The 245,631-nt window shown below is 40.0% G+C and overlaps 1 protein-coding gene and 4 long non-coding RNA genes across 9 annotated transcripts in view; 3 read left to right on the top strand and 2 right to left on the bottom strand.

Annotated features, from left to right (window-relative positions):
- LOC143131790 (uncharacterized) overlaps positions 1-71 on the bottom strand; it is a 7,509-nt gene extending 7,438 nt beyond the window's left edge. For 2 of the 3 annotated variants that reach the window (XR_012988218.1, XR_012988217.1), the window contains exon 1: positions 1-71. This exon is cut by the window's left edge and continues 98 nt beyond it. This is a non-coding gene — a long non-coding RNA (uncharacterized LOC143131790). The other variant, XR_012988219.1, reaches the window with a different exon arrangement.
- Positions 72-14,796: 14,725 nt separating this feature from the next.
- sugct (succinyl-CoA:glutarate-CoA transferase) lies at positions 14,797-161,407 on the top strand. Of its 3 annotated transcripts, XM_076291093.1 has the most exons (14): positions 14,797-14,921; positions 40,811-40,862; positions 45,116-45,189; positions 56,762-56,847; positions 56,979-57,029; positions 57,259-57,379; positions 68,118-68,209; positions 68,414-68,557; positions 92,877-92,972; positions 113,792-113,863; positions 114,612-114,709; positions 129,049-129,151; positions 153,232-153,295; positions 160,902-161,407. In XM_076291093.1, exons 1-14 carry the CDS (start codon positions 14,816-14,818, stop codon positions 161,066-161,068), a joined length of 1,326 nt encoding a protein of 441 aa, XP_076147208.1. In that variant the 5' UTR covers positions 14,797-14,815; the 3' UTR covers positions 161,069-161,407. The 3 variants fall into 3 exon arrangements, with proteins under 3 accessions (XP_076147208.1, XP_076147210.1, XP_076147209.1); XM_076291095.1 differs by lacking the exon at positions 40,811-40,862; XM_076291094.1 differs by lacking the exon at positions 153,232-153,295.
- Positions 117,597-119,574, top strand: LOC143131789 (uncharacterized). Its single transcript, XR_012988216.1, has 2 exons — positions 117,597-117,751; positions 118,442-119,574. It is a non-coding gene; the product is annotated as an uncharacterized LOC143131789 (long non-coding RNA).
- Positions 161,408-165,464: 4,057 nt separating the features above from the next.
- LOC143131788 (uncharacterized) lies at positions 165,465-167,375 on the top strand. The gene is made up of 3 exons (XR_012988215.1): positions 165,465-165,607; positions 166,812-166,869; positions 167,020-167,375. It is a non-coding gene; the product is annotated as an uncharacterized LOC143131788 (long non-coding RNA).
- A 64,146-nt stretch (positions 167,376-231,521) lies between these two features.
- On the bottom strand, positions 231,522-239,500 carry LOC143131442 (uncharacterized). Its single transcript, XR_012988108.1, has 5 exons — positions 238,689-239,500; positions 237,396-237,477; positions 237,122-237,218; positions 234,438-234,560; positions 231,522-233,310 (listed from the first exon to the last, which is right to left on the bottom strand). It is a non-coding gene; the product is annotated as an uncharacterized LOC143131442 (long non-coding RNA).
- Between the last annotated feature and the right edge of the window lie 6,131 nt (positions 239,501-245,631).

The raw sequence follows: 245,631 nt of genomic DNA, 5'->3' as shown, positions 1-245,631 counted from the left end.
TTAATGGCTAAACTAACACGCGGAGCAGGCGGAACAAATATTTCTGGCAGGCGGACCGGAAGACTAGAGCAAAAGAGAGAACTTGTGTACCGAAGATGTACTTTCATTGGCTAACCGCCTATCGTTAACCTCCCGAGTCTAGAGGGTGACAATTTTTCGGGACTCCCGCGGGTCACGGTATTCCCGCGGGTTTCCCGCAGTACGGGAGTAAATTTCACTGTTGGTAACGTGATTGGGACGGGACAGGAAATAATAAACGGGAGCTGGCGGGAAGCCAAAAATTAGGCTATTAACTTAAAAAAATGACAATGCAGTTAGTGCGCCCAAAGACGTGAGACATTTCGTTTTAGAAAAGATAACCAATTACAACCCACAATACGGTTTGTTGTTGATTGGTAGCCTATCAGAGCAAGACAAGCAGCTGCCCTGTTCACAATCAATCAGCTTCAGATAGGCCCTAAGGCAAATGGATGCAAAGAAACAGTTACAGGCGAAAGTGTCAGCAAAGGACAGCTCTATTTAATTGCACGAGCTGTCCGGGAAAGCGGATCTCGTTGAGTTTAATGTGTCATGCAATGTTGGGGCATGGCACCTCGACTATCGCATTCCTCAATATATTTAGCCTAAATATCGCATAACCTGGCGGAACGCAAAAAATAGTTTTGTTTACTCATAGCAACAACGTTGCTATGCTTCGCTGGTTTAACGTGATGAGAACGGTGCAAACTTAACTGATGGGATGAGATCTATGAAATGATTTAAGCATAGCCTACAGCAAAGTACTGTAAAATATGTAATTTTAATGTAGCCCAAAATGATCGGCTATTAAAGAAAAGTTAGACTATTATTAAAGTTAGACAAGGCTTTCTGCCCTACCAAAATGTAGCCTGGTCACCGCACGCAACTGTAGCCTGGTCACCGCACGCAACTGTAGCCTAACTTTCGGATAACTTTAGACATCAACATAGGGAGTGGGACGGGATTCGGGAGTCTTTCTCTCGGGATTTTGCGGGACAGAATTTTTTTGGGGGGGCTGTCACGTGATCGGGATATGACGGGAGTATTTGTGCGGGCTCGGGATGGGACGGGAGTGAAAATTGCTTCCCGTGTCACCCTCTACTCCCGACGCACCGCCGCGCCGCCTTCCCGTGATGCATAGCGGACGCGTTAACTACGCATTGCGCTCTCCATAGGAAATCAATGGGCTATGTGCTGCGCGGTGGCCTTTGCCGCGAATGCGTACCCAATGCGTCATGTTAAACGCCTGTGTGGGTTGCATTGTCCCTCTCGCACGATACAGGTGTTGAAAACAGCAACTCCTCTAAGCTGGCATTAGATGGGCATGTCACATATTATTGACTTTTTTGGTTAGGCTTACCAAGCGCACATTTATATTTAAATTAAAATTATGGATCATTTAAAATAAAAGCAAATTGCCCGCACCGTTACTGAAAGCGTCCGATATGTCGCTCTTAGAAAGGCCAAATCCGAATGCGTCCTGTGAAACGCATATGTAGGTTTTATTGAAGAAAGCCATGAGCGTCTCTCTCGCACGGTAAAGGTGTTGGAAACGGCCAATATACTCCTCTATACGGGCAATAGATGGCACGGGCATGTCACCTGTTATTGTGTTTTTTTTTTTTTTTTAGACCTACCAAGCGCACGTCCATGTTTAAATTAAGGTTAGGCTACTGGATAATTTTAAACAAAACCAAATTGTCCGCACTGTTGCTGAAAGCGTTGGATATGTCGCCCTTGTATTGCAATTTGGCCAAATCCAAATGCGTCCTGTGAAACGCCCGTGGGTTGCATTGAAGAAAGCCATGAGCGTCTCTCGCACGATGAGGGTTTTGAAAATGACCAATCAAATCCTCTATGCAGGCAATAGATGGCATGGGCATGTCACATATTATTGTGTTTTTTGGCCAAGCCTAACAAGCACACATTCATGTTTAAATTAAGGTTACTGGATCATTTGAAACAAAAGCAAATTGTCCGCGCTTTTACTGAAAGCGTAAGATATGTCGCCCTTGGATTGAAGGCCAAATCCGAAAGCGTCCTGTGAAACGTGGGTTGGATTGGAGAAAGCCATCTCTCTCTCGCACGGTAAAGGTATTGAAAACGGCCAATATACTCCTCTAAGCGGGCAATAGATGGCACGGGCATTTCACCTGTTATTGTGTTTTTTTTTGTTAGACCTACCAAGCACACGTCCAGGTTTAAATTAAGGTTAGGCTACTGGATAATTTAAAACAAAACCAAATTGTCCGCACTGTTGCTGAAAGCGTCGGATATGTCGCCCTTGTATTGCAATTTGGCCAAATCCGAATGCGTCCTGTGAAACGCCCGTGGGTTGCATTGGAGAAAGCCATGAGCGTCTCTCTCGCACAATAAAGGTGTTAAAACGGCCAATAAACTCCTATATCAAAAACGATTAATGACCTCCTGTTTTAGCCAATCATCATGGAGGAAACATAACTCGTTGTTGCTCAAACCCTACGTCTGTGCAGTCGTTCAACATTGTGGGGAATTAATGACGAGTGAAACCCAGAGCGTCTAATAACATCGCGGGTGGTTTTATGCTGAAGTTGGTTGAAAGCCATGAGCGTGCACCTACACGCGAAAGGGTGCTATATGCGTGGATAGAAAACGCCGAAGGACGTGACAAAACGGCCTTATATGACGCCCTGAGATGAGAACGGGTTGGACATTTTTGTCAAAATGGAGTTATTTACATATTTTTATTCTTTTATTCTAAGTTTCTTAAGTTCAGATGAGGTGTTTCTTAAAGTTGTGTACATATTTGGACTTTATATTAAAAAACAACTTGTTGCATTTACCATGTAACTCTATGGAATTCTAAAACTTTGAAGCTCAATATCTCAGAACTACTCAAAACGCAGATAGAACCTTATTATTCTAAGGTAGCGAAATGTGTCATAGAGTGACAATGCATTGGTTGATTTGGTTAAAAAGTCACAGGTTAGGTTATTGGTTATTATTGTAATGATGCTATTCATAAATAATGAGCTGTAAGTAACTCAGACTTTAACAAAAACAATTTTTTAAAGGATATCGACTAATTATCGTTATCATCAAAATCACAAAAAATATCGAGATATTATTTTTTGTCCATATCGCCCACGCCTAGTACTGTATCATTAGTCCTTTGTTATTTTCATTAATGATAAATGATGTGTTTAAAGATGTGGGATGCACAGTTGATGTATCTCTGTTTGCAGATGATGGAGCTATGTGGAAGAAGAGTAAGAATATGGAATATGTTGATAAGAAAATGCAGCAGGCAATAAATTAAATTGAAAAATGGGAATTTCAATGGGGATTTACCTTCTCAGTGGATAAATCAAATACCATGTTTTATAAAATAAAGAACATATGTCCAGAGTTAAAGCTTAAAATATATGGGGAAAAAATAGAAAGAATAGACTTTTTAAATATCTAGGTATATGGTTTGATAAGACGCTTAGCCTACATGGGCAATTCATGTCCAAAAGGCAGTAGATAAGTGTAAGAGGGTCTTAAATGTTATGCGATGTTTGAGGGGAGTGGGGGTACAAGTAGACCAGCTGTGAAAACTATTTATATAGGATTAATAAGATCAGTGTTTGATTATTGATGTTTAGTATATGGATCTGCTTCTGCAACTCAGTTAAGTAAACTGGGTTTGATACAGTATCAGACTTTGAGATTATATAGTGGGCATAGAAAACCACACCTGTGTCTGCAATCCAGATAGAGATGAGAGATGCCTCTTAGGTTAAGAAGAGAACAGTTGGCCCTAGTTTATTGGGCAAGCTTGAAGGGTCATAAAGAGGACCATCCTAGTCAGAACGTTCTAATGCCCTGTCAAGAGAAGAAGAAAAAACAAGAGTGCAGTTTTGGTTGGACAATAGAATATATTGCAAGAGAACTGGAAGTTATACATTAAGTGTAAGTCTAACATATATTCAAGTGTTCCTCCATGGATGCTGAAGAGGTAGCAATAGATCTAACACTACTGGAAGAAAGAGAGAATGGGGTTACCACTGATAATTGTACATTTTAAATGTATGTGAGAGAAAAATATGGAAATAATATTTGGGTACACATTGTACTGCAGATGCATCAAAAATAAACAAGAAAGTAGGGGTGGAATAATATGCAATCCCTGAATTAAAACTGATAAAGGCCAATTAGTGATGATCTTGCTGTGTATACAGCGGAGTTAATTGCTATGGTTGGCTTTATTGTGGGTGGGGGAGAAAGGTGTAGGCTACTATGGTCTGATTCAAGCTCAGCTTTAGTAAGTATAAAGAATTTACACTCTGAATCCAGGCAAATTATTGTATATGGTATATGGGTCAGTGACAGATAAGGGTTGGTAAGATGAGAAAATTAAAAATATGTTTAAACCTTTAAAACAAAACATGCCTGAGGTTTGCTAAAGTGTATACTTTGTATTTCTGTTGTATTCATATTATTTAATATGACGTGTATGCTATTTTTTAACAAAAAATGGAAGGAAGCCAAGGAAGCCTGCTTTGCTGTGTGTGTGTATGTGTGTATGTGTGTGTGTGTGTGTGTGTGTGTGTCTATCTATCTGTGTGTGTGTGTGTGTGTGTGTGTGTGTGTATCTAACAGCCTGTTAAATTGTCAAATGGTGTAACCACAAAAATGACAAATATCTAATATTTCACACCTCCTAGAGTTCATGCAATTGCTCTCATGAAATTATTAGTTTATTTTGTAATATCCTATGAGAATATGTTTTATTATATTTATTTCTAAATTGATATGGGTTTTTCATTGTACTGAGAAAGGCCATATGCTGTAAACATCTTGTTTTCTGTCTATTCTTTGACCATTTGAGTAAAAATTGTTTAAACAACCATTATTACAGTAAAGTAGAGTATTAAATCATTATCCATATTCATTTTCACAAAATACTGGTTACACCAATTGACATAAATCGGTTACACCAATTGACCATGAAACATTTATAGCAATAGAACAAGAAATTGACACAGAAAATAGGCATCAAGGTAAACTGAATTGGATATTTTGATATGTATTCATGTCATTCATCATATTCCATATCAAATATCATTTCATAACATCAATGAAGAAACTTGTATTCTATTTGATTTCAATTCAGTTCTCATACATTTTCAGTCTATACCCATTATTTTCAAAGAGAGTGAGATAAAGGGCCCTATTTTCGCGATGCAAAACCTGGCGCAAAGCATATTATTATTCTGACGCAAAGTTTTTTTCTATCTTACACTTCACTTTTATTAAATAATGCGCCCAGGGGTGAGGCAATTACCGATATAAGGTGTGATCTGGCACATGATCTAAAAATCGCTTATACTGACTAAAAGCATTACGCCACTGACCAAGAAAAGCCTGGTCTAGCGATAGGCGCATATGAAACACAGCTGAAGACGCACTGTCACGAGATGTAAGCAGCAATTCCTCTGCAAAATAAATGTCCTTAGGTTATTTATTCAGTCATTCGAACATTATAGGGGGAAGTTTTGCTTTTTTAATGCTATGTTTTCGCTGGTTACCCATTGTCAGTCAATATTGAAAGTAATTAACTGTGTATAACTGTTTTGTCATTGACTATGACACCACAGTGAAGATAGTTTCACTTTGCCTATATGTTCAATTAATAGACAAGTGCAGATGTGTGTAGCCATTCTTTTAGTAAAGAATGGCTTAGTGGAATACCTGTTCCATACGGTCTTGCGTACAAGCAGATTCCTTCAAATACACTGCTGACTATCAAAATACTGATGTGCTGTTTGAAGTTGCCCTGCTTGCTGTTAAAGGGAATGACATATGTCCTTCTCATTGGTTTAAAGGATGTTAAGCCCAAAACACCATGGGCCCTATCATGACATTCTAAAGTGCATCGTCACTCGTCAAAAGTCTATTCAAATTTAGTAGGATGTTCAGTTCACATTGGGAGGGGTTTCGTTCTCAAAAGTGGAGGGCATGGGTAACAAGGTGTTCCTAGGTCTTTTAATCAGTCATATGGGTGTGTTTGGGGCGTAACATCATTTTAAACCAATGAGAATGACATCTGTCATTCCCTTTAACGGCGCAACGCGCGATATGTCAAATAAATGCATCGGTATTTTGGCATTCAACGGCGCATTTGAAGGAGGCTGCTTGCGAGACCGTATGGAATAGTCATTCTTAAACAGTGTTGGGCAAGTTACTTCAAAATCGTAATGTACTATGCATTACTTATTACTGTCATTTCAAAGTAATTTGTTACATTATAATATTACTGTCTCTGAATTGTAAGGCATTACACTACTATTGCATTACTTTTAAGTTACTTTCACCAAAATATCTAGAAATATGGATTTGCCATTCTAAATGCAGTTTATTACGCTCAATGCAGCTTGCTCTTCCAATGGAGGGAGATGTGGTATAGCATAATGACTGAGCTAGGCTTAAGGCAACAGTAGAATGCAATAGGCGCAGTGCTCATAATGCAATGCAAGGAACTATCATAGTCAGAATGTTAAAAACTGACAAAAGGTCAAAGTCTGGTAAATTGTGATAGAAATACTGCAACTTTAAGGCCTAGGCCTACTCATTAAAATCAATAGAGAGCCTACTATATTGTAAATCAAAGCTTAAAGGAACCGTATGTAAGATTGTGGCCAAAACGGGTACTACAATCACTTTCAAATTACTGTAGAGCGGTGTATCCCCTTCCCCTCCCCTCTGACTGGCAGAGTTGGCAACCGGATGACGAAACACTACTGACTTTGTAATTAGTAGATAGGTGGAGGGTGGCGCATTAGGCCAAAACACAACATAACAACATCAACATCAGTTGAGGGCTGCAACTTCACTTTTTAAATGACAATATCCTGGCTAGACTACTGTTGTCAGTAATATAAGTATTTGAAATGAACATGATTTCATAATGTCTAGTGACATATCAGGGCAATTTTATGATTAATTGAAATACAATTTTTACATACGGTTCCTTTAATAACGACATGTCAAGATGGTGGCCTGCTGGCCATTTCGGTGCCCTAAGTGAGTGGCTTTGAGTGAGTGACATTTAAATGATAACTCAAACACCTAAAAATAAAAGGCCTATTATTTACAGACCATTACTGTGTATTTTCTGTTAATTACTGTTAATTTCTGAAGAAATGCTGTTTTACTTATAAATGGTGCACTGTCACTGATCTTTGTCACTGAGCATTGATCTTTACGTTGTCATAATGCCCTTTTGCCAGCTCTTGTTTACAAGCCTTATTTGTTTGAGTTACATTGATAGCACAATATTAACAATAATATGCACAATGTTAAGTTGTTTTAAGCAACCTTCATTGCTTTGGAAATGGAAGTATGCAATGACATGTTGGTTACATTTGGGTGCCCCCTCTGTCCTTTGGTGCCCAACGCAAAGTGCGTGATGCGCGTGGTGGGAGCGGTGGCACTGCCAAGCTACACAATCTTTTTCTGCATTTCTATCCCTTTATTCTCTTCAATTTAAGTTCACAGCACAAAGCTGACATGCACAACAGCATAGTTTGTGTTTTATCAAGAATCAAAAAGATTAGCATGGCACTACTTTAGATGTTTCATTAATTTACTTGTGCTATTTCGCGAGCTGAGAGATCTTTCGGTTTCGCACACAAAGTGCACTAACTATTATGTTCTTCATAGCCTTGTCTCTGACAAGCTGAAAATAATGAGCGTAGGCTTATGTCCATCCTGCAAATAGAGTCCGCCTGCGAGTCTGCTGCAGCCACAGTCATATTCAACCAGTATCAGGAGATATCGTTCTACTATTTTGCGCGGATTTTTTCTCCTCTGTTGTTCTCGCGTGGTGTTTGCGAATATGTATCAAAACAAAACAAGCGCTTAATTTTGGGTTAAACTGCATTGTAACGCGCGTTACTGAAGTTTGTACCGAGTAAATATTACCCAATTTTATTTTTGTAATGCCTTACATTACCGCGTTACCGCAAACAGCAATATATTACAGTAATTACATTACTTTTGTAACGCATTACTACCAACACTGCTCTTAAACCATGCTTTACTAAAGCCTAGCATAGCCTTCACGCATTTGCACTCGTCTATTATTTGAACTCATTGGCAAAGTGAAACTAACTTCACCAAGGAGTCAGTCAACGACAAGACAGTTATATGCAGTTACTTTCACTATTGACTGACAATGGGTTACCATCGAAAACATAGGCTGGAAAAAGCAACACTTACCCTAATGTTGCTCAAATGACTGAATAAAACAACATTTATCCTGCAGAGGAGTTGCTTATATCTCGTGACAGTGCGTCTTCAGCTGTGCTCCATACGTGTCTCTCGCCTCTCCCCTAATCACTTTTAACCGTCATTACCAATTTGCAAATGATGGTGAATAACTACTCATCATGAGATGTACAGTATTTCGTAATATCTTTATTCTAATTATGTTTACCATTGTAATCGTGCAATTTGTAATGCTTTGCATGGACGTGCGCTGGTGTGCTTTCATGAATGATAGAAGGATGGTGCGTGCACCTGCCAATATGACTGTTGACATGCGCTCTTAAAATAGCATATGAACAACTCGCCATTGACTTCTGACCAGGTTTAGGTGGTGTATGATAGCGATTTTTAGACAATGCGCCAGGTCCCTCCCTACACTGTAAAATCCAATAAGTAAACCTTACTTAAAAAAACCATGGAAACCGATTGCCTTGAAAAATCAGACTAAAGTGGACTGGGATTCTAAAACTGAGCTTACAAGCAATTCCTTAGTGTAGTGTATTAACACTACAGCAAATTCCTCTTTAACCTACCTAGGTATTGCAAGTGAAGTGTACTTTAGTTTTCATTCATAAAACTCATGTTCTGAAGTTGAGGTAAGTAATCAACCAATTCCTCATATCTGGAATATGTAGTAACAGTTACTTGAACAGCAAGTTAATCTTACTTGGTGAAACCATGGAAACCGATTGCCTTCAATTTAGCAAGTAAATATTACTCATATACACAAGTTTGAATAAAAATAGGCTCTATTCTAAAATAATGACATTTACAACTGCATCAGGTACAAATATGGCTTTGAATTATTTATTATTCTTGTAAAAACAACAAAATTGTGTTGTTTTAATAAAAAAAAAACATCTTAAAATGTCTTAAATGGCACAATTTAGCTGTAGCAACAACCTACATCTTCCTTTTTTCTCCTTGAACATTTTATAAAAATCTTTAAGTATCTCAGTAGCCTGTACCATATAAAAATCAACACAGTAGTCTAACGTAAATTAACACAATACATGAAAAATACTGTCTTCTTAAAGGGATATTCCACCATTTGGAGAATTACACTCATTTTCCACCTCTCCTTGAGTTAAACAATTGATTTTTACCTTTCTCCAGTTCATCCAGCTGTTCTCTGAGACTGGCGATACCACTTTTAGCTCCAGCCTAGCATAGATCATTGAATCGAATTAGTCCATTAGCATCTCGCCTGCTAGCATCACGTTTAAAAGTGACTAAGATTCCCGGTAATTTTCCTATTTAAAACTTGTCTCCTTTCAAGTAAGAAAGTGTAATAAGACCAATGGAAAATCAAATGTAGAGATTTTCTAGGCTGATTTGACATGGAACTATACTCTCATTCAGGCGTAATAATCCAGTCACTAACCGATTCGTCTGCTGCAGCTCAACTTTGTTGCTGGAAGTTAGCCTACAGTGACTATTTTCAGGTGCTGCATGATATCATTGTGCTGCTGTGCCCATGGTGTTCCTTGATTATTACGCTGGAATGAGAGTATAGTTCCATGTCAAATCAGCCTAGAAAATCGGCACGTTTAATTTTCCGTTGGTCTTATTACACTTTCTAACTTGAAAGGAGACAAGTTTTAAATAGGAAAATTCCTGGAAATCTTAGTCACTTTTAAACGTGATAAGCTAATGGTCTAGTCAGATTCAATGATCTATGCTAGGATGGAGCTAAAACTAGTATCTCCAGACTCGGAGAACGGCTGGATGAACTGGAGAAAGGTAAAAATCAATCGTTTAACTCAAGGGGAAATGGAAAAAATTAGTGTAATTCCTAAAATGGTGGAATATCCCTTTAAACATCTCTTAAAACTTAATCGGGCCACCAATTTATAGGGCCAAATTCTAAATGACTTACCACCACAGACTTAAAGGGGAATTCCGGTATGATATTGACCTAAAGTGTGTTGAAACATGATGCAGAATATGAACGTATGTCTCATAGCTCATCTCGGCTTGTCCCCTGCACTCCGAAATCTGGCACTAGTTAGCCGATGCTACCAACAGCTTTTTCAATGGGGTTGCCTCGGCATCGGCCTAGCCATGCAAATAAATCACTGTTTCACAGCATTTACGAGGCTCAAAATATCTCCACACTTCATTGGTAGACTTCCGAGGGCCCTGACATTTAAAACGAGACATTGAGAACTTGGAAAAAGCACTGGTAGTTTATTTACAAGACGATTTATACAGACAGTACCTTAAGGAAGTTTACCGTTCGCAGCCATCTTGAATTTAGTCACGATAAGTCGAGCGACGAGTACGAATGAACAGGTATGATAAGGGATCAGATTCCAAAAATAATTCCGTGGAAATGCATGTATTCCAGTTGCTTCCAGTAGCAGCAACTGGAATCCATGCATTTCCACAGAATTAAGTTTACCAATTAAGTGTGGAGATACTTTGAGCATCGTAAATGGTGTAAAACAGTGATTTATTTGCTTGGCTAGACCGATGCTGAGGCACCCCCATTGAAAAAGCTGTTGGTAGCATCGGTTAGCTAGCGCCAGATTTCGGAGTGCAGGGGACAAGCCGAAATGAGCTATGAGACACACTTTGAGACACACTTTAGGTCAATATCACACCAGAATTCTCCTTTCAGTTTAGAACCATATAAGCTCAAAAAATAGAAAACATCTCAGCAGAAGATTTTTAAGACTTTGCCATTTTGGTGGTAGCTTGTTCTGACCCAAACCAAGCATCACCTTTTGAATGAATGTGTTTTTTTCAATGTATTTTTCATTGACTTGGGGTAATCAAGGTGTAAGGCATATGATAACCCAAACAAGATGCAGAGTGCCTCAGGCAAACTTTTGAGACCATCCATTACCAGCCTCCCCTCAATGATGATGGCTGTAGACACTGGCTCCAAGTGGATAAGAGTTGGATCAACCAGTGTGTCATCATCAATGACCGTCAACAGCCCAAAGGAGACTTGTGCCCACACATCCTCACCATCAGTAACCTGTAAAACAAATAGAAACACAAAGACAACAGTTAAATATATGACTAATTAGTTATTAGCGTCCAAACTGTACCTTGTTGAAATATAAAATAAATTAACGGTAATGCTGCTGCAAGTAATCCAAGCTTTGTGTTGATCTCTTGAGGATGTCATCAGCATGAAATGATACAAAAGATTTAGAAACATACAAGCAATTTTCAGCATTGTATTACATCCATGGAAACTTACCACTTACCGTAAATGGTGTAAACCAGTGATTTATTTGCATGGCTAGGCCGATGCCCGAGGCACCCCCATCGGAAACCTGTTGGTAGCATCGGCTAATAGCGCCAGATTTCGGAGTGCAGGGGACAAGCCGAGATGAGCTATGAGACAAAAGTTCAAGGTATCATGTTTCAACACACTTTAGATCAATATCATACCGAACTTCTCCTTTAAATGTTGAATACACACTAGTATGAAAATCACAGCCTTCATATGGGCATGGAATGTTAATTTCAAATGACTACGCACATGTATGAAAAAATCTGCTTCAGTGCAGGGCTCCCCATATGACTGAAAAGTGCATAAACAATCCATATGAAGACAAGGTATTGGTTGTTGCCGAATACCCGCCATGTCTTAGACGATAATGCTTAAATAACTGACCTCTTTTGTCTGCCGAAAAAATGCAATGCTTACATTTCCACTGCATGCTTACACTACCATCTTCTAACCTGCTAACCTTAACTTTGATTCTGTATTCACTACCTCCTGCTTTAAAATTCTAAATTAGCTGCCAACTTTGAATTGGACAGTAATTTACTAGTAGTTAAAGTTACACATTCATTTATCCAACTGTTAATGCAAAACATCTGTGGTGTGGTGGGGGGAAGGGGGGCCATCGATCTAATGTTAGCTCCTTCGAACCAAAAACATGCCTGGGCAAAATAAAAACAGTTCACCAACATGTATATCCTTACAGCTTACCACAAAGTCTTCCGAAAGGAAAAGGTCTGATGTTTATTTTTTATCTTCTGAATGCTTTCAACAACGACTCTTCGGAAGAGCAAACTGAGAGGGCGAAAATTCAAATCACTCCAGCACAGTAACGTTAACGTCTTCCTTGCATGCTCCCACTTCTTCTTCTTCTTCTTCCCTGCAGAAATACGCGCAAGTTCGCCTCCTAATGGTAGAAATTTGTCACTGTTGAGGTTACTTGTCTCAGACAAGTTGACCTCAGTCTTATTATGAAGTAACATGCTTTTTTCAACATGGAAGTAACTGTTACTTTACTCAAATCATTAAGATGCACACATTTGTTGCTGAAAGTAAAGGAAACAAGGTTAATGCAAGTTTACACAAGTGTTAGATTTTACAGTGTAGGTTGTTATTGCAACACCCCTGGGCGCAATGCTTAAAAAATAAAGGTGCAAAATAACGAATTCAACTTCGCGCCGGTGAATAACGAACTTTACGCCATATGCGCTGGTGACCCAAAATACAGCCCCATGACTGATTAAGAAACATAAGAGCCACCTTCTCGCCAGGCACCTGACGTTTGATAACAAAACCACCCCGAATGTGGACTGGACAAATTCCTCAATGTATTTACGCTATTTAGTGACCATGCATTTTATATTGCTAAATTAGGGCCCAAAGTGTGTGTGAGAGAGAATAAGAGTGAGTGAAAGAGTGGGTATGATAATTTCTTAACAACCAACCAACAGCAGGGTCTGCGTTCACATGCACTTTGTGGCAAGACAAGTTTTTCTTGCTTGTAAGTGGCATCCATTGGGGGACAAGAGGTACATTTTATATATAATACATGTATTTATATTATTTATTTATAATTTGAACATACTGTTTACATACATCATAATAAAATATAAAAAAAATAATTATGGAAGTTTAAATTTAAAACGAAAAGCTTTGACATTTCAAAAATCGCTTAAATTGCAATCTAATTAAACCTTTTTAAAGCTATTGTTCATGCTAAACAGTTAGTCACTATTTAAATTATAAAAATAACATAATTGGCACCTAAAATTACATACTCTTGGCCCTGAATCTGATCAAACTGGTCTCAAACAGAAAAGAGTCAAATGGTGTAACCGGTTACACCATTTGACATTTCTATTTAAAAGCAAAATTTGCAGGCATTATTATGGACAATTATGTACACACTTCACCTTTATGTGAATATCCAAACACAGTTTTTACATTAAATTTAATATTTTATGATTATTATGATTTATCAACATTTTTAATAGGTCATACCATTTGACATGTAACCTAAGCTTGCCTGGCCATGGCCTAAAAACACTATTATGTTACTTTAAGAGAGTTGCTAACCTTGACTCATAGCAGTTGGGGTCTTGAAGGGTCCTTCTCTATGACATAATTTCCTGTCACATGATTCTCTGACATAATACATACAAAATTGCTCCTTAAATGGTGGTTACACCACTTGACATTTTAAGTGGTTGATGTGACAGACACGATTCCCCATATTAATTCAAACATTCAGAACAATGGGGTTTCATTACTTGTATTAAATATTGAAAAGTTCTTGTGCAAGATCATGCCAGATTATTTTAGAAGGGATTTTGGAGAGTATTTTACATTTTTTTCAGCAAGTGTAATTATTTGGTTCATGTTTTTGTGGTTACACCGTGTTGACAATTTTACCCAAATTCAGTTAATACCCTTTACAAATTAAATAAATCCAAAACTTTAAGATTAGGGTTTGATGAAAATTATATTTAAAAATAATTTGTCAAATTATTTTCAAATTTTAACCATTTTAAATGTATGTAACCCATATGTACACAAAAAAATGAGCGTCACGTCATTGACCCATATAACAATTAGTGAATTGTTTAATAAAGTCAGAAGTCAACACCGTTTTGGGTTGGGTCCCAGCGCATGTAGGAGTAATGGGGAATGAAGTTGCAGACAAGTATGCTAAACAGGCAACAAAACAAGACAGCATTGATATTCATGTACAATATAACAAAGCAGACATTAAAAACATGATTAAAGCTAAGAATAAGGGTATAGCAATATTAATGGGACAATGAAGACACAGGAAGACATATACGTATAGGCCTAATTCAAAAGAATGTTGGGTGGAGCAGGAATACCAGCAGAAGCAAGCAGGAGGAGGATATTGTCTCAAGAATGAGGTATGAACAGCACACTAGTTCTAAAGAGAAAAAATGCTGATGGTGAGAGTGGCAATCAAGAAACCATAGAACATGTTATAGAATGTTGTCCTAAATACAATCAGGAACGACACACACTAATAGAACAACTAACGGAAGTAAAGATAAATCTGAATGTTACTGATATATTGCAAAGAAATTCTGGGTTACAATGTTTTAGATGTATTTTTTATTACTAGAAAACAACAGGATTATTCCATAGAATTTAATGATGTAGAATCCAGACCCACACTCCTATTCAGAAGGTGGCGGTAATGCACCTAAAACCTGTGTGCCAACAGCCAAAAAAAAGAATAAGAAGCAGTTGTAATTAATGTTGGGCACGATGTTGAGTGGTCTACGTCTCAGGGGAACGCAGTTGATGTCCTCTCGCATTCAGATGGGTCGACAGTTCACAACTTTCTTCAATCAGCCACAGGGTAAACCTATTTGTCCTGTGTGATCGTCGCATTAATAGCAACATTCTCCTATCTCCTTTAGTGTCTGTGACAATTAGCCTACATTAATCATCTTCCCTGATGGGTGTGAATTGGTTATTGCTCATAGGGCAAAACCCCAATTTTTGTGGGAATCAGAGATGGGATGTTGTAAAAGGTTGTACAAAAAATAAATCTACAGTATGATGTCCAAAGACGACAACCTGGGTGCATAATCAGGTCAACGAACAGAATATGTTCAGAACATGTATGTCCCTAATACTTTGAACCTCATTACGCATGGCACGATCAAATGCCATCATTCTGACTGCATATGACGCGATAGTTCGTGCTAGAAATTAAATAAATGCATTTACAGACACAGAAGAAAACACGTTTTCAAATGATGCCTTGCAAGTAGCTTACTCTGAAACAAATAGTTGTACAAAATAGACCTACTTAAACGTGTTTATAATTTTATAGAACGTTCTATCCCGATCAAATGCCATCATTCTAATCTGACTGCGTATCTCCATAGTTCGCTACAAATTAGGCTACACTACATTTACCGCATAGCGGTAGGGCCTACACAATATGAGCGCCGCTCAGTTCTGTACATGCTCTTCGAGAAAATAAATCACTTTGTCAATTTGTCTCCATCTCTTACCATCCCCTACTCTTGCAACTTTTGCGTGTGTGTGTGTAAGTGTCACTGCATGAAAAGTGGGATTTTCGTCAGTAGGCTATGCAGCACTGTAGATTGTCGTGGAAGTTCACTAGTTCAGGTATACGACTGACTACACACGGCAATTTGCACCGAAACACCGAAAAGTGTAGCAGGGGGAGTTTTACTAACCTAGGGTGACCAGACGTCCTCTTTTGCCCGGACATGTCCTCTTTTTGAAACCTAAAAATGTGTCCGGGCGGAATTTCAAAGTCATCAGGGATTTTGTTATTCTAGCCTCAAACATGTTTACAGCGAATTTGCATTGCTCTCTCTTTCATTCATGGATATATCTGTCTTTCGTTCACATACTAGTCACGGCCTCCCCCTACAGTTCGCTTTGCATTGAGTGGAAAGTGTAGGGTGAGCCTGACCTTAGCTACCGTCATTGGTCGATAGTAATCTCAAACATTTAATTGGTCAGTCAGTCACCTCAATACTGCCCTACAAAGGCAAAAGGCAGTAACTGACCAGAGTGTCAAACTGAGAAAAATGACTTTAAAGTGTTTTGTTTTGTCTACACAAATGTATTATAGGTAGAGCAATGAAAATCTGGTAAATTGTTGCCCTGATGAAGAAATGTGTGTATATAAAAAAACATGTGCTCAAAGTTGACCTTTGACCCTTATTTGTCAGATACTGTACTCTGCCTTTGTATTATGTACTAAAAATAAGGAGTTGTGCAAAGGCAAAAGGCAGTAACTGACATATAATCAATATTTGCTACCAAAGGCAGAGTATGGTAACTGTACTTGCACGTCGAAGAACAAAGCCAAAGAACAGTAACTGCAGTTGTGGCTCTCTGCCATGGTTGCTTGTATGGTTTTGGGAGTTACGGTGAACACAACCCTCTATTTAAAAAAAAAAACAGTCAAATTGAGTATATATATTTATCCACATGATAAAGGAAGTCTTTAATATCCCAAAAATGACATTAACTAATTTTCGACCAAAAATGCAGTTACTGCCTTTTGGCTTTGTAGGGCAGAATAGCGCAAACTTCCTTGTTTAGTGTAAGTTCACAGACGAATTAAAACGTAAATTTCCATGTTTTTGTCTCGGTCGATATCAACATGAAGCTGAGTGCCGGACCTGCAAAGCAGGCACTTAACGCGTCGGTCGCAAATAAAGGTGCCAACGACCTACAGGTAGGCTACACAATGTTCAGCAAAGCATCGAACGGCAGCGAGGGGTGAGAGCTCATCAGCTAAAGTGACACCGAGTTTTTCGACCTTAACATTACGTCTCCAAAATCATTTTGATGGCACATAACCTCATAACCGTAGACTGTAACATGACGAACGGCACTTCTGCCATTGTCTGAGCTATTTATTTAGCTGAACCTTTAAACTGCCTTTAAGGGATAGCCTGCACACTGACAACAGCAGATGTCAATAATCCTCTATGTACTGCAGCCTATATTCAGGTGAATTAAATATAACATATAACATGAGGGATAGATGTAGGCCTATTTCTTTACAAAAGAAATATCTAATAATAATGGATTGAAAAGAGGTAGGCCTAATAATAGACCAGACATAATTGAATAGATGGTTTGATAGATAGATTGAAAATGGACAACATATCCACAACAGTCCCCATCAACACAACTGTTTTCATAGGTCAGGACTATTCTGCCCTACAAAGGCAAAAGGCAGTAACTGACCTGAGTGTCAAACTGAGAAAAATTACTTTAAAGTTTTTTGTTTTGTCTACACAAATGTATTATAGGTAGAGCAATGAAAATCTGGTGAATTGTTGCCCTGATGAAGAAATGTGTGTATATAAAAAACTTGTGCTCAAAGTTGACCTTTGACCCTTATTTGTCAGATACTGTGCTCTGCCTTTGTATTATGTACTAAAAATAAGGAGTCGTGCAAAGGCAAAAGGCAGTAACTGACATATAATCAATATTTGCTACCAAAGGCAGAGTATGGTAACTGTACTTGTACGTCGAAGAACAAAGCCAAAGAACAGTAACTGCAGTTGTGGCTCTCTGCCATGGTTGCTTTTATGGTTTTGGGAGTTACGGTGAACACAACCCTCTATTTTTTCAAAAAAACAGTCAAATTGAGTATAGATATTTATCCACATGATAAAGGAAGTCTTTAATATCCCAAAAATGACATTAACTCATTTTTGACCAAAAATGCAGTTACTGCCTTTTGGCTTTGTAGGGCAGTATTAAGCTCTAAAACAGATTGTTCAAAATTATAGAGCTACTGTAAAAGATTCATGTATTTTCAGAAACACCTTGAATCAAATTTAGAGATAGGCTATGCAACATTAAAGATGGGTCGCCATCCAAATGTATCTTGCGAGTATAGAGCTCAACAGCCCTGCTGTTATTGTAATTATTGTTTTTGCACATTTAAAACTTTCATGTTTTCAAAATAGTCTTTTGATGCCACCCCCCCCCCCCCACCCCCACTGAAGTGTCCTCTTTTTCACAAACCCAAATCTGGTCACCCTAACTAACCTGACCCTAGCCAGATGAATTTCGCTCCGCCTAGCTCCACTCATCCATCTGGAACCGATCCATTGAAGTGTTGCTTCAGAAGGCTGGGCCTAATCAAAAAATGCTTGCATATGATTGAATAAGCCACTTGTCCGTCATCTATTGACGTGCTACTTCAACCACTCACATCGAAGCCAACCCGTGACGCTAATAACAGTCTTACCTAGCGTTCATAGAGCATCACAGTCCCGCCCCTCCTCCGAGAGAGCTTAGTTTCCGGAAGTAAATTTCCCATTCATTTCTCCCATTGACGTTTTGGAAAAATCCGTATCTAAAGAGTTTTAGAGCATGTCTTAGGCTAATCAGCTACGGCGTAACTCATAAGCATACAACATATAATTTCGAGTGAAAAAACGAAGAGAAAGTCCAAAAAAAGTCAAAGGTACAAGACTGTGTACATAGTTTTATTTCCGAGCGAAGGAACTACTCATCCCATAAACTACCGCGCCTCACTGAAAAATATATAAGCAGCACGAACCAGCGCGAAATCACTTCCAACCATGTTTCCAACCGGCGATAGCACGCAAACCCTTTCCTCCAAACAATTATTTTTATATAGTTAATAGCAGTTATTTCAGGAGTAATCGTGTAAATAATAGTGTTTTGGTATATGTTATATTTACCATTGTGTATTTTATATCGTGTGTGTGAAACCGGTTAACGTTAACGTTAGCAACATTGTGCAGTGCTTCATATCTGACTGCCATCCTGATGCATGGATCGGTGCATGGTCTGCTCTTGGACCACCATATTCAGTTTATTAACTTGCTGTGAATTATTACACAAAATGTTCATTAAATGTACGAATAAGTATTTCTAGGTTAATGATTGATGATATGGCTCGTACAGTATGAACGCTACAGTAGCCTAGCTAATGTTAACTAGCATTACCAACCTCCCTGCAAAACTCACCACACAACTTCGTAGGTTTGATAGGTCTTGTTCCTCATGCTGGCCCTTACAAAACCCACAAGCTGACCCTCGACACACAACAGTCAATAATGTGACCCGATTTAAAGTGGTTTTCACCCCTTTGGACACTCTTGATTTCGTCCTTGAAACAGTGAAATATTCACGGGGGCATGGACGGTTTGCTAACCATTTTACTGCAGTGTCTAGCCGGTGGGAGCATCCAGCCTGTGCTAGTAGCTAGCTAGTTCAAAGGTTTAAGTACTTAATGGGTATATACAGGGCTTTTTATGCCTCGACTAAGTTGATGTTTCATATAAACAACAATTCATATTCATAGAAACAACAAGGTCACTAAAACATAATATATTTCATACCTGTGTTACAGCATGTAGGCTAATATTAGCAGCATTATAATGACATTCTAATGTCTGAAAGGCTAATGATTAGCCTATCGGCTAACTGAAAAGTTAAGTGTTCAAACTAGCATTTCTAGTGTTCTATTTGATGGTGTATTGGCCCTGACTAAGTTCGTGTGATATATAAACCACAATCCTTGTTGATACAAGTACCAATGTTCGTCTAGAAAGTTTTTATTCACATTAAGAATTTCGCCATAGGCAGTAAAAGACTCCGCCATCTTTGTCAATAATTTTCGCTGATTTTGTTTCAAACTATGACCTTAACGGCCTTTCCACCAATCAGAGGCATCACTGTGGGATTGTGGGATTGTTCAGGATTGTGGGTAATGAAGTACTTATCCATGACATCGCGAATAAAAGACATTTATCTCAAAACAAGGTTAGTGCCCCGTGAACTTTTGGCGTCTATATGAGCATACACAATCGCTTAGTACAGCCGTAGCTGGTTTTGAGTCTACCATGTGCAGTTAAGTTTTTATGGCTTATTCCCGAATTGTCAATGGAGAAATTGCATTGAATTCTTACTTCCGGAAACTCCTGTGGGCGGGACTTTGATGCTCTATAGACCTCTCCAGAATAAGTCCCGCCTCCTAACTTCCGTATCCATCCAACCTTCGGTCGTCAAATGTCTATGGGAAATTGCATGGCGTTTTGAAAGATCGTACCTGTCAAACTCTGTAGGTGACAAAGTAGCTGCTGGGCAGATTGGCCTACACACTTCTGCCATCTAGTTTCCACTGGATTTTTTGATTTTCGGTGCCGTTTAAGTAGTATAGTCTATAGTATAGTAGTATAGTCTATAATAATATAATAATATACTAATATAATCGCTACCTACAGATGTTTTACCGGTATAATATTTCGAAACGCCATGTTATTTCCCATAGACAATCGATGCCCGGAAGTTGGATGGATACGGACGTTACGGAGGCGGGACTTATTCTGGAGAGGTCTATGGGCTTTGGAAAAACCTTTCTCCGAGTGAAAACATCATCATTTCTCGTCATTCACGTCACGTAATGTGCGAGTCAGAGGTCGGAAACTGGGGCTAGATTTTGCTAACAGAGTTGCCCAGTTAGGGGCTCGTCATCACTTTTGTCGTCACGTTGTAGTTCGTTTGTAGTCCATGTGGCCTTTCATGTCCAACAGTTTTAATGTGAACTTGGGAATTTGCCGTTTTTGTCACTTGAGAGCTTCATATCTTTCTTTCACCAGCGTCTTACACTATATTTTAAGCAAATACAGTTGTTTGTTTAGGATTAGTGAGTGTATGTTTTAACCTTTGTTTTGGCATCCGTGTTTGTCACACATTCTGAGGGCAAAGCACATGAACACTTGCTGTCGGAAAAACAAAAAGTAGCCATGGGGGCGGTCCTTGTCATTCCGAAGTGCCCTGAATGCACCCTCACAGTCGCTTCTACGCTATGTCACATCAATGAAACTCCCGCCCTGCGTCCTGATTGGCTGTACCATAAAATCGGTTGCAGAAATCACTCTCAATGGAAGAGGTCCCAGATGGATGTGAGTGAAGCTAGGCGGAGCTAAGCGGAACGAAATTCATCTGGCAGGTTAGAGTTTTACCCCAGGTGACATTTTTCTAAAAGGTATTAACTTCAAAAGCTCAGGTATAAATAGATAAGGCTCAGTATAGCCCAGCGTTTCTCAAACTGTGGGTCGCGACCCACTACTGGGTCGCGGAGACAAGCCAGGTGGGGCGCGAACTGACGTGAAAAACAGGAGTTTTTTTATTATTTTTTTTTATCTGTAGCCTGGGCCCAGGTAGCACCCGATGCGCAATGGACGCACTGTGTTATTCACAGGGAATGGCTCGTGTCAAGGCAGCTTAGTTAGTCCTGACCTACATGAGATTTTGAACGTTGTTGTGAGAGTGGTGAATTTCATCAAAACGCGGCCCTAAAAGCGTGTCTATTCTCCGCACTTTGCGAAGAGATGGTAGCTGACCAAAAGGCTGTACTGTTTCACAGCGAGGCAAGGTGGCTTTCCCGAGGTAAAGTGCTGTCGCGTGTTTGAGCTCCGAGTCGCCTCTTCTTGGAGGAAGAGCGCATGTTTGAATCTGCAAGCACGTTCACTAATGAACATTTCTTGACGAAGATGGCCTATCTTAGCGATATATTTGATATATCTTAGCGATACATTTGAGTTAAATGTCCAGTTACAAGGCAAAGACAAGCACCTACCTCACCTAGCAAATAAGATTACTGCATTCACCAAAAAACTTGAGTATGGGACTGGCGCCTCGATCGCGACAGTATATTATGCCTTTGAGATTTCTGAGCGAAATCGCTGAAACATCTGATTGGGAGACATGTATTAAACCCATCCCATGTATTAAACAGTAGGCCTACATCACTGCAAAGTTTTTTTCAAAAATATTGCCCAACCAGCAGTGCTCAGTATGACTGGATTATGGATCCATTTGCAGCATGTTGGTATTTCATTGAATATATTGTACAATGCTGTAAAATGGCCTATGCTTCCTAATATGTTGCTGGAAAACAGAAATATGTGTGTTATGTATTTATTTATTTATTATTATATCTGCAGCACCAGCTGATTTTAACTCTGTTGAAGAGGATATATTTAGAACTTTCATTAGTCATTATTTCAATAAATTTGACAATTTTAAGCTTGACCTACCACTTTCTTAGAGCGATGAGGGACAGGTGGGGCTCGAGAATGCCCCCTGGATCAAAGTGGGGAATGAAAGAAAAAGTTTGAGAACCACTGGTATAGCCTAACTAGACTTGTACATTTGAGCTTGAATTGATTTATTTAATGAAAGTATGCTAGATTAATTACTGTGTCATTAGCAATGGCCAAAGTTATCTAAAAAAGATACACAAAACTCTTTATTTCAACAATTAGTTTTAATCAGGCTTTGCCACAAAGGTAGAAGGTGCATTCCATGCAAACATCACAGTCTCCTAGAGCAGTGTTTCTCTCTCAGTGTTTTTCAGACCAAGGACTAGGCTTGGGTATCGAGTATTGGTTGGAACCGGGACTATCTTTGCGATTTTCCCGGAATCGTTCAAAAGTTTAAATTTCGATTCCTAGTTTCGATTTCCAGTCCCCCGACCGGAAGAAGAAACGGCTGAACACCAACGAAGAAGCGCATAGTTCATAGAATTAAAATTCATGTTGAAGGTCAGACTATTTCATTCAGAAAGCAGGGTTCCTGCGGATCCTTAAATAGTCTTAAATACAGTACAACTGAATTTTCAAAAGAGAGGTATTAAATGTGCGTATGGTACCGCCAGCGATGCAAGAGAGCGAGTGATGTCTCAATCCAGTTTCGTGTATTTAAAACGCAATTGACCTGTCGCTAAGCTCCGCCCCCCATTGTTACCGTGTGAAAACTCGACAAACACACCAGACTTGATTAGAAATACATTGTGGACAATGGCAGCTGACAGTATATGAAAGCAGGCTTTGAGGACGTTTTGGTCGATAAAGGATTTACTTTCCTCCAGAAGCTATCAAAAGGGACTTAATTATGCTATGGAGGGGTGTATTCAAAACTTTAGAATACATACAAGGTGACAAGTAGTTGTGGCGAGTAGCCGTGCAAATCACCGTGCAAAAACCACTGACGTTAATGCTAGCTAGCTAGCTAGTGGAAGATTGATACTAAGATATGTTAGGTTACGTTAATATTTGATGTAGTAAGAATATAGGGTCATTCCGTGTCAAATCACCCAGTGGCTGGCAGGTCACCCTCTCCCAAAAAATCTAAAAAAAATCACAGGTGTTTGTAGACCAAACCTATGCATAAATCTTTTTTTTTTTTTTTTTTTGATCAATTGTTTTTTATTTTATTATGATGCACATATTCACAATCAATAACAAATACAGAGGTATAACCCATGTATACGGGCTGTTGAAAGTTCCATCGATATAATATCAAGTAAACTTAGAGCCCATAGACGTCTACACATAACATGTGGGGGGTTCCATCGGCTGACTAACATTTTTTTGGCTGCAGTAAAAGCAGCCAGCAGTAGACTGCTCTGGAAAAGTGTCAATGAGAGATTGGAATAATCATTTAGAAAAAATAGACTTGGAGTTATAACAATATCAGTCCCAATCAGAGTTGAAATGTCTCCAGTTAGCTGTTGCCAAAAAGGTACCAAAGATGAGCATTCCCAAAAAAAATGTAAAAAAGTTCCTGTCTTTCCATCAGAACACAAAGTACAATTAGGTGAGGTAATTAGACGCATATGAAATCTCTTAAGTGGTGTTAAATATACTCTGTGTGCTAGTTTCCAATGGATCATTTGATGATTAGGATTCTTAGAAGACATAGTGATTGTCTCCCATGTGTGATCAGAAAAGGTATCTTCCAGTTCACATTCTAAATCTTTTGACCAAACCGCTATTACTCCAAGAGGTTTGTATAGTTTCTTCATCAGGAAGGAATAAATAGATGACGCAGAAGAAGGGATGCAGTCATTGAAATATATAACATTGCGAATACTATGCACTGGTAGTTTCGTGTTAAAAGGAACACCAAGAGCCTTAAGAGCTGATCTGATGCGCAAGTAGAAGTAGAAAGTAGAAGCCGGTATGTTGTACTTAGATCTTAAATCCTGAAAGGTTCTCAAGCCTTTGTCATCATACAGGTCTCCAAGAGTTGTAATGTTGCATTCTGCCCATTGAGAAGATCTAAATGGGGTACTCCCAGATAGAAACCCATTATTATTAAAAAGTGGAAAGTGATGATGCCATTTTGATATAGATCCTGTTTGTCTTTCTACAACCTTCCAGGTGGATAATAAATGGGCTATGATTGGGCCAAAACGAAGGGTACATTGTCGAATAGAAACATTGCAAAAAACCAAATCTCTTAAATTATAGGGGGTGACCATTGATTCTTCAATGGCTCTCCATGCCACATTTTTATTTGAATCAAACCAGACTGATATAGGGCGCAACACAAATGCTTGGGCATAAACTTTAAAGTCAGGAACAGATAAACCGCCATCCTGCCTAGAGCGTTGCATAGTGGACAGCTTAATCCTTGCACGTTTCCCATTCCAAATATATTTCCTTAGAGTGGAGTTGATATTGTCCCAAAAGTGTGCAGGGGGTGGCAAGGGTATCATTGCACTATAAAAATTAACTCGTGGTAAAACGTTCATTTTGATGACTGAAATTCCTGCATATAATGACTTGGGCAAAGATGACCAGTTTGATAGATCTGTACTGACTTCAGAAAGAATTTTTTTGAAGTTTTTACTTGCAATATCATGCAATGAGGGATATATGTCTATCCCTAAATATTTAAATGATGTTACAATGGGTGCGGCACTAGGAAGAGACACAGAGACAGGGTCAAAGTTTAGTGGTAGAAAACAAGATTTGTTCCAATTTATCTTGTAACCTGAAAGATCACTAAAATGATTAAACAATGACATAATATGAGGTACTGATGAAGCGGGGTCATTTACAAATAAAAGTATATCATCAGCATACAAAGAGATGTGATGAGATGTATTTCTTACATTAATTGGTAAAATTTGCTCTGATTGACGGACAGCCTGAGAGGTTCTAATGACAAAGCAAATAACAATGGTGAGAGTGGGCAGCCCTGACGCGTACCCCTTCCCAAAGAAAAAGAGCGTAAGCATAATTGTCCCGTTAACACAGATGCTTTTGGATTACAATATAGTACTTTTACCATGTTAATGAAGTCGCGGCCTAAGCCCATATGTTCTAGTACAGACCACAAATAGTTAATTTCCAAACGGTCAAATGCCTTAGTTGCGTCCAATGAGAACACTCCATAAGAATTATCTGATTGATCAGCTGAATAAATGATATGTAAAAGACGGCGGATGTTATCAGATGCAGAACGTGTTTTGATAAAACCAGTCTGATCTTCATGAACCAACTTGGTAATCACCGACTCCAAGCGTTGTGACAATACTTTGGCATACAGTTTAATATCTGCTCCAATCAGTGAGATTGGACGATAATTAGAACAGGAGGTTTGGTCCTGATCTTTTTTCAACAGCAGGGATATAATAGATGTGTTAATGTCCTGTCTGAAAGATCCATGTTTAATTGAATGATTTATCATGTCTAATAATAGAGGACCAAGCTCTGTCCAGAAGGCTGAATATAATTCAGTTGGAATGCCATCCAGTCCTGGCGATTTACCTTTATTCATATATTTCAGTGACTCTTTCAGTTCTTGAAGAGTAATTGGTTGACCTAAGGACTCTGACTCCTCGGTAGTTAGAGTAGGTAAATTAAGAGAAGAAAGAAAAGAAGATAGTTGCATTGTCACATGTAGATTCAGAAGTATATAAAGTAGAATAGAAAGACTGGAAAGCGTCATTAATGTTTTGCTGATCAGTGGTGAGCTCACCAGAACATAGCCGTATCGCAGGTATATTTGCAAACTTTTCATTATTACGCAGTTGCAGGGCTAAAAGATGGCTTGGCCTGCTCCCATTAAAGTAATAGTTTTGTCTGGTCCTTTGAATAAGAAACTCTGCTTTAACTTTAAGTAATCTATGCATAAATCTTAAATAGTATATCTATATGACTAATGGTTCCAAAACTACAGCCCTTTGAAGTTTCAAGTCATTTTAAGCATCGTGGTGAACAATCCTTTTTGTTCAACTTCCAACATTATTGGCTCTTTTGGTATTTCACACACATTAGATAGATAGATAGATAGATAGATACTTTATTGATCCCCAGGGGAAATTCAAGGAATTAAAACATTAGTGAAACTATGTGAATAGAAGTACATTTTCCTGTTGAATTAAACAATCCAATCAAATCAGGTGTATCTTGTGTAATTTCCCCTCTGCAAAGCTCTGAAAATGGCTATAAATTCATTATGTGAAAAAAAACATCACCACCTTTGAGGGCTTGTCATTCAAAAAGTATGTGACACAAATTCATCAAATTTCTTTCCCACTCATGTATGGATTATAAGGTCATGTCCATGCATTAACTTTGGTTGTTAACATTATCATATTGTCAGAGCATTTTTATTAAATTGGGCTTGATTTTCAAAAAGCCCGTTTTCACCACGTGGACAGTTAACAGGATTTTTTTCATCTGCCCAAAATTTGGGCTTGTTGCTGAGTTTCTTCATTGAGATAAGATTTTTTACAAATATTGTCTATAAATCCACTGAATTTGTACTTTATCTGCAGTACCACTTTGCACCACATGTGGTGCTCTTTTAATACAATGGAAGTCAATGGAAGAGTAAGAGAGTCACTTGTTTGCTGCACATATCCAATCTAAACACACAGTTTATGGTGCATATGGCTCAAGTAAAAAGGGGTTTCTAAAATTCAGTGCATTGTCAGATGCAGAAAAATCAATACTAAAGATTTATCATCTTTTTACAAATGCCTCTTGGATCCCCGAGTCCTCAAACCTTGTTATGAATACTTGTGATGGAAACACACATGGTCATCTTCATCAAGTGAAATACCTTGATGAACTGAATTTTAGAAACCCATTGTTTGATTGTTTGTTAAAGCACTGATCTCCATCTTGATGCTCTTTGTCTATGTATCACAGAGGACTGCATCCCAAGCATATGACGATGAATATTGACTTTGCCTAACCAGCTGGCTAGAAATTATTAAAGTGCTCACATAGGCACTGATAGGTTGAAGCTGGTGTAGAAAACTGATTACAAAGATGGTAATTATGCTAAATCCTCTTGCTGCATGTATGATGACCAGTCAGTCTAATGTGTGTATAATTTACTTGATCAGTTTATTTTCTCTAAATAAGATTTATGTATGAGTAGTATGTTGTTCATGTTGCAATAATTATTTGGACCAATTCAACTATGAACCATAAACTGTGTGTTTAGATTGGATATGTGCAGCAAACAAGTGACTCTCTTACTCTTCCATTGACTTCCATTGTATTAAAAGAGCACCACATGTGGTGCAAAGTGGTACTGCAGATCCAGTACAAATTCAGTGGATTTATAGACCAGTGTTTTTCAACCACTGTGCCGGGGCACACTAGTGTGCCGTGAGAGATCATCAGGTGTGCCGCAGAAAATTACCCAAATGTCACTCACTGGTCCAGAAAAGCAACTGTTGCATCAAAGAATTTATAATACTCTCATTGATTGTATGATTGCACTATTTGTGGTATGTAGGCATTGTACAACCATATCCAGTATTCACAGAATCATCACATATCCAGTTCAAAACAACAATTAAATTAGATATAGTCACCTACAAATGAAACAGAGGGCGCTTGTTATATTGAGCAGGTCTTGCATAGAAGCCATAATAAGGCCATATCGGTCAGAAATTTCATCAGATTTTCACAGAACTTGGCGGAGATGATCTTCTGCCCGAGCTGCACAAAAGATACTTTTCAGATTTTTCAATTTCATTTTTGTTTGCCCGTGACAGCCAATCAAATACGGCAATGAAGCCGCAAAACAGGAAGTGGACTAACATCTCCATGACGCTTTGAGTTAACATAACAAAACTCGATACCATTAGCAGTGTTGTAGTCAAGTCACTATGCCTCGAGTCCGAGTCCAGGTTCGAGTCTCCAGTGTTCAAGTCCGAGTCAAGTCCAAGTCATTAAAAAAAAAATCCGAGTCGAGTCCGAGTCGAGTCCACTACTTATCCGAGTCAAGTCCGAGTCGAGTCACTATTGATCCAAGTCGAGTCCTTATTGATCAAATCGAGTCCGAGTTCCGCACTAAAGTAAGCATAGCCTACATGTTTTTAAACAAAAAAAAAAAATCCACATAGCTGTGGTGTAGCAGCTCATAGGTACATCCTAATGGCGCCCGCTATGGACTTTTATATATAATTTACCTTCTGAACTCACTCTAGCGGTGCTCATCATGACTACACTCCTGTCCTCTTAACTCACAGAAATGCAAAACGTTAATGTGCTTTATTTGAACTGCACATAGCCTACACCATCTGTCATAAATAGCCTATGTACAAAAAGACTGGCAGCACCAATGTTAAGCATATATGTCGTTCAACAATGTTAAACACTCACAGAAATGCAAAACTATAGGGCCTACACTGCAAATTATGGTCGACTGTTGTTTATATTATAATAATAATTAATAATAATAATAATAATAATATAAACCTTGGTGCTGGGCCAAGGAACAGGCCTAACAATATATGTCAAAGAAGTCTGCCACACCAGTATTTGCTTCCAATTATCTTTTACTTATTTTGTTAACTTCAAAAAACATAACATACAAAAATATTCTCTATAACTCTATAACTCTCTAACTCACAAGCATAATCATGTTACACAGACATGTTGCATTTCAAGTACATTAGGTCCGACACCATGCTACTACCCAACCTTGCCCGATGAGGCCTCATTAAAATGCCGCCTTGACTGAATACTCTTTCAATGGGTGCACTGGAGGCAGGGATGGAGAACACCTTTGTTGCAATCTGAAAGAGGGCAGGGAATTTGGATTTGTTTTGTTGCCAAAACTTGAGGCATGAGATTGAGGTAATGTTCTCCTCTGCAATCAATTGGAGGTATGCAGTCAGTTGAGCCTGCACAGAAGGCTTCTCGGCAGAAGGGAGAGTCTTCCTGTAGTGGGAGAACAGTCTTGGCTGCTTTTCAGGAGGAGACTCTGTCACTGTTGCATCACTTTCCTCTGGTCCAGTGTCTGCATCTGTTGGTGGCACTTGGTCGTCCCCCTCTGCCTTTATGTGTTCTGAAATGAAAAGGGCAGAACACTTTTTACAAGTATGTTACTGAATAGACCTAAAAAAAATCATGGGCTTCATTGTAACACCTTAAGTTATAATAAGAAATCATTACACATGGCTGTTGTGAACTGCTAAAAAAAAAAATCTCACCTTTGATCTCATTCTTCAAACGTTCTTTGCTGAGACAGTCCAGTTGCACATCATGTTCCAGCCACTGGAAACCGAAAGCAGGGTCTAGCACAGATGCTACAAAGAAAGCATTTGTGAAAGGAAACTTTGTAGGGCATCTTCCCTCGGAGGGCTCACATCCTGGCATCTCAACTGCTTGGAATATCTCGACAAATCTAGTTTTCAAGGACTTCTCTAGAGCTCTCACTAGGGGTCCACAGAACTTGACGTTTCCTTTTTTTTCTTGCAGGTGAGTGCACAGACTGAGAACACAGGGCACAATTACACTCACCGACAGTCACCATTTTCTCACCCTGAGTGAGGTTGGTGGCCTCTAAAAATGGATCAAGAATTTCTGTCAGCTCTTTAAGCTGACCATACTCCCGTGGCGACAAGAGGAGGTTTTGGCGGCCCTCTGAATGCAACACATTAGACAGCATTTGGCTATCTAATTGCACATAACCCTTGACCTGTTTCAGAGTAGAGTTCCAACGTGTTGCATTTGCTGAGGGGATGGTGATGACATCTCCAAACCACGCTTCGAAGCAGTCTTTGAACGTGGTGCTTGTGTGGAGGAGGGTGGCTGTGCGGGACACCTTTCCCAGGGTGCTTGAGAGCCCACACGCCTCTTTCAGGCCGTCCTTTATCACAAGCTGCAGTGAATGAGTGAAGCAAGACAGTCTTTGCATCTTACAGTTGTCATCTAATGTATCATTCACTAGCTGCTGATCTTCTGGGGTCAGGTCTTCCCAGATGTCATCCTCCTCCTCACATGTGATGGGATCTTCAACTTCAGCATCACAGGGATCCTCTCGGGGAAAGCTGGTCTGGAAGGCTTTCCTCATGTTTGATGCATTATCTGTTATTACAAACATTATCTTGCCTTTAATCGGGTACTCTCAACACAGGATTCAAACAGCATGGCAATGTTTTCGCCTGAGTGTTTCCCATGCACTCGCTCACAGGCGAGAAGATAGGATTGAAGGCAAATTTCATGTGTTGTTTCATCTGTTGTCACTGTGTGAGCGGTCACCCCAAGAAATGACCTCATCTTCCTGTCACTCCATATGTCTGTAGTTACAGAGACACTGGAAACTTCTGCCAGCCGGCTCTTAATTTGCGCCTTTTTGGCTTTCACCATGCCTGGAATGGTCACAGAGGTAATAGTGGACCTTGCTACTGGCACATACAGAGGGTCAATGACATGAAGAAAGTGCCTGAAGTCCTGATTGTCAACGATGGAGAGGGGCAAGCCACAGTTAATTATTAGGTCTTTGACAAGGGCATCACTTATAGCCTTTTGACGTGGATGTTTCAGGTCGTAGGTCTTCTGCTGTCCAAAGAATTATTTAATGGTGGTTGAGGTAGCAGGTTGTGACACAGTGGGGGAAGTCTGGTATTCTTGGAACCTATATGGGGAGATAGGATAAACATTTAGCTCCTGATGCCAAACAGCTTTAAACTTTCATATCAACAAGAATATGATAGGCCTATTATTAATGTATTTATTTGCCCACATTAGTAATATGTAGCTCAGCTGGACAATGGGGAAAATGTGACAAGACAGCCCAATTTAGGATTTAGGCTTTGACCAACAGGCACAACCATAGCCAGAGTTGGTTCATTTAATCTCAAAATTCAAACCTAAAGTTCAGTTCATACAGATTAAATTGAATAAATTCACAATCATAGTTCCTAATGTCGAATTTAAACTAGTTAATGTACAGTTCATTTAATATTTCAACAACAACAATAACATCTTCAAGTAACTGTTAGCCACGAATTAAAATTATGTCCCCAGTAAAATGATGTGGCGCAGTTTTTCCTACCGCGCTGGCAGATATGGGTAAAGGAACACTTGTAGCGATTAGATCTACTGTGAAAGGTAGCGAATGTTATTTCCTTCTAAGCAGGCATCAATGTAATGTAGCTTCTACATCGCCTCAACAAACCGCTCTGGCCTCAACCCTTGTCTTTTGAATTAGAACTACGTCTCTGCTGGCCGTCTGCTTCCTTTTCCCACTAACTTGTAGCAGCTATGACGGTAAAAGCATAGAGCGCTACGCTCCAAGATCTTTGGTAACGTTAGAAGATCTGCTAATGTTAACTTAACATAACGTGCCACTTTTAATGAAGTTAGAATACAGTCACAATAAGCATTTTCTCGTTTTTTTTCTGTTCATTTAATGTATTTGTAAGTGTTATATCTACAAAATACAGAAACATAAAGAAAAAATAAAATAGAAACCATCTAATGAAGGACTGTTAGCATTACATTAACCTACTGGACTCCTTGCTAAGCACACTGTTGAAAAAAACAGACGCTAACGTTAACGTTATCCCACCTTAACGTGAACTTCTATGCTCCTTGAATGCACCCTCAAAATAGCCAATACAAATAACGGAATAATATGCTATAAGGCTATAACACTGTAATATTATGAATCTACCATACTATGCACACACTGTAGACATCAGCAGGCACTAGTAAAATCCTATTGATGGGCAAACTCTCTAGGTGGCGGCATTAGAACTAGCTAGCCAACCATCATTGCAGTTAACGTTAACTTAACGTAGCATGTCACTTACTTTTCTGGATGCAGTCTTGACAGATGTCGATTGAAATTTGAGGTAGTCCCCAATGTCTCCTCAATTGTTCTGTTACATATGGAGCATTTTGCACTCCATTTTCTGCCAATGCAGGTGAAATCCTTAAACGCGAAACGGACAATCTTCGGGGCACTCATCTCTTCTTCAGGCATTTTTAACGTTCGTTGTAGGAACATGCCGTAACGTGTGATGTAGCCTATGACATGAAGCAGTAACATTCCATTGCACTAATAGGCCTATTATAAAAATAATTTAGATATTAAAATCATACACCAAATAATATTCTAATGACATTAAAATTATAGCCTAATTACATTAAAAACAAAGTCGAGTCTTTTTCTCAATTTCCGAGTCAGAATGATCTCAATGTAGGAGTCCGAGTCCAAGTTCGAGTCATCAGTGCTCAAGTCCAAGTCAAGTCACGAGTCTCTAAATTTAGCTAATGACTCGGACTCGAGTTCGAGTCTCGGACTCGAGTACTACAACACTGACCATTAGTCAGGACACTGTCCTAATCACTCACCGCAATTTTTATGCATATACATTGAACACTCTAGCGCCACCACCAGTTCAATGCTGGACATGCGTTCATGCGCGTGATCCTTGACTCTTTTGTCTGATTTTCACAATTGAGGTAGTGTCTGAATCCTTGGACCATACAGAGTTCATCGACCCCTATCCCGTCACTTTCCGCCATATTGGACCTCCACCAAATTGTATTTAGTCCAAACTCTACGAAAAGTTTCAGTGGTTACAAATTTCATCCGATTTTCACAGAACTTGGCAGAGATGATCTTCAGACCGAGCCGCACAAACGATACTTGATTTTTTAATTTCAAGTTTATTTGCCCGTGACAGCCAATCACACATGGCGACGATGCCGCCTAACAGGAAGTGGGCTAACATCTCGGCTACGCTTTAATGTATGAAGTCCAAACTTGGTACAGGGACTTGGTATCTGATTGTGAGGACGCACTAGGAAATTGGCATCCTTTGGCCTCTATAGGGGGCGCTGCAATACAGGAAGTGAACTCGTATCTCAGCAACGCTTTGATGTATGAAGTCCAAACTTGGTACAGGGACTTGGTATCTGATTGTGATGACACAATAGGGGAATTGGCATCATTTGGCCTCTATAGATAGATAGATAGATAGATACTTTATTGATCCCCAGGGGAAATTCAAGGGAATAGGGGGCACTGCAATACAGGAAGTGAGCTTGTATCTCAGCAACGCTTTGATGTATGAAGTCCAAACTTAATACAGAGAAAAAGTAGCTGATTGTGAGGACATGCAAGGAAAGTGGTCTCATTTGGCCTGTAGGGGTGCTGTAATAGACAAATTGAGCTCATATCTCAGCAACTCTTTGGTGTATGAAATCCAGGGACATGGTAGCTGATTCTGAGAACGCACAAGGACATTGTTGTAATTTGTGCCTCTAGGGGCACTATAACAAAGTAAAGCTTGGCCCCCACATTGCTGCTTGCAGCTATATTTTTGGTTGTTGTTGGTGGCGTTATTGCATGTTAGTTATGCCTACGATTCCTCACGATTGGAAGCTCCTGTAGCCGCATGGGATTTCAAAACATGGCGAAATGCCACAAAAAGCGGTTTGTGAATAGGTCTTAGTGAGTTAGGAGTCCTCTCGACTTCTTTTAAGCTGTCCCAGAGGTGGAACCTGCCTGTCCCCCAGCCAACGTGAATCGGGCGGTCAGTTAATAGGCCTATATCGTGAAGATTTTCTTGCCATCTAAGGCACGAGCGCATCTGTGAGGCCAAGCCTCACCAAGTAGCCTGTTTGTTTACAACTAACATTACATTTAATTAAACTGCTTATAGGCTATGCCGAAATAGTTTTCAACAGATGACATGATGCACGTCATTGACATTATGCGCAAATAATATAGCCTAGATATTCCAATATATTCGAATACATGTGTTTATTTTAGAGGGAAAATTCGAACGTCATTTTTGAGCAATTCTGACAGCCCTAGTCTACTGTAGGCTACGCCAATCGGCAATTAACACCTTCCACCTAGCCCCGGTGAGTGGGGGTCGCTATAATGCGTGTGAAATAGCACCATTGTGTAGCCTATGCGAATAGCCTTAAAATCCTTAAACCTGAGAGAGGAGGAAAAAGGGCGCGCGCGGGTAGGCCCGAAACGTTAGGAAATTAAAAATAGGATTTCGGTCCCTTCCAGTAAAAAAGTCATCCAATGCAGATGTAAATTAGGTAAATAATGCAACCTTAACGAAACCGAACTCTGGGATTTATTTGAACGTTTATTTTGAAGTGTTTCAGTTGATTTGATGTCAGATTTACATGATTCAAACGTCCCTACCAAGGCAGGCTACTTGCTGTAGGGTTTAATATTTTTGTTGCTTCCTCAGCCCAAGTAATGTATCCATAGCCTACCATTAAAATATGTGTTTCGAAAACCCAAACTGACTTTTTCACTTCACCTGCTTCATTCATTGTTTTAAATAACGTTGTTTGTTGCACACGCCATCTCCAGTGGTTCACTTTTACTTGCGCAGCAGACGCACAGATTGGATGAGCGCTGACATCACTACCCCCTAATTGCATGTCTCTTTATTTGATAACACTAAATTAAGAAATATTTTCTAATCAGGAATATGTTTGGTTTATTTTTCTTTCAGTCCGCGGTTCCATAGGCTACTATTCAATTGCAGCACATTATCCGCGGACTAGCAATCTCCTCGTCAAGGAGGCCCTATAAGCCTGTAGATCATAGACAGAGAAAGCATGCTCTGGGAACAGAGCATAGTTGGCTGCCTAGTGTAACCATGGGTATGTCTACAAGGAAAATGTCTTAGTGCGCTTCGGGGGTGGCTGCACCCCCACTTCCAACGTCACTGGCTGCCTGATAGGTGAAGAAAACAAGAAATGGAGAAACATCAATGCAATGCAGAGACTTTGTCACAAGACAAAACAGATGTCTCAAAGCCCATTAGATTAACGTGTGCCTACTGTGGTTTAGATTTGTATGGCAGTAAGAAAATATTTGGTTAGACTAGGCTAGCTAAATTTACACTGACACAACGTAACAATGCTTTGAAGTCGCGGTCAACATGAAATCCAAAACTTTTTGATCACCAAGTTGAAATTTCCAGGTCAACCACAAATAATTCAGATTCTTTTTAATATCATCCAATAACTAATTCAATGTTGATTTAGGCCTATAGGCCTAACTCGGCCTACTTAGCAACACCATTGAACACCACTTAAAAGTTCAACGAAGAGTTGCCATTGCTGCTGCTGTGCTGAAGAGATGTGGACGGCACGGCAGGGCACGCCCAATAAAAATAAATTAATGCAATAGGGGGTTTAAACACAACATAAACGTGAACCACTATCTTACCATGACTATTTTTGCACGTAGCCTAAACTAAAAATAAATAGATATTGTGTTTTTGAAAATCGATACAGTATTGCAAAATAAAATATCGCGATACTCAAGTGTATCGATTTTTTCTTACACCCCTAATAATAGCCCACATGTTGGGTGCCATTATGAAGCGTATTATTCATTTAAAAGTTTTTGAATAATAAAACGTTTATTTCTTATGGCACAGTGAAACCAACAACCCTTTGTAATACTGTCAGCGAGCCCTCCCCCTTCAGTTAGTCAGAATGAGGAAGCTCTGGAGAGAAATAACTTACCCTTCCCTTTAAATCGGATGCAAAACTTGTTGTTGTCTTCTTACACAAGAATCACAACAGCTAATCCAATCACTTAGGTATTCCACAGTTAACCCTTAGAACCCGATTGACGCAAAGCGCATCACAAAACACACCCTTTCTTCTCTGTTACATTGCTCCAGAACTGTTCATCACAACGAGATGAAACCTTTATTGCGTGACAGAGCAGAAGTGGGGCTTTCCAACGAGACTGTACGCACGTGTCTGTACGATCAAGTGTGATAATTAAAAAAAAATCACAAAATTAAATCATATTTACAGTCTTTACTTCTCTGCGTTCACCTGCGCACCCATTACTCTCGTTTTAATTACTCTCGTTTTAATTACTCGCAAACCCGTGATCGCATAGATATGTCAAGCATATCAGATGAAAGAGGAGACACAGGGCTATCCATTGGTAATACAACCTTCTGGTTTAAAAAACAGACAAAGTGAAAGTAAAAAAATAACTTCATATAGCTCGACTTACCCCCACCCATAGACCCATCTGGGTTATAAAAACAGACGAAGTGACTGGAAAATAATAACGTCATGTAGAACAACCAACACTGCATACCCATTACTCTCGTTTGAATTACCCGCGAACCCGTGATTGGATATATATACAACACATGTCTGATGAAAGAGGAGACACAGAGCTATCATTTGATACCAAATACAACCTTCTGGGTTATAAAACAGACAAAGTGACAGCAAAATAATAACTTCATATAGCTCGACTTACCCCACGTTTTTGTGGCAAAGCATGTTCATAATCCAACACTATCATGTGTTTCTCTATGGCAAAGCATGTTCGTAATCCGGGTTTGAGATCCTAGTAAATTCCTGCATGGCATCCAATTGAAGGCTCACATTGCATCCCAATTTGTTCGACAAAGAAACACTTTTTTTGCTTTTACTTTGTTCATGGCAATGCAGTAAAAAAAGTTGTTATAGAGAATCATCATGAGTGCACGCAGGCTAAACACGCAAACTCGGGTCAATTCAGGTCAGATCAGTTAGTGTCACAGATATGGAGCGCAGAAAGGTCATTTTTCATCACTAAATAAAAAATGCCATTTATTTCTGTAAGGTACATACCACATATGTCTGTAAATTGCTCAGCCCCAAAGTCCACCTCCACCATGGTTCTTATATTGCCAGATTCAGGACAGTCTGGCCTACGCATACATGAAAGTCATGTCCAGCTGGCAGCTTGCTGTGGTAAGATACAGCTTTTTGTCTTTGTATCAAAATCAAATCAGTGCAAGTATTAATATATGGAATTGTAGCAGATCTGGGTAGCATATACTGCTGAAAAAAATATAGCATGTGACCAGGATAAATGCTTATAACTAGTAGGTAGTGAGACTGGCCAAAAATAGAGTAGGGCTCATAGGGCTAAATAAAAATGGCATTTATTTATGTAAGGCACATACCCCATATTTTTCACATTTGCTCAGCCCCAGAGAATCCCTCCACCATGGCAATGATATTGCCAGATTCAGGACAGTCTGCCCTACACACCCAGTAGAACTGCCAGCTTGCAGTGGTGAGATACATGTCAAAATTTAAGAATTTTTATAAAACGTTTTTTGTATTTTTATTATTTAAAAAATCAAATCAATGCAAGTATTAATACATGAAATTGTGGCATTGGGTAGCCTAGACTCTGCTGAAAAAAACCCCAATATATAGCATGTGTGTATGGCACTTACAATGGCCAGGACTAAAGGACAGGACTTCTAACCAGGGCTTTGAACCGATTTATTTTCCCCCCTTCGGTTCGTTCCGAACAGAAACGGAATTATAACGTTTCCGGTTATGAGTTCCACCAATAAATTGACGTTCCCGAACCGTTTAGAACAAAAAAATACTGTTCCCGGAACGGTTAATTTCGTTCCTGTCAGCTGTTTAATGCTATAGAATTATGTCACATCTTTCTCCTCCAGCTTAAACTAAATGTAATAATATTACAACCATTATTACATAATAATAATTATATTATTATTAATAATAATAATTAAATAGGCCTACAATTATTTCAAATGTGTAGTTTATTGTTAAAAGAGAAAATTTCCACACAAACGTAACGACATTATTAAGACACGTGGTTATGTCACTCGGGCAACAACAAATTGCAACTGTCGGGGGGAAAGGCCATCTAGTAGGCCTAATGTTCGCTAGATCATTAACGTGGAGTCGACAAATATAGCTATTGATATTGTGTTTGGAATAAGCGTTTTAATTAACGATGGATCGTAATTTACCTCTTATTTAAGATGTGGAGTGGAGACTTTGTAATCCACCACTCTTTCTCCATTCAGTCAGCGAATGTCAAATGTGATGTCACACAGGAAGTGAACCTCAGCCGTCATGGTAACGTGCGGAGGAAAATAATTACTTTTTTTTTTTTTTAATTAGGCAACGAAAACTTTGAGGAACGAAATAAAACCGGTATTAACCGGTTACCATTATTTTTAAATAAGTGTTCCTGTTCCAGAACATAAAAAATAATAACGTTTCCGGTTTCATTTCTGTTCCCTGTAAAATACAAAAAGTTCCCGGTTTTCGTTTTCGTTCCTTGAACCGGTTCAAAGCCCTGCTTCTAACTAAAGGTAGTGAAAATGCCCTTAAAACAGTCTAGGGTTCTAAGGGTTAAAAAAAGGAATTGGATTATCTTAGCCAAAGTCGGGGGGTAAACTTTCTCTTTACAGAGCGACCAGAGAAAAAAAATCTTTAATTCCTTACTGGAAATAGTTTATTATACAAGGATAAAAAGGATACAGAAAAATACAAAATGCAGAAAAAGTATATGTAATGCACAGATTAAAATAAAGTTGAGCCCTTCTAAAGTTTTTCCACTTATAGCAGCACACACTCATACACACCCCATTACCCCCACACACACTCACAAGCGAACACACCCACACACACACACATATAAATCACACACACACATGCAGGCAAGCAGACACATGCACACACACACACACACACTCACAAGCAAACACACACACACACACACACACAGAAGCATACATATACACAAATGCAAGCGCACACATGCACATACTCATTTACAGTTATGTGCAGAATAATAGCAGTGTGTTTTAAAAAAATTAATAAAGCTCGAAATCCATGCAGGGCCAGTTCTCCCTATACGCACACTACGCAAGCTGCATAGGGCCCCACAAGTTAATGAAGGCCCCCTCCCCCGTTTCCCTTGAGTCAAGCTAGTGACAGACAAGTTAGTAGGCCCTATGCAGTTATAGCGACAGTGCCTCATACATTAAGAAGATGAACATGAAACCGAATTACCATTCAGGGCAGAATGAACAGCGGGAACAGCAGTCGGGTAAACTTGCGGTCGTTCCATGGTTTAATGTCAACATGCATCTCTCCAGCGCGTGTTGCTGGCCTAGCCTAGGCCTACCTAACAGGGAAGTGAATCCCCTGATCTGTCTGTGGCTTGCTTGCCAGCCTTTCCCAGTCACAGTACTTCGCAAAGTTGTGAAATATAATCGCATATTCCGTTTTTTTGAATGCGGGGACTGGCTACATTTAAAAAAAAAAATGACAGCATCTTTAAATGCGTTCATAATAACGTGCAGCTCGGGATGAAACTAGCAGTTTTTTAGCAGAAACATGTAAGGACCCGTCGAAACTAATATGTGATTTCACTCTTCCCATACATTTTAAAAGAACTAAATTGTTTTACAATATTTCAGTCAAGCTTTAGTTATAAATAGCCTACAACTGAACGTATGCAAAATGGAAAGTAGCCTAATGTATTAACTTTGATTCGCTCACTGTGCTGCATGGACAATATATGCACATCGTAAATTAGGCCTATATGAAGTATTAAAATGATCGTTTAAAATAGTCTACGTTTTAATAAATATTGAAGTAATCAGAGCACCTAGAGCACCTAGAACGTTAACGTTAAAGCTACAGCTAAATAGGAGAGCCACAGTCTGAAGCAAGTTTGCTGATGTCAGATTAAACTACTAAATGGTTTGGACACATCATTGTAGACCGGTGGCAGTGCTATACGTGCGTGTGTGCGAGTCATGAACATAAATTAGGCAACAGATAGCCTAAATATTTCAAAGTAGTCTGCACAAACCAATACTTGAGTACACTTGGTGTTCACTTTCAATATGACATGGACTAAATTGCACGTCTTTACTGGACAGCAGCAGGCAGCAGTTTATAATTTGCTGCTGAGGATGATCTGTTAACCAATAAGCAATTAATTGTTGGTCTAACGAAGATTCTAGTGCTACACAACACAGATGTGAAGCAATTCTCAGAAATAATGGTAATGCAACTAGATATTAGTGCAGTGATTCAAAGTAAAGGAAAATCTTGAGACATTTTTCAGTTCATACAGTAAATGTTTGAGTTTGTAAAGAAAAATGCAAACACTGCTATTTTTTTGAACAGCCTAACATTCCTTTTTCTTCACTTTCTGTAAAGGTATCACACAAACTTGATCAATTTTGGTCATGTTTTGATTTGAAATGGAATGTGCAGTGTTCCCAATGCATTGATATTATGGAATTAACAGCTATTCTGAGGATTTTGAGCTTTATTCATTTTTTTAAAACACACTGCTATTATTCTTCACATAACTGTACATACACAAAAGTTGGAGATGGAGTAGAAGATGGAGACAAATTGACAAGCGTGACTTATTTTTGAAGACAGAATGTGCAGGACTGAGTGGCGGTCATAGTTTGTACTGCTTTGCGGTACATCTAGTTTCCAGAAAACGATTATTAGCTAAAGTTCTCCTTTTTTAAAAGATTGAGTGAGCGAGATCTTAAAGAATTTGTGGGCAGCTGAAGACCCATGTCTTAATTACTCATTATCACCATTTCTGTCCATTTACCTTAGGTGTTTCCTTAGAGTTGATTTGGGTTACCTAAATGTTACTAGGTTTGGAGCAATATTTCCACAGCCCCAATACCATCAAATTCAACAATGGCAATTTGTGAAATTCTGTGTGAAATGTCCTGACTTTACATCTGATTGTGAATTAATAATGGTGATCCTAGAGAGTTCGAATTGCAGAGTTTATCACTTTATCATTTACTTTATGCTTTACTAGACGAATATAATGTGAAGCCCTTGAAGGGGATCAAAGTCATCGACCTTACAAGGTAAGACTAGCATGAATCAATGCCTGTGTTAAAGTTTCTTATGCTTGCAGAACTTTAGAAGAAGACATCTTTCAAATATGCTTGATTTTTTTCCCTGAGAAAACTACAGTCATTGCTAGAGAATCACTTAAAGGGGAACTTGGCAACTATTTCAATGTAATAAACCAGTTTAGAAATCATTTGGATGGTTAAATGACCTGTTCCGGTGAAAATGTTGACTTTCCCTGCTGCGCCTAACGTCCCCAGGCGGAAAACCAACCTTGCAACATTGATACTACCGTCCCGGAAAGAGAAGTGAAAAACAAGAAACTCGTTTTAAATCGTGTTTCTTACCTTGTAACATCCACATAGTTCTGCCAAACGTTTAACCTAACTGCTAACCGTTCGCTAGCTTGTAAACAAATCCATGTGCTTTATTGTTACCTTTTTCCACAGTTTGAAATAGCATAATGCACAATTTCTCCAGCAGAGGGGGAAATCCTGCCAAGTTTCCCTTTAAAGTAGCACTATGCAGGTCTGGTTATTCCTTCACTGTTTCTGGGTTTTTGCCGGATTTGAGCTCGCATTTTTCACTACACAGCTCCCCCTGCAGCTTGGGTAGGAAGTGACTGCTATGCTAAACCCCCACCAGCTAGCGAGCCAGCCATCAAGAAACCAAGCTAAACACAGGGCTCACAATAAAACGGTCGCGCAAACACATTGTTCAAAAGACTATCAAACCACATTACAAAGACGAAGTTCACCCAAGGGTAGGCTAACAAAGCCAAGTCGGCGTCCGTTTTGCAGTCTTCTTCGAAACTACAATCTGACTACATTTTCGAGGCGCGATTGGATACTTCTGCTGAGTCACATCCGAATTTACTCGGACCGGGTTCAGAAAGTTGCATATTCGTTTTTTCCGTGGAGAAGCGATAGGGGGAGACGAAGCACCCACCAAACGACCCAGAAAGCGTTGTAGAACCATCAGAACGACTCTCAACCTGCATAATTAAGGTCATTTTTGCTAAAATTGTTGCATAGTGCTTCTTTAAAGGTGCTCTAAGTCATGTTACGTGGTTTCAAGCAAAAATACTTTTTGTCTCATACAGCAAACATCTCACTATCCGCTAGCTGCCTATCCCCTGAATATACTAAAAAAAAAACACAGTCTCTGTGGACAGCCCAGGCTCCAAAAACTACAACAAAAACAGCCTGGTCCAGCCTGGACTATGAAACATAACAAACTGTTCCAGCCAATCACCTATGACCTGCGCATTAATGTCAGTTTCAATTGCACGGGAGGGAGGGGCTAGCTAGCTCTCAGTTTTCTTTGAAATGTCAACAGAAGTGACCAACCGTGCTTAGAGAATTTGTAAGATTACATGACATTTTTGACTCAAAGAAGCTGATTCTGCCAGATCTGGATTGGATCCTTTCCAGTGTCTCTGTTCTAGACTCTAGTATATGTCAAATATGTAATCCATTATTTTACTTCTTTACTCTCTGCAGAAAGTAACTCTACATTATTACTGTGTTGAAATGTTTCTATGGACACTGTTATTGATACCATCCCCTGATGTTATGTGAAACATAATCTAATCTAGCCTTTTAGTCATAATATATCAAATAAACCCAACCTAACCTAGCCTATGGATACATTTAACATATTTCATTAAATTTTCTTTACTCCAGACACTTTACCACTTTGTGATATTGAAAACATTGAAACTGCAAATTCAAAATACTTTGTGGAAGGGCTGCTTCCCAGCTTGTGCATCTTCCCTCACAATGCTGAATGATCACATGCACACAACGCAAATAAATTTGAACTGCTTTCAGTGCACTTACGAGTCACGTACCCTTTGTCATTAAAGCTGCAGTTGGCAAGATTTTTTTGATCATATTCACTGAAACCGACACTATGCTCCGACAGAACAACATAAATCAGCCAGTTTTAGAAAAAAACCCGCACTTCTACCTCCACCTAGAGCCTGTTATTTGTTTTGCAAAAATCCACAGCTCCCGGTTCTTCTGGTCTAAGACTGTGAGATCTGACTGTCAATCACAGTCTGGTGCAGTCTGGTGTGCACTGATGAGCACAAACTCGATGAGAGGGTGCTCGGTGGTAGTGGGGGAGGGGCACGAGAGTTGTAAACATTCAAAATTTTGGCTAAGTCCCCTCAATCTGTCAGACTTGCCAACTGCAGCTTTAATATTGGATGCTCTTGCTCACACTGACTGACACACACACACACACACACACACACACACACACACATACACACACACACACACACACACACACACACACACACACACACACACAGCAGACATGAGTACTGGCACATTCACAACACATTCTAACTTAATCATGAGTGCACTTGCCACAGGCAATGCTTTGATGAACTGATGATGTTTTTGTTTTTATTCAGGTGAATATTCAAATTGTATTTTTTTACTCTTAAAAAAACGGACCTTTCTTTGGTTATAGCCCATGATTCGTATTAACTATATCACTGGGAATGCATATCAAAGTTTTTTTTTTCTTCCAAATTGTGTGCTGTGCATCAAATGTAACATGCGCCAGCCACAACAATGTTGATTATTGTTGTTACAGAAAGAGGTTGCTCAATCTAGTAAAGGAGAAAAGAAATGAAATGTGAAAGAAGTTAATTCCAGATAGGGGTCGACCAATTATCGTCCAGGCCGATTATTAGGGCCGATATTTAGCATTTTTATAATAATCGGTATCGGTCATTTTTTCCACCGATAAGCCGATATTGAAATGGATAAAGAATGAAACGCGCTGCTTTGTCTGTAAAGCGCCTCTCTGCATTCGTTACTCTGTGGTTGAGAGCATTGTCCCGCCCACTACACCGTAGACTGGGCTTCAGCTGTACAGAGCTATTTTTCAAAGGAAGGTAGGCTACCTTACATTGCTGAAGTTGCAATGAATCACAATAATCTACACTGAAGTTACAAAAACACCACTTTGTAAGCTATTGTCTCTTTGATCCGGATCAATAAGTAAAGCACCCACTTCCTTCATTTAGCGAATTCCCGATTGATGCACGTTACTGATATGCTGTTTAGTAGTTAGCCTACAAACTCGGGTGCTGCGCGTCGGGAGTTCTTTGCCTCCGCCTCATCCGTTAATTGTGAACACCTCGGCGGACGTTATCCCTTAGGCCTACATAGTAGACAAGTCCTAAATTATGCGATAGCGAATGTCAAAAAGTCTAGTTGTTCCTTTTTTAAACGGACTGTCAGAAAAGACTACATGCACCCAGGGCCAGCCGTAATTTAATCTGACCTGAACTAAATTGCGTCCTGAGCTGGCTATTAACGTGCCTTTTAGGCTCTCAAAAGTGTAGCTTATAGCCTACATATGGACACAAATTGCATGCTTAAATAGCCTAAGAACTATTTTAAAACTGTTTTGTTAAACTATTCAACCGTAACACTTGCCATCACGCATGCATCTCTCCCTCTCTCGTGCACTCACACACACGATGACAAGGCATCCTCTTTGTGACAGGTCCCTTAACAAGCACATAGCCCATTGTGTAGGCCTAGTCTATGAAAATAATTGCTATCATTTAGATCTTGGATTAACATGATACACAGGATTTACACTTGTGATAAAAGTTGATCGACAATTGTTTATCAAAAGAAGAAAAAAAAGTTTGCATAGTGAAATGCTTTTGAATAAAAATTTTGCAGCATATCGCCTTTATTATCTAATCCCCTTTTTGACAACTGACATCGGTTTTACATATTGGTTATCGGCTTTCTGTTTTGGTAATAATTGATATCGGTATCGGCCCTGAAAAAAACATATTGGTCGATCCCTAATTCCAGACAGTTTTACGCACAAATTCCTCATTTTAACCAAAAGTGCAAGTTTCTGCCAAGGTTCTCTTTTGGTATCACAGCGAGAAAATATAGATTACTGTACTCCATAGATAATGCTTTGAGATGCCAAGAGAGGCGCATGAACAAAAAATGAACAGGTTGGAAAAACTATGCTGGAAACACTATGCTATACACTATGCTGCTGTTTATTGTTAACCTGTGATGTGAAAGCCAGCCAGCAGAGGAGGACACCTCAGCAGGACAACTTGGCAAACAAGACAACCGGGACAATATTGTGAGCCTGCCCTAATTCTGAAGCAGCGGCCCCAATAATGAACACAGAGAAAACACTGCACATACTGTAGGTAAAAGTTCGGAAAAATACTATGTTCTTATCTCTTAATATTGGTGATTTGCAGGGTATTAGCTGGACCATTTGCCACCATGATACTGGGTGACCTTGGGGCTGAAGTAATCAAAGTGGAGAGACCTGGTAAGTGAATTAGATTTTTTCTAGCCTGACATAGCCATAGTGTAACATTTATGCATTACACTACATTACATTACATTTACTGTAGCAGACACTTCTTGACCAAAGTGACTTGCATATGTGAGCTATATTACAAGGGATCACATTGTCCCCAGAGCAACTTCGGGTTAAGTGCCTTGCTCAAGGGCACAACGGTGGAAGCCGGGAATTGAACCGACAACTTTCAGGCTACTGCACGCTAGCCCACCTCCTTAACCACTACACTACCACCGCCCCATATAAACAGTTACAAACAGTTAAAAGCCATGTCTCGTTCTAGCCACAGCGTTTTTGTTGCAAACATAGGCTTAATCTAAGCGTGCTCAGATGACATGATAGACGCTGTTGCTCACCTGTCCATCATCGTAAAGCTCGATTTGATTGGTTCGCCAGATCTAGGGCGAGCATAGTTGCTCCACAACGGGGCCAGACCAAACTTCCCAACCTCAAATGTTGTGGGCGGGACTAAGTTGGGCTGGCACCCACGCTAGATTTTTTCAGGTGCTGTGTGCAAATCACTCTGCCCAAGTAGCAGTGCTTCACCTGAATGAGAACATAGTTCCAAGCAGGTGCGCTGCTAGATCATTTGGGCCATATGACAGATAATATATAGTATTATTGGGGGGGCTCTCTGGGGGCCCCCTGTCAGTGCTGGGCCCTTAGAATCGTCCTAACGATAAACGATTTTTGATGGTCACAAGTTTACTTCATTAGCCATTTAATTTTTTGATTATTAAAGAGTGTTTTTCATTTAAAGATTTGACTTCGTGCTTATTCAGTAGAGCATTTAGTGCTCTCCCCAATCCCAGACGTTCACATTGCATGTTTGTTTGTAATGGATGCAACCGCGAGATACGCGCTTGACGGCAATGAGTTAACAGACATGAACCAAGACATATAGCCCAGCAGCAATCTATCTAAAATAACACATACTTGAAGTACCATTCATGATATGTTGTCAAATATTGAAGTCGTGGGAAGTTTACATAATTTAAGCTGTAGGATGTTTAATTCGTCCCCCATGCTGTTTCATTTGTCCCAGCCAGGAGGGACGAATGAAACAAAACACACGTTCGACTACCCCATAGGCGCCGATGCGCTCGAGCGACGGAGCACCCACGGAAAATATCGAGCACCCACGTGTGCCAGCTTACAGTCCCAGCTAAATTTACATTAATTTAAAATCAAACATCGCAGTTGATGTTAAATTCAGCATCTCTCATAATGTGATTGGCTATGTTGCTGTCAATCCCCTACTCCATATCCTAACCACTAATGAGAGCGTCTCTCGTATGAAAATTCCTGACACTTCCCACCTGAAGAATTAACGCAAGGCCTTGTCGGGTCTTCAGCCCCGAATGTTTAAAATGTATATATCTGACAAAGCTTATTGTTTTGTGACACAGCTAAACACTGGTACCTCATAGAACGTCTATAACATAGCCTAGGTGGTCGCAACTCGCAAAAGTAAAGCAGATAGAAAGAACGCAAATCTAGCCTACAACACGCAGACAGCTTCATGCGCAGGGAGAGAGAGCGCGTGCACAGGTGTTTTATGATTGTTGGCTTCTGATGGTATCTTGCTAATTCACTGAAGAAAGACTTATGATTATGGATAGAAAGAACATTCTGAATAAAAAATATTAAACCCTACAGCAAGTAGCCTGCCTTGGTAGGGACGTTTGAATCATGTAAATCTGACATCAAATCAACTGAAACACTTCAAAATAAACGTTCAAATAAATCCCAGAGTTCGGTTTCGTTAAGGTTGCATTATTTACCTAATTTACATTGGACTGCATTGGATTACTTTTTTACTCGAAGGGACCGAAATCCTATTTTTAATCTATTTCCTAATGTTTCGGGCCTACCCGTGCGCGCCCTTTTCCTCCTCTCTCAGGTTTAAAGGGTAACCGTGACTGGTGGTCTATTTTAAGCAAAAGGATGAAGCAGAGGTTGGTGTGAAAAGGAAGAGGACTTTTATTTGGTCCAGTAAACAATACAAAAGGAGCCTACAAAAGTGTCAATAAACAATGCAAAAGTACAAATGGCAATAAATGGCAATAACAAGTGTCAACGACAATAATAAAATGTCCATAAGGCTAAAGGCTCTTAAATTTACAGCAGAGAGAATCCTTGGGATTGGGAAGTCTTGCGTGTTGTACGCAGTAATTCGTTGATCTTGTCAACACAGTCTTTCATTTCCTTCCTGTCCAGATCCTGTCCATTTTGGGTAGGCCTAGGAGTTGCGTGACCAACTTTTAAACATTTCTCGGGGGAGAAACCCCTGAATCCCCTCTTACATAGGACATTTCATGTCTGGGCTTAAGTCTCCAATGTGTTGAGCTCCTAGCAACGTGCCTGCCTAGTCCTACCATGCGCAATAGAGGGTGACAATTTTTCGGGACTCCCGCGGGTCACGGTATTCCCGCGGGTTTCCCGCAGTACGGGAGTAAATTTCACTGTTGGTAACGTGATTGGGACGGGACAGGAAATAATAAACGGGAGCTGGCGGGAAGCCAAAAATTAGGCTATTAACTTAAAAAAATGACAATGCAGTTAGTGCGCCCAAAGACGTGAGACATTTCGTTTTAGAAAAGATAACCAATTACAACCCACAATACGGTTTGTTGTTGATTGGTAGCCTATCAGAGCAAGACAAGCAGCTGCCCTGTTCACAATCAATCAGCTTCAGATAGGCCCTAAGGCAAATGGATGCAAAGAAACAGTTACAGGCGAAAGTGTCAGCAAAGGACAGCTCTATTTAATTGCACGAGCTGTCCGGGAAAGCGGATCTCGTTGAGTTTAATGTGTCATGCAATGTTGGGGCATGGCACCTCGACTATCGCATTCCTCAATATATTTAGCCTAAATATCGCATAACCTGGCGGAACGCAAAAAATAGTTTTGTTTACTCATAGCAACAACGTTGCTATGCTTCGCTGGTTTAACGTGATGAGAACGGTGCAAACTTAACTGATGGGATGAGATCTATGAAATGATTTAAGCATAGCCTACAGCAAAGTACTGTAAAATATGTAATTTTAATGTAGCCCAAAATGATCGGCTATTAAAGAAAAGTTAGACTATTATTAAAGTTAGACAAGGCTTTCTGCCCTACCAAAATGTAGCCTGGTCACCGCACGCAACTGTAGCCTGGTCACCGCACGCAACTGTAGCCTAACTTTCGGATAACTTTAGACATCAACATAGGGAGTGGGACGGGATTCGGGAGTCTTTCTCTCGGGATTTTGCGGGACAGAATTTTTTTGGGGGGGCTGTCACGTGATCGGGATATGACGGGAGTATTTGTGCGGGCTCGGGATGGGACGGGAGTGAAAATTGCTTCCCGTGTCACCCTCTAATGCGCAACAGCTCAATTTAATTGTAGATTCTGTGCAACATATGCATACTTTGCTATTGTTTCAACCATAGCCTGTCAAGAGAGTGGCGCCGGAACGATTTTAAGGCTATTTCGCATAGGCTACTCAATGGTGCTATTTCACACGCATTATAGCGACCCCCACTTACCGGGGTTAGGTGGAAGGTGTTAATAGACGATTGGCGTAGCCTACAGTGGACTAGGGCTGTCAAAATTGCTCAAAAATGACGTTTGAATTTTCCCTCTAAAATAAACACATGTATTCGAATATATTGGAATATCTAGGCTATATTATTTGCGCATTATGTCAGTGACGCGCATCATGTCATCTGTTTTTAACTTTTTGGAAACTTTTGAATTAACTGAAAGTAGATAAATATTTTTTGTTAGTTTTGGAAGTTTATTTTTAAGTAGCCTACAATGGCCAGTTACGACCAAGCCAAAATTACTCCTTTTGAAACAATGAGTGAGCAGGCCGCGTGTTTGTATGGTTATATTGCTTGACAGGGGGGATCCCAAGCACCAATCAGCCATAAGGCCACTTTGAGAACATTTCCTAATTCACCTGACACTGATATTCAACATGTTGAAAACTATTTCGGCATAGCCTATAAGCAGTTTAATTAAATGTAATGTTAGCTGTAAACAAACGGGCTACTTGGTGAGGCTTGGCCTCACAGATGGGCTTGTGCCTTAGATGGCAAGAAAAATCTTCACGATATAGGCCTATTAACTGACCGCCCGATTCACGTTGGCTGGGGGGGAGGGGGGCCATCAGACATGTGTGCCCAGGGGTCTATGAATTGTTAATCCGGCCCTGCCCCCACGAACGCAACTTTCCACCTCTGGGACAGCTTAAAAGAAGTCGAGAGGACTCCTAACTCACTAAGACCTATTCACAAACCTATTTTCAAAGTGATGCTTTGAAATCCTATGCGGCTACAGGAGCTTCTAATCGCGAAGAAGCAATTTTGCATTGAAGGCATAACTAACATGCAATAACGCCACCAACAACAACCAAAACTACATTGTCAACATGTAAATTAAATGTAACGTTATTGTGAATCAAATTAAAATGTTCTCCTCTTTGCAAACGTAGGCATAGGCATAGCCTAGTGACAGATTAATTTAATAATGTTACAAAGATACTGCATCAATCCGTATGTTTCATTAGGCTACTAGGCTATTTGTTTTGCCTTACTCTTGATTCATTTAGGCTAGGCCATTTTATTCAGTTATTCATCATCTTCCGTCCTTGTGTAGCGCACTCATTCTCAGACCTGTCACCTGTCACTCATCATCGTAAGGGAGGTGTTTGGAATCATTTCCGCATTACAATCATCAGCCAATCAAGCTGGTCACTTCAGTCAAGCTCGTGCATGAGTAATGACGTCATCCATAACAACGAAGACTCACTCTTAGTGAGGAGAAACTTCTAGCTAAAATCTTTTATTGCTATTTAGGAGTACTCCTAGTGGTAAGATAAAAGGCTTTGCGAATATGGCCCCTGGTGTCTAACCTAATGCATAGCCCATTTACACAAAATAATGGTCGAATATTACTGATGATCATTGTTATTTAAGAACATGCAGTGCGCGTACGGCACCAAAAACATCTTGCTCATAAAAAATCAGCATACCGCATATTGTGGCGGTCTGTTATTTAGCCTACTTACTGTAGTAGGCTGCGCAAACCACAGGCCTTTAGCCTATTTTGGGCAAGCCTGCATTCGAGCCAGGCCTTCTGTTGAAGAATTTTATATAAAGCCTGCGTTAACAGTAATCCTCCTACCCCCGCTACCACAGCTGTGGATAGTGTGGCATGCTCACGCGTTATGTCTCCTTCTTGCCAACTTGAAGGCCTATAGCGCAACCATTTACGTATTCATAAAATAACAACTTGCCAGATATGCCTTCATATCTTTGGGCTTCATTCAGCATTTTGTTCTTTCACTGGAAATGACTCTTCTACATTTGCCGCCTGATGCATCCTTTCTGTTTTTATTGTTTAGAAAACGTTTGACGTCTTGAGTTAATGCATTAAACATTGTTTGCTGGTAACCCGCCACAAATAGCCTACAGATTCTTGCATGCGTACATTCTCTATTCTCTCCAATATGTGCCCGTTCTATAGGCTGGCCAAGTGCGTAATTCTGCGGCATAAAGCATGTAGCCTATTTGTTTATTGTACAGAAAAATAAAAATAACCTGTCAAGCAGTCAATTGACTAGATTGCAGTCAAGAAGTAGGGCAAATTAATTTACGAAACCAAAACGTGGGTCATAGTTGTCTAAGCCTCTATTGCGTAGCCTGTTAAAAACATAAAAACATTGTTTTCTGCAGAAGCCTACCCTAGGCTACAGAGAACAGTTATTTCTCTAGAATAAGTTAGCGTTTGCGATTGACAACGTTGTGATTAGTAGGCTATAACACTGACTTTGCAAAGTTAACTTGAATGCATCAATTTTGAACAAAGTTGTGTAGGCTACACCACGCCCAACACTGACAATAACATAGACAGGAAATTTAGATATTTTTTCATTTTGTGGAGCGGCACCGGTAGGCTATCAAAAGCAGATTTCGATTTTCGTTACCACTGTGCAGCCAAGCCTTAAGCCATACCCAAGTAGCCTAAATCGAGGTAATGTTTAATTATGCATGATTTATTTTGTTATTGAATTCGTAGGCTGGGATTCCTCTCGGCAACAATTATGTTTAAAGGTAGCCTCCTGCTTTTTCAGAAGGGGCAGCAGGCAGGCTACTGACAGAGCGATGTACAGTGGCAGAGCGACGCACAGTGGCTGAAAGTGGTACTAAAGTTTCACGCAGCTTCACGCCGCGTAATGCGCGACTGAAGTGGCCATTTGAAAGTAATGCCCACTGTATGTCTGATTTTACATTGATATTTGTAGCCTGTATGTTGTAACTATACAAGTTACAACATGTAAATATGAAAATGTTGGAGTTGGAGTGATTTCTAAACTGCATTACCTGCAGGGGCAGGTATGTCTGCTGTGTGTGCGTTAATACACATTGGAGTCTCCTATGTATGCAGTTGTACTGCTCTTAGCCTGACCAACATGCAAAAACGCCTCGATGAAAGTGAAACCGGAGTTTTCCCACATATCCACTTTGTTTTCAGAACTAATTGTTTTCAGTGATACAACCTCTGTTTTTGTGTAAATGAAAGGCCAAACCGCATGGAAAAATATATGCATTTTTTTATGTGTAAACAGGGTCTTAGAAGCCATCTGTCTAGCTTCTAGCCACAGTGTTTTTGTTGCAAACAAAATCAACAGTTGCTCATCTGTCCATCATTTTACAAAGCCCAATTTGATTGGTTCAAACAGCTCTGGTTCGGGCATAATTGCTCCACAACAGAACAAGTCCAGACCGAACTTCCCGACCTCAAATGTTGTGGGCGGGGCTAAGTTCGGCTGGCACCCAGGCTAGTGTGAAAGTATGTGATCCCTTTGAACAGTTTGGAGTTTTCTGTTGTTTTATCATGATTTTCTTATTTTTAAAGTTTTTAAATATAGATAGATAGTGTGAAGGCCGGACCAGCCGCCAGGAAACTGAAACTGAAAAGAAAAACATCAACTTTTTTTTCAAAGCTCAAAAATTCAAAATTTCTAGGTCGTTTCACATTAAGATATGTCAATGAGTGATAGATAAGAGGTTATTATGACCGCCGCGCAGCGAAGCGGCGGTCATATAGGTTTAGTCAGATTTTTTTTTTTTTTCGCATGCCCAAATTTCCGTCAATGATTCCCGGGACACTGAAAGACCGGGGTACATGAAACTTGGTGGGCATGTAACCCCACATGGATAGCATGGAACCATCGTTTTGATCTGTAGCCCCCCCGCTGGACTGGACACCCCGAAAGGAGGGTAGGGCAGACACAGTTTTCTGTGAATACCTCGAGAACCGTAGGGTTTAGGAGGACCTTTTTTTTTTGTATGTTGATCTCAAGGGGCCATGTCAACCCATTCCATAACCACTCATTTCATGTATAGCGCCACCTAGTTAAACACAAAAAAGTAAAAATGAGGTGTTGTAATCGCAGGTATCTGTGACCTAACATAGTCAAAACTGGAAGAAATTGGAAGTGTAGGACCATTATGACACCCTCTGTATGCACGCCAAGTTTCGTGGAATTCCGTTCATGGGGGGCCACACAATAAATTAATTTATGTTACTATACACCAACTGGCCTGTAGGTGGCCGGAGACAGTTTTCTGTGAATATCTCGAGAACCGTAGGGCCTAGGAGGTCCACCTTTTTTATGTATGTTGGTCTTAAGGGGGCATGTCAACCCATCCCATTACCACTTATTTCATGTATAGCGCCACCTAGTTAAAAATTAAAAAGCAAAAAATTAGGTGTTTTCATCACAATATCTCTGGCTGACATGGTCAAAACTGCACGAAATTAAAAGTGTAGGATCATTATGACACCCTCCGAATGCATGCCAAGTTTTGTGTACTTTCATTCATAGGGGGCCTTTCAATAAAATAATGTATGTTCACATTTAGTGACGTACACCAACAAGGATTCCCGGGACACTGAAAGACCGGGGTACACAAAACTTGGTGGGCATGTAACCCCACGTGGATAGCATGGAACCGTCGTTTTTCGTTTTGATCTGTTGCCCCCCCGCTGGACTGGACCCCCCGAAAGGAGGGTAGGGCAGACACAGTTCTCTGTGAATATCTTGAGAACTGTAGGGACTAGGATGACCATTTTTTTCCGTATGTTTGCCTCCAGGGGTCATGTTAACCCATTTCATGTGCACACATGTGCACAAACAGATACACACACACACACACATACATTCACAGTAATCTTTAATCTTCTCTAATCAGCAGTGACCTTGAAGACATGAAAATGCTTTGGGGTGTCTGAACTGGTTCAAAGCAGCATTCTCAGTTAGAGAACAGTATTCTCAGCAGTGCAGTTCATGCAGCTGCAAAAGCACATGTGTCAAGATATGTCTTGCTTTGTCTGGGAATCGTTAATGTATTAGTAGTCAGGATGCCATTCATCTGCCCGCACATGCCCACCATAGACAGTCTGTTCGGGATGAGGGTTGGGGTAAATTACATGTGGGACAGCAGGGCCTCTGGACAGTGGGGGCTGAAAAGTTGCCTGGACAGGAATAGTAGTCATGGTAACTCTGAGTGTGATGGTTGGTTGGAACGGACGCTGTTTCCACAGGTCCTACATTTCTCCCTTGTGGACGCCCGCGGCGTCCCTGTTTATCTTTGGATCTGTTTCCCCTAGAGTTTGCACATCTTGGTATCTTATTCTCACCTAGACAAGGGGAAAAGTGCTGTGAGAATCATGTTCTTTGATTTCTCAAGTGCTTTTAACACCATCCAAGCCCTCAGACTGGGAGACAAGCTCTTGCAGATGGGTGTGGACGCTCACCTGGTAACCTGGATTACAGATTACCTGACCGAGCGACCACAGTTCGTCAGACTGAAGAACTGTCTCTCTGACACTGTGATCAGCAGCACCGGTGCCCCACAGGAAACTGTGCTCTCTCCAGTCCTGTTCACCCTGTACACATTTGACTTCTGCTACAACACCGAGTCATGCCACATGCAGAAGTTTATCTGACAATACTGCAATTGTGGGGTGTATCAGGGACGAGCAAGCGGAGGAGTACAGGAGCCTGGTGGAGGACTTTGTGCAATGGTGCAAACTCAATCACCTCAACACTTCAAAGACCAAGGAGATGGTGGTGGATTTCCGCAGGTCTAAGCCCGCTCTGCTACCAGTCTCCATTGATGGGGTCAATGTGGAGGGGGTAAGCACCTAGAAGTATCTGGGTCTCCACCTGGACAATAAACTGGACTGGTCAGCCAATACTGAAGCACTCTACAAGAAAGGGCAGAGCAGGCTGTACTTCCTGAGGAGGCTGCGGTCCTTCAATGTGTGCAGCAAGCTCCTCAGGATGTTCTACCAGTCTGTTGTTGCCAGCGTCCTCTTCTATGCAGTGATATGCTGGGGAGGAAGCACAAAGAAGAAGGATGCTGGGCGACTTGACAGGCTGGTAAGGATTGCTGGCTCTGTAGTGGGAGCTGAACTGGAGTGCATCACTTCAATATCTGACAAAAGAACCCTGAACAAACTGATCAACATTTTGGACAATTAGTGTCATCCACTCCACAGCACTATTACAAAGCAGAAGAGCTGGAGACTTCGCTCACTGCCTTGCACAACAGACAGACTGAGGAAGTCATTTGTCCCCAGGGCCATTGAACTGTTCAATGCTGCACTTAAGGAAGAGGAGAGATAGACTTCTCCACATAGTCTGTCTGCCTTTCCACCCTCTCCATGTTTGTTTACTGTCTGTCCACTAGCCACTTTTTACCACTGTCTTACTGATTCACTGTTGGTGTGCTATATTAGCACATATGCATAACCCTTCCCTCCATCCCACAGCCGGATTGTGGCCACACTTATACCTTTACTTAATGCTTTATAATCAATGCTTGTATAATGGCTGTAAGTAACCCTATTACGTCAACCCATTCTTGCACTGACATAGTTTTTTTAGGTTTTTTTTATATTACCTTACCTTGCCTACTCCCTTATATGTCCATATTTATTTTATGCTGGTCTCTAGACTTTATTCTTGCACTCTTGCACTGTTGCACTGTTGGACTTACTCATTTGCACCATCACCATGACACTCACTCTCACAGAGCACCTTACCTTACTATGCACAGAGAATCACAGGCTCAGTCCCTGCCTCAGTCATTGCAAGCTTGCTTAATCTGCCTGCCTCAGTCATTGCAAGCATGCTTAATCACCCCTAAGCACACTATGTGGATACTGTTTTAGACTTGATTTATATTTAGTGTTATTTAGTGTAATTTGTATTTTTGTATATTCTTTATCTTCTACTGTTCTTATTTTTTAGTTGTGTTTTTTTATATTACTAGTGCCATGTCCGTTCAAACATGCTATTCCTGTATCCCAATTACATGCCTGCAGGTAGGCCTGATTTAAGAATAGGATGATAGGGAAAAACATAATTCCAGGTAAGCATTCAATAATGAATAGGCCTACAGATAATATAATAATATAATAAATGTGAAGTGAGCAAAATTTAAGCATGGCTGCATGTGACATTTTTTACAAATCAAAATGACATAATCCTAACCGCTGTTTTGAGTCAAGGCTATATGCTTAGCCTATTGAATAACTTGAAGATAGAGAAAACGAACCATTTTGGAATGGTTTGATGCGTGGAATGATGCATCATATGAAATTTGTAACGGTGTGACTCAAAAATAGTCTCTGGTGGCCTATAATTGACATCACACTCTGTCTGCCACTTGTCGCTGGTTAGACTATGCTTTGCATGTGTGGCATTCTGAGACGTTCTTTAATTCGGGCCATTATCGCTCGTTTCAATTTAGGACCTTGCAGTTGGAATTGTCGTTTGCTTATTCAAAGTCTAAAGACAGTTCAAAGTAGCCTGGGCTATTCATATAAGTGACATCACACTCTGTCTGCCACTCGTTGCTTGTCGCTGGTTATGCTTTGCATGTGTGGCATTCTGAGACGTTCTTTAATTCGGGACCATTATCGCTTGTTTCAATTTAGGACCTTGCAGTTGGAATTGTCGTTTGCTTATTCAAAGTCTAAAGACAGTCCAAGTAGCCTGGGCTATTCGAAGTGTCCGTTTATTGCACATCCTTTTTTATGTCATTTTGAAGAGCCACTGCATACCTGTTTGTGTTGGTGTGTTGTTGCAAAATCCGCCAAGTTTGAAATCAGTCTGACAAATGGTCAGCGAGATATGCGTGCCACAGACACACAGACACACACACAGACGCTTCTTGTTTTATAGATAGATATACTTTTATTACTTTTTCTGCTGTTAGTGAATGTTGTGTGTATTGTCTGTATGCTACTGAGACCTTGAATTTCCCGTTGGGGATCAATAAAGTATCTATCTATCTATCTACCTATCTACCTACCTACCTACCTACCTACCTACCTATCTATCTATCTATCTATCTATCTATCTATCTATCTATCTATCTATCTATCTATCTATCTATCTATCTATCTATCTATCTATCTATCTATCTATCTATCTATCTATCTATCTATCTCTATTGCTTTTTGTAATAGGCACAGGAGATGACACCAGAGCTTGGGGACCTCCATTTGTTGGAAACGAGAGTGCATATTTCATTAGTGTCAACAGAAATAAAAAGGTACATACTTTCTATTTCTGTGTTGGTTTTTATTTAGATACACTTAAATGACAGTACAATACATAACTGTTGGCTAAATGTTATATCTTATCTAAGTAATCAAAATGTAAATAGCCATTTTTTCTTAACAGAGTATTGCTGTCAATCTCAAAGATCCTAGAGGAGCCAGGATTATAAAAGAGGTACAGAAGCATTATGATACATATGAACAATTTTGACACATCATGCAACTATTTTGTAGGGCTCTGTATAGTAAATGAAATTTTCAGTTGGAATGTCGACCACAAAAAAATGGCTGAATCACTACATAGTGCACTTGTGAACATTTTGAACACAGCTATTGTCTTACACTTCATAACTTACTGTATGTATGACTGGAGAAATGTTATCTTTTTTGTCGTGATTTCAAAGTTGGCAGAGGTATGTGATGTCCTTGTGGAGAACTACCTGCCCAGAAAATTGAATGAGATGGGTCTTGGCTATCAGGATTTATCCACAGTGGCACCCAGACTGATCTACTGTTCAATATCTGGTAAAGTTTTCTTGCATCACAACATTGCAAGTATGAATAATAAGTCAAATAATTTTGCAAACAGTATTAAATTAAATCAGCCTTAATGGTGCTACAGTCAGAATTATGGTTGGATAGAAAAATTAGATTAAATGAGCTGTTATGTTTTCTTCCACGACATGACTGTTTCTATTTCATTCTGTCCCTGTACGGATTCTGAGTGTATCTTTGTGAGACTGTCTTTAGAGAGGTAATATTATGTTCTTGCCATGTTTCTGCATGGCATGTTTCTGGATTGCCAGGTTGGCACTAATCAGGGTCATTCTACCAAAAGCATGGAAACTAGCCATTAGTTCTAATTTTACCTGGCTTATCTTAATTGGTTAGCATGGATATCATGGATTTGTTTACTACTGTTAAGCGGATGATAGTCAACTTTAGATGTATATTTCTGCAAGCCTGTCACAATGCATTATGTACAACATTATGTACAGTACATCTACAAAAAGTTTCAGCGGTCACAAATTTCATCCGATTTTCACAGAATTTGGCAGAGATTATCTTCAGACCGAGCTGCAGAAACAATACTTGTCAGATTTTTTCAATTTGAAGTTTATTCATCAGTGACAGTCAATCAAATATGGCGACGAAGCCGCCAAACAGGAAGTCGACTAAATATGTCCTCTAGGGGCGTTGTAACAAAGTAAATGAGCTTATTTCTCAGCCGTTCTTTATCCAATTGCCATCAAACTTGCTGTGAGGTGCTTGCTCATGCCATGGCAATGCCATTCCTGCTATAGCGCACTGCTAGGCCCCCACATTGCTGCTTGCAGCTATATTTACTTAATTGAGCTTATATCTCAGCCGTTCTTTATCCAATTGTCATCAAAGTTGATGTGCGTGCTTGCTCATGCCATGGCAGTGCCATTCCTGCTAGGCCCCCACATTGCTGCTTGCAGCTATATTTGTTCTTCTTAAAGGAACACGCCACCCAATGTCAGTAGTAATATATGTTCTTACCTTAACTTTCACGAGTTGAGTCATACCTCTCCCGTGTCGGTAGGTGCACTCAAACGCTCTGACGCGCGGCGCTCAGACATAGCCATAGAGGGAGGAAGACAACAGTAAACAAACACATCCACGTTTTCCCTACTTAAATACAGTTGCACAAGTAGTTGATAAAAATGTGTAAGGTCACACAAAATGAAACGTGGCGATTTTCCAAGCGAATAAACAGGAGAGCTAAAATGTGTGGCGCAATAGCACTTGTGAGTACTTTGACGTTAGCGTAGTAAGTAAGGGATAATGTATAGAACGCCGGTCATTATGGGGAAAATAAGTCCCGACAGGGTGAACCGGGCGGAGGGGTCTTGTTTCGCCCTGAAGGGACTTATTTTCCCATAATGACCGACGTTCTATACATTATCCCGCTTATTATACGGCTACTTGCCAAAACGAAAAAATAAACTGCACGATATGTCTCTTTACACTTATTTGTTACTGTTTCGTCGTGGCTTTTGCTGAGAAACAAATAGTTCGCAACACACGCTGAACTTGAATCAAACATTCTTTAGAACAGAGCTGATCAACCGTCTGCTTTCACTTTTGAATGAAGTTCCAATGCAAGAAGTGACCGGAATACTTGTGGAGTGATATGATCAGTAGCACAAAACCCTTCTATTTTACCGTAGAACGTTGGGAAATCCCATTCAAGTCAATGGAGCGTTCTACTAGCATTGTGAAGAGCCGTATAATAATATCACCTAATTGTAGAATCTATCCACCACAGAGTTTAGAATCCATGCTTGATCGACCCCTCAGCCTCCCCCTCCCCTCTGAGCGAGAGAGAGAGGCACACAAACTAGAGATGCGCGGATGGGCTATTATTTCAACCGTAACTGCATAGCAAAACTTATCCATCCGCCATCCATCCGCATCAATGACCAATTTTCAAAACTGCACCCGCCCGCCATCCGCTGGTTGTTTTAATGTATATGGGTGATGCGGCGCTGCAGACGTGAGGCTAGAAAGCTCTTGCCTGTTCTAGAAAGACTGATCCAATGCAGCAAATATATTAAAAGGCTAAAATCCTACATTGGCTATGTTGTAGCCTATCCCCAGAATATCAGCAGCAAACTCAGTCTCTGTCTCGCAAAACAGTCTCCAAATAAAACGCACATCGGCCTGTAGCCTACAATTTTATCATTGTAATAAAAAAACGCAGTTTTTTGCAATTTTTTGCGTTTTTGCTCCTGCTCCAAGACCTTTTGAGGTATCGCTACCGGTCCAACTCTGGAACGTCCGGCCGGAACCGGTGTAGTATGGATATTGAAAATGACGTCACTGACCCTTGTGGTTCTTCCGCCATATTGGATTGAATAGAAAGCGAAACTAAAATTTCACAGGTCACAAATTTGGTCCAAACGTCACAAAACTTGACGTACATGATCCTTGGACCAAGCCTCACAAAAGTTACAGGAAGGATTTTTGATTTTCTGAAGCCTTTGCCCGTCACAGCCAAACGAAATCTGTGGCGTAGCCACGAAACAGGAAGTTAGGTATTATCTCAGGAACGCTGTCACGTATCGAAACCAAACTTTGTACATGAACTCGGGACTCCAATGTGAGGATGCACAAGATCAGAAAAAAAAATATTATATAAAATGTTAGCCCAATTATCTATGGCTTTATCCCTGCAAGTCCAGTGGGTCTGTCTCACCATCAATCCCATGCAGGTCAGCTGTACACAGCATCATCTCAGCCTTGCCACGCACCTCAATTCAGTATCATGTCATGGGATAGTATGGACTTACAGATATATACAGCTAGGAACCATGAGATATATATGCCAATAATACTCTGCAGTGCACTGTAACAAATGCTTAATTGTCATGATATGAGAGCATTATTCTAAATTTTACAAGTACAAAAGTTGATTGGAGAGTATTATTCAAATGTGTACATGTACAAAAGTATGCAAATTAATATATTTACGGAAGGTTATGTGTTATTGTGTTGTTTTGTGGTGTTTAAAGACTTGCAATGCATTCTGGGAAGGCAGCGGCCATTTCACACTTTTAATGTCAATGCATTTAGACACTAGGTGGCACTGTTGTATTACATTTCACAGAGGACTAACGTGAGAAGGCACATTGTTTTGTTTCTGGTGTAATGAGTTTGCATCGTGGCTGTTCATGACTACAATATCAGTAGCCTACCACAGGAATACAGTTTGTGAAGGTGTGCGTTGATGAACCAAGTAAGTTAGCCGTGAACCTTTAAATTACGTACCGGTTGTACTTGAATGAAGAGTTTAATGAATGCCAACGAGGGAATGAATGTTAGCATACGTTTACTTTGTTTTTAGCCTGTTATGGGAGGCTAAGTCTGCCAACAAACTTTTGTCTTTAGTTTCCACTATGTATTTGATATCGAGTATGATTGTCAGTATAGCGGTAAATATTTGATATCACAGTTATGGTTTATTTAGTATATTTCTATGCATGTTAATGTCATTAAGAAAACTATCTCCTGATGTTAGTGGGCATTTGACTCGAGGCTGTCCCCCTACGTTGTTACCAGTGATAACAAGTGCATGCATCACGCAAACGTCTCTAATCAGGCCTCTTTGTCATAAAATTCATTACAAGATTGACCGTCATACTGTTGCACTCCACCAAGCAAAACAAAACTATGGAGGTAGTCCTTTCGCGTTACCCGTGGCTAGAATAGATTATGCCTGTATCCGAATCTAGCAAGCATTTTCATGGCCCACTGTTGCAATAAAGCAGGAAGGCTAGTCCAGTGGTCAAAATTACACGATTACATATAAGGATGTGCGAGTAATACGAGTGATTTTTATCGATGGATAGCCGCCTCATGTGATCAATTTTTTAGGGATTAAATATCTAAAATTGTATTAGGCATATTTGTAATGGAAATGACTGACACATAGGCTAAACCAATATAAGTGATAGGCGATTTAACCATAAGCAATGACCAACAGTGAACCCGCGCACAAAACAACTTTAAGAAAAACTTAGATTGGTGCAGCTACTTTCATCCAAACAAAAACTTTTCAAAGACAGCAATAACTGGCACTTGCCTGCCTAATGTATTTCTTTTGGTTTTTTTTTTGTTTTGTTTTGTTTTATTGACTCTGCACCTCTGCTTTTTAATCATAAGCAATGGCCTCAAGTGGTGTTATGGCCTCAGCCAAGGGTCCCTTGAGCTGAAAAAGGTTGAAGGCCCCTGTACTGCATTATGGCAAAGAAATGTGAGCTTCACACAAGCATTAATGCTAGCAAAGTGCATTGTTATGTAATTTATAATGGTCAATTAATGGAAATATAATTTCTTGTTTATTCTCATTTCAAACCACACACATCCTATTGTGGCTATTATAGATGTGTTCATGAGTATCCAGCTACATTTAATGAGTTAAGTGAAATATATTCACACACACACACAACACTGGATGTGGTGGACATTCCTTTATTCTGAGATACATCAATAGGCTCTCAAAACAATTCCAAACAGACATATAAGGTGCTTATAGCGCAGGCCCATATAGATTATTTGTCAAATAAACCAGTAAAACAGTATTAGGGGATGGAATATATAACATCAGTGTTTCCGATACATTGACTAATGTGTGGCAGGCCGCCACACAATAATGTTCTAGGGTCATTTCAAGTCAATTGAACCAGGGCCCACGCACTTAGGTCTCTCAAAATTCTGAAAAAATTACCAGGTTTACCTATGTTATCCAGGAGACACACTGTAAAATTACTCTTATGTAAAATCTATACTTTCCAAGATACAGCCTATTTTACAGGGGGAGGGGGGTGTCGATTTTGGTCGGCCTCTTTTTTTTGTCAAAGTTCACAAGCCCACAGCGCAATAACTAAACCATCCAAGGCTCAAATTTTGTGATTTGTATTATTTATAAATACATAAATAAGAATAGTATGTAGCAAAATCGTCACGCTTGGTCTGGATGATCCTGCATGGTCATAGTTGTCCCTCAAAGTTGATCAAAATTGTATTGGATTTTTTTATCTGGGCTCTGTTTAGGCCTTCAGAAGACATATTTGTACTCAACATAGGCTCTTGATTTATTTTCCTTACTGAGATAAGTAGAAACACTCTCACAAAAAGCAATGAACAGAAAATAAATCCCTTCAGGGTCTGAACAGCAGACCTCACAAGTCTGATCCATGATCCCTTCTTTTTAAAAATTGACATCAATATGTTTTGTGTAGAGTTACCACAGTGCCACCTGTGGTTGTATAGAGTAACCTGTGGTAGCTCTATACAAAACATATTTATCTCAATGGTGCATTTTGCCCATGTTCAGGGTGGAAAGTGAAAAAGAAAGATTTGCATAAGACAAGTCAAATTGGTGTTTTTAAAAAGAAAGGCTCATGGAGAATAAAGAAAACTAGACTGCATTTCCGGCGGGAACTGCAAAAGTGTGCTTGCCCTGGTCCGGTCACCAACGTGAGCAGACAGTGGCATACGCTATGCTGAACCTGGCTTGATCCAAGCATTCTAACAGTGCCTTTCAGTGTTGGAGCAGTGGCAATACCTCAAAAGCTCTATTCAACTATTGCCTTGCGGGGTGAATGCGGTTCGTTGGCTTTTACCTGTGGCCTGCCTTCGAATTTAGCTTCTATGACTAAAATCAAATCAATAAAATAAAACAACAGCAGTGATTGGCTGAAAAAATAAATAATGTCACGCGTCTTGCACCTCTCAAACTGGGCTATCAGGTAACCTAGAGAAAAATTTGAAATTATGAAATATGACTAAGGCATTAAAATGCTGCTTGTTTGTCAGGATACTTTTTCACTGATTTATTTTAAAAATATGAGCTATGAGTGTAAATGTTATATATTCCATCCCCTAATTCTGTTTTACTAGTTTATTTGACAAATAATCTATATGGATTTGGAACATACGGATTGATGTAGTATCTTTGTAACATTATTAAATTAATCTGTCACTATGCCTATGCCTACGTTTGCAAAAGAGAACATTTTAATTTGATTCACAATAATGTTACATTTAATTTACATGTTGATAATGAGTAGCCTAGTTTTGGTTGTTGTTGGTGGCGTTATTGCATGTTAGTTATGCCTACAATGCCAAATTGCTTCCTCACGATTGGAAGCTCCTGTAGCCGCATAGGATTTCAAAACATGGCGAAATGCCACAAAAACCGGTTTGTGAATAGGTCTGTGAGTTAGGAGTCCTCTCGACTTCTTTTAAGCTGTCACAGAGGTGGGAAGGTGTGATTTGTTGGGGACAGGGCCGGATTAACTGGGCACAAATGTCTGGGCGGTCAGTTAATAGGCCTATATCGTGAAGATTTTTCTTACCATCTAAGGCACGAGCGCATCTGCCTCACCAAGTAGCCCGTTTCTTTACAACTAACATTACATTTAATTAAACCTCTTATAGGCTATGCCGAAATATTCAACATTTTGAATATTAGTGTCGGGTGAATTAGGAAATGTTCTCAAAGTAGCCTTATGGCTGAAAGCTGCTTGGGATCCCCCCTGTCATGCAATATAACCATACAAACACGCAGCCTGCACTCATTGTTTCAAAAGGAGTAATTTTGGCTTTGTCGGAACTGAAAAGCTTTGGACGGCACGGCAGGGCACGCCCAATGAAAATAAATTAACGCAACACAACACAGACCCCGCTTCTCTCGCGTCAGTCACTGAAATGAACGCAACACAGAACCCGCTTCTCTCGCGGCAGTCACTGACAGTAGCCTACAATAAATGCATGGGGAAAAACACTTGCCCATGACAAAGACATCGTAAAAAACTGAAAGTTAATATTTTGTCACTAGCAACATACATCTGTCCTTTGTCAAATGCAGTTGCATGTATAGCTCTGAACAAAACCGTTCAAGAGTTATTTAAGGAGAAGTCGAACATGTGTTTTGTTTCAATCGTCCCTCCTGGCTGGGACAAATGAAACAGCATGGGGGACGAATGAAACATCCTACAGCTTAAATTATGTAAACTTCCCACGACTTCAATATTTGACAACATATCATGAATGGTACTTCAAATATGTGTTATTTTAGATAGATTGCTGCTGGGCTATATGTCTTGGTTCATGTCTGTTAACAACTCATTGCCGTCAAGCGCGTATCTCGTGGTTGCATCCATTACAAACAAACATGCAATGTGAACGTCTGGGATTGGGGAGAGCACTAATTGCTCTACTGAATAAGCACAAAGTCAAACCTTTAAATGAAAAACACTCTTTAATAATCAACAAAAAAAAAAACGCTAATGAAGTAAACTTGTGACCATCAAAAATCGTTTATCGCCTGTAACTCCGTGATAACAGGACGTAACAGGAAGGCATTTGGTTGAACAACGGAGGTTAATATGCTGTATATTTTGTCCAAATGATGTCTGTCTATCATCGTTGCACTCGGAGAAAACCGGAATGTTTCATTTGTCCTGCGTTTCTTCTACGGCTGCAAATGGGATTCACTCGCAGTTAACCAAATATTTTTTTATTAGGGCAGGGCAGGCATATTTATGGCTATTAAATTATTTCTAAACCAGTCTGCTAAAGTCTGTAGTGAAGTCTGTGTAGGGTTTTCCAGGCTCCATTTCTTTTTACGAGACACCCTGCTCACAAGAAACATCTGCCGGTTGTTTGGGTTGTTGCAACGTCGGTGCAGCGTCACTGGAAAAATACTAATTAAAGTCGTGTGATTCCGCGCGCGGACCGCGAGGGAAGCTGGCCAAATCGAAGCAATGCCCGCTTTCATTCAATAAAAAATATGCAGTTCAATAAATATGTATAAAAATAGATATTTTCCCAGGTAGTAGGCTATTTACACAGTCTCAGTCCATACACCACAGCAGAGAGAACGTCACTTCAATGAGCTAAGTCCAACCGTTACACTCCCACACAAGCAGGGGAGACAATTCCTCTGGTGAGAAGTGAAAGACCCGCCCATTGCTTCCGCCAGTAGAACAGCTGATAGGGTAAAAACATGACGATGTTAGGGAACTCAGACCTTTCCAAGGCCAAATGTAGCTATTGCAACAATTCTGAAGTGAACCCAAAAATATTTTGAGTTGCTCAGTGATGGGTGTTTAATTTGCTTATTTTCTATGCACATAGACCTTTATTCTTGATTATTAGTGCGCAAACAAGTGAGACCTACGCTTTCGGACAGACATAGCACACCTACTGCTGAGACCCGCCCCTTTAGTTGGGATATGTAATCATTGCAGCCTCAGTAGTCACGAGAAGAGCAGAAAGACATAACATCAGGGATAGATGTATTTCTTCACAGAAGAAATATAAAATAATAATGAGACTCACGGTCCGGATTGACTGTCCGGCAGGTACTTTGTAGAATAAGAAAAAGTGCATCAGTGAGTGCCGTTTTTATACAAGTGTCAGTTCTAGTCAGGTGATAAGTGCTAGAATTAGCAAGGCTAGTTGTAAGTAGTACTACAAGAAGATATATTCTCTGAAGAGATGGGTCTTTAGGGAGTTTTTTGAAGATGGAGAGGGATGTCCCTTCTCTAGTAAGAACCGGTAGCGCATTCCACCAACGAGGAACAATAGATGAGAAAAGTTTGGATTGGTCTGTGCATACCAGTGGCAGAGCTAGACGTCATTTGTCTGAGGAGCGCAACGGTCGGGAAGTAGCTTATGCCTGTATGAGGGCATTCAAGTAGGTGGGAGCAGAACCAGAGACTACTTTGTAGGGAAGCATTAGAGACTTGAATTTGATGCGAGCGGCCATGGGTAGCCAGTGTAGCTGGATGAGCAGCGGGGTAACATGTGCCCGTTTGGGTTGGTTGTAGACCAGGCGACCCGCCGCGTTCTGAATAATCTGATAGGGTTTCACTGTGCAGGCTGGGAGACCTGTCAGGAGGGCGTTACAGTAGTCAAGTCGTGAGATGACTATGGCCTGTACCAGGAGTTGGGTAGCATATTGAGTCAGGTAAGTCCTGATTTTCCATATGTTGTAGAGTGCGAAACGGCACGATTGGGCGATCGAGGCAACATGATCAGAGAAGGTTAATTGGTTGTCAAGCATGACTCCCAAATTTTTTTGCAGCCCTGATACAGTAGGTGCAACAGACAGGGTGTCAATTTTTATGATTTTGATGTGATGATGTATAATAGGTTTAGTTGGGAGGACCAGCAGTTTGATTTTTCAGAGGTTTAGCTGGAGGTGGTGTGCCTTCATCCATGTAGATATGTCTGAGTGGCAATCAGAGATCTGTGCTGAGACCAAGGGGTCATCAGGTGGAAAGGACAGATAGAGCTGTTTGTCGTCTGCATAGCAGTGGTATGAGAACCCGTGCAAATGGATAATCTGATCACCATGAGGTGATGGTGCAGTTCTGAGTGAGGATCAAATCAAGCTCTTTGCCAACTTTGTGAGTACATGTAGATGCTAGCCAAAGCAATCTGAGTATTGCACAACCTCCCTGAAACAATAACAAACTGACCATTTGAGTCAGCTACAATGTTTTCTGCTTCAAATGGAATATTATCATGGGTCAAGACATTAGCACCCCTGGCTCTCGCACTAAACTTTCAGTGATATAACTGACTGAACCTGCCCCTTTTAATGCGCTGAATCTCACCACTATGTAAATGTGTCTCCTGCAGGAACACTATGTCTCCTCTCAGATCTTGTCATTGAAGATACAGTATGTCATAATCTTATTTACTTTTTTATTTACTGTATTCTGATTTGCCCCCTTGACATTCCAAGATATGAAACGAATATTGTTCATAAAGTAAATAATCATTGTAGAATGTGGGATTGTAGAATGCAATAATTTGGGGTATTGACCCCAAAGTAAAAAAACACACACACACACAAAACAATAACAACAACAAAAACAAAAGAGAGAGAGAGAGCGACAACAAAAATAGGATGACCCATCCCACCCAACCACCCACACCCACCCACGAAAAACCCACATGCAGCATCTGATATACACTTTGAACAAAAGGGGCATGTTGCTGCCAAACGCTCATCAAAAATCTCCCAGGGCAGAGAGTCTTTCCTTTCGCTATATTCCCCGCCCCGCCCCGTAATTAGAAAACAAACATTAGAAAAATTGACTCATAGAAGCACCACTGAACGGTAGTGTCTGCTGTTCTGTGCACTGGCACCATCTCTGGAGGGTTTTGGGGTTTTATGCACCCCCAATATTAAAGTTTGGGATGCAAAAATCCCTCAATAATAAAACAAGTTGAAGCAGCATGATTCTGTTGTCAGCCAGTGCTGGACAAGCTACCACTTGTCACTTGTCCCTATTGAAACTGTGTGTCAAGTATATTTTCTATATAGTTGTATTTTTCTACAGAGTGTTGTCATACAGGATATATTTTGTTTATATGCAATGCATTATTCTAAATATTTATTCACTATTGTGGTGTTAGACGGTATATGTATCAATGTATTGTGAACCCCTGTGTATACTGTACAGGTCAGGTGACCTATGACCTATTTAAAATGGTGATGGTCTTTGTTTGTACAAGTCTGATGAAGAGCCGACGTGCTCGAAACATCACTTTGGGGATCGAACTCCAATAAATCAAAGCAAACTGAGAGCAAGTGTGCAGACCTTCTTTCTTACTTTGGATCTTTGACTTTTGGATGTGCACACTTTCCCAGACTAAATACAGCCCCTATTGTACAGCAATATTTTCTTGTCATTGTGTATGTTGTACTTTTAAGGGTATGGACAGACTGGGCCTCAGTCACACAAGCCAGGCTATGACTCCATTGCATCTGCTATATCTGGCATGATGCATATCACAGGGCCTGAGGTGAGGTTACGTCTGCATCTGAAGTTGCATCTTAAGTGACTGTGTATTAAGATACTTTTTGTAATTACTGTTATGTAATGACTGTTCCTCTGTGCAAATTTTACATTTCAAAGAATGCTTTTTATTACATTTTTGGTGTGATTTTAGTGAAATTAGGGGCCAACTAATTTTTAATATGCTACGGCTGAGCACTGCTTCTTGTAGCATGGTGATCCTGTGCGGCCAGGGGTGGCGATGACTGACCTTGCCACAGGCCTCTACGCACATGGTGCAATACTGGCAGCTTTACTACAAAGGCAGAAGACAGGCAAAGGCTTACACATTGACTGTAACCTGCTTTCCTCTCAGGTAAGATGTATTGGGATTTTACTACATACTGTATTCAGATGTATTTTCCATATACATCAGCTATACACTCTTATTTTATTTAATTTTTTTTAATTTTCATGCTTTATTCCCTGTTTTTTTCAGACAGTAGAGAGATAAAAATGAAATTGGAAAACAGAGATACATGGCACAAGGGGAATAACTCAGTGTAGCCATGGTACATATTTCTTTGGTAACACTTTGCTATCGACATAAGAGTGACATGACACTTTCATGACACATGAACCCTAACCCTAATCCTAACCTCTAACCCTAACCCAAAACCGATAACAAACAGTAATAAGTAAAAGCATGAAGGACAAATAAAAAAGTTAAGATAAATAAAACATAAAAAGTTAAATAGGTTCAAATGAATTGAAAAGAAGTTATAGAATAGGCCATTAAAAGCAATATAATGAATAAAGTGTATCTAAAAAGTTTTGTTAGTTTAACCTGACTATCATGAGGCTAAATGACTTTGTTTACACAGGACATCTGAATTGTGACTGGATACACAAAACTAATAAACATGAAGCGAACACAACAGGAGGGTTAAAAACATGGCATTTTCCTTTCTACATGATCTGAGTTGGGATATTCTGGGAAAGCTCTTACCTGGTTTGAATCCTATTCAGCGTGTCTTTGACAAGTATCAAAGTCTCATAACCTCACTACAGGTGTGCTTTAGGGATCAGTATTAGGGCCCCTTCTTTTCTCTATTTACTCTACTTTCTTGAACAAATACATATGTGAGGGGTGTCCAATATATTTAACAGTGCGTGCAGCATCCTTCTCTCCACCACCAACTCCAGGAGCTCTAGAGCTGTCCACAGCACAAAGCCAACCTTCCTAATGAGCTTTCGCTGGCTGTAGTGCTGCTGCCCCGACAGATGGCAATAAAGACAGTCTGGTAAAATATCTGCAGCATTTTACTGCACACATTAAACGACCTGAGCTTTCTCAAGAAATAGTCTGCTCTGACCCTTCTTGTCCAGTCCAGTTTATTGTCAATGTGACACCCAAGTATTTGTAGCTCTCTACGTCTACCTCTTCACCCAGGATTGAGATGGTATTCAACTCAACCCTTGTCTTAGCCACATTCAAAACAAGGTGAAAGGGGGTTGCTCCAGCAACATGTCACGAAACAGTCCACCAGTTCCCTGTACTCCGTCTCCTCACCATCACTGACACACCCCACAACTGCAGACTCATCTGAGAACTTCTGCAGGTGACATGAGTTGTACTGGAAGTCTGAGGTGTACAGTGTAAAGAGGAAAGGAGACGGTACAGTTCCCTGTGGTGCTCCAATGCTTCTGACCATCTGCTCAGACTAGGGCTGGGACAACGCGTCGACGTAATCGATGACGTCGACGCAAAATATGAGCGTCGATTCGTCAAGCATAACGTGTGCTGCTAAATATTTTTAATTTTACACCTTCAGTGTTTTCCATACGTTGACTAATCTGTGGCTGGGCACCACGAAATCAAAACCGGCCACCACACATTGATGTTCTATGTTGTAGGCCTGCTATTTAAATTAAAGATAAGATAAAATAATTTCATTGAGCTGCACTTTTTACTCACACAGCCTTTCCTCGCCCCGCCCGCTCTCTCTCGTAACGAGCCCGCTGCTCCTCCTCTGCATGTGCATTTAACAAAATATTCACGATTGTTGAAGGATTGTTGTTGCCACATAGAAGCACTGCATAGAACACAGTGGGCTACATTGCTATTAAATCCGCTTAGCATCGTGACCATGCTGCGCAAATTTGTTCAAAACCGCTGCATTAAAGTTAAAGTAAACTCTGCTAAGGTCTTATCACAACATAGTACATTGAGGAGACTAAACGAAGTTAAGTTACAGTAGGCCTATGCAATCAAGCAGTAGCCCTATATCAAAGCCTAATACTGTTTGGATGTCAAGTTTAGCATGCTTACTTGCAGCTGCTTGTATTACTCATGCAGGGCTCATTTTATTGACTCTGTTTGCAAAATCCCGATGGAAATGGAAAAGTGTTTTCAAGACTCAAAAGTGCTTGTCCAAAGGAGAAGTACGAACTGTTATTTGAACTACGTTATGAATTGCATCCACACATTCCCACACCAACGTCTTAAAATGACAGGCACTCAGTTAGACATACACTAGCCTACTGAACTTTATTGAATGCTACCTCTGACTAAGAATACATTACTTTGCACTTGTAGTTACTTGCACTTCAGTCTTTTATTTTGGAATCTTAAGAGCAATAAACATATATTGCAATGTTAAAGAATTCATGTTTTTTCATTCAGATATGTAAATAAACATGTATAAGATGCTATTAGTGAATTAATGGGGAGATAATCGAATCGAATCGAAATCGAATCGGACTGAAAAAATGAATCGTTAGATTAATCGATGCATCGAAAAAATAATCGCTAGATTAATCGTTTAAAAAATAATCGTTTATCCCAGCCCTAGCTCAGACTAGAGGGTGACACGGGAAGCAATTTTCACTCCCGTCCCATCCCGAGCCCGCACAAATACTCCCGTCATATCCCGATCACGTGACAGCCCCCCCCAAAAAATTCTGTCCCGCAAAATCCCGAGAGAAAGACTCCCGAATCCCGTCCCGCTCCCTATGTTGATGTCTAAAGTTATCCGACTGTTAGGCTACAGTAGCGTGCGGTGACCATACATTTTGGTAGGGCAGAAAGCCTTGTCTAACTTTTCTTTAATAGCCGATCATTTTGGGCTATATTAAAATTACATATTTTACAGTACTTTGCTGTAGGCTATGCTTAAATCATTTCATAGTTAGATCTCATCCCATCAGTTAAGTTTGCACCGTTCTCATCACGTTAAACCAGCGAAGCATAGCAACGTTGCTATGAGTAAACAAAACAATTTTTTGTGTTCCGCCAGGGTTATGCGATAAATATATTGAGGAATGCGATCGTCAAGGTGTCATGCCCCAACATTGCATGACACATTAAACTCAACGAGAATCGCTTTCCCGGACAGCTCGTGCAATTGAATAGAGTTGTCCTTTGCTGATACTTTCGCCTGTAACTGTTTCTTTGCATCCATTTTGCCTTAGGGCCTATCGCTGAAGCTGATTGATTGTGAACAGGGCAGCTGCTTGTCTTGCTCTGATAGGCTACCAATCAACAACAAACGTATTGTGGGTTGTAATTGGTTCTCTTTTCTAAAACGAAATGCCTCACGTCTTTGGGCGCACTCACTGCATTGCAGCGTCATTTTTTAAGTTAATAATCTCTGGCTTCCCGCCAGCTCCCGTTTATTATTTCCTGTCCCGTCCCAATCACGTTACCAACAGTGAAATTTACTCCCGTACTGCGGGAAACCCGCGGGAATACCGTGACCCGCGGGAGTCCCGAAAAATTGTCACCCTCTAGCTCAGACATACACTCTTTCAGCACAACTTGTGAACGGTCAGTAAGGTAATCAATAATCCATGAGGTTGCGAAGGTGTCTACATGTACCTGCATCCTTTGCAGCTTCTCACATAGCAGCATCAGGCTGTATGGTGTTAAAAGCACTTGAGAAATCAAAGAACACGATCCTCACAGTGCTGCCAGCCCTATCCAGGTGAGAGTGTGTTCTATGGAGCTGGTAGATTATGGCATCTTCAACACCCACCTCTGGGCAGTATGCAAACTGTAATGGGTCCAGGTAGGTCACCTGTGGTCTCAGGTGGGCCAAGACCAGTCTCTCCAGTATGTTCATGATGTGTGATGGTAAGGCATGTCTGTAGTCATTGAGGGAAGATGGAGAAGGTATTTTTGGGACTGGAACAAGGGAGGGTGTCTTCATTCGCTTCAGATAATTTGCTCGCATGGATCTATCTATTATTGTCATGCGGATGATACTTTACTTGTAATACTTTTATTTACAACCTATCTTTGCCACCTAAAGAGTCTTCAGTTTCAGATTGTATCTTTACATGCCTTAAGGATACTTCAGCCTGGATGAAAGATCGGCACCTCCAGCTTAATCTCTCCAAAACAGATCTTTTGGTGTTAATACAGCTATTCCCCAACAGATTAACATCTAGCTTGGTTCATCTTCACTGACCCCAAAGCTGCTGCAACCGTATTGTTTTTGTTCAAATTATTATTATTATGGTTATTATTTTGCTCCCCTAAACGTGTTTGTGGAGTAAAAACCATAAGGCCCAGGAACTTGAAAACTCAAAATTTGGTCCCATAGACCCCTCACTACTCAGATCACTAAACCTGGGGTATTGCACCTATAGGTGGCGCTAGGGCTGGGTGATATGGCTGAAAACTGTATCACGATATAAATATTTCATATCAGTCGATATCAATAATTATTGATTTATTTCAGATAAGGACCAGAAGGAAAAAAAAGTTCCATGTAAACACTTTTATTAAGTGTGCTTGCAAAGCAGCACACTTATTGTTCTTCTTAAGTTTTCTTATTAAGTGTGCTTGCTGAAAGCAGCACACTTATTGTTCTTCTTAAGTTTTCTTATTCCTGTAAGCCCAATTTTTCGTAAGCTCCTGCTCCTAGACCTTTTGAGATATCGCCACCGGTCCAACTCTAGAACGTCCGGCCGGAACCGGTGTAGTGTGGAAATTGAAAAGGATGTCACTGACCCTTGTCATTCTTCCGCCATATTGGATTGAATAGAAAGCGAAACTACATTTTCACAGGTCACAAATTTGGTCCGAACGCCACGAAACTTGACGTACATTATCCTTGGACCAAGCCTCACAAATGTTAGCGGAAGGATTTTTGATTTTCGAAAGCATTTGCCCGTCACAGCCAAACGGAATCGGCGGCGAAGCTCCGAAACAGGAAGTCGTCCATATCTCAGGAACACTGTCACATATCGATACCAAATTTTGTATATGAACTGGGGACTCCAGTGTGAGGGTGCATAAGCTAAAAAAAAAAGACATATTCCAAAAGTTTCCATCATTTGCCAAACCACCCACAGGTATTTGGTAACTCTCACCATTCACCTTTGCACCATTCACCTTCTATCACAATGCCTTCCAAGTATGCTCAATGCCTCTGGGCAGCCACAATGTCTCAGGGCAACCTTGCCCAATCATGAAATCCTTGCTCTGCCATGGGATAGTATGGACTTACGAACTGAAATAGCAAGGAGAACAGTAGCTATATATAGCTTACATAATAGAGTTGTTTTCACATTGACGGTATTCAAATTACATTTTTCATTATTGTTACATATCATGATGGGAGAGTATTATTAAAAATGTTACAAGTATGCAAATGCATATGTTTACGGGCATTTAGGTTTTACTGTGTTGTTTTGTTGTAAAGACATGCAAGGCATTCTGGGCCATGTAATAGACAAAGCAGTGGTCGGCAGCGTTAACTTGATTTCCTGTATTAATATGAATAGGTGTTTAAACCTAGGGACAATAAACAGCTATCTATGTTACAAAAACGAGCTGGTAATCGCCATTGAAGAGGGAACTATGATAAAAAGATTGTTTTCCTAAAAGCATGGAGTTGACGAAAGAATAAACAAGCGTCACGTTAATGTTAAATAGCCTACCTATCTGAACGCTAGGTGGCAGCGTTGTATTACATTTCACTAGTGTAGCCTACTTGAAATACGGTGTGAGATTCACAAGTAAGGAAGGTGCAAATATTATGTAATTTATCATGGGAAATTATTGGAAATGTTATTTCTTGTTTATCCTAATTGCAAACCACACACATCCATTCGGAATCACACTTACACATTTAATACTGAAAGACTATCATTTCGTTTATTTGATGTCGCCTAGCAACACAGCCTTCAGAGCAAAGATTCTAGAACAGGGCTTCAGAGAGACACGTTTTGAGTTTGTGGCCAAGAACCTAAAATATCGGTTTCCATGTGCTGGATGGTGTGCGTCCTTTATGAAAGTAAGTGTTTTATACAGTTAACGTTACAGACATAATGAGTCATGTTGTAGTGGTCAACATAAATGTGCCCCTTCTGTTATTAGAATGCTAAGCGGAGAAGCATGCTAAGCAGAGATTTAGTATCATTAATTTCTTGTGTGGCTAGCTATAGGGAGGAGATGTATGTTGCTAATTGGGATTTATGTTGTTTAGTTAATGCCATGGGCATTTGATATGAGATGATTGCACTCGTAACTTCGTCACGTGTAACTTTAGGACTGCTATTTTTTTTTTACTAACAGTAATTCACGAAGCACTTTAGCCCTAAAAGTAGCACCTACGTCTGTGACAGCTTAAAAGAAGTGGCAAGGACTCCTAACGCGATGTTTTGAAATGCGTCTACTATTGTCTACAGGAGCTTCCAATCGCGAGGGAACTTGCATTGTAGGCATAAGTAAGGGATGCAATAACACCACCAACAACCAAAACTAGCCTACTCATTGTCAACATGTACATGAAATGTAACGTTTCATGTGAATCAAATTAAAATGTTTTCTTTGCAAACGTAGGCATAGGCGTATGGTGACAGATTAATTTAATAATGCTGCTGTGTGAATCATGGTAATCACGGTGAATGAAGTGGCCACTTCTTAATGGGGCCCACTGTATGGAAGTGGGCTAAGTAAAATAGAGATGTTTTAAATAAGATAAGGTTAATCAGAATTCTACGATATGCCCGCTTGACAACGGCTTGACAACAGCAGAGATAGAACTGGCCTTTGGCCATAGCAACCATCCATTTAGAACAACTGGCCTTCATAGCAACCAAAGATCTGAGCTGTGTTGCAATGTGAGGCAAAGTATAGAAAGATGATGAAACATACAGAGACAGGTCAAGAAATATAATGCAGTGTAGACAGTAGTATACAGTTGATTTACAGCAGTGTTTCCCAAACTTTTTTTCTGGGGACCCACTTTTTAAAAATGACAGACCATCGCGACCCATTTCACTTCAAATCTACCCTGCAACCATCAATATTGTTGTAGGCCACAGGTTCTCCAACTTTTCTATGCCTTCCCCAACCATACATTGCTATAGCCTAGGATCTAGATAGGTAGATCCTGCTTTGAACACGGTTGTGTTGCATTTTGAGCACCATCAGCGTGAAAAGTTGGAAATGACTACTGAAAAGATTGGGGAAATTCTCGCATGTTGCGCAGTCGTAATTCGTCAGTAGTAAGCGGTTCCTGTATTTCTAAAAAAAATGTTGTAGGCTACATTGCGTTGCAGACAAATGGGTCCATAACACTGTAGACGTCAATTCCGATGTAAACAGCAAATAACTCAAGTCGTTATATTGTATTGTTGTATTATATTGTATAGTCGTTATATCAGAACAGGAGGCTTTTGCGCAATAGCCGGAAGAATGCGCCTTTACTTTGGAGTTAGCGAGGTAGAAAACGAGAGGAATAGTGTTTAAAATGTCCATTTAAATTGTAGCCTAATATAATGCACTGTTGTGAATTTTAAATCAGAAATAACAATGTGAGGAGGTTGCTAACTTTAAAGATTGCATCTACAATCGAAACTATCTAAATGCAAATTGAATGGCCTTATGTCCGGTCTATGGATGTCTGCTTTAGTTGACAGCATGGTCACTAGATTTTAATTAGTAAAGTTGAGGAGCTGGTATCTGTTAATGTTCATGCATATAGGCGGATTCATGTCGTTTGCAACTGCGAGGTACATGGCAGGCGCCCCACAGAACGGTTTCATTTTGAGAGGTAGATATCCATGCTCTGGCACCCCCTCTGCGATGCGTTCGTCCCCCAGTTTCATGCACCAGTTTCATGAGCTTTTATGACAAAACCGTGACTGTGGTAGTTAACAAACTACATCCTAATAGAAAACTGTTAGCTTTCCTGGTATCAAATGACAAATGGTATCAGTTAGGCCTATAACACAACATAAATTGTGCTGGCGACCCAAATAAAATCTCCTGCGACCCACCTGCGGGTCGCGACCCAGACTTTGGGAAACACTGATTTACAGAACGTGGTTTAGAGTAATGTGAATGAAATATTAAATATGTACAGTGTATTAGCAGTTATCTCATACAATAAGTAGAATAATGTAGGCTATGTAGATGTAGCAGTAACATTATAATAGTACAAATAATAATATAGATATATGCAGTGTATTAACAGAATATAATAAAACAGAATAAATATGGATATTCAATATGACAAATATATAACAGATATGTACATAACATACAGCTATGTGCAGTGTGGAAACAGTGTCATTGTAGTGCAGAAATAACATTATAAGAGTAGTAAGAATAAGTCTATGTGCAGGATGAATAGTATAAAGATCAGTAGAATAACTATGTATAAATGTAATTACAGTAGGCCTATGTACATTTGTAAATAAATAAAAAACTATGGGTGAGAGGGATAAATTAATTTTATTTAATCGTAAAAGTAAATTGCATTCAATTAAATTGCAATTAAAAATCTTTCCAGTAGGCTTTAACCCTTAGAACCCTAAGCTGTTTTTAGGGCATTTTCACTACCTTTATTCATAAGGATTTATTCTGGTCATTGTAAGTGCCACACACATATATTATATATTGTTTTTTTCAGGAGAGTTTAGGCCAGGGGTCTCAAACTCAAATGAGCTGGGGGCCAATTCTGCCAACGTCATCTCATTGGAGGGCCGGCTATTTTTGAAAATGCAATGTTCTTTTTTTCAAATACCACACAAAACTGCAAACAGAAAGTAGTGTTTTTATCTAGTTTTAGACACTAGCAACCTTAGCTTCTAAATAAAATAATGATAAAATAAATATTAATACAAATTATAAAACAAATAAAAAAGCATAAAAACAGGTATGTGTGTGTTTCACACCAAATAAAAATATTTTCCTCTCATAACTTTTTTAAACCTGGCAAACTATAGGCGTCAGGGTTAAGAAAGCAACACCATTGGATTTTTATATCAAAATTTCAAAAGGCCATGGCTTGAAAGTGGTGAGAGATAAAGTCCTACTGTAAATGTAAAAATCTTTGAGTAAAACAAAAGTCTAATTCCCATCTAACCCATCTAATTTGCCACTGGATGGCAAGCACCTCAAATTATGCACCTTTCAGTAAATACTGGATGAACATATTTGAGCAGGTTTACTTTCCTTTTTTCATATTACCCACATAACAAATTAACAGGAAAACACCTAAGATGTATACCAACCCCTAAGATGTATATGGTTTCTAAACCACAAGGCCTACAATAAAGTATTCTGGTCAAATCAGTTCCTATCGGGGTAATCTGAGTAGGCTACCCAGAAGTTTGCATCATATTGCGGGTGACTTTGTAGTTTAGAGCCCTATTTCTACTAGCCCTGCTGTCTGTACCACGTCCATTACGGACACTATCATCACGATTACCACTGCAACCTCCAAGCTATGTTGGGCAGAGGGTCGAAATAAGCATGGTATGCTTACTGGACACCGTCGTACACGCAGACGCACCTCCATTCAATAGACGATCGACCATAATCTCCAAAAGGATCTTCTCCTTCAGATTTAGAATAGGTGAATAACATAGCCTACCTAAGACTTCATCACACGTAAACGTTTTTCAACATTTGGTGTAGGCCTATTTCTGCTTAATTTCTGCTTCAATTTATGCAGCACATATGGCCTGCATCGCTTCCGCGTCATTACAAATGCACGTCTTTGTGTTTCTCGCGTGTAATACAAGTATTTCCTGAAAACTTTGCGCAGCGATTTTGGGTTTGAATGAAGCTCTGGATGTCTAGCACATAGTGGAGCAGAGTACAAATGAGATTTGTCACCGTACTTGGAACTATAGTCTATTTTAATCAGTATCGTTGTTTGCCGCAATTAAAAAGTCTCAAGGGCCGGATTACGTTATTATTTTGACATACGTCGCGGGCCGGAATTGGGCCGGACGCGGGCCGGATTTGGCCCGCGGGCCGGGTGTTTGAGACCCCTGGTTTAGGCTATTCAGATCTGCCATCATTTCATGTATTAATACTAGCATTGATTTTATTTTGATTTTTAAAGAATTAAAATATAAAAAGTGTATTATAAAAATTCTTATATTTCGACATGTATCTCACCACTGCAAGCTCACAGCTCTACATGCATTTCATGTGTGTGTAGGGCAGACTGTCCTGAATCGGGCAATATAATTGCCATGTTGGAGGGATACTCTGGGGCTGAGCAATTTACAGAAATATTTGCTGTGTGATTTACGGAAATAAATGCCATTTTTTATTTAGTGATGAAAAATGACCTTTCTGCGCTCCATATCTGTGACATGAACTGATCTGACCTGACTTGACCCGAGGTTGCGTGTTAGCCTGCGTGCCTGTGTGTATGCAGTCATAATAATTCTCAACTCTTTACTGCATTGCCATGAACAAAGTAAAGGCAAAAAAGGTGTTTATTTGTTGAACAAATTGGGATGCAATGTGAGCCTTGAATTGGATGCCATGCAGGAATTTGCTAGGATCTCAAAACCGGAATATGAACATGCTTTGCCATAGAGAAACACATGATAGCATTGGATTATAAACATGCTTTGCCACAAGAACAGACAAAAACGTGGGGTAAGTCCAGCTATATGAAGTTATTATTTTGCTGTCACTTCGTCTGTTTTATAACCCAGAAGGATGTACTTGGTATCAAATGATAGCTCTGAGTCTCCTCTTTCATCTGACATGCGTGGCATATCTATGCGATCACGGGTCCGCGAGTAATTCAAACGAGAGTAATGAGTGTGCAGCGTTGGTTTGTGTACATGACGTTATTATTTTGCAGTCACTTCGTCTGGTTTATAAGCCAGAAGGATCGATAAACACGGTACCAATGGATAGCCCTGTGACCCCTCTTTCATCTGATATGCTTGCCATATCGATGCGATCACGGGTTCGCGAGTAATTCAAACTAGAGTAATGTGTGTGCAGGTGAATGCAGAGAAGTATAGACTGTAAATATGATGCAATTTGATTTAATTTCATGATTTTTTTTAATTTTCATACTTGATCGTACAGACAAGTGTTTAGTCTTGTTGGAAAGCCCCACTTCTGCTCTGTCATGCAATAAAGGTTTCATCTCGCTGCGATGAACCGTTCCGGAGCAATGTAACAGAGAAGAAAGGGTGTGTTTTTTGACGCACTTTGCGTCAATCGGGTTCTAAGGGTTAATGTCACGCAAAAAGTACAACCTAAGCTGAGCTTGATCAACTAGAACGTCTAAAGAACCAGAACTTGAGTGTAGTTTTTTGCTGGGTCCCAGGCCATGTTGGTCTGAGGGGAAATGAGAAAGCGGACAGTGCTGCTAAGCAAGCCCTCAATGAAGAAGTCACAGAATGTCAAATCCCTGCCCCAGACCTTAAACCTATATTGAACTCTTACATCTCAGATAAGTGGCAATCTGAATGGGATTAATGTACCAACAACAAGCAAGGAATGTGAATTTTGGCACATTTTCATGATCCACTGGGTCGTTATGGGCCACACAAAATACGGTGTTGCTAAAATTACTCCTATTGTGGCTATTAGAGACATATGTTCATGAGTATCCAGCTACATTCAATGAGTTAAGTAAAATACATTCACACACACAAAAAAAACATCAGTAATCTTGTGGACATTCCTTTATTCTGAGATACATCAATAGGCTCTCAAAACAATCCCAAACAGACATAAGGTCTTTATAGAGCAAATCCATATAGATTATTTGTCAAATAAACCAGTAAAACAGAATTAGGGGATGGAATATATAACATTCACACTCATAGCTCATATTTTTAAAAAAATCAGTGAAAAAGTATCCTGACAAACAAGCAGCATTTTAATGCCTTAGTCATATTTCATAATTTCAAATTTTTCTCTAGGTTACCTGATAGCCCAGTTTGAGAGGTGCAAGACACGTGACATTATTTATTTTTGCAGCCAATCACTGCTGTTGTTTTATTTTATTGATTTGATCTTAGTCATAGAAGCTAAATTCAAAGGCAGGCCACAGGTAAAATCCAACGAGCCGCATTCACCCCGCAAGTCAATAGTTGAATAGCCCTCTCCTAGAGCTTTTGCGGTATTGCCACTGCTCCAACACTGAAAGGAACTGTTAGAATGCTTGGATCAAGCCAGGTTCAGCATAGTGTATGCCACTGTCTGCTCATGTTGGTGACCGGACCAGGGCAAGCACACTTTTGCAGTTCCCGCCGGAAATGCAGTCTAGTTATTCCTGTAAGCCCGATTTTTGGCCAGCTCCTGCTCCTAGACCTTTTGAGATATTGCCACTGGTCCAACTCTGGAACGTCCGGCCGGAACCGGTGTAGTGCGGAAATTGAAAATGATGTCACTGACCCTTGTCATTCTTCCGCCATATTGGATTGAATAGAAAGCAAACTAAAGTTTCACAGGTCACAAATTTGGTCCGAACTTCACGAAAATGGACGTACATGATCCTTGGACCAAGCCTCACAAAAGTTACAGAAAGGATTTTTGATTTTCAGAAGCGTTTGCCCGTCACAGCCAAACGAAATCGGCGGCGAAGCTCCGAAACAGGAAGTCGTCCATATCTCAGGAACACTGTCACATATCGATACCAAATTTTGTATATGAACTGGGGACTCCAGTGTGAGGGTGCATAAGCTAAAAAAAAAAAAAGAAATATTCCAAAAGTTTCCATCATTTGGCAAACCACCTACAGGTATTTGGTAACTCTCACCATTCACCTTTGCACCATTCACCTTCTATCACAATGCCTTCCAAGTATGCTCAATGTCTCTGGGTAGCCACAATGTCTCCGGGCAACCTTGCCCAATCATGAAATCCTTGCTCTGCCATGGGATAGTATGGACTTACGAACTGATATAGCAAGGAGAACAGTAACTATATATAGCTTACATAATAGCGTTGTTTTCACATTGACGGTATTGAAATTAAATTTGTCATTATTGTTAAATATCATGATGGGAGAGTATTATTAAAAATGTTACAAGTATGCAAATGCATATGTTTATGGGCATTTAGGTTTTACTGTGTTGTTTTGTTGTAAAGACATGCAAGGCATTCTGGGCCGTAATGAACAGTGGTCGGCAGCACTCCATAGGCTACGTATTAATATGAATAGGTGTTTCTGTAAACCTAGGGACAATAAACAGCTATCTCTGTTACAAAAACGAGCTGGTAATCGCTCATTGAAGAGGGAACTATGATAAAAAGATTGTTTTCCTAAAAGCATGGAGTTGACGAAAGAATAAAAGCAAGAATGTCACGTTAATGTAAATAGCCTACTGAACGCTAGGTGGCAACCTTGTATTACATTTCACATCTACATAGGGTGAGATCATTAGAATTATGTGAGCTTCACAAGTAAGGAAGGTGCAAATATTATGTAATTTATAATGGGAAATTATTGGAAATGTTATTTCTTGTTTCTAATTGCAAACCACACACATTCATTCGTAATCACACGTACACATTTAATACTGGAAGACTGTCTATTCGTTTATTTGATATTGCTTAGCAACGCTAGAACAGAGCTTCAGAGAGACACGTTTTGAGTTCGTGGCCAAGTAGGCTACCTAAAATATCGGTTTCCATGTGTATGTGCTGGATGGTGTGCTTCCTTTATGAAAGTAAGTGTTTTATACAGTTAGCGTTACAGACATAATGAGTCATGTTGTAGTGGTCCACATAAATGTGCCCCTTCTATTATTAGAATGCTAAGGAGATTTCATTCATTTCTTGTGTGGCTAAAAGCTGGCTAGCTAGGTCATAGGGAGAAGATGTTGCTGTAACGTTATGAGATTTATGTTGCTTAGCGTAATGCCATGGTCATTTGATATGAGATGCTTGTACTTGTAACTTCGTCACTCGTAACTTTAGGACTCCTATTTTTTTTTACTAAGAGTAATTCAGGAAGCATTTTAGCCCTAAAAGTAGCGCCTGAGTCTGTGACAGCTTAAGCGAGGGCTCCTAATAAGACCGATTCACAAACAATGTTTTGTGGTGGCATTTCACGTCGCGATGTTTTGAAATGCGTCTAACAATCATGAGGGAACAATTTTGCATTGTAGGCATAACTAAGGGATGCAGTAACACCGCCAACAACAACCAAAACTAGCCTACTCATTGTTTACATGTACATTAAATGTAACGTTTCATTGTGAATCAAATTAAAAGATTCTCCTCTTTGCAAACGTTGGCATAGGCATATGGTGACAGATTAATTTAATAATGTTGCTGCGTGAATCACGGTAAGTGCGAATGAAGTGGCCACTTCTTAATAGGAGTCACTGTATGGAAGTAGGCTAAGTAAAGTACAGATGTTTAAAATAAGATAAAGTTAGGATATGCCCGCTTGACAACGGCAGAGATAACTGGCCTTTGGCCATAGCAACCATCCATTTAGAACGACTGGCCTTCATAGCAACCAAGGATCTTAGCTGTGATTCATGTACAGTAGCTACAGTATGCATACAATGTGATGCAAAGTATAGAAAGGTGATGAAATATACAGAGACAGGTCAAGAAATATAGTGCAATGTAGACAGTAGTATACAGTTGATTTACAGAAGGTGGTTTAGAGTAATATGAATCAAATATAAATATGTGCAGTGTATTAGCAGTTATCTCATACAATAAGTAGAATAATGTATGTAGTAGTAACATTATAATAGTATAAATAATAATATAGATATATGCAGTGTATTAACAGAATATAATAAAACAGAATAAATATGGATATTCAATATGACAAATATATAACAGATATGTACATAACAAACAGCTATGTGCAGTGTGGAAACAGTGTCATTGTAGTGCAGAAACAACATTATAAGAGTAGTAAGAATAAGTTTATGTGCAGGATGAATAGTATAAAGATCAGTAGAATAACTATGTATGAATGTAATTACAGTAGGCCTATGTACATTTGTAAATAAATAAAAAACTATGGGTGAGAGGGATAAATTATTTTTATTTAATCGTAAAAGTAAATTGCATTCAATTAAATTGCAATTAAAAATCTTTCCAGTAGGCTTTAATGTCACGCAAAAAGTACAAAAAAAAGCTCAGCTTTTTTTTTGTTAAAAAAGCTGAGCTTGATCAACTAGAACGTCTAAAGAACCAGAACTTGAGTGTAGTTTTTTGCTGGGTCCCAGGCCATGTTGGTCTGAGGGTAAATAAGAAAGCGGACAGTGCTGCTAAGCAAGCCCACAATGAAGAAGTCACAGAATGTCAAATCCCTGCCCCAGACCTTAAACCTATATTGAACTCTTACATCTCAGATAAGTGGCAATCTGAATGGGATTAATGTACCAACAACAAGCAAGCAATGTGAATTTTGGCACATTTTCATGATCCACTGGGTCGTTATGGGCCACACAAAATACGGTGTTGCTAAAATTACTCCTATTGTGGCTATTAGAGACATGCATTCATGAGTATCCAGCTACATTCAATGAGTTAAGTAAAATACATTCACACACACACAAAAAACCCATCACTAATGTTGTGGACATTCCTTTATTCTGAGATACATCAATAGGCTCTCAAAACAATCCCAAACAGACATAAGGTCTTTATAGAGCAAATCCATATAGATTATTTCAAATAAACCAGTAAAACAGAATTAGGGGATGGAATATATAACATTCACACTCATAGCTCATATTTCTAAAATAAATCAGTGAAAAAGTATCCTGACAAACAAGCAGCATTTTAATGCCTTAGTCATATTTCATAATTTCTAATTTTTCTCTAGGTTACCTGATAGCCCAGTTTGAGAGGTGCCAGACGCGTGACATTATTTATTTTTGCAGCCAATCACTGCTGTTGTTTTATTTTATTGATTTGATTTTAGTCATAGAAGCTAAATTCGAAGGCAGGCCATAGGTAAAAGCCAACGAACCGCATTCAAGGCAATAGTTGAATAGAGCTTTTGAGGTATTGCCACTGCTCCAACACTGAAAGACACTGTTAGAATGCTTGGATCAAGCCAGGTTCAGCATAGCGTATGTCACTGTCTGCTCACGTTGGTGACCGGACCAGGGCAAGCACACTTTCGCAGTTCCCGCCGGAAATGCAGTCTAGTTTTAAACTTAACCTTCCTCTGATTTTAATCACCTCAGTTATCAAAGCAAACAGGGAAAAGAAATAGCAACACAATCATGAAAAACACTCAAATAAATAAATGCACATAAATCTGAATGAAAAGCAGCACTGGTTGAAGCCTGGAAATATTGTAAACAAAGTAGCTTAATTTGCTAAAAAACATACTCTACTGGTTAGACTGTTCAGTTTCCCCACGTGTGTTTAAGTTTCAAATGAATACTTTTTCTCCTTGGGACAGGCCCGTTTGAGTCTTGGAAAATACTTGAATTTCCCCTTAAGGATCAATAAAGTATCTATCTATCTATCTATCTATCTATCTATCTAAATACTTTTCCATTTGCATCAGGATTGAGATGATTAGAACTTAGCAGTCAATTTGAATGCAACAGTTTTGAACAAATTCGTCCAGCGTGCTAATGATGCTAACCGGATTTAATAGCAATTTAGCCAGTTGTCTTGCACAATTGTGAATGTTTGGATTACATGTGCATGCTGAGAGGGAGAGAGAAAGAGAGAGAGAGTGCACAGGGCAAGGACTCATTGAGAGTCTGTTTTGAGGTAGGCCTACTTCTATCGCCTACTCTGGTAGAATTGCACATACTAGCTACAATGCAAGATATATTTAGCCTATTTATTTATGGACAACGTAAGGCGGGAGGTGTGTGTTGCTTTTAATTATCGAATGTTCCATCAAACATATTTTTTATTGATATCGATTACATGTCTATTGCGATACATATCGCTATTGTTTTATCGCCCAGCCCTAGGTGGCGCTATAAGAAACAATTTTACATTTTGGCTGATATCTGAACAATAGTGATGCCTAGCCTCACCATGCTTGTATAAGTTTAATTCATATATTCATCTACATCTTTTTCCTGTTGGTCTTCTGCTCTAAAACTTTTCTCACAATGAAAGTAAAATGAACTAGTCAGCAGCCATTAATTCCATTTTCTTTAATCTCACTAACGGTTACACAAATGTGTCCGTAAATAATAAGTATATGGATTATTCTGTAAGATGTACATTTTCATTAATATGTACAGTATATTGAGGGGCGTTATGTGTTGGTGAAGAATTAGCTGGCAATGGGGGCACAGCAGTGGAGAGAGTCAGCTGCTTCAGATTCCTTGGAACTAACATCAGTGAGGATCTGAGCTGGTCACACCATATAGGTATGATCACAAAGTCAGCAAGTCAGTGGCTTTTCTATCTTCGGCGGCTGCGGAAGTTTGGTATGGACAGTGGAATACTGACCAACTTATACCGCTGTACCATTGAGAGTATCCTGATTGGCAACAAACAACATACCCCTTCCTCACACACAGGTACACCCTCCTCCCCCACTCACCCCATTACCCCCCCCACACACACACACACACACCAACACCCCCCATCCCCATTTTCATCACCCCCCCCACACACACACACAGACACACACACACACCATGATGACCCATGGTGGTAAAATTCCATAAGAACCACTGTTTGAAAGTTACAGAAAAAGGTATCATCTTGGGGTCACCAAGTCCCCTAAAAAATCTTCAAAAGTGACCTCACTGCTAATAGATTATTTAGAGGGCATGCCAGGTAAAGGCCTGTCCAGTCATTTAATTACCAATGTAAACGGCAGGAGTTACTGAATGGTACAGTGACTTTGTCTGGAAATGTGGTCTATTGTCAAATTAAATAAAAAATTGCGCTCTTTAGCTAGAAACACTTTAGGTGTGTTTGGCGTACACAGAAGAACGACTATACTGAAAAGAACCCCATACCTAATGAGAATTATGGTGGAGGGGCTGTGCTATTGTGGGGCTGTTTTTATTCCCAAAGGCCTTAGGAACCTAATTACGGTGCATGGTATCATGAACACCAAGAACATTTTTAAAGGAAATCTGTCAATCTCTGCCAAGACATTAAAAGTTGGTCATGATTGGATCATTCATCAGGTCAATGAAACAAAACAAATGTCCAGATCAAAACAAATATGGTTTACTGAACACAAAATCAAGCCTCCGCCATTGCCATCTCAGTCCCCTGATTTAAACTCCATAGAAAAACAGTGGGGTGAGTCAAAGAGGAGAATGCACAAGTGTGGACCTAGTAATCTAGACGATCTGGGGAGATTTAGTAAAGACGAATGGCCTTAAATCCCTTGATTTGTATTCTCCAACTTTATGGGGTGTCATATGAGAATATTACAAGCTGTTTTTTTGGCAAAGGCAGGCTTAAGAAGGTATTACAAGCAGGGGTGCGATAATTGTGAGCGACATAATTTTGTTAAAAATATTTATTTCTTTATGAGGTTTTCCTTTTTTTAGAATAAATTTGCTTCCCTTCAAGGTTGGATTTTTCCTATTTTTTCATTGTGAGATTACAATAAATCCCCAACATATTATGTATGATACAGGTTTTTAGTCAACTTTAGCAAAGGTGCCAATAATTCTGGAGGGTACTGTAATTACTAGGTTGCCTTTTCTATCCAGTTGGTGGCAGTCCAGGATAAGAAATGGAGCAGTTACAGTAGGAAAACGAGACCAAGAAAAGCAGCATAGCCTACAAGTGCAAACGGAAATGTAATGTGTTAAGTTACTGGAATGGAAATAAATGTAACCACCTTAAACATACTTTTGAAGACATTTTGTTTCAAGTGTGCAACAAATGTAGTCAATTTAGTAAGGGAGTTATTCGGTTAGTTAGTTAGTTGTTCATAGGGTCAGCTAAGCAAATAATAAGCTACATTAGCAAAGTTAACTTTGACCAGGCTAGCATTATTATCATCAAGAGGTGTGCTGCTAACTCGTACCTCCATATTGCTTTGCATTGAGGTGATACTTCATACTTGACGAACTCCTATGGTAGGCAACGGAAATTCCTTACTGCAGAAATAGTAGATTAATGCTCCTGTCAACAGGATTGGTCTGGGCGTTCTTTTTAAAAAGTAGCCTAGGCTAAATGTTTCATTCAAAGCAGTGCTTTCTCGTCTGCCTCCTTCAGTCACTAAAGCCAGACTGCACTGTGTCAAATATCACTATGAAATGTGATTAATCAGCGTTCATTTTTTAATGCTTTAATATTTCTGTAATTAAATTAATCGAAATTAACGCGTTATTTTGGCAGCCCTAATTATAACACAACTTTTATGATAATAAGGGGTTGAACTGTTATAATATCACTTCATCTATAGACTATGCTGACAAAAATGGCTTTTTTCGATTTCTGATGAATACAATTGTTTTTAGGTTACTTGTCAATTAACATAACAAGGAAGTGTCCCAGTATGATTTTGTAGCCCATATCTCATCATGCAAAATGCCCAACATCACAAAACATTATTTGTAGTATCATCATGACAACTAGATGTACCGCGTAGCGGTACAAAATATGACCGCCGCTCAGTCCTGCACATCCATTCCGCGAAAATAAATCATATTAATGAATTTGTCTCCATCTTCTACTCCATTCCCCACTCTTGAAACTTTTGTGTATGCTTGTTTGAAATGTGTGTTTGCACACATTCCGCACACAAAGTAGCCTACTGGCGCTGCAAAGGTGAATAGATTTGTTTCTGGGCCAAAAAATCTGTAACATTGTTATAAAACCTTTAAAATCTCTAAACAATCACAAGTAGGGCAGTTCATCACAGTCCATCCATTGCAACTGGACTGATGAAAGGTACACCTGTAGGCTACATTGTATTTGGGAAAAGCAGAAGGTAGCAGCATAATGTATTTATTTATTTATTATTAAACAAAACAATCCCTGTCAGTTCCATGCAGTTTTCAACAGCTATCAAGAAGAGAGGTCATGTCATGGATTTTTGTGAATGTTTCTTCTTCTACATATGCATAAGTTTAGTCATCTAGTTCAAATGATATTCAGCTTTATTGTCAATGCACAAATGAAATACCAGTAGTCTAAAACAAAATGCCGTTTTTCCCAGTGGTGCAAATAACTGACATGTCCAAAGGGCCTTCATGAAATGCGTTGCGAGACTGTTCATACACATTTTAACGGGCAAAGTTGAAGAGCTACTCTCCGTTATTGTTTGTGCAAATAATATGCTGATTCATGTTCCCTTGCATTTTGCAACCATGAGGTCAATGGTTAAGCTCAATCTTTTGACGCAATCTTTTGATTTTCACCCAGCCTAGTCCATGGTAGGCGCCCGATAGAAATATTGTTTAATTTTGCGATTGAGATATCCACGCACTGGCGCCCCCCCTGCGACGTGTTCGCCCCCCGGTTTTAGAGCTATTCTAAATGCAAAAATGCATAGAGGGAGTTATGACAAAACCGTGACTGTTAACAAACTATAAGCTATATAAGGTAGGCCCTATGCTAGGCCTATTACACAACACAAATTGTCGCTAGGCTATGCTGGCGACCCAAATAAAATCTCCGTTGGAACCAATGGCTTACACCTTACAGTATCAAGCTGCCACCTCTTGGCGAAAAAGTTAATAGTTTTGCATATCAGTAGTAATACATTTCACGTAGCTGTGAATCACGGAAAGGGCGAATGAAGTGGACACTTCTAAACGGAACCCAACCCACTGTACAGTAGCTCAAGGTCTGTGGCTAAAGCAGCCATAATGAAAGCGTTATCATTGTTTGGATACTTCACACACACGTGTTTTTTAATCGCATAGACTACAACTACCAAGCTGGAATCAAAGCACATCGACTCCCCTCTCACACCCTAAACACGCACTTCGAACAAACAAAAAGCGCCTCAGTCTCACGGAATAGCCATAGGCAAAACTGTATCTGACCCTTGTAACGTTGGTACTAAATCATTCATCGCAAAGAATGATTTTTGTAGCACGTGCAACAAATATGTGTAGGTACAGCCCTGCCCTGAATACATCTCAACGTGCGCTCTAAAACATCTGGTTTAAATGGAGATTGTAGATCATCACGGGATCATAGACAGGTTATCTTTCAGGTAGCCTATATATTTTCCATTAAAAAAACATCACATAGCGAACGTGTTGTGGCTAACTCACTTAGCTCCTGTTAGTAGCCTAGGTTATGGTCATAAGCAAATGAGATGACAGTCGAAAGATACAATTAGTGCTGTTATCGATTTGCTTGGTAGCTTATAAACGCATTTATGGTTTTCTACAAATACATCAATAATCAAATTGGCCTCCATCACTCAACCATGCTAACGGTAACATTATTTTACCTACGTTCTGCTATTGATAGGATTAACGTAGCCTACCTGCAGTAAAAAACAAGCATGTCCGATAAACATTCTCAGATTTATTTCGGCTTCAAGAGGAAATGGGAATTACATGTCATGCAGAAATCATCCTACCCTTAGACGTTCTCTGCGGTAAACTACTGTAGCCTACAGTCTTGTCCTTGTAGGAAGCATAGTGTCTTTCCAACCCATTTAAGATTAACTTCCAACAAAATTACGTCTCACTGCAACGATGCGCCATCTAGTGGACAAACGACTACTTATCGCCAATACTGGAAATGCAGCCATGATGATGATGATGATGAATATTTATTTTGGCTTTCTTTTAATCCTACTGAATTTGTAATTATGTATCGGCCGTTCTAATACCGATAGTATGTGGGTGCCTGTGTGTGTGTGTGCATGTGTATATGTGTGCACCACCATCTACAGGCCAATGAGTGTAGAGTCACTAAATGTACACATAACTTAATTTTTTAGACCCCCCCATGGATGAAATTCTACGAAACTTGGCATACCCCCAGAGAATGTCAGGTTAATCATACACATAAAATTTGGTGCAGTTCTGAACGTCTTTACTGAAGAGAGGGGCGATTAAAGCAGAATGATATTGCATTTTCATTTTTTACCGGGGGGGTGCAAATCACAAATGAGTGATTATGGGCTAAGTTGATGTGGGCCCTTGAGACCAACATACCATAAAAATTTCTTCATCCTCGGTGCCACGGTTCAGGTAGTTATTGAGGAAAAACTGCATTTTTTGGGTTTCGGGGGGCCCAGCGCGGAGGGGGAGTGGCCCCCGGGGACCAAACGAAATTTTTCCGTAAAAGTCTAGTGGGGCTACATACCCACCAAATTTCATGTGCCCTGGTGTTTCGGTGCCCCGGGTATCGTTGACCAAAATTTCAGGAAGTAGATGACGGGGAAAAAAAAAAAAAAAAAAAAAAACTTTGACAATCCCTATATGACCGCTTCGCTAGCTTCGCTAGCGGCGGTCATAATAATCTTTGGACATATGCAAAGAGATGCACTGATTTAGAGATGCACCGATTGATCGGCTGGTGACTGGAATTGGCCGATTTTCACGTCATCAGCCATGACCGGCGACCGACCGGTCAGTCTGAGACATGCTGATTTTATGCCAGTCTATGTGTGCTGCACTTGAAAGACCATCACCCAGCTGAGTTTGCAAAGTTTGAAGAAGCTAGCAAAGGCCAACACTCAGGGCTGGATATATAAAGAAAGCGCCAATACTGAGTTTTTCTATGCGCAGAAAGTGAATGCTGTGCTTTGCCATATTGTGTGGAATTTACTAAGATGTCACTTCATTACGTAAACAGCGCTCATCACCACTCATCACCACAAGCTGAACCACCCATGTCAATCAATGCATGACAAACATTCACACATTTTCTTTTTATATGACAAGGTATGTAAATTCATCATATCGCCATTTTAGCACGTTACAACATATAAAAAAAATCTCTGGATAAATCGTCTAGGAGAAGTGCTTAAGAATTGATTATATGTCACAACGCAGAAAATCCCAAATACCTCACTTCCTGTTAGGCGTGGCAAATGGAGTGTAATATGAAAGTTGTTCATCTTGAGGTGTTACACACACCTACCCAATTTTGTGCATGTAGGTGAAGCTATATGCCAGCCACAAGACTCTGTGACATAGAGAGTGCCTGGGCCATGTCCGGGGCCAAGCCTTTATCCCTGTGTATTCATTGTACCAAATGATGTGTGTGCCAAATTTCATGAGTTTTCGCCCATGGGAAGCACCTCTTTTGGCATCATAATTCATCATATCTTAGTGCGCACAAAATCCCAAATACCTCGCTTCCTGTTGGGCCTGGCTAATGCATTGTACATAGAAATTTGGTGTGTGTAACTGAAAATATACCAACCAAGGGATCTGTCACATAAAGGGGGCGCTAAAGAGTCCCTGGGCCACGCCTGGGCCAAGCTCTTGTATAACTGCTTTGTGCAATACCTGATGTGTGTGCCAAATTTCAAGACTTTTGCCAATGTTAACCACCTCAAAAAAGGAAAATGCTCTGAGAAAAAGCACAAATCAGAATAACCATAATAATAATAATAATAATAATAATAATAATAATAATAACAATAACAATCCTTCCAAACCAATAGAGCCTTGGGCGCTCGGGCCCTAATAATAATAATCCTTTCCTCTGACAAGATGCCGCTGACCGGAATAATAGTAAGGTAATGCACTGACTGCACAAACAGTGTATTTTTATACCACACTTACATTGATTAAAAAATCTGCAGAGACCCTCTCCATAGTAACATAGATGTGTAATAATGTTCTTGAGGCTAGTTAATGGCTTAAAAGAGTTATTTACTTTGATTTAGAAAAGCTGCCCCCAAAGACTATGCTATATAAGGTTTAGTTGTAAAAAATGTAAATCAGGTTTATAGGCCAAGTATACTTGACTATACGAGGAAATTGTGTTCAGCATTTACCCATCCCATAGTGTACAATACACCCACGCACAGTGTACATCCAATCAAACACACACACACCCTCAGAGCAGTGAGCACACTACGAGCACACATACACACCTGGAGCAGTGGGCAGCCTTAATCCTGGCGCCTGGAGAGTAGTTGCCGGTTTTGGATGTGGATGTGGGAGAGCGCTGTTCAATCACCCCCCCCCCACCCACATTTTCCCTAGCAGTCAGGGATCGAACCAGCCACCTTTCGGTCACAAATCCGATTCCCGCTTCCCGATTCCGGATGGCCACAAATGCATATTCCGGTCTTACTCAAAACTGCAGCAGTTTCAAGTGAAAAATAATATATATATATATACAGTAAGTAATAGAAATCATAATATTTTGAGGGTTTCATTTTGAGCCTGAAAACACCACTTAACCAGATAGTGAAACTGCAAAATTAATTGGAGGCACTTTGATCCTAGTCAAGTGTGACGCCTATCGGATAATAGGAGCCCCCCTCAATATTTCCTCACAAATCTCTATTATCTTTTTTGTTCTGTCTGTCTCCATCTCTTAGGTTGCTTGTCTAACACATATTGCTTCAAACTACCTCAACGCAAAGAAGGAGGCAAAACGCTGGGGTACTGCCCATGAGAGCATTGTGCCTTATCAGGTATGTATAGCTTATTTGTGTATAGGAAAAATAATTAAAGGGACACCAGGCAACGTTTTCGTGTTAATTACTCATCTTCGTAAATCGGTATATGGTTAAATGACTCATTACAGGGCGAATGAAGACTCTCTCGCCCGCCCCTACTGCCTGTAGGAAGAATATCCCGCTTGCAAGTTCAGTGTATCCTACCCGCCGACCGAAGCAGGATCAATTATATCCTGCATCCACAGCACAGATGCAGGCTAACTAAATGCTAGCGATTGTTGCAAACGTGTGCATAATGGCAGAGCCGGCGAAAAAGCAGCAAAAACCCTTGACGGAAGATGCAAAGAAAAGGAAAAGAGCTTCAGACCGAGCGAAGGGGGAGTTTCGTAGAGAAAAAGCATCAGGCTTGCCTGGTGTCCCTTTAAATATTTGTACATGGTTTCTCTAACACAAAAAACTCTTGGTATAGTTGTATAGAGTGTGGTCCAGGATTAATACTTTTCTACAAAACTTATATTGATGGGAAAAATCATTACGTGGAGGATAGAAGCATGACATTTTGTACATACTGTATGTTCCTTGCATGATCCTAAAGCTGATGATACACGGGGCAATTTTTCGGGCATTGTTGCCGTGCAATGTTGCCGGCAACGAGCAGCCAGGTGAGACACAGGGCAACTAATGAGGGCAACAAACAACTGGCAATGACCCCATAGCTTACGATAACCTTGTCAGCAAAACCACTGTTAGTTAGCCAAATCCCATTAAATCTCAATGGAGCAGTGGTAGCTAACAGTTTACTGGAAAAAAATATGTTTTCTTAACCCCTCAGCACATACGTAAAAATGCATGTTATTTTTTTAAGCATTTGTTGAGGTAAAATGCCCTGTTTGGGTTTCAACATGCTCTGCAACATTGCCCAAAAACTTGCCCCGTATATCATCACCTTAAGACATCTTAGAAGGGGTGCCCAAAAATATTTCAGGAAGTGAGAATTTGAAAAAAAGTCAAGTTTATTTATATAGTGCATTTCATACACAGAGGTCATTCAATGTGCTTTACTTAAACAAAAGGAAACAGTAATAACAAATAAAAGCATAAAAGGGCAATAGTGAAAGAATAGATTAAAAGGTAAATATCATAATAATAAATAAAAAACATAAAATGCACAAGGTAAAATAATTTGAAAATAAACAATAATTAAAAAGACAAAATAAAAGACACAAGGTAGAATAATTTTCAAGGCAGATTCAGAATTTCTAACTCAGTGCAGTTAGCAGAAAGCATCTGAGAACAGTTTGGTCTTAAGTCTAGATTTAAAACTGGCTTACGGTTGGGGCCTTTTTAATGCCATCCGAAAGTTGGTTCCAGAGCTGAGCCGCATAGCAACTAAAAGCTGCTTCACCATGTTTAGTTCTAACAGCAGGTTTTACTAACAGGTTTTTCTCCTGAGACCTGAGAGGTCTGGAAGCAGTGTTCGAATTACCATAGGGCCCGGTAGTGCCCAGCCCCCTTAGTTCTGGCCAGGGCACTTCTAGTTCTGCTCGAAATCACCGTCAGAGGGGGCCCACTCATTCATTGTCAAGTTGCCAACCCGTAACTATGATAATCTACATTTTCCCCGTTGGTTGCAATGTGTATTTCCCCCACAGACTGCAGGGGCACTGCTCCGCATAATAGCCCCCTGTCCTGTCCGATCTCACCCTCCTCTGAATCGAGTTGTTATTATTTTGCTAGAGCGTTGTTAGCGATTGAGCAATTAGCAGCAGTGGAAAAAGTTAAAAGGAATGTATGTCGAGGAGTATCGGGGATTTAAAATGCAAGGGGCAAGGGAAGGGTCCTGCCTGAAGAAACTCGTCATCACAGGCAACACGTTTTTACCTAGCCTACTTCGGCAGAATGCGAGAGAGGATTCTCTGCGCTTAATGACATTGATGACAAAGCCAGAAATCGTTTAAGGGAGCGCAGCTTAAATGCGCTTCTTTTTTCTGAGCGTCAATGCGCCTCCCCTGGTCCAGTTCAACCCTAGCCATTCGTGAAATCATGGCTCAAGGCTGGGCATCGTCCATCAACTGCGTGGAAAACGGGAAAAAAATACCCAGAAAGAGACCAATAGGCCACTTTGGGACTATCTCCAGTAGGCTTAGCCGAGATGTGATAAAGACAGCTGTTTTGTAGATGATTGTTTCATAGATTTCACCCCCCCCCCCACCACCCAAGTGGGCCCCCCCGGAAACGACGGGGTAATTCGAACACTGTCTGGAAGGTGTGTACTGCTGAAGCATGTCTGATAGGTATTTAGGTCCTGCTCCATTTAGTGGTTTATAAACAGGCAGTAGTGCTTGAAAGTCAATTCTGACTTTACTGGAAGCCAGTGCAGGGACTTAAGAATTGGAGTAATATGGTCAGTTCTTTTAGTTTTTGTGAGAACCATAGCTGCTGCATTTTGCATCACCTGAAGCTGTTTAATAGTCTTTTTAGGAAGGCCTGTGAAAAGTCCATTGCAGTAATCAATCCTGCTGGAGATAAATGCATGAATTAGTTTTTCTAAATCACCTTTTGATATCAGCCAATTGGCAATATTTTTGAGGTGGTAAAAAGCTGATTTAGTTATCGCTTTCATGTGGCTGTTGAAATTTAGATCACTGTCAATTGATACACCAAGATTTTTAACAGTATCCTTTGCTTTCAACCCTTTTGTGTCAAGGAGAGTGACAACCCTAAGTTTTTCCTCCTTTTTACCAAATATAATTACTTCAGTTTTTTCTTTGTTCAGCTGAAGAAAATTTTGAGACAACCAGGTGTTGATTTATTCTATACACCAGCGTTTCTCAAACTGTGGGAAACATGCCAGAAGGGGCGCGAACTGACTTGAAAAACAGGAGTTTTTTTAATTTATTTTTTATCTGTAGCCTAGGCCCAGATAGCACATGATGCGCAATGGACGCACTGTGTTATTCATAGGGAAGCGCTCGTGTCAAGGCAGCTTAGTTAGTCCCGACCTGAATGAGATTTTGAACGAGGTTGTGAGAGTGGTGAATTTCATCAAGACCCGGCCCTTAAAAGCGCGTCTATTCTCCGCACTTTGCAAGGAGATGGGAGCTGACCAAAAGGCTGTACTGTTTCACAGCGAGGCAAGGTGGCTTTCCCGAGGTAAAGTGCTTTCGCGTGTGTTTGAGCTCCGAGTCGCCTCTTCTTAGAGGAAGAGCGCATGTTTGAATATGCAAGCACGTTCACTAATGAACATTTCTTGACGAAGCTGGCCTATCTTAGCGATATATTTGGAAAGCTCAATGAGTTAAATCTCCAGTTACAAGGCAAAGACAAGCACCTACCTCACATAGCTAAGATTACCGCATTCACCAAAAAACTTGAGGTATGGGACAGGCGCCTCGATCGCGACAGTATTATGCCTTTGAGAATCTGAGTGAAATCGCTAAAACGTCTGATTCGGGAGCCACTGATCCCATGTATTAAACAGTAGGCCTACATCACATCCCTGCAAAGTTTATTTCAAAAATATTTCCCAACCAGCAGTGCTCAGTATGACTGGATTATGGATCCATTTAATGCAGCATGTTGGTTTTTCATTGAGTATATTGTACAATGCTGTAAAATATTGGCCTATGCTTCCTAATATGTTGCTGGAAAACAGAAATATGTGTGTTTAATTTACAATGGCACATTATGTATTTATTTATTATTATATCTGCAGCACCAGCTGATTTTAGGATAGAGCTGAAGAGGATATATTTAGAACTTGGCATTATTTCAATAAATTTGACAATTTTAATCTTGACCTACCACTTTCTTAGAGCGATGAGGGACAGGTAGGGCTCGAAAATGCCCCCTTGATCAAAATGGGGAATGAAAGAAAAAGTTTGAGAACCACTGCTATACACTGACAGAGATTCAAGGGGACCATAGTCGTTTGGTGACAGAGCTAAGTAAATTTGTGTCATCTGCATAGCTATGCTATGAAATGATTTGTCCAAGTGGAAGTATATAGAGGTTGAATAATAGTGGCCCCAAGATCGTGTCGTGGAAAATGTTCACTTCCGAATCCAATTGTCCAAATAACAATTAGCACTTGACTATTTAGTAATTTAGCACTCCGGAACAAGGCGTCCGAAGAAGACAATGTAGACAGAAGATTTTCTGAGGACTGTTGATTTTTATTCACCATATTGCAATGATAGTACAGCCTAACCAAAGTCCAGACCAACCATCAAAGCAATAGGGAGGAGATGTCATCAGCTGGGGCCCCCAAATAGATATCTGCCTATGGATGGCTATACACTATATGTTATACCCTCGGCCCTCGAGAAGTGCCGCCTTCTCGAGCCATCCCCAAAAACACCTTTAACCAATCAACATTAAGCAGGGTCGCTTACATTGGTGGAAACCATCTTCCCATCATGCATAAAACTATATGCAAACCTGTCTAATGCATAGGCAACATATGTAAAATAGTGGTTTTCTGGTTCTTTCCAGTTTGGGGAAATAGGGCCTTCTTATCTGATTCTCTTCCTAGCTGGACAGACCCTAAATCAGGGGTCTCAAACTCAAATGAGCTGGGGGCCAATTCTGCCAACGTCATCTGATTGGAGGGCCGGCTATTTCTGAAAATGCAATGTTCTTTTTTTCAAATACCACACAAAACTGCAAACAGAAAGTGCAAGTGTTTTTATCTAGTTTTAGACACCTGTGCTAGCAACCTTAGCTTATAAATAAAATAATGATAAAATAAATATTAATACAAATTATAAAATAAATGAAAAACATAAAAACAGGTATGTGTGTGTGTTTCACACCAAATAAAAATATTTCCTCTCATAACTTTTTTAAACCTGGCAAACTAGGCATCAGGGTTAAGAAAGCAACACCATTGGATTTTTATATCAAAAGTTCAAAAGGCCATGGCTTGAAAGTGGTCAGAGATAAAGTCCTACTGTAAATGTAAAAATCTTTGAGTAAAACAAAAGTTTATGAAGGGGGTAAATTTACCCATCTAATTTGTCACTGGATGGCAAGCACCTCAAAATTATGCACCTTTCAGTAAATACTGGACAGATTTGGACATAGTATTTCCTGAAAACTTTGCGCAGCGATTTTGGGTTTGAATCAAGCTCTGGATGTCTTGCACATAGTGGAGCAGAGTAGGCCTACAAATGAGATTTGTCACCGTACCTGGATCTATCGTCTATTTTAATCAGTATCGTTGTTTGTCGCAATTAATAGCCTCAAGGGCCGGATTACATTATTATTTTGTCATACGTCGCGGGCCGGAATTGGGCAGGGCGCGGGCCGGATTTGGCCCGCGGGCCGGGTGTTTGAGACCCCTGCCCTAAATCATAAGACACGGTGACCTCATACTCCCTGTCCTGTTCGGTCCTCACCAGCTTGATAACATCCCCCTTCCCTTGACCATGTAAGGAGGAGATGCTCTCATCATGGTACCCCCAGTACTTTTCCACTCACCCCACTCCTCTGATAGTTGGTCTCATAGACAGTAAAAGATATGGACAGAGTCATCACGTAGACGTCAATCGAGGCGGGTGAAGCAAATTTCAACCGTTTCCTGTTGGTCGACGAGGCTTTCTGCGCAGGCTAAGGGGACGTAAATGTAACGTAGGCACGTAGTCTGACTTGTGTAACTCTTGTGATAGCTGCACCGAGAGATTGGGTATATAGCCACTTACTTCGTTACCACCATGTCTACATTACTGTTTTAAATGTCCTAGTTGTTCGTAGATAAATGTGATTTAATATAAACAGCACTCGCCACATTCATAGCCTAGGCTACTGTCAATCCATCAAAATTTAGCTGAAATGTTGTGCTCCGATGCTTTCGTTCTTATCCAGAGAATACGGTTATTTTGCTCCTGTGCGACGCTTTCACCCGCTCTGGCTATATGCTTATAACGTCACTTTAGCATTGATTTCGGAAAAAAGTTTATTACTCAGTCTGTAAGTCAGTTATGAGGTTATGACGTTAATCACACAATGTTGTATTACTCCGGAAATAGAAAAAGTTCATATAAAGGCTTAAAACGCTTCAGCTGTAACGTTATTTGATGTCAAAGTGGCGCCTAAATTGAATTGTCTTCAATGGGGATGGCTAGGTGAACTGGTCTACTATTTAGCCTCAGATCCGCCATAGTGTCTACGCTCTCCGAACGTTCGCCTGCCCCCTTGGTTGGTCTGGCCTACACAAGATACAATGACCTCACACTGCTCACAGCACATGCAGTGACATGAAAACTTATGACACTCATGACTACATTCTTCTAAAACATGAAAACCCATGCAATAATATTAACACTAATGAAACCCATGATTACATCCCTTTTAAATCATGAAAATCCACCATAATCGACCCCTGGGGAACACCACAGGTCAAGGACGTTGGTGTTGAGGTACAGTTTCCGATGGCAACAAAGAAGCTCCTTTCTTGTAGATATGATTTGAACCAGTTGATAACTATGCCTGTAAATCCAACCCAGTGTTCTAGTCTGTGTAATAAAATATTGTGATCAATAGTGTCAAATGCTGCAAGTCCAGTAGCACTAGGACTGATGTTTTACCTGAATCTGTGTTGAGGCGTATGTCATTGAAAACCTTAATGAGAGCTGTTTCAGTGCTGTGATTTGCCCGAAAACCAAACTGAAAGTAATCAAAATACCCATTTGATGTTAGGAAATATAATATGGCCGCCCATACAGTTAGCAGCTGATTCAAAGGCCACCCAAAAGCTGCCAAAAGTTTCTTAACCCTTAGAACCCGATTGACGCAAAGTGCGTCAACAAACACACCCTTTGTTCTCTGTTACATTGCTCTGGAACTGTTCATCGTAGCAAGATGAAACCTTTATTGCGTGACAGAGCAGAATTGGGGCTTTCCAACGAGACTATGCACTAGTCTGTAAAAACAAAATCATGAAATTAAATCAAATTGCATCATATTGACTTCCGGTTGGCGGGCTAATGGAATAGACACAGGAACCACAGCCTCCCACTAACCTATTCACGTTTTAACTTTTGAACCTATTTGCATAAGCTACATAAAATACAGTTTTTTTTTCACCGGATCTCTAAGTTTCGAGTTTCCATTTAAAACTCTCTAACTAGTCATACCATGTCAACCAAGGCTGGGAAGAGCTCCAAAAAGGATGAGGGTACAGCTAGCGTGACCATGGATAGCATAGTGGCCCTGCTGAATCAACAACTAAGTTGTCTGCGAGTTTAAATCGTCTTTTCAGGTTTTAGAATCCAAATTGAACCTGCTTCAATCTACACTGGATAGCCAAGAACAGCGAATTACATCACTCGAAACAGCGGCTGAGGACATGGCTCAACGAGCCACAAACCTGGAAGATATGTGTTCGCGTTTACAGGCTAGCAATGACCATCTCCGCGCCAAGCTATGCGACCTAGAGGGGCGCAGCAGGAGACAAAATATTCGTGTCGTGGGTCTGCCCGAGTCGGTTGAGGGACCTCGGCCATCGGAATTCTTTCCTACCTTTCTCACCGAAGTCTTTGGACAACAGGTGCTGCCATCTCCTCCGGAGGTTGACAGGGCTCATCGCACTCTGGCACCCAAGCCGGGAGAGAGACCGCGTCCGGTGCTGATACGACTTCATAAATTCCAAGTCAAGGACCGACTAATCCGAGAGGCACGCAAGCGAGGGAAACTTGAATACCGAGGGCAGCAGATCCGTATCTACGAGGACTATCCGGCTGAAGTGCTTGCTCAACGGGCTGAGTACCGTGAAGTCATGTCTGCTCTTTACAATCGAGGACTTAGACCCTCTCTCCTCTATCCTGCACGTCTCCGTATTGCGTTGCCAAACGGTGAGAAGCAATGGTTGAAATCAGTGGCGGAGGCTAAGCAGTATGTAGAGCGCCTTTCTCCCTCCTAAATGTAACCCTCTTTGCTAGCTTCAGATAACTTTCGTGGATTGGGCATAATATCAGGGTTTAAAACATGCATGCCAATATAGGCTACTAATCTAAATAGCTATATTAAGTGTGATTTCAGTTACAGTTATATCCTGTGCTAGCGTTGTTATTGTTAATGTTATTGTCAAAACCAAATTGTAGGCTAACTAAGGCGGCTATTGTTAGACTGTTGGCTAACGTTAACCACTGCATTCCCCTGTCTTGCTCACTAATTTCATGCGCTAACATTCAGTGGAGGTTCTATTTTTCAGTAGGTCTGAATTCTGAATTCTGCTGCCTTTTAAGATATCTTAGAATTCCCAAATAACGGTCATTTTTGAAGGCAGCATCGATGCACACTTCATGCTCCCTCCTACCCATAATCCCTTGCGGCAACGTCTGAAACAGCTGCGAAAGGTAAAAAAACATGGCGGATGACATCGGTAATGGCTGCTGAATCTGTTTAAAATGTCATTTGTGTGACCTTAGTTTGCTTAGATTTGTAGATTACAGATTAGAAAAAAACAATTTACTATCTGATTATGCCATTGTTGTAACCATTAATAGCGTCTGGTCTGATATATCTGCCGGCCGTAAAACTAAATTATACCGTTAGCCTGCTAGCTTACGTAAGCTAATTTAGTTTAACGTCAGGCCTTTGCTAACGTCATACCGTAGTGTTAACCAAAGATTCTAGAGTGCTACGCTCATTTTTAAAAGATGCATTTAATCCAAAGTCATGTCTAGTGAGACAGCTCTCTATGTAGGGAGGGAGGCAGTAGGCAGCTGTCTCCCGTTTCGAACACACCCGTTGTCTCAGGAGGGAGTTAATCTTATTTTATTTTATTTCCTGTTATATATGTATTGGGCAGAACTCCAATTATACAATCCATTGATGGTTAAAGTGTAATTGTGTTACATGTCATCAAATGAAAAGTTCTTCTCAGGTTCAACACTCAAACTGAAAGTTCAGAGATACAATTAGTATTTTAAAGGTTTTTAGAATGAAACTGTCTTTGTGGGAATAGAGGCTTGAAATGGTAACAATCGGAATGGTTTTAGGTGGATGAAGGAATGTCCTTAGGAGCTTGCTGCTGTGTGGAACAGTAGCTTTAGGGGTTTTGGTTTGGGTCCTGACAGGGTTACAGACAGGGGACAAGGGTAGGATAGGGGGGTGGGATACCTTTTTGGGGAAGGAGGGGATTTGTTTAGCTGACCTTGATTTAAATATGCTTATGTGATTCAGTGTTATAGCCACTTTTCTGTTCAGACTAATAGTAACCTAGCACTTGGCGGCTGGTGGGTGCAGTGCACACCCCCCAGCTCTTATTATCTTAATAGCAATCCTAATGACTTGTGACCTAACCGGGTCCTTTCCCATCTGAGGCATTTAAAGACAGGAGTAGGGTCATTCCACGTCAGTTCAACCAGGGCCCACGCACTTAGGTCTCAAAAAAATCTGAAAAAATTACCAGGTGTACCTATGTTACCCAGGAGACACACTGTAAAATTACTCTTATGTAAGATCAATACTTTCCAAGATACAGCCAGTTTTACAAGGGGAGGGGGGTGTGGATTTTGTCGAGCCTCTTTTTTTTGTCAAAGTTCACAAGCCCACAGTGCAAGAACTAAACCATGTAGGAGGCTCAAATTTTGCTTGGTGGTACATAAATAGGAATAGTATGTAGCAAAATCGTCACGTTTGGTCTGGATAATCCTGCATTGTCATAGCTGTCCCTCAAAGTTGATAGAAATTGTATTGGAGTTTTTGGCTGGGCTCTGTTTAAGCCTTCAGAAGACATATTTGTACTCAACATAGGCTCTTGATTTGTTTTCCTTACTGAGATAAGTAGAAACACTCTCACAAAAAGCAATGAACAGAAAATAAATCCCTTCAGGGTCTGAACAGCAGACCTCACAAGTCTGAAAAATCATTTTGGTTATCATTTTCAGAGCACCCAAACACCTTGTGGGGATATACAAAGATTTTTTAAATATGTTTTTCCTTATTCTCCATGATCCCTTCTTTTTGAAAACACCAATTTGACTTGTCTTATTAAAATCTTTCTTTTTTATTTTCCACCCTGAACATGGGCAAAATGTTCATCAATTGACATCAATATGGATAGCCCTGTTTCTCCTCTTTCATCTGATATGCTTGCCATATCTGTGCGATCACGGGTTCGCGAGTAATTCAAAAGAGAGTATTGGGTGCGCAGAAGTATAGACTGTAAATATGATGCAATTTGATTTAATTTCATGATTTTTTTACATTTTCATACTTGATCGTACAGACAAGTGCGTAGTCTCTTTGGAAAGCCCCACTTCTTCTCTGTCATGCAATAAAGGTTTTATCTCGTTGCGATGAACAGTCGCGGAGCAATGTAACAGAGAAGAAAGGGTGTGTTTTTTGACGCACTTTGCGTCAATCGGGTTCTAAGGGTTAAAGCTTATCTCAGAGGACAGATCATTTATTTCGCAGCCAACCGAGAAAAAATCAGGAAAGAACAGCAAACAGACCTTATAGAGCAGATTAAAGACTTGAATAGATGATATGCAACCAGTCCTGCTCCTGAACTGTACAGGGAACGCTTAAAACTGAAAACTGAATTTGATCTGCTTTCAACCCAAGAAACTGTACACCTTTTACAGAGGAATAGAAGTAACTTCTATGAACACGGAGAGAAGACATGGAAACTGCTGTCTAGCCAGCTTCGCGGGGCTAGAGCTAAACAGGTTATCAGTGGCTTGCGGCTTGATGATGGAGGAATAACTTGTGATCCTAATGAGATCAATTCTAAATTTAGAGAATTTTATTGCAATTTATACACTTCTGATTCTTCATTGAATAAAAAGGAAATGGACAGTTTCCTTTGTGGATTGAATGTTCCTGTTATATCATCAGACTATAAGACACGTCTTGAGGAACCTATTACACAGGGAGAAGTTATGGCAGCCATATTTTCAATGCAGTCTGGAAAATCCCCAGGTCCAGATGGGTTCCCTGTAGAATTCTACAAGAAATTTTCTATGCAGCTCTCTGGTCACCTAAGTTTGGTTCTCACAGAATCTCTTGAAAAGGGGACTCTTCCACCAACAATGAATCAGGCCTGCATTTCATTGTTGGCTAAAAGTGGGAAAGACCCATTAGACTGTACAGGCCTATCTCATTGCTAAACACTGATGTGAAAATTTTAGCAAAGGTGTTGGCTAGAAGACTTGAGGATGTCCTCCCTGCTGTGATATCTCCTGATCTGACCGGGTTTGTTAAAAACCGACATTTTTTTAACAAACCCGGATATTCTTTAATATCCGTCGTCTTTTCAATATTCTGTATACTCCTTCAAAATCTGTTTCAGTGTGTGTAGTTTCTATGGATGCAGAAAAGGCATTTGATAGGGAGGAGTGGGACTACTTATTTGCTGTTCTAGAGAAGTTTGGTTTTGGCAGTGTTTTCATTTCTTGGATAAGGCTGCTGTACAGCTCCCCTTCTGCGTCAGTCTTAACCAATAGTCAATACTCCAGTCCATTTAATCTACACCGTGGAACCCGACAGGGCTGTCCTCTGAGTCCTTTGCTTTTTGTCCTGGCCATTGAGCCACTCGCGATTGCCATGCGGGAATCCAGTCAGATCTCAGGCGTGCTGCGGGGAGGCACTGAACACAAGGTGTCGATGTACGCCGATGACCTTTTGCTGTATATTTCCAATCCAGATGTGTCGTTACCAGCTGTTCTGTCTTTGCTTAAGAAATGTAGTCAATTCTCTGGATATAAACTGAACTTGCACAAGAGCAAACTCATTCCTATTAATCATGAGGCATCACAGCTACACTTAAATATACCTTTTAAGATTGCTCAGAGTAGTTTTACATACCTTGGGATATCTGTTACACACTCTTTTAACCATCTCTTTAAGGCTAATTTTGTTAAACTGTTAGAGCAAATTAAACAAGACCTTTCTAAATGGTTGCCTCTTAATATGACTCTAATTGGCCGTATCAACTCAATTAAAATGAATGTTCTTCCCAAGTATTTGTATCTGTTCCAGTGCATACCAGTTCTTGTCCCTCTATCTTTTTTCAAATCTTTAGATTCTATCATCTCATCATATATTTGGAATGGCAAAAAACCTAGACTGCGTAAGGCTTTTCTCCAAAGGCCAAAGGCCCAGGGTGGCATGGCCCTACCCAATTTTAAATACTACTACTGGGCAGCTAACATACGATGTATGTTATACTGGTGGTGTTTTCATCTTAAGAATGACTGTCCATCCTGGGTCTCCATGGAATAGTGTCTGTAGGCAGATCTCTCTGTCAGGATTTTTGGGTGCTGCTCTGCCTGGGATTGGTCATAAGCCTACCAATAACCCAGTGGTGAACCATTCTCTTAGGGTGTGGGTTCAGTTCAGGAGGACGTTTGGCTTTCAGAGATCTTCTCTTTTAAGCCCCATAGCATTTAATCACTTTTTTGCACCATCAATGCAGGATAAAACTTTTCAAAACTGGCATGAAGTAGGACTACACTGTTTTCAGGACCTGTTTATAGAGAACACATTTGCCTCTTTTCAGCAGCTGTCAAAGCAGTTTGATCTGCCTACTACAATTTTTTTAGATTTCTTCAGGCGAGGCACTATGTACAGCGTCAGGTTCCAAATTTCCCGTCTTTACCACCTGTGAATCCTTTGGATGCGTTTCTCTCTCTTGATCCAATTTCAAAGGGTTCTGTCTCAAGGTTATATAACTTAATATCAGGCCTGGACTCCCCACCTTTAGTCACAATCCGGGCAGCCTGGGAGCAAGACTTAGGTTTAGACTTCTCAGACCATGTCTGGGAGGCTATTCTGAAACAGGTGCATGGATCTTCTATGTGTGCACGTCACTCCCTAATTCAGTTCAAGGTAGTACATCGTGTCCATCTGTCTAAAGTAAAACTTTCTAAATTATATCCAGATATTTCCCCAATATGTGACAAGTGCAAGAGCTCACATGGTTCCCTTATTCATATGTACTGGTCCTGCCCCACTCTAGAAGACTTTTGGCGTTCAGTTTTTGACACTCTAGAAATTAGGATTGAACCAGATTCTCTTGTGGCACTGTTTGGGGTTGCCCCAGAAGAGCTTCAGCTGCCTGTAGCAAAACGTAACACCCTTGCCTTCGCCTCTCTTCTAGCACGGCGCTCAATCTTATTGCAGTGGAAGGGGGCTGCTCCACCCAAACACACTCAATGGGTTAAAGATTTACTATCTTGTCTTTCACTAGAGAAAATTACTGTATGTATAGCCTCAGGGGAACAGGAAAGAAATGTGATAAAATTTGTGGCCCTTTTCTTGATAGAATTACAAACTCTGACAGTATAGTTGATGAATAATTGTTTGTGCTGGATGATTCTTTCTATTTGAATATGGTGGCTTCTCTGATATTGCACTGTATACACACAACACAAATATGATTATTTCCAATTTTGGTCAGTTTCATTATAATTATTATTATTATTTATTTATTTTTATTATTATTTATATTATTTTGTTTCCTTTTCTTTTCTCCCTTGTCAGTATGAGAATGTGGGAGGGGGGGAATAGGGGTGGGGGTTGGTGGCTGGTGGGCTGGAAGATTGTGTCGAACTCTTTATGTCTTGTTTGTTATGAAAAAGTTAATAAAAAGACCTATGAAAGAAATTGCATCATATTTACAGTCTATACTTCTCTGCGTTCACCTGCGCACCCATTACTCTCGTTTGAATTACTCGCGGACCTCTGATCGGATAGATATGCCATGCATGTCAGATGAAAGAGATCGGGGACAGGTGAACAGACAAAAAGGAGTAAGTTGCCCAAATAAGGTTATGGCCGTGGCACCAAGGGGGGTATTCCAGAAAGGAGGTTTAACAAACACTGAGATAAAACTTAACCTCTGGGTTGTCTGAACCTGTGGCGACTAAACCCGAGCTGTCGGTTCCAAAACACCGGTTACCAGTTAGTTCAATCAACCCTGTGTTAGATAACCTAGAGTTGTGCACGTTCACAGCGAACTTATAAAGGCATCATCTATTGAGATTCGAAACCATGAGTGAAACCGCCGAAACGAAGAGCACCGTATTTTTCAGAGGCGGAGTAGCAAGTTCTCCTCGAGGCTTACGAGGAGGAGAGAACTGTAATAACAAAAAAGAGCAATACTTCTGCCAAGGAACGAGACCTTGCTTGGCAGAGAATAGCCTAACTGACCGTGTAAATGCATACGTTTAGGATAGCCTAATGTCAAAAGCACAATTAAATAATTCAGTGGACATTACGTATTGTATTGACTGCTTTGAATGATGCTTTCTTAAACTAGCCTACCTTGTCACAGATTGAGTGGGCCATAGACTCCTTGAGAATCCCAAATTTTCTATTTTAACGCGGGTTCTGCAGCTGTGGGCCAAGTTAAAACATTGCGCTCCAGCATCGGAAGGGTCTATCGGAAGCCTATCCTCTATCCCCAAGTAGCATACCCATCAAGTTCTCCTGTAATTGCACATATAACATTAAGTTACAGCCTACACATTAATTAGCCTGCAGTGGATCTGATAATATTCTAGTAAGGTGTAGGCCTGCCCTAACGCACCCTGTTGAAATGTGTCGCTCAAATTAGATTCCCGGTAGGCCTACATCATTCCTGGCATTGTGTAGGCCTACTGGGCCTGCCATTTCGCCTCCATGTTTGTGATAAGATGTGAAGCATCATCACATATCATCTGGCAATTATTAAAATAAAAATGCGTTTTAAACACCAACACCATTAAGAGAGCATCCAAAAATAGAAGTGGCCTATGACTTATCCCAGTGGTCCCCAAACTACGGCCCGCCACCTCATTTTAGGTGGCCCCCCAAAACATGTCCGTGGGATATAGGATCCGGCCCGCACGGGAGTACGACATCGTCAAACTATAACCTCCGTAATTTCCCCCATTCATTCTCTATGGCGGGTCTTAACAGTACACATGTAATACTCTTTTTGTCCACTGGTGGTTGTTTTGGCGCTGTTTCGCGTTTGCCATCGAAAACGGAATGAAATGTATAGTAGGCCTACCTGCAAACAATGTAAGAGGCCTCTGCTGACTGCATCAGTGCTCAAAGTATTCTAAACATTTATCAATTAATTGTTAATAACTAACTAACTTCTATTCAAGTCATAATTCTGGAACTTTCTGGTATAATTATTTATATTTTTTATTCACTCGTTCAAATGTTCATACAGAGTTCACAAAGTTCTCATCAGGTGAGTGAAAGTTAGAATGGTGGTCATTTCAGATGTTTCTGCCACCACTTCATAAAACTCATAGTTTGAGAACTTTAAATTATTTGTAGGATATTGCTTGTTCACAACTTGAGCTGTGTATGCAAAGTTCAGAGTTCAAAATATACTTTTGGGACTCCCTGCTTATAGTTTTGAGAATGCTATTATTAGTATTATTTCATTTGAGCTACATTTTACACTGATATGGCATGATGGCAATATAAACACAGATAACAATGGTATTAAATTGCAATAGCCTATAGATTAAATGTAATGGAATATTCAACTAAGGTAGACTGCCTTTGTTCACAGCGCTAAGCTATTTATGGTTACTGATATACTCTGAGTCTCTGGCCCTCTCTTAGAGCCAGGCATTGAGCTGGCCCTCGGAAGAAAAAGTTTGGGGACCACTGACTTATCCATTCGACCTTAAGGACATTCTGAAAAAGCCAAAGCCCGTTAATTGACGCTCACCAGCTAAGACAGCCTATCGTCGGTGCACATTTGGAAAACTTAATAAGTGATGCTGACCTGCCAGTTGGTGAAACTACACTTTAATGATCCTCGTGATAAAGTTGCGCAGGAACTGCTTTAGCGCAAGGCAAACTTTACGCACCGACCGACAGCTTGCCGATATGCTCTGCGTCTCCAACACTACAAAAACTCCCAGTCGGAGAGCGTGTGTAGCCTATTAAAAAACAATTTTATCCCAAATGCCATCAGCGTTCTTAACCAAACTTAGTGACAACACGCATACTCGGCTGAGCTGTTATGTAGTCTATATTTAAACTTTATTTATTATTTATTCATTTTCTATATGTTTCCCTTTTTTGTACTGTACTTGTTAATTATATCTTCAATGTGTCTGAGATGTTGTTTGTCCATCTGTCTGGTGAGCCAAAGACAAATGTCCACTATGGTGTAGGCTAGCTAGCCTACGTTAAAGATTTATTTTATTCTATTCTAATCCACCATGCGTAATTTAGGGATGGAGAATGCTTTTCAAGTAGCCTATATTTAGGATTCAGCTGAAAAACTCTAGTGCTCTTGAAAAACTCGTTTGGAAAAGAATGGATAGGCTATCATGTGATGTCGTGGTCTTATCGCCCTCTCAAGGTGAATTGCACGGATGAATATTACATGATTTTGTGCTTCTTTGTCAATCGGACCTTCGTCAAAATGAAACGCCATTGTGTGGCAAGTGTAAAAATAGCGGCCTGGTTGAACATGCACTGACATAACCGAACATAATTGAACATAACCTGAACCAAACCTACCCCCTACCAGGTTAAGTTCAGAGCCTATGTTACCATAGTTACTTACATAGCCTGATAAATGTTGAGCTTTCTGGAACTGAAATCCCAGGTTTACCGTTTACTCTGGGTTTACATACCCAGTTAAGTTCAGAGCCTATGTTACCATAGTTACTTACATAGCCTGATCATATTTGAGCGTTCTGAAACTGAAATCCCAGGTTTACCGCTAACTCTGGATTAACATACTCAGTTAAGCCAGTATACCTGCTTTCTGGAATACCCCCCAGGCAAATGACAGCACATGGCTAGATCAACAAAACAAAACAAAGAACTGTCATCACATTGACAGATAGGGGGAGACAAAACTAAAGTCCAGGTGAGGATCTTGACACCTCTGTTTAGGCTACCTGCACAAAACCCACCCAAGCACCATAACCCTTGCTTTTTCTTGTTAGGAAAATGGTGAACGTGATGTACTGACAGGCTGGAATTAGTGCAACCACCACAAACACAATGATTAACCATTATGACATTACAAAAAATCGACAAACTCCAACTCTCATCACTGCTCAGAGTAATATCTACACCCACAATGACAGCAGAGCTCAAGCGCCAATTTAAGATGTTTATCTTTTTTAGAGGGGGTGGTGTTTTTAAGTGTAGCTGGACTAAGTAGATTCTTAACGTTAGCTTTACTGAACTCAACTTGTGTTTTTTCTGGATCTGCGTCCGCACTTGCTGTAAGTTTTATAATAATTGTATGGGAGTCTCGTGTTGTTAAGGGATTTGTTTATGTAGTTGTCATAGTTACAAGTTGGTAAACTAGTTATTAGCCGTAGTGGGTAGTGGTAGTTGATTTTGTTTTCATTACGGCTGTCTGTTTAATTGCGCTTAGACTGGCCTTGGTGTCGTGAGTTTTTAGCGGGGTGGTTTTCCGCGTGATCAATTAGGACTAGCATTTAAAGTGTTTATTGTGCTGGAGCGTCAGCGGAGGCGTCAGCGCTCGTGTGCAGCCGTCCTCGTGTGAAGACGAATCGAGTCTACCTGCGACGAGTCCACCGAGCAAGGACACAAGCAAGGCACCTCTCAGATAAGTTTCACTCTTGTCTCACCTTGTTTTGTTAGCTGACAATCCTTCTAATAATGTGCCTTCAACATATCCCTGTATCCGGTCAGGTTAATAAGCGCACTGGTGTTGAAAGGCAACAATCAGAAAACTTTTTTCTACTTTCAAATCTCTTCTCAATCCTCCACCACCACCATCAACTACTTCACTGTCAGCAGATGACTTTGCAACATTTTTTACTGAAAAAGTTGCTAAAATAAGTGCTCAGTTTGATGCTCCTATAAGGAGGCCTTTGCCTTGTGTTAGTATGACCGCATCATTTGACTTTCTCTCCTCTTGAAGAGGAGGCAGTCTCTCAATTGCTTCAGCGATGTCGTCCAACAACATGCCCATTCGATCCTGTCCCGTCCACTCTTCTACAGTCTATCTCACCCGCTGTTCTACCAGCAATCACACATGTATTTAATGCTTCACTCAGTTCTGGAATAGTTCCTTATTCTTTTAAACAGGCTAGGGTTACACCTCTGCTAAAGAAAAGTACACTTAATCCAACTGAGGTGAAGAACTACATACCTGTCTCCCTTCTTCCTTTCTTGTCAAAGGTTTTGGAGAAAGTGGTCTTTCTTCATCAGAATAATCTACTAGACCCTATGCAGTCTGGTTTCAAGAGTGGTCATTCTACTGAAACTGCTCTTCTGTCTGTGACTGAAGCATTGAGAGTAGCTAAGTCCTCTGCTCAGTCATCAGTATTAATTCTACTAGATTTATCTGCAGCCTTTGATACTGTTAACCATGACATTCTCCTATCTATACTATCTGAACTGGGAATTTCTGGAAAAGCTCTTGACTGGTTTGAATCTTACCTTAAAGGGCGTTCTTTCAACGTGTCTTGGCAGGGACAGCTATCTAAGTCTCATGACCTCACCACAGGTGTGCCTCAGGGATCAGTATTAGGACCCTTGCTTTTCTCTATTTACACCACTTCCTTAGGTGATACCATTCGCTCCCATGGATTTGACTATCACTGTTATGCAGACGACACTCAACTTTACCTGTCTTTCCCACCTGATGACTCTAGTGTTTCCCACCGGATTTCTGCATGCCTTAAGGATATTTCAGCCTGGATGAAAGATCGGCACTTTCAGCTTAATCTCTCAAAAACAGAGTTTTTGGTGTTTCCAGCTAAAACAGCTATTCCCCAACAGATTAACATCCAGCTTGACTCAACTTCACTGACCCCAACTAGATCGGCACGAAACTTGGGCGTTGTAATTGATGACCGACTTAACTTCTCTGAGCATATAGCTTCTATTGCAAAATCATGTCGGTTTATGCTTTACAACATTAGGAAGATCAGACCTTATCTGACACAAGATTCCACACAACTTCTTGTTCAGACCATGGTCATCTCTAAGCTGGACTATTGTAATTCACTATTAGCTGGCTTACCCGCTTGCGTAACAAGATCATTACAGCTGATTCAGAATGCTGGAGCACGCCTGGTCTTCAATCAGCCAAAGAGGACACATGTAACTCCTCTCCTAGTTACTCTCCATTGGCTCCCTATAGTAGCCAGAATTAAATTTAAATCTCTCACTTTGGCATATAGGACACTAACTAGATCTGCTCCTAGTTATTTTAATTCAATAATCAAGCCTTACATCCCCAACCGCCCACTGCGGTCTTCTGGTGAGCGCATGTTGTGTCGACCAGTCATGAAAACTGGGTCTAATTCCAGACTCTTTTCTTCAGTGGTTCCATGTTGGTGGAATGAATTGCCCAGTGCTCTCCGTTCCTGTGGTAGTTTTGGGTCGTTTAAGAGGGGTCTAAAGACATTCCTATTCAACATTTACTTAGTTGCTTAAGCGCTTATGTGTTATGGTTTGTATAATGTTGTTTTATTTTAATTGGGCTGTTTAATTAATTTGACATTATTGTTTATTATTGATATTCTCCTTAATGTAGTCTTAGCATGTCATTGTTTTTATATTATTGATTGAATGGACATTATTGTTTATTATTCCCTTTCCCCTTTTTTTTCCATTGCTTTTTTATTAGGCTATTGATTGAATTGATATTATTGTGTACTATAACTATTCTCCTTACTATATTTGACCTACATTCTAATCTGTTCCCTGTTCAATTTTAAATATTATTATGTTGTTTTGTATTTATGTGTCGCTTTGGACAAAGGCGTCTGCTAAATCCATAACCATAACCATAACCATAACCATAACCATCTTCTCCTACATAATATGACACAATTGTGGGCGGGAGAGGCATTTAGATCGGAGCCTGCTTAATATGTGTACACTTTCTTCTGAATTACTGTCCATAGGTTTTGTGAAACATATTCATTTGTACATATGTACGATTTTGCAAAATCAATGTATAAACCTCAGTTAATAGTTGGGAATTTAAAGTATATTTCAATCAGGTAAAATATTGTGAATTTCCAATTTATTATTTTGGCTACTTTCTTCTCCAATGCTGTCAATATTGAGCTTGTAAATAAACATATTTTGTTATTGCCATTGGTGGCATTTGGTCAGTGCTGGTCTTGGGAGACAGGATACCCACCTACCTTTAATCAGTTGCACACCTTGCCTCAAAACAAAATAATTATATGGGGCGTGGCACCACGAAATGAGTCCAGTTTGACATAATAAAAAAATGGGTTTATTGGATATTCATAATCCACAGACCTTAGGGTTTAAAACAAGGGGTCATTTGTTCAATTCTGTTTAGCCAACCCAGAGATATTGGCCAACATGTGAAGGCTATCCTCATCTCAGCAAAAAACAAGTTTTGAGAAAATCTCTTGGCAAAAATAGAAAATTTCTTCAGAATAATTACGAGTGGATAGCCTATTCATGATGACTTCTTGAAGAGGCCAAATGCCAAAACACGAAGTTATCAGACCAAAGAAAACAGAAACTTTCCTGTTCTCATGTACAAGCGTCTGAACGAGGAAGAAAAATGTCAACTTTATCAAAACTTTAATGCACAGCCTACACATTTGGCCTTCAAAATCATATTTCTAGGTCATTTTGCAGTAAGATATGTCAATGACTGATCGATAAGAGGTTAAGGAATGTGCTCGTGGTGAAATTAGAAAATACATATTTTAGTAATTTTTCGACCCTCTGAAATAAATATCTGCAACACTGGACTCATTTGGTCATGGCACGCCCCATATGTGAGCCTCATTCTATTCAAAATAAACATGAATGAGCAACTCATGAACGTGTTAATCAGCTAGATTAAGGACTAGCATTACACACTGTTTTTTTGTGATCAGGGATTCAAAACCAGTGATGGATTTCTTGTTGTTGCGGCTGGGAATGATCTACAGTTTGTGAAAGTGTGCAAGGTAAGCAGCCATATACAGTATGCTTTACTGATGGAAAATATTCTATTCAGATTGCCTGGATGAGACCACGTTATTACTATTTACTATTATTTACTACTATTGTCTGGAACTAAGCAAGTGCGACACAGCTGTTTCCCAAAACAATATTTTGAACTACGGTGGTGCAACTCACATAATCCGATGTATCATTAGGTTACACAAGTGTTTCCTAAAACCATAATTCCAACAAATGTTCGCAAACTCAGACGTAAAGTCATGTAGTTTGAACTACAGCTCTTGACCTGTGGTTGAAGCATAGTTCTGCGATCTTCATGTCGGAGACGTCTCTGATGTCAGTTTTTGTGTGCAAATTAATAAATATAAAAGCAGGTGTGCCAGTCAATGTGCAGCTATACGTCACTAACCATCTTAGTTCATATTACTGAAGTTTGGAAATGATCATGGTTCACACGTACAAAGTACAGTTTTGGGAAACAGTTGTTAGTTAGATGTTGGTTAGTTGAATGATGCAACATACCATGTTAGTGAAAACCTGACCTTTGTAGTTGTACAAGAAAGGCACCCCAGACTATTTCATACAAACAGAGAAGCGAGCAGCTGTTTCCCATTACAAGCTCATGTATGATTGTAATATCTTATTCAAGTAATTGAATAAAGCAAAAAAGTCAGGTCATGCAGACCAGTTCTCTGTGTTCTTAGTGTCTAAACTCACTCTGCCTCTTTCTTGCAATTTATTTTAAACATTCAGGTCCTTAGCCTTGACAACTTGGGGGATGATCCAAAATATAGGACCAACAAATTGAGAGTGCAACACCGTGATGAGCTTCTGCAAGCGCTTTCTGAGAGGTGACACTATCCCATTGCCTGCAGTGTATATTGCACATCAGTGATTTATCATCAAGGCAAGGTGCTGTATTAGGTACTCGCACTGTGCATTGTACCACTAGCTCCTTCCTCAGGCAGCCAATTTTAGCTGATTAATCTTCAGACCTCTCGGTGTTTTGCTGATATGGCCACATCTACTGACAGCGCTTCTCAGGGTATTTGGTATTTTGAGCACAATCAGCTTGGGAAGTTGGAAATGACTAGCCTACCGAAAAGATCAATTTTAATGTACATCCGAGAGTGGATATTCTGGCATGCTACGCAGTCATCACTCTTCAGCATATAGTAAGTTGCTCCTGTATTTCTAAAGATATAATGTTGTTGTAGCCTATAGTAAGTAAGTAAGTCAAGATTATTTTTAGAGCACATTTAACCACAGCTCACACTGACCAAAGTGCTGTACATAGTGCATTAGCTAACAGACAACACTTAATTACAGACATAACAGGGTAAGACAATTAAAACACAGGGAAGGCCCATGTAAAAAGGTGCGTTTTGAGCCTGATTTTGAATAATGTGATTGAAGGGGCATTTCTGATGTCAAGTGGCAGTTGGTTCCACAGCTGAGGGCCAGCAACAGAAAAGGCTCTGTCACCTTTTTGCTTAAGCTGGGACCGTGGGACATGGAGGAGATCTTGCAAATATGGGCTGATTCATGTCCCCCTGCATTTTGCAACTGTGAGGTCCATGGTAGGCGCCCGACAGAAATATTGTTTCATTTTGCGAGTGAGATATCCAAGCTCTGGCGTCCCCTCTGCAACGTTTTCGCCCCCCAGTTTCAGAGCTAAATGCACAGAGGGAGTTATGACAAAACCGTGACTGTTAACAAACCAGATCCTAATAGAAAGCTGTTAGCTTTCCTAAGCTATATAAGGTATAAGATATGCCTATTACACAACATAAATTGTCACTAGGCTATGCTGGCGACCCAAATAAAATCTCCTGCGACCTAGTCTTTGGGAACCAATGCTCTAGAGGGTATATGCTTTCAGAAAATATATAGTTTTGGGTGTTTATTTGGTTTTCCCTTGACTGTACATGCCAAAATGTATCCGCTTTATACTAGATTTGCCCATACAGAATAGAGAGCAATTTATTGTGCATGTCATGGAGGAAGATGGGACATGTCCTAACTGGTGTTATATCTCATCTACAAGTTATATTATTTTAGAAAATATATAGTTTAGGGTGTTTCATTTGTTTCCCTTAATAGTGCAGGCCAAAAAATATCAACAGTTCACTTGATTCGCCTATACAGAATAGAGGAGTATGTATTATGCATGGTGTGGAGGAAGATGGGACATGACTATATTTCATGTACAGGGCATATGCTTTTAGAATATGTATAGTTTTGGCTGTTCTATGACTGGTAAAACCATGACCCATGCATAGGTATGCATTGTTAATTATTCTGCCCTACTAAGGCAAAAGACCTTAACTCACCAGAGTGTGAAACTGAGAAAAATGACTTTAAAGTTATCTTAATGTCCTGACAATTGAGTAATAGGTATAATATTGTAATTTTCACATTTTGTAGTGTTTACCTATATTAATCTATCTACAAAAAAATGTTGAACTCAAATTTGACCTTTGACCCTTTTTTGGAAGTTACTGTATTCTGCCTTAGTATTGCCCACAAAATGACAATCGGTCATACTAAGGCAAAATACCTTAACTTCTATTTTATAGCACAATGTTATGATAACAATGATAACTTTCACTTAAAATGTAAGCAATATTAATCCTATTGGACTCACTATGATAAAATGGCTTCACATTTATCAGCATCATATGAAAATGATAGTTTTTTCATTTTTTTCTGTATTTCATACTCATAGTAGCCTACCACACTGACAGTCACTTCTGACAGATGTCAGAATTAAGAATGAGAGTGTTTTGATGTTTTATTATATATATAAAGCATATTTTTCTGTTTGGATATGAGGCCCTAATTTAGACTCATTGGCTTGTTTATTTTGATAACCAGCCTAGAACAGCAAAATATATATTTTGTATATATATATATATGTGTATATATATATATATATATATATATATATATATATTTCAGAATCATCCCATTGTAGCATTTTAATGTCTGCTGAAAAGTTTCAGTGAAAACATAAGAATTCATATTTCTTGGGATTTTACTTGCAGTATTTGCATTATTATAATGAAATCAGGAAAACATTTTGATGATGTGTGTAGGTCTTTTCAAAATTATGATTAAACACTGTAGCCTAGGCCTATACATTTTCCTGGATAGAATGGAAACTTAACCAAATGCAGATGATAAAACAAAGTTCTCCCACACAAATTAGGTAGATTAGGATGTGATCGGTTGCCTTTATTTGGTCATTTGCGACTAGCTTTAATTTCCCAACTAACCCGCAGCTACACTAAACTTTAGGATTGCATTGATAGAATTGACAGCCTGTAACAACTGGGAGTTTTGACTAGCCGGCAGCAAGTTTTAAAAACTCGTGGCAGATTTAATGGATTTGCTTTCTCGTCGGTTGTTTGGTATGGATTTTAACCAGGGTTCAACTAAAGGTAGGCTCTAAATTACTACATCCCTGCTGCTGATGTGTGTGTGTGTGTGTGGAAGGTGTGTCGTTGCGGCTCCAACAAACTTGCGTAGTTTTCAGTCAATGACTATCATTTGGGTGTGTCGTTGTATGGAAAGCCGTTCAAGACAAAACGTCTGTCAAAATAACACCTCCACGTGTAGATTTTTTACTTCTTCAGGAGTAAAAAATAGACGTCTGTGCCACGCGTAAAAACTTTGCGTCTGACGTCAGAGGTAAAAAAATGACGTCTGGGTGATTTGCTGCAATGCCAGAGCCTTTGTGCCAGAATAGACACAGCATTGGCTGCTGGAAACAGGAAATGCAGCCGCTATAGTTGCAGCAGAAGAAACAAGATGCCAGAGCAATGTGCAGCATATTCCTGCTCAAATCGGCGGACCATCGCAAACAGGGCTCGGGGGATTACTTTTCACAAGTAAGATTTAACATTATCGTACTATTGGTTGTATTTTGTGAATGCAATATTACCAGAGAGTTGAAAAGGAGCAAGGATCTTTGTTATTGTATGTAAATCGTAGCCAGCTAGCTAGGCTACTTGCTAGGTGTTCAGATGTTCACCCAGCTTGAAACTGAGACTTGATGAGTCATTCCATAACACTGACTTACATTACAACTGACACAAGAATGCTATTGTAGAAATGAATCAAATATTACTAATATAACATTGGCCGGCGAATTTTAGACAAGTTGCACAGACTGTAGCCTATTATCGGGCAGTTGCTACTTGTAGCTTAGCTAGTAATAAGTGTGTTGGTGGTAATTTCACTATTTCCTGAATAAAGTAACTTTTCAATAGCTTAACTTCTTTATATGAAGTAGCTTGGCCAAACAAGCTACACTTTTGTCATGTGAAATTAGCACAATTTAAAGTAGCTTCCTATGTAGTGAACTAGCCTACTGCTGTGTACTGCTACAGCTTGCTACATTTGACTGGGGAGGTAGTTTTGTGTAGTGTTTTTCATGGCAGAGTAACTGATAGTTTCGCTCACTACAATTCAAAAGTAGCTTGCCCAACACTGTATTATTCACATGTAATTCACCCTAACAAAAATAAGATGCATCTCAAATCCCTTTTTATTCATTTATTTATTTTATATCTCCCCAGAACAACTGCCTTGCTCAAGGACTACCACAAATGAGCTGAACGGTCTCCTCACACCCCTGCAACTGAGGAAGTTGCAGCTCTACATTGCAGTACTGCAGGGCATCTGCTACAATGTGACTGAATATTTGATTTATGAGCTCCACCTTCATCACCTTTTTGGTATGGCAACTGCTCTGCCCATGACCGGAAAGCACTGCAGAGGGTGTGAAAACTGCCCAACGCATCACCGATTCCTCACTCCCCTCCATTGAGGCCATCCAGGGCAAGCGATGCTTGCGTAAGGCGCGCAGCATCATCAAAGACTGTTCTCACCCCAACCACAGACTGTTCACCCCACTCCCCTCAGGGAGGCGTTACAGGTCTCTCTGCACCCGTAACCACGTAGCCTACTTGGAATAGCCTACCCCTCAGGTGTCTGAATGGCTGATCTCATTTAAATATTTATGGAACCTTTCTGTATAAGTATATATACACTCTTTTGATCCCGTGAGGGAAATTTGGTCTCTGCATTTATCCAAATCTGTGAATTAGTGAAACACACTAATTAGTGAAACACACACAGCACACAGTGAACACACAGTGACACACACAGCACACAGTGAACACACGGTGAAGCACACACTAACCCCGAGCAGTGAGCTACCTGCTACAGCAGCGCTCGGGGAGCAGTGAGGGGGTTAGGTGTCTTGCTCTAGGGCACTTCATCTGTGGATGTGGGCATGGAAGAGCAGTGCTCAACCACTTCCCCTGCCCACATTTTTCCTACTGATCGAGTGTGAGATCAGCCATTCAGACACCTGAGGGGTAGGCTATTCCAAGTAAGCTACGTGGTTGAGTGACAAACCTGAGTAAATTGACTCAGAGTAGAAGAGCTGATACAGGAAACATGGTTGTGTGTATTTTAATATTCATAGTGGCTTAACAGTAATAGAATATTCTGATACTGTATATCATATAAAGTGATGACATCCCAGATCAAAACTGGGAACATAATCCATAATGTTTGACAGCATAGACAAAAACTGGTTTGATACAAGTTGTAATGAGTTAAATGTAGTTGTAATTCCATACACATTTTCAAGTGTTTTCATATTTAAGTTCAGTGCCATCAAAAATAAAGTTTGATAAACAGACATTGGTTTGGAATAAGTAAAGGAAATGGTGTAAATGGTGGTTCAATATCTGTTAGAAAAGTTCCATAAACATTGAAAAGTGCAAGTTTGTAGGTTTGTTTCTGATCGTTAAAAAACAGACATTGGTTTTTGGCATAAGTAAGTGTAACAGTTCAATATCTGTTAGAAAAGTTCCATAAACATTGAAAAGTGCAAGTTTGTAGGTTTGTTTCTGATCGTTAAAAAACAGACATTGGTTTTTGGCATAAGTAAGTGTAACAGTTCATTAATACAAGACAAAAAGGCCAGCATGTGTTATTCACAGTTCACAGGTTCCAGCCCCAATGAAGAGATCAAATAAAGAGGAATTAAGAAACATTTTAAAAACGGCTGAGATCAGCCCTGTTCAATGCAATCAGTAAAGAATCTGGGAGTGTCTTCACAGGCTCAGTGAGACAGAGGTTACTGTCATGCTGGTGACAGTACATGCACAACTGGTGCATGTAATTTTGTATGTTCCCAGTCTACCTTGCTAAAATTGCTTAGATACACTTAGATACACTTAGATACACATAGACTGAGAACAAAAGTGCTACAGACAGCAGGTGGCAGTACATAATGAAACTGGGTAAACTCCATAAAAGACCGAGTCATCCAGACAGTGGGAAAATGGGAGACAGAGTGGCGAATGCAGGTGATTAGATTAGATTAGATTCAACTTTATTGTCATTGTGCAGAGTCCAAGTACAGAGACAACAAAATGCAGTTTGTGTCTAACTAGAAGTGCAAAAAAGCAGAAAAGTGCGATGTGATATACAAAGTAGTTGGTGCATAGAAAGACAAAAGATATAGTGCAGTGTAGACAGTGTACAGTTGTTTTCAGAAGGTGGTTTAGAGTAGTATAAATTAAATATAAGTATGTGCAGTGTATTAGCAGTAACCTTAGAAGAGCAGAATAAATATGGCCATGTAATATAAACAACATGTACAGATATGTGCAATGTAGTGGCAGTACCATTATAGTAGTAGTAAGAAAAATATTAGATATATGCAGTGTATTATGCAGTGAATATATTACAGACAAACTGAATAAATATGGATATTTAGTATAAACCATATAAACAGATATGTACAGTATGTACAGCTATGTGCAGTGTGGTAACAGTACCATTGTAGTGCAGAAACAGTAACATTATAATAGTATTAAGAATAAGTGTATGTGCAGGATGAAGAGCAGTAGAATATGGCTATGGATAAGTTTGTAAGTAAATGGGATAGGCATGGATGGGATAGGGTAGTCCAGTTGTGAGGGGTTGGGTGGGGGATGTCCGTCTCCTTGTTGTCCCTGTCAAGGCTGCCATGGTCGTATAGTATATAGTATAAGTATATTCTCTACGACCATGGCAGCCTTGAGTCACCATGGTCGTGGACACCTCAACAAGCACAGACAAGGAGGCATCAGGCGGGGGCGGGGGGTGATGGGGGCTTAAGTTCGTTGGATGTCACCGGGATGCAGAACTAGAGTTTAGTAGGGTGACAATCGCAGGGAAGAAGCTTCCTCTGAACCTGCTGGTTCAGGTGCGGAGAGACCTGTAAAGCCTCCCTGAGGAGAGTGGGGTGAACAGTCTGTGGTTGGGGTGAGAACAGTCTTTGATGATGCTGCGCACCTTACGCAAGCATCGCTTGCCCTGGATGGCCTCGATGGAGGGGAGTGAGGAACCGGTGATGTGTTGGGCAGTTTTCACACCCTCTGCAGTGCTTTCCGGTCATGGGCAGAGCAGTTGCCATACCAAAAAGGTGATGAAGGTGGAGCTCATAAATCAAATATTCAGTCACATTGTAGCAGATGCCCTGCAGTACTGCAATGTAGAGCTGCAACTTCCTCAGTTCCAGGGGTGTGAGGAGACCGTTCAGCTCATTTGTGGTAGTCCTTGAGCAAGGCAGTTGTTCTGGGGAGATATAAAATAAATAAATGAATAAAAAGGGATTTTTGATGCATCTTATTTTTGTTAGGGTGAATTACATGTGAATAATACAGTGTTGGGCAAGCTACTTTTGAATTGTAGTGAGCGAAACTATCAGTTACTCTGCCATGAAAAACACTACACAAAACTACCTCCCCAGTCAAATGTAGCAAGCTTAGTAACACAAACACAGCAGTAGGCTAGTTCACTACATAGGAAGCTACTTTAAATTGTGCTAATTTCACATGACAAAAGTGTAGCTTGTTTGGCCAAGCTACTTCATATAAAGAAGTTAAGCTATTGAAAAGTTACTTTATTCAGGAAATAGTGAAGCTACCACCAACACACTTATTACTAGCTAAGCTACAAGTAGCAACTGCCCGATAATAGGCTACAGTCTGTGCAACTTGTGTAAAATTCGCCGGCCAATGTTATATTAGTAATATTTGATTCATTTCTACAATAGCATTCTTGTGTCAGTTGTAATGTAAGTCAGTGTTATGGAATGACTCATCAAGTCTCAGTTCATAGCCGGGTGAACACCTGAACACCTAGTAGCCTAGCTAGCTGGCTACGATTTACATACAATAACAAAGATCCTTGCTCCTTTTCAACTCTCTGGTAATATTGCATTTACAAAATACAACCAATAGTACGATAATGTTAAATCTTACTTGTGAAAAGTAATCCCCCGAGCCCTGTTTGCGATGGTCCGCCGATTTGAGCAGGAATATGCTGCACATTGCTCTGGCATCTTGTTTCTTCTGCTGCAACTATAGCGGCTGCATTTCCTGTTTCCAGCAGCCAATGCTGTGTCTATTCTGGCACAAAGGCTCTGGCATTGCAGCAAATCACCCAGACGTCATTTTTTTACCTCTGACGTCAGACGCAAAGTTTTTACGCGTGGCCTGAAGAAGTAAAAAATCTACACGTGGAGGCATTATTTTGACAGACGTTTTGTCTTGAACGGCTTTCCATATCGTTGCGGCTCCAACAAACTCGCGTAGTTTTCAGTCAATGACTATCATTTGCTGGCGAGAGCTAGCATATGAGAAACATTTTTTCCAGTTGACATGTAGCCGTGTATTACGGGCTGTGATGTGAATTAAGATATCCTAGGCTAAAAGCCATGCTCTAATGCACCGCTTGTTACTGAATATGTTGTTGAGTTTAGGCTTTTAAGTTAGGCTAGGCCAGTGGTCTCCAACACGGTGCCCGCGGGCACCAGGTAGCCCGCGGGACGGCTATGAGGTGCCCCCAGCGCACCTTCTAAAAATAGCCAACAGGTCGCCTGCGATCACGCTCTAAAAACACGCTCCATTGTGAAGTTTTCAATAGATATTTAAGTCTAGACCAGAACCATTTTAAGAATGTATGTAGACATACATCTGTAACATTAAATTGATATTGGTGATACCTTACAAATTGTAGCTGCGTTACATTTTAGCCTTTGGCTCCAAATCCGTTTCCTATTCAATCTTTAAACAACAACGGAAGCGGAGCGCATACACGCTGCTCGCATGAATAGACAGTACAGGGGGAAAAAACTTGCTCGTCTGGTGTAGCAAATGGAAACATATCTTTGCAAAAGTTCTGTGGCCATTCCATGTTCGTCAAATACGGTTCTTGCATGATTGTTCAAGGACTGAAAAACAATTGCTTTAGCTCACAGGCCTTTTCTCCTCCGTAGGCTACTGCCGTATAATAGCGCTGAATATTTTGTGGCATGCATGACTGAGCAGGACTGTGCATTAACTTTTTTGTCAGATCATGGAGAGATTTCAGGTGTGCAATAACTTTAAAAGGAGTTTTCATATGTTAGGGTGGTATGAGCGATTACTAATGAAATGTTAAAACCGAATTGTCCACTGAAATCAGGACTTAAACAACCCCTGAATTCATAATGGTGGGTGGGTATAAATTGGGTACAAATTGTAACCCAAATTATTAATTGCACAAAAATATTGTTTTTTTGTTAAAAATGTCCCCATGCAAACTTTGAAATGAACAAACTGAACAAAAATGTTGGTAGTGTTGCATAAGGCTATTGATATTAAAGTTGAAAATACAGTTGCTTAATATATAAAGACATAGGCCTACACAATATTGATAATTTAAAAATAAAAATCACATAGGCCTATTATTTAGGAGGACTACCCTCGCAAAAAAGGGGTGAGGGTATGTTTGTTTCAAATGAGTAGCCCTCCATATGATTTCGGGTCTTCAGGTATCCCTCATTCCCAAAAAGGTTGGAGACCCCTGGGCTAGGCTATCAAGATTAGCCTAGGCTATCTTTAATGCACCAGCATAATCATTCCTTGTCCTTGGCATTTAGGCGAGGCTACGTTTCAAAGCCATCAATCTAACAAAAAGCAAGCACTGCAATACATGTAGGCTACTGTATACACTTTATTGAAGTTAATGTGTGTCTGAGGTGATTTAATTGAATAATGCATAGCCTAGACAACGCCAGCCGGCAATACAACTTCACGTTGATGGTCGGTCAGAAGGCAGCTTGCCATAACTTCGCACCGTAACTTCAATCGAGTGTTCAGTAGCAGCGTGAAAAGAAGGCATAAAGCCGTATCTGATGTTACGGGCTTCTGCCACAGTTTCCCCTAGGCTTTTTGAAGTTACGGCAAAAACATAATCTTATTTCTCCCAAAAAACAAACTAATTGAAACTTGATGTTTGTCTACATGATAAAACGTATGTTTATTGTCCTAATAATGACAAAAACTCATTTTCGCCAAAATCGAAGTTACGACCTTCTGCCTGCAGTGCGGCAGTATTATAGTAAGGGAAAGTTAGGCATTTGTTTTGCCAATCTGCAAAAAAAATTCTCACCAATAGCTTTTTTACTACGTGCTCCTATAGGTGTCTAGTAACACCTCCCAATTTATCCACGGCCAAATCCTCGGGGAAACACCTGGAGAGCCAATCAAGTTTGGGGTGCCCATGGACAAAATCTCACGAATTTTCATTGAAATTCATTGAAGTCCTTTAAAGTCGGGGCTGAGCCCTCCCTGTCTTTCAGTCCTAGTGACGCCCCTGTGCGTGACAGAGCAGAAGTGGGCCTTTCCAATGAGACTACACACTTGTCTGTATGATCAAGTATGCAAATTTAAAAAAATCATTAAATTAAATCAAATTGCATCATATTTATAGTCTATACTGCTCTGCGTTCACCTGCGTGCCCATTACTCTCAGGCTAGTAATTCATTACATTATGAATTACTCACAAACCCGTGATCGGATAGATATGCTACGCATGTCAGATGAAAGAGGAGACACAGAGCTATGATTTGATACCAAGTACATCCTTCTGGGTTATAAAACAGACGAAGTGACCGCAAAATAATAACTTCATATAGCTCGACTTACCCCACCTTTTTGTGTGTTTTTGTGGCAAAGCATGTTCATAATTCAACACTATCATGTGTTTCTCTATGGCAAAGCATGTTCATAATCCGGTTTTGAGATCCTAGCAAATTCCTGCATGGTATCCAATTCAAGGCTCACATTGCATCCCAATTTGTTCGACAAAGAAACACTTTTTTGCCTTTATTTTGTTCATGGCAATGCAGTAAAAAGTTGTTGTAGAGAATCATCATGAGTGCACACACAGGCTAACGCGCAAACTCGGGTCAAGTCAGGTCAGATCAGTTTGTGTCCCAGATATGGAGCGCAGAAAGGTCATTTTTTCTAAACAAAAATTGCCATTTATTTCTGTAAGGTGCACACCACATATGTATGTTAAGCCCCAAAGTCCACCTCCACCATGGTTCTTATATTGCCAGATTCAGGACAGTCTGGCCTACACATACACAAAGGCCATGTCCAGCTGGCAGCGTGCTGTGGTGAGATACATTTCAAAATGTAAGAATTGTATAATACGCTTTTTGTCTTTTTATTATTTAAAAATCAAATCAAGTATTAATACATAAAATGGTGCCAGATCTGGGTAGCATAGACTGTGCTGAAAAAAATATAGCATGTGTGAATGGCACTTACAATGACCAGGATAAATGTTTATAATTAAAGGTAGTGAGAATGGCCAAAAAATAGAGTAGGGCTCATAGGGTTAAATAAAAAATAGCATTTATTTCCGTAAGGCACACACCACATATTTTTCACATTTGCTCAGAACCAGAGAATCTCTCCACCATGGATCTCATATTGCCAGATTCAGGACAGTCTGCCCTACACACACATGAAAGGCATGTTGAGCTGTCAGCTTGCGGTGGTGAGATACATGTCAAAATATAAGATTTTCTTTTATTATTTAAAAAAATATATATATTTTTTTTTATTATTTAAAAATTCAAATCAAAATTGAATCAAATCAAAGCAAATGTTTATTTGTCACATACATTATACAGGTAGCCTATAAATGCATTGAAATGCTTGTTCCACTGACTCCAAGACTGTGCAAAGGATATATGTATAGAAAAAGGAAGAAGAATAAAGAAAGAAAGTCCAAAGTGCAAAGTGTTTAAGCTATACTGGTGCTCCTGCTACAATCCTCATTTAGAATCCTAATAGCCTGGGGGTAAAAACTTTTCCGCATTCTCTCCGTGTTGGACTTCAGGCAGCGGTAACGTTTCCCAGACCGTAGGATAGAGAAGAGGCAGTTGTTGGGGTGACTGGGATCCCTGATAATTTTCCTTGTTCTCGACTGACATCTCCTTATGTAAATTTCCTGTAGGTTGGGTAGGGCACTTCTGGTGGTACGTTCAGCTGATCTCACTACTCTCTTCAGAGCTTTACGGACTAGCTCAGTGCTATTTCCATACCAAGCTGTTATACTCCCAGTGATAACACTTTCAATGGTGGTTCTGTAAAAGTTCTTCAGTAGTTGAGGTAGCTTGAAGTACTTGAGGCGTCTGAGGTGGAAAAGACGCTGATGACCCTTTTTCACCAGTGAATTAATGTGCTTGGTCCATGTCAGGTCTTCAGTAATATGTACTCCAAGATATTTAAAACTCTCTACCCTTTCCACTTGAGAGTCATTGATTGTAAGTGGTTGATAAATCTTATGCTGATCACACCTGAAATCTAGTTGCGATGAAAGTTATGATGTTTTTAGGTGTTTGTTGCAAAGAAATTGCAGGAGGAAGTGAAAATTGCAAATAGTTCCTATTTTTTTTAAATTGAGGGGAACAAAGGCCGGAATCACACTGACCACCTTGAAATTCTCATTAAAAATAATAAGAAAAGTAAAGGATTACAAAAAGGTTTTATTTGTAGCTAAATTAAGAAATGCTTTGGCTGGGGTAATTCACAAAGCAATATAACATTTTGTAGAACTGTCCAAAAAAGACAGCCACCCCCTAAAAGATGGCATCATGTCATATGTTGCAATACATTCATATGTTATGGAGTTCATATCTTTTTAATAATTCATATTCTGTGACCTGCAAATTACTAATAGTCAACTAAGTATTTAGTAATTTCAATATTTCAAATTGATTTAAAAACTATTAGGCTACACTTCTCTTTAATGCCATTCCATTGTATTGGTGGTGTGTAGGTCTAATTGAGTGCCTGTCACCAGGGCTGGAGTGGGGCCACTTTTGAGCCCGGGAGTTTCAGGCCCAAGACCAGCCCACTTTTTCCATGGTGGTGGAAATTGGATAAATTAATAAATTAAGCAACAGTTCAGTTCATACTATCCTGTAGTTTTTATTAGTACCATGGTTCAACAAATGTGTAAAGGTTATATAATAATTTACTTAAACTGAGAAGTAAACAAAAAAATATTCCACTATTCCACAAGGATAGGTTGATAAGTTAACAAAAACAGAAAGAAATAAAGCATTTGAAATGTATTCCACTCTTCCACAAAGAGGCATATTGAACTAATGTTTAGGCGACATGTTTTTCAGCATGGGTAGGCTATCATATTGGTGTTTGGTGATGTAGGCTACTCCTTTACTACTGTACACTCACTTCTGAGCAAACAAGGCATATAGGTTGATCATGTAGATGACTGCTGTCATATAATGATCTTTCTTACATTAAATAATTTTAATTCATATTGTTTACTCTTTTATCCTCTCTACTTGTCCCTCATGGCCTCCTCATCATTAATTTTGGGCTCATTATCATCAGGGACTGGCTGATCTACTGCTCAGAGGCTACAATTTGTACTGCATAGCCACGCAGATCAAGCTTGGGTTTTGTTATCAATATTTGCATAATATTCGCATAAGTCTATGAATCGCAATGTTGATTATGATACAAAAAGGCTAATATTTTAATTCATTTAATAAGTTGCTTGTGAATAGGTTGACAATGCTAACGTCCAATATTACCCAATAATTACGTTGCTAATCATTGCTATCTCTCTTACCAGTTGCCAGTGCTTGTCTTTAAAACAATCTGGAAGCTTGGCACATTTGGCAACATCCTCCTCCAATGCCTTCCTTTCTTGTATTACCTGGCCTTTTCAGTCCCTCCTGGCCTCTTTATACCATCCATCCTCCCTGGCGCTTATTGCTACGGTAGGGCCGGCCCGGCTATCAATAGGTCTATCTGAGAAAACTTTTTGGAAAAAACGGGCTATATGGACTCACCAACTACTAGAATATAGACTAACGTGACAAATGTCATATGTTTTTCCTTGACCGGCCCAAAAGTGAAACGGCCCACCGGGAATTATCCCGATTCTCCCGATTACCCACCCCGGGCCTGCCTGTCACTTGAAGGTAGAGGTCTGCACTCCTGTGGGTCGTGATGCAAAAGAGTGCTGCACGGGACACGTTTTGAAAGCTCTATGCGGGAGCATCTGGTTCAATATTCTGTGCGAGGGACTGTGGTGGTAGGGGAAACTACAATGATTGGTCAAATTTACGGATTTACGGTTGCGGTGTTTGGACAAAATTGCAAGTGTAACGGATGCCAGCTAGCTTAGCTGTGCTTGTGGAACGTTGGTAAACATCACTCCCCGACGCCTCAAGAGTGCTGCTGGCATGCGAGCCAGTAGCCTGGGCTATTGGCTCAATTGTTAGCGCGCTCGCCTCCCGATCCGAGGTGCTGCTGTTCGCGTGTTCGAGTCCGGGCGTGTGCAGGGCTGAATCGCGCAGGTTCAACACAACGCAGGTTACATTGGTGCCGTGACTCGGATCGGGAGTGAGGTTTAGGGGGATGAGTGTAACAGATGCCAGCTAGCTTAGCTGTGCTTGTGGAACGTTGGTAAACCTCACTCCCCGACGCCTCAAGAGTGCTGCTGGCATTGCAGCCAGTAGCCTGGGCTATTGGCTCAATTGTTTCCGATCCGAGGTGCTGCTGTTCGCGGGTTCGAGTCGTGTGCAGGGCTGAATCGCGCAGGTTCAACACAACGCAGGTTACACAAGGTCACCCAGAATTTGCGGAGATTGGTTGAATGTGTTAATTGTTGCGATCGCAACATCACAAGTTGGAGGGACAGCTTAGTGGTCTTTTGTAATGATTTAAATTGTTACAGTAGTTACTTTTGCAGGGCTTCAGCTGTTTTATATTAAACTTATTTGATCTTGCCTCACTGCAGGTTCTTGGAAGAGACCACAGATGAGTGGTTGAGGAGGTTTGATGGAACCGGTGTTCCAGTTGGACCCATTAATAGTATTCAGCAGATGTTTTCAGATCCTCAGGTAAGCTTCAACTTCTACACATAGGCCTATGTAAAATCTGAAGTTGGTAAACTGGTGTAGGTACAAAAGGGGTGGTCTAAAAATATAATTAAAATAAATAAAGTATTGACATTGATGTTTAATATGGTGTTGCACTATTATTGCATTACAATAACTCGACTAAGGCCCCAAAAATGAGTGGTGTATTGGTGTATTGGGCTTGGTAGGTACAGTAAAACTTCAAATAAAAGCCGAGTCCCAAATAGACGCCTGTCTCTTTTACACGCCTGGTGTTGTTACAAGTTTGGATAAATAAGGCAGGGCTCAAATAGAGGCCTGGTCTGTTTTTTAGTTTCGTTTGCATTTAATCTCCTACACCCGCTATATCGCCTGTTTAAGCCAGTTCTGTGGTGCAGATTGCGCATGCTAATGTTATGATTAGATGGCATTAATAAAGACTGCATTGGTGAAAGCTAGGGTTCCAAATTGTTTCAACTTTTTTCAATATGAACTATGCCTATGCTATGTCCGACTCTGACATTGTTCAATTCATCCCATTTGTTGTTGTTGTTGTTTCAAATTTGCGCGTTAGACAAGTAGTTTATGACAACGATAGGCCGATGGTAAGCCTATACTTGTTTTTATGCTGGCAACGGGAAACGAAAGGGTTCACAAACATTATTCTTTTTTCCAAACGCGTACCACCATGGCGACAAAGAAAAAGAAGTGGGCTATGATTGTAATTGTAAGCTGACTGTTGTCAAAACACATTGCCATATACGGGAGAAACTATATGTTTCATTCTCTCTCATGCTGTTTCATTCGTCCCGAAAAGGAGGGAGAATGAAACATTACACACCCCCACTTTTGAATAAATAATTCCTGAACAGTTTTGGTCAGGGCTGAAAATGCAACTGTATTTGACAGATATAGGACAGATATAGGTTGCTAGTGGCAATATTAGCTTTCAGTGTGGTACGATCTCTTTGTAAATTACATCCTGGGTATCCCTGCTATTTGGATCTTATCTCACTCAATGAACAACATCTCAACACTAAATTAATGATGATCCGTAATTGAAGCTGATCATCGGATAGCCTAGTCATATGGGTAGACCTTCAGTGTTTGAAATAATTAATTCGATAATATTTTCTGTCTTTGCAGAGGAAAAGTTGTGTGAAGGGAATTAAAGGCCTGTCTCATATAGACGCCTGTCTCAAATACTAATTTGGGAAAATAAAAGCCCGGGCTATTATTTGAAGTTTTACGGTGTGCACAAATAGGCATCATGCATGCATGGCAACATGCAGGCAGTGGAAGGGAGTTCTGTAACCTGCATTGTGTTGACTGACTAGTTAAGCCCTGCACTAGCCAGAGCTTGAACCTACAAACTTGGAGCATCTTAGATTGGGAGGTGTTTGTGCTAGGTGTAACAGTCGGCTGTAGAGAGCTGGACCGAGGCGCAGGGCAAGTCGAGGCAGGGCGAGTTTGAGGAAAACTGAAATCTTTAATACAATGAATAGCACAGCAAACCACATAACAACATCAATGACCGACAGGGGACTGAGGGGAGACAGAGGGTTTAAATACACAGGGGTTAACAGGGCACAGGTGAACAAGGAACAAGACTCAGGTGGAAACCATAATTAAACTAACAAGGATCAGGTGAGGGGCGGAGACACAGGCACATGGAACAGAGACACATGGCAAACAAACAAAGGAGCACATGGCACAAGACACAGGAAGTAAATAAAGCACACAGGAAGACAAAAGAGGAGCAGACATGATGGGAAAAACACCTAGACCGGGAGAACAAGACAAGACAGGATCCTTACACTAGGAGGTTAAAATTCATGGGTGCTTGTGCCTTTCGCTAGCATGTGATAGCAAGGTGTGTTGGGAGGGACATTTTAGTCACTGCTCAGCACTACTAGTGTCTGTGAACCCAGACAAACCTGTAAGCAAATTTGAATTTGCTCTGCAGGAGCCTGTACTACGAAGGGAGCTTAACCTACCCAGATGTAACCCAGGGTTACTTTGTTAAACCGGGGTTGACAAAACCTGGTTATCTTAAGTGGTGTTAATCGGTACTACGACGCTGATTATGAAGTTGATTTGTTGAACCGGGGTTAACCTAATTGGAGTGTGTGCGCACATAAAAGGGGCGGGTTGCAGCGCAAGTCACCACTTTCAATGATGACGCAATCACCTTATTTTACGGATGAGGAATGCACAATTATTATGACAAATTACGAGGAATTAAAACCCACTCTACGACAAAAATCAAAAACGTCGGTATTGAACAAAGCAAGGCAAGGCTGTTGGCAACGTATTGCAGATTGGGTAGCCTAAATGCCTAAAAGTAAAGTTTTATTTCCACATGTTCCTCAAATATGTGTTACGGAGGATTAATAGCTTGCGGAATATAAAATGAAATAATTAAATTGCCTATTTTGAGTTCATAAAAAAGCCTACAGATGCAACACAATTCAGAAGTGGGCATATAGATTAATAAGGATAATTGAATGTTTAAGTAGCCCCCATTGACCGATTTAGTGTATGCCTAATCCTGTGAACATTTCAGATGCAACACCAGTGCCAAACGCACATGGCAGCAGGTGAAAATGAAACACATAAACATATCAGAATGGTAGGTTTATAGTTATAGCTTGCATTAATATTTCTTAATTATGAAAATATGTTGTTTGCTTAGGACTATAGCCTTCACTTGGCCTCTGTTTTACAGCTAACAAGAAAAAGGTGTCCTTGAACACTAGGCCTACTATAGGAGGAAAGGCACCAGAGTGTTTTACAGCAGGGGCGGAGCCAGACATTGTAAACATTCGGGGCTTAGCCCATTTTTTTTTTTTTTTTTTAAATAATGACTTATAGTGAATTTTGTGTAAACTAATGGACACATTGAGACTTAAAAAATGTGAAACTAACATTCAACAGATTCAAGGTATCTGACTGGCACTACACTGTGTAAAATTATAGTTTTGGGTCTTTCAAGAGGCAATATCTGTTCATATCTGTTTAGTATGTACTTAGTTAATTAAGCGTTTCTTATGGTTTGTATATTATAGTATTTGTTTATTTTCATTAGGCTATTGTTTGATATGATATTATTGTTTATTATTGCTATTCTCCTTCTTCCTCTTCCCTGATCTCATCTGTGTGACAAATATATAGAATATCTTACTATAATATACATAATATTATGATATATTTTACAGTATGACCAGTCATCATGATACAAGGGTATTTTAGAAGGAATGCATTATCATCTTGACATAGGCGTTTCTAAATTATATTAATTTTGTAATTTAGCAAGATTATTCATAGGTTTCATCAGGTCCCTTTACACAGGTGCATAAAATTAAGCACCTAGATTATGAATGCAGACTGCATGGTGCTTGATTAACACACTTATGGAAAGGGCCCTTTCCTTTCAATATATCATTGTAATGTTTTTTTTAGTTAATAATTAGTTGGCAGCCAAAACAACATAACATGACTTTTATATTTATGTGGACTCTTGGATTATAAGATCTGTGGTGGTGGATAGGATATCAACAAGGTTTTAAGGTAGGCTAACAGTTAACATTCTTTTGTGCAACATTATGACACTGAAAAGTTGACATGGGCAGATAACTGTTAATGGGTTTTTCTGACATATCAAACAGTGTAGCCTAATTTATTACAAGACGAGGATCACTTTGTTTTGGGAGCTGGAATTTCTTATTCTGCAGTAGGCTTAGTTTAGCTAGCCTGTGAGAGTACTGAATTTGCCTTTTCCGCCGACGAACGAGGACATTTAACGTTAACGTTAAGCATTTAGGGAGCTAGCCAAGTAGCCTAACGTTAGCCTGCCTAACTGACTGAAAGCTCTTAACGTGAAATCAACAACCTGAAACAACACCATCCGTCAGTTCACTGGGCGATGCTGTTGCTTGAACGGAGCTGGGTGGTCTTTTGAAAAACTTTCTAATATCCATAACGTTTCAACAACATACACAAAGTGTTTTCTCACAGACTGTAAAAGTGACAGACTTCTGACAGAGGCTTTTTGGAACACCGAAGCCATGAAGTAGAGTTGTCAAGGCAGCATTTTCACTGGATCTAAACAAATCAATCTAACCATTGAAATCACCATAGCGGATAGCCCAGAGACCTGGCATAGATCGTGTAGCAAGTCAAATTATTTTTCAATATTAGGCTTTGAAAATAAGGGATATATTTCCTCAGTAATAGAGCATTTTGTGACATTTATAGAGAAACCGAGGGGAAGTTATATTGGAAATAAGAGTTGCCGGGAATTTAAAACACTAAAAAAAGATTCGGGGCTTTTGAAAAAAGATTCGGGGCTTAAGCCCCCTAAGCCACCCCCTAGCTCTGCCACTGTTTTACAGTAGCAGATGAGTTGGCCATCTCAAATAATAATGGAAGGCCGATTATGGAGGGGGTTGAAGGAGGCATTCGGTTGGATCCTGGTGCTGTGGAAAAGTGCAGCCTTTATGTGCACGGTAATATGACATTCAAGTTTTATGTTAAAAGGGTGATTTATTTTCGGACATAGGCCTACAGTATTCTTGCTCAGGGGCCGTATTCACAAAGAATTTTAAGGCTAAAAGTAGCTTCTAAGTGGCGAATTTAGGAGCAACTCCTAAAAATAATGGGCATGTCACTCCTAACTTTAGGACTCCTAATTTTTTTCCCTAAAAGTAATTCACGAAGCATTTTAGACCTAAAAGTAGCACCTAAGTCTGGGACAGCTTAAAAGAAGTTGAGAGGACTCCTAACTCACTTAGGAAAGGCTTTGTGAATAGTTTTTAAGAGAAAACTCCTAGCTAAAATCTTTTAGTGCGATTTAGGAGTACTCCTAGTGGTAAGATAAAAGGCTTTGTGAATACGGCCCCTCAGATGTTCAGCACACTGTAGGCTATGTCCGATTTATTTTCAGACATACAGTAGCCTATTATTGCTCAGATATTCAGTATGGAATAGGCTACATGAATTGTCCACTGGCAAAATATCTCAACGAAAGGCACATTATCTGCTCTATTGTAAGGGGCATTGCTACGGCGGGTGACATTAGAGACGTCTGCCTCGATCAGCTGACAATGATAACGAATTCCCTCGGCTAAGAATCTATATCGTTCATAAAGAATATCGGCCGGTAATGCGGATCAGCGGATTCTCTCTCTAAAAACCCTCGCCCTGCGAAGAGAGCCCCTCACAATTAGCGCTCCAATGTCGTATGAATCATCCAGGTACGCAGACAAGTTGTACGCGGAGGGGTGGTAGCCTAGCCTACTTTTAAAGGATGTGGTTCAACGGAAACCTCGGGTTAACCAAGAACATAACCTGGTTTGAGATGCAGCGTAAATTGCCATGGCAGCATACCTCGGTTAAAACCTATCCACCTTTCGTAGTACGGGCTAATCGAGAAGTTACGCCACACGTGATCAAGTTACTCTCGAAGTTACCCAGATAAGCCAGTAACCCCGCTTCGTAGTACAGGCCCCTGGTCAGTATGGAAAGAATAATAATAACAATAATAATACATTTTATTTATAGATTCAAAAACCTGATAATGTAATAATTTCCTGATAATGTAATAAAGTGAATTTTCCAATAATCTCTGTATCGACAATGTAACAGATAGATAGATAGATACATGTAGATAGATAGATAGATAGATAGATAGATAGATAGATAGATAGATAGATACTTTATTGATCCCCAAGGGGAAATTCAAATTATTCAACAAATGCAACAAATTATTATTACATAACGGAAGGTTATTTCATTATTAGGTTAATCTTATTTTTTGCAGAATCGAATAATGTAATAGGGTCATTCCGTGTCAAATCAGACAAATCCAGGAAAATGGTTGCTGCACTGTCTCAGATTTTGTTTAAAGTTTGTCTACCTAATATTAAGGTCCCAAAACTAAGACCTGTAAAATATTTTGTGAAAATCCAATGTTTTTATACATTCCCCATTTTGTATCATGTTTACACTCAGAAATGCCTTATCTTGGAGGCCATGTTTGGATATTAAAAGTATTATACCTAGCCTGCCCAAACTTTGTAGGGTGGAAGACAGACATTCTTTGTATGATTGGACCATTAAAAGCTTGTACTGCATGGGCAGTATATTATACTATATAAGGCCCTAGATATGGGGCAGCCGTGGCCTACGGGGCAGCCGTGGCCTACTGGTTAGCGCTTCGGACCTATAACCGGACGGTTGCCGGTTCAAACTACGACCAGTAGGCACGAGCAAGGCACCTAACCCCTCACAGCTCCCCGAGCGCCGCTGTTGTTGCATGTAGCTCACTGCTCCGGGATTAGTGTGTGCTTCACCTCACTGTGTGTTCACTGTGTGCTGAGTGTGTTTCACTAATTCACAAATTGATATAAATGAAGAGACCAAATTTCCCTCACGGGATCAAAAGAGTACAGTATATATACTTATACTTATATGGAAAAAAGTGCAAAACTGGTGATATTGAGGGTCTTGCAAACAATTCATTTGTATCCATATCATCAATCATTATTTTGCCTGCAAATACAATTCTTTATTAATGTTGAACAAATATCTGAGGCCTCTGCAATAAATGCACATGCAGATATTAAGGATAAAACCAGGTGTGATTGCATTTTTTGTAATTTGTGGGGTAGCTAGTAGGAACACGAAAATGATACTGGAAATAGTTCAGTTCATAGTCATTTGTGTATAAAGTGCCAATGATGTACCATGTTTCATTCATGCATAACTACATTTACTTGGTTACAAAGTATACCTATGCGTTTTCATTCTTGTCCTAATGCAAAACAATTTTGACTCTATTTATTTGTGCATGGTACAACATTGGCACTTTGTACCCTAAATGCCTATACACTGAGCTACTTTCACGTAGATTCCTGCCTACTAGTTACCCCACATACCATTTTAACCCTATAAAAATGACTGAAAAACACCACCTCCCCTTATTTAATCCTTAAAATCTTCAAGCCCATTGTATGTGGAGAGCTCAAATATTGGTACAACATCAATAAAATATAGTACATGAAGAGAGAAAATAATTGATAACAAAAGTGCACAAAAACAAGTTTATACTACCCTTAATGTCACACTTTTTGCACTTTTTTCCAAATTTAAGGCCTTGTAGAAAATCAATGGGAATGCCGTACAAACTTTTATTGGTTCAGTCATACTGAGAACATTTCTTCTACCCTAAAATGTTTGGGCTGCCTATGAACAATACTTTTCATTAGTGCCCAAACATTTCTTCCCAGATCATGTGATTTTCAGGCTGTAATACTAAAGTAATTTCAAGGGCTGAAAATAATATGAAGACATAGGATTTGAACAGAAATATTTTACAGCAGAGGTGATTGCTCTAAGGGCTCTTACAGAGTCAATGCATCCCTACACATACGCGCCCGCAAGGCTACGCATCGCTACACTTCGGTCGCCATTATGCGTCGATGCATAGCAAAGTCTGTCGTCCCAGTTTTTGATTCATGATGCACCGATGCATGCAATACTATGTGTTGTCGGTGGGGGCGACACTGCAAGTATTGTACATTATGTTAAGTAGGCTATATGTTATATTTACAGAAGTAGGTTTGAATACACAAGGTTTGAATGGCCAGCAAAGAGGAAACATTATACAAGCTTATCTTTCTTTTACGGTCTATGGAGCTCCGCATTGTAGGTTACATGCTATTCATTGTGTATAACATGATTGTCACTTAGAGGAGGCTTCAGACTTGTAGATAACTTACATTAGTATAGTTAGCTAACCGCTGCTAACGTGCTAGCATCGTCACGTCAGAAAAGCATGGGGCTGTGCAGAGTTAGTGTACATTTATTCACCATAAATTAATAAAGTTGAAGTGGCTCTGCAATGTAGGCTATGTTTCCGTTTATTTACAATAGCCTAGGACTAGCTGCTACCATGTTCCTTACACAACAGGACCCAATGTCCTTGTAACATGCAGTCAATCTAGCACGGCTAATATTAATATCAGCGAATCACACTCGCCTCCGCTCTACGTTTGTCACCCAACAAAGCTAGATATACATTTTTATACTACGCCGAATGAAGTCAATTGGTCGGCGCCTGGAGCGACTATCAAAAAAGACTGGTCTTGCTGTCCACCAAGGGATGTACTCGGAGCACATTCTTCAGTACAAAAAAGCACTCTCTGCTGCAAAGAGCTCATACTATGCAAGGATCATCGCTCTTTTCCACTGTGAATGGCCTCCTCAAGCCACCTGATAGTACCATCTATCAGAATGCATCTGTTGAACGCTGCTCAGCCTTCTTGAACTTTTTTCACACAAAAATTGAGGCAATCCATCAGCAATTGGAGTGTTCAATTACTAAGCTGAAACAACCATGCTCCTTGATTGAGTTGGGCTCACCTACAATAAATGCACTCAGTGAATTCAGTCTCCCTGCTGAAAGTTACATCTCTGGTCTCATCACCAAGTGCAACTCCTCCACCTGTCAGTTGGACCCTGTTCCGACAAGCCTGGTCAAGATGTGCCTACCATCCATCATCTCAATGATAACATCAATAATTAACACCTCGCTCATCACTGGTCAGATCCCTCCTTCATTGAAGACTGCTATTGTCAAACCAACCCTGAAAAAACCTGGGCTGAACCATGATGACCTCAACAACTACCGACCCATCTCCAATTTACCATTCATTTCAAAAATTATGGAGAGGGTGGTGGCATCTCAACTCCAGGATCATTTGAAGGACAATGATCTGTTTGAGCCATTTCAGTCTGGATTTCGACCAAAGCACAGCACAGAGACTGCCCTGGTGAAGGTAACAAATGACCGCCTCTGCACAGCTGATGCTGGACTCATTTCCATTCTAATCCTCCTTGACCTGAGTGCAGCTTTTGACACCATATCCCATCAGCTGCTTCTGGAGCGTCTTACCAGCATTGGAGTGCAGGGCAGTGTTCATCAATGGTTCACCTCCTATCTCTCTGGCAGGACACAGCTTGTCCAGATTTTGGACCACAAGTCGGAGAGTGCTGCTGTCACAAAGGGAGTGCCACAGGGGTCTGTTCTGGGGCCCCTGCTCTTCATCATCTACCTCCTCCCACTGGGAAATATCCTGAGGCAACATGGTGTTCAGTTTCACTGCTATGCTGATGACACCCAGCTTTATATGTCCACCAAACCGACTGCCTCCCTTCCTCCTGCTGCGATGACTGCCTGTCTGCACAATATAAATCTGTGGATGACTAACAACTACCTGAAACTGAACAGTAACAAATTACTTGTTGTTGGCTCAAAAACAACGCTGGCAAAGATGGAAAACAGACTCTCCCTATCTGTAGATGGCTCCAACATTGCCTGCTCCACCAAGGTAAAGAGTCTTGGTGTTATACTAGACAGCACACTTTCATTCACTGCCCATATTAACAGTGTGTCTCGCATCGCCTTTTTCCATCTGCGCAACATCGCAAGACTGCGCCCCTCCCTCAGTCAGCAGAGTGCAGAAGTACTTGTAAATGCCTATGTTACATCCCGCATTGATTACTGCAATTCCATCTTTTCTGGCATTCCACAGAAATCACTCCACCGCCTCCAAATAATCCAGAACTCTGCAGCCAGGATAGTAACAGGCACAAAGTCCACAAGCCACATAACACCTGTACTGTTGCAGCTACACTGGTTACCAGTTACCCAGAGAGTCCAGTTTAAGATCTTAACATGTTAAGATGTTGACATATAAGGCCCTGCATAACCTTGCTCCCAATTATATCACCGACCTCTTGGAGAGCTACACCCCTTCCCGCTCACTGCGATCCTCATCAGCTGGTCTGCTCAAGGTGCCCAAGATGAACCTCAGCACCATGGGAGAGAGAGCGTTCTCCCACACATCCCCAAAGCTATGGAACTCACTTCCAAACAACATCAGGCAGTGTGAATCCACTGCCCAGTTTAAAAAGGAACTGAAAACGTACCTCTTTAGACTAGCCTATGGACTGTGATATGGCTAAATGGACTATATATATTTTTATATATATATATATATATATATAATTTTTCTCCTTTTTTGATATATATGTATTTTTTTCCTTCTATTTGTTTTATCTGTAAAGCGACCTTGGGTGTCCTGAAAGGCGTTCTTAAATAAAATGTATTATTATTATTATTATTATTATTATTACACGTGTCTCCATGTCATACTGGAGTCTTTTTAAAGATTCTAAATTAAATCTGATCCGTGGCTCTCCAAAAGAGCCTCTTGGGATGTAACTTTTACAGACAGCTTGAATATCACTCGGAATGTATGCAAACGTGAGGGATGCATACAGCGCCAACCCCCTTCCCCCACTGGGAAAGTCAGACCACAACCTCTGTCATCTTCAGCCAATGTACAAGCCCAAAGTACAGAGGCTACCGTTTGCCACGCGCACCATCAGGAAGTGGACACCAGAAGCAGACGAGGCTCTGAGAGACTGCTTTGAGTCCACTGATTGGAGTGTGTTACAGAATGGAGAGGACTTAGAGGAGGTCACACATTGCACAACTGACTACCTAAACTTATGTATGGACATTGTTGTTCCCATGAGAACTGTACGCTGCTTTCCTAACAACAAGCCTTGGTTATCAGCAATGTCAGGACCCTTCTCAATAGGAAAAAGATGGCGTTTAGAGAGGGGGCAGAGCTGAGGCGCATTCAGGGGGAACTCAAAATCAAGCTGAAAGAGGCTAAGGAGGACTACAGAAGGAAGGTGGAACAGAAATTGCAGGAGAACAACGTGAAGGAGGTATGGGATGGTATGAAGACCATCACTGGCCTTAAGAAGAGCAGCAGCTCTGTGGAGGGAGATCTGGATAGGGCGAACAAGCTGAACCACTTCTACAACAGGTTTGACTGCCCTGCTCCAGCTCCAATGGCAGTGGTCTGTCCACCACCCCCTGCTGACTCAGACACTGCTCTTGCTTGCTTGCTTGCCCAACCCACACCTCCCACCTCACTTACCCCCACCATCACAAGATATCGCACCCCTCCCCCACATGGTGACAATGGCTTCAGTCAATCAACAGCCATCAGTCTCCAGCCACCCAACAACCCCCTCAGAGGCACCCCCCCCCCCCCCCCCCCATCATCACGGCAGATCAGGTCAAAAGACAGCTGATGAAACTTCGACCCAGGAAGGCAGCCGGGCCTAACAGACTGTGTCCAAGGATGCTCAAGGTCTGTGCTGCTGAACTGGGGGAGCCACTGAAGCACATCTTCAACCTGAGTCTCCGTCTCGGACGAGTCCCAACACTGTGGAAGACATTATGTCTCACCCCCGTCCCTAAGAAGCCACACCCAAGTGAACTTAACCCTCTAGGTGCCACGGTCGAGTTTACTCGAAAAGATGCGGTACTGAATAAAACGGCCGATTTTGTCCAATAGGGTGTCATATTTCGTTTGACCTCCACTCCACTAGATGGCAGACATGTCATACGTCATCCCCGAGTCCGAAAAACGTCATGCTTTAAACAAAACTTTCGAGCTACAGCTCATTGAATCAGTGCGTGCAATACCGGAGTTAGTGTGCATGTGAGCTATTTTATCAGAGCGATATTGTCAACGTCAGCGAGTATTTGCAGTAGATTATCATCTAATGGCATCAAAAAAGTTTACCCGAAATGAAGTGTTGGGTCTTCTATTCACGAACCCTGATTCTGAAGGGGAATATCCGCGTCCCTGCCTTGCAATGGTGCAGCTGGACAAAGTGAGAGTTTAGCTTACACCAAGCACAAACGTTGAATCCTTCCTGAATCCAGTGTGGGGAGTCGCAATGAGAATGACTGACAGTAGGCCTAGTCCGAGCTGCGCAAATTCTCTCCACCCGGCGCGTGCGCGAGGCAGATCTGGCCATGCTGCTCGCAGCAGGAGCAGAGGTGGTGTGACACGGGGCGGGGGAGCCATTAGGCTATGCATAGTCTATCACAAGATGATGGGAATGCCGGCCCTGTATGGATAGGGATAGGGAGTTATTATCTCTACAGCAAAAGGCCTGCTACATATTTTTTTTTGTCAGCCATTTATTAGTAATGATTTACACTGTTGATTTACTATCTATTTCTCTGACCATTTAGTACATACAATATGTGTTCTTTTTTGTGTGTTCATGTCCTTGTGATGTGTGTGTCTTTGTCAGCTAAGAAAAAAACAACCAAAAAAACATCAACAAAAACAACAAAAAGAAAAAAAAATACTAACATTGTCTTGTCTCGTCATCTCACTCCTGATCTGTGCCTTGCCGTGGCAAGTGAACTTTTGAACTAAACAGGTCTTGTCTACTTGTGTTTGTGTGTCATATGAATAATATATATGTGCCCCATACATGGAATCAGAGTGCCTACTGTATGTAGTAAATGGAAAATCTCTCCAGCAAAAGGCCAGCCTACCGCTACATGCATTCGGTTTGTTTCTGCCATTTATTAGTAATGATTTACACAGTTTGTTTACTACTTACTATTTACCTGAGCATTCAGTATTGTGCAAAATAGCATACAGAAGGTGAGGGACATTTTGGGGGGAAAGAAGTGGTGCATTTTTATCATTCAAACATGCAACTTTTCATGAAAATTCTATAATCCAAGATGGCCGCCACCATATGATGTCATAATATGCAAATTAGATATGAACATTTAATGACTGCAGGCGACAAGTGCTGTGAGAATCATGTTCTTTGATTTCTCAAGTGCTTTTAACACCATCCAACTGTGCTCTCGCCAGTCCTGTTCACCCTGTACACATCTGACTTCTGCTACAACACTGAGTCATGCCACATACAGAAGTTCTCTGATGATACTGCAGGGGGGACGAGCAAGAGGAGGAGTACAGGAGCCTGGTGGAGGACTTTGTGCAATGGTGCAAACTCAACCACCTTCAACTCAACACTTCGAAGACCAAGGAGATGGTGGTGGATTTCCGCAGGTCAAAGCCCGCTCTGCTACCGGTCTCCATTGATGGGGTCAATGTAGAGGTTGTAAACACCTACAAGTATCTGAGCTTACACCCTTACAATAAACTGGACAGGTCAGCTGAAGCAATCTACAAGAAACGACAGAGCAGGCTGTACTTCCTGAGGAGGCTGCGGTCCTTCAATGTCTGCAGCAAGCTCCTCAGGATGTTTTACCAGTCTGTTGTTGCCAGCTTCCTCTTCTATGCTGTGGTATGCTGGGGAAGAAGCACAAAGAAGAAGGATGCTGGGTGACTAGACAGGCTGGTAAGGAAAGCTGGCCCTGTTGTGGGAGCCGAACTGGAGTGCATCACTTCAATATCAGATAAAAGGACCCTGAACAAACTGTCAACATCTTGGACAATGAATGTCATCCACTCCACAGCACTATTACAAAGCAGAAGAGCTTGATCAGCTGGAGACTTCACTCACTGTCATGCACAACTGACAGACTGGAAGTCATTCATCCCCAAGGCCATTGAACTGTTCAATGCTTCACTTAAGGGTAGAGGAGAGATAGACTTCTCTGCATAGTCTGTCTGCCTCTCCACCTTCTCCATGTTTGTGTGCGTACTGTCCACCAGCCTACTGTTTTACTGCTACACTGTTTACATGCTATATTGGCACATAATGCATATCCCCTCCTTCCCTCCCACAGCCTGGATTGTGGCCATACTTAATACTTTTTATTTAATACTTGACCAATGGCTATAACCCTATTACTTCAACCTATTCTTGCACTGATATAGTTTTTATATTACTTGTCCACATTATTCTCTTATATGTCCATATTTATTTTATGCTGGTTTCTAGACTTTATTCTTGCACTGTTGCACTGTTGGACTTACTTTGTTGCACCATCACCATGACACTCACTCTCATAGAGCACCTTACCATGCATATGGAACTACAGGCTCAGTCCCTGCCCTACCATTGCAGGAGCCTCATGCTTGATTATCCTTAAGCACACTATGTGGATATTTGATTTAGTTTTCTTAGTATTTTTAGTATTTAGTATTTTAGTATTTTTTATCTTCTACTGTCTCTATTGTGCAGTGGAGTTTTTTATATTTATATACTTATATTACTTTTACTGCTGTAAGTGCATGTTGTGTGTGATGTCTGTATGAATGATTGAACTTAATGTGTGGTGCAACGCTAAGGACCTTTGCTTTCAGCCCTTTATTTTTCCCCAACATAGCTGCCGCACCGTCTGTGCATATGCTTAGGCAGTTGGCCCAATGCAGCCCTGTGTCTTCCATCCAACCAATGAAACAATTAAAAACTGCCGGTACACCTTGCCGGTACACCTTCCTTCCATCGGAGAGCAGAACAGCATGTCCTTAATAACTGCAGCGAACAAACACCAATAATTGCACGACACTTATCAAGTCAGTAGATTCATCTAACTGTAAAGAAAACCTGCAGTACTCTCTCGACTAACTGACTTTTTATGTCATTAGCGATCTCATAATGCGCTTGGACACTGTATCATTGGAGTGGGGGATTTGCTTGAGCGCACTTGCAATCTTTTCACCATGCATTGCGGTGGTCATCGCAATTGCTGCAGGGATGATGAGGCTTTCGGCAATTATGTGTGGCTTTTGTGCTTTTGCCACAAGGTGGGCCACTTCGTAGGAAGCTGCCAAGGCTTTGGTGGGCAAGGTAGCTTGCCCATGCACTACGGCCTTCTGCCTTGCAGGGCAGCTTCTTTTCGCAGAAAGAAAGTCATTGGTTTCATAGCGTCCTCGGGATGGAGGGTTTTGAGATGTCGTTTTATTTTGACAGGTTTTAAGCTCTCATTCGCCAGAACATCGCCGCAAATCACACATTGTGAGTGGTCGAGGATATCTTTAACTTGGGAAGTGAATCCATATTTCAGAAATTCTTTCTGATAAAGCCGACGCCTCTTTTGTCCCTTTATTCTCACCGGCCTGTAGACTTGTCCCATCTGAGGATCACGGAGGAGTAGACGCACTGGTAGATAGCACTTCCGAGCTTTTGTTTGATTTTTTAAGCAGCCACCTGTCCATTTTGGGCTAGTAGGCTACCTATGTCTTTTTGTTTTGTTTTACTTAAAATAGCGGCAACAAGTATACAGGTTGGTGTATACTCAACATTTTGTTCAAATTAATGAGAGAAGAAGCTTAACATATCTCACCGCCTTTCCAAAGTTTCCTGTCAGAGGAATTGACATCTCTCTGTGTAGGCATCATGCTTCATATTCAAAGTCTGTGTAGATTTTAAGCAGTTTTATAACAGAGTTAACAGAGTTGACAAGAACTTTGAGACGGACCAAAATTATTTTACTTAACTTTAACTTAAATCTTGCATAATACAGAAAATAGACATTATATATAACCGATGTTATAACAGTTAGTAAATTGATCTCCAAAAAATAGAACATTAGACTTGATAACATCATGTTTAGTCAAGTTGAATGCATGACTCTATAGTTGGAGACAGTCAATAATATGGGGTGTAGAAGTAATTTAGTTAATATTTTGTGGATAAATTGGGTCTAAAATAAATATAAAGCATTGTTATTGTTGAAAGGGTGTTTTATGCATAATTGTTCAAAATTGATTCCATAAAGATTTTTTTTTTTTTATAATAACTAAATCTTTATCATGGAGACGGGAAATAATCCCTGAATTATAGAATGACCCATATATACTATTTGATCGCTGTTTTGCTATAAATTATCTTTCACGTAATGAATGCGCACTCTAGAAAGTGAAAGTAGGCCTACTATGCGCTCCGTGTCTGTAGCTGTCTCTTCACGTCCGCAATCGATTATAACGTTCCTCAAATGGAGAACACATCCATGTTCTCTCCTCGTTATAGGCGGTCATGCTTCTGTGTTTGTAAAATTCCTGATGGTTCCTGATCGCTAAACTTTTGTTTTCCTTTCCTGTCGATAGCGGTTGATGTAGAAGCACCTAGGCTATAATTTGACTTCAGCGGTAACAAATTCTGCTGAGAGAGAGAGAGAGGCACCCGCAAAGTGGTAGCCTGACGCAGTCATACTCAATTCTAGTCAGAATACGAGTCTGATACTGCTCCATTGGGACGTAATTATGGGCCGTGTTTCAACCGATACAGGGGGGGAATTCCTCTGCACTCAATTGGATAGACCTAACCAATCAAAGCAACGAAATAGCTTACTTAGGTGTAGGAAGAAAACACACGAACCATCCTTCTTCTCCACAAATGCCTTAATATTGTTTTCTGGTCTTTTGTAAAAGTTAGTGCCGTCAATAACTCCTAGCCTACAACACTCATTAGCGAAATCTAGGAGATACGTGGTAGGATAGGCTATTAGGAAAAAACTGATAGCCTATATCCCCTCTGTTTTTAAAAATAGTTCTGTTGAACACTGATATGCTACAAACATGTTAAACAGCTGGGAAAGGCTGTCGCAAATCCCTCGAACAGGTGGTCAATCAGAGATTTCAAACGAACGAGGGAATATGTCGCAATGCAACAGCGCTGTTTTCCCTTCATGAAAGTGAAACCACAAGTTTTCCCACATCTCAACTTTGGCCAAAGTTTTCAGAAATAATCATTATCAGTGATAAAACCTCATTTAATAATATGCATTTTCCATATGGGGTCTTAAAAGCCATGTATCCTTCTAGCCACAGCGTTTTTGTTTCAAACTAGGAGTGAGTCTTCGTTGCTATAGATGAAGTCATTACTCATGCATGAGCTTGACTGAAGTGACCACCTTGATTGGCTGACGATTGTAACACGGGAATGATTCCAAACACCTCCCTTCCGATGATGAGTGACAGGTGACAGGTCGGAGAATGCTTGCGCTACACAAGTAGTGAGAAGGACGGAAGATGATTAATAACTGAATAAAAAGGCCTAGCCTAAATGACAAAGCAAAGCCTAGTTGCCTAATGAAACATAGGCCTATGGATTGATGCAGTACCTTTGCAACATTATTAAATTAATCTGTCACCATATGCATAGGCTACATTTGCAAAGAGGATAACGTTTTAATTTGATTCACAATGAAATGTTACATTTAATTTACATGTTAACAATGAGTAGTTTTGCTTGTTGTTGGGGCGTTATTGCATTCCTTTTATGAATGCAAAATTGTTCCCTCGCGATTGGAAGCTCCTGTTGCTGCATAGCGCATTTCAAAACATCGCAACGTAAAATGCCACAAAAAGCTGTTTATGAATAGGTCTTAGTGAGTTAGGAGTCCTCTCGACTTCTTTTAAGCTGTCCCAGACTTAGGTGCTACTTTTAGGTCTAAAATGCTTCGTGAATTAGTTAGGAGTTGCTCCTAAATTCGCCAGTTAGGAGCTACTTTTAGCCTTAAAATTCTTTGTGAATACGGCCCCTGAATAAAAAGGCCTAGCCTAAATGAATCAAGAATAAGGCAAAACAAATAGCCTAGTAGCCTAATGAAACATATGGATTGATGTAGTATCTTTGTAACATTATTAAATTATTCTGTTACTATGCCTACGTTTGCAAAAGAGAACATTTTAATTTGATTCACAATAATGTTACATTTAATTTACATTTTGACAATGATTAGCCTAGTTTTGGTTGTTGATGGTGGCTTATTGCATGTTAGTTAAGCTTTCTCACGATTGGAAGCTCCTGTAGCTGCATAGGATTTCAAAACACGGCAAAATGCTGCAGGTTTGTGAATAGGTCTGTGAGTTCTTTTAAGCTGTCAGAGGTGGGAAAGTGTGATTTGTTGGGGGCAGGGCCACAAATGTCTGAACGTGAATCGGGTGGTCAGTTAATAGGCTGAAGATTTTTCCTGCCATCTAAGGCACGAGCGCATCTGTGAGGCCAAGTCTCACCAAGTAGCTTGTTTGTTTACAACTAACATTCCATTTATTTAAACTGCTTTATAGGCTATGCCGAAATAGTTTTCAACATTTTGAATATCAGTGTCGGGTGAATTGAAATGTTCTCAAAGTAGCCTTATGGCTGAAAGTTGCTTGGGATCCCCCCCTTCAAGCAATATAACCATACAAACGCGCTTCCTGCACTCATTGTTTCAAAAGGAGTAATTTCGGCTTTGTCAGAACTGAAGAGCTGTGGACGACACGGCACGGCATGCCCAATGAAAATAAATTAACGCAACGCAACACAACACAGACACCGATTCTCTCGCGTCAGTCACTGACATGAACGAAACACAGAACCCACTTCTCTCACGGCAGTCACTGACAGTAGCCTAGAATAAATGCATGGGGAAAAACACTTCCCCATGACAAAGACAGCGTAAAACACTGAAAGTTAATATTTTGTCACTAGCAACATATCGGAACTCCCCCTATTACCATCGGTCCCGTATTTCCACCGTCTTGCGTGTCGCTTAATATCCATTTCTATACAAACCAAGACAGCGGACTCCTGAAGAGACGCAACCACCCACACCATAGGTATATCTAAATTAGCTATGTACCAAAAATGACATTTTACTGTGACTCAAAGAGATGTAAACAGTGTTGTAAGGCTGCATGTACACAACCGCTTGGAGCTCCAGTGGAATTTTAATTTCACGACGAGAATTCTCGGTCTAACTGTCCATGTGCCGTTGAAAGGGTGTAAATAGGCGACCCATTAGGCCAGCACTATAACTCTGAGCGTGGTAAACAAAATCGGATATTCCAGGCAGTAAATGCTCCCGTTAAGAACCAAACCAGATTTTTTTCAAATCTACACACCTATGGCTACTGAAAAATGTAAGGTTAATTTAGCAAATGTTATTTTGAAGTGTTAAAAAACATCGTTGTTTTAGAATTTCTGAACAAAAGTGGTGAAAATTGGGGGTGTTACGATACATCTGTCCTTTGTCAAATGTGTTATGTTCCAAGTAGCCTATGCGTAATTCTGCTGCAAGAAGTTGTATGTTTATGACATTCAAGCAAGGAAAACGATGATTTGAAGACATCTGTTTCGTTGGAAGGGCAAGGGGTAGCAACAGGGCAACACAGAGACAGGCCCGATGGCAGGGTTGTTATGAGAGTATTAAAATATGGGGTGCCCCAGCTGTGGCGCAACTGGCTGGGGCACCTGCACCGTACGCCGGCGACCCGGGTTCGATTCCCGCCCCGTGGTCCTTTCCGGATCCCACCCCGATTCTCTCTCCCACTCACTTCCTGTCACTCTCCACTATCCTGTCGCATTAAAGGCATAAAGCCCAAAAAAATATACTTTAAAAAAAAATATGGGATAGCCTATTCTACGGCAAGACAGCGGGGGAAGGTTAAAATACGTGATAAACACGGAAAAGTTGGCATGCATTGTTTCGGTCCCCATGCACAGGGATTATTTGTCATATTATTAATCACATATGATTATTTGTGAAATTGTGCAAACAGGCGCAACACATTTGAAAACTGGTAGCATGCAAGCTCACGAAAGATTGATTTAAGAACGTTATCACAGTGCGGGCGGAAGACATGCGACAATTGGCAAGGGGAGGGTCATGTCTTTTTTTAACAATTCTGTCGGAGGGTCATTGAACAATTTCTAGCAGTCAAGGGAGGGTCATGCAACTTTTGACTGAAGCACTCAAAATTCCTCCGGTGGCCCCTTCAATAAACAACGAACAGTCCCTAGATTGCTGCTGGGCTATACTATATGTCTTGGTTCATGTCTGTTAACAACTCTTTGCCGTCAAACGCGTAGCCTATCTCACGGTTGCATCCATTACAAACAAACATGCGATGTGAACGTCTGGGATTGGGAAGAGCACTAAATGCTCTACTGAATAAGCACGAAGTCAAACCTTTAAATGAAAAACACTCTTTAATAATCAAAATAAATAAATGAAGTAAACTTGTGACCATCAAAAATCGTTTATCGCCTGTAACTCCGTGATAACAGGACGTAACAGGAAGGCATTTGGCTGAGCAAATAAAAAAAAATATGCTCTATATTTTGTCCAAATGATGTCTGTCTATCATCGTTGCACTCGGAGAAAACCAGAATGTTTAATTTGTCCTGCGTTTCTTCTACGGCTGCAAACGGGATTCACTCGCAGTTAACCAAATATTTCTTTATTAGGGCAGGGCAGGCATATTTCTGGCTATTAAATTATTTCTAAACCAGTCTGCTAAAGTCTGTAGTGAAGTCTGTGTAGGGTTTTCCAGGCTCCATTTCTTTTTTCACGAGACAGCCTGCTCACTTGAGCCATCTACCGGTTGTTTGGGTTGTTGCAGCGTCTCACTGGGAAAATACAAATTAGAGTCGCGTGATCCCACGCGCAGACCGCGAGTGAAGCTGGCCAAGTCGAAGCACTGCCCACTGTAAGCCTAATCTAAGCGTGCTCAGATGACGTGATAGACCAGGCACTGTTGCTCACCTGTCCATCATCGTAAAGCCCGATTTGATTGGTCCGCCCGATCTAGGGCGAGCATACTTGCTCCACAATGGGGCAATGCCAGACCGAACTTACCGACCTCAAATGTTGTGGGCGGGACTAAGTTCGGAATGGCACCCAGGCTAGCGAAGTGGTCCTGTGCGCGTGTGTGTGTCTCTGTATGGGGTTACGTTCAGTTGAAGTCAGAGTTGGTCCGTCCAGTCAATAGTCCCGCATTCAGGCCACTCGATTATTAAATTAACATTATCAGACAGTGCTGTAAAATGTATGCGGGGATTTCTCGCATTATGATGGCTAGAGTTGCGGGGCTTTTATTATTATGTGAAATACTTAATAACTTATGCACAATACCCGCAATCCCGCGCTGAAATTTAGGCCCTGTTTTTAAATGCGCATCTTTTTTCTCTCGCTCTTGTGCCAATATATCGTCCAAAATGCTTGATTGCATTGCATTCTCCACATTGTTAGGTAAATTTTCATGTACCACATCAGCATTTTTGTTCAGTGAATCTTTTGTAAATTGCTTTACAATTAGCGTTGCCACTATTCACTCCTTCGTCTTCATTAACATTCCCAATAGAATTCTCAATATTTTTGGCCTCTATGTGTCCAGCTACATAGTCTGTCTGTTCTTGGTCTTCTATAAATATCACCTGCTTGCTGCAGCTTCGGTGGCACGTCCTTTTAAAACCGCATATTTTACTCTCTCATGAGCATTTAATCTGCTGCTAGCTTGTCTCTCCACATCGCCCATAATGCTTGATTGCATTGCATTCTCTACATTTTTAGCTATATTTTCATGCACCACATCAGCATTTTTGTTCAGTGAATCTTTTGTAAATTCTTTACAATTACTGTACTGTTGGGCCTATAGGCCTACTCTTATCGCCTGGCTTGCCTCAGCTTCGGTCACGTCCTTTTAAAATTGCATCTTTTTCTCTCTATCCTTAGCATTTAATCTGCTGCCGGCTTGTGACTCCATATCGCCCAAAATGCTTGATTGCATTGTATTCTCCACATTTTAGCTAAATTTTGGTGTACCACATCAGCATTTTCTTTCAGTGAATCTTTAGACTAAATTGCTTTACAATGACCTTCTGGCCCTCCTCTTGGCTGCCTTCACTCCTTTGTCTTCATTAACATTAATCTTTTTGGCCTTAATAGTCCAGTTACATAGTCTCTGTCTGTTTTTGGTTTTGGATTTTGTGAAATACATTTCTAAATAAATGCGATTTATAGTCCGGTGCGACTTATATATGTTTTTTTCCTGTTCATGACGCATTTTTTGACTGATGCGACTTATAGTCCGGAAAATACAGTAACAAGGATTCACCCCCTGTATCGGTTGAAACATGCCTCATAATCCATCCCAATGGAGCAGTATCAGACTCAAATTCTGACTAGAATTGAGTATGATGATGCCAGGCTATTAAATCATAGTAATGCAAAAAACTGCACTTGACTTTTAATGGTTAAAAACAAAGTACAGATCCAGAAAATAAGAGAGAGAGAGAGAGAGAGAGAGAGATAGTCCTCCATAAGAATTGAGCAGGCAGGGCAGAGCCTAGCCAGTCAAAGACTGGAGTGGAGTGAGAAGAATCTGTGTTCTTCACCTTAAAAATCTAAAGTAGAGGGGTAGAGGTGTTCAGTTTGTATAGTTGTGAGATGGAGTATTTAAATTACATACTAGCAGGGGAGTGTAGAAACTTGCAGTCACACGATAGCCATTAATTTGTTGCCCAGAGAAGAGAGAGATCCAGAAACAACAGGACAGTCAGCAGCATGCAAGTTGGAAGAACCTAGGAGGTGGTTGAATGTCCTGTTGAGGCAAGGTCAGCTACTGGCAAGTAGCCGAAGCTGGTGTTCTGGGTAGGGGCTGGCAAAATGCTAACTGGATGCAGCAGTCCCAGGCAACGTGGCCTAACTGCACCTGGGACAGCAAAAGACTGTCCGGGGGGTCTACCAGTACGCAGTAGCTTTGCTGGAAAAGGAGATGGAGTGCTGGGGGATTCCAGGTTGTAAGCCTCTGACAGCAGGTTGGTGTGAGGTGGCTTGCTTTGAAGCTACTAGAGCCAGATCGATGTGCCAGCCACCACCAAGTGTGGGCAGTGGTCCCAAATGACGAGATCTGACCTCACCGGGACAGTAGAGGATTCTGTCCAGGGGTCTACCGCAAAGTAGTAGTACTGGGTAGAGATAGTCTGGCTTTCACCAGACCAAGCCCAATCTTTTAAGATTGAACATTGGTCTGGGGAGTCCGCTTTGTATTTTCTACTGCACAAGAGGCGTGATCAACGGGCATAGTTCAAATGACTCTGTACGCAATTGGATAGTCATTCACCAATCTGACCAACGAATCGGGTGACGTTTGCAGAGCAACGCGAAAACTCCAGGCTCTCCCGCTATCGTTATTGTTTTAATAGCACGCCAGGTGGATAAGCCAGTTTATGATTGGCCCCCGCAAAAGTGTAACAGAAGCAGCCTGAGTTTCCAGCCTGAGCTGCGGGGCGGAATAGAAACTGCCATCAGATCAGGTTGGGTTCACCCAGCCTAGGGCAAAGATGGTTATATCCAGGTTTGTGACTGTGGTGACAGCTAGCTGACCAGCCAGCATTCCCACTGGGAAAGGCAAAAGTTTGTGGAGTTACCCCAGGGATGAGCTGCCGGTGGTGGTGGAGCACAGACAACAAAACAAATAAAAAAGAAAATATATTTAAAAAGGGGGAAAAGTGATGGTAAAATTAGTCCAAATTCCAAACCAGCTGAAAATGTCCAAGGGCAATGATGACCCGTGAAAACTGCGCACAGAGCTGTGTCTTCACAACCGATGCAATGCCAACAAAGTTCTTTAGCAACTGACCAACCCGGTGAATTCACTGGCAGTCTGGAGATAACGTTAACGTTAGAAGCTAGGCCTTGTAGACTGCAGTCTGGAGATGACTGGAAGCACAGTCCAAAGTACTGGGCGATCGTGTAGATCCGCAATTCGGTGGACTTAACAGTGACCGTTTGTTGCTCCGTGAGATTGCAGCTCTTCACCGTTAATGTTAGTCTGCAGTTGGCAAGGCAGCTCGCAGGTCAGCAACAGCTCGGCGGCCACGGCAGATCTTTCGCAGAGTAGCTAGCCTAGGTCCAGCTGTCCCGAGAGATCCCCTCGACCAGACAGTGAAGTGCTGCACCGCTCACGGATAGATGGAAGGATGTCCGATGCCCAGCTAGGGCAAAAGCTAGCCTTAGCAAGCTCCCAATGGACAAATGTCAACGACATCAGCTGACTTAGAAGCAGTAAAACGGACTTAGAATAACACGAAAACTATCAAAAATAGCGTAAATAAATAGGGAAAAAATTTAACTAGACAAACCAATTCAAAAAATAAACATGACATTACATAAAATTACGAACATTACATAAAAACAAAAACATGATGCCGGACGGAGCGGCGTGTCTCGCCAGCGTCCCCGTAACCTAGCAACAAATACAAATAACTTATAAAGGCTCTCACCAGAGTGAATAGAATTGGGTAGGTAATTCTCATTTTCACCTTGCTGTGAAGAAAAGACAGTCTCTGTTTATTAGACATCCAAAGTGTTTGAGAGGGAAAATAAATCTCAATGAAGGAAAAATAGTAGGGAATGACCTACAAAAGCAAAAAAAAGTTTGTTATGCTGAAAGTCAATGTTATCAGAAGTAATGCATTCTTCTGCCTTCTGTCAGGTCAGTCACAATGGACTCATACTGGAGATGGAGCACCCTACATCAGGCACGATTACTGTACCAGGTTAGTCAAAATCACATTAATGTCTTAGGTTGTTTTATTATTTATTATAGCTCTGTCAAAAATAGGCTATATTCAGTGGTTAAAGTGGAATTTGGCAGGTGGGGGAACCCTAAAATCCAGTGTCGGTGCAACGGGGGAAAATGACTCACCGTTGGACAACATATTGAGTATTACATATTGAGTGGTGTAGCAATACTTTTTGGACAATAATTGATAGCTTCTTGGTCACCTCTGTACATGCGAAAAATTAACTCACTATTTATTTTAAAGATGCCCTGCCACACGTATTTCATTACTTTGTGGTAATGTCTGAAGTTCTACCATGGACTGTAACATTTTTTGTGGAAAACATTTTTATATTATTGATTTAATGGACATTATTAAGTGTGCTTGCTGAAAGCAGCATACTTATTGTTCTTCTTAAGTTTTCTTATTCCTGTGAGCCTGATTTTTGGCCAGCTCCTGCTCCTAGATCTTTTGAGATATCGCCACCGATCCAACTCTGGAACGTCCGGCTGGAACCGGTGTAGTGTGGAAATTGAAAATGACGTCACTGACCCTTGTCATTCTTCCGGGCTACCAGGCTCATATCACTTTTAATTGCAAACTGTCTAGCTAGCATCATGCCATTATATGCTTCTATTTCCAAAAGCTGTTTATACCAACTTCATGTTTATTATTAACATTGTGCTAAACGTGGCACAAACTATGTTAGAGTTTGTGTTTTCACCCACTGTGTTCCCACTGCCTGTAGGAAGAATATCCCACTTGCAAGTTCGGTGTATCCTACCCGCCGACGTTCAGTCTCACAAAGTCTCAGACATCGCGAGAAGCAGGATCAGTTTACATCCTGCATCCCCAGCACGGAGGCAGGCTAACGAAACGCTAGCGATTGTTGCAAACGTGTGTATAATGGCAGAGTCGGCGAATAACCATCGAAAACCCTTGACGGAAGATGCAAAGAAAAGGAAAAGAGCTTCAGACCGAGCGAGGGCTCGCACACGTATCGACACGTACGGTAGGGGGGGCTTCGTAGAGAAAAAGCATCAGGCTTGCCTGATCCCTTTAAGCTGCATCAAATTCGTATTTTAAAACAAAATTATTTTGTCATTATTAATTTTTTTTTAAATGGGGGGGGGGGGGGGGGCACCACAAAGCAGTTCTGCTTTGGGCACCAAAATGGCCAGTAGCGGTATTGACAAGTACTAATGTAAGGAAGGTGCAAATATTATGTAATTTATAATGGGAAATTAATGGAAATGTTATTTCTTGTTTATTCTTATTTCAAACCACACACATCCATTCGTAATCACACGTACACATTTATACCTAAATACTGTAGGTTGCATACCAAATAGTGTGACCTGACCTCCCAATATGCCTACCTCAAGTAAACTTCCAGATTGGTTTTCATTTACTCTTTGTGTTCTGATCGACACCCATCATACATCATTGAAGGAATCTGCTTGTACACGAGACCGTATGGAACAGTTATTCCAGTAAACCATGCTTTACTAAAACCTAGCATAGTATAGCCTACACACATTTGCACTTGTCTATTATTTGAACTCATTGGCAAAGTGAAACTAACTTCACCGTGGTGTCAGTCAACGACAAAACAGTAAATGCAGTTAATTACTTTCACTATTGACTCACAATGGGTTACCATCGAAAACATAGCATTAGAAAAAGCAACACTTACCCCAATAATGTTCGAAACGTTTATCCTGCAGAGGAGTTGCTTACATCTCGGTACAGTGCGTCTTCAGCTGTGCTTCATATTTGCCTCTCCGTCTTTGCCAATGTGCAAATGATGGTGAATAACTCATTGTGAGATGTATTTCATAATATCTTTATTCTATTGTTTCCCATTGTAATTGTGTAATTTGTAATGTTTAGCATGGATGTGCGCCGGTGTGCGTTTGTGGATGAGAGAAGCATGGTGCTTTATGCACCCGCCCGTATCACTGTTGATAATGCGCTCTGAAAATAACATAACTTCTAACCAGGTTTCTCTTGGTCAGTGGCGTAATGCGTTTTAGGACGTGTACAATAGCGTTTTTTAGACAACGCGGCAGATCCCTCCTCAGGTCGTTAGTTGCCACACCCCTTGGCGTGTTGCTCAAAAAAGTGAAAATAAGCAAATAATGCAAAATAAGAATTTAAACTTTGCACTTTGAACTTTGCAAGAAAAGAACCCGCTTTCCGCCATGCGCCAGGGCAAAAATTCAGGGATTTAAAGCTGAATGTTTTTTAAAGTTGATGGCTGTCCACAGCATGGGGGTATTTCTTCATAGCTGTTTCTGAGGGTAGACAGATACAGTAGACACTTTTAAGTTTAGCTATTTGATATGATACTGGAATGTTGCACAAAATAAAACAAAAGACACCATGCTGTCCTCAAAAGTTTGTAACACACACAGCTATTCACATTGTTATAGGCCTACTACATTACCACTAACATTATCAGAGCAAATGGTATGAAATGTAGTCATCAACTCACTGATGTAAAATGTTACGTTTAACATGTCTTGAACAGGACAGAATGGTGAAGCAGTGGTAAATATTATGAGAAACTACAATTAATCTGACTCCTTAAATTAAGAAATTGACCTTGAATAATTACCAAAGTAGTAGCAGAGTAGTGGCATGGCATACGAGAAGAGATATAGAAATGGTGGTGCATTAAACAATTTATTAACCATTAAACCATAAATTTAACAAATTATAAAACAAATTAGAGGTTAAATACAGCAGATAAAACTGATGTATTTAACATCACATACATCAAGAGAGAGAGAGAGAAAGTCCTCCAGAAGAAGTGAGCAGGCAGGGCAGAGCCTAGCCAGTCAAAGACTGGAGTGGAGTGAGAAGAATCTGTGTTCTTCACCTTATATCTAAGTAAGGGATAATGTATAGAACGACGGTCATTATCGGGAAATAGGTCCCGACGGGGCGAACCAGACCCCGACGCGCAGCGGAGACTTGCGGTAAGACTTGTATTGTCAGTATGTGTTTTGGGTAACCAAAGGAGTCTCCCATCTACTTTTAGTTACAGCTTCACAAGACCTGGCTCTAGGCCTCAGTTGTGTTTCAAAGGTAAAAATGTGACCTAGAAAGCTGAAATGTGTTTAGTTCCAGAGATGTTTTGGAAAGTTACCTATTTCAACCTGTGCCCCTATATTTGCCTGTTTATGTGTGTGTCACTTGATATTAATTTCTATACAAACCAGCTGATTCCTAAAGAAATGCAAGCACGGCTGTGTACAAAACCGCTTGAAGCTCCAGTGGAATTTTGATTTTGGAATTTTCGGTCTAACCATTGATGTACCGAGTGAGTGGGTGGAAATAGGGCACCCATCAGCCCAGCACCAAACTCCGAGCAAACAAAAACGGATATTTTAGGCAGTACAAGCTCCCGTTAAGTATCAAACCAGATTTTGTTCAAATCTACACACTTATGGCTATTGAAAAAGGTTCATCAATCAAACATTGTTTTGAAGTATAAAAAGCATCTTTGTTTTCTAATTGTCAAATGAAAGGGGCTGAAATTGGTAGTTTTATGCTACATTACTGGCTGAAAGAAAAAAACAACATTCTAGGCTCTGTAACTCTTTGCCAGTACAATTCTACAGGGTATCAGCTGTCAAAAAGGTCAAGCATTTCCTGATGAGCCAAAGTATGTGGGAACAGTGCTCTTCTAAGTAGATGATGTGCCAGGTCAGGCAAAAAATAAAATGAGGGGTAGTATTATTTACTATGTTAAGTTAATTAGTTCAGTTGAAAACTTTGTGTAGGAGTGTAAACAATCCTTAGCTTGTAGATGGTAGCCTCGGTGATATTTTAAATCCATATAAAATGAGGGGTAGTATTATTTACTATGTTAAGTTAACTAGTTCAGTTGAAAACTTTGCTACTGTGTAGGAGTGTAAATAATCCTTAGCTCGTAGATGGTAGCTTTGGTGATATTTTATATCCATATAGACTGAGCCAACCAGGAGGGTTTTTTTTTTTATATAAAGTAAAATGCGGCATTCAGCCAACCGGGAGGGGTTTTTTTGTAGTTGTTTTTTTTTTTTTTTTTTTTAAAGTAAAAGCATGATTGCAGGAGGTAGCCTACAGGGCAGTATCTGTTGCAGCTTGATGACAAGAAAGGGTGCATCGAAGGGTCAAAATTGTAGCAGAGAGTAACAGGAGGTTAGCTGGAGAGAGAGAGTTAGGGTAGGACTGAAAAAAGACAGTGGGTCAAACAAAAAGCAAACATTAAATGACGCAATGGAGCAAAATCTAGTGTGCTGATTTTATACTTTTTCATGTGTCTCACTTATATATCTGTCCAGCACCTAGGATTAATTTCAGTCTCAATTTCTCAATAGTTTCCATAACATTCACCAGAAGTCACTATTTAAAACAATGGTTCGGAGTGAATTTCACCCTAGGGTCATTTGCACGATGACCGTGAGCCAAACACACCCACAGAAGCTTTTTTCCCTTGGTCGAGTTTGCACTACGGTCGTTGCTTTTACCTTACCATTACCTTACGCATGCCAGTTATGTATCCACCAGCTGCCTGCCTGCAGCCTACTTCCAAAACGCCAAAGCTGCTTGCTGTCAGATTTGGTTCCGAGGGAACAAGTTCAGTGTATCAGCAACACTCAATAACAGTTTATGTGATGTGTTAATCAATTAAATTCCCAACAAAACAGCTAGTTCTGGAGTAGGCCATTCATCTAGCCCGCTTGCTTACGACGAGACTCAGGCTGCGCAGTTGGCACCCGCTTCCTTATTTGGGTTTTGGGTTGCCAGGTTTTAGCCTATGACAAAACGGTTGAAATTGAAACTAAGTGATCGTGTATGTGTAGGGTGTATTTTAGGGGTGTAAAGATTAACCGATACGTATCGGTATCCGTTTTTAACGTGTAAGATACGGCTACATCGATATGTGAAGCCCCGTATCGGAATAAAACTAAAATGAACCGGTCGTTATATCGATTTACTTGTTACAAATCGGTTCATAACCTTTTCTGCTCGCTCAGACTCTGATTTACGTTGCAAGCAGCGCGTTCATCCCACTTCCTGTTTTGAAACTACACGTGGCACGGATTTGTGGGTAATGAAGTTCGTTTTGGGCTATACTCATTGCCCAAAGTAGACAAAGGACTTCATTACCCATACATCTACTGCAACTTAAGCACGTGACAACTCGCACTCTGTCGTTGTTTGACAGATTTGACTCTTTTGTTTGTCAAAATCCAGCGCGAAATTAAACACTTACTATAGCATTCCTAAACGGCAACGATAGTCTGTAGAGTAGCCTTAGGCCTATGTTGTTCTAGCTATGAGAAAAGGCCAAGATTATCTTAAGCACCGTTTTATTTTATTTCGGTATTGTCTTACCTCAACAATAGGCTACAGCTCCTTGAAAACAATCAGATATAACTCTATAAAATCTATAAAGTCTATAAAAATGTATTTTTATGTTGTATCTGGCTGCTTTGTTTGGCTGAAATGTAGACTATTCTTTTTTCATTTCAATACAATATATGATACAAACCTCAGTTTAGATAATCATATTCACACATTTGTTTTTGCCTAATTGACATGACCATGATAATTTATAATATAAAATTAATTTGCACCTTAAGCAAATGATAAAAAATCTTTCAGAATACTTTCCATTCTTCAACTGCATCGAACTGCATCGAATCGCATCGCATCGAATCGTACTGAATCGTTTTTTATGAACATGTATCTTTTCTTGTATCGAATCGTGCCCATGTATCTAGATGTGAATCGTATCGTCTTTTACATGAGAGATTCACACCCCTAGTGTATTTCATACACAATCTGGCAACCTGAATGCATCAATGATTTTAAAATGAAGTTTGATGGCCATGCAAATTACGGGAGTTTTCCGGGAGAAATAACAAAACGGGAGGGTGCTGGGAGATGACCTTGAAATACGGGAGAAACCCGGGAAAAACGGGAGTGTTGACAGGTATGACAAAAAGGGTCTGTACTCATAAAACGAGGCATTGGAAAGTTTAGTAGCCTACACCAAGAGTTTATTTAAACTAGATGTACAGAGCGGTACAAAATATGACCGCCGCCCAGTCCAGCACATTTTTTCCACAAAAATAAATCACGTTGAAAGGCCTATATGATTCTAACTGTCTGACTAAATTGCATTAGCCACACTCAATTCTCACTGGTATCTGCTAGACAACAAGTACCCAAACATTATTAGTTCATAGATTCCACATGTAAAATTCATTTTATACAACCCCACCCCCATCTTGCCTGTTCATAATTCTGAGAAATTCTTGAATTGTGTGCATGTGTGCGTGTACACGTTTATGTTTATGTGTGTGTGTGTGTGTGTGTGTGCGTGCTTGTGTTTGCCTGCGTATGTGTGTTTGTGCATGTGCATGCATGCATACATATGTCTACTGTGTGAGTATGTGTCATACGTATGATTACTGTGAATGTATGTGTGTGCGTGTGTATCTGTTTATGCACATGTGTGCACATGGAATGGGTTAACATGACCCCTGGAGGCAAACATTGGTCATCCTAGGCCCTACGGTTCTCAAGATATTCACAGAAAACTGTGTCTGCCCTACCCTCCTTTCGGGGGGTCCAGTACAGCGGGGGGGCTACAGATCAAAACGAAAAACGATGGTTCCATGCTATCCATGTGGGGTTACATGCCCACCAAGTTTCGTGTACCCCGGTCTTTCAGTGTCCCGGGAATCCTTGTTGGTGCACGGTCACTAAATGTACACATAAATTATTTTATTGTAAGGCCCACCATGAACGAAAGTTCACAAAACTTGGCATGCATTCGGAGGGTGTCATAATGATCCTACACTTTCAATTTCGTGCAGTTTTGACCATGTCAGCCAGAGATATTGTGATGAAAACAGCTCATTTTTACTTTTTTGTGTTTAACTAGGTGGCGCTATACATGAAATGAGTGGTTACGGAATGGCTTGATATGGCCCCTTGAGATCAACATACAAAAAAAAAAATGGTCCTCCTTTCTCGAGATATTCACAGAAAACTGTGTCTGCCCTACCCTCCTTTCGGGGGGTGCAGTCCAGCGGGGGGGCTACAGATCAAAACGAAAAACGATGGTTCCATGCTATCCATATGGGGTTACATGCCCACCAAGTTTCGTCTACCCCGGTCTTTCAGTGTCCCGGGAATCATTGACAGAAATTTGGACATGCGAAAAATAAAAATAAAAAAAAAAAAAATAAATCTGACTAAACCTATATGACCGCCGCTTCGCTGCGCGGCGGTCATAATAACACTTGTCTGATAGTGGTAGCAGCAGAGTGTAAAAGCTATGTCGACGTCACTTCCGTGATTTGGGAAAAGCCTGTAAAAGTCCTTATTTTCCCCTCATACCCCTAGCATCTCTGGGTGAGCAACGTTATGCTTCATATTCAGTTTTAACCACCTTTCAATGTTGTAATGGTGACTGCCAGATGGTGTGTGGGAGAAGTTTTGTTAGAATCTCTGTTCTAGGATTCTTCAAATAGGTGAAAGTTGTGGACAGGTTTCATTGAAAGAAAATTATTGCTTATCCTTTCTTTCATAGGTCCAGCTGTTCGCTTCAGCAACTTTGAATTTGACAGACCGGCACCACCTCCTGTTATTGGCCAACATACTGTGCAGATTCTTAAAGACACTCTTGGCTACAGTGATGATGTCATACATGAGCTTTTGGACTTGAAGACGATTGATCAGCATGAGTTTCAACTATAGTCTCTTGCGACAAGACGCCCCCAAGAAACCATGAATTCCTGTCTTGAGAAATGTCACTGCAACATGAAATTAATTTAGTTAATTATATGACATGTAGTGATACAATCATCCCAGGAGTAGGAATTGAGATATTTTTGTTCTGTGTTGCTATGTTGTTTTAAATAATATTCAGGTTAATTGCACCACATCTTAACTGTGTGATTGCATAAAATGGAAATTATTGGAATATACATGTCACATGTGAGAAATGTACATTTATTTTCTTACAGTTGTTGCTATCACTGTTGCTTTCTTTGTAACTGCACTACAACTGCAAATACAATAAACTAAACTACTGAGCTTGGTGTTCAGTTGAATAACTGTTGCCAAACTAGATGTACCGCAAAGTGGTACAAAATATGACTGCCACTCAGTCCTACACATTCTCTGCAAAAACAAATCACGCTTGTCAATTTGTCTCCATCTCCTACTCCATTCCCTACTCTTCCTACTTCTGTTTTTGTAAATTAGTGTGTGTGGGTTTGCTTTTGTGTGCTTCTCTGTGTGTGTTTTCGCTTGTGAGTGTGTGTATGGGGGTAATGGGGTGCGTGTGTCTGCTTGCCTGCATGTGTGTGTGTTTTATGTGTCCGTGTGTGTGTGTGTGTGTGTGTATGTTCACTTGTGAGTGTCTCTGTAGGGGTAATGGGGTGTGTGTGCATGTATGTGTGTTTATGTATGTGTGTGTGCGTGCATGGGTGTGAGTGTGTTTGTGCATGCATGTGTGTTTGTGTTTATGTGTGCGTGCGTTTGCTTGTGTGCGTGCCTGCGTGTGTGTGCTTGCTTGTGAGTCTATGCGTGCATGCCTGTGTGTGTGCGTGTGTGCATGCGTATGCCTGCATGTCTACTGTGTGTTTATGTGTGTGGTTGTGTCTTTATGTTTGTGTGTGTATGTGTTTATGTATGTGTGTGTTTATGTGTGTGTATGTGTGAGCATGTGTGCGAGTGTTTATGTGTGTCAATTTCAATTTAATTCCACTTATAGATCATCAAAACATTACACATGTCTCATGGCGCTTTACAGAGTGCTAAACATTCAGAGAGAGCCCATGAGTAACAGGGGCGAAGAACAACTCCCTAGAATTGGAGATACACATAGGAAGAAACCTCGAGCAGATCCACTACTCAAGGGCCTGACCCATCTGCCTAGGGTCAAATACAGGACAGTAAGGTTGGTATACATGACAGATGTATGATAGTCAGGTGTTGAGAATAGGACATGGTGTTTAAAGCCACCTGAGGTGAAAGTTACAAGAGGTGGGATGTTTACATATCCGGTATGATAATGCATTAATCCTAATTTAGTGACAGAAAGTTCAAATAGTCCAGCGTTGGAATTGTCAAGGGGCATGTAGTGGGTCGGCAGACGGGCCAGGAATCCGGGCAGAGTTATCATAGGCAGGTGATGGGTCGCTAGGCTGTACGGGCCAGGAATCCAGGTAGGGGGACAGTAATAGGGCAGTCAAAAGGATGGGACTTTAGGTGAGATGGGTGAGAGGAGGGCCAAGCACACGGATGGCTGATGACTGGTGATGATAAACCTCACAAGTGAGATAAGGAGGAAGAAAGAGAGATGTAGAGTGGGTTAGTATTACTGAAAATCAAAATGGTTAATGTCAATAAGTAATCAGTGGTACTATATATTGTTACAGTATACCATAGTGAGAATAGGCAAGAGAGGGAGAGTTGAGAGAGAGAAAAGGGGAGAGGGGGGGGTTGTACAGCGTGGCACATTAAAAGTCCATGACAGCACTATGCTATAGCAGCATAACTAAGGCATGGTGAGGGGTAGTCGACGCCAGCGCAGATATGGTCAGTGACCACCATCGCACGCGTGACTCAGCAGGGTGGTTCATTCCAAAAATCCCTGAGGTGGGTGAAGTTCCACACCGCACCATACCTAACTATGGGAGGCAGTAAAGAGGTAAAGAGTAAGTCTAGACTTAAAAATAGGGAGGGTGTCTGCTAGTCGAATTGAGGAAGAGAGATTATTCTCGCGATAGCTGAAAGCTCTGCCTCCTACTGTAGTTTTTGAGATTCTTGGAATTACAAGAAGGCCAGTATTCTGTGGTCGTAGCGGTCTGGGTGGATTATATGGGACTAGGAGATCTTTAATATATTCTGGTGCCTGGAATTACAAACAAATCAAGAGACAGGTGAATATAAATGCTGCTCGACAATAGTCCAGACGTCTGTGCAAATGTATGGATGACTATGGTCAAATTGGAAAGAAACGGACAGATTCGAACGAAGGCTCTGGGATTATTCACGTCAAGTTAAAACTGAGGATGCAGTCGGTAAGCTCCAATATCCAAAGTGGGTGATTATAACGGGGTTTTCACTATTTAACAATGTAGCCTCATGGATAAGATAATGTCGAAAAATATGCCACCGTGTGACATTGTAATGGGGGAAAACATGAAGCTGTATCAGCATATTAAGCACCAAATTTGATACTGGCCCAAAGTCAGTAAACAACATCATGCCAACGGCTGTTCTGCCATGAGACCAACGTGTGCTTGCTATCTGGTTAGCCTCTCCATCCACTTCTGCTGTGTTATCCCAATGAAGCTAACTAGCCAGAACTAGGCGACTGGAAGATTGAACACAAGGCGGAAGAAAAAACATTTCTAAAATGGCCGTAGTGGAATAAGGTGAATAGGCATATTGACTGTTTTCAAATCTTCAACAGCCCAGCCCATGCCTGAATTCAGGCACAGTGCCTGAACAAAATATAAGCCCTTTAAGTCCAGACCTAGTTTAAAAAAAATATGAAGCCAAATTAGCGAAGTTATGTACCAACAATATTTGTCAGTGTGTATACAGCAATAATCTACTAACTGTCAACATTTCAGACCCTATTTTACCTTCTTTAAAAAAAAAACGTGACTTTACCCTTTGACATTATTCACGGTAGCATGGTTTGTTTATTAACCTGGTTACCGTGGACACTTAATACTTACTGCCAGCTCTTCATGTGAGTAGGAGCACAACACAAGTTACCCTAACATAAAGGTAATCACCAAGCAGTTTAAATTTTTTTAAGCCAGTCAAGCCATTTTGCCAAATTGGCATTTTGATCAGTTAGAGCTGAAGCACCCAAACTGGTGACAAGTGCCTGTTCAGACGTCCATGGGGCCCTAAGCAAAATTCTGCTAAAGGGCCTTCCTACCTGAATTCTGAGTGCCAAAATGTAACCATTTTTAAATCTGACACCTCAGTGCTCCCAATACAATAATCCCGCCCCATTTTGGATGTCTACGGAAGTTACCAAATATAGTGTTTTTCCCCATAAAGGACTAGGAGAAAGAAAAATAGTTGTGCGTGAATCACCCTTCACACTATAAATTCCCAGTTTTAGGGTCCGGTCTGCTTGCTTTTGATGCTTGCTGTAGGCTACATATCCCATTACAAAATATAACTGCAGTTTTTTCAAAGTACAGTTCAGTTATACTACAGTAGGCTACAGTACAGTAGCCTAGTATTTTCACGTCGAAAATACTGCATTTCAGCAGTAAAGTATGCAGTACAATGCAGTTTGTACTCAAAAAGAGCAAAAAACAGAAATCAGATTTCGGCCACTTTTGCTTGCAGTCTGAACGTAGCCTTTAACTCACCAAACCGAACGCCTAGGTTTTCGACGACCATAGGGAGTAGTCAGGTAGAACCCCAGGATAGGTGTGACATAAGGTACGAATGCAATTTTTTTAGGTAAGGTCACACTGCTGAAATGGTAGGCTGAGCAACAAATTGTCTCAACAATTAATCAAGTAGACAAAGTTACAAGGAACAAAGTAGTACTTTCTCACAGATTCTGAAAGCAATTATATACAGAATATGTTGCCAGGCTGGCCTTGTACACATCACAAACACAACATCATGTCTCCTCCAAAAAACATTCACTTAATCAGAAATTTCTCCCTCGCTATCATCAGTATCCTCAACTGAAAGTTGTAGACCTGTTTTGGCACAGGCACAGGAATTCCATCCTCTATTTTCCAGCCAAACAGGGATACATTCAAGGGCGTAGGTTTGGTCTGAGCTGAGCAAATATTGAGAAATTGAATAAGGACCAGAATTAATAACGAGGCCTTAAAAGAGGTCAACAAAAAAGTAACTGAAGGCTTAAGTACATAGACGTGTAACACAAGGTTAACTGAACAAAACTGACCTCCCGCAAAGACACAGAAGGGAACACATACAATAGCTTGGCAAAACCAAATAACATAGAAGGGGTAAACGAACTAACACTTGACAATACAATAACTGACTAAAGACAAAATCCCCCCTGGCACATGGTGAGACATGGTATGGCCCAACGAGCTGGCTCCCGGATATAGGCCTCCTCAGAGTTGCGACACTCCCATAGACTTCCATAGGAAACAATGGCGGCGCTTTTTCCACGCTACTTCCGCTTTATGCTGAGCTCAACAGTTCCAAACTTTGACATTCACGGCTGTAGCCCCATTCACTTCCATTGCTTTCTGCCTGATATTGTCAGTGGTAAGTAGACGAATGTAGACGTTTTTTTAATTGTCATATGCATTTCCTATACCAACTGCAGTAGTAGATACTGGTATTGTTCTTTGAGGATTTTGTGCTGCTTGTTTAACTGATATTTATAGCTTAAATGTTGACCGAAATTTTAAAGCCAAAAGTTAGCCTGCAAACCTTGATGTGGAGAGAGACTAGCTTAAAGATAATGTTCCTACGTCAATAATGAATTTCAGACAAAATACATTTGGTTAGCCTATTGTAGTAGGGCAACTTTAGATGATAGGTTGGTTGTCAACAGATTTTTATTATGTTTATAATGCTATATTTTTCAAACCTGATTGCGTTAGCTTACTAGCTTACGTTAGCTAGTCAGCTCATTCACATACATAGTGATAACGTTAGACATGCTATGAGGGGGAACTCGAAAGCTGTTCTCATATTAAATGCTACATTGATAAAATACATTCCATACAGCATGGTAACGCTATATTCAGATGTGCTGGTTATCAATGGGTTTGTGATTAACGCTCTTCAGGTGAAAAATGGAGGAAATTAATGTGATTATTGTCTTTAAACCTGATATAGACTAGCTTGCTAGATGGCGAGTTTTATGGCGTTATGAACTGAACCGTGGGCTGAACATGACATGATATATATAGGCTAGTGTCCACGACTCGTGGGGATTTCAATTATGAATTTCAGGGGAAGTAGTAGGAGCAAAACCTAGACTATTATAAGTTATTGTTGTTGTTACCGGTGCGTGGCTCTTGTGTCCCTTGCCAGCCCAGTCCTGTGCCACTACTGTTCACTGTTCCAAACGGGACAGTGGCACAAGCAGTAGGCGAGTGTGGCACGAGCGTGGTCGTGGGACAGTAGGTATAGCGTCTGTATAGTAGCCTAGGAGTTTTTGCTCCAACTGATGATCGGTTTCAGTTCATTTAGTTTTCAGTAATTGTACATTTCGTGTTGGTGTTCTTGGTGTAATTTTGATTGCTTTATCTGCCAAGTAATTTGTCAAATACATAGCGAAGTTTGCATGGAAGAGACTGACGTGACAAGAGGGCATTGCCTTTCATTAGGTCAGTGATCTTTGTAAGTAGGACAAATGTCTTTTTTTGGATAACTGAAAAGTGTAGTCAGGTTAATAGGGCATAGATCACTCTGAAAGTAATCCCCAACAAAATCATTCTTCATGTTGTTATTGTTATAGTTTTTGTGTGGACTTGTGGCACCCCCAACCAGCCTTGCAAATGGTTAGCTGTGTATGGGTATGTAAAACTCTTGCTGGCCTCTTGCTGGAGATGGCCTCTTGCTTAGGTTTCTGCTACTTTCTTAATGTGTTGTCCCAAGTATACACTGAGTGTTACTTGCTTTGTTCTCTCCCTCCATTCTCCACTGTGCCTGTTCTGCTTATCCAGGACCAAGGATGCAGAGGACAAAAAGGGTGTGCGATATATGACTGGAATGGTCAGATAAGATAATTTTTTATGTTTGAGGTCCACACGATGGGGCCCTTACACAAATGGAGTTGTGTTGATCCAGCATCTTCCACACCTCCCATAACACTCCCGACTCCAGCCAAATGTTGCATCCTCCTTACCATGTCCCTCTTATAGGTGTACAGAGTACAGGGCTACCCATCCCTTCCACATTGTGTCTTTTGTGTAGTTCACACAATTGTTGTTCAAACTTTGGAAACCGAAATCTTTTTATTTTTTGGAAACCTAAATGAGTGTTAGACCTTCTTTTTATGTTGCAGTGTCACCATACCTCCCTCCCAGTCTTTTTTGCATTTGCACACATTGAAAACTTAATAAAAATTCTATTGAAAACCTAAATAACTGAAATATAAGTTATAAGTATTTTATTGAAATAGTTGATTGCTTATTGAGTTACAAGTGTGTTATTGAAACAGTGGGTGTCTTATCTTGCAGTATGAATCAAATTTTTCACATTTAAAGTTGTTATTGATTCTTATTTAGCCTATGTGTTTTTGACATGTTTATGGCTTACTCTTAAAATGTTACCAAGGCTGTGTGGTGCCCACCTTTATGCTATTTCTCTAACTGAACAGATTTAATGCATTGATCAAACTTTTAAAATTTAAGTTGTTAGGCTACTGAATGCCATTTATATATTTGATAGACGTTTATTGCTAGTCTTACAATGATCAAAGTTGTGCAGATTTGGGGGGGGGGTGGGGGGGTGGGTGCACCTTCATCTTCATCTCACCAAACAAACTGAGAAGGACACTGGATCTAATGTTCACACACAAAAATGATACAAAATGCATAGCCTACGTTTTGCTAATGTAAGTTAAGGCGAGACACTACAGGTGAATAGGGTAAAAATGTTAACAAGCAGATATCACTATGAAACTTACCCAGTTGATTACTTACATTAATATGAGAAAAAAATGTATTACAAGTTTTCTGTAATTTAATGTTTACATATGCAAATGAGGCATTATCTAATTAAATATGCGCTAATTTGCATACATTTTAAAGCAAGAAACCTGAGCATTGGTTACAGCCAGGTTCAAAATGATGTTTTCATTGTGTTCAGATAATAGATGTTGAAAAATGTACAGAGGGATTTATGAATATCTACTTTAGTTATCCTGTAAATCAGAATATAATGTCAATAGCCCTAAAAAATCGATTTTTGCCATGTTTTTAGGCATAAAATGTCATGTAAGTCAGGCTAGGAATAATATATCAACAAACCCCTCTGTAAATATCTTCGAAATATAGTTAGGCATAAGTCTAGAACGTTTGGTATATGTAAGTGCTTCTGAAGTGGAGTTTCCTTGCTCAGAGTGGGAGAGGAAACTCGTTTTGAGAAAACAGCCTTGAAAGACAGCCAATGAGATTCCGTTCTCAGCCTAGACTCGTCTTTGAACTATCGCGATTGGTTGCTGATACAAAGGAAGTGTCCATATATGGATCACATAGCGTGATACAGGAAAAACAGAGCTTTCCAACGGTACTACACACAATATGTTTTGGGTCACAGTCGCGGGAGTGCATGCAAGGTTAGAATGCTAACTTTCGCTGAATTTAGGATAAATATACAGGCGCGAGTAGACACAATATAATGAAATAAACACCTAAATGTGTAAATCGGACTTTTTTGTTGTAGTAGTGTGATAGAATACATGCTAAGGTAACAGACTAGCTCAAAATCTCGAAATTGACCAGTGCATGAAAAAACGATGTTTTCACCTGCCGTGTCTCGCCTTAAGTATATGTAGCTTGATACAGGCAAATGTAGGAATCCAATTACCAGCTAATGTCCAGCAAGGAAACAAACGTTCAATGTTAGAACTACCAAAGAACATATTTTAGATTGATGTTGCAAACTAATTATACTCGCAATATATAATTGACACTATAATGTAAGCATGCTAACACGTAATAACACTCGTTTTTGGTTTGTTGTAATGTTTCACGTTCAATAACGCACTTGCTGCTGTCTATCCTATTGAAATAACACGACACGCAAAGAGCTGTTTGGAACTGTTGAAGCTTACGTGAACCACGTGACCGCGTGGCGGCGACTTCAAAGAGTGTCGCAACTCTCTTTTTCTATGGCTCTGGGTCTCCTCAGCCCTTAGCCACTCCTTTCTCCCAACCAGGAAGGGACCGCCCCTAACCGTCCAGGTAACTCAACACAAAGAAACATGTGATTAATACACTCTAGGGGTGTAACGGTTCATGTATTCGTATTGAACCGAAACGGTACGGGCGTCACGGTTCGGTGCATGAATTTACACGGAGAATACACGGTATAAAAATACATAAAACTCGTGTGCGGATTAATTAATGTCATGCGCAATTACTGTTAAGTAGCGAGAGTTACGGGAGTTCTTTAGCGACACCTAACGCTAATCTGTAGCCTCGCCTTAGCTCTGAAGCTCTGATTGGCGCCTATGTTTTTTTTTGTCAGGTCGTCGGTCGAGTCCGTCAGTCATTAGCAGCACTAAGGTTAGACCTACAAGAGTTAGAGGATCCGCTGGTCTCTTTAAGATCGCAAGTTTGAGAACTTCAGTTACAGTAACGTTAGTACAGGCGAAAGAGTGGTGGATAAGATGAAATTGTGTGTCGGCGTTGTTCAGCATTGGGTATGTGAGTGGAAAAAATGCTACACATATTCGAAGCCATCTCCCAGATGATGTAGGCTACCAATCACTGAAACGAGGGGAAAGAAACTTCCCGTGCGCTTCAGCAGCCTTTGGATACACATACAAATAGGGCCAAAACCTATGGCTTAAATTAAATGATTTCGTAATGACAGAAAGCTATGTAAATCGGGTGGTAATTACCTTTATGTTGGGGTAACTTGTAACTTCTCACATGAGGAGCTGGTAGTGTAAGTGCAGACAGTAGAATAAAGTGACAACGCTAACCAGGCTAATAAACAAACCATGCTACGGTGAGTTAAAGGGCAAAGTCACGTGACTTCTAGTTGTAGTCTGTTTATGAAATGAAAGGAGCAATTTCGTTTTTTAAAAAAAGGCAAAATAGTGTGATATTTTCACAGTTAGTAGGCTAGATTATTACTTTACACACAATGAAAAATATTGAGGCAAATTGTAGACCCTTCCATATACAACTAAACACAGATGTTGAAGGTCTTGCTTAAGTGGATTTTTAAAAATCATTTTCTATGTAATTTGCACTTTCAGAAATAAGAGATGCTGTAGGCCTATTTTCAGTTTTATAGCTGATTGTCTTATTTTGTTTACAAGTTACAGATTGAGTCTGGGCACTTATTGTACTGTTTAGCCTACATCTTACACACTTCAGGCTGTTGCAGATAGCTCAGGGAAGAGACTGTATGACACTAGGTGGTACAGCCTGAGACATGTACAAAAAAAAATGCTTTCTGCATTTTTGTTTTGCTTTTCCCTCCATTGTACCGAACTCGTACCGAACCGTGATGTCCGAACCGAGGTATGAACCGAACCGTGACTTCTGTGTACCGTTACACCCCTAATACACTCCCTGTAAATCAATGTAAGGGTAAAGCAAAATAAACCAAATCAAAGAAACTGTATTGTGTTTGTTATTTAGATATCATAGTTTAGATGACTGTAAATAATAATCAGTGCAACAAACTAAAGAGGTGAAATAATCAAACAGTAATCAAATGTTTAGAACTGAGTTGATGTTACCATGTGTGGCTGTGGCCATCACACACTCCCCTCCTTCAGGACCCGACGACTGGTTTTCTTTGCCTGGGATGTGTTGGATGCTGAAGCGGAATGGTTGCAGGGCCAGGTACCACCGGGTGATTCTTCCATTGGACCATACAAAACTGGTTGCTTACTCATAGATTGCCGGATATCATGGAAAGCTGCCACGGCCTCCTCTGTCCACTGGATCTGATTAGGACTCGTCAAGTCTGAGAGCAGAGCCGCCCTGGTGGAGAACTGCGGAATGAAGCATTGATAGAAGCCTGCCATGCCCAGAAAAGATCTGAGTTGTTTCCTTGTTCGGGGTAAAGGACATGACTTAATGGCCTGGATCTTACTAACCTGTGGCCGTATCATCCCATTCCCAATGATGTGGCCCAGGTACTCAGTCTCAGATGCAGCAAAGGCACACTTTAAGGGATTTATGGTCAGCCCAACAGCGTGAAGACAGCCCAAGACAGTGCGCAGATGTTCCAGATGTTGCTCCCAACTGTCACTGTACAGAACTACATCATCAAGATAGGCTGCCGCAAATGCCGAGCAATCACAAAGTACCTTGTCCATCAGCCTCTGGAAATTTGCTGGCGCTCCATGAAGGCCAAATGGGAGCACTGTGAAGTGGAATAGGCCCCATGGAGTCCGGAAAGCAGTCAGCTCTCTGGAACGCTCAGTCAATGGTACTTGCCAGTACCCTTTGCTAAGATCCAATGTTGTCAGGAATTTTGCCTTTCCCAGCCGTTCAAGCAGGTCATCAATCCTTGGTGTTGGATAGGAGTTAAACTTCAAGTACCTGAAATCAATACGGAATCTTATGCTACCATCCTTTTTCGGTACAAGGACTACCGGTTTGCACCATTCACTCATTGAAGCCTCTATGATACCCTGGGACAGCATCAGATCCATCTCCTCCTTCAGTGCGGTCAGCAGGCGCTCAGGAATCCTGTAGCGGAGTCGTCTCACAGAAGCACCTTCTTTATGGACAATATCATGTTCAACAAGGTCAGTCCTCCCAGGGTTCCCCTGGAACACTTCAAGATTACAGATGGCTCTCACCTGCTGCTGTCTGTCTTCAGAGAGATGACTGAGATCGAAGTCCGCTGGAACACCTTCAAAAGGTAAGTATTGCTCATCCACTTCCTCCTCTCCTCTTCCAGAATGCTTCTGACGAACATCACCTCTGTTTTCTTTTCAGGTCGTTGCACCCATTCCTTCAGGAGGTTCACATGCAGTACTTTATTGGAACGTGACTGACCTGTGATCGATATCCGGTAGGTGGTGGGCCCAAGTTTCTTCTGGACCTCAAATGGTTCTTGCCACTTTGCCAAAACCTTGTTGTCATCACTAGGGAGAAGCACTAGCACCTTCTGTCCAGGGCAGAAGGATCTCTGGCATGCTGACTGATCGTACCAGGACTTTTGCTGTTTCTGGGCCTCTGCCATGTGTAACTGGGCAAGCTTGCTCATTTTCTTCCATTTATGCAAATAAAATATATGGCAGCCAGAGATCCCAGTCTGTACCACTGCTGTTCACAAACTTTCGCAGCATCTGCTTCAGCGTCTTGTTGAAGCGTTCTGTCAGCCCATCCATTTGGGGGTGGTAAGGTGTCGTTCTCAGGCTCCTGATGACAAGTAATTGATAGACCTGCTTCAACAGAGTTGACATAAAGTTAGTTCCTTGATCATTATTTGGAGCCAATTGAAAATACCAATAAGACAAAATGACAAGGATTTAAACACTCTTGAACTTATTGTTGACGGCAAGACTACAAATAATCCAGTTGAGGTAGCCCATGTACTTAACTATTTTGTTGACTCAGTAGCTACGATTGGACGGTCTTTTGGCACTCCAGACAGGTTTAATATCTTGAAATCCATACCAACAGGACAGATATTCAATATAAAACGTATTACTGAGGCAGATGTCATGAGAGTGGTAGGATCTCTCAAATCCTCAAGAGCAAAGGATGTAATTGGCATGAACACAGTAATGCTTAGAGCTCTCTACATCCTTGGTCCATCCCATCACAAAAATTGTAAACCACTCATTTACTGAAGGAATCTTTCCAAAGGTTTGGAAACTGGCAGCTATCTCTTCATTTTTTAAAGGTGGAGACAGGTTCTCCGCCTGTTACTATAGGCCAATCAGCATACTTCCTGTGGTATCCAAGGTTGCTGAAAAGCTTATAGCTGAACAAATTATTGCATTTTTAAACACGTTCCAACCCCTCTACACCCAATGCAATTTGGCTTCCGGGCTAATTACTCAACTGAAACAGCTAATTGCTTTTTTTAGAAAAAGTTAAATCTTTAGTAGACCAAGGAGGGGTAGATAGATAGATAGATAGATAGATAGATAGATAGATAGATAGATAGATAGATAGATAGATAGATACTTTATTGATCCCCAAGGGGAAATTCAAGGGTCTCAGTAGCATACAGACATCACACACAACATGCACTTACAGCAGAAAATGGTAAACATAAGTATAAGTATAAACATATAACTAAACTCCACTGTACAATAAAGACAGTAGAAGATAAGAAAGATAAGAAAACTAAATACTAAATACACTATATAAATTAAATTAAGAAAGTCCAATGTGCTTGAGGGTGATCAAGCATAAGACCCTTGTAGTGACAGATACCATCAATCATGGGGTGCTTTTATCCAAATTATCGACTTTTAACTTTTCTTCCTGCGCCATTAATTGGATTGAATCATACTTATCAAATAGGTCACAGTTTGTCCGAGTGAAAGCCATCAATCACAATCGCTTGGCATACCCACAGGTGTCCCACAAGGCTCAATATTGGGTCCACTCTTATTTTCACTGTATGTAAATGATTTGCCAAATGTCTGCCCCGATGTCAACACTCAAATGTATGCAGATGATACAGTGATCTTTGTGCACAGCAGCAGTGCAGTTCAGGCCGCAAATCAGTTAACAAGCTTGATGCAACATATCACTGCATGGTTAAACCAAAATTGTTTACAATTGAATGTATCCAAAACCGTGTGGATGTTTTTTAGCAAGTCAAATTTTTTTTTTACAGAACCTGATGTATATATATAAGTATATATACTCTTTTGATAGTGAGGGAAATTTGGTCTCTGCATTTATCCCAATCCATGAATTAGTGAAACACACACAGCACACAGTGTACACACAGTGAGGTGAAGCACACACTAATCCCGGCGCAGTGAGCTGCCTGCATCAACAGCGGCGCTCAGGGAGCAGTGAGGGGTTAGGTGCCTTGCTCAAGGGCACTTCAGCCGTGCCTACTGGTCGGGGTTACAGGTCCGAAGTGCTAACCAGTAGGCCACGGCTGCCCCAGTATTTGTGGCAGGGGACTGCAAGTAGTGTCTAAGTTTAAGTATCTTGGAGTGCTTATTGACAATCAGTTATCATTTAAACCTCATATAAAAAAGGTTTGTCAACGAGTCAAGTTCAATCTGGCAAACTTCAGACACATCCGCAACTGTATGTCAACTGAGGCTTCAATCATGTACATGCACTCAATGATCTTCTCCCACATTACATATTGTTTAACAACCTGGTCTCAGTCAGGTACCACTTCCTATACCTCTATCCAGTCACTGTACAAACAGACTCTTAAAGTCCTTGATAAAAAGCCCAGATAACATCACCACTGTCCAATTTTTAAAAACTATAAGATATTAAGTTGGGAAAATCTGGTGAAATACACTAACTCCTGTTAATAAGATTGTCAATGGACTGGCTCCTCCAGTTCTAAATCAGTTTGTAAAAACAAATCCACCCACTTACAGATCTACACGTAGCGCAGTTAGAGGAGACTGTGTATTTCAACTGAGAAAAAGTAGTTTTGGCCAATCTGCTTTTTCTATTAGATGGAACACAACTCCATCTACTGGAACACAATTCCATCCTATATTAGAGACATGAAATTTGTTGGAATTTAGGTTGGATTTGACATATTCAAATCCAACCTAAAGAAGTGGCTAATCAGCAACCAGACCTGTCAACATTGAACAAAACAAAAAACACAATAACACACCGCTATTGACTCTGCTTGCCAGTTTTACCAGGCGACTGCACACTTACCATCCATGCCCCATGCTCTCTCTTCTTTTCTTTTTTTTCCCTCATTTTATTATGGTAGGTTAAGCTTATTTTCACTTGTTTGTATTTTTTATAGTTGTGTTGTTGTATCTTTTAGGCCTGCAATGATGTGTGTAGAGTTTCTTTTAGGCACAGCTGGCCTGCTAACATCGGCCCATGGACAACAGATGCAAAATAGCCATCTTGGCTAATTCTGGCGCATTTACATTTTTATGTTCATTAATGTGCACTGTCCATGTCTAAATAAACCTTAAATAAATAAAATAAAAATAAGTCAGTATTTTACGAGGGAAACCCACTCTTGAAAAAAACTGTACTAGACAAAAAGCAACAGATTTAGCTTGTATGGACTTCAGTGGGAACACCTCTGGGTACTTTGTTGCATAGTCTGTTATAACCAGCATGTAACAGTTCCCAGCTTTACTCTTCTCAACAGGACCAACAATGTCCATCCCCAGGCGTTCAAATGGAGTGGCAATGATGGGGAGTGGTTGGAGTGGAGCTCTGGAGGGAAGGCTAGCAGATGTCATTTGACACTGAGGACAACTTTTGCAGAATTCAGCAACATCTTTACGCAGTCCAGGCCAGTGAAAGTGGTGTTTAATGCGGGCTGTGGTTTTGTGCTTACCTAGGTGGCCATCCCAGGGAACAGAATGCCCCAACACTAGTATAGCCTCCCTGGTTGCTTGGGGGACCAGTAGCTGCAATACGGACTCCTGTTGATGGTAGAAAATTCCATTTTGCAAGATGTACTCCTCTTTGCTCACGTCTAGCTCCTCTCCTGGCTCCTTCTCCTTGATTTTCTGAAAAAGAGATGCTAAAGATGGATCAGTTTTCTGCATGTTAATGATACTAGCTGGCATTTGAAATCCTAAAGTCAATTCTGGCTGGATGTTAGTTTGTGACTTAACAACTGTGTGCAGGAATTTCTCCTGTCTTCTCTGCCTACGAGTTTTACGAGATTTCCCGGGTTTTGCCTCGTCACTGTAGAATGGAGAGGTACTGAGGATCTCCAGGTGCTTGTTAGACTTCTTAGCCTGACCCCTGGTGACAGCAGCATAGCATTTTCTGGTTTTGTCTGATTCGAACAAATCAAAAAGTACTGGGAGGTCTCGTCCTAGCACAACAGGATAAGGTAATTTATTAGCCACCACAATGTTCAAGAGATATGTTTGATTGTCAGCTTTGATATACATGTCAGTGGTTGAGTAACTCTTCTCATCACTATTGGTACAAACTTCCTGTGCACAAGTGTCTGATCACTCCCGGTATCAATTAAAGCTTTGAGAGCAGTTCCATTAACTTCAACATCAGCCATCTTTACAGCCTGGTCATTCTTGGAAACAGCATCCACATGAGGGCGTGGTACAACACACATCTGGGTCAACTTTGCTGTATTTTTAGGGCACATGGGCTTTGTATGGCCTTCTATTCCACAAAGATTGTTTTCTACCTCAGGGTTGCGATGGCCTAGCCCGGTTAAAACCAGACCCTTCTCAGTCGTAACTGAGAGTGGGTCTGGGGAAGGTTCGTTCACAGCCCATTTCCAAAGGGCGTTCCCAAATGGACGCCGATCAAAATGCCTTGGACGTAATAGGAGAGGCCAAAAACCAATCAGAGCAACGAAAGAGAGAGAGTGACTGAAACACACAATTTGCAACACTGTCTGGTTGTAGGGAGAAGCAGGAATAATTAACCACTTTTTAATTAAACGTAGGCTAATTTACAAAGACATCGTGCCACACTGAAAGCTAATATTTTGTCACTAGCAATTTACATCTGCCCTCTGTCAAACACAATTGCATTTTCAGCTCTGAACAAAACCGTTCACGTTCAAACAAGCATTTTGTTTCATTCGTCCTTTCTGGCTGACCGGGACATATAAAGCAGGAATGGGGACGAGAGACTGAAACGTTCAAAGCAATTATGCCGGAATTGTTTCAAGGCAAACACTGAAGTGTAGCATTCGAGTTATGCTTGCATAGCACACCAATTCAAAAGTAGCGTATGTGTTTTCTGTCGGCTACGTGTCCAGCCACTATAGTCCTATAAATGAACAGAATATCAAAACGTTTTCAGTAGCCTACCACTGTTGCAGATATCACATAGGTATCCCTTATACATGTTTGTACAATGTTGCATATTCCAATATAAGGAAGCAGTTAAGAAACTTCTAACTCCCTGCCAACGTGATATCAGCTTCAAACAAACGGCAGCAGCCATGATTAATGTTGTTTTTTAAAAACCCCGGCTTCTTCAACAGGGTGCGCTATCGTCATCGTGGAAAGCCCGCCTCAAGGGTTCTGATTGGTGCCTCGATGTAGGAAAATTGGAAATGGGCTAGAATGGGTTCTTGGCCAGACGGACTTTCAGAGCGAATCTCGAATTTGCCGGAAGTACTGTCGTGGAAAAACCGGTCCACTTCCGAATCCAATGAACAATTTATCACTTAACTACTTACTAATTAGCACTCTGGAACAAAGCGTCCGAAGGAGACAATGCAGACAGGAGATCTCTGAAGACTGTTGATCTTTATTCACCGTATTGCAGTGATAGTCCAGCCTAAACGATGTCCAGACCAGGTGTCAAGCAATAGGGTGATGTGAGATGTCATCAGCTGGCGCCCCCGATGAGATCTGACTAACAGGTGGCTGCGACCTATCTTTTATACTCCTTAACCTTGGGGTTGGGCCCTCTCGCCACCCTCGAAAGACACCTGTTGGCCTATCAGCATCCACCAAGGTTACGACTTTTGGTGGAACCCATTGTCTCATCATGCATAAATTTTATGCAAAACTGTCTTCTTCTGGGTTTTTCCCAGATTCTGTTTTTTTCCAGTTGGCTTCTTATCTTGCCACCTGTTACTTGGCCTTGCTGTTACCACCATTACATCATCCAATTACATCATCCTCTCGCTCTCGGCCATCTAGTTCACTGTGAACTCCTTCACCTCGACCATCTAGCCAGGTGTCACTGTGAACTCCTTCACCCCCTCGACCATCCAGCCAGGTGTCACTGTGAACTCCCTCACCCCACTCCTTGACTGCTGGTCTGGTCTGTTTAAGATGTGTACAGGCCTTGAAGTCTCATAATACTTGCAGTAGGCTAATATCAAAGTTTATAAAAACCATACATGCATCCGTTAAGTCATAGAAATCCACCACAGTACGTCTGGGTTTTTCCCAGGCTAGCGATGGCCTGCTAAACAACTGGTTCTCTCCAGTGGGAACCTTACCCCCACTGGCCTCTGCCTTTGGTTGGTACTGCTGGGTGGGTTGATACTGCTGAGGGGGTTTACGGCTGTCTCTTGGGGTCTTCCATGAGTTGTAGCTCCATGGCTGTCCTTTTCTGTGCGCCGCCACAAACACATCCGCTAGTTTAGCAGCCTCCATGGCAGAACCTGGGTTGTGCTCTCTGATCCTAATCTGTAGCTCAGGGGACACCATTCTCAAGTATTACTCCAGCATGATCATTTCACCAATTTCTTGTGTTGTTTTACCTTTTGGCTGGATCCACTTTCCATACAGCTCCTTGAGTCTTGCATACAATTCCTTTGGGCTCTCTTCAGGGTTCACCTCTAGGAAACGGAATCTTTGCCTGTAGGTCTCAGGGTTAATGTCATACTTGGAGATGATTGCACCTTTAACCCTGTCATAATCAAGAGAGTCATCCATGTGTGACCACTAGGGCACTAGATACCCCAATTAAGATCTACCCCAAGGAGCAATCACACCCACCAATAAGACCAGAAAATATATACAATTTTATTGATAAAAAGTGTCGGCACGGGAGTCCTCGCGAGGGTTGAAGACCTAGTCCCGGGTACGTACGGCTCTGCTCTCGCTTCCCTGACTCAACGCCCACACCGCCCGGACTAGGGGGGAGACAGAGGGATAATTAGGCAAGGTCGGTCAATTTGCAGTCAGACTTCCCATATTCAAAGTTTGCCTACCTCTGGGTTGAGTCGTGCGCAGTCCTGGCAGCTGCTTCGCCAAAGGAAGGGCTTGGATCACAGCCTGCAGTCAAGGGGTCACTCACTACAACCGTGGAGGGTTTTCTTTGTGTTCCACACTGCACACTAGTCACACTCAGCACAAGTGGGGGAAAAAGGTCACACTGTGTTCATCACGGCACACTGGGTTCTCAGTCACGTCTACCCTGCGGCGGCCAGGGGCTAGCTGCACATTGGAGTCAGCGGTTCTGTTCCGAGGCAGGTGGGGCACAGGGGAGAAGCGGCCGATGGCTGGGTCCAGGACTAGCTTGCGAGGGCGCCCGGTGTAATGCAAAGCTCCGTGGGTTAGTGTGGGGAGTAGGGACAGGTTATCGGGAACAAGCAGATGTTATTCAAGAACTACTGGATCAGCTGGGCCAATATCAATGGAAAGGGGCAGGCTGTCAGTCCCAGGGGGCTACAGTTAGCTTAAACCCAGTTAGCAGCAAGTTATGGGGCCACAGGGCAGTCATACAACAAGGAGCTGGCCAAGACAGGCACCAGCAGTAAGGGACAGGCTTCCGCTCCAGGAGGACAACATGAGCTTAAATCCAAATAAGGCCGGTTTACAGGTGAGCGGACATTGATCCTGTGGCTAGGGCAGAGGCTATGGACAAGGCACAATCAGCAGTACTCCGAAGGACAACAGTTAGCTTCAATCCAGTTAGCAGTCAGTTACGAGGTATACAGAGAGTTCAGAGTGTTCATACAACATTCAACTGGCTATGCAAGCGCTAGTGGGGACCCCGCCCCTTAGGATGTCCGGGTGGAACCCAATGGCGTACCTGTTATTGGTTCCGCTTGTGTTCGCCACCCGGTAATAATGTCCATATGCACATAAGCACTTCTAGCTTTACCAGTTAGCAATGGTATTAAATGAAAAACCCAGTCTGACTTATGCCATCTGCAGGCTACAGCAATACGCTCAAATGCAATGAGAGAGTGTTCAATATCGTCATCATCAGTAAATTTCTCTAATCTGGGCACATGGTGTGGATGGACCTGACCTGCTGCTGTCGTAGTTGAATCAGTCACGGCAGTGGGATCCATTCGGGTTTGAGAATGAGGTCTGTTGGGTGGAAAGGCCCCCAGATCTTGAATCAGAATCTGTTGGTGGAGGCTCTGGCAGTGGAGATGTCCAGGCTTGTACCTCTAACTGCAGCATCTGAAATTGATGTTGAAGTGTTTTAAACCGCTGTTCTTGTCTTTTAGTTGCTTCCTTCTGCTTCTCATCTCGGGCCTCCTGCTGTCCCATGTGTGCTCGGAGAATGGCTGCCAGGTCAGACAGGGTTGGCTCCTTTCCTTCATCCTCAGTGTCTTCTGCTCCAGAAGCTCCATTTTCTCCAAACAGGTTGCTTGTCTGATGCAGTTTGGCTTGCAGCTCCTCCTTGTTGTATGCCTTTCCACCTCTTCCACCACGATTCATTTCTTCTTGTTGGGAAATAACAGCAAAACAATTAAGAAAAAAAAAAAAATCCTGTGTCCGTCACTGGATGATCCCAACCGCTGCCACCAATTGAAAGGGACCAAGGCAGTGAGGCAAGAGGACACAGGAGGTTGTTTTTCAAAAAGTGGGGTTTTATTACTCAAAATATTGAGAAATTAAATAAGGACCAGAATTAATAACTAGGCCATAAAAGAGGTCAACAAAAAAGTAACTGAAGGCTTAAGTACATAGACGGGTAACATAATCTTAACTGAACAAAACTGACCTCCCGCAAGGACACAGAAGGGAACATTTATAACGGCTTGGCAAAACCAAATAACATAGAAGGAGTAAACAAAACTAACACTTGACAACAAAATCCCCCCTGGCACATGGTGAGACATTGTATGGCCCAACGAGCTGGCTCCGGGATATAGGTCTCCTCAGCCCTTAGCCACTCCTTTCGCCCAACCTGGAAGGGACCATCCCCAACCGTCCAGGTAACTCAACACAAAGTAACATGTGATTAATGCACTCCCTGTAAATGTGGATAAAGCAAAATAAACCAAATCAAAGAAACTATTGTGTTTGTTATTTAGACATCATAGTTTAGATGACTGTAAATAATAATCAATGCAACAAACTAAAGAGGTGAAATAATCAAACGGTAATCAAATGTTTAGAACTGAGGTGATGTTACCATGTGTGGCTGTAGGCATCACAGGGAGTAACTTAACAGCGCTCTCCCACATCCATATCTACAGATGAGGTGTCCCCCGGGCGCCGGATCAAGGGCTGCCCACTGCTCCGGGTGAGTGTGTGTTTGAATGGGTGTACACTGTTTGTGTGGGTGTGTTGTACACTACCCCCGAATGGGTAAAATCAGAGACTTTCTAATGAGCAGACACAGCACTCAAAAAATCCTCCATAGAAATCCATGGGGCTAGTTTGTCTACACATATCCCACCCCTTCTTGGGCAAAACTTTGGCATGTGAATACATTTAGCCAATCATGTAGTGTGATGTGAATACATTGAGCCAATCATGTGTTGTGAACTCGCCGCTGGAGCAAGATTGGTGTCGCGAAGCCTTGCGCACGCGCATTTCTGCCGAAAAGGATGCCTGATGAGTGCCCAAAAAGCGTTGCAATATGGCTGCCGAGTGGAGGGACTTGCCTAAAGGGATTTTGATAAAATGCAGAGCACAAATTCCTTGTATCGGTGGGGTCAGCCCTATGTTCCCACATTTCTAGGGTTAGGGTTAGGCCTGAGGTGTGGGTTAGGGTTAGGTGACAGAGCACTGCTCTCCCATGCCCACAACCACGGTTGAAGTGCCCTTAACTCATTGAATGCCAAGCTGTTTTCGGAAGCTTTGTCCTAGAGTGCCAGCAATCTAGACCATTGTTGATGATTTTTGTACAGCCACAGCATATTCTGTGTTATAGCTATGAACACATACAATAGCTCGTTTAAAAGGTGAGACTTTAAGCTCTCAGTGGGTGCAAACCGTGTATTTCTACACGCCTGAGAAATCCTGAGAAATCCCAAGCTAAACAGTGGCTAGTTCAAAATCGCAGTTTTTTTCTAGAAATGGAGATACAGTATAACGTCTTTCATGAAATATGAAGTGTTGCCTGTAAACTTTCCGGGAAGTGATCAGCGAGACCTGGCGAGACTGCCACCTAGTTAGAGACCCACGAAAATGGCCTGGTTTTGAGCTGACGTGGATGCGTCACTGATTCGACCCAAAGCGGCAAACGAGTTATGATAAAATGTCCAGATTGTGCGTTTTCATGAGTTTTCGATCGTCATATATTTCATTTCCATTCATCACAGAGTTCCCAAAATCACATATAAGGTGTGTTAGAGTGTCTAGTTTCGTAATTTAAAAAAAAAAGCTAACATCATATTACGTTTTTGGCACTCAACGCATGGGAAGGAAAAACGTAATATTACGTTTTTGGCACTCAATGAGTTAAGCAAGGCACCAAGGTGTGCTCGTTGTGTGCTTCATCTCACTGTGTGTTCACTAATTCATGGATGGGATAAATGCAGAGACCAAATTCCTTGTATATGCAAGTATACTTGGGCTATAAACCTGATTTACATTTGTTGTTACATTTGTTGTTCTAAATCAGGGATTCCCAAACTGTGGTACGCGTACCCCCGGTGGTACGCGAGCTGAAAAGGGCAATGGCGGAAAGGAGTTAAAAATGATTAATTAATTAATACTCTAATTAATTCATAAATAATACATAATTTCGAATCGGGTTATAATGATATGGAAACGTGAAATTAAAGGAAATCATTTGTAAACTCTATAATAGGGTATGTTTTCATTAAAAAATAAGCTACAACACACAATAGGCAACACGTGATTTTCTGCGGGCAGCCAGAATATTTGGCGCGTTAGTTTCGTTGAAGTATAGGCTAGGTAGAAGGCTGCGTAAACATGGAAAACTGGCTAAAAACAGAGACACTGTCCAAAATGCCTAATTAAAGCGATCGAAGAGGAGAAGCGAGAGAAACAGAGCAGGACACAGGTAACGATGGAATGGGATGGGGGGCAGAATGAAGGTGGAGATGGAGCGCAGGGGGATAAAAGAAATGACGAGACAGAAAAGACTGCGCGAAGAAAACGAAAGTATGATGATATAGGCCTAGGCTTCACGTGGATTGGGAGACAGACTGCCCAAAGCCACAGTGCGTGGTCTGCAGTGAGATGCTACCTAACCATTCTAATGTGGTTCTCCACACTGTTTTTTTAATGTGAGAGCTCATAGACCAGTTGCACATTTTGATTATGTTATCATGTAGGGCGGCTAATTAAACAACGATGCCTGGAATGCGTCAATAGAATGAGTTACTTTTTTATGTATTGGATGGTGGGGGTACGCGAGCCGAGTCAGGATGTAGAAGGTGGTCCGCGGGGAAAAAAGTTTGGGAACTGCTGTTCTAAATGATACATGTCATTCTTTGCAATCCTGGAAGAAATAATTTTTTTGATTCTATCCACTCCTCCTGTAATGAACTTAGCAGTTTTCTCTGTAATTAAGGGGGCAAATTCAAGGACTATTATAGTTAATGTGCTGACTAACTGGCAAGTACCTCATAACAGACTAATTTGTATAAATCCTGGACTGTGGTGTCTTCTTTTAAAGCATTAAAAAAATGTTAGGATGAAAAATATTGTTGTCTATAATTCTGGGGGGTAATCCAAGGACAGTTATAATTAAGTAATGTGCTAACTACCTGGGAAGTACCTCACAACATTGCTGTCTGAAATTGAGCGACTGATCCAAGGGAAATTAAAGCTAACGTGCTAACTAACCCGCAAGTTGGTGAACTAGGAAACATCAGACTTGCTATAATATTCATATTAAAATGAATTACTATTGAATGATTGTATTCCTGTATGTATTAATCTACATGGCAGTTCCATAATTTATTTAATTTAATACCAAACATGACACGATTTAGAGGTATAAGCTATTATGCGGCAAAATAGCTACTATCTACTTTTTTATGGTCAAAGCTGATTTCTGTATGAAGAGCTTTAATTTGATAGCATAAATGATGGGTTTATATGTTAATGTCTATTTAGATGATTTTCTATGATCAAAAAAGGGGTGTGGCAGGTGATACCATTTTAAAGAAAATGCTCAAGGGTGCCGGAGCGGCAGATTCTGAAAGAACACCCCCTTACCTATCAATTTATGCAAAAAATTGCATTCGTACCTTATGTCACACTTATGCCCACATTCCACAAAGTTATACCTGACTAGAGGGAAAGTGAAAACCAGCACCCCAAGTGGTTGCGTTCCTATTGCAGAGCAACTCCAATGTTAAGTCCTGTAGACCTATTAAAAAAAATATTATGAATCCAAATCAGCGAAGTTATCCACCAAAAATATTTTTCAGTTTTTATCAGGGCTCCGAACGGAATTTTACGGAATTTTACGAGGAGCGGAAACGGAAACGAAAACAAAATGGTCTTCAACTGTTCCGGAACAGAAACGTTATTCTGAAATCCACAAAACCGGTTAATAACGTTTTTTTTTTCGTTCTCTATATAACAGCCCACTGAGCAAAGAGACGTTGATACGACGTCTTTTCTAAGTCATTTTTGGACGTCAAATGTAAGTCACCTGGACGTGCAGACTGTTACTCCAGGCGACGTCTTTTTTCGACGTCTATTGAACGTCCATTTATGACGTCCACAGTACGTATAGGAGCTATTTCTAGTCTAAATGTGGTCTTCATGGACATTTTTGACGTCATTTTGTGGACGGTTTTTGACGTCCTCTTTGTGGACGTCTTTTCGACGTCAAATTCAGACTCATTTTAGACATTGATTTTATACTGTAATGCTTATAGTTTCTATGCATAGTAGTCCTGTCACGGCCCTTTTACTACTGCAGGTAAACGGTAATTCCCCAGACTCACAAACACATGAGGCTCAAGAACAGTTTACGCTTTTATTGCAGTTACTAAAATTTACATAGAGGACTCACAGCAGCCCAGCTATAAACACAGGGATTAAAGTGAAAAAAAATCGTTTGACTGAACTTTTTTCAGGCCATAAGTCATACGTTGTTCATATCTACCTATAGAGATAGCACCCCTTTTGCGGTCGCGACCTATTGGTTTTTAATGTACAAAAAGATGCAAACAGCAAAGTAAAGGGAGTATTCGCCTTATTCACACAGCGCCCATTGTTTAAACCAAAAAGAGGCTACAGGGTACACTTACTATATAATTAATGCCACCTACAGGTGAATGCATAGAACATAACAATCCTATGGTTTGTGTACCCTGTAGCCTCGTTTTAGCCGCCAATGGCCGCCATGTGAATAAGGCGAATTGAGAGTGTTCTTGATTGAGATTGAGTTTTCCTGATGAACAAAAATATATTTTAGTACCATCCCTGACCATTGCTGATTAGCCATTGCTGTTCTTTTCTACTGCAGCAATATTGTAGAAAGGCTTTAACACACTCCTATTTAATTATTTCAGGCCAAAAGTGTTTAAAGGGGAGATTTTTTTCTTGTTAATATGCAATTCAACACCAAGTAAAATCTATAAAATCAAGTTTGCAAGACTTCCCATTTCCTCATCAAAGTAACAAATCAGAACATTCTAGATATTGTTCATATTTCCATTTGTTGACTCATCCGCATTTAATGATAACATGGTCATTTTGAGTTTTACAGACAACTCAGTTTTCCAATGAGCAGCAATACTGTGTGTGCTCATGCAGGAGGTCTGCGCATTTGTAACGACAATCTGGAGACGGCGCTTTTGTCTTCAGCAACAGATTGTATAAGGTTGACAAGAGGTTGCGATATGGTTAAGGACAGGTCGTGTTGCGCTATGAAAGAACATGCGTAGCCTACTTTCTAAACGTAAAAACGGTCAGCCATAGATAAACGTAGCCTACCTCTGTCGTGGTGGCTAGTTGCACCAGGTAGGGAAGATGTCCTGAAGTGCACGAACGTTAACCTTATGGCGGTCTTCTGATTGGTGGCGTGCTAAAACGTTTTCCTATTGCATCCATAAACAATTTTCTTGCAGCGAACCGCGCAAAAGCAAACTCCTGGCACTTTAATTTCTTTACACCATGGCTTGTTAGTTCTCCCCCGTTTCCAACAGCTGCCTTCCTTTAGCAACAACGCATCCATGACAGCTAGTGGCCTTGCCAAATAGACGCACACAAATCATGATGCTAATATGCGAGGTTCTGGTAGGCCCACTGGTTATGGTTTTGTGCTATAAATTAATAATATTTTATAGCAAAGTTTTAAGTTGACTATTTTAATTGTATGGTTATTTTTTGTCAACATACACTCACAACCTATTGTCGTTAAAAGTGAGGCCTAAGCAAAATAGGCTACAAGGCTGTCTGTGCGTCAAACACGACTGACCCCCTTACTCGACACGCTCAGTCAAAACCTTCCGTCGCAAATTGTGAAAAACATTGTTGTATGTCATAACAGACGGGATAATAAATTGCATAGGCTACGGTTTATATTGCGTCGCTTTACACATAATGTTAGTTGCATTGATTAAAAACTGTAACAATAATAGTAGCCTACATCGGGTGGCATAGCAGGCTATCTGTTCAAGTCATAGGTGACACCCAAAATGAATGACCTCCCCTGACAAGAGTTCGCGATAGTAAGTGTCTACATTGATGCACGGAAAGAACACAGCCTCCGAATTCGCACATAGAGCTCACAATATCATATCCAAAAAAGTTAAACGGATTGGCCAACCTCATCAGCTGTCTCGATTGTGTCACTATAATCCAACTTTTAGACCGTTATAGTCCTCCATACGTGTTCTTTTTTTTAAGCAAACGCCGAGACAAGTGTGTAGCTACAACATACAAAGCGAAACTCATGGCTGACGTAGGCCGTATCTTCTTGAGCGGTCACGGATTGAGACACAGAAAGTTCTCAAGAACACTATTAGGTCTTTAAACATTTACCTAATATTTGTAGTTGCCTTAAAAAAGGAAAAGCAAAGATGACAGTCCCCCCCCCCTTCCTATTTTTTTTCTCATCGGATCTGCATCGATCTCAAATATGACATTTCTAAAATCAAATTGACGGAAATCCGTCCTGACGGAGAACTTTAATCCTTGTATAAACATTGCAGTCCCGTCGCAAGCACCCCCAACTGGCAAGCAGAAACAGATTAATAATGCAGGTAAATAAGTTATCTAGGTGAATATACATTCAAAATACTGAGAGGGCACAGCAATTCATAATTAAACCCACACACAATGATCAGATTACGCTACACCTTAAATTCAGTTCCGCTCACCCAACGTCTTCTGTCCACTCTGCGTTTACAGCTGGGCTGACGAGTCACGTAGACAACAGACACAACACATAAAGGAATGTCTGCTGGTCGGCTTCCCGCAAGCTGACCAGAGTTTTAAAAGAATAGTCCACAGGACGCGCTCCGATGTAGCCGGTACTGCACTGTCGGCGTCAGGTCATCCACAAGTCCAAATCAGGGCGGATCCTTCCCTGAATGTACTTCGGTTGTTCAGCAGACACAGTCAACTTTACATCCGGCGGTGTTCATTGGCACTTCCAGCATTCCCCCAGATCGCGTTGTTGCTCGGCTGATGTAAACCTGAGCTGCAACGGACAACAAACATTTATGAGCCACCAGCCACTTTGTCTAACAACTTACTAAAGTATAGCAAGTAGGGCTACAGAAATATAACTTCCCTTAACAGGGTACTTAGCTTGCGTTGATGGTGGGCTCTCTGCCGTTGTGCCAGTTGCTGTCGCATCTCCCTCTCAAGGCCCCCTCCTGCCGGTCACCTCGCAAGCTCATATTAAGCACCTTGCCAGGTAAAAGCAAGTGGTTAATCAACCAATGTGAATGAACCCCTCCCCCTTCACAGGTGCACAAAATCAGTCTATTACATCCCCATCAGTCCTCACCAGGTGTCCATAGTCAGTCCAATACACAGTCACTCAAGGAGTCCATTAACCCAAATGTTAAAATACACAGCAGGTAACAGCAAAAACAGTGTAACATGCATAGCAATAAGCTGCACATAAACCATGCATACACGACAGTCCCATTTCAGAAGGTGGCATGCTGTTCCAGTTAATTTTCCTATAGCTTTATTTGACTTTCTCACCAGCAGATGGTAACTGGAAATGCATACCAAGACATACATTTCCACTTCAAATCTGCTGCCGAGCCAAATGAAGCTTCAGTAAAATTAACTGGAACAGGTTCCTACCTTCTGGACACCTTAGTCAGATTAACAATAAATTGTTTTACTGGTCCTCTTTTGTATTTACATATCAACACTACATGCATATTAAATGTAAATAATGTTGTCTACCTAGGCCTATGTCTCATGGAAATTATCTAACGTTAACGTTAACATCTCATCTGTGTCTGTAGAAGCTAAGTTGATATTAGCCTGCATGGAGACACTTTAAATAACAGTTAACTTACTTGCGCCTGATATTTCATTCAAACTAAAACTACATTCACAATGACATCTTACACAGATGTATTTTTGGATATGATATTAACTACCATTCCAGATATCCAACATAATGGTGAAGTTAGCAATTGGAAAAGTTAACATTAACTCTGTCAACGTTAGCGATTCTTAGCTAGCTAGTTCTAACATGACTTAGTCCGGTATTGGTTAACATTACACTTTGAAACCAATATATTTATAATAAATTCGCGTTTTCAATTGGCATATGCAATAGTACTGTAATTCTTACCTTGGATATGATGATGCCAGAGTTTGGACTATGGAGTAAAACTTGTGTCACCTTAAACCAAATTTGAATATGAATTTGAATATGAATTTGAGCAATTGTATTGGAAAACCGAATTTGAATAGTATATATTGAAACTGAATTCATTAGATTGGAACTGAATCTCAGTCAACTTGAAATTGAATATAATATTTTGAAATTGAACTAATTTGCTCTGATACATAAATTATCCTGACTGAAAATGTCGCTCTTGGAACTTTCACATTCAGTTCTCAAAATTCAGTTTCAAAACGTGAAATTCAATTTCAGTCTACCGAGACAAAAACAGCTGGTAGCTAAGGGAGAGCAATCGAGTGCAGAGCTATTGTGATCGCGTGACAAGTGCCGAGCGCGAAGCAAAGAGCATAGCACCCTCTTAGTAAGCTGTCTCCTGAACCTCCTTACAGTGTCGAACAGAGAAAGAAGAGATGGAAGCGACTGGCACATCAGAAAACGTCCAAGTAAGTTGATATCATATGCCATGTCTGTTAACGTTACTTTGTATATAATGTACATTATATGCTAGCGCTGGCTGGCTAGCCAGCATAGTTTCATCGACTAAGTTAAAGTTTTTTCCATAATTCAGAACCAGTTAGACCAGTGTTTCTCAAACTTTTTCAGACCAAGGACCACTTAATCAATAAAAATAGCCTCACGGACCACCTAGCTAAAAAAAAAAACTATAACGTTACTCTTTGATAGAACAATATGATTGGTCATTGTCATATCATTGTGCCTTTTAGGCCTGTAAGAACACGTTACAATCTCAGGTTAAACAGTATCATTCATGGAAAACTGGATATGTCCCCCTAGTTAAGCTTTTTTCATCGTTGTGTTGTCTGTTAGCTAAGGCTACGTGGGGCAATTTTTTCGTGCCGTGATGTTGCCAGACAACTGGATTGCGATAACTTTGTTAGCAAATGGTAGCTAGCTAGCTTCTAAGAGTTTCAAACTGAATATGTTCTATATCGATAATATGATCAAGACTCAAGAGACCCTAGTTTAACAGTATTTCTACAGGCTGATTTATGCTTCTTCATCGACTCCATGCAGATTTTGTAAAAGTTATTGAGAAATAGACACAGTATATTACAATAACCTAATTATTATACTTTAACTGTGTGTTGTCTTGATACTTCTGTTTCAGTAATGTGTGTGTAGATTGCAAATAATGTGTTGTATGACGATAGAAATGTCCTTGGTTCTTAATTAACTCATTGTATTGACCAAGTCGTGTGTGTGCAGAGAAGGTGTAATGATATTTATTATGATGTATACGATCCAAGGTATGAATGTGTGTGTGAGAAACAACTGATTGTCTCTTAGGTGCACAGACTTGTGTATCCTGATTGCCTGATGCTTATGAGACCTCTTTGCGCAGAGATGAATAAACAATTAACGAGAAAGACTCACAGTAGACCTTTAAGCTAAACACTGATTGTTTGTTGGTTTTATTTTCATAGGTTGAGAGGCCTCAATGAACAGTGGACAGTGAGATAGACTGAGGACAATGGACTGGCACCGATCAGACATGGACACCGAAGCTTGATTTCTCTTAATAAATATCTTTGCAAGATGCAACACATATTGTAAAACCCTTTACACACTAATAAACATGTCCACTGTTGTTTTCTCTGGAATTGATTTGTTTGACATTGGTGGTGATGGATTTCCAAATGGATTTCCAAATGTATGGGCAATCTAAATTTTAGTTTATGTGTGTAATCAGCTGATATTAGATATGATGCAATTGCAAAATCATGTAGGTTTATCCTTTGCAACATAAGGAAGAACAGACCTTATCTGACACAGGATTCCACACAACTTCTTGTTCAGGCCATGGTCATCTCCAAGCTGGACTATTGTAATTTACTATTAGCTGGTTTACCTGCTTGTGTAGTAAGATTGTTACAGCTGATTCAGAATGCTGCCGCACGCCTGGTCTTTAATCAGCCAAAGACATATGTAACTCCTCTCCTAGTTACTCTCCATTGGCTCCCTATTAGGCAGAATTAAATTTAAATCTCTCACTTTGGCCTATAGGACACTGACCGGATCTGCTCCTTGTTATTTTAATTCAATGATCAAGACGTACATCCCCAACTGCCCACTGCGGTCTTCTGAAGAGTGTCTGTTGTGTCGACCAGACATAGGTCAAATTCAAGACTTTTCCTCAGTGGTTCCATGTTGGTGGAATGAGTTGCCCAGTGCTCTCTGTTCCTGTGATAGTTTTGGGTCTTTTAACAGGGGTCTAAAGACGTATCTGTTCAACATGCACTTGAATTAACACTTATGGTTTGTATAGTATTGTTTCATTTTCATTAGGCTGTTGATTAATTTGACATTGTTGTTTATTATTGATATTCTCCATAATGTAGTCTTACCATGCTATTGTTATTTTTATTATATTATTGACTGAATGTACATTATTGTTTATTATTACTATTTTCCCTTTTTTCTCATTGTTTATGTCATTAGGCTATTGATTGAATTGACATGGTTGTTTATTATTGCTATTCTCTTTATTATAGTCTGACCAACATCTTCATTTGTTCCCTGTTCAATTTTAAGTATTATATTGTTTTGTATTTATGTTGCTTTGGACAAAAGCGTAACCATAACCATATGTAATTGGAAGCAAATAAAGGTAGCCTACACATCATAGTATTACAAGAGTGGCTTTAAACGTAAGAAAACGGTAATGATTTGTCCTTTTTTGGTCATTCAAACATGTAGATTTTTATTCACATAATTACTAGGTTGTTGCCTTTTCTATCCAGTAGGTGGCAGTCCAGGATAAGAAATAGAGCAGTAGTTGAGTAGGAAAAACGAAAACGAGAGAAAGTTATGCCCATGACATTTTAAAGAATGACAGGCTAGAAGTTTGCAATTGGTAGACAGTACATTGATGTTTGATGGCTAGCTGAGTAGTTCTGTATGGACTGACAGGCTGGAAGTTTGAAATGTAATACTGTAAAAAATGTTTTAGCCTATTTAAAATTACAAAAACGGTAGGTAAGACCATACATCGATGTTTGATGGCTAGCTGGGTAGTTCTGTACTTCAAGGATTGACAGGCTAGAAGTTTTAGATGTAATACTGCAAAAACATTTTTATTTGTTTAAAATTACAAAAACGGTAGGTAAGTAGGCCTAGGTTACATCGATGTTTGATGGCTGGGTAGCCTAGGCTAGTTCTGTATTTCAAGGATTGACAAGCTAGAAGTTTGAAATAATACTGCAACAAATGTTTTATTTGTTTAAAATTACATAAACGGTAGGTGAGACAGTAGGCCTACAATCGGAATGTGTTTTATGAATCGTGTGTGCAGATCTAATAAGCATGCAAACCAAGTGCCCACACTATGCTCTGCTTCGCGCTCGGCACTAGTCACGCGATCACAATAGCTCTGCACTCGATTGCTCTTCCTTAGCTACCAGCTGTTTTTGTCTCGGTAGACTGAAATTGAATTTCACGTTTTGAAACTGAATTTTGAGAACTGAATGTGAAAGTTCCAAGAGCGAAATTTTCAGTCAGGATAATTTATGTATCAGAGCAAATGAGTTCAATTTCAAAATATTATATTCAATTTCAAGTTGACTGAGATTCAGTTACAATCTAATGAATTCAGTTTCAACATATACTATTCAAATTCGGTTTTCCAATACAATTGTTCAAATTCAGCAATTCAAATGCAAATACAACATATTCAAATTCGGTTTAAGGTGGCACAAGTTTTACTCCATATTGGACAGCTCACACAAGCAGAAAAGTAATAGTTGGATTTGAAAACTTTGTCAGGAGTGGGAGGCAGGGGATGAACGTTAGAAATCGCCCCACAATGCTGTGTGGTTCAAGTGCAATTCAAATTGCTGTCAGAGGGTTAAAAGCAGAGCAAGACTGAGAGGCAAACGTTTAACAACTTGTTGAAAGTGTCTTTTTTATCAGCAATCACCAAATGAAAGCTAGACAAAGCCAAAACGATTTCTTTGCAACTAGTAGACACAGCAGTTGCATAACCTACATATGCTCATTCCTTATGGTATTTAACTGTCAAAGAATTTGTTGCTGTTCGCAATTTTCAGTAAAAAAGTGACTTAATGTGCCTGACATTTTTTATTGTAGTCTACTCTTGAGATGTTGACCTTAAAATACTCAGTAAATTAACCCATTACTTAGGCTACCAGTGACCCAGACAGTTCCAAACCACCAACCCTGTGGCTGGATTATGGAGAGCGCGGGGCACAAAGTAACACTTTTTGGTTATGGCTAAATAATTCTAAAATCATTTGAGTTTCACTAGTTATACTTTTTAACAAGCAACATACATATCTCTGTTACACATATGCACTGGAAGTTTGTTTGTAGGAGCTACTGTTCTTTTACAATTCCACCGAGAGTGGCGATAGGTGAAATGTTACAACCTGCCCCATATGCGGGGTTAGTTGTAACACTCATCCAAACGGCTGTTTTTAATTAGATTAATTCAATAAATGTATCTGAATGTGTATGATAGAATAGGATCTGACTATTTATGATACATAAGTCATGAACTAACAACAGACGTGTGTCGAAAATTGACTTTATTTTCTATACGGAGAAATAACATGAGAAATATGCGCCAAAGGAAGCAAAGAGTCTAACCAAGGTCAATCCTGCCAAGAAAAGCCCTCAAACCTGAAAACACATGAGGCAAAATGCAAAACATCACAAAAACTAACTAAACTAACACTAATACGCGCATATGTTTGTATTGCAACATCATTGTACAGTATGAGTGGCTTAGTTGTAACAGCGCGTTACAACTAACCCCGCTGGGTCACGTTTGTTATAAGATAAGCTAGCTCCTGCTATGAGTTGGCTACATGTTTCAAAACGGTGTTCATTTTTAGCCTACAAGACGGTTATTAAGATGATAGAAGATTGGAGTCAGTGAGCTGCACCCACAACTCAGTAATGGAAAGACAAGTACCACCTAGACATTTAAGTTGATGTCTTCAAAAGGCGTTTTGCTGCAGATCTACGTGGAAACACGTCCATACTGACTGAAAATTTGTGGAATACCGTCTCATAGTAATGTGATTAACTGACCAATAGCATGCCTCGATCAACCCCCTGCAAATAGGGAAAAAGTCCGTGTTACATTTAACCCCGCGTTACTTTGTGCCCTGCGCTCCCCTAGTAGAATTTGCGCATGTTGCATGTCCAAATTTAGAAACATAGGCCTATTTTCGAAGTGTTATCATTTTTAATAACCCACGTTTCACAATATACTGTGCAAATAAAGGCTCGCGATCAACTAATGTTGTTGCGCTGCATTGCCTCTAAGTGTCGCCAACTGACGATACACATTGGAAATGTGCGTACGCCAGACATGAAGTTTGCGTGGAGGACCGCACATTCTCACGTTCAAGTCAGTCTTCGTACATCCGGATGTGAGCGTGAGAAATTGCGTACGCAGCATTTGTGTGCGTACGCAAGCTTTGTACATGAGGCCCCTGGTTTTTATACAGTAGCCTACTAACTAACTGTGAAAATGCCAGACCCTATGTTGCCTTCTTTAAAAAGAACAAAATTGCTCCTTTATTTCATAAACGGACTACAAAAGAAGTCACGTGACTTTACCCTTTGACATTTACCCCTTACTCACCGTAGCATGCTTTGTTTATTCGCCTGGTTAGCATCGACACTTAACACTTACTGGCAGCTCTTTGTGTGAGTAGGAGGCTAAAAGCACACCACGCGGTTTACATCGCTCTCCATCATTACAAAAATATGTTAAGCCAGTCAAGCAAATTGCCGTTTTGATCAGTTAGAGATAAAGCGCCCAAACCGGTGACGTCACATGGAACTGTAGTTCGTAATCACCATGTTACAAAAAACCCCTCGAAACGATTCAGCTGATCCTAAAAAATAAAGTATGACCACTAGAAGCAGTAGAGGTAACCCCAATGCATATGGAAGGCATTCAACTAAGTAAGTTGAACTAAGTAAAAAATAAAAAATCCCATCCACTCCGCTAAACTCTAGGAACGCAACCAGTAGGCTGTCGATGAGATAACTTTCCCTCCCTATTGTTTCGCTCAGACCTTATTTGCAAAGACTCCATTCATTCCCATTAGGTGTCACGACCAACATAATCAATTTGATGTCATAAATGCAAATTTCCGAATGTGCGCCATCTTGTGAGTAGGCTATAGAATTATTGCTGGTAGCTGTGCTCCATAGGGCAACATTACAGATGAAGATAATTTAAATAAACTTGCATAATAAAACATTGGGGGCATAGCTGGTGGTCATTTTGCTCATTGGTTCTCTGGCGGTCTGCTGGCGGGTTGTCAAACAAATTGGCCAATATTTTGCCACTATTGCTCCAAAATGTTTTACATTTGTTCAGTTATACTCCATATATAATTTTCTTTCTTAATATTTATGACAAGTTACATTTAAAGACATGGTGGTCCAATGGCGGACCACAAGTGGCACGCCACCGGCGGCATACCACCAGCGGTCTGATCTGCCGATCTGATTTTGCTATCTGGGTGCTTGTGATCTATTTAATGTTTTTAATGAGACATTCACCCCCTGGCAATAGGTTTTAGGGTTGCCACATTTGATTTGTGAAAATCCAGGACCCCCCCCCCCCCCCAAAAAAAATAAATAAATAAAAAATAAATAAATAAATAATAATAATAATAACAAATATATATATATATGGTTATGGTTATGGTTATGGATTTAGCAGACGCCTTTGTCCAAAGCGACATATAAATACAAAACAACATAATAATATTTAAAAATGAACAGGGAACAGATTAAAATCTAGGTCAAATATAGTAAGGAGAATAGTTGTAGTACACAATAATATCAATTCAATCAATAGCCTAATAAAAAAGCAATGTAAGAAAGGGGAAAGGCAATAATAAAACAATAATGTCAATTCAATCAATAATATAAAAACAATAACATGCTAAGACTACATTAAGGAGAATATCAATAATAAACAATAATGTCAAATTAATTAACAGCCCAATTAAAATAAAACAACATTATATAAACCATAACACATAAGCGCTTAAACAACTAAGTATATGTTGAATAGGAATGTCTTTAGACCCCTCTTAAACGACCCAAAACTACCACAGGAACGGAGACCACTGGGCAGTTCATTCCACCAACATGGAACCACTGAAGAAAAGAGTCTGGAATTAGACCCAGTTTTTATGACTGGTCGACACAACATACGCTCACCAGAAGACCGCAGTGGGCGGTTGGGGATGTAAGGCTTGATTATTGAATTAAAATAACTAGGAGCAGATCTAGTTAGTGTCCTATAGGCCAAAGTGAGAGATTTAAATTTAATTCTGGCTACTATAGGGAGCCAATGGAGAGTAACTAGGAGAGGAGTTACATGTGTCCTCTTTGGCTGATTGAAGACCAGGCGTGCTCCAGCATTTTGAATCAGCTGTAATGATCTTGTTACACAAGCGGGTAAGCCAGCTAACAGTGAATTACAATAGTCCAGCTTAGAGATGACCATGGTCTGAACAAGAAGTTGTGTGGAATCTTGTGTCAGATAAGGTCTGATCTTCCTAATGTTGTAAAGCATAAACCGGCATGATTTTGCAATAGAAGCTATATGCTCAGAGAAGTTAATCAATTCATCAATTACAACGCCCAAGTTTCGTGCCGATCTAGTTGGGGTCAGTGAAGTTGAGTCAAGCTGGATGTTAATCTGTTGGGGAATAGCTGTTTTAGCTGGAAACACCAAAAACTCTGTTTTTGAGAGATTAAGCTGAAGGTGCCGATCTTTCATCCAGGCTGAAATATCCTTAAGGCATGCAGAAATCCGGTGGGAAACACTAGAGTCATCAGGTGGGAAAGACAGGTAGAGTTGAGTGTCGTCTGCATAACAGTGATAGTCAAATCCATGGGAGCGAATGGTATCACCTAAGGAAGTGGTGTAAATAGAGAAAAGCAAGGGTCCTAATACTGATCCCTGAGGCACACCTGTGGTGAGGGCATGAGACTTAGATACTTGTCCCTGCCAAGACACGTTGAAAGAACGCCCTTTAAGGTAAGATTCAAACCAGTCAAGAGCTTTTCCAGAAATTCCAAGTTCAGATAGTATAGATAGGAGAATGTCATGGTTAACAGTATCAAAGGCTGCAGATAAATCTAGTAGAATTAATACTGATGACTGAGCAGAGGACTTAGCTACTCTCAATGCTTCAGTCACAGACAGAAGAGCAGTTTCAGTAGAATGACCACTCTTGAAACCAGACTGCATAGGGTCTAGTAGATTATTCTGATGAAGAAAGTCACAAACTTGCTTGAAGACCACTTTCTCCAAAACCTTTGACAAGAAAGGAAGAAGGGAGACAGGTCTGTAGTTCTTCACCTCAGTTGGATTAAGTGTACTTTTCTTTAGCAGAGTTGTAACCCTAGCCTGTTTAAAAGAATAAGGAACTATTCCAGAACTGAGTGAAGCATTAAATACATGTGTGACTGCTGGTAGAACAGCGGGTGAGATAGACTGTAGAAGAGTGGACGGGACAGGATCTAATGGGCATGTTGTTGGACGACATCGCTGAAGCAATTGAGAGACTGCTTCCTCATCAAGAGGAGAGAAAGAGTCAAATGATGGGGTCATACTAACACAAGGCAAAGCCCTCTTTATAGGAGCATCAAACTGAGCACTTATTTTAGCAACTTTTTCAGTGAAAAATGTTGCAAAGTCATTTGCTGACAGTGAAGTAGTTGATGGTGGTGGTGGAGGATTGAGGAGAGATTTGAAAGTAGAAAAAAGTTGTCTACTGTCAGTGGCGCTCTCAATCTTGCTTTGATAGAATGCCTTTTTTGCAAGTGTAACAGTGGATGAAAAGGATGACAGCAAAGACTGGTAGTTACTAAGATCATTTCCATCTCTGGATTTACGCCATTTCCTCTCAGCAGCTCTAAGTTCCTTTCGTACTGAGACTATACTGTTCGTCAGCCATGGATGGCGAGGTTTAGAACGAGTAGGTCTTGAGGAAAGAGGACATGCTGCATTCAGACAAGATGCCAGTGTAAAGCAGAGAGTCTCTGTAGCGTCATTAACCTCAAGTGTCAAGAATGAGCTAGGAGTAGGTAAAGCAGATGTTACTAATGTTGCAAAATGGTCACTTGAGAGGCTTCTGAGATTACGCCGGAACGAAATAATCGGAGGAGGAGCTGCTGGGTTATCCAGGAGACACACAGAGAATCTGATAAAGTGATGATCCGATACATGTAATGGATTAACCAAAACCTTGTCTGTATTACAGTTACGTACTAGAATTAAATCAAGATCTTTACCAGCCTTGTGAGTAGGAGGACTGTGGACACGTGTGATATTAAATGAGGAGAGTAAGGACAGGAAGTCAATTGCAGACGAGTTATCCAAATGAATATTAAAATCGCCAAGGATTAATAATGGGCATGCATCCATTGGAATAGCAGACAGTAGAATGTCCAACTCGTTCACAAAGTTCCCAAGTTGTCCTGGAGGGCGATAAATAACCACCAAGTATAATTTGTATGGTTCAGTTATCATGATGGCATGATATTCAAACGAGTTGTGGACCTGAGCAGACAGCAACTGTGTAAACCTCCAATCATCAGAGACGAGAAAGCCTGTCCCGCCTCCTCTACCAGACAAACGACTGGTATGCGAAAAAGCATAACTGATCGACAACGCTGCAGGCGTGGCAGTATTCTCCGGCCTAATCCACGTCTCTGTAAGCGCAAGCAATTGAAGCGATAACTGTGAGGCCAGAGCAGGAATGAAGTCCGCTTTATTCACTGCAGATTGGCAATTCCACAACCCTACAGAAAAAGTAGGACAAGCCTGCTGAACTGATTGTTGCCTTTCAACACCAGTACGCTTATTAACCTGACCGGATACAGGGATATGTTGAAGGCACATTATTAGAAGGATTGTCAGCTAACAAGACAAGGTGAGACAAGAGTGAAACTTATCTGAGAGGTGCCTTGCTTGTGTCCTTGCTCGGTGGACTCGTCGCAGGTAGACTCGATTCGTCTTGACACGAGTAAGTCTTCACACGAGGATGGCTGCACACGAGCGCTGACGCTCCAGCACAATAACCACTTTAAATGCTAGTCCTAATTGATCGATCACGCGGAAAACCACCCCCTCTAAAAACTCACGACACCAAGGCCAGTCTAAGCGCAATTAAACAGACAGCCGTAATGAAAACAATATCAACTACCACTACCCACTACGGCTAATAACTAGTTTACCAACTTGTAACTATGACAACTACATAAACAAATCCCTTAACAACACGAGACTCCCATACAATTAAAACGTACAGCAAGTGCGGACGCAGCTCCAGAAAAAACGAGTTGAGTTCAGTAAAGCTAACGTTAACAATCTACTTAGTCCAGCTACACTTAAAAACACCACCCCCTCTAAAAACTCACGACACCAAGGCCAGTCTAAGCGGAATTAAACAGACAGCCGTAATGAAAACAATATCAACTACCACTACCCACTACGGCTAATATATATATATATACCCTTTCACCAGCTTTACCAGTTTGTGCCACATTGATAACACAATATTAACAATACTATGCATAATAACAAGCAGTTATAAGTTTTATATTAAAAGGGGATACCAATTAAATAGAGTAAGTAACGTTCTAGATGCTGCTGCATGATCATCCTTGCATCTAACACGATGTTTGTGCATTTTGACATCGTAAACATTCTCGAAGAGAGAAAAGCAGTTAGCAGTAAAGCTATTTATTGGCTACATTTTGGCAAAGGCAAAGCATGCCTTTTATGTCTTTGTAGGCTACATAGGCCTAGGCTGACGGGATTTGATGTACGATAAAGACAACCAAGAACAAAACCGTTTGAAACTAGCAGAAACTATAATCAGAAGTTAATTTTCATCAAAAACCGGGACAATTCGTGTCCCGGGAAATATTTTGATTTATCCGGGACAGTCACCCAAAAAAGAGAACAATCACGGGAAATCCAGTGCATGTGGCAACCCTAGTTTTACTTTGTGTTTTGTATGTTTTGTATGTATGAATGGTATGTTATTGAAGGTTGAACAGTATATGAAGTGATGGATTGCTATAACATGTAACGTGTATTTTTGCAATAAAAAGCCTGTTCATCCATTTCTTTTAAGCTACTCCCTCCCCGGCTGCCAGACGTCGGACAGGATTTCTAACCAGCATACATTGCGTCCATCCCAGTATGCATTGTGTCATGGGCGTCGGAGCCATTATACGACCCACTTTTTAAAATGGTTAGTTTGGACCCCCCCACTTTTGCCATGCGAAATACCAGTGCTGTTTTCAGCATCTGTTTAGTGCTTCATTGTCATTTTCATTGGATTCTCCCATTTGCGCGTAAATCACTCGTAAGCTTTTTTCTTTTTTTACACTCATTCTCCCATTCTGCTTCTGTCACACACACAGTGACAAGCGCCAAATCCCCCGCAGTGTTGAAGAGATCAGTCGTCCACAGGGACGGAGCTACGTGGCCAGGGGGGGCCACGGCCACCACTGGTCAAAGCTTGGCCACCCTGCTGGCCCCCCCAGCTCCGTTAAGTGAAAAGTAAAAAAAAAAAAGAATTGCTGCCGTTTTCGACAAAGCAGGGACTGAACCAATTACTGCACTCTATCTACACTCAAAAAAATAGTGGTTCCACGAAACTGTATTAAATAACCCTAAAGATACTATATTCTTTTCAATTGACTCAAATAAATAACATTAACTGAACAAGAGTGAATAAAGTAGATGGTAAGTAATTGAATTCCTTTATTTAGAGTGCATGAAAATGCACTCTACTGTTCTTCCTAGGCTTCTTCTTATTACAGTGCATGAAAATGCACTGTACTGTTCTTCCTAGGCTTCTTCTTCTTAGAGTGCATGAAAATGCACTCTACTGTTCTTCCTAGGCTTCTTCTTCTTCTTCTTCTTATTCTTCTTCTTCTAACGCAGTTAATGCAGCTTCAACCGTTTAACGTAGAAACTTCATTCAAACTGCGTTGCGTAGGTCTTACTTATGACATGTGGGCTTTGTATTTTTCATCTTTGTAACTTTTATACTTTTTAAACTATTAATTAAAAACTGCTCAAAATTTCCCCATAGACTTAACATGGGCTGATGACATCACAATGGACTAACTAGAAAAGCATTTCCTGAAGGAAATACAGTGCATGAAAATGCAAAAAATATGATGTAAAATATCATACAGAGTAAAAACAAACTATATTAGTTGCTAGGTAGATGAGGTTTAATATAGTTGGAGTGACTGAACAGTTAAATAGGTGGATAGTTTATATGGTTAAATGATTTGCTTGGAAGATAAGGTTTAATATAGTTGGAATGATTGAACGGTTAAATAGGTGGACAATACTTAACTTAGTTAACTTAGCTAATGCATTTTTAGTAGTTAGCAATGCTAACATGCTAACTATGTTAACCATGTGACTTAGCTAATCTAGCTAATCATTTTTAGCAGTTTTGCTAACTATGCTAATTAGCATGCTAACATGCTAGCATGCTAACTATGCTAACCATTTTACTTAGCTAACTTAGCTAATCATTTTTAACAGTTTTGCTAAAAATGCTAACTAGCATGCTAACATGCTAGCATGCTAACTATGCTAACCATGTGACTTAGCTAACTTAGCTAATCATTTTTAGCAGTTTTGCAAAAAATGCTAACTAGCATGCTAGCATGCTAACTATGCTAACCATGTGACTTAGCTAACTTAGCTAATCATTTTTAGCAGTTTTATAAAAAATGCTAACTAGCATGCTAACATGTTAGCATGCTAACTATGCTAACCATGTGACTTAGCTAACTTAGCTAATCATTTTTAGCAATTTTATAAAAAATGCTAACTAGCATGCTAACATGCTAGCATGCTAACCATGTGACTTAGCTAACTTAGCTAATCATTTTTAGCAGTTTTGCAAAAAATGCTAACTAGCATGCTAGCATGCTAACTATGCTAACCATGTGACTTAGCTAACTTAGCTAATCATTTTTAGCAGTTTTATAAAAAATGCTAACTAGCATGTTAACATGTTAGCATGCTAACTATGCTAACCATGTGACTTAGCTAACTTAGCTAATCATTTTTAGCAATTTTATAAAAAATGCTAACTAGCATGCTAGCATGCTAGCATGCTAACTATGCTAACCATGTGACTTAGCTAACTTAGCTAATCATTTTTAGCAGTTTTATAAAAATGCTAACTAGCATGCTAACATGCTAGCATGCTAACTATGCTAACCATGTGACTTAGCTAACTTAGCTAATCATTTTTAGCAGTTTTGCTAAAAATGTTAACTAGCATGCTAACATGCTAGCATGCTAACTATGCTAACCATGTGACTTAGCTAACTTAGCTAATCATTTTTAGCAGTTTTGCTAAAAATGCTAACTAGCATGCTAACATGCTAGCATGCTAACTATGCTAACCATGTGACTTAGCTAACTTAGCTAATCGTTTTTAGTAGTTTTGCTAAAAATGCTAACTAGCATGCTAACTAGCATGCTAACATGCTAGCATGTTAGCTATGCTAACCAAGTTACTTAGCTAACTTAGCTAACTAGCTACAGTGGGTAGGACTCATAGTTGATGACAAGTAACAGTTACAATGGCTGAACAGTTAAAAAGTTCAGTAGTTTAAAGGGTTAAATTGTTTAACAGTGAAGTATTGTAGTGAGGACTTTTATTTTGAAACAGTTTTTGGCAGAGGAAGCAGTTGAACAGGATGTGTAGTCTTAATAGGGCCAGTTTGTATGCTTAAAGCCTGAGAATGGCAGTTGGGCCAGCTGGCCTGAACACCTGCCATAAGATTCTAATTGCTGTGATGTCATAAAGGGCAATGTTAAGTCAATGGGAAAATTTTGATAGTTTTTAATTAATAGTTTAAAAAGTATAAAAGTTACAAAGTTGAAAAATACAAAGCCCACATGTCCTAATTAAGACCTACGCGTCAATGTTTGAATGAAGTTTCTACGTTAAGCGGTTGAAGCTGCATTAACTGCGTTAGAAGAAGAGGAATAATAAGAACTAGAAAAGCATTTCCTGAAGGAAATACAGTGCATGAAAATGCAAAAATATGATGAGTTCATATGGTTAAATTATTTGCTTGGTAGATAAGGTTTAATATAGTTGGAATGACTGAACAGTTAAATAGGTTGATAATTGAAATGGTTAAATTATTTAGGCAGATAGTTGACGATAACTAACAGTTGGAATGGCTCCAATCTTTGCTAGTAGTTATGTTAACTATGTTAACAAAGATAATAATGTTAACCAAGTTACTATGCTAACTAGCATGCTAACAATGTTAAAATGTTAACTATGTTAACCATATGACTTAGCTAACCTAGCTAATCATTTTTATTAGTTATGATAACTATGCTAATTAGCATGTTAGCATGCTAACTATGTTAACCACGTGACTTAGCTAACGTAGCTAATCATTTTTAGCAGTTTTGTAAAAAATGCTAACTAGCATGCTAACATGCTAACTATGCTAACCATGTGACTTAGCTAACTTAGCTAATCATTTTCAGCAGTTTTGCAAAAAATGCTAACTAGCATGCTAACATGTTAGCATGCTAACTATGCTAACCACGTGACTTAGCTAACTTAGCTAATCATTTTTAGCAGTTTTGTAAAAAATGCTAACTAGCATGCTAACATGCTAGCATGCTAACATGCTAGCATGCTAACTATGGTAACCATGCTAACTAGCTACAGTGGGTAGGAGTCATAGTTGATGACAAGTAACAGTTACAATGGCTGAACAGTTAAAAAGTTCAGTAGTTTAAAGGGTTAAATTGTTTAACAGTGAAATATTGTAATGAGGACTTTTATTTTGAAACAGTTTTTGGCAGAGGAAGCAGTTGGACAGGATGTGTAGTCTTAATAGGGCCAGTTTGTATGCTTAAAGCCTGAGACTGGCAGTTGATGCAGCTGGCCCGAACACCTGCCATAGGATTCTAATTGCTTAACGGCCGTATTGTGATGTCATAATCATAATGTTAAGTCAATGGGGAAATTTTGATTAGTTTTTAATTAATAGTTTAAAAAGTATAAAAGTTACAAAGTTGAAAAATACAAAGCTCACATGTCCTAAGTAAGACCTACGTAACATAGTTTGAATGAAGTTTCTACGTTAAACGGTTGAAGCTGCATTAAGTGCGTTAGAAGAAGAATAATAATAAAATGCCTTGGAATAACAGTACAGTGCATTTTCATGCACTGTAATAACTAGAAAAGCATTTCCTGAAGGAAATACAGTGCATGAAAATGCAAAAATATGATGTAAAATATCATACAGAGTAAAAACAAACTATATTGGTTGCTAAGTAGATGAGGTTTAATATAGTTGGAATGACTGAACAGTTAAATAGGTGGATAGTTTAAATGGTTAAATTATTTAGGTAGATAGTTGACGATAACTGACAGTTGAAATGGCTCTAATGTTTGCTAGCAGTTATGCTAACTATGTTAACAAAGATAATAATGTTAACCAAGTTACTATGCTAACTAGCATGCTAACAATGTTAACATGCTAACTATGCTAACCATGTGACTTTGGTAACTTAGCTAATCATTTTTTGCAGTTTTGCTAAAAATGCTAACTAGCATGTTAACATGCTAGCATGCTAACTATGTTAACCATGTGACTTAGCTAACTTAGCTAATCATTTTTAGCAGTTTTGCTAAAAATGTTAACTAGCATGTTAGCATGCTAACTATGCTAACCATGTTACTTAGCTAACTTAGCTAATCATTTTTAACAGTTTTGCTAAAAAATGCTAACTAGCATGCTAACATGCTAGCATGCTAACTATGCTAACCATGTGACTTAGCTAACTTAGCTAATCATTTTTAGTAGTTTTATAAAAAATGCTAACTAGCATGCTAACATGCTAGCATGCTAACTATGCTAACCATGTGACTTAGCCAACTTAGCTAATCATTTTTAGCAGTTTTATAAAAAATGCTAACTAGCATGCTAACATGCTAGCATGCTAACTATGCTAACCATGTGACTTAGCTAACTTAGCTGATCATTTTTAGCAGTTTTGCTAAAAATGCTAACTAGAATGCTAACATGCTAGCATGCTAACATGCTAACTATGTTAACCATGCTAACTAGCTACAGTGGGTAGGAGTCATAGTTGAAGACAAGTAACAGTTACAATGGCTGAACAGTTAAAAAGTTCAGTAGTTTAAAGGGTTAAATTGTTTAACAGTGAAGTATTGTAGTGAGGACTTTTATTTTGAAACAGTTTTTGGCAGAGGAAGCAGTTGAACAGGATGTGTAGTCTTAATAGGGCCAGTTTGTATGCTTAAAGCCTGAGAATGGCAGTTGAAACAGGTGGCCCGAACACCTGCCATAGGATTCTAATTGCTTAACGGCCGTATTGTGATGTCATAATCTAATGTTAAGTCAATGGGGAAATTTTGATAGTTTTTAATTAATAGTTTAAAAAGTATAAAAGTTACAAAGATGAAAAATACAAAGCCCACATGTCCTAATTAAGACCTACGCGGCAATGTTTGAATGAAGTTTCTACGTTAAACGGTTGAAGCTGCATTAACTGCGTTAGAAGAAGAAGAATAATCAGAAGAATAAGAAGAACTAGAAAAGCATTTCCTGAAGGAAATACAGTGCATGAAAATGCAAAAAATATGATGTAAAATATCATACAGAGTAAAAACAAACTATATTGGTTGCTAAGTAGATGAGGTTTAATATAGTTGGAATGACTGAACAGTTCAATAGGTGGATAGTTTAAATGGTTAAATTATTTAGGTAGGTAGTTGACGATAACTGACAGTTGGAATGGCTCTAATGTTTGCTAGTAGTTATGCTAACTATGTTAACAAAGATAATAATGTTAACCAAGTTACTATGCTAACTAGCATGCTAATATGCTAGCATGCTAACTATGTTAATCATGTTACTTAGCTAACTTAGCTAATCATTTTAGCAGTTTTGCAAAAAATGCTAACTAGCATGCTAGCATGCTAACTATGCTAACCATGTGACTTAGCTAACTTAGCTAATCATTTTTAGCAGTTTTGCAAAAAATGCTAACTAGCATGTTAGCATGCTAACATGCTAGCATGCTAACTATGCTAACCATGTGACTTAGCTAACTTAGCTAATCATTTTTAGCAGTTTTGCAAAAAATGATAACTAGCATGCTAGCATGCTAACTATGCTAACCATGTGACTTAGCTAACTTAGCTAATCATTTTTAGCAGTTTTGCAAAAAATGCTAACTAGCATGCTAACATGCTAGCATGCTAACTATGCTAACCATGTGACTTAGCTAACTTAGCTAATCATTTTTAGCAGTTTTGCAAAAAATGCTAACTAGCATGTTAGCATGCTAACATGCTAGCATGCTAACTATGCTAACCATGTGACTTAGCTAACTTAGCTAATCATTTTTAGCAGTTTTGTAAAAAATGCTAACTAGCATGCTAACATGCTAGCATGCTAACATGCTAGCATGCTAACTATGCTAACCATGCTAACTAGCTACAGTGGGTAGGAGTCATAGTTGATGACAAGTAACAGTTACAATGGCTGAACAGTTAAAAAGTTCAGTAGTTTAAAGGGTTAAATTGTTTAACAGTGAAATATTGTTGTGAGGACTTTTATTTTGAAACGGTTTTTGGCAGAGGAAGCAGTTGGACAGGATGTGTAGTCTTAATAGGGCCAGTTTGTATGCTTAAAGCCTGAGACTGGCAGTTGAAACAGGTGGCCCGAACACCTGCCGTAGGATTCTAATTGCTTAACGGCCGTATTGTGATGTCATAATCATAATGTTAAGTCAATGGGGAAATTTTGATTCGTTTTTAATTAATAGTTTAAAAAGTATAAAAGTTACAAAGTTGAAAAATACAAAGCTCACATGTCCTAAGTAAGACCTACGTAACATAGTTTGAATGAAGTTTCTACGTTAAACGGTTGAAGCTGCATTAAGTGCGTTAGAAGAAGAATAATAACTAGAAAAGCATTTCCTGAAGGAAATACAGTGCATGAAAATGCAAAAAATATGATGTAAAATATCATACAGCGTAAAAACAAACTATATTGGTTGCTAGGTAGATGAGGTTTAATATAGTTGGAGTGACTGAACAGTTAAATAGGTGGATAGTTTATATGGTTAAATGATTTGCTTGATAGATAAGGTTTAATATAGTTGGAATGATTGAACGGTTAAATAGGTGGATAATACTTAACTTAGTTAACTTAGCTAATGTTTTCATTTTTAGTAGTTATGTTAACCATGTGACTTAGCTAACCTAGCTAATCATGTTTAGCAGTTTTGCTAACTAGCATATTAACATGCTAGCATGCTACCCATTTTACTTAGCTAACTAAGCTAATCATTTTTAATAGTTTTGCTAAAAATGCTAACTGGCATGCTAACATGCTAGCATGCTAACTATGCTAACCATGTGACTTAGCTAACTTAGCTAATCATTTTTAGCAGTTTTGTAAAAAATGCTAACTAGCATGCTAACATGCTAAATATGCTAACCATGTGACTTAGCTAACTTAGCTAATCATTTTTAACAGTTTTGTTAAAAATGCTAACTAGCATGCTAACATGCTAATTATGCTAACCATGTGACTTAGCTAACTTAGCTAATCATTTTTAGCAGTTTTGCTAAAAATGCTAACTAACATGCTAACATGTTAGCATGCTAACTATGCTAACCATGCTAACTAGCTACAGTGGGTAGAAGTCATAGTTGATGACAAGTAACAGTTACAATGGCTAAACAGTTAAAAAGTTCAGTCGTTTAAAGGGTTAAATTGTTTAACAGTGAAATATTGTAGTGAGGACTTTTATTTTGAAACAGTTTTTGGCAGAGGAAGCAGTTGGACAGGATGTGTAGTCTTAATAGGGCCAGTTTGTATGCTTAAAGCCTGAGACTGGCAGTTGATGCAGCTGGCCCGAACACCTGCCATAGGATTCTAATTGCTTAACGGCCGTATTGTGATGTCATAATCATAATGTTAAGTCAATGGGGAAATTTTGATTAGTTTTTAATTAATAGTTTAAAAAGTATAAAAGTTACAAAGTTGAAAAATACAAAGCTCACATGTCCTAAGTAAGACCTACGTAACATAGTTTGAATGAAGTTTCTACGTTAAACGGTTGAAGCTGCATTAAGTGCGTTAGAAGAAGAATAATAATAATAATAACTAGAAAAGCATTTCCTGAAGGAAATACAGTGCATGAAAATGCAAAAATATGATGAGTTCATATGGTTAAATTATTTGCTTGGTAGATAAGGTTTAATATAGTTGGAATGACTGAACAGTTAAATAGGTTGATAATTGAAATGGTTAAATTATTTAGGCAGATAGTTGACGATAACTAACAGTTGGAATGGCTCCAATTTTTGCTAGTAGTTATGCTAACTATGTTAACAAAGATAATAATGTTAACCAAGTTACTATGCTAACTAGCATGCTAACAATGTTAAAATGTTAACTATGCTAACCATATGACTTAGCTAACTTCACTAATCATTTTTAGCAGTTATGCTAACATGCTAACGATGCTAACTATGTGACTTAGCTAACTTAGCTAATCATTTTTAGCAGTTTTTAAAAAATGCTAACTAGCATGCTAGCATGCTAGCATGCTAACTATGCTAACTATGTGACTTAGCTAACTTAGCTGATCATTTTTAGCAGTTTTGTAAAAAATGCTAACTAGCATGCTAACATGTTAGCATGCTAACTATGCTAACCACGTGACTTAGCTAACTTAGCTGATCATTTTTAGCAGTTTCATAAAAAATGCTAACTAGCATGCTAACATGTTAGCATGCTAACTATGCTAACCACGTGACTTAGCTAACTTAGCTAATCATTTTTAGCAGTTTTGCAAAAAATGCTAACTAGCATGCTAACATGCTAGCATGCTAACTTTGCTAACCATGTGACTTAGCTAACTTAGCTAATCATTTTTAGCAGTTTTGTAAAAAATGCTAACTAGCATGCTAACATGCTAGCATGATAACTATGCTAACCATGTGACTTAGCTAACTTAGCTAATCATTTTTAGCAGTTTTATAAAAAATGCTAACTAGCATGCTAACATGCTAGCATGCTAACCATGCTAACCATGCTAACTAGCTACAGTGGGTAGGAGTCATAGTTGATGACAAGTAACAGTTACAATGGCTGAACAGTTAAAAAGTTCAGTAGTTTAAAGGGTTATATTGTTTAACAGTGAAATATTGTAGTGAGGACTTTTATTTTGAAACAGTTTTTGGCAGAGGAAGCAGTTGAACAGGATGTGTAGTCTTAATAGGGCCAGTTTGTATGCTTAAAGCCTGAGACTGGCAGTTGAAACAGGTGGCCCGAACACCTGCCATAGGATTCTAATTGCTTAACGGCCGTATTGTGATGTCATAATCATAATGTTAAGTCAATGGGGAAATTTTGATTAGTTTTTAATTAATAGTTTAAAAAGTATAAAAGTTACAAAGTTGAAAAATACAAAGCTCACATGTCCTAAGTAAGACCTACGTAACATAGTTTGAATGAAGTTTCTACGTTAAACGGTTGAAGCTGCATTAAGTGCGTTAGAAGAAGAATAATAATAACTAGAAAAGCATTTCCTGAAGGAAATATAGTGCATGAAAATGCAAAAAATATGATGTAAAATATATTACAGAGTAAAAACAAACTATATTGGTTGCTAGGTAGATAAGGTTTAATATAGTTGGAGTGACTGAACAGTTAAATAGGTGGATAGTTTATATGGTTAAATGATTTGCTTGGTAGATAAGGTTTAATATAGTTGGAATGATTGAACGGTTAAATAGGTGGACAATACTTAACTTAGTTAACTTAGCTAATGCATTTTTAGTAGTTAGCAATGCTAACATGCTAACTATGCTAACCATGTGACTTAGCTAACTTAGCTAATCATTTTTAGCAGTTTTGTAAAAAATGCTAACTAGCATGCTAACATGCTAGCATGCTAACTATGCTAACCATGTGACTTAGCTAACTTAGCTAATCATTTTTAGCAGTTTTGTAAAAAATGCTAACTAGCATGCTAACATGCTAGCATGCTAACTATGCTAACCATATGACTTAGCTAACTTAGCTAATCATTTTTAGCAGTTTTATAAAAAATGCTAACTAGCATGCTAACATGTTAGCATGCTAACTATGCTAACCATGTGACTTAGCTAACTTAGCTAATCATTTTTAGCAGTTTTGTAAAAAATGCTAACTAGCATGCTAACATGTTAGCATGCTAACTATGCTAACCATGTGACTTAGCTAACTTAGCTAATCATTTTTAGCAGTTTTGTAAAAAATGCTAACTAGCATGCTAACATGCTAGCATGCTAACATGCTAGCATGCTAACTATGGTAACCATGCTAACTAGCTACAGTGGGTAGGAGTCATAGTTGATGACAAGTAACAGTTACAATGGCTGAACAGTTAAAAAGTTCAGTAGTTTAAAGGGTTAAATTGTTTAACAGTGAAATATTGTAGTGAGGACTTTTATTTTGAAACAGTTTTTGGCAGAGGAAGCAGTTGGACAGGATGTGTAGTCTTAATAGGGCCAGTTTGTATGCTTAAAGCCTGAGACTGGCAGTTGATGCAGCTGGCCCGAACACCTGCCATAGGATTCTAATTGCTTAACGGCCGTATTGTGATGTCATAATCATAATGTTAAGTCAATGGGGAAATTTTGATTAGTTTTTAATTAATAGTTTAAAAAGTATAAAAGTTACAAAGTTGAAAAATACAAAGCTCACATGTCCTAAGTAAGACCTACGTAACATAGTTTGAATGAAGTTTCTACGTTAAACGGTTGAAGCTGCATTAAGTGCGTTAGAAGAAGAATAATAATAATAATAATAAAATGCCTTGGAATAACAGTACAGTGCATTTTCATGCACTGTAATAATAATAACTAGAAAAGCATTTCCTGAAGGAAATACAGTGCATGAAAATGCAAAAAATATGATGTAAAATATCATACAGAGTAAAAACAAACTATATTGGTTGCTAGGTAGATGAGGTTTAATATAGTTGGAGTGACTGAACAGTTAAATAGGTGGATAGTTTATATGGTTAAATGATTTGCTTGGAAGATAAGGTTTAATAAAGTTGGAATGATTGAACGGTTAAATAGGTGGACAATACTTAACTTAGTTAACTTAGCTAATGCATTTTTAGTAGTTAGCAATGCTAACATGCTAACTATGTTAACCATGTGACTTAGCTAATCTAGCTAATCATTTTTAGCAGTTTTGCTAACTATGCTAACTAGCATGCTAACATGTTAGCATGCTAAGTATGCTAGCATGCTAAGTATGCTAGCATGCTAACTATGCTAACCATGTGACTTAGCTAACTTAGCTAATCATTTTTAGCAGTTTTATAAAAAATGCTAACTAGCATGCTAACATGTTAGCATGCTAACTATGCTAACCATGTGACTTAGCTAACTTAGCTAATCATTTTTAGCAGTTTTGTAAAAAATGCTAACTAGCATGCTAACATGTTAGCATGCTAACTATGCTAACCATGTGACTTAGCTAACTTAGCTAATCATTTTTAGCAGTTTTATAAAAAATGCTAACTAGCATGCTAACATGTTAGCATGCTAACTATGCTAACCATGTGACTTAGCTAACTTAGCTAATCATTTTTAGCAGTTTTGTAAAAAATGCTAACTAGCATGCTAACATGCTAGCATGCTAACTAGCTACAGTGGGTAGGAGTCATAGTTGATGACAAGTAACAGTTACAATGGCTGAACAGTTAAAAAGTTCAGTAGTTTAAAGGGTTAAATTGTTTAACAGTGAAATATTGTAGTGAGGACTTTTATTTTGAAACAGTTTTTGGCAGAGGAAGCAGTTGAACAGGATGTGTAGTCTTAATAGGGCCAGTTTGTATGCTTAAAGCCTGAGACTGGCAGTTGAAACAGGTGGCCCGAACACCTGCCATAGGATTCTAATTGCTTAACGGCCGTATTGTGATGTCATAATCATAATGTTAAGTCAATGGGGAAATTTTGATTAGTTTTTAATTAATAGTTTAAAAAGTATAAAAGTTACAAAGTTGAAAAATACAAAGCTCACATGTCCTAATTAAGACCTACGTAACATAGTTTGAATGAAGTTTCTACGTTAAACGGTTGAAGCTGCATTAAGTGCGTTAGAAGAAGAATAATAATAACTAGAAAAGCATTTCCTGAAGGAAATACAGTGCATGAAAATGCAAAAAATGATGTAAAATATCATACAGAGTAAAAACAAACTATATTGGTTGCTAGGTAGACAAGGTTTAATATAGTTGGAATGACTAAACAGTTAAATAGGTGGATAGTTTATATGGTTAAATGATTTGCTTGGTAGATAAGGTTTAATATAGTTGGAATGATTGAACGGTTAAATAGGTGGATAATACTTAACTTAGTTAACTTAGCTAATGTTTTCATTTTTAGTAGTTATGCTAACTAGCATGTTAGCAATGCTAACTAGCATGTTAGCAATGCTAACATGCTAACTATGTTAACCATGTTACTTAGCTAACTTAGCTAATCATTTTTAACAGTTTTGCTAAAAATGCTAACTAGCATGCTAATATGTTAGCATGCTAACTATGCTAACCATGTGACTTAGCTAACTTAGCTAATCATTTTTAGCAGTTTTGCAAAAAATGCTAACTAGCATGCTAACATGTTAGCATGCTAACTATGCTAACCATGTGACTTAGCTAACTTAGCTAATAATTTTTAACAGTTTTGCTAAAAATGTTAACTAGCATGCTAACATGTTAGCATGCTAACTATGCTAACCATGTGACTTAGCTAACTTAGCTAATCATTTTTAGCAGTTTTGTAAAAAATGCTAACTAGCATGCTAACATGTTAGCATGCTAACTATGCTAACCATGTGACTTAGCTAACTTAGCTAATCATTTTTAGCAGTTTTGTAAAAAATGCTAACTAGCATGCTAACATGCTAGCATGCTAACATGCTAGCATGCTAACTATGCTAACCATGCTAACTAGCTACAGTGGGTAGGAGTCATAGTTGATGACAAGTAACAGTTACAATGGCTGAACAGTTAAAAAGTTCAGTAGTTTAAAGGGTTAAATTGTTTAACAGTGAAATATTGTAGTGAGGACTTTTATTTTGAAACAGTTTTTGGCAGAGGAAGCAGTTGGACAGGATGTGTAGTCTTAATAGGGCCAGTTTGTATGCTTAAAGCCTGAGACTGGCAGTTCATGCAGCTGGCCCGAACACCTGCCATAGGATTCTAATTGCTTAACGGCCGTATTGTGATGTCATAATCATAATGTTAAGTCAATGGGGAAATTTTGATTAGTTTTTAATTAATAGTTTAAAAAGTATAAAAGTTACAAAGTTGAAAAATACAAAGCTCACATGTCCTAAGTAAGACCTACGTAACATAGTTTGAATGAAGTTTCTACGTTAAACGGTTGAAGCTGCATTAGCTGCGTTAGAATAATAATAATAATAATAATAATAATAACTAGAAAAGCATTTCCTGAAGGAAATACAGTGCATGAAAATGCAAAAATATGATGAGTTCATATGGTTAAATGATTTGCTTGGTAGATAAGGTTTACTATAGTTGGAATGACTGAACAGTTAAATAGGTTGATAACTGAAATGGTTAAATTATTTAGGCAGATAGTTGAAGATAACTAATAGTTGGAATGGCTCCAATGTTTGCTAGTAGTTATGCTAACTATGTTAAAGATAATAATGGTAACCAAGTAACTATGCTAACTAGCATGCTAACAATATTAAAATGTTAACTATGCTAACCATATGATTAGCTAACCTAGCTAATAATTTTTATTAGTTATGATAACTATGCTAATTATGTTAACCATGTGACTTAGTTAACTTCGCTAATCATTTTTAACAGTAATGCTAACTAGCATGCTAACATGCTAGCATGCTAACTATGCTAACCATGTGACTTAGCTAACTTAGCTAATCATTTTTAACAGTTTTGCTAAAAAATGCTAGCTAACATGCTAGCATGCTAACTATGCTAACCATATGACTTAGCTAACTTAGCTAATCATTTTTAGCAGTTTTGCAAAAAATGCTAACTAGCATGTTAACATGCTAGCATGCTAACTATGCTAACCATATGACTTAGCTAACTTAGCTAATCATTTTTAGCAGTTTTGTAAAAAATGCTAACTAGCATGCTAACATGCTAGCATGCTAACTATGATAACCATGTGACTTAGCTAACTTAGCTAATCATTTTTAGCAGTTTTGCAAAAAATGCTAACTAGCATGCTAACATGCTAACTAAGCTAACCATGTGACTTAGCTAACTTAGCTAATCATTTTTAGCAGTTTTGCAAAAAATGCTAACTAGCATGCTAACATGCTAGCATGCTAACATGCTAACTATGTTAACCATGCTAACTAGCTACAGTGGGTAGGAGTCATAGTTGATGACAAGTAACAGTTACAATGGCTGAACAGTTAAAAAGTTCAGTAGTTTAAAGGGTTAAATTGTTGAACAGTGAAATATTGTAGTGAGGACTTTTATTTTGAAACAGTTTTTGGCAGAGGAAGCAGTTGAACAGGATGTGTAGTCTTAATAGGGCCAGTTTGTATGCTTAAAGCCTGAGACTGGCAGTTGATGCAGCTGGCCCGAACACCTGCCATAGGATTCTAATTGCTTAACGGCCGTATTGTGATGTCATAATCATAATGTTAAGTCAATGGGGAAATTTTGATTAGTTTTTAATTAATAGTTTAAAAAGTATAAAAGTTACAAAGTTGAAAAATACAAAGCTCACATGTCCTAAGTAAGACCTACGTAACATAGTTTGAATGAAGTTTCTACGTTAAACGGTTGAAGCTGCATTAGCTGCGTTAGAAGAAGAATAATAATAATAATAATAATAAAATGCCTTGGAATAACAGTACAGTGCATTTTCATGCACTGTAATAATAATAATAAAATGCCTTGGAATAACAGTACAGTGCATTTTCATGCACTGTAATAATAATAAAATGCCTTGGAATAACAGTACAGTGCATTTTCATGCACTGTAATAATAATAATAAAATGCCTTGGAATAACAGTACAGTGCATTTTCATGCACTGTAATAATAATAAAATGCCTTGGAATAACAGTACAGTGCATTTTCATGCACTGTAATAATAATAAAATGCCTTGGAATAACAGTACAGTGCATTTTCATGCACTGTAATAATAAAATGCCTTGGAATAACAGTACAGTGCATTTTCATGCACTGTAATAAAATGCCTTGGAATAACAGTACAGTGCATTTTCATGCACTGTAATAATAATAAAATGCCTTGGAATAACAGTACAGTGCATTTTCATGCACTGTAATAAAATGCCTTGGAATAACAGTACAGTGCATTTTCATGCACTGTAATAAAATGCCTTGGAAGAACAGTACAGTGCATTTTCATGCACTGTAATAAAATGCCTTGGAATAACAGTACAGTGCATTTTCATGCACTGTAATAAAATGCCTTGGAATAACAGTACAGTGCATTTTCATGCACTGTAATAAGAAGAAGCCTAGGAAGAACAGTACAGTGCATTTTCATGCACTGTAATTAACTTGATTTGCACCTGGTATCATCTTCCAGCTGCTCATCTAGGCCCCATCAAAGAATCAGTTCAACTGATTGCACCTGTATCAACTGCTTTCTACTGAACTAGACCAACTCTCTCTGTCTCTCCATTCTACAAGGATATAAGACACATTTCATCCAACTTTCTATCCATTCATCCTCTTCAAACCATTCACTCATCCACCCATTAAACTATCCATCAACATCCATTAAACAATCTGCCTATCAACATCCATTCAACTTTCTGTCTATCAACATCCATTACACTATCTACATTTAACTTTTAAACTATATACTCTGTCTCAGGCTTTAAGCATACAATATGGCTCTATTAAGACTGCCGTTAAGCAATTAGAATCCTATGGCAGGTGTTCGGGCCAGCTGCATCAACTGCCAGTCTCAGGCTTTAAGCATACAAACTGGCCCTATTAAGACTACACATCCTGTCCAACTGCTTCCTCTGCCAAAAACTGTTCCAAAATAAAAGTCCTCACTACAATATTTCACTGTTAAACAATTTAACCCTTTAAACTACTGAACTTTTTAACTGATCAGCCATTGTAACTGTTACTTGTCATCAACTATGACTCCTACCCACTGTAGCTAGTTAGCATGGTTAGCATAGTTAGCATGCTAACAAGTTAGCATGTTAGCATGCTAGTTAGCATTTTTTGCAAAATTACTAAAAATGATTAGCTAAGTTAGCTAATTTACATGGTTAGCATAGTTAGCATGTTAACATGCTAGTTAGCATTTTTAGCAAAACTGTTAAAATGATTAGCTAGGTTAGCTAAGTAATATGGTTAGCATAGTTAGCATGTTAACATGTTAGTTAGCATAGTTAGCATAACTGCTAAAAATGATTAGCTAAGTTAGCTAAGTAACATGGTTAATATAGTTAGCATGCTAACATTGTTAGCATAGTTAACATGTTTAGCAAAACTACTAGAAAATGTTAGTTAAGTTAGCTAAGTAGCATGGTTAGCATGCTAGCTTTGCTAGCACTACTATAAAACATTAGCTAAGTAACATGGTTAACAGAATTAAAAATCTTAGCATAACTGCTAGCAAATATTAGAGCCGTTCAAACTTTCAGTTATCGTCAAATATCTACCTATACACAGCCATTAAACTATTTGAATATCAACATTCATTAAACTGCTAGAAAATGTTAGCTAAGTAACATGGTTAGCAGGTTAGCATTGCTAGCACTACTATAAAACATTAGCTAAGTAGCATGGTTAGCATAGTTAAAAATTTGATATTCAACATTCATTCAACTTCCAGTCTGTCAACAACTTTTAAACTATTTACCTTCAACTTTTAAACGGTCTACTTTTAAACTATCATTAAACTATCTATTAAACTAGCTGTCTATCAACAACTTTTAAACTCTACTGTCTATCAACAACTTTTAAACGATCTACATTCAGCTTTTAAACAGTCTACTTTTAAACTATTAACTTTTATTAAGCTATGCAACCACCATGTCTATCCTAGCATCACCGTAGTAACCATCTCTGTATTATCTGTTTTAACTATACATGATATTTTACATCACAACTTTAGCATTTTCATGCACTGGTAATTCCTTGGAATTGCATTTCTAGTTATTATTCTTCTTCCGACCAACTTCGACGTTCAAAGGCTCTAAAACCACTGAACCGTTTGACGTCATTCAAACACTATTACAAAGGTCTTGTAACGGAGATTTGTCCAATGTATTTTTCACATTTGTGAACTTTATACTTTTTGAGATATTTACGATAAAAGAGCAATACATTCCCATTGACTTAACATTGACCGCCGTGGCGGCAACTTTTAGCATTATGACGTGACCTCCACCTGAAAGCAATCAACAGTAGCAGAGCTACCTGGAGCTGTATCTGCTGAACGTCTTCGGCTGCTGTGCCGTGGTCACTTTATTTGCTCGTGAAACTCTCATTCAGAGGCACATTTCTCTAACTAGAAAAGCATTTCCTGAAGGAAATATAGTGCATGAAAATGCAAAAATATGATGAGTTTATATGGTTAAATTATTTGCTTGGTAGATAAGGTTTAATATAGTTGGAATGACTGAACAGTTAAATAGGTTGATAATTTAAATGGTTAAATTATTTAGGTAGATAGTTGATGATAACTAAAAGTTGGAATGGCTCCAATGTTTGCTAGTAGTTATGCTAACTATGTTAACAATAGTTATTAGCCGTAGTGGGTAGTGGTAGTTGATATTGTTTTCATTACGGCTGTCTGTTTAATTGCGCTTAGACTGGCCTTGGTGTCGTGAGTTTTTAGAGGGGGTGGTGTTTTTAAGTGTAGCTGGACTAAGTAGATTGTTAACGTTAGCTTTACTGAACTCAACTCGTTTTTTCTGGAGCTGCGTCCGCACTTGCTGTAAGTTTTAATTGTATGGGAGTCTCGTGTTGTTAAGGGATTTGTTTATGTAGTTGTCATAGTTACAAGTTGGTAAACTAGTTATTAGCCGTAGTGGGTAGTGGTAGTTGATATTGTTTTCATTACGGCTGTCTGTTTAATTGCGCTTAGACTGGCCTTGGTGTCGTGAGTTTTTAGAGGGGGTGGTTTTCCGCGTGATCAATTAGGACTAGCATTTAAAGTGGTTATTGTGCTGGAGCGTCAGCGGAGGCGTCAGCGCTCGTGTGCAGCCGTCCTCGTGTGAAGACTTACTCGTGTCAAGACGAATCGAGTCTACCTGCGACGAGTCCACCGAGCAAGGACACAAGCAAGGCACCTCTCAGATAAGTTTCACTCTTGTCTCACCTTGTCTTGTTAGCTGACAATCCTTCTAATAATGTGCCTTCAACATATCCCTGTATCCGGTCAGGTTAATAAGCGTACTGGTGTTGAAAGGCAACAATCAGTTCAGCAGGCTTGTCCTACTTTTTCTGTAGGGTTGTGGAATTGCCAATCTGCAGTGAATAAAGCGGACTTCATTCCTGCTCTGGCCTCACAGTTATCGCTTCAATTGCTTGCGCTTACAGAGACGTGGATTAGGCCGGAGAATACTGCCACGCCTGCAGCGTTGTCGACCAGTTATGCTTTTTCGCATACCAGTCGTTCGTCTGGTAGAGGAGGCGGGACAGGCTTTCTCGTCTCTGATGATTGGAGGTTTACACAGTTGCTGCCTGCTCAGGTCCACAACTCGTTTGAATATCATGCCATCATGATAACTGAACCATACAAATTATACTTGGTGGTTATTTATCGCCCTCCAGGACAACTTGGGAACTTTGTGAACGAGTTGGACATTCTACTGTCTGCTATTCCAATGGATGCATGCCCATTATTAATCCTTGGCGATTTTAATATTCATTTGGATAACTCGTCTGCAATTGACTTCCTGTCCTTACTCTCCTCATTTAATATCACACGTGTCCACAGTCCTCCTACTCACAAGGCTGGTAAAGATCTTGATTTAATTCTGGTACGTAACTGTAATACAGACAAGGTTTTGGTTAATCCATTACATGTATCGGATCATCACTTTATCAGATTCTCTGTGTGTCTCCTGGATAACCCAGCTGATCCTCCTCCGATAATTTCGTTCCGGCGTAATCTCAGAAGCCTCTCAAGTGACCATTTTGCAACATTAGTAACATCTGCTTTACCTACTCCTAGCTCATTCTTGACACTTGAGGTTAATGACGCTACAGAGACTCTCTGCTCTACACTGGCATCTTGTCTGAATGCAGCATGTCCTCTTTCCTCAAGACCTACTCGTTCTAAACCTCGCCATCCATGGCTGACGAACAGTATAGTCTCAGTACGAAAGGAACTTAGAGCTGCTGAGAGGAAATGGCGTAAATCCAGAGATGGAAATGATCTTAGTAACTACCAGTCTTTGCTGTCATCCTTTTCATCCACTGTTACACTTGCAAAAAAGGCATTCTATCAAAGCAAGATTGAGAGCGCCACTGACAGTAGACAACTTTTTTCTACTTTCAAATCTCTCCTCAATCCTCCACCACCACCATCAACTACTTCACTGTCAGCAAATGACTTTGCAACATTTTTCACTGAAAAAGTTCATAAAATAAGTGCTCAGTTTGATGCTCCTATAAGGAGGGCTTTGCCTTGTGTTAGTATGACCCCATCATTTGACTCTTTCTCTCCTCTTGATGAGGAAGCAGTCTCTCAATTGCTTCAGCGATGTCGTCCAACAACATGCCCATTAGATCCTGTCCCGTCCACTCTTCTACAGTCTATCTCACCCGCTGTTCTACCAGCAGTCACACATGTATTTAATGCTTCACTCAGTTCTGGAATAGTTCCTTATTCTTTTAAACAGGCTAGGGTTACACCTCTGCTAAAGAAAAGTACACTTAATCCAACTGAGGTGAAGAACTACAGACCTGTCTCCCTTCTTCCTTTCTTGTCAAAGGTTTTGGAGAAAGTGGTCTTCAAGCAAGTTTGTGACTTTCTTCATCAGAATAATCTACTAGACCCTATGCAGTCTGGTTTCAAGAGTGGTCATTCTACTGAAACTGCTCTTCTGTCTGTGACTGAAGCATTGAGAGTAGCTAAGTCCTCTGCTCAGTCATCAGTATTAATTCTACTAGATTTATCTGCAGCCTTTGATACTGTTAACCATGACATTCTCCTATCTATACTATCTGAACTGGGAATTTCTGGAAAAGCTCTTGACTGGTTTGAATCTTACCTTAAAGGGCGTTCTTTCAACGTGTCTTGGCAGGGACAAGTATCTAAGTCTCATGCCCTCACCACAGGTGTGCCTCAGGGATCAGTATTAGGACCCTTGCTTTTCTCTATTTACACCACTTCCTTAGGTGATACTATTCGCTCCCATGGATTTGACCATCACTGTTATGCAGACGACACTCAACTTTACCTGTCTTTCCCACCTGATGACTCTAGTGTTTCCCACCGGATTTCTGCATGCCTTAAGGATATTTCAGCCTGGATGAAAGATCGGCACCTTCAGCTTAATCTCTCAAAAACAGAGTTTTTGGTGTTTCCAGCTAAAACAGCTATTCCCCAACAGATTAACATCCAGCTTGACTCAACTTCACTGACCCCAACTAGATCGGCACGAAACTTGGGCGTTGTAATTGATGACCGACTTAACTTCTCTGAGCATATAGCTTCTATTGCAAAATCATGCCGGTTTATGCTTTACAACATTAGGAAGATCAGACCTTATCTGACACAAGATTCCACACAACTTCTTGTTCAGACCATGGTCATCTCTAAGCTGGACTATTGTAATTCACTGTTAGCTGGCTTACCCGCTTGTGTAACAAGATCATTACAGCTGATTCAAAATGCTGGAGCACGCCTGGTCTTCAATCAGCCAAAGAGGACACATGTAACTCCTCTCCTAGTTACTCTCCATTGGCTCCCTATAGTAGCCAGAATTAAATTTAAATCTCTCACTTTGGCCTATAGGACACTAACTAGATCTGCTCCTAGTTATTTTAATTCAATAATCAAGCCTTACATCCCCAACCGCCCACTGCGGTCTTCTGGTGAGCGTATGTTGTGTCGACCAGTCATAAAAACTGGGTCTAATTCCAGACTCTTTTCTTCAGTGGTTCCATGTTGGTGGAATGAACTGCCCAGTGGTCTCCGTTCCTGTGGTAGTTTTGGGTCGTTTATGAGGGGTCTAAAAGACATTCCTATTCAACATATACTTAGTTGTTTAAGCGCTTATGTGTTATGGTTTATATAATGTTGTTTTATTTTAATTGGGCTGTTAATTAATTTGACATTATTGTTTATTATTGATATTCTCCTTAATGTAGTCTTAGCATGTTATTGTTTTATATTATTGATTGAATTGACATTATTGTTTTTATTATTGCCTTTCCCCTTTTTTACATTGCTTTTTTATTAGGCTATTGATTGAATTGATATTATTGTGTACTACAACTATTCTCCTTACTATATTTGACCTAGATTTTAATCTGTTCCCTGTTCATTTTTAAATATTATGTCGTTGTTTTGTATTTATATGTCGCTTTGGACAAAGGCGTCTGCTAAATCCATAACCATAACCATAACCATAACAAAGATAATAATGTTAACCATGTTACTATGCTAACTAGCAGGCTAACAATGTTAATCATTTTTAGTAGTCATGCTAACTATGCTAATTAGAATGCTAACATGCTAACTATGGTAACCATGTTACTTAGCTAACTTAGCTAATCATTTTTAGCAGTGTTCTTAAAAATGCTAACTAGCATGCTAATATGCTAGCATGCTAACTATAATAACCATGTTACTTAGCTAACTTAGCTAATCATTTTTAGCAGTCATGCTAACTATGCTAACTATCATGCTAACATGCTAGCATGCTAAATGTGCTAACCATGTTACTTAGCTAATCATTTTTAGCAGTTTCCTCGAGAAAAGAAACATGCCGACGCTACGGGATAGAACCCCAAATGTACATGATTGGTCGTTAGCACTGGTTGCTCCCATTGGCTGGCAATCCGGAAACTATTGCTGTCCCTTACGCTTGTTTACACAGGGTAAAGATGGCGGAGAATACAGGTAACAGTCGGGGATTTGCTATGATTTATATTAATTTAATACTTTTGTTTAACTCTGTAACCCCTATAGACGAGAGACTGAGGGCTGTATTTTCGGTCACCAGCGCATGGCGTAAAGTTCGTTATTCACCGGCGCGAAGTTGAATTCGTTATTTTGCACCTTTATTTTTTAAGCATTGCGCCCAGGGGTGTGGCAATTAACAACCTAGGGAGGGACCTGGCGCATTGTCTAAAAATCGCTATCATACACCACCTAAACCTGGTCAGAAGTCAATGGCGAGTTGTTCATATGCTATTTTAAGAGCGCATGTCAACAGTCATATTGGCAGGTGCACGCACCATCCTTCTATCATTCATGAACGCACGTCCATGCAAAGCATTACAAATTGCACGATTACAATGGTAAAAATAATTAGAATAAAGATATTACGAAATACTGTACATCTCATGATGAGTAGTTATTCACCATCATTTGCAAATTGGTAATGACGGTTAAAAGTGATTAGGGGAGAGGCGAGAGACAAGTATGGAGCACAGCTGAAGACGCACTGTCACGAGATATAAGCAACTCCTCTGCAGGATAAATGTTGTTTTATTTAGTCATTTGAGCAACATTAGGGTAAGTGTTGCTTTTTCCAGCCTATGTTTTCTATGGTAACCCATTGTCAGTCAATAGTGAAAGTAACTGCATATAACTGTCTTGTCGTTGACTGACTCCTTGGTGAAGTTAGTTTCACTTTGCCAATGAGTTCAAATAATAGACGAGTGCAAATGCGTGAAGGCTATGCTAGGTTTTAGTAAAGCATGGTTTAAGAATGACTATTCCATACGGTCTTGCAAGCAGCCTCCTTCAAATGCGCCGTTGAATGCCAAAATACCGATGCATTTATTTGACATATCGCGCGTTGCGCCGTTAAAGGGAATGACAGATGTCATTCTCATTGGTTTAAAATGATGTTACGCCCCAAACACACCCATATGACTAAAAGACCTAGGAACACCTTGTTACGCCATGCGCTCCACTTTTGAGAACGAAACCCCTCCCAATGTGAACTGGACATCCTACTAAATTTGAATAGACTTTTGACGAGTGACGATGCACTTTAGAATGTCATGATAGGGCCCTCTATCTCCTGAAAAGGGCGTTTATGAATCGTATGCACCAACACTGGCATCGCCAAACAAAACAAAACGACAACTAAAGTCAGCGACTCCACAGGCTAATATTTATGATAAGGACTAACGTTATCGGCTACTGCACGATATAGGCTACTGTTGTCATACAAATACAAGCATTTAATTATTATGAGATGAGCATGAACCTTGAGAATTTTGATTCTCAGAGGGCCTACTAAAATGGGTCATTTTTCTCAATTGCTTAATAAGCGATTTATTTGTTTATGTGTCTATTTATTTACTGCATAGCCTATCCTACATGGGGACCATTAGTAGTCTATAACAATGCACTAAAAACCTGCGAAGTACCTGGTGAAAAACCTGGTAATTAGGTGATTTCAGTGAGTTTAGATTGTACAACACAATGAACAATGCCAGGGACACGTATTGGGTTGTAGCCTAGCCCATTTGAATAGTAATCTCCAAATCTCATGGCATATGATATTCTCAAGCACACAGAAAGGTGGAATATAACTTATTACAGCTTAAACACACTACAAGAATTCCAAAAATATATAATTATAGGCTTTTTAAGATTATCTATCCTCATATTTTCATATTAGATTTACATACAAAATAGAACCATGTATAGATTTATGTCCTCCAAAGTTTGCAGGAAGGTGGAATATGTCGTAATTAGGGATGCAAAATATTGATTAATTCATTAATCATTCATTGATTGACCTTATCGATCGATTAACAATTAACTGATTAGCGGCTTTTCCCCTGAGAATATAAATTTCTCACGGTATCAATAGTGTCTTTAGTATTATACTTAACTTATATTTAACATATAGCCTACTGAAAAAAAAAATGCATGTTATATTGCTCAATTGATGTTTTATTGTACCAGTTGGGATATGGTACAGATAATGGCATTAGTATTTTAAGAAAATAAATTATGCACAGAAAATTAAAATACATAAAAAAAATTATTGTGCACTGGCTCACCTGTTGCATGTAAAACATTAAGCAGCATAAAATAAATTTTAAATAGAAATTTAAACAAATGGGTAGGCTTAGCCTACACTATATTAAGGCTACATATAATAATCTGGTAAACTACTTATATGAAAAACTTGAAACATTAGCAGCAACACTTATAATCCCCCTTGGTCTGAGAAAGGTAACAGTAAGATTACTAGCCCTGGAAACTTCAAATATAGAACTGAACACAACTTAAATCATCCCTGAGGTGACAGTAAAATTAGAGGGTGTCCCTTAGAACAGTCAAATGAAGATACTGTATAGGCTACCTCTCCTGAAACAAAAACATTCCTGTCACAATGTGTTTTGAATAGGCTCCTGACCTAAACTCCTAAATTTTTGTTCAAGAAAATAAGCATATTAACATGGTCAGGAGTAAGTTGTGTGCACAGCCTGTTTACAGTGAGGCCAGCTGCTGAGAATACACGTTCAGATGGGACAGACGTGCCCGGTATGCACAGATATCGTTGTGCCACATTTACCAGCCTCAGAAATCTTCCTTCATTGACTTTCCACCATTCTGTGGGACTGGAATCAAGGAGTGGTGAGGGATCCTTCAGAAACATGTCCTTCAGGGGCAGCCGTGGCCTACTGGTTAGCACTTCGGACTTGTAACCGGAGGGTTGCCGGTTTGAACCCCGACCAGTAGGAACACCTGAAGTGCCCTTGAGCAAGGCACCTAACCCCTCAGTGCTCCCCGAGCGCCGCTGTAGCAGACAGCTCACTGCGTCGGGATTAGTGTGTGCTTCACCTCACTGTGTGTTCACTGTGTGCTGAGTGTGTTTCACTAAATGCAGAGACCAAATTTCCCTCACGGGATCAAAAGAGTATATATACTTATAATTACACTGTGACAATGTGTCAGTGATAAGTTATTCACCCCATAATCTGTTAATATATATAGCTCAAATGAGATGTCAATTAAGAGTTTAATTAATTAATGACCATAGATTACCTTCATCCGTTCACCCAACAAAGTGCGCACTTAAGATTTGAATTCCGCCACTCTGCTGCTGTCTTCATCTGCCATCTTGAGATGCGTGTTGATCAGAACCATGTACAGATTTATGTCCGCCAAAGTTTGCAGGAAGGTGGGATATGTCCTAATGTATGTTGACTTACATCTACAAGTGATATGCTCTCAGAATATATATGGTTTACTTAGGTGAAATTGCTTTGCCCTCGAGTTGGAGCTTAAAACGCATCATATGGGCCTTTCATTCGCCAATATACAAAATAAAACCATGTACAGATTTATGTCCGCCAAAGTTTGCAGGAAGGTGGGATATGTCCTAATGTATGTTAACTTACATCTACAAGTGACAATCTCTCAGAAAATATATGGTTTACTTAGGTGAAATTGCTTTGCCCTCGATTTGGAGCTTAAAACATATCATATGGGCCTTTCGTTCGCCAATATACAAAATAGAACCATGTACAGATTTATGTCCGCCAAAGTTTGCAGGAAGGTGGGATATGTCCTAATGTATGTTGACTTACATCTACAAGTGATATGCTCTCAGAAAATATATGGTTTACTTAGGTGAAATTGCTTTGCCCTCGAGTTGGAGCTTAAAACGCATCATATGGGCCTTTCATTCGCCAATATACAAAATAGAACCATGTACAGATTTATGTCCGCCAAAGTTTGAAGGAAGGTGGGATATGTCCTAAAGTAATTTTGACTTACATCTACAAGTGATATGCTCTCAGAAAATATATGGTTTACTTAGGTGAAATTGCTTTGCCCTCAAGTTGGAGCTTAAAACGCATCATATGGGCCTTTCATTCGCCAATATACAAAATAGAACCATGTACAGATTTATGTCCGCAAAGTTTGCAGGAAGGTGGGATATGTCCTAATGTATGTTGACTTACATCTACAAGTGATATGCTCTCAGAAAATATATGGTTTACTTAGGTGAAATTGCTTTGCCCTCGAGTTGGAGCTTAAAACGCATCATATGAGCCTTTCATTCGCCAATATACAAAATAGAACCATGTACAGATTTATGTCCGCCAAAGTTTGAAGGAAGGTGGGATATGTCCTAAAGTAATTTTGACTTACATCTACAAGTGATATGCTCTCAGAATATATATGGTTTACTTAGGTGAAATTGCTTTGCCCTCGAGTTGGAGCTTAAAATGCATCATATGGGCCTTTCATTCGCCAATATACAAAATAGAACCATGTACAGATTTATGTCCACCAAAGTTTGCAGGAAGGTGGGATATGTCCTAATGTATGTTAACTTACATCTACAAGTGACATACTCTCAGAAAATATATGGTTTACTTAGGTGAAATTGCTTTGCCCTCGAGTTGGAGCTTAAAACGCATCATATGGGCCTTTCATTCGCCAATATACAAAATAGAACCATGTACAGATTTACGTCCGCCAAAGTTTGCAGGAAGGTGGGATATGTCCTAATGTATGTTGACTTACATCTACAAGTGATATGCTCTCAGAAAATATATGGTTTACTTAGGTGAAATTGCTTTGCCCTCGAGTTGGAGCTTAAAACGCATCATATGGGCCTTTCATTCGCCAATATACAAAATAGAACCATGTACAGATTTATGTCCGCCAAAGTTTGAAGGAAGGTGGGATATGTCCTAAAGTAATTTTGACTTACATCTACAAGTGATATGCTCTCAGAATATATATGGTTTACTTAGGTGAAATTGCTTTGCCCTCGAGTTGGAGCTTAAAATGCATCATATGGGCCTTTCATTCGCCAATATACAAAATAGAACCATGTACAGATTTATGTCCACCAAAGTTTGCAGGAAGGTGGGATATGTCCTAATGTATGTTAACTTACATCTACAAGTGACATACTCTCAGAAAATATATGGTTTACTTAGGTGAAATTGCTTTGCCCTCGAGTTGGAGCTTAAAACGCATCATATGGGCCTTTCATTCGCCAATATACAAAATAGAACCATGTACAGATTTACGTCCGCCAAAGTTTGCAGGAAGGTGGGATATGTCCTAATGTATGTTGACTTACATCTACAAGTGATATGCTCTCAGAAAATATATGGTTTACTTAGGTGAAATTGCTTTGCCCTCGAGTTGGAGCTTAAAACGCATCATATGGGCCTTTCATTCGCCAATATACAAAATAGAACCATGTACAGATTTATGTCCGCCAAAGTTTGAAGGAAGGTGGGATATGTCCTAAAGTAATTTTGACTTACATCTACAAGTGATATGCTCTCAGAAAATATATGGTTTACTTAGGTGAAATTGCTTTGCCCTCAAGTTGGAGCTTAAAACGCATCATATGGGCCTTTCATTCGCCAATATACAAAATAGAACCATGTACAGATTTATGTCCGCCAAAGTTTGCAGGAAGGTGGGATATGTCCTAATGTATGTTGACTTACATCTACAAGTGATATGCTCTCAGAAAATATATGGTTTACTTAGGTGAAATTGCTTTGCCCTCGAGTTGGAGCTTAAAACATATCATATGGGCCTTTCATTCGCCAATATACAAAATAGAACCATGTACAGATTTATGTCCGCCAAAATTTGCAGGAAGGTGGGATATGTCCTAATGTATGTTAACTTACATCTACCAGTGACATACTCTCAGAAAATATATGGTTTACTTAGGTGAAATTGCTTTGCCCTCGAGTTGGAGCTTAAAACGCATCATATGGGCCTTTCATTCGCCAATATACAAAATAGAACCATGTACAGATTTATGTCCGCCAAAGTTTGCAGGAAGGTGGGATATGTCCTAATGTATGTTGACTTACATCTACAAGTGATATGCTCTCAGAAAATATATGGTTTACTTAGGTGAAATTGCTTTGCCCTCGAGTTGGAGCTTAAAACGCATCATATGGGCCTTTCATTCGCCATTATACAAAATAGAACCATGTACAGATTTATGTCCGCCAAAGTTTGAAGGAAGGTGGGATATGTCCTAAAGTAATTTTGACTTACATCTACAAGTGATATGCTCTCAGAATATATATGGTTTACTTAGGTGAAATTGCTTTGCCCTCGAGTTGGAGCTTAAAATGCATCATATGGGCCTTTCATTCGCCAATATACAAAATAGAACCATGTACAGATTTATGTCCGCCAAAGTTTGCAGGAAGGTGGGATATGTCCTAATGTATGTTAACTTACATCTACAAGTGACATACTCTCAGGGAATATATGGTTTACCTAGGTGAAATTGCTTTGCCCTCGAGTTGGAGCTTAAAACGCATCATATGGGCCTTTCATTCGCCAATATACAAAATAGAACCATGTACAGATTTATGTCCGCCAAAGTTTGCAGGAAGGTGGGATATGTCCTAATGTATGTTGACTTACATCTACAAGTGATATGCTCTCAGAAAATATATGGTTTACTTAGGTGAAATTGCTTTGCCCTCGAGTTGGAGCTTAAAACGCATCATATGGGCCTTTCGTTCGCCAATATACAAAATAGAACCATGTACAGATTTATGTCCGCCAAAGTTTGCAGGAAGGTGGGATATGTCCTAATGTATGTTAACTTACATCTACCAGTGACATACTCTCAGAAAATATATGGTTTACTTAGGTGAAATTGCTTTGCCCTCGAGTTGGAGCTTAAAACATATCATATGGGCCTTTCGTTCGCCAATATACAAAATAGAACCATGTACAGATTTATGTCCGCCAGAGTTTGCAGGAAGGTGGGATATGTCCTAATGTATGTTGACTTACATGTACAAGTGATATGCTCTCAGAAAATATATGGTTTACTTAGGTGAAATTGCTTTGCCCTCGAGTCGGAGCTTAAAACATATCATATGGGCCTTTCGTTCGCCAATATACAAAATAGAACCATGTACAGATTTATGTCCGCCAAAGTTTGCAGGAAGGTGGGATATGTCCTAATGTATGTTGACTTACATCTACAAGTGATATTCTCTCAGAAAATATATGGTTTACTTAGGTGAAATTGCTTTGCCCTCGAGTTGGAGCTTAAAACGCATCATATGGGCCTTTCGTTCGCCAATATACAAAATAGAACCATGTACAGATTTATGTCCGCCAAAGTTTGCAGGAAGGTGGGATATGTCCTAATGTATGTTGACTTACATCTACAAGTGATATGCTCTCAGAAAATATATACGTATCATATGCGCCTTTCATTCTCTCCACCAAGGGATATGGTGTAAAAAATGAAAAAAGAAAAGAAAGGTGTGTTGATAATTTATTTAGGGATGATCCAGCAATGTTTTCTAGATCTTAAATTTGCCCCCTCTACTTATGTTTTCACAGATCTTTGGTCCTGATATCCTGATGTTTGGGTTGGATTACATTATATGACTCCAACAGAACACCTACAGAAATAAGTGTTCCACTACTAATTTCTGCTCATCTGTGGTTCTCCTGACTCTGGCATGTTTGGAGAGCAAGGATTCCAATGAATGACTGCTCATCAGTTGCACAATTAATACAATCGTCCTACAATCCCTCGAGATCCCCTCTCTCTACATCAAAAGAGCTTTTAATGTGGTACCCTTCTACAAGCAACAAGACCGCCAGCATGTAAACAAGGCCTGTCTTGTTTGTCCACTTCCTGAAGAGGCTGAAGCATGCTGGCCTTGACACCTTAGTTCTTGCTTCCATGTACAGCTGTGTTGTGGAGCACATCCTCACTTCCTGTGGTGTACTGCAGCAGGTGGTTACAACGGTACAGAGTATTGGCAGCAATCTACCCATTGTCAATGACCTTTACATCAGTAGATACATATAAGGCTTTCTACAGGTGTTTTGCATCATGAAGAATTCCACCCTACCTGCTAATGGACTGAATGCCCCCTCCCTGTATGCAGTATCAGGACTAGAACTACCTGGCTGAGGAAGTGAGGCTAATAAACTCACCACACATAAAGATAACTGTGTCATACTAACTGCTGCTATTAGCATGATATAAGTACCACACCGAGTAATTGCTGCTATTTTACTATAATAATAGGCTTCAGCAATACTGCTATTTTTGCACTTAGATAAAAATGTCCATAATCACATTGACTGATTACCATTGTTTTTGCATTTAAGAGTGACTTACTTGAAAAAAGACAATTGTCTTTCACTTTATTGGTATTGTATTGTTCACGTATTGTACACGTATTGGTTCTATATGTTCTGACCACTGACTGACTGCACCCTGGTTATGATCAACAAGGCTTAAATTAACCTCAGATAAGTTTTTGTTCATCCCATATGTTTACATGTATGTTGTGAAGTAATTGGTGTGATGTAGGCTTTGTAAATTTGGGATCAGAGTGAAATTACCTCACACACCCAGGAAGCTACAGCAACACACAATCAGATTCAGGTCTCAAATACAGTAAACCAGTTTATTCCCCTATTTGTGCTGCATGTTGTTATTAGTTGAAAATTACTGGTATAACCTTATCTGACCTGTCTGACCTTTGCAATTCATGAACATATACACACTGGGTTGGCACTTCTAACTATACTATTGTAGATTGATTAAATTTGGCATCTAACATCCATGGATGACACAAAATATTTGTGTGAAATGGACCTCACATATTCACAGACTTTAGTACCCCCTACAAATCCTTTTTTTTTCATCTTTGGCTCCGCCTCCTGGCAACACAGAAACAGCTAGAGGTCTCAAATTTGACAAACTATTTTGTTTTTACCCCCTTATCAATATATGTACCACATGTTGGTATTAGTTGATAATAACTGGTGTAACCTTATCAAGACCTGTTTAACCTATGCAAATCAAGGACATCTAAACCTAGGGTTAGCATTTGTAACTTACATAACCCCTAGACTGATTAAATTTGGCATGTGACATCCGTATATGACACAAAATATGAGTGTGTAGTAAAATCACACATCCCATATTCACACACTCTATAGCGCCCCATAGAAATCCAACATTTCCTATATTTGGCCCCGCCTCCTGGCAACACAGAAGCCACTAGATGTCTCAAATTTGACAAACTAGTTTGTTATCATCCCCTGTATCAAAATATGTGCCACATGTTGGCACTATCTTGAATTAACTGGTGTAATCCTATCAAGGCCTGTCTGAACTATACAAATCATGACCATCTAAACCTAGGGTTAGCATTTCTAACTTGCATACCTCATAGACAGACTAAATTTGGTATGTGACATCTATGTATGACATAAAATATATGAGCGAAGTAAAATCACCCCTTACATATTCACATACTCTATAGCGCCCCCTAGAAATCTAGATTTTTCAATCTTTGGCTCCGCCTCCTGTCAACACACAAGCAGTCAGAGGTCTCAAATTTGACAAATAATTTTGTTATCATTCCCTGTATCAAAATATGTGCCACATGCCAACATTCCATGAAAAATTGAGTGTGACACTTACTTAGGCCTCTCTGGCCTATGGGTGTCTGAATTGTAGTTTCTGAGTGTGTCCAGTGCATCAAACTTCCCAAGGCAGGTAAGGTCAGTGAAATTGAGTTTATTTCTGTACAGCACACCTCTGTGTATCATAATCAATCAAAATATGGATGTTTTAATGGTTTGGGTATGATCTAAGAACTTTTGTTTATCAACGTATGTGAAAAATATGCTCTCTAAACATCAGTTTCTAAAGATGTCTTGGAGATCAAAATTCCCACAGTATGTAAGATCAGTGAAATTGGGTTCATTTCAGCACAACACATATCCAAAATATGTATTTTTAATGGTTTGTGTTTGCTTTAACCAAGGGAGTGTCCAATAAACATAAAACATACAGCAAATGTATATGCGAATACAGAGCAGCACTAGAGGGAGTAAATAACAATAGAAATAATAATAATAATAACAACAATAACAATAAAAATATTTTCATAGCACTTTTTAAGACCATAGAGATAGAGCTTAGATCGGGCCCAAAAAATCAAGCCCGACCCTACCCGAGCCCGTGCACATTGTGCCCGAGCCCGACCTGGCCCGACACATTAACTGTAATTATGAGCCCGAGCCTGATTTAAACCCGAAATTTTTTAAATACGTGGGCCATTATAACTGACGTTCTCAACTACAATTCTGAGCTGTTTGAGCTACAGAAATCTGTTTAGAATTATATTAATGAATAATGCAAAGGAGGATGAAGAATGTAGGCTAAACTATGTTTGTTTATTCAGAATGGAATGGATTACAAATTAATCCAAATGAAGAAACGTCACTTACAACGTAAAATTATGTCCCTGCAGCAAAACTTCTCTGTGAGGGCTTGCTTCACTCTCAGGTGTATGCTTGGAGAAGTGACAAAAGAGGACATTGAAGGCTGGCTATCATTATTTCTGTCATGGCAAGCCTGCTTCATGTTCATCTTAAAGTCTTTTTGCTGTCATAGGTGAACATCGTGCGCACTTAATGCACGCAACAAAGCATACCTGACAAATGCATACCTCCGACTTTTCTCCAAACTTGCTCGAAGTTATTTCTCCTGTTTTCATTTTTTTTTCTTTACATCTTCAAGCTTCACGTTGCACTTAAGCTACACAATAGGCCTACAGCACAGCAGGCCCGGTGTGATGTGTGCGAGTGGAGAAGCTGCGCATGACACGTGTTGCGCAGATGACATTACAAATGACATTTTGTAACTCTGAGCCTAACTTGTATAACGTTGTATACACTTGTTACTTAGGCCTAATTTGATAAATATAGGCTATAATATTTCTGAGTCTGACTATGGCATAGCTTTAGCTCCCCACCCAAGTAGCCTAGGCTAATGATTTAAAAAAAAAAAAAAAATGCTTGATCAAGGACCCGGCCCGGCCCGGCCCGAGGATAGTGGCTGAAAATATTGGCCCGACCCGGCCCGCGGGTCGGGTCAAATTCGGGCTCGGGCTCGGGCAGAGAATCTAAACTCTACATAGAGAATGCTCTTGCTGTAGTCCAGTCTGGGGGGGGGGCATCCTGTCAGACTAGACCAGAAAAAGTCCCGCCACTGGAATGATGTAGAGGACTCGGAGACAGCCATGTGGTGCCTTTGACCAGTGGTCACGATACAGAAGACCCCTGACCAGTCAATGGGCAGTGCTTGACAAACATCATGCGTATAGGAGACAAAATTTTGTAAGCAAAACGATGTAGACACCCATCTATTCTCAGGAGCAGTCCATCTATAACTGGCAGGAACAGCTGCAGAAAAATCCCTGGGCTATGCTTGGCTCCTTCCTGGCATGTCTGGTCTCACTGTGTCTTTCTGCTTTTGGTGATGAGCCTGACAACAGTTGACAACCTGGAAATTAGAAAGATATAAAACATTTGAATATCGATACCAAGAGACACTACAATCTCCTAACATGCAATATATATGAAGACATATATAGTCCAAGTCCATAGGTGTCCCTGTGCACAAGCCTTTAGTTATACAGGTGCTGGTGAAGCAGGTAAGTATAATCCAAAAAATGAAAAATCAAAATCACTGCACACTGATCACTATTAATGTTTTTTTATTTGGAGCGAACAATGCGTTTCGCCAAGCGCTTCATCAGGTTCGCTCTGCACCTTCCCCCAATCCCATAGGTGAATAAATAAGGTACAATGTCACATGACCTTTTTGGGTGCTAATTAAATGTCAATCTTTTCTTATTTTAGTACATTTCTCTACAATTTCTCTAAAATTCATAAACAACATTTGTAAGAATTAGTTCATGTGTTTATAAACAACCTTCATTTTTAAACATTTAAGATAATTTGTACATAGTCCAGCATAGACAAAATCCCTAAAATGTCAACATATACTTTATCAAAATTGCAAGCCTGCAAAACCACACTCAAATTTTGTCTTTCAAGTCCATACGGTTCAACTGTATTCAGTTTGTGAATCCAATAGGCCTCCCTTTTTAGCAATTGTTTTACCAAATCACCCCCTCTTTGTTGAGGTTCTACCCTTTCAATACCAATGAATCTCAGTGTAGTGGCTGAACCATGGTTTTTGTCCTTGTAATGTCTAGCAATGGCATACTCCATGTTATTATTTCTGATGGAAGCTTTGTGTTCAGAAATTCTTAGTTTCAGATTTCTTTTTTGTTTGGCCTATATACATCAAGCCACAAGGACACTTTAACTTGTCTTTCTACACTACATGTGTAGAGAGACAATTGATGAATTGTTTAATACCATACTTTTTACCGGAGTAAGGGTGGGTGAATATTTTGGTGTCCAAAGCATTTGAGCAGTGTGCACACTTGCCACACCTATAGTTACCATAAACTTGTTTAGTCGGCCAATTTTTAACTTGAGGTTCTCGGTACATGGAACTGACTACTAAATCTTTGATACATTTAAGCAATATAAACTATATATTTTATAATAGCCTTTACTCTCTAGATATTATTCAGCATGAATTGGGACATGTCCCACCTTCCTCCACAGTTGTGTCCAAATAGAGAAAAGGCCAGGAGCTTCTTTCCACAGCAGCAATCCAGCTCTCAGCAGTCAAGTGTCACTTTCTGCCTTGGGATGAGCCTACCAACAGTTAACTGCCTGGAAATCAGAATCAGAAAGAACATTTTAAATGTTTAGAGTACCAAGAAAGAAACTACAATCTCAGTGTTTCTTTTGACATGTTCAAACATACAGATGACTAGTTCACCTATACAACAAAGGCCTATGTCTTGAAAATAGTGCACTATATATAACACTCACAACACTCAACTCACAACAACACTCACAACACTAACAACACTCACAACACCAACAACACTCACAACAACAACAACATTCACAACACTCAACTCACAACAACACTCACAACAACAACTCACAACAACAACAACACAACCACTCACAACAACACGCACAACAACAACAACAACAACAACAACACAACCACTCACAACAACACGCACAACAACAACAACAACAACAACAACACTCACAACAACAACACTGTGCATCTGCCCTAATTCTCAACAACACTCACAACAACAACACTACCAACAACACCAGCTATGTTTTCAATTTCAGAGGGGTATTTACAAAACATGTTTTAAACACGTTTCATCCAGTCCTTCCAGTTGCAGAGTTTGCAGGGGCCTGCACGATAAATCGTTATTAAATCGTTATAAAATCTCGATCTTGATTCACCCCTGTGCGCAATTTAATTTTTAAATGACTTCGATTCTCATTTCATTTTACGAGCCGACTGCATCACAAACGCTGCTACTTTCTTCTGTGAGTTTTAAAGCGCTCCCAAATGCTGTAATGCTCTCTCTCCCTTCTAAGTTCTCACAAAGGTCAGGGATTCACCCTCAGCCAATGACAAAGTGCCTTTTAGTCACATGTTTCACTGGTGGAGCGAGCACAGTGGCCTAGTTTGGGAAGCCTTCGGGGCTGCAGCATCGTCCAACTAGTGCAACAGGAAATAAACAAAATTGATGTTGATGAGAACGCAGGTAGCCTAGCAGTGTTGGGGTAACGAGTTAAAGTTACGCACTACAGTAACGAAGGTAACAGAAGTAAGGTAACACATTACAATTCAAATTTCAGTAATTAGTTACAGTTACTGAATACTAATTCTGGAGGGCACTGTATGTACTATTTTTGGTAGCCTATTGTACTTAAATGGTCAGTATTTTCTTTATTCATTGAAGCCTCTCTATGTTTGGAGGCGCAATGTGCTATAGGTGCCAAAAAATATATGTTTGGTACTGCAGTTTGCACTGCATTTGCTAATTTGTTTTGTCATGGTTTATGTGTGCAATAAACATTAGACTTCATGAAAAAAAAAATCGTGGCAGAGAATTGTGATATCAATTCTAAGCTAAAACATTGTGATTCATATTTTTCCCTGAATCGTGCAGGCCTATAGAATAGTGTTAAAAATAAAACTACCCTTGCATTGCATTGCAATAGTTATACTTGTTCCCTGAAGTTGGTAGTAGGCCAGGGGTGGGCAAACTGCGGCCCGCGGGCTGGATCCGGCCCGCCAAGCACTTTAGTCCGGCCCACCGAGCATTTAATTTGGTTATCAGGCTGCTCGCTATTTTTTTCCGGCAGGTTCCAGCTGGCTTGTCATTGTTGATAATTGATATCTCCTTCTTATAAGAAACTTTTAAACTGAAATCATATGAAGGCAATAGTAACTCCCACTACCGACCATTTATAAACTGTGAGAGGGCACAGCCATAGCTACAGCAGTAGCCATAGTGGAGCGGAGCTGGCAGAAGATACAGTAATTGAGAACTAAACATGAATTGTTGTCAAAGCGACAGTGCACAATTTATAAATTTGTTAAACAGCATCAATTTAGCAGTATTTAATTAGTAATTAATATTTGGGGGGTGCGGCTCGCCGGCCAATTTTCAAAACCCAATGTGGCCTTTGAGCCAAAAAGTTTGCCCACCCCTGTAGTAGGCATATAAGCAACGGCGGATTGATATTACCAAGGCTACTACTAGGTGTCCCGATTGGAGTCGATTGGAGTGCGCTTTTCTGTTTACTTTTCGCGCGGTACTACTAACCGGAGCAAGTAAAATTCCGGCTTTGCTAAGAAACTAGTCCCTCAAAATGTAATGCGATCATTGAAATAAAAGGATAGAATAATGTTAGAAATAAAACGATCAACACAGACATTTACATCGATAGTCTGGCGTTATAATTTATTTGGGTGTCACCGGACAGTGGATGGGTACACTACTAACTGGATAGGACCGTTTTTGCTGCCACTGCTACTGAAATATACTGTGAAGCTGTGCCTCAAGATCTAACGGGCTAATGAGCTGCACCTGAGAGCAGGTCTCCAGCTAAAAGGGCTGCTTCCTCTGCCCTTGGGAGGGCCATTCATACTTTGGGTTTTGGACATGCAACACTGCACTCAGACACATTACAAACACACAACATCCATGCATTACTGATGACTGACTTGGACACACCTCACACTGTTTGTTTGTTTGTTTGTTATTTGGTTAGTTTGGTTAATAAATCCATACTTTAGTTGAAGATCCAACCTCTCGACTCCCTCTTTGGTTGTGGCCTTACCCCTAGGTCATAACAGCAGCCAATGTGAAAAATGTGAGTTAGTACAAAAACAGTGCAAGATGTACCTAGGACGACTGAGGGAATTGCGACCAAACCAGACATGGGTCTAGTGCGAGAGGGTGGGGGTAGAAAGGAGTGTAGAAGTCCAACACATCGGACCAGCTTTAAAAAGGAAAAAACAATCTTAATATAATAAAAGCTCAGTTAGAATCAATTCATAAGCATATTTGTTTGTGATACGTTCTACCTCTAAATGTAAGCTTACACAAAGGGAGATAACAGTATTTTTTCCGGCTTTCAGTTTTTCTGAACATGCTAGCGAATGTGTAATTTACATACCAGCTGGCTGTGCCTCTTAAATCACGAAACAATGAATGTCAAGTTCAAGTCAAGTTAGGTCCTCCACAGGATGCCACCTTATCTGAAAGAGATGAAAAGGACCCACCAAAAAAAATTACTACGTGTAAGTATTCTCCTTTATTCAGTTATAAGTGCACTGCCTTGTGAATCACATATTTTATTGGGGTCCCAGTGCATTATTTATGAGTTCAAAACAAGCACCTTAAGAGCTGAAAACAGCAATTATGCAGACAAGGTGGGCTAACAGTGAACGAGGTGGCAATCAGTTTACAATTTGTGCAACGATTGTAATCACACCACATGCTGCTTTGTTTGTAAACATAAATGTAGCATTGGCTAGCTTGTTAGCTTTCCATGTAGGTCTGTGTAAAATCACAACCCTCCCTTCAATTACTTCACTGGTATGTTTTGTTTTCTTGCAATAAGTAACGTGCATAAGTAACGACTCGGGATCAAAATGAACAATGTTTTTTTTTTTAAGTACTACTTACGAAAACATCCATGGTCGCAAAACAAAAGCCCACTGCTAGGTTTGTTATGTCCGCCATTTTTAAATCTGCCGCGATGAGGGAACGGAAATACGCACCAGACACAGTTGTCTGCTGAACGAATCACATTGCGACTTTTCGCATACTAATTAGTCTGGAGTCTTTCTACCAATCATTGTCATTTGGGGTTCTGTCCCATGGTTAAGGACTGCTTTCTCCAGAATATATCCCGCCTCCTAACTTCCGTATCCATCCAACTTCCGGGCGTGGATTGTCTATGGGAAATAACATGGCGTTTTGAAAGATCGTACCTGTCAAACTCTGTAGGTGACAAAGTAGAAAAAGCTGCTGGGCCACTGGAATTTTTGATTTTCGGTGCCGTTTGAGTAGTATAGTCTATAGTATACTACTTAAACGGCACCGACAATCAAAAAATCCAGTGGAAACTATATGGCAGAAGTGTGTAGGCCAATCTGCCCACCAGCTTTTTCAACTTCGCTACCTACAGATGTTTTACCGGTATGATATTTCGAAACGCCATGTTATTCCCCATAGACAATCCACGCCCGGAAGTTGGATGGATACGGAAGTTACGGAGGCGGGACTTATTCTGGAGAGGTCTATGCCTAGTACCAGAGAATAGGCGAGTTCGACTTGCGGCAGATCTGTGCAGATCTGACTTGATGTGATGCATGCTGGGTTGAACACAATGCATACTGGGATGGACGCAATGCTTCCTGGTTAGAAATTCTGTACGACTTCTGTCAGCCGGGGAGGGACTTACCACCGTGACACCATGTCACATGGCCTTAAAATATCGCGGGAGTCTTAGCCTGCAGACAGATCTTGCAGTTACCTTCCACGAGCTGCACGAGCTGAAACACCCCCTCATGACGTCAGTTCAAAGACGTGATAGGGCCATAGAGCATCACAGTCCCCCCACTGTTTCCGGAAGTAAATTTCCCATTCATTTCTCCCATTGACATTTTGGAAAAATCCGTATCTAAAGAGTTTTAGAGCATGTCTTAGGCTAATCAGCTACGGCGTAACTCATAAGCATACAACATATCATTTCGAGTGAAAAAACGAATAGAAAGTGTCATGGAAATTATCCACTTCCCGAAACCTCCAATCCAACTAGCACTCTGATGTCAAAGACCCGAAGGAGAACACCAAGACGAGAAATGCTGAAGACTGTTGATCCTTTATTCACCGTATTGCAGTGAGAATACAATCCAAACAGCGTCAGGACTGAACCGTCAGGCAATAGAGTGATGAGTTGCAGCTGCTACCCCGATGAGATCTGATCTGAATGTGCCTGAGCTCTCTCTTTTATGCTCTCAGGGGCCTGAGAGGCGTTCCTATCATCAGGAACGTCACCAGGCCCCTTCTAGCCAATCAGAACGTTTTGGGACTTGAGATATTGGTGGAAACTCCTTCTCATACAAACATTAAAAAATGTGTGTTGCTAGGCAGAATACATGTGATCAAGTTCTATGTGTAATCTGTTGCCAGGCAGGGTATGTTTTGATTTGGTTCTATGTGTCATCCCAACTTTGGTTTCACTTCCCCTCTCTGGAAGGTCCCTGCATCTCCTCTTCTGCTAGCCCCTTCTTTTTATGCCCTTCTGGCAAGTACCTTTCTCTCCCAGGCCCTGTCTTGTTTACTTTCACTCTTAGCCTTTGACAGTTCAGTCTCATGACTTCCAGTAAATGTTGCATAACAGTTGCACAAACAACACCTTTATAGTAAATGGAATGTTTCCAATAAACCAGCACACACACACACAAGTATTATTATTATGTCTAGATAAAATCACCACATAAGTCCAAAAAAAGTCAAAGGTACAAGACTGTTTACATATTTTCATTTCCGAGCGAAGGAACTACTCATCCCATAAACCACCGGGCCTCACTGAAAAATATATAAGCAGCACGAACCAGCGCGAAATATTCATTTCCAACCGGCGACAGCAGCGAACCATCTCCTCCAAACAATGATTTTTATATAGTTAATAGCAGTTATTTCAGGAGTAATCGTGTAAATAATAGTGTTTTGGTATTGAATGTTATATTTACCATCGTGTATTTTATATCGTGTGTGTGAAAGCGGTTAACGTTAGCAACATTGTGCAGTGCTTCGTATCTGACTGCCATCCTGATGCATGGACCGGTGCATGGTCTGCTCTTGGACCACCATATTCAGTTTATTAACTTGAATTATTACACAAAATGTTCATTAAATGTACGAAGAAGTATTTCTAGGTTAATGGTTGATATAGCTCGTACAGTATGAAGGCTACAGTAGCCTAGCCAATGTTAACTAGCATTACCAACCTCCCTGCAAAACTCACCACACAACTTCGTAGGTTTGATAGGTCTTGTTCCTCATGCTGGCCCATACAAAACCCACAAGCTGACCCTCGACACACAACAGTCAATAATGTGACCCGATTTAAAGTGGTTTTCATATGGAGTGGGATAGCTGTCAAAATATTCGTGTCCATAGATTTGATACACGTGCGTATTTGTCTGTAGTTGTGCATAAAATAATTATTTGTGAATTTTCGAATGAGTCCAGTCGTGCATAAAATATATTGTGTGTATTTTATCCATCAGAATACGGATGGAAAAAAAATATGAATTCAAAATTACAAGTACGAAATCAAACTTCACAGTTAGGCTTTCTTTGGTACGAGTACGACTTCGCACAAGTGACTCAACTGTCAAAATACGTCATCACCGCATTCACAGGCATTACTTGTTGAGAAAAGAAACATAGATCGAGATCAAGACTGCGCATGCGCTGAGACGAATCCGGCGGGGGCAGTGCCATTACTGCGGGTTAGGCACGTCGGCGCTAACGTTTGTGATAGCTGATAGCTACCTGTGGAGTTGAACAAATCGTCTTTTCCCCCCTTCGTTTATTGTCTTACGATGTCGGGAAGAACCTGTTGTGTGTTCGGCTGTTACAACAGCAGTGGGAAAATACAGATATGGAACAAAAATATATAAGTTCCCCCGCCGTTATTACACAGCCTGCCCCTGTGTAACACCATACATAAGCACTACACAGATTCCCAGGGCGAGCCGAAGACCAAGCTGTTTGTCAGAAGTGGATTGTGAACATCAACCGAAAGGATTTTGTTCCGAACAAACATATCGCGGTAAGTTTTGTTTAACAGTATCAATCTTAAATCTTGCCAGTGCATGGCGATACTTTAACGCTATCTATTGGTGTGTTAAGACACGGCACCAAATATTTGACGTAGAAGCAAAAGTGTAAAGTAAGTGTGTGCTAGGAACTTCGGTAGTCGCCAAAATAATTATCTCCATCAACTAAATGGCACTATTGAAAAATTATTCGCTTTAACTACTAACGTTAGGGCAGCCATGGTGGCCATCAAATCAACATGATTGGCATTACAAACAGAAAACGTATGATGGAGTTCGGGGGCAGGCGACATTATGCTAGTTGGAAGATTGCTTTCCTTCTTTGGTAACGTTAACCATGAAAACATCAGTCATTTGGAAAGATCTTATTGCGTTTTCCTCCGATTCAGTATTGTAATAAACAGTTTTTGGGTAGCACTCACATTTAAAACTCACTTGGATATTTGATGAAGATGTTGTGCAAAATGTTCATGATTGTTTTTGGGTTAAATTTGTTGCTGTGCTGAGTTATAGTCTACATGTAAGTCAATGTCCTTTTCTATTTGTATTTTATCAGGGGTCAATGTCATCTCCCAAACCTCAATGGCACCTCCCAAAAGATGGCATCCAGTGTCCAGATACTGCAGACCACAACTACAGTTTTAAGTCAACAAAAGACTGTGACACAAACTGATCAGTGTAGGCCTATGATTTGGATGACAAAGACTCAAAATTTACACAGGCTTGGGCATGGACAGTTTTTGGCAATTTTTGTACGCCATTATGGCTTTTCACTCACAACTAAGGACCATCAAGTTAGCTGTCGCTGAACAACTGTTGCTTGTTCTAATGAGGCTCCGTCCATACTTCCACACAGGGATTTGTTGATAAATCTATACTTACCTTTTGAATTACTACTGTTTAGTCTGTCTTTTTACCCATATTTCCACACAGGGATTTATTCATTAATCTATTCTTACCTTTTGAATAACTACTGTTTAGTGTCTTTTTTACACATACTTCCACACAGGGATTTATTGATTAATCTATGCCTACCTTTTGAGCCACTACTTTTTAGTGTACCTTTTTGGCCCTTATATCCACACAGAGAATTATATTTATATTTGAATCATTAGTTTAAATTTGAGCCATTACTATTGATATCCTGTCTAAATATTTTCCACAGAGACTGACCTGGTCCAGTCTATTTGACCTCGGCCTAGTAGCATATTTGAACCTTTTTGTACATATGGCCGATACAAACTTTTCTCATCAGTCGTCCCTCGTTGGTGGAACACACTACCTGTTCCTACTAGAGCAGGGACATCCCTCGACATCTTCAAAAATGTCTGAAAACCCAGGTCTTCAGAGATCATCTCCTCTCATAGCACTACTACAGACAATTGCACTCATTGATGCACTTATTGTGGTTTTTTTTTATTGTTAGAATTGCTCTTAAAAGCTTTAAATGTTGCTAGTCGCTTTGGCTAAAAAGCGTCAGCCAAATGTAATGTAATGTAATTGTAGTAATAATAATATAACAACAATTGGTATGTGTGATACATGTATTGTATAAATTAAATGAAGTGTCAAGTTCAAATAAACTGTAATTAATACATCAACAACTGTTCTTTATTCCATTGTGCACAAGTTCCAAGCACATGTGTCCTCTTGTGGCTGAAGACATCTTTTGGGAGGTGCTCTTCCAGATGACATTGACCCCTGATAAAATACAAATATAGAGAAAAGGACATTGACTTACATGTAGACTATAACTCAGCACAACAACAAATTTAACGCAAAAACAAACATCTACATTAAATATCCAAGTGAGTTTTAAATGTGAGTGCTACCCAAAAACTGTTTATTACAATACTGAATCGGAGGAAAACGCACTAAGATCTTTCCAAATGACTGATGTTTTCATGGTTAGCCTAACGTTACCAAAGAAGGAAAGCAATCTTGCAACTAGCATAGTGTCGCCTGCCCCCGAACTCCATACGTTTTCTGTTTGTAATGCCAAATCATGTTGATTTGATGGCCACCATGGCTGCCCTAACGTTAGTAGTTAAAGCGAATAATTTTTCAATAGTGCCATTTAGTTGATGGAGATAATTATTCTGGCGACTACCGAAGTTCCTAGCACACACTTACTTTACAGTTTTGCTTCTACGTCAAATATTTGGTGCCATGTCTTAACACACCAATAGATAGCGTTAAAGTATCGCCATGCAAGACTAAACAGCATGCTAGTCATTGTGGCAACTGGCAAGATTTAAGATTGATACTGTTAAACAAAACTTACCGTGATATGTTTGTTCGGAACAAAATCCTTTCGGTTGATGTTCACAATCCACTTCTGACGAACAGCTTGGTCTTCGGCTCGCCCTGGGAATCTGTGTAGTGCTTATGTATGGTGTTACACAGGGGCAGGCTGTGTAATAACGGCGGGGGAACTTATATATTTTTGTTCCATATCTGTATTTTCCCACTGCTGTTGTAACAGCCGAACACACAACAGGTTCTTCCCGACATCGTAAAACAATAAACGAAGGGGGGAAAAGACGATTTGTTCAACTCCACAGGTAGCTATCAGCTATCACAAACGTTAGCGCCGACGTGCCTAACCCGCAGTAATGGCACTGCCCCCGCCGGATTCGTCTCAGCGCATGCGCAGTCTTGATCTCGATCTATGTTTCTTTTCTCAACAAGTAATGCCTGTGAATGCGGTGATGACGTATTTTGACAGTTGAGTCACTTGTGCGAAGTCGTACTCATACCAAAGAAAGCCAACTGTAAAGTTTGATTTCGTACTTGTAATTTTTGAATTCATATTTTTTTTCCATCCGTATTCTGATGGATAAAATACACACAATATATTTTATGCACGACTGGACTCATTCGAGAATTCACAAATATTTATTTTATGCACAACTACAGACAAATACGCACGTGTATCAAATCTATGGACACGAATATTTTGACAGCTATCCCCCTCCATATTTTCACCCCTTTGGACACTCTTGATTTCGTCCTTGAAACTGAAATATTCACGGGCCGGGGGCATGGACGGTTTGCTAACCATTTTACTGCAGTGTCTACCCGGTGGTAGCATCCAGCTTTCAGCTAGCTAGCTAGTTCAAAGGTTTAAGTTCTTAATGGGGATATACAGGGCTTTTTATGCCTCGTCTAAGTTGATGTTTCATATAAACAACAATTCATGTTCATAGAAACAACAAGGTCACTAAAACATAATATATTTCATACCTGTGTTGCAGCATGTAGGCTAATGTTAGCAGCATTATAATGACATTCTAATGTCTGAAAGGCTAATGATTAGCTAGCCTATCGGCTACCTGAAAAGTTAAGTGTTCAAACTAGCATTTACAGTGTTCTATTTGATGGTGTATTGGCCCTGACTAAGTTCGTGTGATATATAAACCACAATCCTTGTTGATACAAGTACCAATGTTCGTCTAGAAAGTTTTTATTCACATTAAGATTTTCGCCATAGGCAGTAAAAGACTCCGCCATCTTGTCAATAATTTTCGCTGATTCAAGTTTCAAACTATGACTGAACGGCCTTTCCACCAATCAGAGGCATCACTGTGGGATTGTGGGATTGTTCAGGATTGTGGGTAATGAAGTACTTATCCAAGACATCGCGAATAAAAGACATTTATCTCAAAACGAGGTTAGTGCCCCGTGAACTTTTGGCGTCTATTCACCTTATTCCGCGCGCATACATGGGGGCGCTAGCTTTGCCCACATTGTCTCCGAACTTCCGTTTGAGCAGTAGCATCCATTGCGATACATTGAGATAGCAGAGCTCTATCGAGATGACGGGCATCATATGTTATGGGTCATCCTAAAGTTAGGAACGTTTATTTAGGATTTTGGTGACTTAAGACATTTCTGTTATACACCTTTCCTATCTGAAGTTAGGAAAACACAGACTTTGGAGCAGCTGTTCTGTAATGACTTTCTAAACTAGTTACCATAGTTACCAAACAGATACGGATTTGCGAGTTTCTCCATGATACAGCGGCCACTGCCGCATATCGTCTACCCACTCCATAGGGGTGAATAGCCTTGGGTAGCGAAGTACAATTGCAAATCTGACCTCCTGATGGCATTTGTCGTTTTCCTCCCAAGATAGCCTCTCTATCCTCTTCTGCTGTGTTATCCCAATGAAGCTAACTAGACGTAGCTAACCGACCGGAAGTTTAAAGACAATGTGGAATTTTAAAAAATGGGCGGGGCTGAATAAGGTGAATATGAGCATCAGTGATGCCAGTAACGCGTTACTTAGTAACGCGTTAGTCTACTTTGACCACTTTTTTCAGTAACGAGTAATCTAACGCGCTACTATTTACAAACCAGTAATCAGATTAAAGTTACTTATCTAAGTTACTGTGCGTTACTATTTTTGTAATTTTCCTTAATAAAAATATATATTCTTTGCTTTCTTCTTGTCTTGGGGATTAATGTCATGTAGGCTATGCTCACGTTTTCAGCATGAGGACAATTCACGTGTAAAACCATGTAGCCAATGTAACCAATCTAGCTAGACAT

This window comes from Alosa pseudoharengus, unplaced genomic scaffold, assembly GCF_046254945.1.
Source record: "Alosa pseudoharengus isolate Yale_2024_CS ecotype anadromous, Long Island Sound unplaced genomic scaffold, YU_APseudo_1.1 YU_APseudo_1.1_scf_18, whole genome shotgun sequence".
Taxonomy (NCBI): Eukaryota; Metazoa; Chordata; class Actinopteri; order Clupeiformes; family Clupeidae; genus Alosa; species Alosa pseudoharengus.
The sequence above is the reverse complement of the archived record's forward strand: the minus strand, read 5'-3'. Positions and strand labels throughout refer to the sequence as shown.

What these genes read in the sequence shown, in the direction of transcription:
- sugct (XM_076291093.1), top strand. Translation starts at nt 14,816, where the DNA reads ATGTTGGGCACGATGTTGAGTGGTCTACGTCTCAGGGGAACGCAGTTG. An exon ending in TTTCTTCAATCAGCCACAGG is followed by an intron (nt 14,922 to 40,810) that starts GTAAACCTATTT and finishes ATGCTTTACTAG; the next exon opens with ACGAATATAATGTGAAGCCC. An exon ending in GATCTACTGTTCAATATCTG is followed by an intron (nt 57,380 to 68,117) that starts GTAAAGTTTTCT and finishes TGTACTTTTAAG; the next exon opens with GGTATGGACAGACTGGGCCT.